The 288,358-nt window shown below is 38.2% G+C and overlaps 3 protein-coding genes, 1 long non-coding RNA gene, 1 other non-coding gene and 1 pseudogene across 12 annotated transcripts; 4 read left to right on the forward strand and 2 right to left on the reverse strand.

The window, feature by feature from the left end:
• Window positions 1–444: 444 nt before the first annotated feature.
• Window positions 445–63,443, forward strand: Pfkp (phosphofructokinase, platelet). Of its 4 annotated transcripts, XM_063260145.1 has the most exons (23): window positions 445–658; window positions 13,502–13,575; window positions 25,820–25,897; window positions 28,478–28,667; window positions 29,955–30,120; window positions 31,681–31,725; window positions 31,962–32,070; window positions 34,099–34,194; window positions 35,544–35,636; window positions 36,226–36,351; window positions 38,231–38,295; window positions 38,822–38,891; window positions 39,113–39,259; window positions 39,862–39,932; window positions 42,079–42,166; window positions 42,889–43,041; window positions 47,797–47,949; window positions 52,952–53,116; window positions 55,713–55,774; window positions 56,180–56,291; window positions 57,696–57,795; window positions 62,378–62,480; window positions 63,016–63,443. In XM_063260145.1, the coding sequence occupies exons 1-23, from the start codon at window positions 547–549 to the stop codon at window positions 63,167–63,169; spliced, it is 2,532 nt and encodes an 843-aa protein (XP_063116215.1). In that variant the 5' UTR covers window positions 445–546; the 3' UTR covers window positions 63,170–63,443. The 4 variants fall into 4 exon arrangements, with proteins under 4 accessions (XP_063116215.1, XP_013011846.1, XP_063116214.1 ...); XM_013156392.3 differs by lacking the exon at window positions 42,889–43,041; XM_003473404.5 differs by lacking the exon at window positions 47,797–47,949 and having other exon boundaries at window positions 449–658.
• Window positions 63,444–64,536: 1,093 nt separating this feature from the next.
• Pitrm1 (pitrilysin metallopeptidase 1) lies at window positions 64,537–140,538 on the reverse strand. 3 transcript variants are annotated; one of them, XM_013156460.3, is made up of 29 exons: window positions 140,498–140,538; window positions 98,397–98,488; window positions 97,529–97,661; window positions 94,987–95,089; window positions 91,404–91,510; window positions 90,904–91,055; window positions 90,104–90,218; window positions 89,925–90,021; window positions 88,346–88,506; window positions 84,702–84,828; window positions 84,346–84,434; window positions 83,303–83,431; window positions 82,505–82,618; window positions 82,196–82,292; window positions 81,285–81,419; window positions 79,593–79,731; window positions 76,861–76,977; window positions 74,737–74,869; window positions 73,132–73,252; window positions 72,927–73,003; window positions 72,501–72,666; window positions 71,971–72,071; window positions 71,378–71,498; window positions 70,376–70,435; window positions 69,670–69,782; window positions 66,917–67,042; window positions 66,030–66,175; window positions 65,051–65,153; window positions 64,537–64,922 (listed from the first exon to the last, which is right to left on the reverse strand). In XM_013156460.3, exons 3-29 carry the CDS (start codon window positions 97,615–97,617, stop codon window positions 64,829–64,831), a joined length of 3,132 nt encoding a protein of 1,043 aa, XP_013011914.1. In that variant the 5' UTR covers window positions 97,618–97,661; window positions 98,397–98,488; window positions 140,498–140,538; the 3' UTR covers window positions 64,537–64,828. The 3 variants fall into 3 exon arrangements, with proteins under 3 accessions (XP_013011914.1, XP_023422362.1, XP_003473453.1); XM_023566594.2 differs by lacking the exons at window positions 97,529–97,661; window positions 140,498–140,538 and having other exon boundaries at window positions 98,397–98,418; XM_003473405.5 differs by lacking the exons at window positions 98,397–98,488; window positions 140,498–140,538 and having other exon boundaries at window positions 97,425–97,596.
• LOC111757922 (U6 spliceosomal RNA) lies at window positions 83,602–83,707 on the reverse strand. Its single transcript, XR_002792169.1, has one exon. It is a non-coding gene; the product is annotated as a U6 spliceosomal RNA (small nuclear RNA).
• On the forward strand, window positions 97,797–98,990 carry LOC106028462 (uncharacterized). Its single transcript, XR_001202084.3, has 3 exons — window positions 97,797–97,988; window positions 98,387–98,558; window positions 98,669–98,990. It is a non-coding gene; the product is annotated as an uncharacterized LOC106028462 (long non-coding RNA).
• Window positions 140,539–160,618: 20,080 nt separating the features above from the next.
• On the forward strand, window positions 160,619–279,335 carry Upf2 (UPF2 regulator of nonsense mediated mRNA decay). 3 transcript variants are annotated; one of them, XM_063260146.1, is made up of 22 exons: window positions 160,619–160,740; window positions 166,010–166,386; window positions 168,419–169,198; window positions 177,260–177,420; window positions 184,794–184,991; window positions 188,013–188,162; window positions 189,259–189,362; window positions 195,092–195,177; window positions 226,771–226,879; window positions 230,448–230,561; window positions 233,166–233,282; window positions 237,652–237,837; window positions 240,152–240,355; window positions 240,991–241,266; window positions 243,374–243,557; window positions 250,690–250,829; window positions 255,664–255,768; window positions 256,056–256,154; window positions 262,952–263,119; window positions 271,562–271,703; window positions 272,955–273,075; window positions 278,062–279,335. In XM_063260146.1, exons 2-22 carry the CDS (start codon window positions 166,028–166,030, stop codon window positions 278,069–278,071), a joined length of 3,813 nt encoding a protein of 1,270 aa, XP_063116216.1. In that variant the 5' UTR covers window positions 160,619–160,740; window positions 166,010–166,027; the 3' UTR covers window positions 278,072–279,335. The 3 variants fall into 3 exon arrangements, with proteins under 3 accessions (XP_063116216.1, XP_063116217.1, XP_063116218.1); XM_063260147.1 differs by having other exon boundaries at window positions 188,016–188,162; XM_063260148.1 differs by lacking the exon at window positions 278,062–279,335 and having other exon boundaries at window positions 272,955–273,079.
• LOC134478547 (small nuclear ribonucleoprotein E-like) lies at window positions 177,427–184,784 on the forward strand (annotated as a pseudogene).
• Window positions 279,336–288,358: the final 9,023 nt, after the last annotated feature.

The raw sequence follows: 288,358 nt of genomic DNA on the forward strand, positions 1-288,358 counted from the left end.
CCATGACCCCAGGCTGGAGGTAAAATCTGGGGTACTCCACTGCTCCGAGCGCCGCCCTCAGAAAGAATCCTGCGGGAAGCGGGAGGCATGCGTGTGCTGCGGCTGACACAATCCCCTGTCCCCAGCAGCCAGAGCTTCAGGGACCTGCTAGAGCCACCCGCACGCGGGGTCTCCGCCGGCTGCGCCCACCTGCGGAACTTGCGCTGCGCTGCTGCGCTCCAGTCCACCAGAGGGCTCCCCGCCGGTAGACTCCCGCCGGCTCCCACCTGTGGCACAATCCACCACCTCGCCCTAAGTGCGATGCCCTCCTGAGCGGCTCATCCGGCTCCCCCCGCTGGACTCCTCCCAGATCGCCGTCGCCCCGCCCTGCCGGCCCCCGCCTCGCCCGGCAGATCCCCGCCCGCCGCGGCCCATTGGAGCTCGGGGAGAGGCGGGGGCGGGCCCTGCGGGCGCGGGCGGGGCGGCGGTTCGCTGGCTGGCGCGCGTGGGCCAGGTCCTCACTGCCTGCTGCGCACCGGCCATCCTGTGACCCTCCGGCTGTTCACCATGGCCGCCGGCTCTTCCTCGACCTCCAGGGGCTCCTTGCCGAAGTTCCTGGAGAACCTTTCCGGGGCCGGGAAGGCCATCGGTGTGCTCACCAGCGGCGGAGATGCCCAAGGTGCGCGCAGCCCGCCGGTCTCTGGGGCCTGGGCGAGAGGGGAGAGAGATGCTGGGGGTAGGGGGTCGCCAGGGAATCAGGGAGAAGGGGTGGGGTGCTGCGTAAAGCGACAGGGGGGAACCAGGGAGAAGCCCCTGCGCCCTGAAACATCAGGGCACTTGAGGATTGGCGGAAGCGGGCGCCCGGGCCCCATTGCGGTAGGTTGGATGGGGAAGACTAGGGAGACGGCGGTGTGACCCTTAGGAAGATAAATTAATTTTACACCTTCGAAGTTCATTTCATTCACTGAGAATGACAATGGGGTGTCTGAGGACAACCCTCAGCCCCAGGAGGTCACGCGGCATCTGAATCGTAATATTTTGGAGCCCTGCGACCCTACCAAAGCTTAGGTACCGCGCGGTCATGCCGGTGCCGCGGCACCCGCCCGGCGCTGGGTCATCCAGCCCCACCCCTGCCCAGCCCAGCCCAGGAAAGGTTGTAGGCGAACAGCCTGTCGTCTGGCGCCCCACGCGGGGTGCTGAGTCCCCGCTGCTGCATTGCGGGATGTGCTGGGGGTGCGTGAGGGTCTCCCCTTGGCGGTGCTGCAACGCCTCACGTTTCCGCTGGGAGATTTAAAAAAAGGTTTTCCTTCCCCGCTTATATCTTTGGTCGGCTTCCGGCGGGTAACAAAACCGAAAACTAAAATGGGTCACTAGGCCCTCCCCGCCAACCTCCACTAGACGGGAAAGACCGCGAAGCGGGGATTCCCGGACGTCACCAGCAACCGGGGCGCGGGCTTCAGGCTTCCTTTTCGCCCCAACGCGGTGGCTCATTACAAAGCGGAAGGGACCCAACCCTGGGCCCTTCGGCATGTATTCACTAAGAGAATCTAAAATTTAAAGGAGAAGGGAGAGGGATGACTAGTCCACGGTCCCCCACTTCTCGCTCTGGGCGCTCCAGGGGGCGCCGCAGTTCTCTGGGGTTTCCAGATGCCTGTTAATCTCTGGTGAGGGCAGACAGCAGCGCTCCTCAGGCGAAGACGCCCTGGCAGCCTTCCAGACCAAGCAGGCTAGAGAATGGTTCCCGGAGCTTGGTTTTGGTTTTTATCACCTTTTCTTCCCTCGGCCCCCGTGGGTCCGGAGGCCCCATACCTCATTTCCTCGTGAGCACCGCAGTGGCATGCTCAGGGGTTGAGCCCAGAGCCCTCGCCTTCTGCCCACTCCGCGAGTGACCTTCCCTTTGCCCTTGAGCCGGGCGGGGCCGCCGCGGGTGCCGCAGGTTGGGGAGCTGTGGGTGCCGCCCCGCCCATCGCGAGCGCCTACGTGATGCCTGGCCAGTCGCGCCCGGACCACGCTCGGTCCCCGACACGCGCAACACCCTGCGCGCGCGACGCAGCATGCGTAGAACAGAGCGTTAGGTGCGTGCGTGTGGGGGCCGGCCCTGCAAGGTGAATGAGGGTCCACTACGAGACCCTTGTGGTTCCTATATTAGAAAAAGCAGTCGTGACCAGTTATCCCCAGCACCCCACTGGCCCGCCTTCCTCGCTGCAGAAAGGATGGCTGTAGTATTAGTATTTTAGTAAAGTGATCCTCAGAAACATTTCTCGTGGAGGGCAGGCTTCTCAGAGAATGAAAATGCACAGGCTGGATTGGTAAAATAGGGGATAATATCTAACATCTGGAGTTGCTGAATTAAGAGCTTGAAGATGTACTGATGCCAGGCCATCTGTGGTCGGCACCCCACCGCCAACCCCGCCCTGTGGCTTCCAGGCCAGGGACTTCAGAAGGATCTGCATGCTCCAGAGACTTCGTACTAGTTCAAATTAGAAAGCACTTATCCTGGACTGCTGGAGAAGAAACAGCACAGGAAGAGGAACTGGGTCCCTGCCCCTCCTTTACCCCAGGGCTGTGGGGTCAAGGTTATTTTACAATCGAGATGCTGAATCTTTTGAGGGGGAAAATTACGAGTCATTCTTGCGAAATCCCTACCCAAATGTTTGCTAAAATACTTTATAGTTTGTGGACAAATGCGTGGCAGTTATCATTTTCTCTGTTATTTACACTAGGTCTAACACTTGTGAGAAGTTGCTTATAAGACCATACCTCTTCTCTTCAGTGGAAAAAGGTATCCTGGGAACCAAAACTGTATGAGAAGTTTGCTTGGTTAGTGTAGGGTCTGGTTAATGGCAGATGGCTGCTCCTAGTTGAACAGGTGGCATCAAATAGGACCTCATATTTTCAAATGTCACATGTGGGCTGTCCCTGAGAAAACCAACCATAGCCACGTTTGGGCATTTTCCCTCAAGACCTTTAACACAGTTTTCATTAGATTCCTATAAACAGTTGTTGTGGTTTTTCCTTTCTGAAAAAGTTTATTAGGAAATATGCACTGAACACCTGGATTTAGCGGTAACAGATTTCTAGGCACCTACAGTAGGTGTTGAAGTGGCGTCTATTGTACGTCTTTTACTATTTTATATTGACTTTGCCTGTAATTGGTTTTCCCTGAGAGAAAAGAATTTTGCGCATAACCAGAGACCAAAAAGAATACATTATAGAGTCTCAGTTTTAGGAATTTTCTACTCAGATGTGAAATTATAGTAAAACGCCATACTGAGGACTACAGCTACTATTTATTCTCACTTTTTATATACTAGGAGATTTATAATTCTTCTGTCCAGGCCTAAGTAACATGCCTACAAGATAGATATTTCTTAATTTTGGAGGTAAAGAGAAAAGTGACAGGCAAAGTCATGAAACTCCTACAAGATTATGGTAGGATTTAAACAACACCGTATGAGAATTTACCCCCAAATACTCTGCACCAGAGCAGCTCTTACGAGGTCTGTCTCGAGAAGACCATGCAATCTGTCCAGTGCTCAAAGTGAGACCGCAACTTGCTCAAAATTATACAGAGGATCTATTGGCATTTTTGTTAGTGGAAGAGTAAGTGCCTTTTGAAAGTAGTAGCAAGCAAGGTGGCTAAAACCATATAATGTTGCACTCAACAATAGAGTCCCTCTTTTTCACAAATGAAATTTATATTACATAATTATAAAGTGAAAACAAGACTCCCTCATCTGTTTTCCTGATTGTTTCAGGCCCCACCTTAAGAAAAATATTCTAAAGCAATTTTTTTTATTTTCATTTTTGGATTTTTAAAAATTATCTCTGCAGGATTAGAGCAATTTCTTTTTAACCTAAAATAACTTCCACAATACTGAACAGACAGGCTTACTATGACTAAGTACCCACCCTCAAACAATATTGTGCCACATACCAAGGATGATTCATGGTCTTAGACATAGGCTGTAGCTTTGGCAGGGCTTGGTACATAGTGGAGTTGAGAATGCTTAGCAGTCAAAGTGCATCCTTTTTGTCTATGACGAAGTGAACATTATACTGTGTTTACAGAAAATTCATATAAGATTATATAGAAGTTTCCAGTCATAGTGAGACTCACTAGTATTTAGTGGCTGGATGTTGTAAAGTTCTCCCAGGTGCTAACTTACTCCATTTTACATGTGAACAAAGAAAGCTTAGGATGAACCAGCTTCCCTGCATTCACAGAGCTAAGTAATAGGGATATGATTGCAAGAACTATGTGGCAGGCTTAGTATAAGGAATGATCAAAAAACACAGCGTATGTTTAAGTTTTTAAAATTAGAATGAAAGATACATTGCAACTTAATCCTTTTTAAAATGCTTCTCACGATAAACTCACTTATAATTTTTGCACTTTCTGAAGCAGCTCTCAGTTTTTTTTTCATAAGGGTCTTTAAGTGTGATCAAAAATACTCTGCTGAATGTCATCCAATGGAAAAGCAGGCTTGTAAAAGCATTACAGTGTGTCTTTCTCACCTTATTCACCCGATCCAACATGGCAAGACTTCTGGTTCTTCCCCAAAATCAATTGTTATCAGTGGAAGGAAAATGTTTTGAATCAATTCAGGGCATCAAGGCAGCCACAACATTGCAACTAAAGACTCGCATACAAAATAACTTTCAGAACTACTTTAGGAAATGGTAAGAACAATAATTGGATAATATTCAAAGCCAGGGAGAGTATTTTGAGGGAAATGAATGGAAATGCATCTTTTACCCTAAGAACTTTTTAAGTTTTAATATTCACCCTATTTTTCAGTCAGAACTCATATATATGAGTCTATTCACCAATATATTTGCAACACCCAGCATGTCCAAGGCAGGTGGCAGACACTCAAGGGTTTGTGGACTATTGTCCCTTATGTGAAATCAACATTGAAGAAGAGACAAATAACTAGGAGTCCCATATGGCTTCCATTTTCATGAAGGCATTTAGGTGAGTTAAACACAGACTAATCACTACTAATCTTTTACCTTCAGGACAGTATGTGTGATGTACTAATGTTTCAAGATGGAAACTTTAAAACTGTACTCAGAAGTGTGAGGCCCTGCAGTCTTGCCAAGTTGGCTCTTTCATTGTATACATACAATCTGCCCTCCATATTTGTGGGTTCAACCAACCTCAGATTGAAAATATGTTTTTAGGAGATATCTTCTACTGTGTATATATATGGGCTTTTTCCTTTCTCATTATTTCTTAAGACAGTATCACAGCCTGTTATATACCATTTATGTTACGTTAGGTATTTTAGGTAACCTAAAGATTTATTTTCAAATGTATGGGATGATGTGTATACATGGTGATTTTTATAAGGAACTTGACTATCCAAGAATTGTGATATCTGAAAGTGATCCTTGAACTATTCTCCTGGGGATCCCAAGGGACAACTGTGTAGTATTCCCTGAAGATCTGCATTGTTAATATTTTTATTTGGCAGCTGAGGATGGTGGCATAGACTGTAATCCTAGCACTTTGGGAAGATGAATCAGGAGGATTCAAACTGAAGTCCCACCTGGCCAATTTAGCAAGACCCTGTCTCAAAATTTAAAAGTCTGAGGATAAATCTCAGTGCAAATGAAAGCCCTGGGTTAAATTTCCAGTATTGCGAATAAAAGCAAGCAAACAATAAAGAGTTCTACTTGGGGTCTTTCTATGTGCGGAGCTGTGCTTCCATAACAGCCATGTAAAATGCAGAGGGAAATTAGCATAACAGATACTTCACCTCGCTCAGCTCTCAGGGCTCTTACCATCCTGAAACTGCATATGTGTTCTTTAATGAGATCTTTGAGGTTTAAGATACAATAAATTTTTTTTCACATTTTTTTTAATTTTATTTAAGGAGAAAAAAAAAAAGCAGGGAAAGGGTACAAGTTATACAGATTTACAGAAAAAAAATGAAGAGTAGGAAATCACTAGTTAATGGATTACATATTGTCTAGATACAATAAATTTATAAAAAGAAATTACTGGTTCTAAGAAGCAGTGTATGAGGATTTTAGCATTATCCTATTGTAGAGTGGGAGATTAGTTGTAACTGCATCATTTTCTTTTGAGCACAAATATGTTTTCATGTGGCATATTCAGATGACCCTTAGAAGCTAGATGTTTGATCATTTTCCAAATAAAAGCATGTTTTCCTGTTTGGATACACAAAACTGAAAGCTTATGATTCAGAGCTCAAACTTTATCAAGGAGACTGGAAGCTATTTAGATAAGCTCTATCAATTTGGGGGCAATCAGAAGCCACTGAAGTTAGAAATAAGAAGATAAGGCAGCAACATGTTCAGAGCACAAGTATCAGGATATAAAACTGTACATCTACTACTCTTGTGATAGTTAAAAATGTATATAGGGGTAAATAACAGATGGCTCTGTGTAAAGGAAATAGATGAGTCACCTTTTGAGTTACTTTTTGCAGCAAGCTTTGTCTGGTGTATTTTTATTTCTTGCAAAATGTCTGCTGGGAGGTTCCAGTTCTTCCTCACCCACCTCTATTCTGTACATCGTCACCCTGGACCTCTCTTGGAATTACAGTATTGTGCTTGTCTGGATGAAAATAAAGCAGCATACCTGGCAGATGAGGGTACTGTGATTCTAGAGTATCATTTGGAAAGTCCTGGTTTTGGGCATCTGGCACAGAAAGGTCTCATTTGTTTGTTTTGTTTTTTGTGTGTTTTTCCTCTCTCTCTCTCTCTCTCTCTCTCTCTCTCTCTCTCTCTCTCTCTCTCTCTCTCTCTCTCTCTCTCTCTCTCTCTCTCTCTCTCTCTCTGTCTCCAGAGCAAAGCTATTGAAGAAGTTATTCATTCATTCTGTCTCCCCCAACCCGTACATCAGTGTAAGTCTTAGGCAAAGATGGGACATATCAATGAGAGACAAGGCTACTCTGTGCCCCTGGGTGAGCCTGGAGTCCATTAGCACCTTCTCCATTCTTAAAGTGCTTGCAGCCACTTGAGGAATCCTATACAAGGGCAGACGCTGAGTATGCAGGTCCAGGTGAGGCCTAGGAGGAGGCACTCGCTGGTGCTGCTGGTCCCCTACATGGCCTGTGGTACACTGAGCCAGGGTCTGAGTGTTTGCAAACCCAGGCTTCTCTGAGGTTTCTCCAAAACCAGTAGTTCCACATGATTTTCTTCTGACCCTGACCAGCATTTTGAGTTGAAGATTCATGAACATAGGAACCCTTATCTAAAAATGTGAATATAAGTGACCTGAGCAGAAGTTCTCTGATTGGAAAATGATTTTTAAAAGTGATACATACTTCTTACTGACTGTAACCTCAGTCCTGGTTGTTTCTCAGCTCAGGTATACTATTACTCAGGTTCTGTTTCTGTTTATTAGCAGTATACAGGTGAAGGAGCCAAGTATGTGTTGTGTGTCAGGGAACACTTTAAGTAGAAGCGTGGAGCCTGCTGGTCTCTGTCATGATCACAGTGGGGGCAGGTGGCCTGTGTCTCATTGACTGCTGAAAGAAGAAAAGGAAACTAGACTTGGGAAAAGCTTTCATGGAGAGGCCCCAGGAAGCAGCCGGGAAGAGCAGAGTGGAAGCCCTGATGGGAGATAGAACCTAGGACAAGGTCCTAGCCAGATGAGGGCCAGGTGAGGACTTTGGATTTACCTTCTGTGAACTAGGAAGCCACAGGAAGGTAACTGGCTGCCTGTGATAAAGGTGGCTTTGTGGAATGGAAAGGCAGAAAGAGACAGTGTGAGTTTAGGGACTCATGAGGACCAACAGCAAGTCATACCAACATGGGGGTCAAAAAGATGACGCAGGGCATGTGGCAGGATGCCCATGTGCCCACAGCCCTCCCTATGGAGGGGACAACATAGCCTGAGAGTGCCAGGGAATGGGATGAATAGGAGCTCATCTACAGTGGCAGGAAGAAAGACAAAATGTGCAAGAGGTAGATTTGCATAGATGGGGTGTTCTTTACAACAGTGTTTATAACGCCAAAAGAAGGAAGGCAGGACCAGGAAGAAACTATGCATAGGCTATTCATTTCATCAGCATTTAATGTGGAGCTTTGTGTTGATTGATGTGGCAAATAGAAATGAGGCCTGCACTGGTAGCTTATATTTTATGCATAATTTTAAGCGACTTAAGAGCCATGTTAGTGTAAGTAAAAGAAATATGTGAAATAATTTTAGAAGTATACTTTAATCACCACTTGACAACATAATCAATGACTCAGCAATAAGATTTTTTGAATACTTTTTCTTCCCACACCAAGTCTTTGAAATCCAGTGGTTTTCAAAGTGGTACCTACAACACATCTCCATTTGCACAAGACATCATGGCTGACAGACAGTAACAGAGCTATGGCCAGCTTGTTGCCACCTATATTCAAAAGATCTCTACGTGAACGCTCTTGTGAAAACTTGGAGAATGTACGGAGCACAGCTGACTTGCTCCAATTGCAGCTGGACTCTGGAATGCAGCACGCTAGCCCGCGGGCCCTGTGCCGGCCTGGAATGCTGCTCTCCAGATGTCCCTGTGCCTGGCGTCCCTTACCAGCTCCAGTTCTTTCCTCAGGCTTCACTTTCAGGACGGCTGCTCCAAGCTCTCAGTTGACCATGGCAGCCCCTCCTGGAAGCATCACGCACGCTCTCAGCTCCCTAAGCCTGCTCTGCTTCTCCTTCTCCTTACCTTTATGCCCTTTTTCCAGCGGATACTGTATAATTTATTTTATTACTTGAATAGCAAGAGTAGGGTGGGCATGTTATAAATTTGATTTTTTTTCCCCCAACAAGTCAGTAAAGGTGACCAAGCTGACCTTAGTTTTCAAATTCCACTACTGAAATTCATAGACAAATGATGATTAAGTACTGAGATGCACAGGGAAAGTGGCTGAGTGCTGGGAAGGGGGTGAAGTGAGGAAAGAATTGTACGGGTAACAAAGATAAAAGGTTGAACCCAAATTGTTTTGCCACAGTATATTCCTTATTTTTTTTAACTGTATTTTTAGCTAGCATGTATGTATACTAATTTATAGAGCACAGTGTTGTAATTCAATGCATGCGTAGTGTGCAATGATCAAATCGGGATAATAAGTCTTTCCCTCTCCTCATGTAGTATCACCGCTAATTATTCACAATTTAAATTGTATCAGGACAGAATCTCAAGGAGCACTTGGAAATGAGGAAGGCCACCTCCAAGTAGCTGGAAAGTAAGGATTTACCTAATATCTGCTTACCAGCCTCTGTTGTTGTCACAGGAAAGCCCCTCCAACCTTTTTGGGGTTTTGTTTTTTTTTTTTTTTTTTTTGGTCTTTTTCGTTTTTTTATTGGTACCAGGGATCAAACTCACGACTGTCTGCTTACAAGGCAGGCACTTATGCCGCTGAGCTAAATCCCCAGCCCCCCTCCGACCTTAATGAAGAAGTTATCTTGTCACTATCTGATTTGCACTGCATTTCGGGAAGAAGCTATTTGAGAAAGTATAATATCAAGAACAAAATTCAATAATGTGTCCTCTTTTACTTGTCATACATTTCCCACGTAACTATTCCCTCAAAGGACGGCTTTTATCTGAATGTTTGCTTTGTTTTTGGCTCCCTTAACAGGATCATACCTTTCGTTAAGATTGGGGATTAGATTTTGGAAAATTAAAGATTGTTAACCATATACTAAGAGTCTTTCTTGAAGGAGGATTACATTTTCCCACGGAAATACTTACTGAAGGCCAGTTCAATTTTCAGGTCAGGCTACTATGACCAAAACCAAAACAAAATAGCTTAACCCCACCATGGCTGAACTGTTCCTAGAAACAGTAGCTTCAGGTTGAGTGGGAACTCTTGAAACTGCCTTTTGTCCCAAATGTTTGGTGGCTGTGCCCATGGATAGCCCTAAGCAAAATGATGTACTTGCACGGGACTGTAAATTTGAAATGTAAGGGTCTGTGTCTCCACACTGGCTTATGTCTTCCCCCTTGTTTCCTGCCCTCCAAGTCCCACTCCCTCTCACCCTGTAGAGAAGAATGAATCTCATGGAGCTCATCTTCCTCAGACTTCAACTCAAAGAGCCCAGCCTGAGGCAGCACTTTGCAGATCTGACTATATTCCAGTTCAAAAGAGGGCCTAAAATCTAAGCAGGCTGTGCCCCTAAGCAGTTAACAATCTGGTCCTGTGGGCTTTCTTTTCCAGTAAAGTTTCCTCTCGTGATTTGAATATATAAAACATAGAAAATTGAAAAGTCTTTTAATCCAAGAAGTCTGGGAGACTGAGGCAGGAGGATGGCAATTTAAGCCCAGTGTGGGCATTTTAGCAACTTAATGAGACCTTGTCTCATAATAAAAGTATTTAATTGAGAAAGCTCAGACCAAAGGCCCTGAGTTCAGGCCCCAATACTGCAAATTATATTTAAATTATACTGTACATCTATTAATTTTGTTACCTTGGGTTGATCCATTCATCTCCCTGAGCCCCAACAGCCTTATGCCTTCAGGGAGCCTCAGGACCCCAGCAGGCTTCCTGTAACATTCCAACCAGTAGGCTCCTGGCACGCCATTCCTGTGTGAGGAATCCAACCCCAGATGCCCAGGCTTCTAAGCTGGAATAGAAAAGGAAAGAAAAACTTGGCTTAACTGTTTCATCAACTTGCCAGTGAAAAAAAGCCCTCTGAGGCTTAGAACTATGTGTCTTAGTCAAATGTGGATACCAGCACAACTGGGGACCTGTTAGAAATGTAAACCTCAGGCTCCACCTGAAAAACTGGAGACCTGCCTAGCACCCTGGGTTTGACCAAGTGCCACAGGGGCCTACAGCAGGCTTGGGAGGCTAATCCGGCCCAGAGGCTGTTGTGAAGCATTTGGACTTAGAGGGACGCAGGTTGGAGTTGGGGACATATAATGCTGCTCCGGAGTCTCCTGGGGATTAGCTTCTCTATTGCATTTAGCTTTTAACAGTTTCATTTCTTCTGCCATTTCTTTCCCACGTACATTTTCTAAATCCCCCAAGGCTGTTCATTTGGCAGAAAGGCCTTGTGGAATGAAGTCTTGAGAGGAAAATGAAAAATGGGAAAGGGCAAAAGGCATTCGTTCTGCTGCTTTATCCCTTGGTTCCTGATATTGGAACATTCTAAGTGTTTGGCGGTCAATCCACATGTTAGTGACTGTAGCAGAAAGTCCTAGAATCATAGTGTGTCAGGAGGACTGGGAAGAGCTGCCTTTATCCGTGGAGTTAGAATCCAGCCATCCTGGACCCTGATCACCAGAGAGGTGCCCACACCCACACCCAGGTGCCATGCATACCACAGGGGTGAACCCAAAGGGGACAGCTGGTTCTGTCCACGAGGAACAAGGGGAGTCAGATGAAAGGGAAGCCAGGAAGTCATTTTGAATGGGCAGGAGCTTAGAGGATGAGGAAGGGTCTCTAAGGGGAAGCATGAGCAGGGCGGATGCTGAGAGTCAAGCAGAGGAACTTCCCATGACACTGAACAGGAGGGAGAGTCCCCAGGGAATGGCCTGACCCACCTGTAGGGAGCTTGGATTTTCTTCTCACAGGTCCTAGGAACCACAGGTAAGGGCAAGGTGTATTTGTGTTTTAGAACAGAGCACCTTTACTAATGGAGAAAACTTCTCAAGTGCTGTTGAGTGTAGAAAAAACTAATAAGTGTGAAACTACACATGATAAAATATGAAATGTCATTGAAAAATGTGTAAGTTTAAGTAAAAAATTATTACATTATAGAAACACTGCCTGTAAAGTGCTCCTCAGAGTACTCCCCTTGGTTTCTTATATACTTACCCCACCATTCTTGCCACGTCCTGAAACGGTTCTGGAAGTCCTTTCCTGGGTGGCTTTAGTTGTGCTGTCACCGCTGCCTTAGTGTGCTGAATTGATTTAAACCATTTTACCTTTCACTTTACAAAATCATTTTGACTTTAGGGAAGAACTAGGAGTCTCACAGTGCCAGATCTGGTAAATAAGGTCCATGAAGACACGGGTGTCGGGTGTTTTTGAGCCTGCCTTTCTGGGTTGGCAGCAGATATTTTATTGGCACTGTATATTTTATCAGGCCATGTAAAAACAAGAGCTCTTCCAGAGCTGCTTCAGAAAGTGGAGAGAATGATGGAATAAGTGTGTGTGAAGTGAAGGGAGTATTTTGAAGGCATTACCTCTTATATAATTAAATAAAAAACTCATTTATAAGTCATTTGCAGAAACGCAGGAGAAAAAATTGCTTTAATCACTCAGGCCAGTACCTGGCATAAATAATGTTGGAAACTGAGATTCCAGGAGGAGTGTCGGGGAAAGCTGTCATTTGTAAGAGCAGGAGATATTGAGGGTGTTAGTAGTGTCCTGCTTGGAAGGCAGAAAAGGAAAATCATGCTGCTCACCAGGAGAGCATACAGAGGGCAGGAGAAAATTAAGAGGATAAAATAATTGCTTTGCAATTGAAAGAGTTTGACATTCTTGAGACATGGCTCCAGTTAATCAGTGAGCTTATTAAAATTTGAATATGAAATAATAAGACCACTAAATATATGCATGTATACTCACACATAGATCTTAGAAGTATATTAACATGTACTTATTTCTAAGACATGTGCCTTGCGTTTTTTCAGCAAATAGACGTTGTCATTTTTACCCATCTTCTGAGCCAGTTCACTGTACAAATTTAGTCTCCTTGTTAGTCATAACATACTCTTGGAGAGCTGCTTATTTGTACATTTATTTACCAAAAGCCTTACAGTACTTAAGACATTCTGCAGCATGTCCAGTCCTGACATTTGTTCCAGAATTTAAATACATGGAGGGAGATTTGAAATTGTTGGAAGTGTCTGAGAGCAATTTGATGGACAGCTCAGCTCTTCTCCATTCTGAAGGCATCTTTCAGGAAGGGTCCTCATTCCTTCCCTCTTCTCCCTCCGCGGGCCACGGCCGGGATACAGGATTGTTCAGGTTCCATGTCACAGTGAAATACAAAAGTGGATCTACCCGATTGCATAATAATACGTCATATAGACATATTCTAAACTTCTTTTAACTAAGTGTGAAGTTTCTCCTTTACCTTGGTTAAGTGTGGTTATTTATAGTAAGGAGGTTTAGTTCGTCTTCCAAAAAAATTACGTATTTGCATTTAAATTCATCAATTAAAAAAATTAACACTAATAGCTAGTGATAAAATAACCCGGTTTTAACCTCAAATTACAGACCAGTTGCCCTTTTGAGTGTTAAGTTTCTTTGGAGTTGGATAACGGTAAGTACCTGCACCTCGCAGTGCTAGGGTCTAGTGACATCCTGAACTGATAGTGCGGTAGGCTCTTTTACAATGACCGTAACCATCCACAGATGAGCCCTAACATGCACAGCACCCTGCTTTACCTTTGCTGTTTCTCTTAAGCCTTATGCTAATTAGTGTACTACTAGAAAACAAAAGCACAGGAGAAGTTATACAGTGTGCTCAGTCTCCATTAATTAATGGCAGAATCAGAATTAGCCCCAGGCTCTTCAGTAACAATTGTTCCTGTTCCCTTCACAGGTATGAATGCTGCTGTCCGTGCTGTGGTGCGCATGGGAATATACACGGGGGCCAAAGTGTATTTTATCTATGAGGTCAGTGTTTGTTCCCCAAGTTGTTCCTGTTTTTTCCGACCCAGAAAGGCATGCCTCCCACGTGCTCAGTGCCCCGCAGTTTCTGTCTCTCTTTTGCCTGCCTCCTAGTGGAGACAAGAGGGAATACAAAAGTCTTTGCCTATCCACTTTCCCACCTTGATTTATAGGACCTTTGCTCTCAAGTGTAGTATTTATCTGTAGTTGTTCTTCCTATAGAAGCCATGTGACCCTTTTCTAGAGTGGGTGGTTTGAATAAGCACTAAGACAAATGAGGGAAAAACAGCTGCTTTGAGCTGTTCATCATTAATGTGAAATCCAAATCAGTATCTATTTATGCTTCAGCTTCAAAATGAAGAGTCTGATCAGACAGCAGAGATGGCAATTATCTTCTAGTTTTGAGGTCCTAGCAACTTAGGAATAGGTCATATTTGGAGAAGAGGCACTAATCTAATTTGAAGCACATTTCAAGAGCTATTAGGAAAAACTAATAGTTTCTGATTTCTTTTAAGATCATCATCAATATTTTAGTCTGATTCCTCCCAGTATTATCTGTGTAGAAGACTGGAAGGAAATGTGTATATTATGAAAATTATACCTTTTTGTATACTGTTTTCTTTTTACCTCCTACTAAATTATGACTATGTTCTGTTTGCTGAATAGATTCCAGCTAGTGATATACGTGTCTACATAATGTGCTATCAAATCAGTGTATCTTCATTGATTTGACCTTACATTGATTCCACAGTTCTTCTAACATTGGACCATTTAAGTTATTCTTTATTTCTCAATTATCATAATACTGCAAGATCTGTAGTAATAATTTAAAGCTGTTCAGTGTTTTTTAATCACTTACTTTCACACTCAGAATATCTTAAATTGTAATAATTGAACAATATAAAGGATGGCCAGTATTATGGATGTGATTTCTGGAAGTTCTTCCAATCCTCGTCCCTGCCAAGCTATGCACAGAAGTGGTGACACTGAATTCCTGCCCAGGATTTGTGTGGCTCCTCTCTGCTTACTCCTGAGAGCTGCCTGAATTCTCCTGTCCGTTTACTAAGTCATTTTCTCTTGTGAAATAGCTGTCCATATTTTTTGCTTATTTGTCTGCATTACCATTTATCATTTTCTGGAAAGAGGCTTTTTCATGTATTTCACTTTGCTTTTCATACACAATGGTTATGTGTTTCTGTTTACATTTATCTGATCTGGGTAATTTTTAAATGATGAATCTAACCCTAGCATTTCCAGACTATTCTGTCATTTTCTGTTTGGATGGTTTTAAGGTCAAATTGCCCTTGTGAATTTCCATTCCTGGGCTCTGGCCCTGATGGCTGCCACCGCCTGCCCATCCATGTGGAATGAGCACATTAGCTTTGGTGCCACACGTGCAAACTAACATCACCGCCCAACCTTGGAGCTTGCCCATGGATACCCAAGTTTTTCACTAGGGCCTCTTTGCTGTCTCTTTATGCTCCTGCCTCAAAGCATGCATGCATACACTGAAATGGTTTCCTCTTCTCTCTCTCCCTTCTTCCCTCTCTTCCTCTCTCAGAGGAAAGGGTCTATACTCGGTCTTAGATCTTGACAGTTTGTTATGAGAGCATTTCCTTCCTCATAAGAGAATGTGGTTATAAAAAGCTCTTTGGGTCGGGCATTGTGCTACTCCCAACACTGCAATCTCAACACCTTGGGTGGCTGAAGCAGGAAGATCACAAATTCAAACCCAGCCTGGGCAGTTTAGTGACTTAGTAAGAGTCTGCCTCAAAATTTTAGAAATAAGGAATATTTTTTAAAAAGGAGCTGTGAGTACAGCTCAGTGAGGAGGTACTGGATGCAAGCTCCATTACAAAAGAAAATGTCATTTTGGGGGTCAGGGAAGCCTCAGATGTGGTTTTTCTGTTAAAATTAACAAAATGTTTTCAAGTTCACTGAAGACTTCAAAGTTTCCAGTATGTTTCCCCAGGAAATCTTGTGATTTTCATGGCCTGCTACAGTTTCTGTTTGTCTCTGCTTATGTCTCAGTTGGGCAGTAGGCCTTCAGGATCGCAACTGACAGCCTTTGTGGCAACTGTGGGATGCAGGAGGGAAGAAAGGAAATTCTTTCTGTTATTGCAATTAAAGAAACGGACTTGTGGTCAACAGTTTACTTTCTCCATGTCACTACACATTATTCGCAGGGCTAGAAAGAAGGGCAGCCTTCTGAATGCTAGCCTAGTGCAGAGGGAGTGCCTTACCCAATAACATTTGCCAAAATTTGGAGACATATTTTGATTATTTCATTGTTAGAAAGGGGGAATTGCTGCTACATCTAGTGCATGAAACCAGAGTGCTGTCCAATATCTTAAAATGGACAGAGAAGACCCCACCACAAACAATCACCTGGCTGCAAATATCAGTAGTGCTAAGGTTGTAAAACCCTAAATTAAACCAAGAGCCAACTCCATATTTGGTTTAGAAGTTGTAAGTAGAGAGGAGGTAAGGCTGATGGGCATTTAAGGGTTTACTTTGATGCTTGTCAACTTTACTTTCTAATACTTAAGTGTTTTGTTTTTATGGCTGTCATTGTACATCTTTGTTTTTTATTGGTTACTCTGTCCTGTAGACATCTGTATTCTGGTGATGTTTAGATGTCATTAGACCTGTATCTACTAGATATGTATTACCATTTTTGTTTGGGTGTCCCCCTAAAACCTCATGCTGTCATGGAGGCAGCTGCATCTAGTGTTGGTGATTGGTTTGTTGTCTAGTGCTGGGACTGGCAGTGCAGTGGCCAGCATACAATATAAGGGAGGAAAGGAGGTATGCTTTGCCCTTTTGCCCTTTTGCTCTTACCATTTTTGGAATCTGCTATAGTTGCCATGTTGCCTTGGAGCCTGCCTTGGAGCCAACAATTTGTGAGATCTCCACAAATTGTAAGCTAAATAAACCTTTACTTCCTTCATTTTGGGCATCAAGTATTTTCTCATAGCATATTTCAAAATTAGGAACTGATATGGAGCACACCTCATAGGCCTATACCCAAGGACATTTGGGCATCCTTTTGAGTTAAGCTAGATTTGTTTTCTACATCATTGTATTATTCAAAGTTCTCCAGAGAAACTGAACTAAAAGAGTATATGTAATTATAAGAGGAGTTTATTAGGTTGGCTCATTCAGTCAGAGCCCAAACAGTCCCACAATAGCCATCTGCAGGTTACAGAGCCAGGAAAACCATTAGCTGCTCAATCCAAGAAGACTCAGAAAGAGAGAGTGTGGAGGGACCAGCCGCATCTGAGCCTGAAAGCCCCCTGGAGAGTTAGTGGTTCAAAGGCTAAAAGACCTGGAGTCTGATCTGCATGGAAGACTGCAGCAGAAAAAGGCACCCATCGTGAAGAGAGAGTGCAAGATCTCCCTTCTGCACCTTTGTTCCATCTGGGCCCCCAGCCTTTTGAATGGTGCCACCCACATTCAGGGCAAGTCCCCGAGACTCATTTGCTGACCCATCTGCCAGTCCTCTGAAACACCCTCACAGACACATGCAGAAGTGTGCTTTCCCAGTGCCTCAGCCCTCCCTCAGTCCAGTCTGGGTGACACCCAGAATTAATTAACCATCAGAGTCATGGATGGCACACAGAATGATCTGGGTTTTGAAATTCTGTCTTAGTGGAGAGCATTGATAACATCATGAAATCAACTCCTCCTCACCTCCCAAGAAAGACATAAATTCTACTGAAACTGTCCTGTTCTTTATATTCTCTAGTGAGGCTCATTGAAATAGAAAAACTTACATCAGACTAGTGGGAATTTGTACAAGTAGTAGGTTCTTTGCTTGAGAGCAAAAATGTTACTTAATTGAATCGAGTCGGTTTGGGTTTTTGTCTCTCCATTAGAGATGTGAAAATCCTGTCTGCAATTTCAAAAATAGTTTTTTTTAAGTCCCTACAGCTACAAGTTTCTATATATCTTGGCAACAGAGCTTTCACTGACTGAGAAAGGCTACATGTGGTCCTGGCTCACCCTGTCCAGTGTAACGTCCATTCCTTACTGTATAGAAACCTCTCTTTACAGTGACAGGTTTGGCGCAGTGCATGTTCTTGGTGGCCCCAGGTTACAAATGCAGCTATATACTGCTATTTACAATCCAGAACCTTCTGAATTGTGGCATGCCTATGACTCCCAGTGTTTGGGTACGGGTTGTAGGCCCATGATAAGCAGCCAGTCACTGTGTATGAATGAATGAAGCCTTTAGTGCTATATCTTCCCAGTGAAAATCACATCTGCCCTCCTGCCTCACTGATAGAATGCTTGTGGAAGACCTCTGGGCACTGACCCTGAAGAACTGTTTGACAGCTTTCTGTTGGACAAGATGTACATGCCTTTGACTTGATTGGTTTGTGGCCAGAAACAGAATTGGCCACAACTAAATTTATTTACTCAAAGACCTGGGAATTGTGGCTATCAGCTGTCTTCTCCATGTGCTCTTTAGGGCATGTCCACATACTGGGACTTCTTTGCTTTCTGTTTTTGGTACTGGGGATTAAATCCAGGGCCATTACACTGAGCTACATATCTCCAGCCCTTTTTACTTTTGAGACAGGGTCTTGCTAAGTAACTGTGCTGCCCAGGCTAGGCTCTAACTTGCTATCCTCCTGCCTCAGTCTCCTAGATTGCTAGGATTACAAGCATGCACCATCACACCTGGCTGGAACTTCTTGATTTCAGCACTGTGAACTGGATAATTCAGTGGTGGATTCAGGGGGTCCTTGTGTACTGCTGGCGGTTAGGCAACATCTCAGTCTTTCCCTCCCTCCATAGTCTTGACAGTTCACTGTGTTCCCAAACTTTGGCCAGTGTCTTATTGGAGGGGAAAGTCGCCCCATTTGGGATCACTATTCTGATCTATTTGAGCTGAAATTTAGAAGATGCTTGGCTTTATTCTTTTCAAACATCATTGAGTAGTTTATCCAACATGCTTTTCCATTTATAATCTAGTTTTTAAGTTGATGTAGAGCTTTCCAGGTTACCAGAAGACCAAAAGAATTAGACAGATTAGTAATAATTACTTTAACAAGTAAAGGATTTGTTTTCCCTAGTAGAAAATTCTGAAAAGTGTATCTATCTGAAAATGCTGGTATTCTGCTAAAAATCTGGCACTTGAATATGTTGAGCTGTTCCTTCCGCCTGGTTACTGTTTGCAGCCCTGTAAATCTGGGGCGAGCCTACGTGAGGTGTGTGTGAAGCCCATGGCTCCATTCTAGGGAGAGAGGGGACAAACTGGCAGATTGACCCATTCTTTTCTACCTAGGGAGCCAATTGCAGGCCTTTTACTCTTCAGCTAGGGATTTCTTTTAAAAATTACAAAAAGTATTAGCTCCTTGGAGATGGTAATGGCAAGAACAACAAATGCTTTGTAGGACAGGTTGTATGGGGGGGAGACAGACTGCCCTGATTTTAGGTGGATGGAACTCAGGATAGAGAGAGTCATTAAGCTAGCCTGGCACTGCCATTGTGGCTGCAGAAAACAGTTGTCTTATTGTATTTAGTTTATGGGTTTTAAAAGAGTCAGTCTGACAGAAACCCTTCAAGTATAATTAACTTAAAAGTCTTTCATCTTTAAAAAAAAAAAAAAAAAGAAAGAAAAGGGTTTTGAACAGGTCGATGTTGCCTGTGGACAGTCATTGTAAATATCATCACAGTTCATCTCTTGTGTACACCATGAAAGGTGGCTAGGAATAAATCAATTTTTTTTTTTTTTTTTTTTTTTTTTGCAGTGTCGGGGATTGAACTCACCACCTCACGCTTGCCAGGCAAGCAGTTATGCTGCTGAGCTAAATCCCCGGCCCTTGGAATAATTCTTATTATTTAGTAGGAAATCTCCTTAGTATTAAAAAATTTTCTAGATGTGTCATGTACATTATGACTTCTCACTATAAGAGATCCTGTAGCATGGTGGTACCTGCCTCACCCCAGCCCTGCAGCTCCAGGCCCGAGGTCTCCTCTGTCCTTGCTGTGTCCAGACGGCAGCTTTCTCCATGCAGACATAGGTTCACCCCACACTGGCCTTCTGTTCTGAGCTTGAGTTACCAACGTGTAATCTTAGCTTCTCTGGCTTGGGGCCCTGAGCAGTATGACTTGACTTAACATGCCAATAAAGAAGGTTTAATTTGTTAATTAAAAGATTGATGTCATTTTCTACCTTCCCCCATGCCTCCAGAAGAAACATTCTTTTTCTTCTTGGACAGGAGGCACTCCTACTTTCCAGTGTTTATAAGCAAGAAGTACAATGTTTTATGACAAAACAAATCACAGAAGCCTTTTCTACCTCTCCCTTTTGACTCTGAGATCCTGGTGCTCTGTTCATTGGGTTGAGCCCACTGCTGCTAACTTGGAGCTGGAGGAAAGGGCACTGAGGTAACTTTGGTAGATCTGCTGTCGCCTGGTTGATGACTGTGCCCTCAGAATACATGGAAAGTGAAGCCTGGTGAAACTGCTTGACAGAAGATCACACCACTGCCACTGATCTTCCAAGAAATGTCTGCCCCACCACCCATCCCTGAATCTGGTCTCCACCTCCCACAGGTTTGCAAATTGCAAGCAAAATGCCTGCATCTCATTCAGGAATAGCTCTGAAGTTTTCAACATAACTATTTCTGCGTTTAAATTTCCTTCAAGTCAAACCTACTCAATCACTACATCTGCCTAAAAATAACAGTGATGTTTGAATGTTAACGACACTGTGTCACTGTTTTCTGTTTAGCTGTTTACCACAAATCTAGCCAGATCTGACCTTTCCAGTAACATGCATGTCACAGAAGCTGGGTTGGTTACTTTAAATCAGTTCACAAAAGGCCAATTCAAGTAACCTTGGTGTCCCCTCTCTATGCTTTCTTTTCATTGGAACATTGGCCAGTGCCCATTTGGGGAAATAATGCATTATAGGAATGAACATTTTCTTTCTTTTTTTTTTTTTTGAATGCTTGTTCTGTGCCAGGTCTTATGCTAAAATGCACGTGATCTCTGACATAATTCCCGTAGCCATCAATGGTTTCAGACGATCTTAATTCTAGCTAATATTTTCAAATTGCAAAAAACCATGGTCTGTATCCAATGGCTTTGCCACTTCCGCATCCAGCGCTATCACAGTGAGCCCTGTTGAGGATGCTGGTGTGAGTGCAGAATGGTTTGCTTCTCCCAACAGAGGAGCATGCGTGACCTTCCTTTCTCCTCCTGCAGCTGTTGATTTTACAACTTATCTGAAATTGTATATTATTAGCTTTGGCAAAAAGAAATCTAATAATGCTAGAAAGCTAAATAAATCATATTTATGTATTATTGGTCTTCCAAAGCGGAAAGTACAAAGCTGTACAATGACCTGCCTTTTTCTAACCTGGTTTAGAGCTGACCAAGTCTTACCAAGGACAAGTTCTAAGGCTTCTTTCTCAGTAGAAATTTTCCATGAAGTGATTAAGTCAGTGAGCATGGTTTTATGGGGTGACTGGTAAGTTCTGTGGGTGAGAGCGTTCCTTTAGGGCCCTGGTAGAGAAGTGAGCAGGGCCCTGCGTGTTGGGGGAGGAACTGAGGTTCTGCATATAAATTTCCTGTAGACAAAGACACCATCCTGAAGTTTAAAAACCACTGACAGAAAACTTTCCACTGCCTCCTTTTCTTCATACCTAACTTTGAATAATGGCGTTTACTCGCTCTGAAGTTCTGTAAGTGAAATCCTTTCAGTTATTAAAGAAGAAATTAGGGAAACCCTATTTCCTTAAGAAATAACAAAGCCCATAAACACATCTCTGAATGAGTAATTATATCTGTTGGAAAATAGTAGTAGCAATATCTAGAAAACACTTTTGAAGTCTTCTGTGGTGGTTGGAATATTTGCCATTCATACAGTTGTTGATTGAAGAATTCAGGAAATTGAATTAAAAAAAAAAGCACCATCTGGTTGAGAAGACATACAGACCCACCAAACAAGATTTCTAAAAGGGAAACCATTTTGGAATGTATTTTCCTTTTAGTCTAACCATTTTAGACTGTAATTTCCTTTTTGGTCTTTAATTTTAAAAAATACATATGAGATCTCATAGGTGAGAAAGCTACCTACATGTAATCTAGCTCTTACTATATTTATGGCAGACCGAACAAATACTTAAAACTACTGGCTGAAACTACTCACATATACACCACTGTCTCTTCAGCAATCAATTAGGAAGCTATTAATGCTTATTCTGACATTACTCAAAACGATTTCAAACCAGAATGTCAATGATTTCAGAGTCTGTAGCATGTACTTAGACATGAGAAACGACAATGTAATAACTTCTACAAGATTTGATCCAGCCAGTCCAGGGGTCTTTTAGGTTCATTTTATGAATCAGTCAATAAGTCTTATCATTTGTTTGATCAAAAACTATGAAAGTTTTTAAAGGTCTTATGGCTTGTTTTTCTTATGTGCCTCATAAAATTGGCTTTGGAAACAAATTCCAAAAGAACATTTTAGAAAATGTGTTGACTATTAAAATAGTATCTTCTCTTTCAGTAGAAAAAAAAAAACTCATCTGAACCTATATATTATAATATATTTAGGTAAAATTAGTCTTCCTAATTTGGTAATGTCTTCTTATTAGTAAAAGACAGCTTAAAGGTATAGTTGGCAGTTACTTTTCAAATGTTACATGGGCATAATGACTTTGCAAATTAAAGAATGAGTCATTTCCTAGCAACTTACCACATGTGTACAATAAAGGGAGAGCTTTGAATGCAATACTGATGAAGTCAACTTTTTTTATTTTTTAACTGCTGCTTTTTATGTTATCTATGCCATTCAAAATAATCAAATTATTTTTGGAAAACATTTTACTTTTCAAAATATGCATTATATTTATAGAAATGTTTTCTGTATTGCTACTCTAGAGGCAAAGGGATTTGTAAAAAGAAAAGAGAATTATTTCATTAAATCGATACTTAAATTATAAGGATAAAGGGAAAGAAAAATCTCTGTTCTTCATTCAGCACATTAAATAGTAAAACAGCATGTAATGGTTGATTGAGAAGCAATTTCCATGAGAGCAAATATCCAGGAATAATCTGAACACTGATACTGTTAGATGTGTATTTCTGAATCTAGTCCTAAAATATAGTCATCTCTAGAAGCTTTTGCAACCTCAGGCTCAAACTTTGGGATTTTGTTTTTCTGTACCAGGAATTGTACAGGACTGCTCTGCCACTGAGCTATATCTTCAGCCCTTTCTACTTTTTTATTTTGATACAGGGTCTTGCCAGCTTGCCAAAGTAGGCCTCAATCGTTCAATCCTCCTGCCACAGCTTCTGAAATGGCTGGGAATAAATACAGGCATGAGCCACTGTGCTCGCTTCCTTGGCCTCTTGGTTTACTCAACAGTTGGGTGCACAGAAATTACTCTAGCAGTTTTTGTGTGAAAATTTGAGAGGTCGTTATTTTTTGTTTTCTCAAAGCCCTGTGCTTACCACAATCCTGCCATGCTGTCTTCATCCTTAGTAGTATTTTTCTCCCGTGTTTAGAAACATGTGGACTTGGATAACGACTTCAGCATGTTGGTGTTGGGTCTGATACTTACTTGGGCCAGGCCACACCTTTCAAGCTTTCCAGAAATGAACCTAGAAAGTCAGGATTGTCACAAATAGTAACCTATTTGGTATCCTTCTCTTAAGTACGGCATAAGACAAGTATAATTCTTGGAAACAACCTGGGAGTTTGTGGGTGGTAAAGATAATTAAAAGGACAATGCTAAGGCTGGATGGATTACCTGCATTTCTGTGTCTATCCATCTACCTACCTTTTTTTGTTTTGTTTTGTTTTGTTTTTTTGTGGTACCAGGGCTCGTACTCATAACCTTGAGTTTACCAGGCAAGCACTTGAGCCACTGAGCTAAATCCTTAGCCTTTGCCTACGTATTCTTAGTAGTCTATAGAAATAAGACCCCTGGGATTCACTTAGAGTGAGGAGCGGACATGGTTTTAAACATGTAACTTGCATGGTGCAGTCCCTTGTGTAAACACAGCCTACATGCCGGGATACAGCATAAATGGCACCTGTGCTGGGAGCACCTGTGATCACATATCATTGTGCTCACTGTCCTCGCACTCCCCAGGAACTGAGACACCTGGGCTCTCTGCCTTCCTGGAGAGCAGATGAAATTGCATACCTTGGAAGTTTTTCAGAAAGGAGAGAAACCGTAATGAAAAAGCTAAAAGCGATCCTGAAAGTTAGACCCACGTGTTTTGAAGAGGATAAATGCCAACTGGCACTAAAATGAGCCTGCTACGACTGTCTGGTTTTGTTCCATTGTGCGCTATAGTTCCCTTTCCCATTTGTCATGTAATGTGACATGGATTACACAGATTCTATTTTGGATGTAAATTTACGTTTATAAAAATAACAAATTGATCATAAAGAAGCCTGTACTATTCATTATCTGTTTGTATGCCTCAAACATTCCTGGAACATGAGAAAAGGATTACATGGAGCAAAACAGACTTAAACTGTTTCATTTTTCTAAAAACACTTTTATTCCTTTCTTAAATAGAGGTTATGACTCCCCAATAATTATTTGTAATTAACAGACTAATCTAAATTCATGAAGTCTGTTCTCTTTTAGATTAAATGCTCTTCTAAGATGAATATACACTTCTCAGTTGAAGAAATGCAAACAGCAAATAAATACATGAGAAAATGTTCAACATCATTGGTTATTCAAGAGATGCAAATTAAACCAATACTGAACTTTCCACTTCACCCTGGAAAGAATGGCAATTATCAAGAAAGCAATCAATAACAAATGCTGGAGAGGCTGTGGGGAAAAAGGAACCCTTCTTCACCATACATGGGAATGCAGACTGGTGCAACCACTATGGAAATCAGTGTAGAGATTCCTCAAAAAACTAGCATTGGAGGTCCCATTCAACCCAGATATTTCCCTTCTGGGTATCTTCCCAAAAGAATTAAAAACATCATATCATAGTGATACATGTGCACCCATGTTTATAGCAGAACAGTTTATAATAACCAGATCTTGGAAACAACCTAAATGCCTATCAACTGAGGAATGAATAAAAAAGATGTGGTGGTTTTATACAGTGGAGTACTACTCAGCCATAAAAAGGATAAACTGGAGACTTTTATAGGTAAATGGATGTAACTTGAGATCATACTCATTAGTGAAATAAGTAAGACACGTGTGTAAACATCTCGTATTGTTTCATTAGTGTGCCAAGCTGAAAGAAAAAATATATGTGTATGTATATTTATATAAAAAACAGTTACTGATTTCTCTGAGTTTGCTGAAGAGAAAGATTTGTGCTGGTATTGTTCTGACAATTGAGTGCAGGTCTCTTGTACTCTGGGTGAATGATTTGAGGACGACAGTGCACAATGTATGTACCATTGTTGCCCCCAGATTGATGTTTTGAAATTTTTTTGTACTTGTATTTTTATTCTTCTTTTTTCTTTGTTTTTAATCCTTGAATAAAATGGATTTTTAAAAAAAATTCAATGTCCTGGCAAGTGGTAAACATTTTTGCATTTTATGATGTTGTATATTCTAGGGGTGGGGGAAATGAGATATGTTTAAAGTTGAAAGTTAATTATTATTCTAAAGCAAACATATATATTATAATCTCATTTTGCTAAAAGCTGTACCTCAATCCAGTGAAATATCAGTAATTGGAAGACATGGCAGACTGAATTATTCAGTTGCGCTTTTTAAAAATAGTTAATATGTATCTAAAACAACCCTAAATTACTTTGGTAAATTCAGACTCTGACAGAATATTTTCTTGTTGTATTGTCATTTGTCACCAGTTTGTGATTTTGTGCTAAATTATAAACATCAGAGGGTAAACATGTCTCTTTTCAATGTCAGGAACATTAGAGGAATAGACAAAACACTTTATCCCCCATCATTCTCTTTGGATGATTCAGAGTAGAAATTTCCATACTAGGGATTAAATTTAAGATTTTCTACAATGTTTGTTTGTTTGTTGTCCCAGAGTCTCACTATATAGTTCAGGCACTCTTCCTACATCAGCCTCCTGAGTGCTGGGATTGTACCCACCACACCCAGCTACCACAATTTAATATCTACTTTTAACCAGCACTTGCATTGCACTGTCTTCTGATCATGGGCACTTAAGAACTTTAGGTTCATTGCCGTATATATTCCTATTTTAGATCATGTATGTATCAACCCATTTTCACAGAAATGCGTACTTTCTCATGTAGGGTTACCAGGGTATGGTGGATGGAGGTGCCAACATCGTGGAAGCAGACTGGGAGAGTGTCTCAAGCATCCTACAAGTGGTGAGTAACCATGTTACTGTTTGTTTGTTTCTGTATGTAAATAACTGGCTCCATTTGAAACCATTTACACTCTTGCTTCAGTAACAAAGCAAAATAATGGGCCAATGGACCTATTCTTACCTACTTCCTGGAAAGAAAACATCCCTATTTTGTCATTTAAGTACATTTTAAAAATAAAACTAAAAAGCTCTACATAGCAGAAAGTATCCTTGCAGCATAAAGTTGTGTGTCACAACTGTGGTACTTCTGGAGAATGTTGTGGTTTTTGAGACCAGACCAAAGTTGGGGCTTCTTTGGTTTGTTAGTGCTGTGTTCAGTGGCAAATCTCTGTGCTCTCTGGGCTTTTGCATGTCCCTTGGCATCCATTGTAATAAAGCTGTGCATGATTCTGCCTGGCAGCCCTTGAGGACTGTAGATTTAATGCAGGGACACTCCTCCCTGTTTTGGGCTGAATCAGACAGGGATCATTTCTGGATGTGTGTAGCGATGAAGTCATTGCCACTGCAGGCCAAACCCATTGCTTGCTTTGAATTTAAAAGGAACCTGCCCCAGAATTGCATGCCTCTTATCATTCTGAACATTGGCTGAGTAAGGTCTCCAAATCAGATGAGAAATAAAGAGATTACGTGGAAAGAATAGACTTCATGAAGATCTCTTTATTTGTGATTTGCTCTCTTAAAATGTAATGATTAATCTGTGCCTCATTTTGAATATTTTTTAATAGAAGCCAAATTGGCACATTCACTCTAAAGATAGCCATGGGTTGTATGTTTTGACACAGACTAAGTCTGCATTGGAACCTTTTTGAATTCTGCTAGACCTTGAAATGAGTGAAGTAAATTCTGACAACTACTGGTCATTAGATAAAACAATTTTTACAACACTTGAAGACAGTAGCAGCTTAATTCCACTCAGAAGAATATTTCCATTCTGCTATCATAGTTGAGACAGGAAATGTGCATATAATTGAAGGGTGTGTGTGTGAACACTGCCTGCTTCTTGTAATTCAGTTGTTCATGGTTTCATTTCTGAAACTCTATCCTTTCTTATCTCTTTAATATTGGCGCTGGTAGGTTTCAACTTTACATACAGCTGTAACAAGTCGCATGACCTTCATACTACCTTTTATCAAATCAAAGTACGGAGAATAAGCTTATCTTTGCTCTGCATTTGCCATCCCAGACGTGCCTGTGTGGAGCCAAATTCTTTGCTGTCCCAGTCACACTTTGTACAGTAGCATTAGAATCACCACTGGGGCTGAGCTAGTGAAATTACTGCCCAATGAATTTTCAACTTTAGTGGTAATTTTTTATTAAGGTTTTACCAGTTAAGTGGTGACTTTCATGGGAAAAAAAAACATGTGTTTTTACAGTCTGAAATAAGTCTTCATAAATCAGAGTGAGTCATGCACATGTCTACATGAGTACTCTTGATATGTCCACATGAATACTAGCACCTACATAAGCACAAGGGCCTTTCAGTGAACTCTCCCCCTAGAGGTCTATGTCCAGCACGGAAACCAATTCTGCTCATGACAAGTTTGCTTTGTGAAGCAAATGCACATTTAATGGATTGAGTCTAAGATGGACTTTTATCACTCATTCATAATTGATTCAAAGCGGTTTTTAATTTTTCTAATTACCACAAACCAACCATTTATCACTGGAAATTGAACCCAGTGCCTTTGCACTGAGCCATACTCCCAGTCCACTTTATTTTATTTTATGACAGGTTCTCAAGAAAGTATCCAAACTCACACACTCCTGATCAGGAGAATTACAGACATATGGGAGCGTGTCCAGCCCAACCTTAGTTTTTGAAAAACTAAGTATAAAATGTCATGATCCTCCTGTGGAAGTTTGGTAGATCAAAGCTAAGCCTTTAAAAAGGCTAGGGTACATGTGGCAGCTTGTACCTACTACAGGCCCTTGTGCAGACTACAGCTTATACGGCAGGACACAACATAAATAGCACTTTTGCTGAGAACTTACATCAGACTTCACTTACGTTTACTGTCCTGCTTTGGGAGCAACCGCACCTGGGCTCTACCCTATAAGTGAAATTGGGGGAAGTGTATACCTTTCAAATGCCTTTGGTTCACTAATTCCCATTTGTTTTAATATTTTGCTTGAACATGTGTGTAACAGATCTTTGGTCACTAGGAAGCTGCTAAACAAGCAGCTTCTCAAGTAACAGCTGATGACAAGTGGCGATAACACATCTTTTGCTCAATATGTACTTATTTGCACCATTTGGTGTTGGGACAGCTTCAGTTCAAACTGGCTAGAAGACTACTGTGCCCTTGCAGACTCTGAGCCTCTGCATATTTGGTAGATGGCTACCAGTTTTCTTTTCTTTTTTTTCCACATTTCTTTATTATTTACACTCCTGGACAGGGCATAAGTGTCATTCTTCGTAGGAAAGCACAGACTGTCACAGTGGGCTAACTGAAGATATGGAAACAAGGAGAACTTGAATTGAAAGTCCTGTGTTAAAGGTCAACCTGTGCATGTGCTGATCCATCTGGCTTTCTGTCCAGTGAGAAGGAAGTCAGTAAATGTGATTTTATGCCTTTTCCAGGGTGGGACAATTATTGGCAGCGCTCGCTGCAAAGCCTTCCGCAGCCGGGAAGGTCGCTTGAAAGCTGCTCTTAACCTGGTTCAGCTGGGCATCACCAACGTGTGTGTGATCGGTGGGGATGGCAGCCTCACCGGAGCCAACATCTTCCGGGAGGAGTGGAGTGGACTGCTGGAGGAATTGGCCCAGAACGGTATGACCCTGTTTTCACCTCTGTCCTGCCTTTCTCTAGATTTTGTTTCCCTCGCCTTCAGAGACTTGTAGAACTCACACATTTTGCCTTTTTAGAAAAGTTTTATTTATGATTGACATATAATAATTGTACATATCTGTGGGTCATTTTGCCTTTTAACTTGAGCCAATAGTAGTTTTTGTTGTAGGTCTAATAGTTTATCACCTCAAGATCTAAATGTGTACTTCGATTAATAACAATAGTGATGATAGTAAATATTATTTACCATGGACTAGGCACCATTCAGCATTTTACATAGGTGGTCCTAAAGAATCCTCATGACAGTCTGAGATAGGTTTTCTTGTTTAGCCTCATTTTACAGATACGGAATCAAAGGTCTTGTGGGAAACAAACATAACTGGCTATGACCTGGGTCCAACTGAGCCCTTGGACACCCACATCTACACTTTGAGGCATCCAACTCTGCTGGGATCTCTTTAAACTAAGTTATTATAATTTAATTTACACTTTAATGATGTTTTCACTGTGTCATGGTTTATCAGGACTATTGAGATGCTATTCAGGACTTCTGAGAACCCTGTATATACTGTAGCCTCTAATCTCTTAGAACTGTTATGATACAATTCCAGTGTACTATAAAGTACAGCCAGTGAGAGTGTATAGCACAAACTAATAGCAATTTCATGAAAAATGAAAACTTGAAACCAAGCAAGTGGCCTCAAGTTCTTTAAAAATCAATTTAGGGAATGGAGATTAGCACCAAGAACTTCTCAGTATCTTCTTAGCCACCTTGTCCGATCTGTTGCTGGCCTATTGGTAGCACAGGGGCAACCAGAGCCCCTTTGACCATTCTAATTCCATTTATACAGAATTACCTGACCCAGGTGAAAGTTAGGTAGAGACCTGACTAGCTCCCTAAGGACCTGTAAGAAATTAACATGAAGATAACATAAAGTGCTTAATTCTGAAATTCTGCTGTAGCCTAATTCAGAGTCGTGTCATTCTCTGAAGTCAGTGATAGCTAAACTTGAGATCTTCATCTACCAGTTACAACATGTGGATCCTTTTATTTTTATACTGCAGTGTTTTTGCTAATGCCAAATGATAACTCTTGTTTTCTATAATTACTTCGACTTTTGGCTTTTCTTAAGTATACAGATTCAGATTGTATATAGCTCTGAAGAAATAATAGAAAAAAGACTTAAAATTCAGTTCTTTTCCCATGGTGTACCTAAAGAATTAGCAACTCTTATTGATTATGAGGCATGTTGCTTGTTCCCAATGCAGGTAAGATCAGTGAAGAAGCCATGAAGAAGCATGGTTATCTCAACGTGGTGGGTATGGTGGGCTCCATAGACAACGACTTCTGTGGCACAGACATGACCATTGGCACAGACTCAGCTTTGCACAGAATCATTGAAGTCATTGATGCCATCATGACCACTGCCCAGAGGTAAAAGGACTTAAAGGAGACATTAGAAGTCAACTTATAGGCATGTGATAAGCTGTGGTGTAGCAATTAGTGGTGATTCTAGAATGTTCTGCAGAGGGGCATACTGGTGAAATTTCACAACTTGAGTGTTAGAAACAAGTACCAGAAAATGGTTCTCCAGTTTACTTTTCATTTTAAATTTTTAAATGTTGCTCTTTTTTTAACCTGATTACAAAAGAAAAATGCATTCATATGAGAGAAATTAGAAAACAAGAAAAAAGAATTTCTAAAGTCATGCCCTGAAGTTTCCTGAAGAAATAACGAAAGGTAAAATAACAGAGTTTTGCCACACTGCTTAAAAAGAAGCAAGGCAGAATTTTGTTACTGCTGGGTTTCCAACCTTTGACTGACACAAGTGTGGGCAGAGTAACAATAGGTTATCCCAGGCCATATGACTCATGAACAGAGTATTACTAATGAGTCTTTCTGGGACACCTTAGAATTTCTGAAGCACTTCAAAAATAATGTGAAATAATAAATAGTACAAGTGTCTCCTACTTTATGGATGAGGAGCTTGATACTTGAAACCACCCAGACAGCCAGACCTCCTGAGTCTTCTCTGTGTGTCTGTCCGATTCACACCATGTCAGCCCATGGGCAGCCATTGGAAAACCACATCTTCTCTTCAGGGTTGGAAGAATTGATTGGAGCAGCTGGATTTTTCCATTATATGAAAAGTCCCCAGTCATCAGGTGTTAACACTCATGTTTATACATGGGATATTGGATGTGATGGGAAATTTTGGTGAATGTTTAATTTTTTGCTTTTAATTACAGTAAAAGACACATGGCCATTAATCCCCTTCATAATACTACCCCTGACTTCCTGCTGCTTTAGAAGTTCTCTTTCCTGGGTATCTTCATTTGTGCTATCTTAGGTACCTCAATGTCCTGAACTGATTTAAAATGTTACTTTGCTTGATCATTTTGACTTTGGAGAAGAGCCAGAAGTTAAATGGTGGCAGATCCAGAAAATAAGGTTGATGAAGACACGTCTTTTTTTTTTTTTTTTTTTTTTTTTTTGGTAAGCCTGCCCTTGTATCAGATGGCACTTGGCATTGGTGTTCACCATTTTTTACCACACTTCACAAAGATAGTCAGGGCAGAGGACTTACAGAACTGCTTCAGCAAGTGGCAAAATGATGGGCTAAATAAGTTCAAAGCTGAGGGGTGTACTTTTCAGGAGAATTAATGACAAGTGTCTTTTGTTGTGATCGGAAAGAGCATAAGAAAGTATGCTAGAAGTACAAGTCAGTCTTAGGGCACAAGTAATAGCCTGTCGTAAAATATGTAGAGATAAAATAAGTAGAAAGTGTAGTTGCTGCTAAAGCTGTTACAAGTCTGAAACACTATTGCAGCAGCATTTGTTTCTGTAGAAAATGAGTCATTTTCTGAAGCTTAGGTACCTACTATAATTACAAATCAGGCGTTCTGTCTCACTGGCTGTAAGAACACTTTTCTGTTTGCTTTCCATGCTGTTTCCAGGAGTGGTGAATGAATGTGCCCTTTGTCTCTTTTCCAGCCACCAGAGGACCTTTGTCCTGGAGGTGATGGGCAGACACTGTGGGTATGTACCTGAATGTACCTACATGCACAACGTGGGTGAAACAGACCCTTCTTGTCATCTCTTTGGTCACCTCCTGTGGTGTGGAAGCTCCTATGGGAGTTCACAAAGAAACCAGCACCATCTGATCCATATTCCATGTTATACATGCCTGAGTTTGTCAGTGAGCCGAGGTGACCTCAGTTGCCTTGCAAGAAGTTTCCTGCTCAGGGCATTGATCCATCATCTTTTCCATGTAGGTACTTGGCCTTGGTGAGTGCCTTGGCCTGCGGCGCAGACTGGGTTTTCCTCCCGGAGTCTCCACCGGAAGAAGGCTGGGAGGAGAACATGTGCATCAAACTCTCAGAGGTAACTAGGAGCCCTAACTGCTTTAGGCATTGCCAGTCTGGACAGCCTTTCAGAAGAGTGAAAGCCTGCTTATTTAAAATAGAGTCAAACCTTTGGGAGGGGGTCTCTTTAAAGGCTGTACACATGTCTTTCTCTTCCTAAAACTTCAGAGTAACGCCAGGAAGAAACAGCCAAGATTTTGTTTTCATACAAAACAGTCAGTTCTGATTTCAAGTGGAGTAGGTTCCATGAGTTCACAGCTATTAAGGGAAATGAGATTCAGAGAGAAAATGTGTTTGCTGTTCTTCCTCCACATCCTTGAGTACGAGCACAGTTTTAAGTCCCCCAGAAGACTTGGAGTTAGATGTTTTGACGTTTCTTTCAGCTCTGAGGTCTCCAGTGTGTAGGACTGCAGGTCTGTCTGTTTGCTAATTATTTTGAGCTTGGCTTTTTCCTTCCTGTCTGGAGTTTGTTGCACATTTGTCTTTCATGCTGTGTCTGTTGACATAGGGAAAATGTCCCTCTCTAAAGGCCAAGTACATTTTAAGAAACTAAGAAAGCACTGGGTATGTAGCTCAGTGAAAAGCCTTTGAGTTCAATCCTGAGTATTACAAAAAAAGGAAAAAAGAAAAAAACACTGAAAATGCCAGTTTGTGATGCTGCTGCCAAACCAATATAAACCACATTGAGATAGCTCACCTCACCCTGGCTTCTGTGGGTCAATCTTCAGTCAGCTACTGCTCACACTTTATATGAGAAAGTGTTTAATTTGAATTTTATAGAAAGCAAATCCATTGAGAAGACATTAATCCACATCCAGAGTAGTTCTGTCAGCATGACAAATACCTGAGATAAGTCAGCTTTTTTTTTTTTAACTTTTTATCAGTACTGGGGATCGAACTCACAACCGTCTGCTTGCAAGGCAGGTGCTTATGCCACTGAGCTAAATCCCCAGCCCTGATAAGTCAGCTTTAAGGAGGAAAAGTTTACTTTGTTTCTGTTTCTTTATCAGTAAAGTACATCACAGTCCAAAAGGTTTATTTTGATTTATGGTTTCAGAGGTTTTAGTCCATGGTTAGCTGGATCCTGTGGCAGCACAGTACATCATGGTGGGAGGGTGCAGCAGAGGACTTCCGCTCACCTCACAGTGGCCAGAAAGAGAGAGAGAGGTCAGAATCCCAACATCTCTATCAAAGCAGTGCTCTTGATTACCTAATTTCCTTCTACTAGACTCTACCTCTGCCAAGCCAGGTCAGCTGCAGTGGTGCATGCCTGTAATCACAGTGCACTGGAAAGCTCAGGCATCAGGATCACAAATTCAAGCCCAACCTTGGCCATTTAGCAACTTATCAAGAGTCTAAAATAAAAAAGGCTGGGGATGCAGTTCAGTGCAGAGGCCCTGAACCTCCAAAAAAACAAAAAAGCACCTCCTAGTAGTGCCATGGGCTAGGGGTCAAACCTTCAGCACATGGTTCTTTGGGGGACATTCCAGACCCAAATGTAGCAGTATCTTTTCCACTTTCTTACCTGTCTACTTCTTGTGCCTGAGCCCAATATTATCCAATCATAATGGCAGAGAATTCTTGGCCTCATATGAGGATTCATGGAGAGATGAAAGGAACCTCTGGAATAAAGGTGACAGAAAGCTTGGTTTTCTAGGAAATTGTGTGTGTGTGTGTGTGTGTGTGTGTGTGTGTGTGTGTGCGCGCGCGCGCACGTGCGCACGCTCCCATGCACCTGAGTGTGTGGGAAGAGGATTGTTGTCTAGCCTGTATTCCTTCCTGTGGTAGGATTCAACAAATCAACACCACCCATCATAGGGCTCATCAGAGACTAAATTCTCTGTTATTTGTTAATATCGCTCAAGTCCCCAGGGACCTCTCTCCATTGTTGTACTCCTCAGTCCTCTGTGCCCTGGCCCATGATGTCCTTACCTCCCCTGGTGTTTCTAGGAAGCAGTCCTTGCAAAATGAGGGAAAGATTTCTGCCTGGAAAGAGGCCAGTTCAACAAATTAAGAATGTGAGGGTTTTAATTTTCTGTTTCCTTAGAATCGTGCCCGGAAAAAAAGGCTAAATATTATCATTGTGTCCGAAGGAGCAATTGATACCCAAAATAAACCTATTACCTCTGAAAAAATCAAGGAGGTAAGTAAATATTGTTTCTTCCTGTTAGCATGGTTGACAGGATTTCAATTTAGAACATTGCAGGGTGTTAATTTTTTCTTCTTCCTGATACTAACACAAAATACTTTCAGAGTGGTTCATAACTGGAATGTCCTGGTGGACACACAACTCCCCTACTCCAGAGAGTCAGCACTTCTTGCATTCTCTGTTAGGACATTTCTCAAGACTCTCTGAGTCCCACAATAGGCGTAGAGGAGAAAAGGTAGAAGGGCAGTCGTGTTCTTGGTGGTAGAGATTCCAGCTCTGAAACAATCCCTTTTGCGAAGGAAATGAGGACTGACCACCTGCCAGCTCTGTGATAGTAGAAAAAAATAGTATCCTCTTATTCCCCTTTCTTCTCAGAGCAAAAGCTGGGCACAGTCTCAGCAAAAAAGCTACCTCATGGCCTGTGAGTCACTGCTGCCTTGTGGCGCTGAGGAAGGACAGAGTCTGACAGGCTGTTACCATGGAGCTCGCTCAGACTGGGGCTCACCTGTCTCAACAGGGCTGTGACATATCAGCCAGAGTTCAGTGTTGTAGGCAAGGCACTGGGTGTAGCCAGGCTCTGGTCGACCTGCAGCTCAGGCAGCAGGCATTGCCAACCTGGCTTTACACACTGATTTCTTTATCACGCCTAGCAGTAGTTAATTAATGAGCCAGACATATGTCTTATGGATTCCAGTATAGTACCAGCTGTGTACCTCAGGTTTAAGTCATTGACAGAGACCTGTGAGAGCCACTGCCTATATTTACAGGAAGTGATTGATAAAATCAGGAAGAAGATTTTCTTTCTCACGTAACTGAAATAGAGATTAAATCATAGAACATTGGATCAAGAAGGGACCATGGACTCAAAATAGCCAGCATCACTGTTTGTAGAGAGGAGTGAACAGATCTAGCGAAGTTTGGTGGCTCCTGCAAGTCACAGGCTGGCTTTCCTGTGGGCATAGGACTGATTTTCCTTAGTTGGATTGTGCAGTTCAAATCACAGTTGTCCAAATTAAGGTGATACTAGGGAAATGCTTACATTTTCATGCATATAGATATTTTATATACAAGCTACTAAAACAGCATGTTTTAGAAAATCAATATTACTTTTTTTTGAGAATTGAGAGATGAAGATTTTGTTTTACAATAAAAGAATTATTTTAAAAATATTTGTTCCACTGATCATCCTTTTAGGGAGCCAAGTTTAGAAATGATCATTTGTGCCACTCAGGTGTAAAGGAAGAATATGAGAAATATTTGCTCAGTGCCAGTGCCAAATCTGTGTTGATGTGTCACTTTGCTGTGTAATGGTCTGAATTCCTGATGAAAATTTTTCTGTGCAGCTTGTGGTATCACAGCTGGGATATGACACTCGAGTGACAATTCTTGGACATGTGCAAAGAGGAGGGACCCCTTCAGCATTTGACAGGATTTTGGTAAGTGAGGATGGAAGATGCCAGATATTTCCACAAGGTGTCTGGGGAAGAAATAGTTCTAGACACTGAAAGGAATCAGTTTATCATAAAAGCTTACTGGTAGACTCCTCCCTGGGTTGTAGTGACTCTTGTCTTATTTGAAAGATCCTTTGCGATTTGCTGGCATAAAGTGACTTCCCAGCCTAGGGTGGGAGGCCCTCATGACACTGGAGATCTCAGCTAACATGGGAAGTCTACTGTGAGGACAACACCAGGAGACTAAATCCAGGGGTAGAAAGCAGTGTTCCAGACCAAACCAAGGGGACGATTGGAGTCCTGAGCCCAAACCCTCAATTCTTAGTATTCCTTGCCCACTACTCATCACTAATCCCCATCCCTTCCATAGCTTGCTGATCTTACTGGAATCACAATCTCTTCATTCCAGAGGGGTGGCCTGGAGCTAAGTGGGAAGGGTGATAAGTGCTCTGTTGAGCCCACATTCCACACATGGAAAGTGGGTCCTGGCGTGGTCCTCAGGGGTCGTGGGTGGCAGTGCCTCATCTGGAACAGGATAGTGGGCCATCTTTGACTGTCACGATGTCATTTCCAGGCTAGTCGCATGGGGGTGGAAGCAGTCATCGCCTTGCTAGAGGCCACTCCTGAGATCCCTGCCTGTGTTGTGTCACTGAACGGAAACCACGCTGTGCGCCTGCCCCTGATGGAGTGTGTACAGATGGTGAGTGAGGGGTGGTGTGGACACAGACACATGCTACCAGTCAGGCCAGGTGGGTGGCTCGAGCTGTCCAGTCTACAGCCTGTTGGGTGCTCACCAGCCTAAATGGCTTCTTCAAGAACGTGATGAGCTACCCAGGGAGTGATGGCTGCAGGTTTCCTATTTTCACTGCACAGTGCATAACTCACTTTGGTTTTGTTTTTTGTGTTTTGTTGTTGTTGTTTTGTTTTGTTTTGTTTTTAGGTTCCAGGAATCAAACTTAGGACCTCACACTTGCCAGGCAGGTGCCGCACCACTGAGCTATATCCCCAGCCCTGCACAGTGTATAAACCCATACTGTCTCTACTTTCTTATTTTCTAAGCTACCATCCATGGGGCACTTCTTATTAGTCACTTCCCTGGGGGTGAATCTAGTCCACCAGAAATGCGTATTCTTTGAGAACTCTTTTGACTGACTCTGTCAACAGTCAAAAAGGTTCCAGGGGGCTTGTGGACACCCATGCTCCAGGGTTCAGAAAGTGCAAGAAAATGCCCTGGCTGAAGTGTGTAATGTGACATTTCATAGAAGGTGTGACATGGCTTTTTTTCCAGTTTTAGTCACTTCTGTCCTTTTGTGCTCAAGGTTATTCAAATCTGTGATGAGACATTGACATGGTTTCCACTGACATTCTGAGATGAGCCCACCTCCTTCAGGCTCAGAAGTGCTTGCAAGTGGTTGAAAGAAACATGAGTTAAAATTTTCCAATCATCAGTAAATGAAGTGGCAGTAGAGTTAGTTCCATTTGAAATGGCCATTGCCTTTTCTTTTTCCAAAGCTTAGTCATGACCGTTGCTTTATTTTTCCAGTAACCTTGAGGTGTGTTTCTTTTATAATATGCATTTATAGAGAGAGAAGTTGACAAGTAATTAAAAGGGCTTGCCAAAAATAACCTTAAAAACCCAATAGTTGTGGAGAAAGTTTGTGTGCATGTATGTTTATGTGGGTGTGTTCCCATTTGTGGGTACAGTGTGTGTGGTATGTGTCTGTGTCTCTGCATTGCGTGAATATCCTTGGGGACAGGTGAATAAGAAGTAGCTGAAAATGTGAAGGATGACAGGCCTAAAAGGATCACAGCCCTGAGCTATGTGCACATTTCTTAAGAGTGTCTTGTGTCTAGTTACAAGTTTGGTGGCTGTAACTTAGCTTCTTCTTCAAGCCATCACATAAGGGTTTTGTTATTAAAAGTTATAGTGAGCCATTTGGTGAGCATCTGCAGAGTGTCATTTACTAAAGGTCTGATCTTTTTTAATAATCAGAGACAATCCTGGAAGTAGGGCTATTTTCTTTATCCTACAGATGAGGAAACTGAAGTTTAGGGCAACAGGAAACTTGCCCAAGATCCTAAGGTTGGCTGGAGCTGACTGGCGTGTGTGTGTTTGTCCTGAGCCCTGTCTTGAGATAGCCCTGGCCCCTCTGCTGCCCTCAGTCCGCTGTAACCACATTTAGATCCTACAGCCCCTATGAGTCCACCCATAGGCTGTGTTTTTCTCAGAATTTTTTAGAACCTTCCCTGAGAGAGCCCTGTCCAATAGTTTTGTCCTTGTGAGGGAAAATGCTGGCAATTTCACAGCCGTAGATAGCCAGTGCCACCTTTCTCCTCCTTTTTACCTGGAAGTAGCTTGAGCTGGGTGAACCCCAGGGGCATCAGCCTCACAGCTGAAACTGACAGCTGGCATCCAAGTTCCAGGTGTGGTGGAACCTAGAACTTCCCCAGACAGTACAACCTTGGGGCAGCTGGCAAGGTTGTACTGTGAAGAGGTCCAGCCACAGAGGTCTGAGCGTTTCCCCACCTGCAGACATACTAACCCTTGACACAATCTTTCTTCCTTTCTTTTTTAAAAGACCCAAGATGTACAAAAGGCAATGGATGAGGGAAGATTTAAGGATGCTGTGAAACTCCGAGGGAGGTGAGTTACTTTAAAGAAAACCTTATTTCATCAGGAACTTCTCCTCCGCAGGTCTGGTCATCTAGAATATGGTTAGAGGGTATTATTTATTATATCTCAATATAAAAATGTGTGAAGCAAGTAAAGTAATACACAAGGCACTTTTTTTGTAGGGTGAATGCGTAGATGGCTAGAAAGAAATTCTTTTGTCTATTTGACCTTTTGTGAGGGGCAGGGTGATGGTTGCCCAGAACCCAATGAAATTAAGATACAAGGTGACACAATGCCACCATTTTGAAAAGAAATTTGAGAAGAAATGAGAATGGCACTTTTCCTTAGTCTGTTTCTAAACTAAAAATAGCATGCTGAGTCCTCGGCAAGGGCCCTGCAGGTTGTGGGTGGTGGTAGGGCCTCTGTCTTCCCCAGTAGTGAGAGGACTGACTGAGGGTCCGTACAGCATCTGCCATGGATAACACTGTTGTTTGTCCCCACCCCAGGCTCCCTCCCATGGTTTTCCCTTTGACCCAACAACTTCCTTGTCTTTCAGGAGCTTTGAAGGCAACTTGAGGACCTACAAGCGACTTGCCATCAAGCTGCCTGATGATCAAATCACAAAGGTAGGTGGCCAGCTCCCATGGAGCCCCTGTCCTCCTGTGGCCTCAGTGCCCTCCTGCCTTCCTTGATGCTGATCCCAGCTCAAGCACTGGCTCCTGGAGGAAGACTGTCCTTGACCTTTCCATCCTAACCTTTTTCCTACTGTAGAGTTCATTTTCTTTCTGAGCAGCAAATGGGAGCTCGCACACACCTGGTGACCTGGGCCTGCTTTTCCTGTTTTCAGACCAACTGCAATGTGGCTGTCATCAACGTGGGAGCGCCCGCCGCTGGCATGAATGCGGCCGTGCGCTCTGCCGTGCGTGTGGGCATCGCCGAGGGCCACAAGATGTTTGCAATCTATGATGGCTTTGATGGCTTCGCCAAAGGCCACGTGAGTCTTCCCAGGTGGTCCTAGGCAAGTGGGAATGTCACTGCATGTGAAGAGACAAGCCCTCACTGCACCCCAAGCTCCTTCCAACACTTATAATCCTGGGTTCTGTGCCATGGTACCTATAAAGATTGCCTACTTTAAAAATAACTTCTGTTTTAAGACCTTGCTATAAGTTAGATTCTCAGCCTTCAAATTAAATGCAGCCTGAAATGTATTTTCAAGTTTTCTCAAAAGACACTGTGGGAGAGTGGTATGTGACAGTTGCCCCTTCATAGGCTGTCAGGTTTGTATGAAGCACTATTGGCAAAGTACATGGTTAGTTTTCCACTTCACATCTTGAATCACTCAGCATTGCTGGAAGAAACACAGCTTGGTAGTGAGTCACACTTCTTTATGGAAATAACCTATTGAAAGACAAGTCTGAGCCATTTTTTTTATTAGTACATATTTGTAGTGCATAATGAGTATATTAATCATGGAGACTTGGCACAGGTACATTATGTCTTAATTCTTTTTATTTCTCCTTTCTGAGCTGTTTTTGAAACTTTGTGATTTCTCTTTTTCTTCTCACTTTATCTGTTTTATTCTATGTCTGCCATTAGATCAAAGAAATTGGCTGGACAGATGTTGGAGGTTGGACTGGCCAAGGAGGGTCCATTCTTGGGACAAAACGGTAATTTCAAAGTATTAACTCTCTGACTTCCTCCTAAGGAAGAAAAAAGGGGCTTATTCCAGAAGAGAACAGCTGGATATTGATACTTCTCCTAATTTACTAGAAAAGGTTCCTAAAGGGAGAGGTACAGGCGTGTGATACTCATTCTTTACCCCAGGAACTTGATCATATTTTAGGCCACTGGGGATGATTATCAGAGCATGGAGAAGTGGGGATGTAACTTGTGTTAGTCACTTTCCCATCCCTGGAACACAATACCTGACAAGGGAGGAGAGGTTTATTGGTTCATAATTTCCTGTGGGTTCAGTCCAAAGCTGGCTGGCTCCAAGACAGAAACACATGGAGGAACAGCATGGGGGAAGAAAGCTGCTCATTCCATGGCACCCAGGAAACAATACCCCTGCAGTTCATACCCCCAAGGGACTCACACCCGAGATTCCAACCAGGTCCCATCTCCCAACAACACCAGCTGCAAAATTCAGCAGTGGATGAGTCTTCCGATGAGCATAGCACTCCGTGATCCAATCACCTTCCAAACATGTGAGACTTTGGGGGGACATTTTAGATCAAAACCATAACACTTTTGGACATTTTTCTCTAATAATTCCTTACTTTGATTTTTTTTGAAGAGCAATCTGGTATCCAGAAAGCCTCTCTCTGATGTAGGTCATAAATGAGTGATGATACTGAGCCTCAGTTACCAAGCTATGTAAACAGGTGCTGAAGTTCTGCTGAAGGAGGCTCCTCCTGTTGGTGGGAACCACAGAACTGAGCTGCATGGTGACATGCATGGGGAGGCTAAGATTTACACAGCTGAGGAAATGCTCTGAGTAAACTCTAATATCAAGATACATTATAATAAGTTTCAGTGTTCCCATGAAGCTGAGGTTAGGATATTTTCACAAGGTGCAATATTTAATACTAAATTTAAGTCTTACAAGCGCCTGCCTGGTAATCACAAGGTCGTGAGTTGGATCCCCAGTATCCAAAAAAAAAAAAGAAAACAACCTAAGTCTTTTTCATCACTGATTATCTCAAGGGTACAACTGTTAATACCAGTCAGTTATCATAGTTCACATTTTAATCTGGAAGAAAGGAATGTTTAGGTAAATCTAAAAAAATATATATTGGGTTCCATATAACCGTGGTATACTAGTCCCTGGAAATCAAATCAGTCCTTTGTGCTGCTTTTAAAACAGGATCTCAGTAGCACCTAGCTAAGAGTGAGAATTCCACAGGCTGGGGTAGATCTCCAAAGCTGTGCCATGGTGTTGGGCCTCTGGATGACAAAGCTTTAATTAGAAGTAGATGTATCTATAAATATGCATCCCAGACTTCTACAAACTGGCCACAAACAGCAAATGTAGGGGTTTTGCAGATTGCTCTTGAGTAGTTAGAAGGAACAAGTTGGCAGTGTTGGGCATACTCTGAAGAAGCTTGAAAAACTGCACCAGAAGACGTGAGGGATTTTGCAGGTGGCTATGTCCACTTGTCTGCTCTAATTTGCAGTGCTTACATACTTTCACCCTAAAACTTCTTACAAAAATAAAAGCACTTTATTTTCTCCAGTAAGCATAAGAGATTAGGAATAGTAGCTGTTGGATGGAATTTTTGGAATGGGGCATAACCAAATATCATTTACCTAACACTGCACTTCTTGATCATGTCATTTAATATAAGTGACAACACAGGAGAGGAATAGCAAGTATAGGTGGGTGTGGTTTTAAATGAAATTATATTGAATAATAAATATATAAAACTTATTTGGAAGCTGTATATTTCCATTTAAACAATTACTGATAGTGATCATAAGCTACGGTTAATTATTTTTCTCATAAGACAGTAGAATTCTTTTTAGTTAGACCAATTAACTGAAACAATTCTCACTTACCTTTTTGACATGATTGCTGACCACTGCTGCTTTGTGAAAGCAGCAAGCACTCACTGCCCAAGTTGCCATGTGCCTACCACGATGGCATAAAGGAAGCAGCCCCTTAGTACCAAAGAGTTTTGGCCAGGGACAGGAGATGGGAGCAGAAGGCTGGGGAACAGAGTGGTCTTCAAAGGGATGACCAGCATGATGCACATCACGGTATGTGTAAAGCTTGTGAAAATTTCTGACCTCTCCTCCTGATTTGTTTTTTAGCACCCTACCTGGAAAGTACTTGGAGCAGATCGCTGAACAGATACGTGTCCATAACATCAATGCCCTGTTGATCATTGGTGGATTTGAGGTACAATATTGTTTTAGTTTTGAGAACTGATTGATAACTCTGGGTTGGCTTCACACAAGTTGATTGTTGATACAGGAACAAGAATTATAGATTCCTGAGCCTATCACTGGCTAGTTGTCCTGCAACTAGTGCAATGAACAACATGGTGGCAAAATATGGTATAAGCCTGACCTACTTTCAATAAAGTAATGCACTAAGGAAACAAAGGCTTCACTCCTTAACTGAAACTCATGAGTTCTAATTTATTTATTTCCAGTCTGTAGAAATCCATCTCTTAAATTTGAAGCCAGTTGTCTCTAGAGAAGAAAGTGATTACATGGTTAAATTTCCTTTATAGATTTTTAAAAGCATGTACCATATTAGACTGTAGTCTTTAGTTATGCCCTATTCAAAAAGATCAGTCCCATGATAACCTTTTGATTAAAAAAAATATAGAACCTCAAATAACCAGACTGCAACTATTAAGAGACTATTTAGTTCTACTTCTAAATGATAATGTCTGTTTTTCTCCCTTGTGCTTTGAAAACCGCTCTGCTTGCCTGTGGTTTTAATGCATCTCCATGTTGATTTTTTTAGTGGTCCATGGTACCCCAGTACGTACCCCGTGTGCTCTGGTAGCAGTGGCTCCCCAAGGCTCCCACGCCCTCGCTCCTGGTGCCACCCCTCCATGTCTCTCTTCCCCGCTTTCCCGGCCCCCACAGTGACACACACTTATCTGACAGGCCTACCTGGGACTCCTAGAGCTGTCAGCTGCCCGGGAGAAACACGAGGAATTCTGTGTCCCTATGGTTATGGTTCCTGCCACTGTCTCCAACAATGTGCCCGGTTCCGATTTCAGCATCGGGGCAGACACAGCTCTGAACACTATCACAGACGTAAGTGCGTATGTGCCAGCAAAGCAGGTGTGGCTGACGCTAACCGCAGGCTCCGGCTCTCTTTATCTACCAGTGCACTAGAAATAGCTCCTGCCAACCACCAAAATGAATTCTTTTAATTATTTTATTTTTGCACAAAAATACACTAAAAAGTCCATTAGGCTCTCAAAACTGTTGATTTAGCTCGCTGAATGTTTACCACTTGTCCTGCTATGCAGCGGCTGGGCTGACAACTTATCACTGTCTAGAGCTATTAAGTGACAGTGATTTTCCATAGCTAAGCGGATCAGATCATAGCATTTTTTGACTTAGGAATCATTAAAATTAGTTGGGTTTTTTTGTTCTTTTTGGAGGGTGTTGAATCTAATTTATTTCCAGCCTCTAACATCTTATCACGATGAATCTTGAGTTCAAGGTTCTCTCTTAAGGATACTTAAGGACAAACATTGAACTAAATGTCTTGTAATTTTATTCTTTTACCTGAATTCATTGCTCACACTTACTATATTTTGGTTATGGCCATTCATATTATTTTTCCACTGGTAAATTGGTGGTCTTAAATTACATCCAGAAATTTTTTTTTTTTTTTTTTTTGGTCTTTTTCGTTTTTATTGGTACCAGGGATCGAACTCACGACTGCCTGCTTGCAAGGCAGGCGCTTATGCCGCTGAGCTAAATCCCCAGCCCCACATCCAGAAATATTGATGCTCTTTTAGGTTGTTTGTTTGTTTGTTTTAAATTCAATGTCATAAAATTTTTCAGTTATTTTCAAGTTTTTATTTTCCTTAAGAAACCTAGATCTTGTAAATGATGTTTTTCTAAGATTTATTTTTCTTAAATTCTTGGCATCACACTTATTTCTAGCACTGGTAAATAAAAGCCCCCCAAAAGCTTTAAAAATAAAACTTAGTTGGTAAGTATTGCTTAGCACTTATTTCTTGCTTTTCTGAACTTCTAAACCTTCCTAAGTTTCTTTGCTAAAGCTTCCTGCCCAGTGTCTCCTGGAAGCAATATTTATTTATTTACCATCACTAACCTCTTACTTAGATACTGCATGTGCTTTCTGGTGACAGTTGTTACAGCTTTTGCTGCTATTGGCTGATTCAAGCTCTTGATGGATTTTCATTAGTAAATGTAAAGATGAGTATCTCCCACAAAATGAACTTTATCTTTTTTCTCTTTTATCTGCTTTAGCCAGATTTTAGGTCTGCATAAGCTGAGTTTGCAGGGAAAGCAATTAGAGCTTTTTCCTCATTGTTGCCTAATTAAATTACCTTAGTGGCTAGGTGGGGATCTGGACAGCTGTCATTTGCAGTTAGTAGCAGCAAAGCTTCTATAGGTGCTGACCAAGACTGGTGTTTACCTCAAGTTGGTGTTTGTCTCCTCGTAGATATTTGTACTTTCAAGCATGAAGGAAAGATTTTCTCATTTTACAGTTCCAAGTTCCTCTGCTACAAGCTATAAGAATTGTTTCCTCCAGGATTTTAAATATATAATACACATATAGTGGAACATTTGAAAACCAAAATATATAGGGAGAACTGCCGCAAATTATCTATTCCCTTGCCTTCTTACTTTCCTTTGAGGGATTTTGTAAATTTTCTTAAATTTAGTCCTTTATTCATTTGAGTTTTTCAAGACTAGAATGTTTGAGAAAGAAAAAGAACAAGTTGGTATTTACCATTTCTGATGGATTCAGGCACAGTCATACATGGTAAGTGTGTGAGTGTCTGTATTTGTGTGATATATGTTCTGTTGCTGAAGCTCCAAGGAGCTGGATCATCTTGGTTTTGATGTCTTCAGGTGTACAGCCAAGGCTGGGCCAGTCAGGATGCCCTAGGTGTGTGCTGAGATTGCTCTGGAGCCCAGGGAGGAATGAGAAGACAAACTGTCCTTTTGTGTCTCCTGAAGGCAAAGGCTCCAAAATACCAGCATGGCACCAGTTTCTTCCAGTGTTCATTTTATAAGTGATATTGATTCCTTGTTAGTATAGTTTGGATATGGTTCTGAACTAGGCTACGCTGACCAATGACGGGACCAGCCTCATTCCCAAAAAATGAGTACATGAGGGATATGTTCCCCCATTTCCCTTCTGACAGTTCTGGTATATCAAGGCAGCCCTCAAGGATTAAGGGTTCATAGCAAGTTAGTATCCATTCATTAACTGTACGTAATAACTTAAGCAGGTGTCCTAAACAGGCCACCTGTGTAGTCTGAGTAGCTTTTAATTTTATAACCCATGGACATCTCCCCATATTAAATGGTTCCTTTTGTTCAGATTTGGTGTTCCCAAGTGCACATGCTTTCACAGCTAGGGGATATTTGCAATATCAAGGAACGTTTTGGGTTGTTAGAACCAGGAAAAAGTTTGCTCCCAGCATCTAAACGGTAGAGGTCAGGGATTCTGTTTATCATCCTGCCACACACAGGAGAATCTCCACCACAGGCAATTATCTGGCTTTATTAAGGACAAGAAACCCTGAGCTAGTCTTATTTTATTAAACTGTCATCACCTTTGGGTATTTAATCATTGTTTTCATTAATCATTACCTCCTTGCCAGTAGTAATGCTTAACTTACAGATGCATCCTTAGAAATGAATCTCAGTAAATGCAGACAGTCTTCTGAAGCAAACAAAGTTAATAAAGTACCTCAGAGCACAAGTTTAGGAAATTCTGTTGATAAAGCTGCAGGATTTTTCAGTTGGATTTACTTTTTATCCCTTACCACTGGTGCAGCATTTTGTTCCACCTCAGAACAACCCAAAGCAAGCAGAGTATGAGTTGCCAGTGAATGCCATGAAGGTGGCATTGACCACAGCCCAGAGGATAGCCCTGAATTATGATCACCAAGAAACTGAATAGCATAATTACATTCCTAAACTCTATTCCATCTCTTTTCTTGGTGTGGATCACTCCAAACATGCAAGAAGGTTTAATAGTGTTTTAAACTGCACACCTGGTGCCAGGAGCAGGTGCAGCCACTGTCACTCTCTGCAGGAGCCAGAGGCAGGAGTCTTCTGTGTCTTCAGAGCTCCCTAGTTTCCTGGAAAAGGCTCCCTGGCTTCAGATTGCCCCCTCATTTGCTTGGAGATTGAAGTAAATCAAAGAGGAATAAAAGGGAGAAAAAACATACAATGTTCTTGGAGCAATACAACCACTATCAGAGATTTCGAAGTGGAGTTAAGAAAATAATACCCCTGACTGCAATCAACCCTTCTAATCTAGTATGCACAGAATACTGTGATCTCCAAGATGATCACCTGTACTCTTTGACTTCAGGTGGGGGGCCTTCTGAGAGACCTGAATTAACCCTGAGATAGAGCCCATCCCATATTAACCCTGAACCTACCTTAGTAAAGTGAGAGAAAATGCCTTTCTCAAAGTGTTGAGGAGGCCAACAAATAGTGTGTGTGCCGGCCAGCAGCATCCCTAAGACAGTTCTGATGTCAATTGTCAGAATCTGTAGCAAGACTTCCCCAAGGGTGCGTGTACTGAGCTCTAGTGGAGGTGAGGGCTGGCTGCGGTAGGCACTGGGGACCTACTGTCCACATTGCCATCAAGTTCCAGTGCTGACTGTCTGTGTCACCTTCCTACTGACCACTCCAAGAACTAACCTATTTGCAGGTCCACAGCCCATTGTTCCGAATTCTTGGGCCACACAGGCACGTGTTTGGATTGTAGAACAGTACTACAGGCACGTGCCATATTGTAAAACCCTCATAGGAAGGCCTGAGTCCCCATCTGCTTTCAACATTAGTATCTCTGCAGCAGATTAGACTGATACATCGAAAAACAGGTAAAACTATCAATGGGTCAGGCTTGCCACCAAATAAATGGTTTACAGAAACTCCTTGCTTTGTTGGGAGCTTCTTGAATTCAGGAACTGTGGGTGAGTGGACCAGCATTCTACTACTAATTTGTTTTTCACCCAAGGCAGAGAGTCAAAACCTCTGCCTATGGGATAAAGAATAGCTCACTTTCTTGACATCACAGCCCAAAGGTTTCACTCACACTGGAATTCCAAAGCAGTTGACTGGGTTCTCGCTGGTCTGTCCTGCTTTTAATGTAAGTAATGCCTGGGACCCTAAAAGGGAATCTCCCTCCAGAAGGGAAGTGGTTTCTCTGCCCAGAGCAGAGAGATTGAAGAGGTCTGGGGTCCCCAGTGACAGGCTAGTGAGTAACATAATTACATGCCTCCTTGTGTCGCCTGCTATGGCAGCATGTGCCTGCCTTCAAAGGATCCCTCTCTGTATCAGTGATGCCAGTCATTTGATGTCTTCCTGATAGCCATGTGCTCTTCCTGCCCTTTGCCTGCAAAACTTACAGGATTGGCATTGACTGTACCTTAAACTTCCTAACCTAATTGGCTTTCTCCACCTACTGTGAGATGCCAAGAAATGAGCAGCTGTTCTGTCTAATGACTAACACCATGATGCCACACATCTGCCCCATGCCTGATGCCTGCTTTGCTGCTTGCTTTACGCCACCTTACCTCAGCTGCTTATGGCCTCCTCCTATGGGATGAGGGGGACAAGGATGAAGGCCATGCCATGTGGCCCATGCATGATTGAGGCATACCCTCCTTCCTGCAGGGATGCTAATCTAGGCATCCTTTGGCTCTGTTGATCCGCATGAAACAGCTTCACCCTGGCGACTCAGGTCCCTCTGTCACATCCTGGAGCCACAGCCCACACCCAGTGACCAGCAGGTGATGTGCCTGTGCCCTGCTAACTGCCGTGGCCCTGCTGCTTCAGGCTTTCAACAGTGCGCTCGTGATGGCTAAGGCTCGAGACAGCCACGAGGAGTTTTGCTTTCCTGTGTGCGTCGTGGCTGCTACTATTAGCAACAGTATCCCAGGCACAGACTTTAGTATTGGTTGTGATACTTCCCTGAATGTGCTTGTCCAGGTAAGAGAACTCTGTTTCTACTCTTGCTTTGTTTTGTCTTAACCCTGTGTTTCTTCTGCCTTCAAAAGGCTACCTGTCAGGGCTAACTCCATCATGGAGTCTCTGTCCTTCCCCCAATCCCATCCTGAGCAAAAGTGGAAGGGGGAGCCCATCATGTGGTACATGCCTGCAATCCCAGCTACTTGGGGAGCTGAGACAGCAGGATTACATATTCAGGGCCAGCTTGGGCAACTGAACAAGACTTTATCTCAAAATAAATATTAAAATAGGGGCTAGGAATTTAGCTCAGCAGCATAAGCACCTGCCTTGCAAGCAGGCGGTTGTGAGTTCGATCCCCAGTACCAATAAAAAGTTAAAAAGTTAAAAAAAAAAGTATAAATATTAAAATAAGAGCTGGGCATATAGTTGAGTGGTAGAGCACTTGCCTAGCATGTGTGAGACCCTGAGTTTCATCTTCAGTACAGACAAATTAAAAAAAAGAAAGAAACTAAAAGGTGAAGCCCATTTAAGTAATCTTTCAGAGTAAATGAACCAGATGTCCCCCATTAGCTTGACTTTATAACAGACTAATTTTTTCCTAGTTTCTCTTGGGGGACCCTGTCTTTGTCAATTAAAGTTAAATGTTCTATGCAATCATTTTATAGTAATACTATACCACCTAGGCAAGGGGTGTGGTGGGCATCATTTCTGGTAAAGCCTGTTGCTTCTGTCCAAATTCTAATAGCACTAGAGGGGGATCATAGAGCAAGTCACTGAAATGTGCACAAAGAGGATTTGGATGCTAGGTGAGTATGAAAGCTCCAGAACAAAGCATACTGACCCATCTGTCCAAAAGGAGTCCCAGGCTGCCAGCTGACAGCACATCCTTCCTGGTGAGATGAGAGGAACTCTAGAAGCTAAAGTCATGCTCTCCCGGGAGGGTGCTTTACCAAGGACTGATCTTTGGGCATGGACTGTTTCAGGAGGTCCCAGACATGGTGCTGACATCCACACTGCAGTGCATGTAATGTAGAGTTCTCATGAGCTGGCCCCTCTGTGTTGAACACTGGGACTTCTCAGGTAGCTCCAAAGGCCTGTGCTGCAGGGAGTGACCCACACCTATCAGGAAGAACCCTGGTCCCTGTGTGGTGACTTCTGACTCACCATGCTAGCACTGCCTAGGACCGTGACTGCTGGCTCTTATCTTAGACATTCATGTCCAAGTTGGCTCCAGAGTGAGAGCAGGGAGAAATCACAACTTTGTTGCTAGATTCCTTAGTTCAGCCTTGCACACAACCTCAGAGAACATTAGTTTCACTCCAGGTTCTTCTAAGTTGACTTATAAGACAGGAATAGGAGAACAAAGGCCTCCAGTTAAGCCAATCATCCTAAGTCTCCATTAAAATCTTTACACTCAACTCATAAACTGATGGACACCCTTGAGGTGTCTCCATCATGCTTGTTCTTGGGATGTCCCAGCAGGAGGATGGCCTCCCAGAGCCTAGCCTCAGCTCAGGACCAAGGTAAAAGCACTATTTCCCTTCCTGAGAGTTGTCTCTCTGCATGTTGGATAAGATTATAGACAAGCAATCAGCTTGCTGTGAGTGACCAGGCTTTGTCCTGGCTTTCCTCTCCTTCCACACTTTCCAGGAAAAAATTTACCATCTCACCAGCTTTAACCACTCAATGTTTGTGATGTAGAACAACCCTGGCTGCACTGGCAGGGAAACAAATTTTGCTCAGCCAATAGAGGGTCAAAACCCAGTCTGCCTGTTGCCCAGCCTCGCACCATCTGGTCACTCAAGCGTTGGTGGTATAGTGGTGAGCATAGCTGCCTTCCATCTGGTCACTCAAGTTCAGCAGTCAGCTGGCTCCCTTGAAGGAATCCCACAGTCATGGGGCAGTTGACCTCCTAGCTCATTAGAAGAGCAAGCATGTTCCCACACTCAAGTCTGCTGGTTTTTTCTCTCCTAACCCTGTAGTAGTAAACTCCACTTTATCATTTAAACTTCGATTATTATTTTTCAACAACTAATGCAGCAACATGGTATCAGTGTTTGAACTGTGGCGTGGAGCAGACACCCAGATCTTCCCCCAGAGAATCGTCTGTATGCGACATGGGAATCCACTAGGGCTTGATGCTTGCTGATAGAAAAGTGTGGCCAGTACTAAAGGGCAGGTCTAGCTGTGGGTGCTGTCAAAACTGCACAGTGGGGATGACACCGATTCTTCTTCCCATCTTAAAACAGTCGGGACCACCAGAATATGGTCAGATGGTATTTGGACTTTTCCTTGTCTCTACTTCTTTGGGTAATTAAATTTGACAAGGCTAGAATGGCTTACTATTTTTAGAAGAAGTGAATTCAAGCCTTCTGATACAGTCTGCATAAGGGGAAAGTATTTGGAAACAATGTATTTAAACTTCAAGCAAAGGCAGATGATTGCAATCCAGCTGTCATTATGTTTCAATCAGTAGCATACAGAGAATCAGGTCTCTGCTCAGTTGTCAGGTTCACTCAATGTAGGTTATATCTCACTGCCAGCCCAGCTGTATTGGAAGACACAGGTCCTTACAATAGAGCTACTTTTCCAGGAGTGTTTGTTTACTATTAAGTGTAAACTATGACACTGTTCTTTGAATTAGTAACAGTCAGTCTCCTTAAAATGAGCATATGGAGAAGATTATGTCAGGAAAATAACCCAACTGGTGTTGCCCCTATAGGGGAACCTGATGTCCACCTGCCTGCCTCAACATAGCCACCCCTCTTCTGCAACCCAGCACCCCCTATAATGGCTCTGGGCCAAAGACTGTGCAATTTGAGGACTTGAACTCCATGTAGAAATACCTAGTACAAACAAACCATCAGTCTGTTTTTCTTCTTCACTTCTTGGCTTCTAGAGAATGCAAAGCTGCCCATCTGCTAAAGCACAGACTGAATCTTGAATAAATCAACTAATGGGGTGGGGCGTAGAATCTATCAAAGAAATTGGAATTATAGGTTAGAATGATTTTAATGAAACTTATATCTGTTCATCAAAGTGTTCTTTTAAACTTAGCGAAAATACTCAAAATTTTCCAAGTTGATATTACTTTCCTTTGACACAAAACATTCTTTCCTCTTCCTCTAAAGGTTGACTCAAGCCCAGAGCACCATCTCCCTTCCTGAGTTCTCTCAGAACCATGGGGACAAGTTTAGGGATTCTGTAGCAGCAGGCTGGGTTGGCTGATAAAGGGCTGGATGACACATACATTTGTTTCATCCAGTGACATTTATTGAACACTACTGTGTTGGAAGCATGGCTGGCTGCTGATGAAACTACTGTATTGTGTAGAATAAGCCCAGCCCAGGATGCCACCTCTCATGAAATTTGTATCTAGTGAGAAATGTAGACCCAAATCAAATAACCGCTCTAGTGATTACAGGAATATGTACTGGGATGGTTTCTATGATGAAAGGTCATGAGAGGCCCTAATAGGGCAACTTTCTTGCTCTGGGCAGCATTTTTCTGAGGAAGTAACATTACATTGAGTCAACACTAAAGAGGAAGGAGCCTGAGTATTCTGTGGCTGTTGCAACAAATGACTAAAAATGTCATGCCTTGCCTTAAAGCAATGTTCACTTTATCACTGTTCTGCAGGGAGGAAGTCAGTGAGCTGAAGTAAAGGGGTGGGCTCCTGGAAGGGCCTTCTTTCCTATTCTAGTTTCTAGGCTCCATTCCTTGTAGGCCGTAGGCCCCGGCCTCTCTTCTGTTTCCCAAACCAGTATACAGCATCTTGCTCCAGGACCTAGCGATCTTCTGCCTCCTCCCCCAGTCTCACCGGTGCCTCTCCTGGGAACACACATCATGACACTTAAGAGTCTACCTCAATAATCCAGGATAATCTCCAGGGGTCCAGATCTTACTCAAGGGAACATTCCCAGGCTCCAGGGATTAGGCTCTGGAGACCTTTGGTGTTCCTATTCCAGTTCATGTCTAGAGACCAGCACACACGAAGGCCCCAAGGACCACAGCACAGCACATCTCTGGGCCAGGACAGAGCTGGAGTCAAGAATGGCCAAGGAAGGGTTCCATCCAAAGACTGTGACACAGACTTGAAGTAGTAGTAGTTAGTGAAGGGTTTTGAGGAGCACTAGATCTCAATCAATTTTTTTTTTTAGAATTTTTTTTTTTTTTGTCTTATCGGTACCAGGGATCGAACTCATGACTGCCTGCTTGCAAGGCAAGCGCTTATGCCACTGAGCTAAATCCCCAGCCCCAATCAAATTGGTTTTGATAGATGGATCTCAGCTTATAGATTGGATGCCAAGGGCTGGAGTACAGGCTTTCAGAGTCCCAAGGAAATGAGTGGCACCTAGACTGAGGCAATTGGTGAGAGACGGCAAAGAGATTTTTCTTACTTTTCTGCACCCCAAACCTGGGCCCTCATGGCAGGTAGACCGCAGGACATTTCATTCTGAGACCTGGTACCTGTCTGGAGGGCTCCTCTGGGTATCTTTTTCTAAGAAGCTACTATTTGTGAGTAGAGGTAGCCCAGCCATAACATAACATCACATCCATGGGTACACTGAAGATGACCAAAACCCAATTGTCATAGGGAGCTTTTGAAAAACGAAATTAACCGTTAACAAACTAACTAGTTGACACTCCCATAAAATCTAACTTCACACCTCCTGTTGACCTCCTGTGAAAGCACCAAGGACACATTCTAAAAGCAGAGTGAGCTGGCTTAAGTGACCATCCTTCCTATCACGTTCTGAGGTTTCCAGGAAAAGGGTAGTGCCAGACCAGGTCCCCACCATGGGTGACTGGAGTGAGCACAGGGCATTTGGCTCATGGAGGCAGCATCCTGGCAGCTGTGTGCACTTTCCCTCTCTCTGTCCAATGCTCCTGACTGCATGCCCAGGCTTGGTGGAGGGACTTGGCTGTAGCTCGTCGGGGGAGCAGGGCTCTGGCCTAGTGTGCATCCAACACTGGCCAAGGTCCTGGCTTGGAATAATTGATCTCTCCTATCTGTGACCAGACATGTGACCGAATCAAGCAGTCCGCCAGCGGTACTAAGCGACGTGTGTTCATCATCGAAACCATGGGGGGCTACTGTGGATACCTAGCCAACATGGGGGGACTTGCTGCTGGAGCTGATGCTGCCTACATTTTTGAAGAGCCATTTGACATCCGAGATCTGCAGGTATGTCACTGCGGCAGGCTGCTGTGGATGCCGTTTGATGCTCCAATTGATGATGCTAAATGAGTATTTGTATTTACAGTTGTTTGCTATTGAGAGGCTGGAGGTGATAGTGTAGAACATCCCACAGTGCATCCCTGCAGTTATCTCACCAAGTACAGAAGCTTTTACTTTGGTACAAGCACTTTTCAGTGTATGACAGTGAATAGATAGAAGAAGGCCCTTTTTTTTGTGCCTAAAAACACAGACTAATGTTCTTCTAGTCTATAACTAAATAATTTCATACACATGTCACAAGATATTAAGATGATGTTTACTTGTTTAATGGGACCCAACACTTCAAGCAGCTTTGCTTAGGCCTGAAGTTATAGCCACAGGTCAGACTTCCAGTGTCCCCATGTACCCAAGAGTGAGGAGGTTTGTGAGGCTGGAGAAAAATTTCCTGGCTGGAGCTCTGGCATCTGCCTACAGGAGCAGCCTAGTGCCTTGTGCGGTACTAAGTTCAGCGGGGAAGATGAGGTGCCCACCACTAGGGTGGACAGAGCAGCCTGTGACAGTACAGTGACTTAACTCTCCTCAGGGGACAGGGGATGCCATAGATGCTACCAATTCAAAACAAAACAGGAGCCAAACTGACGGCTTTTTTCCTGCTTTGCACTGTTTTCTAGTATTTTTAAATTTAAAAATTCATTCTTTAGAGCAGTTTTAGGTAAAACACTACAGAAGGTATAGAGAGAGGTTTCCCATATGCTGTGCCCCGTCTTTACCAAATCCTCCTGCCCAGCCTCCCCTGCTACAGGGGTACGTATCACTGTGGATGAACCTTCACTCACAAATCCATCCCCGAGTCCATGCTTTCTTTCCATGAGGACTCTGGCTTCCCACAGCCTCTGTTTTAAATGAAAGGCTGGCTCAGCTGTCATGGGCCCAGGCCTAGTCTGGTGCCCAGAGATTGGTGGGAGCTTCAGCACCAGCTGCAGGTGGTCACAGTTTAGGTGGGGAGGAGAGAACAGAAGGTCCAGAGGGCCAGTATCTGCTCCGACCCTGTAGCCTTTACAAGTTGCTAAACGCCCTACGGAAGGATCAGTCTGGGCAGATAAGATACAAATTGAGCAACTCTGTTTATGATAAAGTTATGATGGTACCTGATTTTGAACTAAATCAAGTAAAGCAATGGTTTGGTGTTTTGCTTTAGTTTTGTTTTTGCTTTTTGCCATACTAGGGCTTGAACCCAGGGACTTCATACTGAGCTACATCCTCAGCCCCTCCCTGCCTTTTGTGAGATAGAGTCACTAAGCCACTGAATTGCCCAAGCTGGACTTGAACTTGCAATCCTCCTGCTTTAGCCTCTCAGAATAGTGAGATTACAGACAGACACCACCATGCCTTGTTTAGTGTTATTAATGACAAGTCTATATGCTTGTGACATGGACATTAAAACCATAAGTTTATTGGCAATTCTGAATTTTATACTTCAAAATTCTGAGGACAAAGTTGTACTAGCACTTAGCATGGCTCTTAACACACAGTAGATGTTTAAAAAGTTAATTGTGACTAAGATATTATATTTAAAAAGCCACCATTTTTTAGGATGAGTCACTAGGAAATTAACTTCTGTGATCTTTGCATATTAAGATGTTGCACATTCTTTTTCAAGATTTTTTTTCCTTAACAGAATTGTGTATGGGTATGAGTCTTTTATGTTTTTTCTTGGTTAGAAAATATTCAAAAGAATTCTATATAAAGTTAGGCAGTAGCCGGGGGTTTAGCTCAGTGGCATAAGTACCTGCTTGGCAAAAGCAAGGTCATGTGTTCAATCCCCAGCACCAAAAAAAAAAAACCAAAAAAAAGTCAGGCAATAGATAGTTATTCTCTCCTGAGAATATTAAGAGCAGATTGTCATGAAAATGATAAGGAGCAATAGATAAGCGTAAAAGCAAATATGCAGAATAAAATAAACATTTAAAGAGGGAAACCTATTTATTTTTTAAAACATTCCCTGCGCAAGTTATAAATTCCACTTGCTAAATAAATTTGCTCAGTGATGTCGGCCTATGTATGAGTCAGCTTTCCCACTGCTGTTGACATAATATCCAACGTCACAACTTGAAGAGGTTTGATTTAGCTCAGTTTCAGAGGATTCAGCCCATGGTCAGTTGGCTCCAAGGCAGGAACGGCATGGGGGAAGAATGGTGGAGCAAAGCCACTTAGATCAAGGCAGCGGATAAGCAGAGAAAAGGAAAAGCACCAGAGAGGAAAGAGCCGGGAACCTGACAGAGACCCACCCAGACACGCCCAGAAGTGAGCTCCACCACTCCCCTGGATGGCTCCCAAGACAATCAGAGTTGACATAATTGATACATTACCCCAATCCAGCTTAACCCACCTACTTCTATCACACATCTATTATTTTGATTTAGTATTGTTACCTTTGCATTTACCACTACCTAATACAGTCCTCTTTTATGGTCTACTGCAAACAATAAAAGCTGCCGCCTTCTCTCTTTGCTTGCTGCCACTTCAGCATTTACCTTATAGTACTGGCACACAGTAGATGCCTAGTAAGTACTGTCTGATGAGCAAAATAATTTTTTTCTAGTCCAATGTGGAGCACCTGACAGAGAAAATGAAGACCACCATCCAAAGAGGTCTTGTGCTCAGGTAATGAAAATATACTTGTAATCTTATTTCATTTTAGACCTAGGTTCTTGGAAACTGTCTCATGCTCTGAAATGTTAGTTTGGTCCTTTTACCATTGATTCTCACTGTGAATACTGAGAAACACAGAAGTAAGAGTTTGCATTTAAGTAAAAGGTGACTTTTAAGATTTTTGCTTTGTAGGTTTTGTTTTTTGTTTTGTTCTGAAGATATCTTCCAATTGTTTCTTTAACTAAGGCCCCTGAGCTTTATGAAGAAAGGAGCAAGTATCTAGAGTCAGGGTAGGGGAAGAGGATTAAGATGACGGAGCTGACAGGTGGCTAAGCACCCCGGCCATCTGCAGACTGATGGGTAAAACACCTCCCCAGTGCCTGGCCAGTGAACTCAGCTGCTTCCTGCTCATTTCAGGAATGAAAGCTGTAGTGAGAATTACACCACCGACTTCATTTACCAGCTCTACTCTGAAGAAGGAAAAGGGGTGTTTGACTGCAGGAAGAACGTGCTGGGCCACATGCAGCAGGTAGGGTGACATCCCAGAGTCCGTGTATCTCTGGGACTGAGATACACTGAAGCAGAAGACAATGCATTACCTGTGTGACCCTTTTTACAGTGATGTCTTCTTTTAACCATACTGGGGAAAGATATATAAGTAAATTCCATAAGGACTTAAAAACATCTAGTTTGTTGGGGTTTTTTTAAAGAGACTAGGGCTGGGGGTTTAGCTCAGGGGCACAAGCACCTGCCTGGCCAGTGCAAGGTCCTGAGTTTGATCCCTAGTACAAAAAAAAAAAAAAACTAAAGAGAATAAAACCAAGTAAAATAAAACAGAATAAAGCCAATCAAAACAGTGTGATACAGCATTTCAAAACAAGATAATAGGCAATAACAATGCTCACATAATGCCTCTTGTTGTCTTCAAAACAGCTGCAGACACCTTCAGATATAGTAAAAATCAAAAAAAACAGAATAGAAATAAAAACAACAATGAATGCAATAAAGGACTTCAAAACAAGTTAATAGATATCCAAAATGGCTACCATAATATATCTTATCTTTGAAATAGCTGCTCATGCCAACAGATACAATAAAATCAAGTAAGACAAAACAGAATAAAACCCAAAACATCTAGTTTCTGAGACATACAAAATACCATCAGCTTTAGGGTTCTTTTCTTTCCTTTTTTGTTTTTCGGTACCAGGAATCAAACTTACAACCCTGAACTTGCCAGGTAGGTGCTGTGCCACTGAGCCATATCCTCAGCTCCCTATTTTAGGATTTATTCTCCTGTGATACTTGGATACAGGAATTTTAAGGAAAAATACAAACTTTCATGTAAATAGTTACACAGTTCCCCCTCTTCCTTGTATTTTAGAAAATTTTAAAAATGCTATCAAATTTCAACATATGACATGAGTTCTATAGTACTATATAATGAAATAGTAGGCGATGCATTTTTTTGTGAAACTGGGTCCACAGATTATCAGATTCTTAAAGGAAATTATGATTCTTCCCAACCTCACAATAAATTTACAAAACACTTATAGAAAAGTCTAAAATAATGAAAACTATTAGGTGTTTGTCCAAGTGACAAAAACCCTCATTTCAGGAGGACAAAGCTGAGTGACCCTTACCCTTATAATGCTGAGTGTAGGCTGCAGGAATCAGATTTTTCCCCAAACTGAATGTAAAAAAAGATCAAAGTATACTTACAAGTTCCATTAAAAATGTGAATTTATTTAAATTACAAAATTTTCTCTTTTTTTGTTTTTGTTTGGGGGGGGCTACCAAGAATCAAACTCAGGATCCCGTTCTTGCCAGGCAGACATTGTACCACTGTACCCCACCCTCTTCATTTGTTCTTTTTTTTTTTTAAATCAGGAAAGTATTGTTGTATAGCTAATATTTCACATAATACACCCAACAGGGTGGAGCGCCTTCTCCATTTGATAGAAATTTTGGAACCAAAATCTCTGCTCGAGCCATGGAATGGATCACTGCCAAACTGAAGGAATCCCAGGGCAAAGGTACGTCACTGACAGGTAGAACACTGTTATATGCATTAGAGTGCTTTTTTGGTGTTATATGCATTAAAGTGTTGTTGTTCTTTACCTTCTTAAATCTAGAGCTTTAAGTAGTAACAGTGCTATTCTGTGAGTAATTTCTATTTATGACTGTCAACATTATAAATACAAATATGAGCTATGGTTGAAACATGTGAAAGTTAGATATTCTTAATTACAGTAAAATACACATTGCTATTGACCCCCTTCAAAATTCTCCCTATCTTCAACCACACTTATCCCATCATTTTTGCCTCTTTCTGAAGTAGTTCTGAAAATCCTCTTGCATACTTTAGTTGTACTGTCTTAATTGCCTTTACAACCAAATTGATTCAGAATGCTAACCTTTCATGGTCACTGTGACTTAAAACAGCCAGAATTCACATGGCGCCAGATCCGTAATTTTTATCACACCTTGTAAAGATATTCATAAAAGAAGACTTCCAGAACTGCTTTCAGAAAGTAGCAAGAACAATGGGATATATTCAAAGTAAGGGACAATACAAGGGGGCTGAATACTAGTGACTATGTGTGTATAACAAAATTTTTTAAAACATGTATCATGTATTTTGATCATACCTCATAATTAACAAATATAATGCTTTGACCCTGTCAGTGATGGAAAACATTTGAATTATTTAGCATTCTTTGTAGTAGGCAGAAAATTGCTGTGTACATTGGATTCTATTAGCAAGACTATAAAATGTTACTTCCTCAATGACCTGAAACACTTTGAACTGGCTTTTACATAAGACTTAGTGATACCTGTGCAGCATTGTTTTTGTTTTTTATTTTTGTTTTGTTTTGTTTTGGCACAGAGATCGAATTCACAACCTCACACTTGCCAGGCAGGTGCTTACACCACTGAGCTAAATCCCTGGCCCAGCATTGTTTTTAAGATAGAAAAATCCCACAACTATGGAAAATGATCTATTTTCTTTCCAAACTCGTGTGTCCTTCAATATTTTACCCCCTCCCTGCCAAAAGCAAACTCAGAACTTGTAATAATCATTCTCTTCATTTCCGCAACATTTTATTACCGATGAGAGAGCCTTCAAAGACAAGATTAGCTTGGCTCTGGTGTGCAGCAAGGGCAGACTGCAGGCTCTTCTCCATGACTGCCTCTCCAGTGCCTCTGGATTACAAGGCCGTCTTGATGCATGTCCATTATCTCATGCTCCTCACTCCAGGAGGCAAACTTGACCCCTCTGCTGACACTGGCATTTGAGTTTCTGGTGTTTATTGCACATACTGCTACAGTGCCCAAGTCCCTGAGACCTGCCTCAGGTGTGTGCCCAGCCTTTGCCAGACTAGTTCTCCAACTGACTTTACCAGTCTCATGCCGCGTGCTGCACTTGATACCCAAACTTCCCAAATGTCCATTTGGTGTGTGTGAGGTAGCTTCCTTGTAAATTTTAAGAAAGGGAAATGACAGGTTCTTAAATTTATCTAACATTCTTCTGTTTCTTGTGGTTTTATTTTTTGAGACACAGTTTCACTATGCAGTTCAGGCTGGCCCTGAACTCACTTTGTAGTCCAGGCTGACCTCAAACTCACAGCAATCCTCCTGCTGCAGCCTCCTGAGTGCCTAGATTACAGGCATGCGCCACCACACCCAGCGTGTTACCTAATATTCTTGATCTCTGTAAACTGTCCAAATATTTTTCCTGTTTTTCTGTTGTTTGGATACATTTTACAAAATTTTAATATATGTTATATCTTTTATTTGCGTTTCATATTCTGAGTATCTTCCAGTCACATATTGCAGACATCTGAACCTATCTTGTGGCACACCATGTAATGCTAAGGAAGTCCTCCAAATCTCAGTATTGTCAGCTCACACACATTTTGCTTCATGGCTTCAGTTTTGTCTCAAAAATACTCTTTAAGTTTTAATCTACTTGATAGGAAGGTTGAGGTCTTAACTTAAATTTTAGACTGTGAATGATAAATTTGGCTGCTGTTTTTTGAAAAAAAATATTCCCACTCTGTAATATAATGTCCATCATAGACAAGTATCTGTTAACTTAAAAACTGTTTCTGGGTCATTGTCAGTATTCCAGTTTAATAAATTACTGACATCTGATAGCACAGGACCCCTCACCTGGGCCTTCTTCCAGTGTCTGGCTATCCTTGGCCACTTGTGCTGTCACGGAAACAGACCAGATTGTCAAGGGCCAATAAGATTTTGGATTTTTTTGTTTGTTTTGGGGCTAGGCTAGGCTAGAGGGCATTTGTAGCATTCCATCAATAAACTATGGAGAAAAGGACTTTTGACACAAGGTTTCACTATGCAGTTCAGACTAGCCTTGAATTCAGTTTGTAGCCCAAGCTGACATCAAACTCGCACGGATCCTACTGCCTTAGCCTCCCAAGTGCTGGCACTATAATCATGCACCACCACGGCCAGCTGAACTGACATTCCTATAATACTGAACTTTTGTTTTTGGGTGGAGCGAAGTGGGATGTGGCAGTATTGGAAACTGAACCCAGGACCCTCTGGATACAACACAAACACTCTACCACTGAGCTACACCACTGGCCCTTCCAAGAAGGGTTTGTTTTGTTTTTTGAGATAGGATCTAAATTGCTCAGGCTGGCCTCAAACTTGCAATCCTCTTGCCTCTGCTATAAGCATGCATCACCACACCTAGCTAATATTGAACTTTCTAACTCATGATCATTGAGTTTTATAGAACCTTTTATAGAACCTTTTGTTCTTTTATTAAACTTGTTTTATAAAAACTTTGATTATGCTTTGGTAGGTTTATTCCTAAATTCTTGATTTTCAAGTACATTACTGTAAATGGTACTTAAATACAAAGAGAACTACCTTTTTGCAATCAACTTTTCTAGACTCTGACCTCATTACTTGCAGTCATGTTTATATACATTCATATCGTCTGTATTCAGACTTTTCATTTTCAATACTTTGTCATGTTTGTACCCTACTGTACCAGTTAATCTCCTCAGTAAACCTTCACTAGTGACAGCAAGTTCCTGCACAGCTCTCAATTGGGAAGGGAACAAGAATGCTTTCAGTGTTTCGTGATGAGTAATTCTAACTGAAGTCTGTTCATTTCTCAGTGGTCTCCAATACATGTCATTTGCTAAGGTTTTTTTTCCCTATTTTTAAAGGACAGAACTAACTTTTTCATTCACTGTGGATTCCATTTGTAGTACTTTCTGTGCAGGCTTTTTGTTTTGCTAACTGTGAAGTGTACCAGTAATTTCCCCAGCAGTGATGTCCTTCACAGGCACTGCACGGAGCTTTGGGGAAGGGGTGATTTCCCTCAGAAAGTTTAAACAAGATGGAAGTTTAAGTTTAGCTTTTTGAATGTTTGGTAGGAACTCTATACATTAAACACTTCCCATTTTCTTTGTAGGAAAAACTGACTGCTAATGGTTATTTGTAGAAGAATGCATTTGGGGGGGGGAGGGTACCAGGATCAAACCCATGACTTGCACTGTCAGGCAAGCACTTGTGCCACTGAGCTAAACCTCCAGCCCCTCATGTTTTTTCTTGAATTGCTTTTGTAAGTTACATTTTCTGGACACCTTGAATTCATTTAAGTTTCAAACAATGTGGCATGAAACTTCATAATCTCTCTCCTTTTTGATGTCTGCAGTATTTCTGGTCTGCATCACTCTTCATTTTAGTTTTTTATGCCAGTATTTTTTTTCAATCACTTTTAGGTTTCTTGATCAATCATGCCAGGTGTGTGTTTTCATTAGAGCAAACCTACCTAATTTCTAATATCTGGCTTAGAAAAACAATAGTCTAAAAAAATGGTGATAAAATAACTCTAGCCAATTTTTGGTACTTCTCAAAGAATTAACCTGAGCTTTCCTTCAAATAGCTTTCCTACATCAGTCTCTTTTATATTTCTACGGTGTGAATTTGTTTTCTCACTTTATCAACTGAATGCGTCTCTTTCAACCTTCAGCCTCTCTATGTGCATTCATGAGCATTTACTATGCAACTGAAATCTTTCCTTCTGTAAGCCCATTTTCCTATTCTAGTAATTAGTGAGATATTTACTCACCAGCACTGCTAAAAATAAAACAAAAAAAACTCCTTTCTAGGACTCCCTCACTGTCTGTGGTGGCTGTTGCACCTGGCAAGTGGTACAAGTAGCCTCTCCTCAGGGAATGTGAAGTAAGGGGGCCCCACCTCAACGTGGGTCTCTCAGCCTGTCCTGAAGACAGAGCCTGTCATGACAAAGCATGCCTCAGAAGAGACAGAGCAGAGCAGAGCTGCAAGGGGAAAGCCTGTGCTCCAGATGTCCCTGGTGGTAAAGACAGCTCTGTTTCTCAAATGGAACTACCCATCAGGATTCCCAAGCCTGCTTGTGAAAACTAGGAATCCCCTGGCTTTTATCTCAGGGCAGTTCTAAAGAATCTGAACTGTTACCTTGTCATGTGATTTTGCTTCCTGAAGTTAATGAGCTTTTCTTTTCCTTTTACCATTCCTTCTTTATTATTTTATCTGTCTATCCAATATGATGAGTTAGTAATACTGAAATTTTTTTTTTTTACTTTACAGGAAAAAAATTTGTTACTGATGATTCCATTTGTCTGCTGGGAATGCGCAAAAGAAACTTGCTTTTTCAACCTGTAACAGAGCTGAAGGAGGAAACAGATTTTGAGTAAGTCAGCAAAACACTATGTCCAACTCTCAGTGCCATCAGAAGGAATTACATGAGTCATGAGGACAGAGAAACACCACTACCTATTACTTAAATATAAGTAATTCGTTCAAGTATTTTAAGAACATAATTGGCTTTTTGAGGCTAATTTCTTAAAAACAAGACTTTTTTAAGCTAGCCATGATGATGCACTGTAATCCCAGCACCGTGCGGGGCTGAGATAGGATTGCAAATTCAAGCCCAGCCTGGAAAATTTAGTGCAACCCTATCTCAAAAATGAATAAAATACAAAAGAGCTGGGGTATATGTAGCTCAGCGATGTAAAGGCCCCAGTAACATATTTAGAAATAAGGCAGAATTTTTAGAAATGTAAAAATAATGATTTAGAAAGTTGTTTTATTATCCAAAATCTATTCAGGTGACCCCACAAGGCTCATCTTTTCTGGCACCACTCTACACTGCTGGCCACAGGAGCAGGTGCATCAGTTGTCTAATTGTACATGGGTACTTACTGCCACCCTGTCACCCTTCACAGGCACAGAATCCCCAAGGAACAGTGGTGGCTGAAACTCCGGCCACTCATGAAGATCTTGGCCAAGTACAAAGCAAGCTATGATGTGTCAGACTCTGGACAGCTGGAGCCTGTGCGTCAACGTGGCACTCAGGGAGAGGAGCCTGCAGACATCTGAATGCCACATGCCACCACTGACCGTGACTAGGGAAACCTGGGACTCACCAGGGACCATCCTTTTTGTAACACTTATTTATCAGCACTTTATGCAAGTATTATTGACCGTGATACAGCAAGCATCAACCACCAGTGTCATTCCTATAGCCCAGGCAGACCCCAGGAAATGAAAGCACCCTCACTCCAGTGTGAGTTGTTTACTGTACCCTGTGTTTTGTGTCATGCTTAAAAAATTCGTGTATCTAGTGGAATTAAAGATTTGGCTAAAATTCTGATTTTATTCTATTTTCTTATATGATTTTTTTTTTCTTTTTTTTAAACCGGGGCTCCAACTCATGACTTCACATTTGCCACACAGGCATGTGTGCCACTGAGCTATATCCCAAGACCTTTTAATAGGATCTTAAAATTTGAGGATTTATAGGTGGCCACTGAAAATCTCTCAATTTTGTGAGAAGAGATTAGGAAAATATATTTATAAGGCATCATCGAACTAGGCTCAAGTGTAAAGTCATAAAAGGAATAAAAAAAAAAATGCTTTCACAAATAGCAACTGCCATGCTGAGTAAACATAGAAACTCCCCTTCTGAGAGTTTATGTGAAGAACAGCCCAGGGCTGGGACACCTGAGCACAGGACCAGCTCTGGCAGTAATGACCACACAGGCGGGAAAAGTCATGTAACTCCAGGCACACATGAAACAAGGCATAGATCAAAAACGAAAAACATGAACATAAGCCCTAAGAATAAGGCATCTTACAGTCTCTTGATTTCAGCTGTCAAGGGGGAGGGGGTTAAGAATCTGACATTTACCATCTCGAACAAGATAGTCGTGGTGCAGATGGGGCATGAGTTTGAACTCTGGATTCTGAATGCTGCCAAAGGGGAGGATGATGAAATCCTATATGGCAGCCTGCTGAACTGACAGGTGTTCACTGCGTGCAGAAGCAGCTGTGCCTCTTCTCCAGTCTGTGTACTCTCAGACCTAGTCTCCAAAAGCCAAAACCCAGACATCTGTGTCCCAGAAATGGAAAAGTATTATACAAAAGGGGAGGGAAGGGATGCTCAAAAATAAGTTTTGTATGGGAAATGTGGGAAGAAAACAAAGGAACAGCTGCTAGCAAGTTTTCTGGCTCAGTGAAGACAGAAAGTTAACGCTTAATAACCAAACACATCTACTTCTTAAGATAGATCCATACCAGCTGCTCTGTTCAACTCCCATTTGTTGGGCAGATGTTCTGCAAGTTTGTGGTACAATCCCACCTTTTACATAATCACGCCAGGCAGTTGCTGGAAATTTTGTTCATTTTAAATAAAGACCCTAACACACATTACTTTAGCAAAACATTTAAAACAACTAAAGCACAGGTAGGTCAAAGATGACTTTTATTTTTAAAATAAATGTCCTAGGATTATAAAGTTTTAAATTTCCACTTAAATATTTTATGCCTGAATATTTCAGTTAGTTTCTTCATGCTCTCTATTTCTTTAAGATAAAAAGGTTTTGTCCAACTTACCAATTAATACCTTTGGTCAAATTTTAAGAAAGACATGATTTTTGGAACAAACAACATTTTTGATATTTCATACTAAAATTAACTGAGAGGCATAATTTGTAAGAGGCTGAGTTCCTGAGTATAGTCAGAAATGCTTGTGACCAGCTATTTCACTATCCACGATGGATCCTTAGAAATTTTTTCATTCTCTGGTCCAACTATAGCCAGTCCGTGTGTGCTCTTCCCAACGCCAAGGTACCTGGAAGAAAGACCACAAGTGAGGACGGTTTCCCACATGGACCATTTCTAAGGTGTACAGGACATGTTCGTATTTCTGAGTTTCACTGTCCCTCCCTGAGCATGTGAAGGCCCTCTATACATACTCACTTGTCACTCACAGCAGTAAGACTGTCGTGGCTGACGGCAAAGAGCTGCTCCCTATGCAGCTGCTTCATCTCATTGGAGAGGCCATATAAGAAGTGGTCCAAGCCTGAAAGTTAAGCCATGGATACAGCTGGAAAAGCTGGCTGGGAGATGGCCTGCACATGGTATCTGTGCGCACAACTTGGTGACACTGTCATAGTAGGCACATTTAAATAAAAGAGCTGCATGCCCAAAAGAGCATGGGTGGAAGTCAGGAGTGGTAGCCCACCCCTCTAATCCCAGCATTCAGGAGGCTGAGGCAGGAGGATTGCAAGCTCGAGACCAGCCTGGGCTACAAAGTGAGCCCAAGGCCAGCCTGAACTACATAGTGAGACCTTGTCTCAAAAAGACAAAAAAAAGTACGAGTGAAGACTCAGGACTACATAAAACTAATATTGTGAACAAAATGGCACTGGATAATGATGTGGCTGCTCTCAATCAGTATGTTCTCCTTCAACCCTAACTGGCAAGCTTCACTGAGGTCCAGCCATTTGGCTTCACTGAGCCTTAGATTATTTAAGTTCTGAGATGATATGATTTGATTCATTTGAAATGGCAAACATTAGGTGTCTTTTTGAGGGAAAGAGGTTGGGGACAGGGTCTCAGTATGTAGTACAGGCTGGGCTTGAACTCACTATGTAGCCCAGACTGGCCTCAAACATGAATCAGTCCTCTGCTCCAGCCACCTGAGTGCTGGCATTAAGGCATTCATCACCATACCCAGCTGATTTCCTTGAGTGGAGTCAAGAGTTTTCAAAGTCATGGTTTAGATTATCAAACATGAAAATCCTATCACAAAGCAATACAGAGAAATGGGGAAAACTGAAATGAGGGTTTCTGTTTGTAGTCCACTCATGCCAAGAAGCAATTACTCAGACAACTACGTGTGTAGAATTGTCTGGTAATATTGTACCATGTATCGAGGCTCTCATTACTCAAATACCTTTGTCTGAAGGAGCAACAGGGGCATCTACAGCAGAAAAAACGGAAAGTTTGGCTTCATCGATATCCTGCTGTGTGAAGTCTCCAGATTTAGCCCAGTTGACAGCCTTCTCAAAAGACTGAAGTGTTTCTATTGAATTTGGATCCCTAGGAAACCCAAAGAGTTTAATATTCAATTATTTTACCAGGGGACAAACAGTAGTAAGTATCAACAGTTTTTCAACAGTTTTTTAATGGATCTATTTTAACACTCCATACTCCAAAAAGCTCACTAGCAGAACCAATTACTCTGTGTAGAGATTTCTCACCACAGAAATCTCTCAACAGTTTCCTCTATTTAGTGACATGGCTTATCTGCCCAGCTTCATCACTAGATTACTTAAGTACATGCTTCTATGGTTCTCCTCAGGAGAGGACACCACATGGATGGCAGAAAATACAGCACAAAAATGGAATTACGGGAGACTCCTGGGAAAGGGGAAGGTTAAACTAAAACCCTCACTTCCATAAAATATATTCAGAATAGTCTAGAGATTACTCCTTTGTGGGGCCAGTTTGTAAGAAAACCCTCCTGCCTCTTTCTACACACTGACACAGGGTTGAAGACAATTTCTCAGGGAATGGAAGTGAGGCCTTCTGTTGTTTTGTCCACTTTGTTTTGTCTAATCATGGCTCCCTTGACAGATACAGTCAGGAGTATGACAGAACTCAAGGCAGCCGGCACATGGGGAACCCACTCAAAAGTGGCAATAAACAGCTCACCCTTGGGTCTTAGGACACATGTCTTCAGGCAGGAGGGCCTCAGAAAATTAAGAATTATAGAGCCAATGACTAAAGTGAGATGATATGTGTACATTCACATGTGAAACAGTGAAAATAACAACTCACCTGTAAGAGTAAAATGTGAACATTCCATTATAGCCAAATTTAGCACCTCCACCATAAGCACCCCCTTTTTCTCGAATTTCTGTATGCAAGAACTTGGTAGTCATCAAACGGGCAAGAATCTTAAGACTGAAATTAAGGATTAAAAAGTAAAGGTAAAAACAACATGGCTAATAGGAAGAATTTCATATAATACAAAGTAACTAAAGAGACGCGAGAATATAGTTAAGAGAAAACAAAAATCAAGTTGTAAAGTACCACAGTTTCTACATTTATGGATTCAAGCACAAATCACAGAAATTTTTTAAAAACAGTTTCTGTCCTTATTTCCTCAATAATATAGAGTAGTAACTATTTGTGCAGTATTAAAACTATAAATCTAAACGTGATTTGAAGTGGATTGGAGGAGGGTCTGAACAAGTACCACACTATTTTTACACAAAGGATGTAAGCATCTGCAGGTTTGGTATCCTTACAGTCCCAGGTCTGATCCCCCAAGGGTACAGAAAGATAACTGTATGCACCTCCCTCCCCTCCCCTACATTCTTCTATAATGAATAAAAACAAAATAAGAATGTGAGAAACAACCATTTTCTGACTGGATGATAGGGCTTGGACAGAAGGGATGGTAGAAAGAGAATATCAAATTTTCCTCAAAATACCTCTATGAATCTTAACTGGTTACCATACACCTGCGGCATTTTTTAAATATGATAAAGTAAAAGAGGTTATTTTTAATGTGAAGGTAAATGTATACACAATCATTTATTTAGATGGCCCACAGCAGATATCTAGGATAAGTTTTTATAGGCATTATTCTCTACAAACACACATATAGTATATTCAAATAAAGCAATTTCTAGTATTACAGCCTATTTTCCTGCTGTCTTCAAATGTGAATGTGTAACAGCTGATCCTCTGGAAAAAAGATGGTTCTAGAAAGCACATTAATGTGGCTGAGGATCAAACAGAGCCCTATCTTGACACCATGGACAATGAGCCATGACCCTGAAGGCTTTAGCCAGACCAAAGGTCCGTTAATTCCTCCTGGAGGGAGACTCAGTCCCTGATCCCCACTACCATCCACTTTTCCACAAGATGAAGAGGCTACAATAAGCCAGGTGAGAAATCAAATAAAGGAACGAACACAAGCCTATTCCTACGACTGTGCTGGGCAAAGTCATGGTGCTCTCTTCCTAGTCTTTCAGGACAAGTCCAACATGCAAGGGGCCGATGACCATGACAGGCTGGGGCTCTGTCCCCCAACTGGCAACTAGTAGGCCTAGAACAGCCAAACCTGGAGAAAGGAGCCCTCACACTTGCACTAAGGACTGTAATTTTATCCATCTAGGCATTATTTTTCTTAAAAAATTTTCTGTTAATTTTATACAATACAAAGAATGCACATTTATTATTGAAAAACATTAAAGGAGAAAAGATCTGTAATTCCATATCCAAAGATAAACCCTTATAATACTTTCATGCTTTAAATCTGTATTTTCCTACAGAATAGTAGAAATGGATATGGGTTTGTTTTTTTTGTTTTTGTTTTTGTTTTTTGGTCTTTTTGAGACAGAGACTTGCTGTGCAGATCAGGCTGGCCTTGGGCTCGCTTTGTAGCCCAGGCTGGTCTCAAACTTGCAATGATTCCCCCTGCCTCAGCCACTGCCATGTGCCACCACGCCCAGCACATATCACCATTCTTGATGGCACAGCATAAAGGAATGTTTATTTTCTACATATAGGATAAACCAATATGATAATTAAGCCACATTTTAAGGTATTTTGCTACCTACAACTGCCTCTCTCTACCACTACTCCGCCCCCAGCTTCTTAGCTCCTGTGCTCTCTAGTTCTTCACACCCCCATCCAGGGCACCCCAGCCTCCTATCAATCTGGCCACTCAACCCAGGGTCTCTCTCAGTTTGAATTACGTAGGCAGAAGAGGCAGTCTGACTGCTCCACAGAGGAACTTAGAACCAGCCTCCCATTTGTAGCCTCACCACTTAACATGCTTTCAGAGACATGTCTGTCTCCATCCCTGTCATCTCAGGCTGTGCAGGACAGTTTGGCTCTCTCCTTGCTGCTCTCTGTCTCCACGCCCCTCCACCATACCACGCCTTTCTTTTTCCCTTGTGGCTCTGCGATCTGCTCATGTCTTTAATGACACCATAAGGTTACTGGAGGATTCAGATGCAAGCACACAGGTTTGATCTCCACATGTACCAGAAGGTCTCAAGCCTCAGTGAATGCAATTTGCAACCTACAGATAACAAGAGCAAGTTGGGTATTTGGAAAGGAGATGCTGTTTAGGTTCACTGGTATCTGTGTTGTTTCCAAAACTGCTTCAGGGATATATACAAGTCACGATGTTGAGCATTTTGTCCAGAAAGGTTTTGTTGTTTACAGACTAGTTAGAATATACTTTAAATTGTCTCCATAGAACCCTCTTGCTGACTAGGTTCAGCTTGAATAGTCAGTGACAGATTAAAATCATCTGGCAGAGAGCCCAACAAAGTTATTACAGCTCGTGGGGTCATGCCTGTAATCCTAGCACTCGGGAGGGTGAGGCAGGAGGACTTCTATGAGTTCCAGGCCAGCCTGGCCTACAAAGTGAGTTCAAGAACAGCCTGAACTTCAGAGCAAGACTGTCTCAAACAGACCGAAAAAAAAAAAAAAGTTACTAGGAAAACTTTCTGTGATAAAAAAAACATGCCTCTCTACTTTCTATCACACTGAACAAACTCACGTCTTACCTGGCATGGTCTGGATGTGTGTAGGGGACAGTTCTGACACATTTACCAATAAAATTCACCGGGAAAGGCATCAGCAGATGTGTCTTCATTTGCCAAGGTTTGAAAGTGGGCTCCTGAGGGACAAAGGCACATGAGTGAGGCCAGACTTACAGACCACAAGTGCTAAAACATAAGTAGTATGACACTGCTTTCTGTGGAAACCACTAACTAGGCACTCCTTGTTTAAAAGCAAGGCTTTATGTCATTCCATATAATATTTAACTTCAAAATGGACACAAAAGATTCCGAAGGTAAAGTGATTATTAAACATCTCCACCATGTGCAAATAAATTCTCTGGGAACATGTTAAAGTGCCACACACTGTGATGAACCAGGGCAAATGGTACCATTAGGAAAGCTGAGTAAGGAGAAAGGGATGCCACTGCTTGCCTGGAGGTGGACTGACAGGATTCAAGCCACTTTAACATGGAAGTTAACTGCAAGGTAAGGTGGCCACGTGGAGTAACAAGTATCCATCCTCCTCAGCATAAGGCCAGCAACAGGCCCTCACTCGGCATTGTGTCAGAGAAAAGACTCAGGGTGGCAGTGACAAGACACAATAACTCTTCATTCTAAGAACATGACTTTGCCCCAAGAACAGCTCAGACACACAGCACAAAGCAAGGGGTACGGGTCACTCTGAAGCAGGTGTACCACAGTCACTTACTGTGATCAGCTTTCTTATCATCTGGGAGCCATTGGTGCCAGAGCCACTGGGTATGGGTTTCTGAAATTCAGTGTTTCCAAGAGAAATGAGAAAAGTGCAAAGCTCACTTGAATAAGATTACAAAGTATGAATTTTATAAAAGTCACAAAGCTAATGACAAGGATTAGGGCAGATCTGCTTAACTGTTTTAAATAACAAGACATTAAAGGTATTAAAGCAGTGAAATTTTCTTAGATTTTTCAAGGAGTCAACGAAAGAGGTGCTAGTAATATATTTCACAAAGAAAAATGTTTTAAACTCTCCTTCTCTTGCACTTTCTAGTCAGAAAACTGCATCCAGAATGAAGAGGCCATCTCCTGAAGGCCTCTAGTTTACACAAAGGTTAACAGACTGAGGAGACAGGGGAGACCATCCATGAATGGAAGAAGAACATGTGAACAGCAACAGAGAAAACGACAGTAATTCCTGCAAAACCTGCAAACCGTCAACATTCTCCACTGAGAATTAAGGCTTCTCTGCTGATGCTGTGAATCAGACTATTTTCAATTTTGTAAATTGATTTAATTATTAATAACTTATTGTTTCAGTGAAAAATTAAGAATTAGTGAATCACAATGAAAAGGATTTTCCCATCTATGTCTTCCAAAACCTAACAAACAGCAAGAAATTTCAACATCAGATCACCGTTTTGGGCTATTTTCATCCTACCATATCCCAAACTGAAGTCTGTTTTCTCTTAGGAGACCACTCATCAAAAGGCATAAGTAACAATAAATGAGCACTGGTCTAAGACTAAACTATAGGGTTTGAATTCACTTCTTAACTAGCCCAGTTCTAGAAAAGTTACTTAATCCTCTGGTACCTAAAATTCCTCATGTATGTAATGGTGTACTAATACCTCCACAGTGGATGGTTTTGAGAATTATATAAACATGTGAAAAAAAGGAACTACACCTCATGACTGCAGTGCTCAATGTTAATCAGCTCAGTAAGCAGTGTTACCTCAACCACATGTGGGCGGACAGGTTTCCGTTCCTTCTTACTTCCATGAATGTTTCTAATGAAGTTTTCTACCTCTTTTTCTGCCTGAGACATCTGGTGAGGAGTAGCATTCACTGAACATCTGCTTAAATAATCATAGTTAATTAAACCATTATGACAAAAAATTAAACACTACTAATTCATCACATTTTGTAGAGATAACACAGGAAGTAAATAACATATTTCTTTGTATAAAATGATATTTGAAAAGTTAAAAAGAAATGGAATCCAACTATGGAAATATGCAGCTGTCTTATTTCTCAGTGTGTTCGAATTATGAAAGACATCACATATTTCAAAGTGTTATAGTTAATGTACAGCCCTTAAAATGTAAAGATAGTGCTTCTGCCTCTAAATTCTGTGTTATTCTTAAGGGCACAGAAAATAAAGAGCATACTAAGATCTGCCAACACAATTTCTTAGTTTACTCCAAGATCTGAAGCCTAGAACTATTTCTGTAACACCAAAGTCAATGAAAGTACTGTATCTAAAAGCTAGTTAACAAATCAGAATGAATCATAAGATCTTTGTTTAGAAACAAATCATGAACCCACCTCAAATTATCACATCTTAATAGATGTTTCTTGATCCGTGGGAACATTTTCAGGACTGGTGTGATGTCTGTCATTTCTGCAATTCTCTTCATCAACCTCACCTGAACCAATGGAATCAAACACACAGAGATCAAGATTACAGATTCCTTCATCCTGAAAAACAAGCATCTCAATAAAAGAAGTTTGCTTAAACAAGAAACATGATCTGATTTTGCACTGATGTGTTGTAGAAGTCAGCATAGGGAGAAGTAGTATTGGTGCAGTAGTACAAAGAAGAATTATTTCTTCTCATGAAATTTGGTCAGTTAGAAAATGAGTTCTTGGGGCTGGGGATTTAGCTCAGCAGCACAAGCGTCTGCCCTGCAAGCAGGCAGTCGTGAGTTCATCCCTGGTACCGATAAAAAGGAAAAAGACAAAAAAAAAAAAAAAAAAAGAAAATGAGTTCTTCTGACAGAAATAACATCACCAGAGAACAGGAGCAACTCTGGATGTTCCAGTTAAACCGGAACAGCATGCCTTCCTAATCTCACCTGATCCATCCCACCAAACGTCTCAGCTAAGTCCCCCGCAGGTGTGAGTGTCTTGCTTGCTCTAAGGGACGCGTAGACATGCCCAGAGTCCGGAATCCCGTTTGACAGCTCCTGCGCAGTCATCTTAACTAACACTCTGAAGTGTTCTTCTTCATCGAAGGATGGGCTATGGGAGAAGAAAAATATAATAAATTCCTGGACACCTAACCATGGCCCCTTCCATATTACAATTTATTGCATCTAAGTTTTTAGACTATTTCAACATCCTTAGACATTTTACAAGTCCACAGGAATTACAAAAAATCAGACTAGGAACCAACAAGCAACAAGTGAGTAAACTCTCCTACTTTGAAAACATTTCAGAGCACCTCAGAACTAGATGTCTGATTCATCCCAACTATAAACCTCTTTGGTAAACAAAATTACTGGTTAAATATTTCAGTCCACAGATGCATCATGTCAGGTAGGTTTCGATCCAGGCAGAGAGATGAAAAAAGTACGCCCTAAATCATGAAAGGAAATACAAAAGCAAAAAATTAATGATGGTATCATTTGAAACAAACAACAACAACAACAAAAATACTAGAAACAAACCTTCCACTATAGCTATGGTCTAGAAATAAAAAGCTACCTGCTCATAGGTGTCCAGATGGGACTCGTCAGGAAGCACTTGGGGAGAAACGGTCATGCCTCCTGTCTTCAGTTCTATTTGCTGAGCTTGTTCGCTATAGTTAAGGTTGCCACAGCCCAGCCTGACAGAGCAAAGAAATATTTCCTGAATTACCACGGCAATCTGTATCATATCATTTTTAAAACTGCATCATGAATTACAAGTTATTTACTAAGGACTACATATATACATATGTGTATTTATTAACTATGTTTCAAAATTTTTATATACTTCGAAGGTTACAGAGTGTGAATCCCTTTTGGCACTGACACCCTACACACTGCTCCTGTGCCCTCTCTACAGGAAGCCATTCTCATCTGGTCCCACTTCCAGGCCATAGATACTTAGGCAGCCAGTGTCCCGCACTACAAATAAAATTCTAACTACCCTTTACAGCCCTAAATTTGTAAATGCTTTGTGAGTGTTCTCTATTTTCTACTTCCAAGATATTCTGACACATACTTCATTCACTGAAGTACATGGTATACCTTGGGTGGGGAAAGGGATCTAAAAAATAAGCCTTTATAAATTCTTAAGAAAAGCAAAATTCCTCTCAGCATCAATGTTTCTGGAAGAAACATTCTCACTAAAGCTCCTAACATAAGAAATAATCTGACAACTGTGAAGTATTCTCCACAACTGCTATCAAAGGACAAGCAGTGGCAGTTATGAGGGGAAAACAGGCATGAACTTTCCAAAGACGAAGGACATGTTCCTTCCTATCCGCTCCTCAGCCAGGGCACAGGCCTACAGGCTCCTAGCCCCCAACTGCCAGCATCCTCACCTCACACAGTACAGCAGGCTCTGCCTCACGTACTTCAAAGGCATGTGCTCCTCTGCCCTCCTGGAACAGGTAAAGTCTACAGCTCCGACTACCATTTATCCTGCCACCTCAGCCCCTGACACTAAGCAGAGAAGGGACACACACTGAATGAAAATTCAGGCAAGTAAGTATTTGTGCTACTTAAGGGAAACAACAGCACCTACAAAGTTAGCAGAGACAAACTAGAGCAGGGTCCCCACGCCACCAAGACAACCAAAGCCTACACAAGTGAAGTGCTTACATCTCCTGACTGAACAATTATTCCTTTTCAAAATCTTTTTTTTTTTTTAATTTTTTTTTTTTTGTCTTTTTCCTTTTTATCGGTACCAGAGATCGAACTCACGACTGCCTGCTTGCAAGGCAGGCGCTTATGCCGCTGAGCTAAATCCCCAGCCTCCTTTTCAAAATCTTAACAGATCAATATTTGCCCCAGTTGTATCTGTGTTACTTAACTCCCAAGATTCAGAAATATTTTAATGTGATGCATTAAGAGTAAGAAAACGTAATTTCCATAGGAAACAAATTCCAAACAAATATATGGTACACTTACATACTGTAACAACACTAAGTTTTGAAAGTAAAATAACTAGTGAAAGGTGACTAATACTGATACATTAAAACAAAGTATACATGTGTGTGTTTGTATACATATATATACTGTGCACAGAACATATATATTAGTAACATCTAAAGCTGTGTTGAACCACATAGCTGAGTATCTGTTCCAGATCTAAGGATCTCACTTGGTAACGACACTGCAGAAGAGAGGCACGTAGGGCTTCAGCTCCTCAGAAAGCGTGTTTAAATTAGAAAAGGCTCGGAAATATACCATGCCATTTGTGGGCTGGGCACAGTACTGCACAGGGATTTCTCCAGCTAGAAAAACAAATGCAAATCATTTTTTAATCAATAGATTTTACATCATTTTAATATTTAAGAAATAATGCTAATGCTTTTCAAGAATGGAGGTTTAACTCTTATTAACCAAAAAATACTATTCTCTTGCCATACAGCTTATATAAGTTTCTCTACCGTACTTTAATTTTGATAAAAAATGGACACAATAAAAATGTTATCCTTGCTTTTTGAAGAACAAGAATGAAAGAATAATGATATTCTTCTAGTTTCATAACTGATTTAACAGCATTTTTTATTCTAAATTCTCCCCATACCCACCTCACCTACATTTACTCAAACTCTGGTTTATTTGGGGGGGTGGGGTACACCAGGAATCAAATACAGGACCTTGTGCCTGCCAGTCAGGCACTGTACCGCTGAGCTACACTCTCGGCCTGTAAACCCCATTTTAATCACTATGGACCTGACCAGGCCATTCCCACATGTGACCTTGCTGTGTTGCTGACCCTTAAGGCCACTCATCTCCCGCAGTGGGTCCTAGCTGCCTGTCAGACATACAGCTTACTACCTCATTTTCCACAGGGCCCCTTGCAGCCCTCAGCACAACAGTCTCTAAGCTCTTTGAACCTTACGATCTCAGGGCATCTTTAAGTCTCTTGAGGGCTGCTAGAGATACTACGGATTCTATTTTGTGTATCACTACCTCCAGCACTCTAACCCAGAACGGGGACTGAAGCATTTGTTGATTACTGATTTATCTCCACTAATTATTTTAATGAACACTTAATGCTATTCACAAATGAATAAAAAATGTAGGTGATTTAAGATTAGCGAGAGCGGGGCTGGGGATTTAGCTCAGCGGCATAAGCGCCTGCCTTGTAAGCAGGCAGTCGTGAGTTCGATCCCTGGTACCGATAAAAATGAAAAAGACCAAAAAAAAAAAAAAAAAAAAAAAAGATTAGCGAGAGCAAGGCATGAGAGGGCACACACCTACAGTCCCAACACTTTGGGGAGGCTGAAGCAGGAAGGTGGTCAGGTCTATGCCATGCCTGGGCAACTTGGCAAGACTGTCTCAAAAATTAAAAATAAAAGGGCTGGGAATGTGGCTCAGTATAAAATGCTAGTTTTGATCCTCAGTACAGAAAACAAACAAGCAAACAAAAAATAGTTAATCCCAATTTCCAAAAGAATTTTCTCATTTCACTCATGTACACATGAATGTATATGTATATGTACACGCACATTCCTGCATGCATACACAAACATATACAAATAGACATATTAGACAGGACAACACTGTTAAAAAATAAAAGGCTAGCTAGAGATGCTTCAGAAGCTGCAATCTAAAGTCCTGTCCTAATGATATACGTCAAAGTGTATGTAACACTGCTTAGATCAACAGCCCAACTGTACCCTCTGGAAGCTCAACACCAACACTTTCCAGGGCGGTGTTATTCCAGAACCATGTATCTCTTACGCTACCAATCAAAACCCGAAGTAAAATTAAGCAATTTTGAGAATTTCAAAGTAGCAACAGACTATAGAACAAAATACAGGGAAGAGACATCAGGCTAAAAGCAGCCAGTGGCTCCCTTAACAATTCTGTCATCCACAACTCATCAATATCTTAACTATGTGAGGCACATCTTCTGTCCCATAATGACAGCTGAGTTACTTTGGGCAAGAATGCACAGGAAATATCAGCCTTTAAAAAACTGTTTAACACAGCTGCAGCACAATCTAAAATACTCATCTGGCTCTCAAAGCAGCAAGTTTCAGAGCCACATCAAGTTCACTCACATGAAAAAAAAAGCCAGGTTCTCACCAGGTAAAGAAGTCTATCGACATCAAAGGCTAAAAACAATTTATAAGATACACATGAACTGAGATGATAACGATGCTCATATGTTTTACAAAAAACATGTAAATGCAACTCTACTTCTCTGCGTAAACTGATGTTTAACTTAGCCAAGGAACCCAGACACCCATGAAAATGAATGCTAACTGACCTGCCAAGGACACCTCCAACTCAGTGAAAGGAATGGTGGGCTCAATGTCCGAGACTTTTAATGCTGGGAGACAGGAGGCATCTTGAGGTTTACTTTGCTGGTCGCGTAACTGTAAACCTTAAAAAAAAAAAAAGGAAAATGAACACATTGGGCTATAATTAAAAGATCTTATACAACTTTTCTCCTCTTTGAGGTCAAGATTACATTACAATTATAAGATTATACTGAAAATTCACCACCCAAGCCATGTACTAAGCAAATACTGACTACTGTCATTTCCCAGCACCCCAAGTTAGAGGAATTCACAGCTTCTCAGCAGGGGTTCTTTCTCTAATTCTCAGTCCTCAGTTACTCAGAAGAATTTTGTCTGGGAAAGGCATTTTGCCCAACTTCCCCCCTGCTCCTCAAAATTTTATATCCGACAGCCCAAATTTGTTTTCAGAGTTTTCAAACCACTCCTTGCTGAACTGAAATTTAATGACTTTTGTACTTGTGTTATTTCATTTTCATTTAATTTAAGTGTGTCACCACATAAATTTCACAAATTACAGCAAGGTTTTTACAAACACTTCCTAGCCTGGCTGTTCCATTCATCCAGTCAGAGGGAAGAAGGTCCTCGCTCAGGGAATTACTCCCCAGAACCACACAGTCTATTAGAAGAGACAATTTAAAAGGATGTGTGTGTGTGTGTGTGTGTGTGTGTGTGTGTGTGTGTGTGTTTTCCAGGAAAACCTAAATGATGCTTGTATAAAAAGATTTCATGGCTTAAATTTCCATCACACAAACCCATAAATTCATTAGTTCACAGAAATGGTTCACAGGGAAAAGCTATGCCAAGAGGTTACTTTAACTTCAGGCAGGCCACAAATCTGAATACCCCTGCTTTCTGCTGGACTGACTTTAAAAGGAAGAGCATTCAGTTGCTACAGGGGAAAGAACCACTGCTTATGATGACTGCTGTTCCACAGCATGGTCCTGAAGAGCAGGGAGCTGAGGCAGGTTCAGCATTTACTTTATTTTGGGTACACATACTACATCAGATGCTTACCAAGCCGCTTAGTCTCAGTACACCTAGTGGACTGCTGGGTGACCACATGCTCTCATAGCAGAGTAGGAAACCACCCCAGAAAGTTCCCTCACGTCCCTCTGCAGCGAACCCACCTATTATACCTGGCCTCACGCAACTACTACCATTTCTGGGGCTTTGAATAAAATAAAATACATTCTTCTGTGCTTGGCTTATTTCATTTTGTTATAATGCTTTTGAAATTTATCAGTGTTGAGTGTACCATTATTTTGTTCTCTTCTATGGTTAAGCAGTATTGGGGAAGTTAGAAATAAATGTTTGTGAACTCTGGGTGGTTTCAAGTTTTGTGTAGATATGTTTTGATTTCTTATGGGTCACAGTCAATGTAGGACAGCTGGCCTTTATGTTAAGTACATGTTTGGCACAGTCAGAAATCATAAAACTACTTTTCTGAGTGGCGGAACCATTCTCCTTTTCCATCAGCAACTCACAAGAGTTCTTATTGCTTTACATAATTGATTGCATCTGGTATTTTCAGTATTTTTTTATTTAAGCTATTGAAGTAGGTGTTAATTTGCACTTGTCTAATAATTAATGCATTTTCCTAAGAAAATAAGGCGATTACTTCTCATATGATAATAATTTGTGTTTACTTTCTGTAAATATATCTTTTTTAGTAATATTTCTGTCAAAATCTTTTGCCCATTTTTTAAGCTGTACAGTCTCACTGAATTGCTTAAATGTTTAATATATTCTGGCTACATTTGCAAATGTTATTAAATATACAGTTAATGTTTTCTTGCGGAGGCCAGATTGTTTTTAATTAAATTTAATTTAAATTTCTCCATTCTTTTTGCCACATCCTTTTCCTAAAACCTTGTTAAATCTACCAGCATCTACAAAATCTCTTAAATGTGACTTTCTCTTCATTCCCATAACAACTATTTTAGCTTCATGTGTAAACTCGTATCACATCATATCATAGGATGTGTAGGTATCTAATTGCCTCTCAACAGTTTATTCTAATGTTTGCCTCCTCAGAATTATCCTGAGTGATACTACCATTATGTTGTTCACTAACTCCCTAATTCTTGTGACTTAGTAAATGAGGTAGATACACACTCACCAGTCTTCCAGTCCAGTTCTCCCTCAAGCTGGTCCCCCCTTGGCCTCTCTTTCCTGTATCAGACCCCTACACTTTCCTGTACCATATGTCATCTATGCCGTCCTCTCTTCTGTCTTTACCAGACACAGTCTGCAAACATCCTGCTACATGACATGGCTAGGTCATGTCCTTTACCTCCTCACTGGAACTTGCATCACTGAAAACATAACTTATACTGCTTATATTATCTGTCTAGCAATTAACTAAATACTGCTATATAGCATAATTTCTTACCATGTTATAGTGAGTATATGGAAAGTATTTATAAAATCTATAAAATGAAAGTATTTATAAAATCAGTAAAATTAAATTTCATAACATTACTTCTTTTAGTTATTCCTGCCTTTCCAGATGAACTACAATATGATTTTTCTAATAGGGTCAAATCTCATAGTTGAACCCACTGCACCAAAAATGAACTCTGTACATACCCAATGAATATCAGTTGTCTGAACTAAGACTTGCCTTCAACTATTAATCAGCTAAAAAGTTAACTAGTGAGCAGTAGGGAATTATTATGAATTAAATTAAATTTCTGACCTTTTTCATAGATCCGTTGCTTATCTTCCTGGGAGAGAGAATTGATCTTTCGGTCTAGTTTTTCTGTCTCCATTTGAGATTGTTTCTCATAATACTTGTCATCTGGCTTCATTGATAAAGTCAGCTTATGCTGATTATTCTGCAATAACACAGGAACCAAAAAAAGTAAGACTTTATTAAAGCCACATACAAAATCAGCTGCTAGGGATGTGTTCTTGATGTTGTAGTTTCATTTAAACATTTTTAACACAATAATAAACTTACCTCAAGGGCTGTTTTTCAGATTAAAATATAAGCTATGAAGCCATGAAAAATCCTTACAATCATACCTGCTACACAGTAAGTATATATAATTCATATATGTTGCTTTACTTTTATTAGAATTACAATTATTTAGTCATCATGTCTTACCATAAATTTATCAATAGTCAACATTTTCTTTAATCTTGACCCCTTTTAATATAAATCTTTAGTTTTAGTAAACTAAAGATAACAGAATTTGGGGTTGGGGATTTAACTTGGTGGCTTATGGGCCTGCCTTGTAAATGTGCAATCATGAGTTCGATCCCCAGTACCAAAAAAAAATTACAAAAAAAGATAACAGAATTATATATATTTTTTGGTACTGGGAATTGAACCACTGACCTTGCACTTGCCTAGCAGGCACTTAGGCCTCTGAGCTAAACTCCTAGCCCAAGATAACAGAATTCTAAATTATTTGTCATATTATCAACTTCTAAAAGGTTGAAACTAAAATTTTTATTTAATATTTTGTAAATTATTAGAACAAAATAGATGTTGATCTAATGTACGAATAACTGTTAGGTGATTTAACTTCTTTTATTTATTTCAACAACTAAACAAACACATGCACAAAATGCTTACTTGTGACACTACAGAAAAGTAGGCAAATTAGACAAAAACAAATACTATAGAAGCTGTAGGTTAAATCACTAAATCATGTTCCATGTACAAAATAATGGCATATTTTTAAAACAGGTAATGTGATTTGCCAGCAATACCTTTACAAGAATTCTACCTTTTTAATGACTATATAACAGGAAGTATTGCATCCAAGCACCATACCTAGATGGCTAAGAAAACAAGTGAACAAGCATCAAAACAATTCAATCATATAAAAAAAATGCATGCATATATTCACAAAAAACCAATTACCAGCTTATATCACACTGTGAAAAACAGAAGTCATTAATACAAAATTTAAATTTTTAGTTAGAAATTTAAACTGAATACAGCATGCCTGTAATTCCAGTACTTGGGGGGCTGAAGCAGTAGCATTGCCTTGAGTTTGAGGCCAGCCTGGGCAACATAGAAATAACCTGTCTCAAAAAAAAAAAAAAAAAAAAAGGAAATTTAAGCTCCAGGTGTCATGGCACAAACGCTCTGGAATGCCGAGGCAAGACGAAGCAGGAATGTCACAAACTTGAGTACAGACTGGGTAACTTAGTAAGACTGCCTCAAAATAAAAAAATTTAAAGAGCTGAGGGTATAGCTTAGGGTAAAGGCCCTAGGTATAGCCTCAATAATATGCAAAACAAAAACTCAATTTTTTAAAAAATTATTTCATCCATTTATTAATTAAAATTGATTTACATAAAGTTCCTAACATTACTTTCAAATAATTTAAAACCCAACTTCAAAGTTGACAAAAATGCTCCAAAATTTTCTTACCTTAAAGTACTGTTTCACTTTTTCTTGTAAAAACCCTGGATTTTCCTTAAGACACTGCCTGAATTTAGTTAACTGACTTCCCATCTTCAAGAGCTCCACAGGGTCCCCATCGTGATTCCAGCAAGAAGCTATGTACTAGAAACAAGAACTTTAAACCCTTAATGCATCTTACATCACAAAACACTGTGCTACCCCCTAAATACTGTATTATTCTAGTAACTATCAGAGGCATGATATTTTATTAAAATTAGAGATTCTGCCAGGTATAGTGGCACATACTTATTGTCCCAGCACTCAGGAGGATGAGGCAGGAGGATCACTGTGAGTTTAAGGCCAGCGTGGGCTACATTGTCAGTTCAAGACCAGCCTAAACTACAATGGCCAGATCCCTTCTTTAAAAAAAAAAAAAAAAATCCAAAGATCTCAGATTCTATCTTTTAATACACTATAAACAATTATGTATTAAAAATTAAGTCAGTGTTCAGTTGGAAGAAAAGATTCATTTTAATCCTACTTTGTTTCAATAAAGAGCACAAGTGTAGGGCCGGGGATTTAGTTCAGCAGTATAAGTGCCTGCGTGGCAAGTATGAGATCATGAGTTCACTCCCCGGTACCAAAAAAAAGCACAAATTTAAACTGTTTCCAGAAAATATAATTACCAACAGATTACTAGTTATCATAAGTCTCTATCCATTTATTCTGTATAAACCTATTTCACATAAAAATGTAATCTATCAAAAGACAAAAATATATTACAAAAGTAAATTTATATCTGATCCAAAATAGTATAACTCTCATGGTTCAAATGAAAAGCACCACCACTACCAATCTATATTTTTAGTGCTGCTAACACCCACTTATTGCAAAAGTAAAAGCAAATCCAAAACCAAGGAGATTAAGAAGACACATACTGATGTCAGGGCAAGTCCAAAGTTGGTAGTCTGATGCTTCATTTGTATTTCAATTTTATGAAGTAAAGCTTCTATTTGTTCATTTTCAAATCCTTTCCTAAAGAATATAATTTATAACTGAGATGTTGAAAAGAAATAAAACATTTTAGACAGACAAGGTAGCACGGATAATACTTACACAACTAAATATGAACTAGTAGCTGTTCCACTACAGACAGAGCAACTACACAAAGATTTCTGAGTCTTTTCCCCACAAAAGACCTATCAATGAAGGATGAAAGCAAACCAGGACAAAGGAGCCACACTTACTCAACTACTTCATCAATTGTTCTGTCTACAAGGTCTCTGACAGTCTGAACATCTTTCTCAGCAATCCCCTGGAGGCCAACACTGAAGTAGGCCTCACGGGTGTTACCATTATATCTATAAAACAAAACAGATAATGCATTAGAATCTATGCACATTTACCATTCACCTGTGAAAACTCTGAAGGGCAGGTAGTAGAATGGGGAAAAAAAAGAAACAAGTTCTATCAGGTACAGGCACAAATTTCTTATGATCTTATGATCATATGATCATTGGTATACCTGAAATGTACCAATAAACTTAAATTTTAAAAAAAGATCAGAACTACATAAGAACTTTAAATGCCAAATACTGACTTCTCAGATGTAATAAAGAAAAAGTACATTCGTGTACTTTTAAATACTTCTAAATATTAATACACAATTTCTTACAGCAAAACAAATTCAGAAATCAAGAACTGCTGAGTTTTATAAAAGCTTTAAGATTTCAAAGAATACTTCATGATGTGAACTTCTAAACAGTGAGCAGTATGACATTCCAAAAACTTGGGGAAGTTATTTTGGGTTTTTTTTTTCCTTCCAAAGGTCCCTGGAACTATAACTGTATTCAGTGCTCCTGGTGGAGGGTGAGCTACCTGAGTACTGGAGATACAATCAGTGAAATCTCTGGCCTCTACTCACTAGATCCCAACAGCATCCCCTACATTTATAACAATCAAAAATATCCCCAACATTCACAAGTGTCCCAAGAGGAGAGAGCAAAACTGCCCCCACTGGTAACTACGGATCTAATAAAACTTACCCAACATCGGGAGAAAAGTCTGTGCCAAGTCCAGATTCAATTAGGGCTTTATAAAAAGGGGAATTGGGCCCACTAATCAAGAGTGAAGACAGAAGATTTAATGTGAAGGCTTCAAATGTGTCAGTGATGCTTCATTGGAAAAAGATGAGGACAAAGGGAGAATCAGAATCATTGGCTGTTCTGTTTATGTCATTTAAAATCACTGCTAAAGAAAAACTTTTACTTCCAAACAAGCTGAAGTTCCACCAGCAATTCTTGCATTTTTAGTAATAATATGGACAAAAGAGACCTCTTTTTAACACACTGGGGGTTTTTTCACGAATTCGCATGTCCTTACATAAGGCATACACGCTAATCTCCTCTGTATCATTCCAATTTTAGTATATGTGCTGTCAAAGCAAGCACCAGAGTAGGTTTTTTTTAACCCAAACCATATATTGTAGTCTGACCATATATTGTGGTCCCATCAAATATTAATTCGTTGAAAGTGTGCCAAGTTCTTTCCCATACGTTTCAGTTATAGTTAAATGTCATTATCAACACATAAAGTAAACAAAAAACAAAAGATGAGGCACGTGACAAGTTGAAGGCACACAGCTCCCTCGTGGAAGCTAGAGCTCAGGTGGGACAGGGAGAAACCACATACCTTCTCTTCAAGTTCCAACCCAAGCACTATCAAGTCTAGAATTTCAGTTTCCTGAATAGTATATTTATCTGAGCCTACTGTTCATAATATTTATGTTACACTCAAAGGAACTTTTGACCACCAAAATGTTAACAATTGCTGTTCTAGGGCAATCTTTTCTCTAAAGAAATGGGGCTTTTAAAATATAAAAATGCAAAGGACTTTTCCTCTGGACTCCCTCATAACCATTTCATATGTAATTAAAACTGTGGACATTTTGTTCTCTATTCTTAAACCCAGCTTGATCCTATAGTCTTAACTGTATATTAATTTATACTCATTGTCAAATTCTCCTAACTTTCTAACTTATTTTCCTGCTGTTCTTTGGCATGTATGAACATTAATAAAACATACTTACTCTGGTAAGAGGAAGCTAACACTGATGGTTGTCTGTTTAGAGGCATCTGCAGTCAATGAATCAGGGCCACAAGTTATATGGAATTCCCTCTGTAAAATGACAGGATGCTTTAAGTAGACAGAGTCTGAATGGCTTTAAATTGCCACTGGGTATCCAGATACAGAAAATGATCCAAGATATGTTTTCACTAAGTTAACCTTTTTAGAAACAAATAACCATTCTTTGGTCTTGAAAAGCTCCTGTATACACTCCACAGCCCACAACATTTTAGAATCCTATTAATACACAGTTCATGTCCTCATTTTAGTGTATTTAACAGGATAAAAGCACAGTTAAAAACCGGATGGAACACTTACAGGCTCATGCCAGAGCTTCTGGGATGGCACCATGGTATTTGGTTCAATTTTCTGAAATTTACTCAGTGCCTCTTCATGTATTTGCTTCAGGTGCTGCTCTAATTCAAAATTCCCATAAGTGAAGAACCTAAAATTTTGAGAGAATATTATTAGTCTATTTTAATATAAATGATTAGAAAATCACAGTGATGGCTTTGTGCATGAAATGAATGATTTACAGTAAAGGGTCAATCCCCTCTATACTGAAAGGAACTTTATATATTTTGTTTTCATTTAGTTTAACAACAAATACCAAAAGGAAGCTTTTGCCATTTTATGAGATGAGAGGTTCTAACAAAATACAAATCGTACAAAATGACTTAATTAAATGCAAACCAAACAAAAATGGATTTTTGTCTTATTTTAAATCTGCTATACAAGTACTATAAAAATTAACATACTTGTTAAATAATACCATGCTATGGTAATACAGTAATCTATCTAAACAAACAAAAGTAAAGAATTTCCCTAGATTTGATTTTAGGTTACAAGTGTCAAATTATGTATGTTTTTAAGAGTTACTTAACCAGAGGAAAAGCTTACAAAACAGACTTGAGGACTGGGGATTTAGCTCAGCAGCACAGACATCTGCCTGACAAGCACAAGGTCATGAATTCGATCCCCAGTATCAAAAAAAAAAAAAAAAAAAAAGCAGAATTAATCTTTTTCTGCAGTATAAAGTTATCTGAGCTAAGGTTAAGATTTGAGGAGGTAACGTATTAAAGATCTTTTAAAAATTTTATACTCAAGGCATTTAGGAACAAATTTTACACTCAAGGGTTTAAGTCACCCAGTAGCAATGAACATCCCTGGCATTCAGACACTGGTCTCTCAATGCCTGTCCTACTTAATCACAGAGCTCAGTGGGAGATTAGCTGAAGATTCACAGCAGTAAGAGCCTGAGTATTTGTGGAGCTGGGGGTAGAAGAAAGGGGTAGAAACCAAACAACTCAACAAAGACGAAGAAACTATCAGAAAGGAACTACCATGGGCCACAGCAGGAACACTTTGAGAATCCCAACAGTAAATGGATTCCATTTGATCATACAACCTCAAATATATACATATATAAAAATATTTCCATGAGGTCACAGCGGTACTAAACAAACCAAAAACAAAGATGGCTGAAAGACAAGAAAAAGGAGAGGTACGAAAGAAGCCTCTTTTGTCATCATTGGAGGTAGCTAGTGCCATCATCTCTCCCACTACATTGGAAAAGAGAATTCCCTGCCTTTTCCTTCATGTTTCCTTTATGTTTTAGGGCATTCCAATAGACTCTGCTGATGAGGGGAGTTTCTATGCTAGTAAATGTACAAGTTACAGAATGAGAAAACTTCACAAACTCCAATAAAATAATTGATTCAGGCAACAATCATCAATAGGATAATAGGGTACTCAACCAATATTCCCAGGGTGCTAACATCTCCACTAATCAGATGGGCTATGATTATAGGGGGGAAAAGGACACTTCATAATGTGGGGGCTGGCTATCACCATCCTGACCTGCTGATTTTAGCTTTTCCACTACTGTCTGAATAGGCGTCACAGTGCCCAATGGGATGCAGTGGGCGACACACAGCATCACCTATGAAGGGTTCCACCTGACTCTAACCAAGTTCTCCTCCTTGAAAATTCAGGGACAAGTCAACCAACACTACAAACAGCCAGCCAGGCATGCTAGAAAGTGAAAAAGTCCAGAGAAAGCCTGCACTGATGGATCTCCCACTCTCCTCCACGTAGGATACTCATTTTGGTATTGAATGACAAAATGCCACCCATGAGCCTCATTTGGGTCGAACACACATTTCAGTGACAATGCAGTATTTTGAATATAGAATATGAAATAAATGGTTTTAACAAAGTTTGTTTTGTCAAATGCGAATTTAATAATTTTCTTATTAAAGAATCAAATGTGAATTTAAAATTTTTCTTATTATTTTAGGGTCACAAAGTTAGTGGTAAGCAAATCAAGTCTATAAATCACTTCAAAATTGTCAGTAAAGTATGTGACATGTGTATGGGGTTTCAAGATTCCAACCTACCTTTTTCTATGTGCTTAAGAATCTTCATATTTCAAAATTTTAATTTTTTACAAAACATAATTTGCAAGTATGATTTTACATTAGTACTTGATTTGATATCACTAATAATTTTATATACAAACAATTCATCTAAGTAAGTATTAAGATTCAATTACAACGTTGCACTATTTATAAAGACCCAAAAAAGCCAGCATCTCCTGATAATCCACCACGCCAGAAAATGGGGAACCAACTAAGAGAGCAACGATCCAGACTTCCTGATATGCAGCGCAAGCCCATTGGCGCACAGGTTGAGAATCAACTCACCCTCCCATCCCCACACACACTCTACTCCCCGCCTTTAGCAACAGGATGGTTCCGAGGACAGCCTGAGTTAATAGCAGCTAAGATATAAAGCAACTAAATTCTTGTATTGTTTGGTTGATTAGGCAGGTTTGGGGCCAGCAGTCTGAGAATCTCTTAAGAGGATGACAGTATGGAATATAGCAAATATGGCAGATTTCCTTCTATCATGTCTTTGAAGTCCAACACTGTTTTCACTGTTTTGCTTCATTCTGATTAACTGTTCTGCTTTATTTATTGTTTTGATAGGTTTTATAATGTTCTGTTTTTGGTTTGACTTTGCTATATCTGATAGAATGGACAACTATTGTGAAGATAACAAGATATACTAGGGTACCTATTACTGTTATCCTGTTATCCTGCTCTGAAGTTCTATATCAATTTTGCTGCACTGTCTTCATTGGCTTTGCTGTCTTGCTTTGTTGTATTTTACTATCTTCAACAGCAAAAAAAAAAAAAATTCTGCTATAAAGAGCCAAGAGCATATCCTAAAGCTTTACAAATACTGTGAAAATTGATCCTACAAGGTTGATGTCATCACAAGCATTTCCACTCTATATATACATCATAAAACCATGAAAAAGAAGCCAGGTCAATTTTTTTCTTTGTAACTGTTATCTCCTGAGACAAAGGAACAGAATCCAATTTTTATAATGCTTTTCCTCTTGCTACTCAAGATTTAATTATTGTGGGGCTGGGGATTTAGCTCAGCAGCATAAGCGCCTGCCTTGCAAGCAGGCAGTCTTGAGTTCGATCCCTGGTACCGATAAAAACGAAAAAGACAAAAAAAAAAAGATTTAATTATTGTACTCTCCTACTACATGATACATTATAACTCACAGACATCAGAAAGAAACAACCAGGCTTGAGGTTTGCTTTTAATAATTATATATTGGACTGTGAAGATAAATAACCTATAATTTGTAAATAAATAAATAAATAACCTATAATTTGTAAATGGGACCTTCCACCAAGGGTGCCACCAAAGGCTATTTCTATCCTTCATCTTCAGTTACAACTGACGGTTATCACTGTAATTAGTTAAAATAAGCATCCAAGTAAAGTAGATCAGCAAACCTAAGCAAAAAATCTTATCAAGATTTCTACATTTCTGAAGCAAACACTTATTTGCAAAATATTAAATAAGCCATGTCATTTAGTATAAGAATACAAGTAAGTCAATTCTTAACTCACCATTAAACTTTAAAAGCAAAATATTACCTAGCATTACTTGGGTGATAATGAGTAGCATGAAATTGTTTAAGCTGTTCCCATGTAAGCTCTGGGATGCACAGCGGGTCACCTCCAGAGATCACGGAGTAAGTATGGTCAGGAAGAAGTTTGTTCTGAAGGTTCTGTGAGAATATCCTTTCATTGTCTGTCTTGAAATTTAAAAGAAACAGAGAGAGAGAGAACGTAAAACATAGTCATGACACAACATGTGACTATGAAACATGGTGTTACAGCTTCTATCTAGTTGTCCCCTACAGCCAAATGTGGTCATAGGTGAGGCTTTTCAGAGTGGCTGGATCCAGGGTGAGTGATGCTGGGATTAAGATGTCCCACCCGGAGTGTAGGTGGCACCACTCAAAAGGTAGGTAGCCTGGAAGTAATAAAGGGCAGCTGCTGCTACTGCTATTTATTCTGCCTGCTGCTCTGCTGCTCTGCACCTTCTGTTTGTCTTGCTTGGACTGTTTCACCTTTGTGATGCTCCTGTGCTGTGCCACTCTGCTGACTATGAACTGAAATCATTACAAACTATAAGCAACAATAACCTTTCCTCCTTTAACTTTGGATGTTGGGTATTTTGTCCCAGCAACAGGCGAAGTAACTAAGACACATAGTGTACTATAATATAATAGATTAATCATTTTCTGGGCTATCTACCTCTAACACCAGTAAATAAAACCATTCTAATGGCAATCAAGGACACCAAAACAGGTATTATTATTTAAAGTAGCATTCAATATGCTATACTATCTCTTCATACATCACTGGCTCTCCTTAGCCAATCCTGTAATCTGAGGTCAATTTTTTTCTTTATAGAGAACTCACCCTAGATCCAGCTACTCTGTAACTCTTTATAACGATTATCTCCTGAGACAAAGGAACAGAATCCAACTTTTACAATGTTTTTCCTTTTGCTACTCAAGATTTAATTATTGTACTCTCCATCTACATGATATATTATAACTCACAGAGATCAGAAAGAGAAACAACCAGGCTTGAGGTCCTCTTTTAATAATTATATATTGGACTGTGAAGATACAAATAAATAACCCAAAAATTGTAAATGAGACCAAAGGAATTGTTCTTTTTAAGAGAAGAAAAATTTACTTTTCAATATGCACTAAGTGAACAACTCCACAGCTACAGTCAAGAAGAAAGGCCTGGTGAAATAAAGATGTATTAGGATTCTACATGCCCAGCAGCCATGTGGCTTAGAGTCTCAAAAAGTTCTCTTGGGAAGAAATGGTATCTAAATGGACTGTAAAACTTTGCCACATAAAAGCGGTCACAGAAATCAGAGAATTGCATGAAGTACACGAGCTACCCCAGTACGGCATACAAACTAGGACAGACCAGCACACGTCTTCAAAGTCACAAGGACACATGATAAAACACGAGCCTTCTGTCACTGAGGATCTCTGCTCACAGCATTGACTCCCATTAATGGAAAAATTATGTAAGAGGAGAGTGCTATTCAGGGAAGTAATTACATGCCAACTATCTTCTACATATATCTGTATTCCAAAATTTTACAGATAATTTTAATAGAAGAAAGGAAAAAAATACTTACAAATGCTCCCTTCATCTCATTAAAGACCACTCCTTTAAAGGTCAAGGGTGTTTGAGGGTCACTTGGATTCACATGTTCTAGTCGCCATCCTTCCTGCCTAAATAATGATGAATAAATAAATACACAAAAGATAACAGTGATTCTAATACTAAGGTCGAAATCAATTAATCATTACATACCAGAAATCTAGTTCCCGCAAGCATGGAAAAAAGGTTGCATCCAAATATACTGAGAGCAGATTCTGAAAATCCTTGGCATTTTGTGTGGAAAATGGATACAGGGTATAATCACTAGCTGGGTACAAAGGAAAAGGAAGACTTTTTAAAATACAAGAGATTTTTACAAAAATGCACATTCAAGGCTCACTTCCCCATACTGTTTTAACCTTATGTCAAGCAAAAAGCACAACCCCAAGCTCTGGCTCCACACTTATCTCCCTGAGCCTCAGCATCCCCAAACACAACTTGAAGTCTTCCCTTAACAAGCACTAACACTACTTCATCAGCGAATTCTAATACAGTCCTTTAGAGAGATTTTCACACACCTGGAAAGATAATCTCATTCTGTATGAACTCTGATTTAAACTACCCCTAACTGCATTCCTTTATAGAATGTGTTCATCATCAGCCCAGGCACCATTCTCAGAGGTAGTAGAGGTCAATCCAGATACCAACTGTAATCACCATAATGCTACAGTCACCTAATGTGGCAACAACATTCCCCAGGAAAAAGTGATCTGGACATAGACAGAAAGAACTCACATACCTTTTTCCTCAAACTCCAGTTTTTATAATCTGATCACAATGTGGCCTGCCCTGAAGGATTAAATTTCCAACATCTTTCAACCATAATAGAGGTTGGTGATTTATTCCAGTACATTGATCGGATTATCAACTACCCTCTTTTTTCTTAGAAAATAACTGAATTCGGTGTGTCTGGAAAACCTGAAAGTGATTGCAATTCAGGATGTGAGTCTTACCTGTAAAGGCATTCATAAAAGTGGATAATGACCTGTTTAACATTTTGAAGAAAGGATCTCTACATGGGTATTTCTGAGAACCACAAAGGACCGTATGCTCAAGAACATGTGGAACTCCAGTACTATCCATTGGAGTAGTGCGGAACTGCACACTAAGACAAAGAAAAAGAAATAAATTCAGTGGGGAAAGTTACCTTGAGTACTGTCCGACAGAATTTCTAAATATGTGATTACCTGGGATTAAAAATAAGCATAATAATCATCTTGGCATCACAATCTTTAAGTGAAATGTTTTCTAACTATCATGTATGAAATCACAGATTCAAACTATAAAATTGTAACATATTTAGATTAGGATATGAAATCATGTACTCTTTTACCTTTTTAGGATACCCTGAAAATAAAAATAAAATGTTAAGATATTACTTCAGACTACCAAATGTAGATAGATGTTTTAAACAGAAACATCCAAGAATCTGTTTTCACTCTGCAGCACATACCTGAACAAATTATTTGGGTCTTCCCTTGCCAGGTGTAAGTATCTGGCTCCTGTGTTGTCATGGCTGAGCTTCACTGCAGTTAGTAACAGTTCAGGGACAGATGTTACCTGAGGGAAGAGGACCAATTACCTTCAATACACTGATACAACTGACTTTTCTGCCTTAAGTTAAATGACACCAGGAAGCCAGCATTTCAGAACTGGAAGGAATCAAGCATCTTGTCCATATTCCTGACTTTATAAGTGAGGGTATTAAGAATTTTTAAAAAGGCTGATGCAGCCATAAAGAAGGATAAACTAGAGACTTTTACAGGTGAATGGATATACTTTGAGAACATACTCCTTAGTGAGATAAGACACACATGCAAATATAGTACTGCTTCATTAGTGTGAGAAGCTAAAAGAAAAACATATTTGTGTGTGTGTATATATATATATATATAGATAGATAGATAGATAGATAAAATAGTTAAGATAGTTACACTAGTGATTTCTCTGAGTTTACTGAAGAGAAAGATTTGTGCTAGTACTATTCAGACAATTGAATGCAGAAGTCTTGTGCTCCAGGTGAATGATTTGAAGATGACACTGTGCAATGTATGTACCATTGCTGCCCCTGATTGATGTGTTTTGAAATTTTGTTGTAGTTTTTTTTGGTTGTTTTTTTATTTTTATTTATTTTGGGGGGGGGTACAAAGGATCAAACTCTGAATCTCCTGTGTATCAGGCAGGGTTTTTGTTTTTAACCTTAAAATAAAATGGACTTGGGGGGGAAAAAAAGCCAGGGATTTAGTTCAGTAGCGTAAGTGCCTGCCTTGCAAGTGCAAGGTCATGAGTTTGATCCCCCATATCAAAAAGTTTTTTTTTTTTAATTTAAAAAAGCTAATGAAATGATACTTTTTTAAAAATTACTACTTGCTAGCTATTTTCTAAATACATTAAAATAAAATATAGGAGGGACATATTTTCATCCTTATTTACAGATTTAAAAGAACCTAAGTACAGCTGGGCACGGTGGCACATACCTGTAATTCCATACTAGGAGGCAAAAGGACTGTGAATGTGAGGCAAGTCTGAGCCACATAGTGCATTCAAGGCCAACCTGAACTACAAAGTGAGATCCTATCTCAAAAAACAAAAAATAAACCGGGTGTGGTGGTGCACAGCCGTAATCCCAGCACTCTGGAGGCTGAGGCAGGAGGATCACTGCCAGTTCAGGACCAGCCTGGGTTATAAAGTGAGCTCAAGGCCAGCCTGAACTGTATAGTGAGACCCTGTCTCAAACAGACAAGACCAAAAAAAAAAAGTTCAGAATGATGAAATAAAACAGGGCCAGAACTCTCCTGGTATCCATGTCCTTTTCATTATACTATGTCATGCTTAAATACCTTAGCCTGGTATGGTGGCATACATCTGTAATCCCAGCACTCAGGAGGCTGAAGCAGGAGGATCACTGTAAATTCGAGACCAGCCTAGGCAACAGAATGAACTCAAGGCGAGCCTAAACTACATAGTGAGAGTGTCTCAAAAAGGCTGTCTCAAAAAGACAATAAATAAATACATACATACATACAAATGTGGTACCCTTTGCTCATCTGCTATGTCTCTGGCTTTTACCCATACTATTCAATTTTTAGAATAATTATATAAATGCAGAAATGGACCCTCATTTGCAGGAGAAGGATGCTCCTAGAAATAAATTTTCCTTTATCTAGTTGAAAATGGGTTCTCAACGGTAAGCTGAGTACCAGTTACTTGTGCCTAGCAGAAGGATCACTACAAACATAGCAAGGTCCTTCATAATACCAGGAAGGCTAAGAAGGGTTTAAACATCCTAATAAATCAATGAATCTTCATTCCCTGAAGAAGGCAGCAGAAAAGGAGACAATCTTTTATATTCTACTTAGGCTTCCCATATTAAATGTCCATAGTCCTTCATATTAAGAAAGTGTTCTGATTTCTTATCAGTTGCCTGTCTTTCTTTCAATCACCTACTACCACTGTTACAATCACACCATTTATCATCCCTTTTCCATGGGCCATGAAAGTAACCTATTCATTTTTTCACTGGAAGTTACTGGCATATCAATGATTAGAACTCGAGTCTCATGATCCCAAATCAAAGGTCTTGCCACACAGAAGGCACACATAATGTGGATTGTTAATACCTTTATAATTTAGAGATGATAAAGTATTTGTATTTCGAAGTTTATAATACTTTACGTAAATGATCAATTTACTTAAAATCAGTAGATACAGTGAGATGCCTGCCTATTGAAAGCGTAAGTAAGACTCATGGTTTACCACAAGTTTTTTAAAATTTAAAAAACAAAGGAGCACTCTGGGAGGCAGGGCAACTTAGCAAGACCCTGACTCAAATGATACAAAATAAAAAAGGGCTGGGGATGTAATTCACTAGGAAGGGCCTGGATTCAAATCCCAGTACCACCAATAAATGAAGGATGGACAGATGAGTGAATGAATGAAAAGAATTTACCATTCTTAATAAGGTCCTTATTAGCAGTAACTTGTACTTTACATTCAAACTTCTTTACATGGCTTTCAAGGCACATTACAAACACTCTGACCCCATCATCATGACTCATTGTTCCTGGACCTTGCCTAACATGCCCTGCGTCACTGGCCTTACTCATGTCCTGCCTAGAGACGGATGGCCTTTGCCACAAGCTCTTCCCTCTACCAGAAACATTACTGTCTCCTTCTCCCTACCCTTTGCCCATGGTACTTCTGCATTGTGTCCTGCATGCCACACCTTGTGTTACAGCTATGTCTGAGGCTTTCTACATTATAAGCTATTTGTCCTTCTATTTGTTACAGCATTAAACATAGCACAAGGCCAAAAACCAAGTAAGTGAAGCACAAACTCCTCGATTGTTACATTTAGTTAAAAAGAAATACAAAAGATTTAAGCAAAAAAAATTTTTTAACAAGTAAAATCTCTTTTAACACTAAGTAAATTTTTGTCCACAATCATTTACAATTCTGAAACCCAGCCAAGCGTGATGGCGCACACCTATAATCCCAGCACTCGAGAGGCTGGGGCAAGAGGAGTCTTACAAGTTTGAGACCAGCTTGTGCTACAAAGTGAACCAAGGTCAGACTGAACTACACAGCAAGACCCTGTCTCAAAAAGATAAAAAATAAACAAATAATAAAATAAAATAAAATTCTGAGGCCCAAATGGCCCAGAGAACAAAATTTCTAGAGTAAATTATTTGATAATAAAACCTGACTGACAGATGTAGGAAACTGAGTCTTTTGTGATCACATTTGGAACAAAACAGCAGGTCTGGCCACATAAACAGTGGCACTGATTCCAAGACCCTGTTAGAGTGTTACTATGCAAAACTGGAAAGGATATCAGACTTTAGAGATACAATTAAGGACTAGGGATTATTTCATCTGCAGATGTTGTTCAGCTGAGCCCTACCAGGAGTCAGGAACTATGCAGGGCCCAGGGACACAAGGATAATAACTAAAGTCTCCTAAGGACTTCATATGCCAGCAGAAGCCACATGAGTTATCTACCTCAAGTTACCAGAGCAAACCAGACAAACGCATACCTGTTCTACGGTGAATCCGTGGATCTTTTCTCCCACTTTATACTGTAGAGCTTTCTCACAAGCTTTGCTACTGCTCCATCTCCATACTTTGTGGCGTGCATTGCTGTGTTTAGGAAAAGTCATTAAAGTTAGATGATTTTCAGGACAACTGTTTGGTAAACATATTTCACAACAGAATGAAAATACTATCATGTAAGACAGATAATTAAAAAAAAATTAAATCTTGCATTTTCCAAAATCTTGGACATTCCAGAGAACTAATTTCATATAAAACCCTTTCCATTTTAAACTTTTATCTCCATACAGATGAACCTTCATAATACTTAAATGTCAAATACTCTTTATTACTATAATTCACAAATAACTATAGTACGAGTATGTACAAATGTGCCTCCATTGTATAAAAATAACTGTGTCAAAATAACTTTCTCGGGGCTGGGGACTTAGCTCAGCGGCATATGTGCCTTGCCTTGCAAGCGCATGGTCGTGAGTTCGATCCCTGGTACTGATAAAAAAAAAAAATTGCGTTTTCCTATCACAGAATCGTCGCAGATACTCACAGTAAAGCAATAAACTTAATCTACAATAAAATTTTATTATATACTAAGTTGTTGAAAATTAAAAAGCCTAATATTGCCAGGAATTCTCATACTAGGCAAGCACTCTACCAGTGAGCTACATTCCCAGTCCAACCAAGAATTCTTATACACTGTTACTAGGAGTGCATACTGGAATAATTTTGAGAAAAAAATTCAGCATAAGTATATTTAGAAAAGTTAAAGATTAGCAAAGTCCTTCACCACCATACATCTAGATAAATAGATACATATAGGAAAGTTTGTGCTTGTCCCCCAGCACAGAACTACAAGAATATTGGCACTAATCTCAATAGTCCCAAACTCAACCAACCTCCGTAGCCATCAACAGAGAAGACACTCAGTTTTTAAGGACGTCATCAAATAATACTGAACAACAACAAAAACACACAGTTTTTTTTTTTTTAATTAACATGGCATTATTCTTTCCAGGTACTATTCAAACTGTGACACTATGTTGCAGAAATGTGCACAGATGCTAAAAACATAAAGAAAAGACAACTTAATAATTTTTTTAAGTGAGGAGAATGATTACCTATATTCAGTTAGTATAACCTTAATCCTAGAATGGTGAGACAGGCTGGTTTTTTGACAGGATCCTGCCAAATCACTAAACTGACCAGAGAGGGCTGCAACTTGCAGTTCTCCTGCCTCAGCCTGAGAGGATAGATATGCGCCACCTCACTCTCTCAGACACTGTTTATTTTACTTAATCACTCTCTCAGACTACATTCTGTGTTTCATGAGATTTCTACATTAACATTGTATCTCAGAAATATTTACTTTAAAGGTTATAGGTCCAGAATAAGAAAACAATGAACTCGGTCACTGCAACATGAGATTGCTAAAATCAACCATCATTTCTTTATTCATTTAGCACACCATGAGCTAGAGGACTTTAAGAAATTATTAAGAGCACAAACAATGTGAAAACTCAGGCAGCAAAAGGGCTTCCCCTCTTACGCTTTCTGGTAATCTGTTACACACAGAATAAAGTTCGCATCCTCAATTCTAACACTCTAGAGCCTCTGAGGAAGTGACTTGACACTCCCATTTACTCTAACAGCAGCTAACCTGCGCTTAAGGTGAAAATGCAAGTTTGTGGATTCGCAAGAAAACGAAACACTTATTATCTCCATGCTTCCATAAACCGAGTCTTTAAAAGGGAGGGGGGTGGGCAATTTCTGCAGGCTAAAATTTATTAAGAACACAGCCACTTAAAGTATAGCCTGTAGAAGCCTCAGATCTCTATAAAGAACTCTGCCTTGTAACACAAATGAAATGGGAGTGAATCTGTAATGAGAACCATAAACTCCCTGTTACTTTTATTACACATGTTACAATCCACATCAATGACCACCTTCACTACAAAAAGCCCTGACAATCTACACACAGGGCCACCCACTGTGGGGTCACCTGAGGTGGGAGAAGAGAAAGTGGGTCAGGCCAAGTTCTTGGTCCATACCTCCTCCTCAAGACCACAGACTATCACCTCAACCCTGGTAACTTAAACTGGTATTGCTCAGGGGGAGGGTTTTGCCACCCGTATGAGCTTCTGAAAGGACCCCTCGGGGGACCTTGCCGGAGTCCTCGGCCTGAGTTTAGGGTATCCAGGCTTGGGACACCCAGAGGATTTCAGGATGTCAAAACTCCAAAAGACATTCTAGGCGCCCAGATATGGAATGCGCGGTGTGCGAGCCTCCAGAGCAGGGGCAGTCACGCCAGGCCCAAGGACAGGAGAGACCCCAGTGTCTGCTTCCCGCTTCCTGCCGCCCCCTCCCCATTCCCAGCATCCCCTACTCCCAGCGTCCCCGTAGCCCCTGGGAGTGGGGAGTGTCTCACCCGCCGCCCAGCCGCTGCACTACGCCTAGCGCTCGCCGTCCACCACAGCGCCACATGGCTTGTCAATACCCCGACCCGCGGAGACAACATTTAACCCTACGCACGCGCGGGGCGGAGCGAGACGGCCGAGACTTCCATTGGTCAACGTGAACGGCTGGGACTCTCCGATAGGCTGTCGAGAAAAGGGGCGCATCCCACTGCTTGTAGCAAGCCCGGAGGGCGAATCCTGACGCTCGGCTGTAAATCACAAAGGGGTGCGGGGGCGAGGAAATGCTGGGGCTAGAGGGCGCAGGGGCCCGACACTGGGGGCTGAGTAAGGATGAGTGCCGGTTGGGGGGCAAAAAATAGGCAAGGAGTAAAAAAAAAAAAAAAAAAAAAATAGGCAAGGAGTGCAAAGCAGGGCGGGGCGGGACCGGCTGGCGTGGTGGGGGAGTGGTGCTAGAGCCTTTGCAAATGGGAAAGGAACCAAGACTTGGAAGAAGCGGGGAAGGAGGGAAAGAGTAGGGAACGAAAAAAAAAAAAAAAAAGAACAAGTATGTACAAGTACCAACTCCCCATAATAAGGTAATCATTATGTATTGCTAACATGTACTAATAAAAAATGAAAAATAAAATAAATTTTTAAAAAGGAGTTTGAGCAATTTAGGAACAGTGTAGAATAAGTCAGGTGAACCTCTAGCTCCTCGTTTATTCTGAGACCTGTAAACCTCTCTGCGGGCTTACAGTCCGCCCATGACAAGGGTGAGCGTGAAAGATGTCCAGGTGGATCCCTGTAAGTGTCCTAGTTCGGGGCTGGGTGGTTTCAAGACAGTGGGGCTGGTTCCCAGTGCCGCAAATACATATGTTAACTATATTTGGATGGTCTTGTCCCCTCGCAGAATTTCCCTCGCAGAATTTAGAGCTCCTGTGCACACTGCTTTTCTCTCTAACGTTTCGTGTGCCTCTCTACATTTCGTATCCAGGAAGACTCACCTGGGTGTGCTAAGATTGACGAAGAACCCACAGATTCTTGGAGACACAAGAAGAGATGCAAAGAGCTTCACGTACAAGCAGGGTGCACCAAGCTGCTGAGGAATAAAAGGGACAGTTGGGATTAACCACGGCTGTAGAATGTTTGGGTGGAACTTGAAAAAGGTGAGTACCTTAGTCTGATCTCAGTTTCTTAGAATTTTGCCCCATCCTTACACTATTCTGCTTCTTCCCTTAAGCCCACTAAAGCAAACTTTCATCTACGTTTTTTCCAGGTTCTTAAGAAACGCTAAGTAGATGGCTGCAGTCAAACATGGAAAAGTTTTGACTGTAATGCAGACAGCAATCTCCTAGAAAAAGTCACAAAAGGTCTACGAAACACCTTCCACACTGTAGCCGATTCTGCAGTTGACCAAGTATGTTGATGAACTCAAATGAACCAGAACATAGGTAATAAGCTACACATACAAACACAGTGGTGTGTACCTTTCTTCTGATATATTTAATGAACCATCACATCACTGTGATCTTAGGAGAGATAGTTGGGTATTATTAACCCTGTGTGAGTATGCAATAAACTGAGGCATTGAAAGCTTATAGTATTTTGCTCTCTGAGGAACAGAATGTAAGTGCAGTAATTACCACTTAACTAGTATGTTCCCACAGGACACAACTTCACTGATGAATAACCTAGATACACACACAAGCACTTATAGTTACCTTGAGAATATTTGACCCAATTTTAAAACATATATAATCTAAATTAATATTAACATAAATAATTATTATGTAGAAATGAAAAAAATCAGAAATTATCAGTATAATCTTCTAAGTTACAAAACCAGATCCTACAATGAGAAGTCATTGTTTTAATAAAATTAACAGTAGTGGGTTTTTTTAACAGAACAGATTATTTTTTGAGTTCTAATTTTTTGAATTCTTTATATATTCTAGATATTAGTCCTCTGAGGAACAGACAGCAAAAATTTTCTCCCATTCTGATTATCTTAATTCTTTTTTTCCCATTGGATTTTAATATAGTACATAGTGAGAGACATGGGTCAAAACTGAATCTTCTGCATGTGGATAGTCAGTTTTCCCAATACCATTTATTAAAGTTACTATCATTCCTCTAGTGCATGTTTTTGGCTCCTTTGATAAAGCTCACATAGTTGAATGTGCTTAGGGTTATTTCAAGATCTATTTAAAACATGATCTTGCCAAGTTGTCCAGCTGGGCTCAGTCTTGTGATTCTCCTACATCAGCCTGCAGAGTTCTGGGATTTCAGGCATTTGCCACCATGCCTACCTCTCAAGTCTTCTTACATAGGTTCTAATCATCACCTGAAAATCCACACCTCTTTGTAGTATTGCATTGGGGATTAAGACTCAACATTAATTTTAGTGAAGATACCATCATTCAAAGGATGACAATGCATGAACCAAAGCTCTCATCATAAATTACATTGTTAAGCAGTTTTATCAAAGACCCTCTAGTCAGATAGGTCAATTCAACGACTTAGAGATGACCTTTCACAACCAAGGACAAAGGTTTGGGTAAGACTGGTTCTTTATTACACAAAATTTCAAGTTTTAACATAGAAATATTTTTGAACTTCAAAACCATTTATATTGAACAATAAACTATCCTGTTATTACTCAGGGTAAAAAGACCAAATAACTGAATACTGCCTCACAAAGCTTATTTCTGCATTTATATGAAGTCTACAAGATGAATTTCCTTCAGTTGTTGCACATACTAGACAAAGCAAACATTGTGTCTGATAAATTTTTTTTGTCTTTTTGAGACAAGGTCTCTTTGTGCACTTCAGGCTGGCCTTGAGCTCAGTTTGTAGCCCAGGCTGGTCTTAAACTCGAAATGATCCTTCTGCCTCAGCCTTCTGAGTGCTGGGATTACAGGTGTGTGCCACCACACCCAATTTGTATCTGGTTAATTTACAACCATCCCCAGAATAAATCCACTATCACAGTACCTGCTACTGTTGCCATCCTTATTCAGTAACAATGTGTGATGCAGGACCAGATCCTATGGCTCAGACTGATTCACAAATAGGCCAGAGTCACTAACTGTCTGCTAACAACAGAGGTCTACAAGATGGATTTCCGTCAGTTGAGGTCCATGACATGACTGATTGCCACAAGCTCTGCCCGAATGCTCTTACTCAATACTTACTAGCTTAGACTATGAAATTCCTGCTCCATTAATTTGTATTGGAGATCAAAGAAAGCCTAAGCATATGAAATGAGAACATGTGTACCAGAAGATAACTGAAGTCTATGCCAGGGATATAGCTCAGCAGCATAGCACCTGCTTGGCAAGCACAAGGTTGTAAGTTTGATCCCCAGTGCCAAAAAAGAAAAAAAAATCAAATCTCCAAAGAGATAAGGAAGAAAACTGAATTATCGGTAGCTGAATTCTATTCACAGTGGAGCCCTATGATCCCTCTTTACAACTGCTTTGGACGCACAATATATTCCACTCCTATAAAGGTGTTCCTGAGGTTCAATCCTTTTGTCACCTCACACACGTTGATGACAGATCCCTGGTCACAGGATGTGGCTGAGTGGCTGCATTTACATGAGCAGGCTGATCTGTCAAAGGTCCATGCTGATAAGTAGAGGTATATAGTATTTAGAGCATCCTCATTTTGAATCAGATATTGAAGAATTTTTAAAACAAAGGCAATTAAAATCATCTACACTTTCTACTATGAAATCTTTATATCCTTTTATAATAAAGTTTTCAGAAATCTAGCTGGTCAAGGTGTGCACCCCTATAATCCAGTTCCCTGGGAGGCTAGAGCAGGAAGAAATCAAATTCAAGCCCAGCCTGGGCAGCTTATCAACTTAATAAGATCCTATCTCAAAATAAAAATGTAAAGAGCTGGGGATGTAATTCAGCATGAAGGCACTGGATTCCCTTTGTCAAAGATCAAATAGAGGAATATGTCTGGGAACGTTTCTGTATTCTCTATTCTGTCCCATTGATCTATGTGTCTGTTTTTGTTTCAGTACCCATGCTGTTTTTATCACTATTGCTTTATAGTATAGTTTGAAATCAGATATTGTGATGCCTCCTACTTTGCTCTAAATGGCCAAAATTGTTTTTGCTATTCTGGGTCTTTTCTGGCTCTGTATATTTTCTCCAGATCTATAAAGTATGCTGTTGGTATTTTGATTGGGACTGCATTGAATCTGTATAACAGTTTGAGGAATATGGCCATTTTAACAATATTGGTTCTGCCTATCCAGGAGCATGAGACATCTTTCCATTTTTCTGATGTCCTCTTCAATCTCCTTCAGTGTAATGTCATTTATTTTGTAGAGGTCTTTCACTTCCTTAGTTAGATTAATTCCTGGGTATTTCATTTTTCTTGAAGCTACTGTGAATGGCACTGTTTTCATAATTTCCTTCTCAACCCATTCATTGTTGGTGTACACAAATGCTAATGGTTTTTGTGAGTCGATCTTGTATTCTGCTACTTTGCTCAAGTTTTTATTAATTCTAAGAGTTTTTTGCTGTTTTCTAGAGTCTTCCATTTAGTATATTACGAGATCTAAAAATAATGTTAATTTGAGTTTTTTCTTTCCTATATGTATCGCTTTTAATTTTGTCTCTTGCCTAATTGCTCTGGCTAATGTTTTAAGTACTATATTGAATAGAAGTAGTGAAGGTGAACATCCCTGTCTTGTTCTAGATTTTAGGGGAAATGCCTTTAGTTTTTCCCCAGTTAGTATAATGCTGGCTATTTGTTTGTCATAAGTAGCTATTATTTTATTCTTGCTAAATAACCATCTATACAAAAATCTAATACAGTCTAACACTGATAAACCAATATGCAGAAATAGTTTATTAAAGAAGGAAAACCAGCCTCTTCATGCACCATAAATTCCACTTAGTCTTTTTTTTAAAGACTACAACAAATGGCAACTGTTTTATCTGAGACTTCTCAAATAAACTATTTTTCTCTCAGATTTTGGCAAGTTTGTTGCAGATGTTAGTTAAATGTCAACAAAGCAATATCAAATGAAGCCATAGACATAATTCCAATCCTAAATTATAGTTGGAAGGACATGTACCTATTCCCTAGGATCATCATGTATTACAAACACATACCAGAAAAAGAAACAAACAAACAAACTCATGCACTTTAATAGACATTGAGCTGGTGATTCATCTCTATGCCCTCTGTTGCTGAGCGTGTGAACTTTGATAAGTTCACATGACTTTTCTGGGTTTCACTGCCTTTTCTGAAAAATAAAGATATTCTGTTTTAACATTTTGCTTTTTGTTGGGGGGGGGGTGCAGGTTTCAGTGTGTAGCTCAGGCTGGCCTTGAACTCACAGTGATCCTCCTTCAGCCTCCCAAGTGCTAGGATTACAGGGGTGCACCATCATACCCCGTCATTCTGCTATTCTGTGAAGTACTTATACAGTAATGAATAAACCACAACTTACAAGCATCACTTCTTATCTTTGAAACGTGTAAGTCCCCCATCCCTGCTGTCTTCTCACCTTGTACCCACACTGCTACAGCCTCTCCTTTAGCAGTTTAAACCTGGCTTAACATCACGTACAGTAAAGACTGTGCCTGAGAAATGACCTTGATGCATAGACTACAGTTTCTATGGTAGAATTTATATTTCATATACTTACATTTGTAAAATTTTTAGTTCTTTTTTATACTGGGAATTGAACTCAGGACCTTGTGCTTGCTAGGCAGGCAGTGTACCATGGAGCCATATCCCCCGCTTGTATGATTTTTAAGTCCTGGCAGTGATAACTTTGTTCCACTAAACCAGTGATGGTGAACCTATAGCACATTTTAACTGTTTTTTTTTAAGACAAAACATATTAATGTATACGTTGTTTTTCTAAACTAAACTCTCAGTGTTCAGGCTTAATTATAATGTTGTCATTTTGTGATAATTAAGTGAATTTTGGGTTGTAGTTTGGGCACTCATCTCTAAAAGGTTTGCCATTCCTGCCCTAAATTATACCTTCCTTCCAATCCAAGACAACTATACTTTTGATTAACATCTCACATGTTTATACCATCCTAAAACATATATATTTCTTATTTTACTTATAAAATGATATCCTATAGGAAGTTAATTTTTGGAACTTGTTCTTTCCACTTAATATATATAACTAAGCTGTATTTGTATTCACATGATTGGATGTCAAAGAAGTTATGGTGTTATTGGGTCCTATCAGCTTTGGCTAGTTGGCCATGAGTAGGATTTAGTCTAACACAGGAATAATGAAAGGAAGAAAAATAACTTCTGTATAATTATCTCATCAATTAATTTCTAGATTGATTTTACCTTTTTTATAAAGGAACAAATAATTTATTTTTTAGTAATTTTATTTTTTTTACCTTGCTGACAAAATAAAATAATTTTCTCCCAAATAGAATTATATTCCCACATCTTTTATTTATTTATTTATTTATTTTGGTACCAGGGATTGAACTCACAACCTTGAGCTTGCCAGGCAGGCGCTAATACCACTAAGCTAAGTCCCCAGCCCTAGATCTTTTATTTTTGACAAAAATATTACAACATATAGCTCTTAGATGGCTTTTATTTTAACTTACATGATTTCTACTTTTGAGTAAATATATTCTTCACATAGCTTATTTATTTTTTACTAGAATTGCTTTCATAGCAATTATTCAAACTTACAACACTTTACACTGCCAGGTTGGCATTTAAAGGATATAAATGAAACAAAAAAGTTACTGTAAATAAATGGAAAGTAAAGGTGAATTTTAAAATTATTTTAAAGAGAATAAAACCAAATAAAATATAGCCAATCAAAACAAAACAATGAAAGTGGTACAGGACTTCAAAACATAATAGGAAATCAACAGTGGCTACCATAATGCCTCTTGTTATCTTCAAAATACCTGCCTGCTAGAGATTTATCTCAGCAGCACAAACACCTGCCTGGCAAGTATGAGGTCACGAGTTTGATCCATAGTACAAAAAAAAAAAAAAAAAAAAAAAAAAAAAAAGGCATCCAAAATATGTGCCTATTCATTTTCAAAGAAGTAGAGGGGAAAAAAATATGTACCTATACCATCAGACATAATAAAATCAAACAAAATAGAACAGAATAAAACCACTCAAAAAAAATCATGAAAGTGACATAGGACTTCATCCAAACAAAAAGAATACAACAAAACAATGACAAATAGTACAGGACTTTAAAACAAGATAATGGGAGATTAATAATGACTACTACCTTCAGAAGGAAATCTCCCATAGTTCTATACTGCATATTGTTATCCTCTAAATAGATGCTCAGACTATCAGCTTTAGGCCTGCAAAGTCAATTAAACAATATAAGCATTAAGTTGTTTTTTAACTTGTGTAACTAGCATCTCAGCCTGTGTTCTTCCAAATCAACCAGTTGCTTACAGGGCAGGGGGCCTCGGCACTTCTTGTCTCCCAGCCCACACACTGGCTGGCTCACAGGAAAGGGTTGGCCTGCTCCACAACTGCCTCTGGCTCACAAGAAGGGGTTAGTTTCTTGTTGGTTCTCCCCCCAGTCTGCATGGCTGCCACTAGCTCACAGAAGGGTTTGGCCCACAATTGCCTCTGGCTCACAGGAAGAAGTTAGCTGCTGCTTAGTTCTCCTCTCAGCCCACATGTCACAGTAAAAGTGATTTTTAAAATGACTCGGAACTTCTGCTGTGTTTTATTGCTTGATCTTCATAATATCAAAATAAGCATGGTGTCAACATTTTATGGCAAAAATGCCCTGGACTTGGAATCTGGGAAGACATGTTGCCTTTGCTTTGATGATATCATTACCACTCCCTTAAATGTGACCCCTCCTTCGTCTTCCTCCCCCATACACTCTCTAAATCAAAAGATCTCATTGTCTAGTATCAGCTACAGTAACTGCTTAAAATATAAACAAATGACTCAAGCTATGTCCACAAAACCTCATACCTGGATCTTCTTTCTGGAGGACCTACTATATTCCCTCTATTTTTTTACCACCCAGAGCTGATGCTCTGCCAATATTTGGTGATTATACTTCCACATTTTTCTATGTAAATGTATATAAAGACATGGTTATATTAATATTTTGTTCAAAGACCTATATTTTTCACATGTATTTTCTACTAACATTTTTATTCTTTTCGATAGTTTCTACATTGCAACTTTTAATGTCAGTGCAACACTCCATTCTATAACCAAACTTTTACCCTGCTTCCCTTTCTGTCCTTACCATGTCAAAATTCCTTTATACTAGCTTATCTGTTAGAATATCTCCATCTAGAGATTCTCAATATAATACTGAGTATTCTCAATAGTCCTAACTTATTCTAAAAAACTCTCAATGACTTTCTAATTTTTTTAAGGAAAAAGCACCTTACATTACCATTAGTTTTGGGAGAAAGTATTCTAACATAGAGTCAGTTAGGAATTGAATTTTTGTTAGCAGCTAAGCCACAAACCGTGCATGCCTGTGGTCCACCCAGCCCAGATTCCTCCCACAGCTGCAGGAGGCTGGCAATGAGCCATTACAGGCACAGCTTTCTGAATGTCAGGAGAGCAGGTTTCATTTTTCAGTTCATTTAGCTATTTGCTGGGCATAATACAATTCAAGCGCTTATATTCACATGAGATTGAATTTTGTGTTGCATATTTTTGTAAATTGGGAGCTCTTTTTACAAAATCAAAGTCAGAAAAACTGTCATGAGAGATTTGCTCAGAGACAGATTATAACAAAAATTGAACATTAGGTCACTAAAATTAGCTAGTTCGGTAATTAAAATGTAATAGTGTTAATATTTTACTATTTAAAAGTTCTATGAATGAGAAGTTTGGTATTTCATTTTCAAGTTTGTATTAACTACTATTATTTTATTTTCCCTTAACTATATTCCTTTATTTTTATATTTATTTATTTACTTACTTTATTTTGGTAAGTTTATTAGAGAAAAGGAATACGGAAGTGGGAAATAGGAGTAACTCCTGAGAGATAAGGAGTCTTAAGTGAGTTGCCCCATTCCTTTTTTTTTAATGTAAAATCAACCCCTTTAGCACAAGAACACCCTTTTTACTAGAATTCACCTTGATACATACTTACTATGTATTCCCATTTCCAAAATTCTCATTTATTTCTTTATTCCTTTTTTTTTTTTCAGTACTGGAAATTGAACCTGGGACCTTTGCACTGAGCTATTCCCCCAGCCCTTTTTCGTGTGTTTTTTTGTTTTTTTGTTTGTTTGTTTGTTTTGTTTTGAAACAATATCTCATTATGTCTCTAAATTGCTCAGGCTGAGATTGAACTTATGATCCTCCTACCTCACTGTCCCAAAGTACTAGGATTACAAGGTGCATTGCTTTTCTTCCAAATAACTCAAATGTATCTTCCTTTATGACTGAGTAGTACTCTACTGTGTACATATCTCAGACTTTCTTTACTCATTCCTTTAAAAATGTATTTTAAAAAAATGAAGCAGTAGGCTTTTCAGAAGTTTGATACTGAAATAAGAAAAAGAAGTTCTGGGTTCCAGTCTACAATATGGGTAGAGGGAATCCAGCAGTGAACAGTAGTTTTCATGAGATAAGAGATAGAGAAAGCATTCAGGAGGGCCAGAATAATGTTCTCATTGGTAGAGGCAGCTCGGAAATAGTATTGTGATGGAGACTACCCCAACCAAACTACAAATATATAAACTGGCTTTCTGTATTTTAAGTCTGTCCTAGGCCTACATCCTTGCCTGGGCATCCAGCAGTTGGAATGTGAACACAAAAACTCCCTACACCCCTCGTCTCAGTAGAGGTCTGTATGACCCATGACATTGTGATGTTTCAGAGGATAAGACCGCATTTCAGCTGGGACTGTCTGACTCTCACATAAGATTCTATAGAAGTAAACATTAACCCATGAGAAAAACGTTTCCCATTAATCAATGGCATAACACTTGTTTCTTACTAGACCTCTCTCACGTCAGTGTCCTCCACTCCTCTGTATTCAGGGTCTCCCAACATGCGCCCTAGAAAAGCTGTGTGCACTCAGTAAAGGGTGAGAAGTTCAGAGATTCTTGGTCTTAGTGTGATAAGAGCTTTTGTTACAGGCAGCTGAGTTAGTTAGAAAGAGACAATCACCTCCTGCTGTGGGCCAGATCTGAAGACAAAAGACAAAGCAAATACATCCTACTACCAATTTGCTCCTAATTTAATCAATTTTATCTGAGCAATTAATCTTACTGGTTGACCACAGTTCTGTCCCGCCTCACGCCGACCTTGTGAATTACTCTTTTTCCCCACCTTTGACCCATCTAAACTCATGATTTTACTGTATAAAAGTCTCTTAAAAAGACAGAGTCCCTGGCAACCCACTTGGGACCCCATCTGTCTCCCAAACAGAAGCTTTCTTTCTCTCAGTAAATATATTCCACTCTTAACCTCTGTTGTTCCTAAAATTCATTCTTTGATTTTAGAGACCACGAACTTGTACTGGACATGTAATAAATCAGAAGTCTAATTCCTTTATATCACTTTGACCTCCAAACTCCTTTTGCATTCTAAATTATTGCTTCTGTCTTTTTTATCCTCTGTCTTATGCTTGCCCAGGCAACTGGAGACCTAATTGGCCCCTGATAGCATTGTATAAAAAATTATGAATCATTGGCTTTCATTTAACAAATTATAATTTATAAATACATACATGAATACATACATATATCATATATGTGTTGCAATAATGTCATTGCTCAAGTGAATTCTAACATGCTTTCTGGAATAGGTGATAAAAGCAAGGATTCTAATATCAATTCATGTTTTTCATACATGTGAATGTCACTCAAGTGTTTGAAAAAGATGATTTGGGGGTTGTTACAAAATATATCATCTTATGAATATACAGTAGTCGTAATGTCTTTGATCAGCTCACGAAGACTTACCCTCTCCTTTGAGGATCCAAAGAAAATATGTAAAAGTCAGACACATAGTAAAAATACCAATGTTAGGTCTGAGAAGGGGAGAGGAAGAAGAGAAGGAAGGAGTGGGAGTAGAGAAGGAAGGAGTGGAGGAGAAAGGAGTGGGAAAGGAGTGGGCTGCGGTGGCTGCAAAGATAAGTATAAAATATAAGTAACCTTTATTTCGGGAATGCAGGGTGAGACCCCCACCCCGGTCCCCGGGGCGCAGCATCTCCACCCCGGGGCTGGCGCTGGCGGTCTCTCTCTGGAACACACACTCTCTAACACGTGGAGTGAGGCCCATAAGTAGCCTCTGTCTGGGGTGGATCCCAAGGGGCATTAGGGATGCACAGGTAACCCATTGGCACACGTTTGGCGCCAGAGGCAGGTTCTTAGGGATGAGGATACAGGGTTACAGGTAAATCTCTAAAGGGTGGGGGAGGCAGGAGCTCCTTAATTTGGCTGAGGCTTCTCCTGGTTAAAGTGTCCGGTCTGGGCCAGCAACTCTTTCAACCAATAATACTAGGAACAACACTGTTATTGGTCAACTTTCATTATGTAGAAGTTACCGTGCAAGGTACGATATTTATTATACAAAGTGGCAATTAATCTTCACAACAATCCAGGGAGGTGGTGTGTAAGAATCAGTAGTCAATAAAGTGCAATACAGAAATGAGGACCCTGGAAGTTAAGTGACTTGATTATCAAAGTAAAGGATTAGATCCCTTGATTCCAAAGCTTATATTCTTATCCATTACACAACACTGCCTGTCAGATCACAATCAGATGGCTGTTTAGAGAGCATAGAATCAGAACTGGGACAGAACAATAAATCAAATGAGAACTGGGAAATCATTCAAGACACAAGACAGAAACAACCTCAGGTATGTAGGAAGCAAAGGATTTTATAAGGAATCATTATCAATAAACTGAATTTTATTCTATGTGCAGATTCAATAGAAAATATTCACAGAACAAAAACATTCACTTTTTTACTTTTCAAAATAGGCATCAGCTAACTGTACTTTTAAAGTAGCTTATTTTTTATATCTAAAGTAACCATATAACTCTTAAACAAAATATAGAGGCATTTATTGGGCACTGGAACAAACCAACTTGTCAATTATTTAATGAGTTTCTATTTGTAAAAGTCCTGTTCAGTGGCCATGTAGTTTTATGCATAAGATAAGATTTCCATAAATATTTTTTGATTGCTCTATGTTTATGTATCTAAATGGACCAATACTGCATCCTTTCTGTGTATTTCCTGTCTTCCCAAAAGAAATGTTGCTTGATTCAAAAAGAGTTAGTGACAGAAAAAAAAAAAAAAAAAAAAAAAAAAAAAGGAAAAGAAAAAACAAAACACCCCTACCAACAAAAAACACTAACTTGAAACTTAGGCAAACTCATTTGAGAAGAGATTTTAATGGAGGCCTTAGGGAAATGCCTATTTGAGAAGTACAAAACTGAGGCTGAAAATGTTCAAACATGGATGACTGATGGTTATTACGGCTTGATAGCATGATCTAATAGTCCAAACTCTTTATTTTGCAATCTGCACTTGGAGTCTCTTCTTGTGTAATAAACTACTCATGAATTTTACTGCTTATACTTCACAAAACGTATATCAGCGTTATGAAAACCTTGGACTTGGTGTTGTCAGGAAAGAACCAAAATGGTCTCTAAAGAACAAAGTCATCGAATAGAATCAGTTCCATGTTTCCCTGGGACAGAACCAAATGGAAGGCAGCAAGCCTTCTGAAATAAATATTCCAAAACAGATGGTGTCACAAAAATAACAAAACAGAGGAGTTGTTCCCATATGGATACAAAATTATTGTATGGACCTAAAGAGTGCGCATTCCTTGTGTAGAAGGCCAGGACATTGCAATGGTGTGATTATGATGGACATGGCCACCTCTGAATAGACACTGGAGATGTGTTCTCTTGTACCACGCATGAAAGTGGTCTTCTGCCAGACAGAAATCATGGTAAACATGTTATCAATCTCAACACCTGTTAAAAAAAAACCCAAGACTCTTCATATATTTTAATATACATCAAAAAGTAAATAGATTGGCCATTTTTTCCTATCTCAAGGTTTTATCTTGTCCAGTCTCTGCTTAAATGCTACCTTTTCTGTGATGCTTCGTCTATCATAAAAATATCTAGATAAGGAGGAGCTCACCAGTAAGCCAACTAGTCAGCCTTTCTGGTAAACTAGGAAAGCCAATGTGGGGTCCAAGAAGGGAAAAATCTGATAGCACCCTCTGTGAGCCTACTGGTGTGCAGACTGAGAATCACCAACTCCCTACTCCATAAGCAATCAGCTGGTTCAGAGGACAGGCTGAATTGATAGAAACTAAAGTATAAAAAGCAACTGAGTGCTTGTATTGTTTAGTAGACTTTGCAGGCCTGGGGCCAGCAGACTGAGCATGTATAGGGAGGATGACATTATGCAATATAGCAAATATGGGGGATTTCCTTTTTGAAATCCAACATTGTTCTCACTGTTTTGTTTTGCTCTGATTGTTTTGCTTTATTCAATATTCTGTTTTGATTAGTTTTATTCTGTTTTGTTTTGGTTTGATTTTGCTATATCTGATGGAATAGACAACTATTGTGAAAATGACAAGATATACTATGGTAGCCATTGTTGTTTTCCTGTTATCCTGCTTTGAAGTTCTGTACCAATTTCACGGCTTTGTTTAAATTGGATTTATTCTGTTTTGTTGGGTTTTATTATCTTTTTAAAAAAACTAGATAAATGGGGCTGAGCGGCATAGCTCAGCGGCATAAGCGCCTGCCTTGCAAGCACGCAGTCATGAGTTCAATCCCTGGTACCAATTAAAAAAAAAAAAACTAGACAAATTATATCATCTGTCCCTAAACCTACCTATACATGAGTTTCAGGTCTTAAAATATGGGTTTCTATATTTAACACTGAGATATTATCATTTAGTAGAGAAGGCCTGCGATGTGGCTTAGGGCTCTTTGGAGAACTCTAATCTGAGAATAACTTGGATAATATAATCTGAGGAGTTTCTTACAAAAATGTTTATCATTTGCTCATATTTGTCTTTTCTTTTTTTTGAGACAGGGTCTTGCTCTGTAATTCAGTTGGGCTTAAGCTCACTGTATAGCCCAGGTTGGTCTCACACTTGTGGTATCCTCCTGCCTTGGCTCCCAAGTACTGAGATTAAGGCATATGCCACCATGACAAGGTTCATATTTTAGCTTACTAATCACAAAACCAAAAACATTTCTAATGCTTAGATAGCAAATTTTAGGTACTTAGCAAAATAAAGCCCACATCTGAAGAATGGAGACAACCATGAATTAAATTATGTTTTTAAAAAGATATACCAAATCATATAAAATGGCCAAATGCCAACAAAGTGGCAGAAACTCAGACCAAATTTGTGAAGACTGGAAAACAGTCAAAAAAGTTAAAGTGGGCCGGGAATTTAGCTCAGTGGCATAAGGCCTGCCTTACAAGCATGTAGTTGTGAGTTCAATCCATGGTACTGAAAAAAGAAAAAAAAAGTTAGAGCGACCGAGTCTGAAATCAAAAAAGGGCATTTCCAAATGTGTTTTGTAGCATGTCACATGCTTACCTTACTCTCTCCCTCATCTCCCTCATGTATCAGTCTTTTTTGTTGTTGTTGTTTTTGTCTTTCTGAGACAGAGTCTCTATGCAGGCAGGTCAAGCTGGCCTTGAGCTCACTTTGTAGCTTAGGCTGGTCTCAAACTCCCAATGACCCTCCTGCCTCAGCTCCCGAGTGCTAGGATTACAGGCATGAACCACCATGCCCGTCCTCATGGCGTCATTCTTAAAGGGTGTAAGTTTCAGAATATAAAATGGACATGATTTTAAAATAAAAGCTTCAAAGCGCAGCAGGACATCAGCAAATGGAGCAATATCCCCATTTCTGGATAGGCAAAAAAGCATAGTCAAAATGGTCATATTTCCAAAATTGATACACAGGTTTACTGCAATTCCAATAAAAATACAAATAGCACTTTTCACAAAACTAGAGAAAACAATCCTAAAATTCATATGGAAACAGAAGCGACCTAGAATAGCAAAAGCAATGCTAGGCAACAAGAGAAAGGCAGGAGGCATCACAATCCTGCATTTCAAAGTTATACTACAAAGATAAAGTGATAAAAAAAACAGCATGGTATTATCAAAATAAAAAATTATAAAAACTCACACATGGATCACTGAAACAGAATAGAGGAAGCAAAAGCAATTCTTCTGATCTTTCACAAGGAAGCCAAAAACTTATTCTGAAGGAAAGATAGCCTCTTTCACAAATGGTGCTGAATAAAGTGGCTATCCACACGCAGAAGACTGAACCCAGCCTCTATCTTTCACCATCTACTAAACTAAAATCAAAATGGATCAAAGATCTAAATAATAAAACAGAAACATGTAATCTGCAAGAAGATAAAATAGGTTAAACTCTTAAAATCCTAGGTTTAGGCAGACTTTCTACATAGAACCTCAATTGCATAAGAAATAATACCAAAAATTAACAAATGGTATCATATCAAATTAAAACCTTCTGCACAGCAAAGAAAACTGCAGGAAACCATCCTGTTGATTACGCCCACAGCAGGTCGTAAGCAGTGCAGGTTGTAAAGAGTTAACCCCACAATTAGCTTGTTTTCAGTAGTGAGTCAGGCCAAAGCCTACATGATTCATGAGAGCACTGCAGATGGCAATTAGCATTTTCCTCCTGCCAGTGGTCACAGGAAAGACCAGCAATATGGTCTGTGAAGCTTTTGGGCTCTGATATAACATGGCAACTGAGGACAAGTGACTCTTTCCAAATTCCTTTCCAGAATGTAGTTTATTTTACTTGAAAAATGAGTTAGTCATTAACCATGACTTATTGTTGGTCTCTTCTGTTCTTGATGCAAGAATGCTTTGTTCCCTCATTTACAACCTCTGCCTGCATCAGTGTCTTATTGCCAGTAACCACAGGTATCTTTCTCACCCCATTCTGTAGATTGTACAACCAGTAAATACTATGGATCTGGCTGTTTTGGGGTCTTTGCTGGCTTAGCACTGACCATCAAGTTCCCATTTCACTTTTGTCTTGTTTCTGAGTTTTTCTTTGAGTCTTATATCATAGTACCAAATAGGAGATCAGGGTCACTTGCAAGGGTCCCCAATAAGGAACAACCAACAAAATGGAGGGACACGTGCAGAATAGGAAAAAATTTTGCCAGCTATCCCTCAGACATATGATTAATATCTAGAATATATAAAGAACTAAGAAAAAATTGGATACCCCAAAACAAAAGACTAAATCAAAAAATGGGCAACTGAAATGAATAGATACTTCTCAGAAGAAGAAATACAAATAACCAAGTAAATACGTGAAATCAGTGTTCAGTATCATTGGCCATCCAAGAAACATCACTTAAAAACTCTAGATTTCATCTTATTTCAGAAAGAATAGCCATTCTTCACTAAGAAATCAAATAACAACAAATGCTAGTGAGTCTATTGAGAAAAAGACATCTTTCTAATCATTCATCGGAATGTAAATTAGTACAACCAGTATGGAAATTAGTATGGAGATTTATCAGGAAACTATAACTAAAGATCTCATTTAGCCCAGCTATTATTCCCCATCTAGGTATCTTCAGGAAGAGTTAAAGACATTGTATTACAGTGATAATATGTATACACATTTATAGCAGCACAACTCACAATAGCTGCTTCTTGGAAGTGGTCTGTAAGTCCATTAACAGTGAATGTATAAAGAAAATGAGGGCCAGGCATGGTGGCACATGCCTGTAATATCAGCACTCGGGAGGCTGAGGCAAGAGGATTGTTGTGAGTTCGAGATCAGCCTGGGCTACAAAGTGAGCTCAAAGCCAGCCTGAACTGCACAGTGAGACCCTGTCTCAGAAAGATCAAAAAAAAAAAAAGAAAAGAAAAGAAAGAAAGAAAAGAAAATGTGGTATGTACCCACAATAGAGTACTACTTTATCATAAAGAAGGGTAAACAAGGGGCTGGGGATTTAGCTCAGCAGGCATAAGCACCTGCCTTGCAAGTATGCAGTCGTGAGTTCGATCCCTGATACCGATAAAAACAAAAAAGACAAAAAAAAAAAAAAGATAAACAAAACATTTGTAACAAAATGAATGTACCTTGAGACTAAAATGTTAAGTGAAACAAATCAGACACACAAGCTTAAATATCACATGATCTCTCATATAAGAAATTCTAAATATGAAAAAAGCAAAATACAAGATAATAGGGAATAACAAGATGGACTTTTTGCATATGGGAATGAGACAAAGAGATGGAGGGCGGAGGAGGGAGGGAAAGGCAATGAAAAATTTTAAAAAAGGAATTGAAATGTGTTGTATACATGAACTAACACCTCCTTGAAAAACATGATTATTAATTACTACAAACATGTGTACAAAGGAGAGGAGGGGTCCAAGAGATGAATGGAGGGGTGTGATGTATTAACTACTTGAAAAGAGTACATATTCTGCTGTTGTCAAGTTTCATGTTCTAGACTCTATAGGGTCTAATTGGCTTCTGGTGGTCTACATTTTATCTGTATTGTTATCCATCTTCTACCTTGCTGTCTTACTCATTATTGAAAGTGGTATTTTTGAATTCTCCAACAATTACTGTAGAACTGTCTGTCTCTCCCTTCAATTCTATTAGTATTTACTTTATTTTTGGTCTCTGTTGGGTGATGTATATAATTGTCATAGCTTGGTGAAGTTGTCTTTATATCAATATATAATGTCTTCTTTGTCTCATAACACTTTTTTAGTTTATTTTGTTTTGGGTTTTTTGCATTTTTTAAAATTTTATTTTAAAGAGGATAAAACGAAGGAAAATAAAACAATAAAATCAATCAAGATAAACTAATATAAGTGATACAGGACTTTAAAACCTTACAAAATCAGCAGTAGTTACTGTAATGCCTCTTGTCGTCTTCAAAATAGTTGCAGATACCTTCAGACTTAGTAAAAATCAAACAGAACAGAATAGAGCAGAAACAAAACAATGAGTGCAATAAAGGACTTCAAAGTAAGCTAACAGGAAATCCAAAATGGCTGCCATAATATGGCTTGCTATCTTTTAAATAACTGCTCAGCCATCAGATTTAACATAATCAAACGAAACACAAGAGAGTAAAACCCAACCAAAAAACAATGAAAATGGTATGGTTTCCAGGCAGGGATCATCTCCTGGTGAGGCCTAGTTCCCCAAGGCCCCCACCCCCCACCTCCTGCAGTCCTTGAATGCCACTGACTCAGGCTTGGGTGTGGCTGTCCCCACTCCAGCAGCAACCTACACCTGGCACTGGTTTCCAGGCAGGGACCACCTCCTTGTGAGAATTCCCAGTCTAAAAATGGTCCTTATAACACTTTTTGAAATAAAGTCTGTTTTGTCTAATATTAGTGAGCCACCTATACTGTCTTTTGACTGCTGTTTTCATGGACTATCTTTTCTTTTTTAAATGCTTTACATTTATTTTTTTGTTAGTATATGTTTACCGTACAAAGTGATTGTACTCATCATGTGAAGTCGACACATGTACATAACTTAATTCTTTTTAATCTTCTCTTTTTGTCCCCCACCCCATCCCTGATGTATCAGGATTTACAAAGGAAAAGATTTAATACAGGACACATAATTTATAGGATTGTTTTATAATATTCACCTAAAGAGTCAAAGGCAAAAGATTGTGGGAGATCTGTCCACGCACTAGAGTCCCAAAATATCCAGCTGAGGGCCTAGATCCCACAGCAGCATCCCACACAAGTCCAGATGGTGGCTTTGAGCTCAAGACATGTCTCGTGAAAGTCTGTATCAAGGATCTGCGCTGGGAAGGCCCAGAAGTTGATGGTGAAACCTAGAAAGTTTGTGCCAACTGTATGAAGGAGCTGTGTCAACAGTATGAGGGATCTGCACTGCAGCCAGGAAGTGACATTCAAAGTAAGGACCAGAGTTCCCCTGAAAAGAACTGTAGCCATGGGCTGGGGATTTAGCTCAGCAGTATAAGCAAGTACCTGCCTGAGTTTGATCCTTGGTTTAAAAAAAAAGAGAACCACAGCCATTTTCAGCAAGAGCAAGGGCCCAATCTCCTCCAATGATGAGAACAGCCAAGTTGATATCAGGAAAGCCAACAGGACAAGCTTCTCCAGGAGAAGCAATAGCATACTATCTTCCTCCTCCAGTTCTTTTATGCTGCTGGCAACAATCCTCAGGTGGGCCTTCCACACCTAGCACCACACTGATTGAGTTCAGCTCAGTGTTACAAGTTAACCATTAGTTAATCCATCACACACCTCCATTCATCTCTTGGACCTCTCCCCTCATTTTTGATTATACTTGTAGTCAATAATAATTGTGTTTCTCATGGGGGTGTTAATACATGTACACAACACATTACAACTCATTTACCATAATACAGGAATATTCTGGGGATAAGGGGAGAGGGCTTAAGCAGAGCAAGTAAAGTTAAAGATGGTAAACAATTTCTTTTAAGTGAATCTTTTTAAAACTAGCTTACTTGACAATGTGTGACTTAATTCATGTAACCAGTCATGCAGTAAATGCCATCAGCCTTGTACTTCTGCAAATTATATTTAACCTGCACCCTAAGGTGACTCGCGGCTGGTAATTTGTAACTGATTCAACCAGTCTGCTAGCATTAGATCAATAAATATTGCCTTCTAGACTTCACAGTGCAAAGAGTCTTCCATTTGGTTTGATACTGGTTTTTCTGCAACAAAAGATGGAATATTTTTCTTAAAGATTGGAAACATGGGGGCTGGGGATTTAGCTCAGCGGCATAAGCGCCTGCCTTGCAAGTAGGCAGTCGTGAGTTCGATCCCCAGTACTGATAAAAAGGAAAAAAACCAAAAAAAAAAAAAAAAAAAAAAGATTGGAAACATGGCAAGGATGCACGCTTTTACCACTACCACTCAACATTATGCTGAAATTTCTAGCCAGGGAAGCTGACAAGAAATAGAAATAAAAGGCATTCAAAATTGAAAGAAATATAACTATTCCTTTTCATAGATCACATGATCCAATACATGAAAATTCTAAAGAATTCACAAGACTTAGTAAACTCAATGAAGATGCAATATACAAAACCAGTACACACACACACACAAAACACTTGTTTTTCAATAAGTGTGTAATGAACAATCCAAAAAGAAAACTAAGAAAACAAGTCCATATGAATAGCTCAAAGCTAATAAAATGCCAAAGAATAAATTTAACCAAGCAATTAAAAGACTTGCACACTGAAAACTATCAAACTGAAAGAAAATAAACACATAAATAAATGGAAAGGTCCTTAGTTCATGGATAGGAAAGACAATATCACTAAAAATGTCAGCCCTAAATAAAAAAGCTATGCATTCAACATGGCCTCTATCAAAACTGTAACAACTTTGTTTAAAAACAAATCCAGAAACAGAGAAGTTAATGCTCATATTTCTATGGAATTTTAAGGAGCTTCAGATGACCAAAATAATCCTGAAAAAGAACAAAGTTGGAAGACTCAACATTATTCAGCCATAAAAAGGAATGGAGTCCTGACACATGCTGTAGCATGTGTCTCTCACACGGGTCAGCTGAGTAAAACAGCTCTCCAATCCATCTACCCTGTGCTACACAAGTGAACTAAGCCAGTTACACTAGAATTAATAAGCAGAATATTAAATTCATAGAGATTGAAAGTAGATCAGTGGCTCCTTGGACCTGGTGTAGGTGCTATGGGGAACCATTGCATGATGATCACAGAGTTTCTGTCTGGAGTCACAGAACAAATTTTGAAGCAGATAGCTGTAATGGTTGCTCAACAATATGAATATAATATCACTGAATTACATACTTAAAAATGGGGAAGATGGTGTTTTAGTTATTTTCTCATTGCTGAGACAAAATATACAACCCTGAAAGTTGAAAGGAGGAAAGGTTTATTTTGGCTCACAGTTTATAGAGGTCTGAACAAACCTACATGGTTAATATGGGATTTATAGTACAGACCAGACTGTTTTCAGTGATTTAAGACGTGAGGCCTTCATCATCTCTTGCAGTCTATGCAGCCAGCAACTGCAGGAAGACACAGGCATACGAGATCATAGAAGGTAGAAGGTGCCCTACTCTGACTTAGGTCCATGCCATCCCCGGCTTGAAAGTCATGGGACAGCAGTGCCTCCAGGCAGTTGGTGTGGAAACAGTTTCCACAGTCTCAGACTCCTGAATCTCTGGCTTCTGTAGGGATGAATTCTACCCTTGTGAATCCTGTTGCGGTTGTGACTCCTGCTTGGGTGGCTATAGCCTTGATAGGGTGTTTTGAAGCCCAGCTGACCAGCTGGTTCCTGATTCTGAAACCCTCCTCGGTTGTGGTGATGTCTTGGAATCTAACTCTGGAATGTCTTCCAGCCTGGCTTTGCAGCTTGGATCTGGGACTTTACGGATGCTGACTGGTTCTTCCCAGCCTGATAGCCAAGTCGTTTCCTCCAAGGAAGGTCGTGACTATTAAAGATGTCTCTCAAGTCCAGTGCTGGGTTCTGTGCAAGGCAGACAGAAGTGAATTGGGGTTCCCACGGAGGTTTTGGACAAGGCAGATGCCTCACTGTAGTGGATCTGGGGTTCCCTGTACCACATTGAGTCTGCACCTCTCGGTCTAATCCCCCAACTTTGACAAAGATTTTTCCTTCCGGTGCTAAATCGGTGTTGGAGACCACCAGAATGGAAGCAAACATTCCTCCTGGAGGAGGGGAAGCGGTAGGAGTCCTGAGTGGTGGAATGCACGGGCACAAAATGCTGCAGGGCCTGGTCCTCTGCCAGGCAATGGGAGCAAGGCGCTGCTTCCCTGCATGGGTAACATACTCGTACTTGGCTTGGCTGTCAGTATGAGAGACAGCAGCCCCTCCTCCCAGGGCAGCTCTCTCCTTTGCCCTCAGACTTTGGGTTCCCAGGATGCTGGCTGCCCAGGGCTGTGTGTTCGCTTCAGGCTTGGGTTGCTTGTGCTGCAATCAAAGAGAAACGAGCGTTCATTTCCGGGAAGTTCAGGCAACGCTCTCACACGGCACAGCTGAGTAAAAACAACTCCCCAGTCCATCTACCCAACAGTTTCCTGGGAATTGTCAGAGTTCAGGCTGCTATGCCTAACCATTGCCGGGACCCACACACAACCTGCTTCCTCCATCCTCAACTACCAGTGACGTGCTGCTCTGTGAGTTCTGCATATTCGCAGGTACAGCTTGCTCAAGGAAAACAAAGTTTGATGCCTGTAACCACCTGTTCTCATCTGCCAACTTTCAAGCCCCTACCCTAAAGGGGCTGCAGAAGTTGTGGTGTTCAATACATTGACAAATAACTTTCAGAGAACATCTACAAACCTGGCTTTATTGGTCCAGTGACCTTGAGCAAAAGGCTCCAAAATGCTCCAAAAATGGGCTCCAAAAATACTCAAATTCCCAATCCAGACTCCAGAGGACTGTCCTTTGATTGGCCCGTCAGTGCTCAGATGCAGTGTAAATACAAGCCCAGCCCTCCAATAGCTGCTGGAGTTGTGTATAGACAAACTCCCTAGGGAGAAGCAGGAAGGTCTCTGCACTGACCCTGAGAGTAGAACCCTGGAAATGTTCAAATTCCTGTTTAAAACCATCTCTTTGCTTGGTAGAATGTCAAATCTCTCCAGTTTCCAGAGCCAAGCGGTATAAGGTACAGTTTCCTGGGAGGGAGCTATAGAAGTTAGAACATTCTAGGGCTGGGGATTTAGCTCAGGCAGTGGCTTAAACACCTGCCTGGCAAAGTGTAAGGTTATAAGTTTGATCCCTGGTACTACACACACACACACACACACACACACACACACACACACACACTGAAGTTGGGACCTATTGTGCCTGAAAAAACTCCTTGCTAAAAAGAATCAGCAGCTCTGGATGCATAGCTGGGAAAGGCTCAGTGATTACCTGAATTTCTATTTAAGTTCCTCTAGATCTGTTGTCTGACATTAGTATGTATATGTACTAATTCCCCAGGATGAATATAATTATTCTGTATCACTACGTATACGACAAAAATATTTTGTCAGTGAAAAAGAGAATCATAAAAACAAAAATAAAACTTATTTGCTTATGTTCTGATAACATATGAGAAAGTATGGGTAAAAGTCATTTTGTTTATAAAGTCATCCCATCAATGCCTCATTCCACAAACAAAACTGTGTGAAAGAGGAAGGGCTATAATTTAAAGTACTATCAATACTATCAACAATGGTGCACGTGGACCATCTTGAATCTGTTTGCTATACAGATAGAAATGTAAAGAATATATATATTTTTAACTCCAAATAAACTTCACTGCTTCAGTCCCTTGATGAGGACATTATTCTGCTAATATATACATCTGCTTGGAATTTGGTCACATTCAATCAGCATTTAGTGAATCCCCTAATTTGGACATAAAACAGTGCTAGATATCATTGACTATTACAGATGCAATGATATCCACCTAAGTTGATATAGATAAATTAAAACTAGAAACTATAAATGCTTACTGGAATAACTTACGAAGTAGGGAATGCTTTCAAAAGCTTCCTGTGGATCAATGGAAAAGTTAGGAAACTATTAACAGTGCAATTAGGTGAAGAACTTGCTGACATGCTAGATGAAGAGGTAGAAAAACATACTGAAGACCACTGAAAGATGTTAACAAATGAGAAACTGGAAGATCTCACTGAGATGAAGAAGAAACTGAAGCAGAACTGGCCATGTCAACATAGCCCAAATCCACCAAAGTGTTTCAGATTCTATAAGCATTAAAAGAAAAGTTATGGAATATGATTCTCAGGTGGAAAGCGGCATTGAAGTCAGCTGTATGATCACAGAAGGATTACAACCTCTGTAGCAACCCTTGAATAAGATGAAAAGGACAGCAACTTCCGCCTACAATGTTCTTCAGATAAGTTTCAGCAAAATAACCCTATCAAGCAAAAGTGTCATCATCTGCGCCTGACATTCAACCATCAATATTGTTAAGGCTTGATGATCCAGGATCATCTGAGGTAGATAGCCTTTCTCCTGATGTATTATCAAAAGATCAATAGTAGCTATCACAATGCCTCCATCATGTAACCTGCTCCATCTCAACTCACAGGTAATAGATTATAACACATCATTAAAGAAGGAAAATGAAGACATTTCAATCAGATATTTTTGAGAATAGCCAAATAACTTTTATTACAGTATTTTTGGTAATGCTCAATGTTACTATTGTGTTGTTAATCTCTTTTAGTGCCTCATTTAAAAATTAAACTCACCATAGATATGTATGCATAGGAAGAACCACAGTAAACAGAAGAAGTGGATGGGGGTCTTGAAACCTATCCCTTAGAAGTAAGGAGAGATTACTTTATACTTATAAAATCTATTTGCTCCTCCGAATTCTCTAGACTACTCTTCCTTTATGATGATCATCCACATTGATGACATGAGATATTAGTTCCTAATTCTGCTATTTAAAAAAAAATCTATTTAACTTCAGCAATAAAATATTATACTTCCTGGCCTCCTTACCTCACCAGCATGCTTTGTACTTCACTTGAATGACTGTATGGCTGGTAACACATTGTGGGCTCAAAGGTGTGTTCCTCAAAATTTTAAAGATATTTCATCTTTTTTTTTTTTTTTTTACCGGTACCAGGGATCGAACTCACAACCATGTGCTTGCAAGGCAGGCGCTTATGCTGCTGAGCTAAATCCCCAGCCCCAATATTTCATCTTTTTGCATTGTTTGCTTACGGTATTGCTCATGAGAAATCTGATGTGAATCTCATTCTAATTGCTTCTTTCACAAGAATGTGTCGAGCTATATTCCCCCACTCTAGTAATCTTTTACCTTTCAGATAATAATTTAAATATTTTTGTGATCATGTACAAAGAAAGACCTAGGAAAGTTAAGAAAATTCATTGTTTCCATAGCATTACAATGCCATAAATTATTCCAAATGTGAATGTATACAGCCCACCAGTATATATGTTTATCTTTTGACTTGCAGCAATTTGGCATGCAAAATTTTGGCCCCTTGAATCTATTTTGCTTCTTATAAGAGTGGATTCCACAAGGGAGTCTAGAGTAATTTATTACATAACCAGTCTAGTCTTTTTCAATTTTAAGGTAAGTCCTATAAACAAACAGTATTAGGTCAGGATCTAGTATGGGAGTATCCAAATAATCTGTCCTGGAGTTAAAGAATCATGAATTTTCTGGATTTGGCATTAGGTTAGTGAGTAGAAGCACAAAGACAAAAGAATAACATGTCATGGTTTGCCAGTGAGCTAGTTGGAGTTGGGAGTGCTTCCAGTTAACAGAGATTATACTACTATACTTATTCTATCTTCAGATTTGAAGGTGATCCTATTACAACACTGAAGATGCTTTGACTGATTTAGTTAAAACTTCAACTGATGTTAGGCAAAAACAAGGAGTCTAGAATACTGGATTAATTGATGCCTTGTAGCAAGTAATATGTTTTTGGTACACAGGATTGTTGTGTGAGTAATTCCTAAATTTTTGCACTAACATACAAAAAGAAAGATAACTTAGGAGACTCAAGTAAGGTGACTGACATTCTGAGATCGCTGAACACCTTTGCAGTTTCTGTGTTCCAGGGTAATGGTTCTGAGTTGTCTGATGTAGTCAAAACAATTTTTTAAATCTCATGGTTTTCACTCCACCTCATCCACAACTCCTGCATGCAGCCATGCTTAGATGTACAAGTGTCCAATGAGTGTACTGTTTTCTTTCTCATTTTAGAGGAATATTTAACAGTGTTTCCTTTTTATCTTAACATATTTTATATTTATATATGTAAATTAGCATAGTCAAATTGGTAAGAGATTGTCTTAGTTACTTTTTTTGTTGCTGAGACAAAATACTCAACAAAGTTGAAAGAAAAAAGGTTTATTTTGGTTCACACTTTGTAGGGGTTTGAGTCCTTACTTTGTTGGCTCCAAGGCAGGATGGCATGACAGAGGGCATGGCAGAGAAGAAACAGTTCATGCCATGACAGGCAGGAAGCAACAGAAAGAGGCGGGAAGCAGCAAAGAAAGCCTCCCTCTCCTTTTTATCCCATCCTGGATACAATCTTTTTGGGTGGTGCCACCTACACGCAGGGTGGGTCTTCACATTATTTACTCCCAGAATTATGCTAAACCAACCATGGACTAATTTAGTATCATGTACCTTTAATCCCAGTATCACACATCCTAAATCCAGCCAGCTCTCAAATGTCCCATCTATATAGTACATGAGGCTTTGGGGGATGGCGGGGTACATCTAGTTATAAGCCATAATAGATCATACTTAAAGAGCTATTATATAATTTCTTAATGATTTTGGTACTTAAGAGACTTTATATATTTAGTCATGTTTGGAGAACTTATCTGAAACATTTCCCTCAGCAAATGAACATAACTCTTCCATGAGATAGGTTGGTTTCTTCCATTTTTTGCAGTACTATGATTGAATCCAGGGCCTTGTGCATGCCTGGCAAATGCTCTACTACTGAACTACATTCCACCTTTTTCCTTTATCTTTTTCTTTTCCATAATCTAAATTGCCCAGGCTGGCTTTGAATTTGTGATCCTCATGCCTCAGCTTCCTAGACCACCACACCCAGCTGCAAGAGATCATTTTAAAATCTAACTTTCAGCCAGGCATGTTGGCTCATGCCTGTAATCCCAGCACTTAGGAGGCTGAGGAAGGAGGGTCACTGCGAGTTCCAAACCAGCATAGGATACAAAGTGAGCTCAAGGCCAGACTGAACTGCAGAGAGACCCTGTCTCAAGAAAATAAAAATAAATAAAACCTAGCTGTCCCTAAACTCTATGTGGAAAAACTGTTCAACAATTTGTGAGTTATGGATAGAAACATCTCTAGTCTTTAGGGGTTTTGCAAGCTTGTGTCTGCTAGATTTCTTGGATCTATTCTGAAGTTGCCAGGAAGGAGAGACCCCCTGTCTTTTATTACCACTTTTATAAAACCCACCTTTTACCATCCCTTAACTAAGATCTTAGAAAACATGTTGTGTGATATTCCTAGAATAATGAAAATTAGCACTTTTTCATGTGTAACAATCATGTAGTATCAATAGTTCAATAGTAGTTGTATTTTTAGATGGGTAGATGAAGCACTTTTTGTTTGTTTGTTTGTTTTTTTGTCTTTTTCCTTTTTATCGGTACCAGGGATCGAACTCACGACTGCCTACTTTCAAGGCAGGCGCTTATGCCACTGAGCTAAACCCCCAGCCCCTGGCACTTTTATAAAATTTCCAGGGTATAAAAGCAGTGAGCAACATCCTCAGCCTTTTTTTTTTTTTAATTTTGACCCAGAGTCTGATTTAAATTGCCCAGACCGAGACCAAACTCGCCATCATCCTGCCTCAGTCTCTCAGAATGCTGGTGTTATAGCCATAGGCCACCAAGTGCAGGTTAGCCAAATGGTTTATAACCTCCTTTGTTGTTTTTCAGTTGTACAACCATTTCATGTTGATTTCAGGGCTCTAGTACCTGCTGCAGGGGTAGCTGTTACATGGCTGTAAAGTGACATGGTTTCTGCTCATGACATGAAGTATGTCTCTTGGAGTGCTTCTTTTCTACTTTAGCCATCACTTCTAGCCTTTAATCTGGGACAAGTGTCTACTTTTCATGGGATGCTTTTCAGGATGGGAACAGTTTCTCACACTTGGCCATGAGTTGCTACTCAGAAGACAAGACTGTACTTACTCATTCCAATGTTTGATGCTTAAAGGACACTTCGGTGTTAGCCAAAATGGGGTAAGAATAGAAAAATCAGTGACAAAGATAACTTTTCAGCTATTCCTACTATCGCTATTAAAGTCGTTCTTCCTGCCTTTCCATAGCTTCTGTGATAGGAGTATTCTGGGGCAATAGAGAAGCAAAAGTACAAAATGAACAGGTTTATTGATTTGAGGACGTGGGAAGGAGCACATGGCGGCTGGGCTGTCTCCTTTGACGGGAATATGGGTTATGGGACATGTAACCTTTGACTGGAGGTGGTGCTTAGGGCAGGCATTGATGGCTCGTGAAAAGCTGACTGGGAAAGGAAAAAGGAAGTTGTAATAGGGGAAGGAGGCAGTGACCTCAGGGTAAACATCCTCTATTCAGCCTCCCACAGCCATAATGTACTGTGACTTATTCTAGGGCAAAACTCTTTCACTCTGAAATTACATAATTAAAATATAGCAGACACATGGCGTCTGAAAATAAGATCCTGTAGAGCAGTGGTGGCAAACCTGTGACATGCATGCTGTAGCAGGTTGTTTGTATTATAAAAGCTCTAAAGGCTCATTGTCACTGCTCTAGCATCTATTCAGTACCTCTGTCCTAATTTAGGTAAGGAGGTATCTTTTTCATCTCTTCCACTCCAGCGTGAGCTTTTCTTCTTTTCCATTTTTTCTTGTTAGGAACTGAACCAGTACAAGTATTCCTCTTTACTGTTATAGTAATCTAACATAGGACATTATGGAGTCACTCTCTTTTCTTTATCTAGAGAGCCTAATCTAATAATTACTCAGTCCAGAGAGAGAGACCAGAATCTAAAGTCTCTAGAGGAAACAGTGATACTTCCTTCCAGAAAGAGACCTAGTCCAGGAGAAAAGTGAGTTATACATGGGCCATGGAAATTTAAAAGGTATTGGATGTGCTCCAAGGCATTATGGCATCCTGGCAAAAGAACAGGCTTTAAGTCCAAAATGTCTGAATTCAAATGTTAGACCTACTTCTTACTGTGTGATTCAGGACGAGTTAATTAACTTCTCTTTACCACAGTTTTTCTGTCTATCAAATAGGAAAAGATAATACTGTTAGGGTATAGATCCAGAATGTCCTGTGAAAGCCTCATGTGTTCAGAGACAGGGGTTTTGGAAGGGGATTAGATCGTGAGAGTGCTGTCCTCACGAGTTGGTTAACCCACTGATGCACTTCTAGCTACATGTGGCAGGACTGGCTGAAAAAGGAAGGTCACTGGGAGCAGGACCTGGAAGTATGTATCTACCTCCCTGGCTCCTTCCTCTCTCTGCTTCTTTTCTAAAAATATTTTTTTAAGTTTTTATTAATAAGTTTACAATACATAAAGATTACATTCACCCAGGAGAATTGGTACATGTACATAATACATTTTAATTCTTTTTACTTGCCCTTCTCCTCCTCCTTTCTCTGCTTCCTGGCCACCATGACAAATGTAGCTTTCCTAGCCGGCAGTGGTGCGTGCCTGTAATCCCAATGTTTGGGAGGCTGAGGCAGAAGGATCATTGCAAATTGGAGACCAGCTTAGGCTACAAAGTGAGCTCAAGGTCAGCCTGAACTGTATAGCGAGACTATCTCACAATGACCAAACAAATGAGCAGCTTTCCTCTGCTGTGCTGCTTCTATCTTGGAGCTAGTTGACCATGAAATGAAAATGTGGACCACTATTCATGTCTTGTGTAAATTGTGGGTGTCAGGTATTTTGTCCCAATGATAGGAAAGTAACTAAGATACTACCTAGCTCATAAAGTTCTTATGGAGTTTAAATTATTTAAAATGATGACAAGCACAATGTGATTATTAGCTTTTATTATCTGTAATATATTTATCATTATGGAACATCTTCTTTGCAATTTTGTTCCTTTATCAAGGTAAAGACAATTTGCTACAAAATTTTATCTATCTATCTATCTATCTATCTATCTATCTATCTATCTATCTACCTACCTATCTTTTTGAGGCAGGGTCTCCCTATGCAGTTCAGGATGTCTTGGGCTCATTTTGTAGCCCAGACTGGTCTCAAACTTGGAACAATCCTCTTGTCTCAGCCTCCTAAGTGCTAGAATTACAGGCATGCATTACCATGCCTAGCTCATGTTTAAATTATAAATGAATTAAATTTTTATCAAACTATGTGTATGAATACAATAGGCAGATCCTATAGATTATCTCCCTTAATATGTATACTTGGCAAATACTATTATTGTTTCTAATCTTGAAAAAATACTAGAAAACCCTGCATGTAAGAATATAATATGGATTCAATTAACAGTTTGCACAGCATTTCTTCATGTATATTCATAGGTGAGATTGACCCCTAAAGTTTGTTTCTTGAACTTAAGTAACAATGTTATATCAGTCTCATTTTTAAAACCTGAGTGGCTTTCTTTTTCTGTTGAGCAAGTTTTTTAAAAATAAGTATAACCTATTATCTGAAAGACAGCTAAATCATTCCTGTGAAAATATTCACAAAAGAAATTCAATAATTTATGAAAAAATGGATTCATTGTGCTTATATTATTATAACTTTCATTCTTTATATTCTCTCAAGGTTTGTTACCAATTATTTATTTATTTATTTAGGTCTTTTTGAGGCAGGGTCTCTCTGTGCAGGTCAGGCTGGCTCACTTTGTAGCCTAGGCTGGTCTAGAACTTGGAACTCACAATGATCCTCCTGCTCAGCCTCCCAAGTGCTGGGATTACAGTGTGAGCCATCACACCCAACACTTGTTAACAATTTTCATATCTTTGATTAATATGTCCCATGTTTATATGTTAACTATAAAATGTATCTCCAGGGAGAACATGGTGGACAGATAACAGCAACTACCGGAGGCTCTCTGAAAGGCTCGGCTCAGAAGTCAGGAATGATGCGGACTAAGGAGACATAAGCAGGTGGAGATATGCTCTGCTGACTCAGGAACGAACTGGGCTGAGAGAAACCAACTTGGAATGCAGTCCTGGCGCTAAAATAGGAACAGAAAAGACTCGGTGTGGAGGCTGGACCCCGCGCCATTGGAAACCGCGATTTGGGTTTCCCGCCGCTCGGCAGCTGGCTGCCTCCACAGCGGGCTCGGCAAGGAGAGACACGCAGAAGCTCTGGGAATGGGAGTCTGCGAATGGAGTCGAAAACAGGACGGACAAGGAGGCGTACACTGACTTGTGGCGAGGTGAGTGAGAGAAACTGACACTCTACCACAGTTTGACTCCAGCGGAGGACTTTCTGGGCTCGGGCAGTCCTGTAAGAGCAGGGCGCGGTGGCGACTCCAGCCACACATCCCCCTCTCGGACGGGATTGGTGAAAAGTGCCTGGCCTGCGTGACGCTGCTGGCGGACTCAGTAGGCTGGCCCAACCCAGATCCCAGAGCCTGACGGTGGCCTGGAGGCTGCCTAGTCCGTAACTCCCTGGTGCGCAGCGGTGGGCGGAACACCTAGCCAGCGCAATTTGATCAGGCTGTGGCTGACAGGCAGGGAAGCTGGGCCTCCTATATAAGCTTGCATATATATAAGGAACAGAGAATATGGGGAAGGGAAGCAACAAGAAAGGCTCCTCGGCCCCCAATTCTGAGAAACAGGCAATAGCGGACACCGCACCAATAGACATTAAGCGCCATATAGAGAGCCTCATAGACTAATTCAGGAATGAAGTTATCAACGATCTGAAGCTAGAAGTATGCAGAATAGTTAGAGAAATGCTAAGCACCACCCAGGAAAAAACAGATGGTGGAATGGAAGAACAGAAAAAGAGGGGAGAATTGTTTGATGGAGAAAACAGAGAAAGCATAGAGTATGTGAAGCAGGTTCAAAGGGACTATCAAGAAATTAAGAAGTCTATCCAAGACTGGCATAACAGCTTGAAAGAAACTAAGGACAGACTATCTGAACTGGAGGGCAGACTTATAATATGGGAGAATGAAATGAAAAACTTAAAAATAACAAAGAAACAAACAGCAATAATACAAAGACAAGAAGATGATAAGAGGAGCCATAACTTAAGGATTAAGAACATAAAAGAAGAAGTAGGGACACAAACAAGTGAACTACAAAAGCTACTCACAGAAATAATCCAGGAGAATTTTCCTAATTTAGCAAAAGGTAAAGATACTCAGATGTATGAGGCATACAGGACCCCAGCTACCTACAACCCTAACAGAGAAACACCCAGGCATATAATAATAAAAATTCCAGAAATTCAATACAAGAACAGAATATTAAAAGCTGTAAGAGATAAGAAACAGATCACTTACAAGGGAACACCCATCAGAATTATAGCAGATTTCTCTGCACAAACCATCAAATCACGAAGAGCATGGGGGGAAATAATTCAAGCTTTGAAAGATAATAATCTCCAGCCAAGATTGAGATATCCTGCACAACTGTCCCTGGAAATTGATGGAAAAACAAGGTGCTTCCAGGATAAAGAGGAACTGGGGGAATTTGCAACCACCAATTCAACCCTACAGAAAGTATTGCAGGATATTCTAAAAAAAGAAAAATACAAAGAACCCAGAAATAGTGGCGGGGAGGCCACAACGAATGGAGCAGAGCACAAAATGAAGAAGACAAACTGACAGCTACTGACAGAAAAAGAGCTCAACAGAAATGAGACAGAGAAGATTGGATGATAGGAACAGCTATTTTGGAGAAAATGATATCTTAATAGGTAATACTGATTTAGTATCATCTTGTTTTGAAGTCTCATCTAGCTTTTGTTCTTCTGTCTCCAATGGTCTAAACAGGTTGTATCTTATTGGATTTTATTATGTACAATAGTATAAGCAAAAACCTTTTAAAGACAAGGAGATTATACAGAAACCATTGTTCATTTTCTGTTAGTCAATTCTAAATACTCTGTAATGCTGTCATTCTCTTAAATGGTTTTACATTGTTTTGATATACTTAATGCTACAGTATACGAAGTTGTACTCAAGGACTTCAAGGAAAGAGTCAATATGTAACTACTTTTGGGTTGGAATTATCTGGTGGTGAAACACTATTCTGCTTAAATGGTTATGTTTTGATTTGCGCTGTTTCGCTGTTATGCCCTCTTTTTTCTCAATCTCCACTCCATTATTTACTTTTTTATTTTTATCCATTTAATTAAAGGGAAAAAATAGCAGGATATAATATAGTAACCCACTTTGACTTTCTATTATCTCGATTTGAAGCCCTGTATTACTCTCACCATCTTGTTTTTGACTGAAGTTCCCCTATTCTGTTTTGCTGGATAGTATCAGGTTTGAAAGTTTAGGCATCAGCTGTGAAGATAATGAGATTCATTATAACGCCCATTCTTGTTGACTTTTATCTACTTTTGAAGACCTACAATGTCTCCAATGTTTTGGTTTTGTCGGTTTTGTTTTTTACTGTTTTGTTCAATTGTATTATAACTAATGATATAGGCAATTCTATTAGAGAGAGCGGGAGGCATTATGGTAACCATTGTTGATCACCTTGTATTATGTTTTTATATTATCTATTATGTCCACCCTTTTGACTTGACCGATTCTGTTCTGTTATGTCTCATTTGGTTTTACTCTCTTCCAAAAAAGCAATAAGAACCGTGGGAGCAATGAAACTCAAAATGTGTAATAGTCATTGTACAAAAGAGAGGAAAAGAAAGTGCTCTAAACTATATAACTGCATGTATATTTAAGTGTATAAGATAGAAAATGTTATCACAGAGTTTTATTGGATCATTGAACAGAACTGATTGCAGTATCATTGTTGGAATGTCCACTCTACAAGCTTTAATTTTGTGACTTGAACAATTATTTCTAAGATGGCAATATGTAATCCATTAACTAATGATTTCCTACTGTTCATTTTTTTCTTCTGTAAATCTGTATAACTTGTACCCTTTCACTGTTTTTTTTTCTTTTCTCCTTAAATAAAAAAAAAAGAAAAAAAATGTATCTCCAACCCTAAACCCTAAGACTTATAGTAAATTATCTAGTGATTTGTTACACATAATCTTCTACATAGTTTCTGGGAACTTTACATTTAAGGTGCTCAGTACTACAAAGCAAAGGATTGCAAGGATGCAGATAAGAGGCATCCAGCACTGGCCCATTGCTCCAAGTTAGAGTCAAAGCAAAGGTGTATGGCAGCTTATTGAGGTGGGTGATGGTGGGAGAGTGCTAGGTTGCAATAGGGAAATACTCAAACGATTTGATTTTTTTTTTTTTTTTTTTTTTTGTCTTTTTGGGACAGGATCTCTCTATCCAGTTCAGGCTGGCCTTGAGCTCACTTTGTAGCCTAGACTGGTCTCGAACTGGCAACAATCATCCTGCCTCAGCCTCCTAAGTGCTGGGATTATAGGTATGAGCCACCACGCCCAGCTGAGATTTTTGACAGTAAAAGAGTGGAATAAGGCTGGGGTTATATAGCTCAGCAGCACAGCACCTGCCTGGCAAGCACGAAGTCATGAGTTCAATTTTCGATACTAAAGGAGTGGAATAGAGCACCCCTACATGCAGGGGAGATGGGAGTGCCCCTGTAACCAGCTCACCTGTAACCCTGTAATCCTATAACTAGGATTACAGGTGAGCTGGAGCCTCAGTAAGATCCATCAATGCAGTATTTGTATCCTACAGACATATGGTCTAGTAAGAGACCTGGAATCTGCACAGCAAGCGGGCTCTGCAGTTCTCCACACTTCACACCATATTCTTGTGGTATTGTAACTGGGACCCATGTGGGAGTAAAAGGCCCTCACCTTTTCCTGTCTCTGGGAATCTTGAGGCAGTATAACTACACTGGCTCAGAGGGAGTCTGCCTCAAGAGTCAGTCGTGTAGCCCATACCCAGACCTTCTGAGAATTAATTCTGTGTGATGGGACCAGACTGCAACACGGAGGACAAAGGAAAGTCTGGGCACACTAGAATTGTGGAAGGTGAATGCTTTAGGTACCGTTGCCCCAGGCAGCTCTTTTATGACTCCACTGCTGCCCTCTATCTGCCAGGGTGGCTAGACCAAGCCTCAGCCCTGCCTTCAGAAAGCACAGCCCCAAAAGCCCCAGAAATTCTAGGAGTTCTGAATTCCACGTTAGCTCCCTAAATAGCTGTTGGAGTTAGACCTTCCCCTGAAATGCGTAGCCCTGGGAAGCTGCAGACAGCATCAATGCCAGGCTCCACCATCGGTGCTGGGGTTTTCCCCACCATGGTAATACACAACCCAAAAGCTCTGCAGAGAATCTTTACTTGGGGGCTACACTTTCTACCTTCTTCAGCAAGCAAAAGAGCTGAGAGGAGTAGCTTGAACTAGGAATCACTCCTGCTAGTCACCAGGAAAGAAGCACAGAGGGCAGAAAAGGAGGTGAATAAACACCCAGCCTTTGTGTGTTCTAAGTACGCAGCCTAAAATGACTCAGGGAAACCCGGTCCCCAGAGATGGAGTATTAACTCTCATTCTTTCTTTCCTTAGTGGGGGGAAATTTTTATTTCCTATTAATACTTTTATTTGGTATGTCTGTTTTTTATTTGTGTGGAGCTTTTCTTTCTCACTTGGCTTTTTCAATTTTTAATCTTTCTGTACTTTTCTTCCCTTTTATTTTCATCATTTCATTTCGTTTTCTTTTTTTCCTCTTTTCTCCTCTTCTAAATTTCCCCTCATATTTCTTCTCATTAAATTTTTTCTACTGTCTTTTTAACTCTTTATTATTTCTCACATAAGTTTTTGTTTTACTACTATATGTTTATGCTACATAATGTTTACATTCCTTGTGGGGAGATGGTACAGGTACGTAATACATCTTAATTCCTTTTTTAAAATCTCTTTTCCTTTCCTTCTATCCCCCTTCCATCCATCTCTTGATCTCTTTTTTTGGTACATGTTTGTAATAATGTTTACACTCCATGTGTGAAGTTGGTACATGTACATAATATATCTTAATATTTTTTTATCACTGCCAGGGATTGAACTCACGACCGCATGCTTGCAAGGCAGGCACTTATACCACTGAGCTAAATTCCTAACCCCCAGCCCCTGTATCTTAATTTTTTATCATCTCCTTTTCCTCTCTTCCTTTTGATCCCCCCTCCCTTTTTTTTTTTTTTTTTTTTTTTTTTTTTTTGGTACTGGGGATTGAACTCAAGACCTTGCGCTTGCCAGGCAAGCACTTGTGCTGCTGAGCTAATTCCCAGGCCCTCCCTTTTTCCTTTTAAAAAGATCTACCTCTCTACTTCTTATTTTGCTTTTTATGTATACTCTGAGTTTCTTATATAAGAGAAAGCATGTGATATTTAAACTTGCATTTCTGATTTAATTTCACTTAACATTATGGTCTCTTGCACCGGGGATTTAGTTCTGCCTTGAGTTTGATCCCCAGTACTGAAAAGGAAAAGAATTATGGTCTCTTTAACAAAGAGTTCTAGAAAAACTATATATTTACAAGTAAAGACTAAAACCAAATTGAGACTTTTGTGTATCACCCTACATAAAATCAGCTCAAGAGCTGGGCATGGTAGTGTACACCTGTAAACACTTGTACACTTGAGAGACTGAAGCAGGAGGATCGCTGCAAGTTTGAGGCCACATTGTGAGGTCAAGGCCAGTCAGAACTACACAATGAGAACATGTCTCAAAAAAAAAAAAAAAAACCCAACTCAAAATGGATCAGATACCATAATGTAAAAAAGCCTTTGAAACTACTAGATGATAATATAGGGAACATGTTAAGATATACTAGCACAAGAAATGAATTTCCAAACAGGACTCCAAAAGGTTAGGAAAAGAAAGGCAAGAATTAACCAATGGGAAATAAAAAGCTTATGCACAACAAAGAAAATAATCAACAGATTCAAGAGGCAACCTACAGACAGAAAAATTTTTGCTAACTAATTTAATAGAGGATTAATAACCAAAATACATAAAGAACTGAAAAAAACTTATTAAAAGAACAATCCAAGCAAGATGGGCAAATGATCTGAACAGACAATTCTCAAAACAAGTACAAATGGCTACTAAATACATGAAAAAAATGCTCAACATTTTTATCCATCAGAGAAATACAAAACAAAACTACACTGAAATTCCATCTTGCCCAAGTCTGAATGACTATTTTTTTTTAAAATGGGACTGGGGCTGAAATTCAGTGGTAGAGTGCTTTCCTAGCATGCACAGAGCCCTGAGTTCAATCCCCAGTACTACCAAAAATAAAATAAAATGTTGGTGAGAATGTACTGAAAAAGAAATCCTTGTGGTGGGAATGTAAATTAGTTCATCTGTTATGCAAAACATGGAAGTGCCTCAAAAGTAAAATTGGAATCACCATATGATCTAGCTATTTTGCCTGAATATCTATCTATCTGAAGAAAATGAAGTCAGCATACAAAAGAGGTACCTATATATATCCCATGTTTATTGCTGTACTATTCACAATAACTATAATATCAGCCAAGGTTAGCAGATGAATCAATAAAGAAAATATGATACACATACACATGGAGTGTTCAACTATAAAGAAGGATGAAATCATATCATCTGCAGGAAAACAGAATGAGAGGATATCATCTTAAGAAAATTAAGGCAGAAAAAGACAAATATTGGATGTTTTCTTTCCTATGTGGAAATTAAGAAAAAAACAGAACTTGAAAGCAGGAGAGGGGGCTGGGATACAGCTCAGTTGCACAGTGCCTGTTTGGCAAGCAGGAGGTCCTGAATTTGATTCCCGATACCCCTCCAAAAAAAGTAAGTAAAACAAGTAATAAATTTTTAATAAAGACAATCTTGGGTTAAATTCTTTTCTAATCAAATAAGAGCTTTTATAAGCCTTTGCCTACATTAATGCAGAAATAATTAGTAGGTTTCTCTATAAATTGGTAAAGTCTGGACAGTTATTTATAAAAATGACACACTTGTCTACCAATGGACCACATTACGTCAAAAAGCACTGAATTCAAAGCTGTCAACATCAGTTTCAGATTTCTTTAAAAGGCATGTACCTATAATAACTAGCACTTGGTTGACTAACAATACTATTGCAACACCAATAATCCCATTCTATACTTATACAATACTTTAAACTAAAAAGTGTTCATGAATACTACCATATTTAATTCTAGCAAAAGAAATTGGCAGCACAGATTTTGTGCTGTGGGACGTGTGTTTGTATATGCGCATGGGTTCATGTATGTGTGTATTCAGGGGATGCCTGGGGATTGAACCCAGGGCCTTGCACATGCTAGGCAAGCATTCTAACACTGAGCTATATCCTTAGTCTTTTTTATTTTGAAACAGGATCACACTAAATTGCCCAGATTGGCCTTGAACTTTCCAGCCTCCTGCTTCAGGCTTAAGAGTAGTTGAGATTTACAGGTATGTGCTGCCAAACCTAGTTTAGCATGTTTTTAAATGGGTTCTTCAGGGCACTTGCATAGCTGTAATTTAACTGCTAAACTAAGCACTGGGTATGATGGCACATGCCTATAACCCCAGCACTTGGGAGGCTGAGGTAGGAGGATCAGTGCCAGCCTGGACTACAAAGTGAGTTCAAGGTCAGTCTGAATTTCATAGCAGAAACCCTGTCTAAAAAAAGACTAAATAAATAAATAAACTCAGAATACTAGAACCCATTGTTCTTCCCTTGAACAGGGCTCTTCTGCTACTTAAGACCAAAAAGCTCTGTTACTGAAGCAATGTTACTGAATTTTTTTCCTCTGCTTTAACTTATATATATGAGGATATAAAGTGAGGGAGGCATCTATGTTACTTTCCAGTACTGTACTTAGGATGCCAACCTTACACAATCTTCTTTGTCACATTAACCTTCCCAATAGATAGTGACCAAAAAAAATAAGATGCAAACCACATGTGTAATTTTAAATTTTCTGGTAGTTACATTAAAAAAGGAATGAGAAACAGGAAGAATTAATTTAATAATATATTAAGTTAATATATCCAACATATTATTTTAGTATCTAATAAACAGAAAATTTCTAGAAATTTGCATTTCTGTGTTATACACCAAATCTTTGAAGTCTGGTATCTTACCAGAGATGTAATATAGTACATCTCCAATAGCATGACTACATTCCAAATGCTCAGTGGTCATTTCCGACCTAGTAGTTTCAATATTGAACAATGCAGTTTTAAACATTCATTAAAAGCTCCCATGTTATTTCTTGCCAAAACACAATGCAGGTCCATGTTTATAAGCCTATTCTTGATCCTCCCATACTAAGTAGCCTCAGACAAGACTTAGCCTAAGTCTTCCTACCTCACTCTTCAACTTTCTTAATGGAATTGTTAAATTGCCTGTTCTGTATTCAAGGAGGATATTTGGAATTTGAAGAGTATAGGGAGCTCTCCTGAGACCTAGAAAGTGACCATTCTAGTATTTCCAAAGCTGTTCTAGTGGAGTTCAGTTTGTTTGTCTGTTTTTTGTGACAGGGTTTTGCTAGGCAGTTCAGGTTGGCCTTGAACTCACTTTGTAGCCCACACTGGCCTCAAACTCAAAAGTGATCCTCCTGCCTTAGCCTCCCAAGTTCTGGGATTACAGGTGTGCACCACCGTACACAGCATCAGTTCTTATAACTCTGTGAAACTGAAATGGGTAACAAAAGGTCTGCCTTTCTCTTACAACTGCCAATTTCCATAGATTAAAACAAATTGATTTCAATTCTTTTTTTTTTTTTTTTTTTTTTTTTGTCTTTTTGAGACAGGGTCTCTCTGTGCAGTTCAGGCTGGCCTTGAGCTCACTTTGTAGCCTAGGCTGGTCTTGAACTCACAATGATCCTCCTGCCTCAGCCTCCCGAGTGCTGGGATTACAGGCATGAGCCACTACGCCCGGCTAATTCTTTACATCTTAATTATGCTATTTCACCAAATTCAGTAATCAAGTAATTCAGTAATCTTCTTAAGATCTTAAGCAGTCTAAGTTTGAATATTCTAAAATTAATTACTGTAGTATTGTACTAACAGCATTCTTCTCATTTCTACCACGTGAGTCAACCGGCTACTTTAACAATTTGATTTTATTTTCTTGGTTTTGTTCGTTTGTTTTGGTACCAGGGATCAAACTCACAACCTATGCTTGCCATGCAGTCACTTGTGCCACTAATCTAAATCCCCAGCCCCTTACTTCAACAATTTGAGGTTGAACACTTTCAGTTCCACCCTTGTCTGATTTCCTTAAATTCAAAGATCACACTCAGGACTGAAGATGCAGCTCAGTGACAGAGAACTTTCCCAGCATGCATGAGGCCCAGGTTTGATCCTCCATACCCCACAACAAAATAATGACAAAATAAATTTCACACTTAGGCTTTAAGAGATGTGATAACTTGGCAACTTTTGATGCTCAATGCCCATATCTCACCCAAAAGTAAAAATGTGAACAACCAGTGAGACTTACTGTTCTGAACGATATATATAAGTTTCTTTAGGAAATATTTTTCTGATCTATCAATATAAGTTCTCCCATGTTACATATCAATATCACTACAGTATAAATAAGATCTTCCTCTTTCTTCCAGAGTGGTGTAATCTGGCTATTTACTTACAACCAAATGAATGCTTCCACCAATTCTCAAATGTGGAAGACGAGAGAGCATGACCACTGAAAGAAGCTTCACTATGAACTTAAAACATGAGGAGTGGGGATAAGAAATTAAGAAATTCAAATTTTCAGATTGAAATAAATTGTCAATAAAATACTAATGGAAATATACCTGAGTGTAGTGTTGTACCTTGGTAATTCCAGCACTTGCGAGGCTGAGGTAGGCAAATCACCATGAGTTTAAGGCCAGTCTGGCTACATAGTGATTTCAAGGCAAGCTTTTTAACTATAAAGCAAGACTCTGCCTCAAAAATCAATCAATCAAATGAACTGCAAACAAATAAACTTATATTCTGTAGCCTTGTTCCATATACAGATGCCATGTAAATTCCTAGAGAGCCTACTTGCAGAGATACAGCCATGTCCATCATTTAGAAGGAGAAACTATGCCAGCCGTTATCTCCCAATTAATTCATAATCCAAGAAAGGAAAAACACAGTGGAAAGTTCAAGCTAAAGACAGTAGCCTGGAATCTAGACTTTATATCTGCCATGAAATTCTAAAACCCCAGAATCTTTTCCCAAAGTGTCACCTCACTTTTCTCTTGAATGTGCTATCTCCTGTCAGATTTACCAACCCGGATATTCTTCCTCACTCTCTTGTCTTCCCAATTCTGGCCTCACTTCATGAAGCTACAAGTACCTGTAAGCAAATGACTCAGTCCTCAGGCTGAGTAGAAATGTCCGGAATGTAGTCCTATCTTATCTTGTCAAGAATGTTGGGGGCTGGGGATTTAGCTCAGCGGCACAAGCGCCTGCCTTGCAAGCAGACAGTTGTGAGTTTGATCCCCGATACTGATAAAAAGGAAAAAGACCAAAAAAAAGGTTATCTGCTATTAGTTTTCCTGAGGTATGCAGAGTGACCAACAGCATCATAGGGAGGAGGTGGTAGGTAACAAAATCCAGATACACACAGAAAGTCAGGTGGTACAAGTAACTTCTAGTGGTTGAGAAACTCACAAAAATCTACCATTTTACAGCACATCAGTTACAAACAAGGAAAAATACATGTTTTATCACAATGGAGACCAGGGGAAAAGTAGTTAGCTTAAATAATACAGTAAAAAATAAAGGTTGAGAATGGTGCTAGAGTTTGAGACAAGTTCTTGCTATATAGGTTCAGTTTGCATTTGAACTAGATAGCCTAGACTGGCCTCAAAATCAAAATCCTCTTGTTACAGTCTCCTGATGCTGAGGTTGTTGGCCTATGTCATCGTAACTGGCTTGTATTTTGTTTGTTTTGGTTTTGGTACTGGGAATCAAACTCAGGACCTCACATTTGCCAGGCAGGTGCTGTGCCACTGGGCTATATCCATGGCACTGTAAATGCTTTTGTAATTATTATAAACCACATTTTGTAAAATCAGGCATAGAGTTCTGACAGGCTGCTCAGAACTATTTAGATCTTCAGAATCAAATGAAGTGCCAGTATTGTGAGAGGGGTCTACAAAAATAGTAACTTACCTTCACAAATAGTAACTTACCTCTGCCTAGCAGTAAGCAAAGCAACTTTTAAAAATGTGTACATTTTGTTAAAGGTCAAGAGAGGTACACACAAATCATTTCTGCACCTTGTATTAATGTTCTGAGAGATTTTAAGAATGCAGATTTTGAACCAGGCATGGTGGCACATGTCTATAATGCCATCACATGAGAGACTGAGACAGATGGATTGCTGTGAGTCTGAGGCCAGCCTGAACTGCATAGCGAGACTGTCTCAAAGAGACAAAGAAAAAAAATGCAGACTTTGGTTAATTTTGGTTTAAAGATTTCATTTATTTAAGCACATACCTTCTCTCAATCTTGGTAGTCTATTGTATTGTACTTCTTTTAATATATATGTCTTTTAAAAACCGATTATCAATAGTTAACATTGGAATATGTATGGTATGAAGAATAATAGTGAAGAGCCAGGTCCTTAGACATTTCACCACATATATTTTACAACTATCTTCGAAGCCAATAGATCCTTCCATGCGCTCTGTTTACTTTGCCTATCTTCCACAAGTCCTTTCATAATTAGAATTGTTTTTAATCTCCTGGGCTAGAATAGCAGTGTCCTTTTCAAAACATTGCTTAAAATCAGATTCCTTTGATGTTCCCCAACATAAAAAAAAACTTCACTTTTTTTTTTCCTTTTAGTACTGGAGACTGAACTGAAGGCCTTTACACTGTGTTACATCCCCAGATCGTTTTAAAGTTTTTAATTTTAAGACGGTCCCACTAAGTCTAGGCTTGATTCTCCTGCCTCAGCCTCCTCAGCCTCCCAGCATTCTGGTATTATGGGGAGGCACACAGTTTTAAATTCTGGAATTAAAGTAAAAGGTCAGCAAGGTCAAAGAGACAGACAATACCACATGTCTAATTGCCTGATTCTCCCAACCAGCACAGACTTGTAACCTGCACATTCCCTCTGCACACAGCCTTCCCAGGAGCTGGGACATCTTAGAATTTTTCACTTCCCACAGCCCCGCTTCCAGGAACAGCTAAATTAACTCTGCTTTATGAGGAACATTAGAAAAGATACGCTTTCCCCAAACAGGAAGACGGGGAGTCTAGGAGCTACGCAAACTCTGATCTCAAGTACCCCAACTACAGAAGCCACATGGGGGTACCCCGACGACACCCAAGGCCCAGCCTTGTCTCCTCCCGTCCCCATGGCTGCATACCAGGCCAGGCCGCCCCCACTCCACAACAGCAACCCACCCCTACCGTCCCCATCCCAGACCTGGTGCACACGCCAGGCGCCAGGCAGCCTGAGGCTCCCGGGCTTCTTCGTCTAAAAGCTGCAGGCGCCCCTTCCCCACTGACAGAGGTGGGGAGGTCTGGGGGAGTCTCTGGCCTGACCCCAGGCTCGCAGAACGCAGCGGAGAAAAGCCGAGCCCCTGGCACTGATAGCGTCACGCCGGGCGGAGCCAGCTGCCGGGCGCTCACTTAGAGGCCGGAGCCACACCCCCCGGACAACGCCCCCGCGCCTCATTGGCTAGCAGGGCGGCCTTCAGAGCCAATCCCGGGCTCCTGTGCTTGCGCAAACGCCTACCCTGGTTCTAGACCAAAGCGGTCCGGGCTTCCAGAGGCGGGACTGAGTGTGTTTGTTCAATCGGCAGTTTCCTAATAGAAGATTTGCCCATCTGCGGACAGCTAGGACACAACAGTGTAGATTATTTTACAGAAAGGACAAAACGAGGCTCATAGGAAGGGAAGAACATTCTGGAACAGGAAATTAAAATCTATATCCCGTTTTTGGTTTTGGACCTCATTATGAAACCCATCTGGCCTCAAACTGTGTTCCTCTTGCCTCCCAAGTACTGGGATTACACTCCCGTACCACCGCTCCCAACGTAATTTTTTTTTAAAAAAAAGAAACATCAAAGGCGATAAAAGGAAATGAGGAAACTTGCAAGAAAAGGAGTTCGAATAAACTAGACATGGATGTTTACAGCCGTGTAGAAATGTTTAAAATAGTTAAAACTTTCAAAAGGTGTATCTCTGAGCTTCCCACAAAATTTTATTCGACGATTTAAATTTAACTTTGCTAGTATGGTGGAGTAAGGGGTGGGTGAGATGGATCATTCCCCAGTCACTGTCAGTCCAGTCTATGCATCTGTACTCAATACTTCTAAGGTCATACCTGTGAGCCCGAGATGTTTCCCTTCTTTACTCATTCAACCAATACTCCCACGAGGCTTTCAGTGGAGTTAAAAAGATTATTAAGATACAGAGCTCTGTTTCCAGTCTAGCTCCGGACTGAACATGGTATAATAAATGGTACAAGGTGGGCATATGCAGGTGCTCTTCAAGTACAGAGGAGATTGCTTAGAATAGGGTTTAATGTCCCTTCCATTCAGCATAGGCAGGGCATGAGAGATCAGCAGTCAGGCATATGTACAGAGAGAAGGGCATGCCAAACAGAAAGCATGAGCACAGAAACCTAAGCAAAGACCTTTCTTTAGAAATAAACCTCCGTAGCCTGTCATGAGTGAAGCCACAAAAAATAATTAGGATGGGCCTGTGTGTGCCTCCTGGTAAACTGATCACTCACATATTTGATCACTAAGAATGAGACACAGTAAGTCAATATCTAGAATTTTCGGTTCTTGTACTTTGTCATTTGCCAATTGCCAACCTAGACTACAACACTGGTACAACTATGAATTGCTCATCAGGCCTCATTCTGGAATCACAGTGAATGAGACCTATCATGCATCATATCTTGAAATAATTATAGTATTTGTTAATATACACTGAGTACTTACAATGTACCAACTGCTCTTGTAAGGTGTTTCACATATAGTTATGGTCCCTTTCTAGGTCGATACTAGAATCCCATTTTACAGGTAGGTAAACTGTGGCATGGGTCCTGCAGCTCGTGGAGACACTAGGACTTGACCACAAGAAATCAGGCTCTAATACTCCTATTTTCATTCTACAAAAGTTTACAGCCTATCTATTTTGTGACAGGCGCTACCAGTACTTCAAAGAACAAAACCTACAAAGGTCTTCACTCTTATAGAGCATACATGTTAGTAAGGGGCAATAGACAAAAGTAATAAGCAACTTATGTAGGTATGTTAGGAAGTGATACAAGTGATAGTTATAGAAAGTAGAAAAGCATAAAGGGGACAGACATGTACTGGATAATGTGGTTACCATTAAGAAAGCTATCAGGGTAAATCTCATTGGGAAGATCCCAATTTTTCTAATTTTTATTATAATTTTAAAATTATTTAATTAATTTATTCATTTTTGATACAAAGTCTCACTATGCAGTTCAGGCTGGCCTTGGACTCACTTTGTAGCCCCAGCTGGTCTCAGACTCACAGTAATCCTCCTGCCTCAGCCTCCCAAGTGCTGGGATTACAGGAGTATGCCACCATGCTCAGCTTTAAAATAATTTTAAATGTTTAAAAAGGTTTTTTTGGTCTGTTAACACACAAGCATAACCTCAACCCCATGTTATTAACTATATGCAGCTTTAAGAAGATTTTTTTTAAGTATCAAAGTATGTTCTGGAGGTAACCAGATTGTAACAATATTTCCCTTTTTTGTTTATTTAATTTTTTTTTTTTTTTGTCTTTTTGAGACAGGGTCTCGCTTTACAGTTCAGGCTGACCTTGAGCTCACTTTGTAGCTTAGGCTGGTCCCGAACTCTCAATGATCCTCCTGCCTCAGTTTCCAGCCAGGTGCTGGGATTAAAGGCATGAACCACCATGCCTGGCTATGTTTATTTAATTTTTAACAGATTGAAGTGCTCTTTTTCTTAAAGCCTGACATTTGGTGAATGTCTTTGTTTTGGGATGTTTTTATTGATTAGTTTTTTCAAATCCACTTTATTTTAAAGATTAAAAAAAAGAAAACAAAAAAAATAAACTTTCAAAACACACCAGGGGGTAACAATGGTACATACATTGTGCCTTGTAGTCCCAAATCATGGTTAATGTGTCTTTGACCATAGTTGTCTTTTGTACTGAAGACCTGTTATGGTTGATACGTTGTGTCAACTTGAGAAGTTTAGAAATTTAACTAGGACTCAACAGGAAGCCAGAATCCTTCCTCACAGAGGTGGTATGAGTACTACCCTCACCCTAGTGGGGGGTGGGGGTGGCCTGGGTACAATATAAGGGAGGAAAAGAGGCTCGCTCTTTACCACATTTTTCTCTGGCTGCTTTTATGGCTGCTGCCTTGAAGCGTTGCCCTGGTGCCATGGCATCCTGCTTTGGAACCAGCTGATTATGGACTGAAACCTCCACTTACAGAGAGCTAAATAACCTCTCCTTCTTTCATTTTGGGTATTGGGTATTTTATCCCAGCAACACAGAAAAATAACCAAGACAAGGCTCACCCCTACTAACTTCCTGGAATATTTATAATATTATTTTTCTCTGAAGAGTTATCCCCAACTGGGGTTAGGGGAGATTGGGTGGAAACACTAGCATGTCCATGGCCCCAATTTAAAAGTGATGCTAGACCATTTTTTGATTACAGTCCGTATCTATTATGGTTGGGTATAGCTAAGTAATACAGCACCTGCCTGGCAGGTGCACGGTCCTGAGTTCAATGTCCAGTACCAAAAACATAAAGAAAGAAAGAAATCAGGGGCTGGGGATCCAGCTCAGCGGCATAAGCACCTACAGCACCTGCCTTGCAAGCAGGCGGTCATGAGTTCGATCCCCAGTATCGATAAAAAAAAAAAAAAAAAAAGAAATCAAACTTGCCTTTTCTATTATTAATTCCACAAAGCATTCTGGTGGCGGCATATAAATCCCAGTGGGCACTAATAGGGGTTTCTCTCCCTTTAATAAATGTATATGAGAAGTGACAGGTAAATCTAATCCTGCATTCAGGTCAGTTCAGCAGCTGAGTGACGTATGGTCTCACCAGGAACCCACTCTGGTAGAGGCACAGACTTCTGTCTGGTTCGGATTGGGCATGACTGGTTTAACTATGCCTGGATTAGCAGGGTACTGTTTGTTCTCTCCCCAGTTTTTGTCTGGACCTGGATGGGAGCTTGGGGGAGGATGTTCCATTTCCCTGAGGCAAGGAGGAGCTATCCTTATGACACTGAGATCTTCACTTTCTTGTCTAACGAAAACCTTTCATACAAGGACATGGGCCTGGGGGTAAAGCAGACTGTGGTTGAGTTACAGACCACACAGCTGATAGATGAATGCCTGTGTCATTCTTGGATGCAATGAACATTCTCAACCAGTGTGACCCTGTTTACCTCAATAAAAACGTGTAATGGCATCTGGTTTTGTTTGAAGGTGCTGAGAAATAGCCTATGTTGTGATCGCTAAAGAATGAGCAGTAGATACAATATTTTGGCAACATGAATATAAGTAGTCAAATCAGGAGTAGAGAGAATGGTATTTAAAGCATGTTTGCAATTATTAGCATTATCATAAACTAATTTAAGAATAAGAATATCAGCCACCTGATTGTTAGAGATTTGTCAACACACTGCTTCTTGTAGGCGAGTGACAAACTAAGTGTAAGGCTCTAAGGCTTCCTGTAAGTACAGGACTTCAGGACTGATTAAGCGCACCATCTTCTGGGACTGAAAGCCACGTATGGCAAAGAAGGTCACCGGACTGTTTGAAAAGCAGAGCAGATGCTCGTGCCTGAGCTCTTAAATTGGCAAATGCACCTGTTCCCAGGAGCATCTCATAAATAATCGCTTTGGCTGTAGCATCAGCATCCTCCCTATATCTTTGAGCTTGTTTGGTTAATTAATAAGGTTCTCAAGGGAACATCGAAATGCAGAAACTGGGTAGGTGACAAACAGATCCAGCTGATATGGTATCAACCAACAAATATTCCTGAATTTTATTTTCTAGATAACATACTATATGAGGTCTCCATTGTTCAAAACCCTCTGCAGTAATTCCTTCAATACTTTAATATCAAAAGCAGCATGTGTATTCCACTCCTGGCCAGGGATATCAGGTTCAGGCTTGGAGCAGACAGAAAAATGCAAAGGAGCACTCTGCGGGAGGCCTCTTTCATATACACAAATAAGAACCTCGTGAAAATGAGGCTTTCTTGCTACGAAGGAGGAGGGAGGATGGAAGGAGATGGAGAGCTCCGGTCGGGTAGGTGAGGTGAGAGTGGGGAAGCAGATGCAGTGCCTTCAGGATGGGAAGCAGGGGACTAAGCAAGGGGGTCTGCTGCTACTGGAGTGGGGTTTTTTTTGTTGTTGTTGTTGTTGTTTGTTTTTATTCCTGGAGTGCAACTCAGGAAACTGAAACCAACTGAGTAGCTGAGTCCTTTAAACTAACTTAAGCTTTCCCTTCAGCTTTCCATCCAGAGGTATTTTACTGTTACGATCAGCTTCTTTTGTCACAGATATCTTTTGTCCCTCTGATTTTTGTAGAGTGTTAGATTGTAAGGGCAAAAGGACTGAGCAAAGCAGACCTCCCCTCTGTCAAAACTTGTGAAAGTTTTTTCTACTGGATCCCGTTCCACCAGGTCTACAGTGCCCACACGCGGAAACGAAGGATTAAAACACGTCAACTTTGAACAAGGAATTTTGGCTTTTTCAGCAAAGAGTGGAGCAAACTGGATGTACTGTTGCTCTTCTGCAGAGAAAGATCACCCCATTATTTTCATCCTAGCTGATTCTACCAGCATCAAGCTCTCACCTCTTTTCTGTTGTGCTCCCCTCTGAAAGTCCTGGGCCACTTGTTATGCTCAGGTGGGCTCATTCACAGGATTCTGCTCCATGTCCATTACCTATTTTTTTTAGGAAATTAGACCACAACTTAGTGCCCTTAAACAATAAACACACTATTTCAGTTTTTGAAGGTCAGTACACCAGACAGGTTCGCTCAGGGCCTCTGGTTTAAGGTCTTTTAGGAGGAGAAACTCACTACTGAGATTTTGAATCTTCTTAAGGTCAGCTGGGAAAGAATCAGCTTCCACATTTATGCATGTAGTTGGCAGAACTGAGCTTCTTGCTAGGTGCTGGCCAGAAGCTTCCCTCATTCCTCGCCTTGTGAGCCTCTCTCTAGATCATTCACAAGAGAGCAAATTGCTTTCCTCCAAGATGAAGCTACACTCTGAAGACTGGCTTTAACACCCCATCATCTCTGTGGCATCATAAAGAAGTCATTCACAAAATCCAGCCTACATTGAAGACCAGAGGTGTATAAGAGAACATGAGTTTCATTAGGCAGGAACTGAATGGATGGTTGAGGACCATGTCAGAGGCCCCTACCATCCCACTGTGCCATGTCCAGTGATGTGAGTGAAAGCTGCACAGTCCTCATCCTTGTGTCCTGTCTTTCATGTACTTCTCTCTCACTGGCTGCTAACATCTGTTCCTTCTATCTCTGACTCCTTTATCTGTCATTTTCTTCTTCCAGTTCCTGGTTTCCATGTCTCTGCATTCTCTCAGAAAGTACATCAGTCATGATTGAGACCCTCAGGTCCAACTCTCTCATCCATGTTCTCTAAGATCACTAATTTAAATCAAACCTACTTTTCCCTTCCTGGATTCCTATGACATATAAAAGCAATGGCACTAGGCTAAGAATTTTTTCCCCATCTACTTTTCTCATCTCCCACAAAAATGAAATCTTTTAGAACAAGGATCATCTTGGTACTCTTTGAGATGATGATTCTAGCATTCAATAGCTTAGTGATCCATGTATCCTACTATACCTGGTAGTAGTTTTGATCACACACTGGGAACACAAGGATAAGTGCAGAATGAAACCAGGTAAATGGGATAAACTTAGCTAATCAGAGTTTAAATGAAAATGTTAAAAATGAAGTAGGAGTTAGGTAAGCAAAAGCAGGTGTCAAGAATGAATTGTTCAAAATCAAAATCAGCCATCTTCTCTACTTGTCTAATGGTATTGCTTTAACTTTCATTTCTCTTACATCATTTTGTCACAATCACAGCCATCATGCCAACCTATTGTCTTACTAAACACTATTGTGGGGCTGGGGATTTAGCTCAGCGGCATAAGCGCCTTCCTGGCAAGTGTGAGGTCATGAGTTCAATCCCTGGTACAAAAAAAACACCAAAAACAAACAAACAAAAAATCACTGTTGTAGATGTGGCTCCTTTAGACAACATCCTCAAGATGGATGATCCATCACCCCTTTGTTTCCTTTCTTACTTTGCTTCTTGAATCACTGAGTGGATGTTAATGCCACAGATTGAGATCAGAAACTGTGCAAGAATAATAAATTGGAAAAGCAAAGGTTATTTTTGGGTATTTGATTTATATGTGTGATCAAACAGATCTGTCAATTAAGAAGTTGGACACACCTCTTAGGAGTTCAGAAACAAAATAGGGAAGAAATGTGAATTTTCAATGTACAGATGTTATTGAGATCCTGGATAGGAATGACATCTTTCTTTCCTTTGTACCATCATTGCATACTGAGATGTTAGACTTGTATGCCGAGGTACTAATAAATTTGAAGTTTGATATGAAAGGTAGTTCCAGCAAAGAGTAAAAAGTATTGATTTTTTGAAGAAAGTGGTTTTTAGATTTAAATGCTAGTTTGCCAGTTACCAGCTGACTGACTATAGAGTCTTTAGCCGTAAGAGGTAATATTGCATATCTTAGGAAAAGCTACCACAGAGTTGTGGCTAAATTTTCTAGTTCCTTATCTTGACTCTGCTACCTAGTAGCTGGGATCTTGAGCAGGTTTCCTAACTTTTTTACCCTTCATTTTTCTTATCAGTAAGATTGGATTAATAATTGTATCTAACTTACATGAGGTTTAAATAATTAATGCACATAAGTGTAGTACAAAGTCTTACGTAAATAATTAATGTTAGTTATTATTACTGGACTGTTTTAAAAGAGAAGAAATGTATAGAATGTGGCCCATAGTAGATAGCTACAAAAATGATAGCTATTAGCTTATTATTGTTAAACTGATGTTGACTGTTGAATATGATGTTGAGTGACATCTGTTTAGATGTACTTTTCATTAAATAGGAATCAATGGAATAGCTTACTCTGCAGCTTCCAAGGGAAACTTAGGAGACTATAATTCATACATTACTGTGTCTGCCAGAAGAAATAGAAAGCTAAGAATGACACCTATTTCTGTATATTAACTTTGGCATTGGGCACAAGAAATGAGGCAACTGCAAGAGACTCTCCTGGTAATAACGTATTTTTCCTCAGCTGTGTTTCTCAATGGGATACTATTCTGAGTAATGGAGGCAATACCTTTGCACTTGGATTCAGAAACTTGGAAGAGTTATGTGTGTTGTCAAAGTTAAATTAAGATAACAAAGTTAACAATTCCAAAATCTTGCTGCTTATTTTTAAAATGAGTCATCTGAGTCACAAGGGCTACCACGACTTGCCCTCCTTACAGTCCAGGATGGCAGTGTGTCACCTTCACCATGCTGGGCTCTGAGGTTAGGTAACATTTTTGGTCCTTAGCACTGTTTTCTTTATATTATCATAAGTATAGATTTAGCAGCACACTGGTCTGATCCATGCAGAAATAAGTATTGTAGTTGTTGATTTTTTGAGACAGAGTCTAGCTCTATAATCCAAACTGGTCTTGAAGTTACTATGTATCCTAGACAGCCTTAAACTTGTGATGATCCTCCTGCCTCCTGAGTGCAGGGAATGGCATGTGCAATTGGATATAGGGGAAATGCTAGATGTGAAATATGCTGAGTACAGGTTCCTGAAGTCAAAGATTAAATTCTATGAAACAGTGGAGGTTAACAGTAAAACAATTTTTTTTTCTTTTTCGTTTTTATCGGTACCAGGGATCGAACTCACAACTGCCTTGCTTGCAAGGCAGACGCTTATGCCGCTGAAGACGCTTATGCCGCTGAACTAAATCCCCAGCCCCAAGAGTAAAACAATTTATTAAAGAAAAAAAAATAGGGAATAGGAGTGGGGAATGGGGAATAGAAATAACTCCTGAGAGACAGGAAGGGTCCCAAGTGGCTTATCAACAAACCTGCCTCTCAAAGGAAGTTTATAGAACAAAATCATAAGGCAGGTACAATGTGGGTCGAAATTATGATTAATCAATAAAATTGCAAGTGTGGTTGCTAAGGTAATATGAATGGTAATCTATAGTCATAGCCTTTGAAAGGTTTTGGCCCAGACAGGACACTGTAACCAGGAAAGCCACAACCAAAAGCAGGAAGCCCCATCTTGCCCTGCCCCTAGGAAGTTACCTGTGACGCCATCTTCCCGCCCCTGGGAATTTACATATGGCGCCAAACCTAGGACCAATGGGCTACCTGTGTATCCCTAATGCCCGCCTTAGGTTCCACCCCAAACCGAGGCTATTTACAGGCCCCCACGCCACGTGTCCGCCGGAGAGATCGCCGGATGCCAGCGGTGGGGGTGCCGGTCATCTCTCTCCGTGTTCTCAGAATAAAGGCCGCTTTTTATTTTATATTTCTCATCTTTTGTTAATATTTTTCATCTTTTGGAAATAACTCTATCAGCCTTGTCTTTAGTTTTAGCAGTCTTAGTTTTATAGTCTTAGTCTTAGTCTCAGTAGGTAAGAGAGAATAGCCCACTCCTATTGAGGTAATGGGAAATCTCAGAGGGTGATACCAATAATCCCAAACCTCTGTTCATCCCTTAGGGAAGTACGTAAACTAGTCACTGGGACTTTAATCATCAGATGCACCTCTAGCCACAGTCTGATGCATTCTCATCTTTTACACTGACTCCTTTGAGGGCCCAACCTGGTCTGAATGCCTGCTATATTTCTAACTAATGTAGCTATCTATAAAACTACCACATTTGGCTTTTATTTTACATGTATGTATCTTGTTAGAATGAGATTATAAAATCATGTCTTTATTATTGCATATTGTATGGTAACAGGGCTATCTATATTATCATGTGTGTTACACTCTTTGTACGAGGTGGGGGAAACATCCTAGAATGAGAGGAAATATTACATATATACATGGTATTTCATACATATGAGAAGAAGATATTACCTACAAATTTAGAATCAGACCCCAGAGCTGAGATTCTACTTAATAGCTGTAAGATTCTGAGCATATTATGGAACTGTGTTAAGTTTCACCCTGTGTTAGCTTCCCCCTGTGTAAAATAAGAAAATATTTTAGGCAGGTGAGTTAGATAGAAATATTATAGCCAGTCAGACAGGGCTAGACCCTCAAAGGAGTCAGTGGAAAAGCCAGAAACCTTATGAACTTAAAGGAGACAGACACTTTTGCTGTGGCCCAGATCTCAAGACAAAAGGCAAGATAAATGCAACCACATCCTAAGTGTAAACATCAGGGACTGATATTCTAAATAGATATGGATGGCTTTGAGGAAGCCAGAAGGAGCCATTAACCCATTCCCTTACCAGCAAAGACCCTATATTCATGTCTACTTGTTACATGACTCATCTCCCCATTTGATTCTGATTTAATCAATTTTACCTGAGCAATTACATTTGTAATCTTATTGTTAACCATATTTCATGCCCGCTTGCCTTTTGAGATCCCATTTTTTCTCCCATTTTGGACCTGCCTTACCTGGAAGTTTTGCTCTATAAAAGTCCCTAAACAAGAGAGTCTTTGGCAACCTCTTTTGTTTCTCTCTCAGAAGCTTTCTCTCAATAAATATATTCTGCTCTTAGCTACCATTATTCGTACTAGACATCTAGTAGATTGGGAGTTTCATTCCCCTATATCAATAATACCAACAAATAGAATAATTTAGGTAGATTAATACCTGACACATACTAAGATAAAAACTCCTATTTGACTTTTCATCCATCTATACAACAACTTTCAATATTAAAAACTTCAATCAACTTTAATACAAATCCCAAAATAAGATATGAAATCCTATTCTTGGTTTGTTAGGGGTTGATATATTGCTTGGTAAATAAATATGAAATTAAGGGCTATGGTTTCTTCTAGAATGCCCTTTTCTGGAAACTAGGGAGGCAGGAGGGGGCAAGGAAGGGAAAAGGAAAAAAAAATGAGAAAAGACAGACAAAATGGAAACAAAGCTTTGTAAATAAGGAGGGGAAGAGGGATTCAAGGGAAGAGAAGGGATAGGGAAAAAAAGAGGTGACAGGATATACTATGTACAGACACAAATTCTCTATGATGAATGCGATCACTATGTATCTCTAAATTGTACCAATAAACTTAGTAACAAAATAATCATAAATAGGGACCTGGAATATAGCTCAGAGGCATAAGCATCTGCCTGGCAAGTGCATGGTCCAGAGTTTGATTTCTGCTACCAGAATGAATAAATTAATTAATTAATTTTTAAAAATCTCCTTTTCTTCTCACTCTTGTTTAGTTTACACATTCTTGCATAAACAGACAGATTTTTTGTCTCTCTCTCAAGAACACATTCCTTCACTTGGTACTCCTTCTATCACTGTTAGGTGTTCTAGGACAGAGATTTAATGAGATACAGATGATAGCCCCAAGGAAGCTTTTTGGTTTTTTTTCCTAAATCTCATTTATAATACATTTTGTGAAAAGATTAATTTCAGGAATACAAAGCCTCAGGTTTGTTTTTTTTTTTTTTGTCTTTTTCCTTTTTTTCGGTACCAGGGATCGAACTCACGACCAGCTGCTTGCAAGGCAGGCGCTTATGCCACTGAGCTGAATCCCCAACCCCAAGGCCTCAGTTTTAAAAATCTACTTTAGTAGGTGATCGAAAAATTTAGTTTTGTAGGAAAAATAGACATAAACTATTCAAAAAATGAAAAGTTATATGATCAAAGGCTGCTATGCAAACCCAGGTTGGGGCAGGGACTTAATTCAATATAATGAGAGGTAGTTATGACCAAAAAAGTTCTTGGAGTAAAGAATACTTTAACGAGTCTGGAATATCCATGGAAGAAATGGCACTCTAGGGCATCATGATACATGTTCTGCAAAGGTAGCAGCCTGGTATATGCAAGTTATTTGCTATGGCTAAAATTTAGACATGTGGAGGAAGCAGTGGAAAATGAGACAAGACATATAGGCAGAGCCCATGAGAATGCTTTTGCTAAGGAGTCTGAGTTATACCCCTGTAAATCAGTAACTACCAAAGGATTTGGCAGAGGAAGAAAGCAAGATGATACATTTAGATGTAAACATCAAATTTTGTTTTTATTATTTGTTTCTATTTTCAAGTATTATTATATACGTTTGTGCAAATGTATTATATACATTTGTCTCTTTTGATATAGGGAAAGGAAACTCCACCTACTAGATGTCTGGTGTGAATTCTTGTTCTCTAAAATCGAAGAATGAATTTTAGGAACAACGGAGGTTAAGAGCAGAATACATTTATTGAGAGAAACAAAGCTTCTGTCTGATTCAGAGACAGAAGGGGTCCTGAATGGGTCACCAAAGACTCTCTTTTAGGGACTTTTATAGAACAAAACTGTGAGGTGAGGTGGGTCCAAAATGGGAAAAAATGGGATCTCAAAAGACAGGCGGGTATGAGATAGGACAGAACTATGGTTAACCAGTAAGATTACAAATGTAATTGTTCAGATAAAACGGATTAAAATGGGATCAAATGGGGAGGTGAGTCACGTAGTAAGTGGGCATGCTTAAAGAGCAGTGACCCTTTCTGCAGAGAGTGGTAACTGCTGGCTTCCTCAAGGTGATCCATACCTGTCTAGAATATCAGTCTCTGATGTTTACACTTAGGGTGTGGTTGCATTTGTTTTGCCTTTTGTCTTCAGATCCGGCTAGCAGCAGATCTGTTTCTTTTCTTTTTTTTTTTTGTCTTTTTCGTTTTTACCGGTACCAGGGATCGAACTCACGACTGCCTGCTTGCAAGGCAGGTGCTTATGCCGCTGAGCTAAATCCCCAGCCCCCAGATCTGTTTCTTCTAATGTTGCAAGGTACGTGGGTCTTCTGCACAGGCTCCTTTAAGGGCCCAGTCTTGTCTGACTGCCTGTAATATTTCTAACTCAGCTACCTGTAACACTTTCCCTTGGGATAAAAGATTTAAAAAGTGTCATAGATGGGTTTTAGCAGAGAAGTTAAGTGAGTAGATCAGTATTTAAAACAGTGTTAAGGTGAGTAGAGAACAAGATTAGAAGCAGTTAAGGGAGAGATATAAAAGTGATTGGAAATTATGGGAGTAATGATATTGATACAAGCCTGAACTAAGGCTGTCAAAATGGAGATAAGGAGGACCCAGTCAAGTTCTTTTTAAAGCTACTGGTCTGGATATAGTGACCCACACCTATAATTTCAGTACTCTGGGAGACAAAGGCTGGAAGATCCTGAGTTCCAGGCAGGTCTGGGCAAGTTAGTAAGTTAGTGAGATACTATCCAAAATAGAAAATAAAAAATTAACTGGGGATGTAGTAGTTCCTTTCACTGAAAAGGCCCTGGATTCAATCACCAAAACTATACAATATTACTGGAAAAAGTAGCTGGGAATCAATATTAAGTTCAGTATTAGACATTTTAGATCTTAAGTGTATATGGACTATTTTATTACAGCTGTCTCATAGCTAGGACTTACAAATATAGGTCAGAAATTCATTAATGAAGACCAATGAGATGGCAGAATATTAACTTTCTCAGTACATACCCATGAAGCTCCCCCAAAGAATAAACCAAAGATGCATTATTTTTCTGAGCAAAATGAAAAACAAAAATTAGAACCACTTATATTTACAAGCTTGTCATTATCAGTTGCAATAGAGTGAGCGTTCTCTAAATCTTCGATTTTAGAGAACAAGATGCAGTTCCTCACCCCATTCATCTTTCTTTTCATTTCTCATTTTGAAGTTCTTTGGCACAGCACAAATTTCTAATACTTGGAGTAAGAGTTTTAAGTGTGTTGATGTCTAAAAAGTGCAAAGGCAAAGAAATGTGGGAAAGCTGAAATACTACTCACTTCATTGTATATAACCAATAAATAGTGGATGGCTTGGAGTATCTTTGTCTCTGCCCATCCTGAGGCACTGACCTCTGCCCCTCCTTCATGTATTACTAAATTTGTCTCTGTTTCTTATTTCATCCTTCCCTTGTACCCCTTATACAGGCAGTTGGGGATCCTGGTAATTGTTACAGCTTTAAGAATAAACAATTTGAATTTATTTGAAAGGTTCTTGCCCTAGGATAAATTACTGTACAGTTATGGCAGTGGTCTAACAGAGTAGAAGGCCAAAGTGGGAACGCTCACCACTTCCTCCTTCTTCAGCCGTAAGTGCAGCTCCCCTTCCTATTTGCACACACAGATTATTCTAATCGGTTCCTCACGTCATCAGTGTGCGCCTCCTATGTGCCAATTCTGATCAGAGGTCATATAACCCTCTACCTCTCTGTATCCAGTCAAATGAGACAGTTCACCCGCCATGGGTTGTGTACTCCATGTCCTCAATAAACCTGTTCTTTAATTTTTTTACTTTTTCCTTCTCTATTGCACCAGAAAACTCTTAACAGTTTCCAAACTGATTCTGAAATAACACACACAGAACACATGGTACAAACACTGTGCTATGTGATTTTATTTAAATTTACCTCACTCTTCTCAACACCCCATGAAACAATACTATTGTTGATTGTTGGGGACCACAAACTCACAATGGCTAATTTTGCATACTTTCCTAAGGGATAAAAGGAGGTTTGGGATTACCCACTGTTGTAGTCAGGGGTTGTACATGGAGAACAATTAAGTTCAGGACATGGAGTTTATAATATTTTTATGATGGTCACTGGGAGTTAACACAGGAAAATGCAGGAAATCTATCCACAACACCAAAGACAGATTATTTAGTCAAGAGCCTAAATCCCACAGCAGTGTCCCACGAGTCTAGATAAAACCCTAGAGCTCAGGACAATGCCTCCCACGAGTCCAACTGGAGGTCCAGAGCCCACAAGAAGGACTCACGCTAGTCTCTTTTACAGATCCGTGCTGGGAAGACCCAAGGGTCAGCGGTGGCAGCCAGAAAGTCTATGCCAGCAGGATGAAGGAGCTGTGCTAGTGGGATGAGGATTCTATTCTGGAGCTGAGAAGTCACACTCACAACAAAGATGGGGGCTATCCTGAAAGGCACCACAGCCATCCTCAGCGATACTCAGGCCCTGAGCTCCTTGGACGACAAGCACAATCGGCGGGTACATGCCAGGAACCCACAATGCCTCCTTAAGGCCTCAACCCTCAACACCTCCCTTCTTTCCCACCTATTTATCCTGGCAACTTTCCTCAGGTGGAGTATCTTCACTCAATGCCATGCTGATGTAATCCAGCTGGCATTAAGTTGACCATCAATTCTGAATCCATAACACCCACATCACCCTTTTGAGATTTCCCATTAACTTTTTTTTTGTAGGTACTGGGAATGCAACCCAGGATCTTTCATTTGCCAGGCAGCCACTTTGGTGCTGAGCTAAATCTCTGGCCTTCCCATTAATTCTTTAGGGATGGTCCACCTCCTACACCCACTAAGACTAAAACTAAAACTGCTAAGATTAAAAAACACTATAGGGAAATATTCTTTTTAGCATGGGATCATCTCTGTTCTCTTGAGTCATCCCAGGTTTATCTGTTGTCCTTTGAGTCTTGAACCTCTGAGTCTTCAGCTGATTTTGAATCTTCCCCCAGCCCCTCCTGTCATTGTATATAACCAATAAATAGTGGATGGCTTGGCGTATCTGTCTCTGCCCATCCTGAGGCACTGACCTCTGCCCCTCCTTCATGTATTACTAAATTTGTCTGTTTCTTATTTCATCCTTCCTTTGTACCCCTTATACAGGCAGTTGGGGATCCTGGTAATTGTTACAGCTTCAAGAATAAAAAAACTGATTTAAACCAGTTAATTAATCCAAGTTCAAATAGCTAGTAAATGTTGGCACTAGAATTTGAACTCATGCAGCCCAATGCAGAGCTGTGTGTTCTTGCTTTTCATCACTGCTTCCTAACCAGTTCTCTTCCATCCTCTTAAATACCTCAGGTCTTTTACGTTTGTTCTTTTTATCCATACACCCAGCTACAGCAGCTCTTCAGAATCCTCTTCTACTGTCTTAGTCTGTTCCCTTTAACTGACTGACATTTTGGAGTCTTTCCTCACTCTTTTTTGCATCTTTTACTCCAAAAGTTCTATTAATTGTATTCACACTTCCACCCATTCCTCATTTCCCTTCTCTTCCTTCCTTACTCAGTTTAGATTCTGTGATTCTTCCTTATAATTACTGCTGTGAACACTTTCAATTGCCTTATGTATCTATGCAGAGATTTCACCATTTAGTGTCTCACATTTGCTCCTCTTTTCAAAATTCCCACTGTTCTTTCATTTCCCCTCTTGCCTCAAATTTCACTGAAAAACAGGATCAAGGAGAAAGTCCTGGATAGACCCCTTTTATCTACAAACCAATTGGACAAGTGCCCATTAACTGTCTTTTCTCTTAGTATGTTAGGCAGAAATGTTTCTACTTCTCCCTCTTCTCCCTAAGGCATTTTCCCCCCTTGTTCTTGAAATTGCTACTTTCCTGCCACTAAGATTTTTTTTTGGTATCAGGGATCTAACTCAGGAGTTTGCCAAGGAGGCTTTTATGCCACTGAGCTAAGTCTCTGGCCCTCCTGCTATTAAGATTTTGCTTCTATGGTTCTCTTTTGGCTTTTTCCTCATCATCAGAATTTCCCCCTCTACTGGATCACTACTACTAGAACACATCCTTTATTTTTCCAATTTAAATGTACAATAGTGATAGAACAAACTTCTTACACCTCATATTTTAGTTGTATTTCTCTGTTTTTGTTTGAAATTTTTCAAATGTTTGTTTCTTGCCATCAGCAATGATCTAATCTGGTTCTACTCCACTGATCAGCATTTCATATGGTCAGTATTGATTTATGATGTCAATCCATAGAAGCACTTCTTGTCCTCAGACTTTTTGCACTTTTTGTCCTCTGACACTGAAGACAGTAATCTACTTTTCCCAAGGCACCATATTCTTTGGTTTTAGTGATAACACATTCTTTTGGTTCTCCCTTTCCTCATTCAACTTTCTGTTTAAAGACTTAGTATCTATCTATCTATATTTTTTTAACCTCCATATATTTTGAGATTCCTCAGGACTTAGTCCTGGAGCTTTTCTTGACATTGTCATTGATTTCACTCATTCTATGGCTATAAATTTGATGATTACTGAGTTATTAGCATACAATATTTTCCTTTACGATAGTGTGAAAATGACACAGTCAGAAGCCGGGCATGGTGGCACATGCCTGTAATTTCAGCATTCCAGAGGCAGAGGCAGGGGTTTGCTGTGAGTTCAAGGCCAGATGGGCTGCAAAATGAGTACAGGCCAGCCTGGGCTATGAGATGAGTGCAAGGCCAGCCTGAACTGCCTAATGAAACCCTTTACTATCATGTTACTTTTATTGGAGGAGGCATCAAAGCAGAGGGAACTTCATTATTTATTACAGCTGAAGTAGCTTGTTCGGAAAAAATTTGGATGTTAACGCTCTCCTGAGTTCTAGGAAGGGAAGATCACTAAGTTCTTTATTTGGTGATGTGGAACTTAAGGGTGGCTCCATTTTGATTTTTCTCTTTGCAATAAAATGAATTTGGGGGCTGGGGATTTAGCTCAGCGGCATAAGCACCTGCCTTGCAAGCAGGCAGTCGTGAGTTTGATCCCTGGTACAGATAAAAAGGAAAAAGACAAAAAAAAAAAAAAAAAAGAATTTGGGAAAAAAGAAACTATACTCTAAATTTTCATCTTTCTTCCAGATTAGTAAAATGTGGTATGATGTTTTGATGCCATGCATTGCCTGTGACACCAAGAGGTGTACAACCTCTTGGTTTGCTTGGGATATACTGGGTGAAGAATTATCTTAGGCCATATATAGTAACAAACACAATTTTTTTTTATCGGTACCAGGGATCGAACTCAGGACTGCGTCCTTGCAAGGCAGGCACTTATGCAGATGAGCCAAATCCCCAACCCCACAATATTCTTAATACACAAAGTAACTTTTTATTTTTTTAGGTAAACTCTATTCTCTATATGTAGTCTGGGCTGGTCTCAAACTTACAATCTTTTTGGCTCAGACTTCCGAGTGCTGGAATTACAATCATGTGCTTTCCTGCCTAGGTATCCTTTTATATTTTAATACTAAGACAAAATAACACAACATGCCCAAGGGCTCAGTTTGGACACATCTCAGTGTACAGTCTGGCTGAGCCAGGAAGTTTGGTAAGTTAGGTGCTATTGTTAATCAGTTTTGATTTATGGTTAAATTCATTTACAATAGTTTTAGGATGCGATTTGAACATAAGCAGAGGAACACTTGTACTATACTATTTATGTTAATGCTCAAATTTTTAGCTCTTGTCCAGAGGTCACCCTCTTCCAATTGGCCTTTTGTTTGCTAGTTGAACCACTTGGATTGTCTTTTTTGCAGTCTCCCCCACCTCCATGGTGGAGAAAAATCCAGTGTCTTGTTTAGGCTAGGTAAGTGTTCTACCAGTGAGCTCCACCTCCAGCCCTTTCTTCCTCTCTCTTGATTCCCATCTTCACAAGATTTTTTAAACACCCCATTTAAAATGGAAGGCATCCATGGATTTAGTTCAGTGGTCTAAGTCCAGGCCTGGCAAGCACAAAGTCTTGAGTTTGATTCCTGGTACACCATCTATACTGTACAGTGTTTTTAAGCAGTTCTTTGTTAATTATCTATCAATGTGACAGAAGAACAACATTAATCGTTCTTTTGTTACTGTTTGATGATTGACTTAATGCAGTTTAAAAAATTTTTAAATATAGTAAGTGCCAATAGTTTGAGAGAGTAATATGCAAAATAACAACAAATGATACACAAAGCAATAAAGAGACAGGGGCAAAGGCTGGATAAAAGGGAATCTAATCCAGCGTGATAGTGCGTATCTGTTACCTCAGCATTCTTTGGGCTGAGATGGGGGTATTCTAAGTAGGACCAGCCTGGGCAACTTGGCAAAGACTCTGCCTCCAAATAAATAATATAAAGGGCGGCGGTCTAGTTCAGTGCAAAGGCCTTGGATTCCTGGCCCAGTACCGGAAAGCGAAGGGTGGAGGTGAGGGATGGACCCAGATCTACCCGATCGGTTTGCATCTTTTTTTATTTTTTTGTCTTTTAGAGATGAGGTCTCCTTACACGGTTGAGGCTGGTATCGAACTTGCAACCATCTGCCTGCCTTAGCCTCCCAAGTGCTGGGATTACAGGAGTGTGCCATCACGCCCGGCTCAATTTGTATCTTTATTCCTTTGGCTTTGGACCACGCAAAAAGCGACCAATACTAACATCCAGTCAGATCATGTTGGCAGATCTCAGCACAATTTCGGAATTGATCAGAAGCACAAGTTCAACTGAAGAGAAATAAGACGCTCATTTTTTAAAGTCAACATTCTTTAGAAATGATGAAACAAGCCTTGCTTTTAAACAGGTAATTTCATTATTTTCACAACTGGCTTGCTGAAATGGGGGTTAGTTCTAAGAACTGAATGGGAAAGGCCTTGATTCCTCCCCACAGAGTTATGATTTTTTTCAAATCCATTTCATTTCAAAGAGAAAAAAGAAAAAAATCAAAACATGTCAATTGGGGCAACAATGGTACATACATTGCACATTGTCATCCCCAAATCATTCACTCTGGGTTATTCTTATGTCAAACACTTGAAGCTGCTTCCAGAATTCCTACCCACCGAATTTTTGGAGTCTTTAGGGTAACTCCTAAATCTAGACCAATTCCTAACCAATTCCATTTTTCTCACCATCTATATACTTTAGCTTCTCCAGTTTCCAAAATTTTCAACCTTACCCCGAATTAGTCCAAACTTTCCTTTTTAAAAGGACCTCTTCCTTTTGGTTCAAACCAGGAAACGCCTCTAAGGATCACGTGACTAAAACTTGTCCTAAATGGCACTCCGTAATTCTGCTATCGCACCGCCCTTCCTTACCCACTATTTGCTCGCCTCCGCCTTATTTTCGCTCCCCTAACCCGCGCAGGAGTTGCGCCTGCGCATCTCCAATTCAGGCGCTTTCCCTTTCCTGGTGACCAATCCACTTTCTACCTCCGGGCCTTGGGACACTCCTCCTCTTTGCTGGGGCCCTGGTTGGAGGGGCTGGTGGTGGCTGCTCTACTGCCTGACTGAAAGATTTGCTTGTCTCATCGAGCCTGGAATTTGAAAGTCACTAAATAGAACATATATGAGATTTTTCTCTATATTTTACACTTCTGAATTAAGTTGAGGACATCGGTATGCCGGAGGGGACGGCTGGGGGAACTCTCGTCTGTTTTCGATCTGGCAGTTGCACGGACAGCTTCTTCCTTTCTTCGTCCCTTCGCCCCGCCCCCACACGCATCCCGGCCGCGCTGGTGAGTGGCGGGCGGAGGGCCGGCGGGCGGAGGGAGGAGGGGGAAGAGGAGGGAAGGCGGGCCCTCAGCTGCGAGATAGGTAGGGGGAGGGGAGGGGAGAGCCGGAGCGCTGGAGTTGGTGCTGGGAAACCCGGGGCTAATGTTGACAACAGGCTCGAGGTGAGTCCCGGGGAGCCTCTTTCCCCTCCGCTCCAGCCACTGGGAGGAAGCGGGGTCGGGGGGCACCGGCCTGGACCCTTACTCCCTGAGGGACCCAAAAGGCGACTCCGCACCCCAGTTCTCTGGGGGCGGCGAGCGGCGGAGGACCACGGTCCGGCGTCGTTCTCTTCAGACCCTCTCTGAGAAGCGCTCTCCGACGCGGGAGTCCCCGGCCCCGCAGGGGTAGACATGGGAGGCAGCAGAGGTGCCCGTCCCGTCTGCTGGGCCGGGCCTTGGGGCTGGATTCGGGGAGTCTGCTGTGGCTGGGGGAAGGTGTTTGGGGACGTGGAGTAGGGCGAGGGGAGGTTGGGGAAGCCCTTCGGGAGTCGGGAGGGAAGCGAGGGGAGGAAGCGGAGAGGCGCGTGTGTGGGAGGCGGTGGAGTGGGGAGATGAGCCGGAGCGTCCGCGGTGGAGAGGGAGTGTGAGGCGAGAAGCTGGGGCTGGGACGAGGATAGCCCGCGAAGGTGACTGGATGCTCCGAGGGAGCAAGAGTTGTGGCGGGGAAGCGTGTTAGGTGTTGAAACGTGAGCCAGAGCAGTAATTGGGGGGAGGTGTGTTTGGGGAAGGGCGTTTGGGTAAAATTGGGGGCGGTGGACACAGGCTGTTTGCTTCCTTTTAATCACTTAGCCTACTCGATTCCTCATTTCGCCTTCAGCAGAGGCTACAAGACTGTTGCTACTGCTGTTGAACTAAGGTAGTCCCAAGATAGTTGGTCTCCAGGTTGGCAAAGCCAGGGTTAGGCGTACACCCTGGAGTGACTGACTGGACCACCAGCTCTTACTTTCCAGGAACTTAGTAATGCAGCAAACAGAAGTAAAATTTCATTGATTGTTCTCATTTTCATAGTTTTTAAGGTGTTCATAAAAATCGTGCAAATCATCCAAAAAGTCATTTTTGAACTATGGTGAAATTTAAAAAGATTTGATTATGTTCTTCGTACCAAAGAACTTTTTAAAGTATAAAGACAAAGACTGGGAGATGCTAGTGTCCTGTTCTGCCCCTAGAACAGTTTGAGTAACACAGAATGGAAGGGTAAAAAGCATTCTTTCACTCAGCAGTATTTTCAGAGCAGTCTAATTGTGATTTCATACATATCCATATGGTAGTTTTCAAAGTAGTATCTCTAAAAGGGAAACATTCCCTTTTGTCTGTCCTCACCTCCTTACTCAATTGATATGTCTTACTATAGTAAGTAGTTTAAGTTTCCTTTGAAAGTTCAGAATATATTTGGAAAACAAAATATATGGTTCAAGTGCCAGGACACTGTTTTGGGAGTTACAACAGTTTTTTAAATAGTTTTTATTTATTTATTTTGGTACTGGGAATCGAACTCAGGACCTTGCGCTTACCAGATAGGTGCTGTGCCGCTGAGCTGTATACCGGGCTCATGGTTTCCTGTTAAAGGCTGTCTGGATACAATTAAATTCAGTAAAATACTTTTGAAAAATTACTTCATTTAAAAGATAACTAATTTTTGTCTTATTTAAAGATGAATAATATCTCTAAACTTGTGACTTTACATGAAAAACTTGGAAACTCTTAAGATGAAATATAGGATGTTGAGTAAAGCTTGCATTTACTAAAATAAGAATTTTAGCATTTTATTAAATATGATTGCTCAGTTTGTTTAATTCATGTATTGCACATGTTCATTGATCTGAATCTTTGTCATATATTTTGGTTTTTTGAATCCTAGAGTCAGGAAAAGAGCAATTGGGAGTCACTAAATTAACTGTAATTGTACTGCTGCTACTGCCTCAGTGTAAAAATTGACAATCAGAATAAAGTCCAGTAGTAGACCTTCTAATTTTGAAAGTCCCGCACTTTATGATGGACTTTTCAGAGTTCTTCGTAAATGAGAATGAACAATTTACCCCATACTTCTCTCCATGCTATTGTAACTCTAACACAGGTAGTAGTATCTCCATTTTATCGCTGAATAAGCTAAAATAAATAGAAAATTTAAGTTGCTCAGTTTTCATAGATAGCAGGTTGCAGAGTTGGGGTGCTAATTGAAAGTCTGACTTTAAAGCCCATGCATATTATTTCAAGTATTTCAACAACTTGTTACTGCTGCTGCAGGAACCTTTAGATTTCTGTCACATTTTTGTTCATTGAAATGTAGTTCCAAGTGTTCTTTGGATGGGTGCTTGTATAAGGATTAAATGATTCAAAGAAGATACCAATACCAAATCTTACAGATTTGTTAAACTGTAGAGCAGGTTTTGTTTTCATTTGCACTTGACTTCTACACTTTATTCATGTAGTAGCTATTTAAGATTTATTGAACAAATGAATATTCTGGAGTCATGAAAACTTGGGATTTCATTGTGTTAATAAATTATGATCTTTTATGAATGTCACATAAATTGCTTAAAATTTTAAAGAATTTGAGATTTAATTTTATCTTAGTAAATGAAGCATTATTATTCTTATTGTCTGAAACTATAGTTATATCCCTGAAATACTAACTTTGCTACTTGTTAATAATTCACATCAGAAATTACAAATTATGTATAAATATATATATATATTTCTTAAATATATATATATATATATTTTTTTTTTGTGCCTTTTTCCTTTTTATCGGTACCGGGGATTGAACTCACGGCTGTCTGCTTGCAAGGCAGGCGCTTATGCCGCTGAGCTAAATCCCCAGCCCCTAAATATTATTTTTTTGCACATGACTAATATTCCTGCATAAGATTGTTATTACCTTGAACATTGTATTGTCTCCATACTTGTTGGTTAGGTCTGCCAAAAAGTTAAAAGTAAATGTTGCTTGACCATTATTAGGGACTCTTCATAGTTTTTAAATTAACATTCCTATGATTTGTCATAGTCAATGTCTACTACCAAGTTTTCGTCTCATAATTTGGTACTCTCCTGGTTCTTAATTTTTGTTAAGACATTGGTCCACATTCCACCTCTTACCAGCAGTGGAGGCTTGGTCAAGTTACTTGGTCAAGTTTTAGCTTACTCACTTATAAAATAGGGGAAACAATATCTACCTCATAAAAATTTTAGTATTAAATGATACAATGTACATAAAATGTTTAGTTTGGTGAGTAGCTATTAATACTATAAAAATTTTTGCTTATTTTTAGGATATATTTTTACATTAAAGATAGGTATTTAATTAAAGATGTATAAGGATTACTAATCATACTGCCAGATAATATAATGTTAACCTGGTCTTCACTCACAAGTTTTTTTGTTGGTCTTTTTGAGACAGGGTTTCACTATGCAAAGTGAGTGCTAGCTGTGTACTACTTTGTAACTCAGGTTGGCCTCAAACTCACAGTCATCCTCATGAGTACTGGGATTACAGGCATGCATAGTTTTTCATATTTTAGCAGTGATTGTTTAAGTAAGAGTAATAACCATTATTTGTTTGGAGTTCCGCCAATCCGGTTAACTAAAGCCTTTGACTGTCACAATACATAATTACATAGAACATGGCAACAAGGGTGAATAAGTAGAGGAGGAAGAAAAAGGGAAGAGCGAAAATACAGACTGCAAAAATATAAGTAGCCTAGGTTGTCTCTCGATGACACTTTTTTTTTTTTTTGCTAAATTCTTACATACTTATGAAATATTTATATAAATATTTTGGTTGTTAAGTTTTTATTGGTGTAGTTTAAAACCTGTGTTTGAAAATCTTTAAGAATATTTTGTGTATCTTTAGCTTGTAGAAGTTTGAGGAATTTTATGCTTTTGCAGTAGAAGTTTGATTTTCTTATGTACAGTCTTCAGGTAACTTAGTTAAAACATGAAGATTATCTGTACAAGAAGTTACATTAGAAAATGAAGTATGAATGGAGAAGTACATTTTCAGCAAAGAAAAATCCTGAATTTTGTTGGGAAACACAATTTTGGTTTCACCATTTGTTATGTCTAGTTAACTATAGGACCTTTATTATACACTGATGTCGTCCATTAGAAGTTACTATGGTGTTAGAAATGTTTTGTATTGTCCTGTACAGTAGCCATTAATCACATGTAGAATTGATAAATTAAAATATGGGTGGTGATTGAAGAACTGAATTTCAAATTTTATTTAACTTAGGTTAATTACGTTTTGACCTGATGGTGATTTTTTCCCCCCGAGATGTTTGGCAATATGTGTAGTTTGTATTTGCCTGTCAAGTGTAGGGATATACTACTTAACATCTACTACCTAAAAAGCAGTTATGTGTTAAACTTCTTTAAGTGCATAAGATAGCTTTCTTAACTCCCAAAAGGAATAATTATTTTATGGAGGTAGGTGGGATGTAGCTCAGTTGTAGTGTGCTTTCATAGCATTCCTGAGGCTCTGGGTTTGATACCCAGGACTGAGAGGGAGAGAGAGAGAGAGAGAAAGAAAACTATTATCTTGTTTAAATTACCTGTCGAGCTGAGGTTTAGAAACTCTAGGTTGCTGGCTACTCTGCTGACAGATACAGATCAGATTATACAGATATTATAATCACTATGTTTATTAATATTGGCTAATACTAATGAATTGTAGATCTGGTCTAATTTGAGATGTTATTATCTAAGAACGTTGAGCAGTAAGGTAGGCTCAGCAGTAAGTGGGTACAGCCCAGTGACACAGTGCCTGCCTGGCAAGTAAATGGTCTTGAATGTGATTCCTAGTACCAAAAAATTAAAAAAAAGCAATGAGATAAAATTTGCTAATCTTCTAGTCTCTGTTTTGTTTATTGGTTTGTGAGAGGCAAGAACATTATTTGTTTCCCTTGTCTGGCTTGAGCACTTCTTTCTATAGAATATTGTATGAAGTAATGAACTGGTCACTCTTAACAGTTATGAAATGATGAGGTTCAAAAAGACTCAAAATGTTCTCAGAGGGCCGGGGATTTAGCTCAGTGATGTAAGCACCTGCTTGGTAAGCGTAAGTTCTTGAGGCCAATCCCCAGTACAAAAAAAAAATGTTCTCAGATTTATAATAAAGTATTTACAATTAAATTTTATGTTTAGAAGTTGACAGTGTTGAATCTGGGTACATGGAAGTTCCTTGTACTTTTATGCTGAGTTTTTACTTAACAAAAAGTAGTACTTAAAAATAGGCATAACCAGTAATGATAGAATATGGAGTGTGACATATTCTACTAATACATTTTCTATCATTGCTATTTACTTAAGCTCACAATTACTAAGTTATTGGGTTTTAAGCATCACATTACTAAATAAAAGTCACTATATTTACAGTACTTTCTTCTTTTTATAGATTGTTCTGGGTCACATAATGCCAGCTGAGCGTAAAAAGTCAGCAAGTATGGAAGAAAAAGAATCTTTGCTAAACAACAAGGAGAAAGACTGCAGTGAAAAGCGGCCAGTGAGCAGCAAGGAAAAGCCAAAAGACGATCTCAAAATCACTGCCAAGAAAGAGGTCAGTAAGGTCCCTGAAGACAAAAAGAAGAAACTGGAAGAAGATAAGAGGAAAAAGGAAGACAAGGAACGCAAAAAAAAAGAAGAAGAAAAGGTAAAGGCAGAGGAAGAATTAAAGAAAAAAGAAGAAGAAAAAAAGAAGCATGAAGAGGAAGAGAGAAAAAAGCAAGAAGAGCAGGCGAAACGTCAGCAAGAAGAAGAAGCTGCTCAGTTGAAGTAAGAAAATTTATTGATGTAAAGGAATGGGAAAATTGGAATAATTGGTATGGGAATGATAAAATTTCCTGTGTGTAGCTCCTGGACATCTGAGAGTATCTAAACTTGTTTTGTAGGTTTCAGTGACTAAACTAATGCTAAATGCTTTATTAATGTAAATAGTAGTAAAACTCTTCATAGTTTATGAGATATAATCTGGATTGTTTTTGTTTTTTAAAACTCTTTTATGGTATTATAACACTGTATTTTCATCTGCCTTTCGAATAGAACCTTAGGTCCCACAGATAGTAGTAGTGGCCAATCTTGGAATATAGATTGCCATGATTCTTTTTTTTTTTTTTTTTTTTTTGGTGCCGGCGATCGATTGCCGTGATTCTTAAGAGCTTTTTGCTTGTTAACTTTATCTTTAAAAAAATTTGTCGTTCATAAAGATACTCTTTCTTTCTTGCCCTTATACCATTGAGCTAAATCCCCTGCCAAATATCGGAACTCGCAACTTTGTGGTTGTCAGGTAGGCACTTACGCTGCTGAGCTAAATCCCGTCCCCCTAAAGGAAATGAGAATATAGCAAGGAATATGACATATTTCCTTTCTTTTTCTGAAACTATTGTGCTCTTAAGTTCTGTACCCTATCTTAGACTTTTTTTTTTTTTTTTTTGTGGTACTGGGGATCAATTGAGCTTACAACCTCATCTTACCAGGCAGGTGCGTGTGTTGCTGACTTAACCCTCTGGCCAAAGATACTCTGTTTCATAGTAACTTTTTCCCCCTTTTTCCTTCTATCAAAAGAGCTCAAACAAAAATCCAGCTTTCTGTTGAGAAAAGTTCAAACACATGCAAAAATAGAAAGGTAAAATGAACCAATCCCTTTTTACCTAATATATTCAACATCAACAGTTACCCAATTTTAACCCCTAGATTATTTAAAGCATCATGTTATTTTACCTATAAAAACTTCATTATATATTTTAAAGTCTTTTCAGTTGGGTTACCTATGTTTTCCTAATATGTAATTTTACTGCCAGTCTTGTGTTTGTGTATACCTGGGAAATTTTCAAGAGTTACTCAGCTGTTCATGTTCCCAGTGGTAAATGCAGCCTGTTAATGTAGTGTTAGTTTTCAGTGGAAAAATCATAGAACTAGGTTAACTCAATTTTTTGTATCAGATTTACTTTTTTGTACATTTATATTTTAAATTTAATATGCTTGTGTCTCAAAATTAGATTGTCACCTCCTCCCACCCCATCCAAGTTATTTTATTATTTTTACAATTTAAAATTGTTCCATCTTTTAGTGGAAAAATGAGTGTGTGTATTTTTAATGATTTTTCATATTTTATGAAAGGGTTTCTGCTAGTTCTCATGTGATTCGTTCCCAAATTTTCTACTTGATCATACTTGAATTACAAGCCAAAGGCTAGCAAGTACAGTATTGTATGAAAGGTTTGGTTACTGCTAAGTATGGAAAAACAAATATAACATTTAAAAACATTTTTAATGCATTCTCTTACAATACTTACTGTTCAAAATATGTTTTCTATTTCTCCACAGTGCTTTTTTTTTTTGGTCGGAGGGAGGAGGGAGAGTAGGGTCTTGTTACATAGTAGAGAATAGCTTTCAATTCACTGTGGCTGAGCTCAAACTCATAACCATGCTTCTACCTCAGGCTCCTGAGTGCTGGTATTACAGGTATATACCCCACGCCTGGCTGATAGTGTTCTCAAAAGTAATGAAAATGGCTGGGCATGGTGGTGCATGCCTATAATCCCAGCACTTAGGAGGCTGAGGTAGGAAGACGCCAGGGGTACACAGTGAGCTCAAGGCCAGTAGTGAGACCCTGCCTCAAAAAGACAAATAAATAAATAGTAATGAAAATACATTTTATATCTTTAGTTCCGCTTAGATGCTGATACTTGGATGATTTTTTTCCTTTGAAGTTTAAAGTCTTAAACAGGATTAATCTTAAAGGATTAATCAGTGGTGCTTCAAAAAACATATACACTGTTTTATTTGTGTTTTTGTTTTTTACATAGAGAAAAGGAAGAATCTCTTCAGCTTCATCAGGAGGCTTGGGAAAGACATCAGTTAAGAAAGGAACTTCGTAGCAAAAACCAAAATGCTCCAGACAACCGACCAGAGGAAAATTTCTTTAGTCGCTTGGACTCCAGTTTGAAGAAAAATACTGCTTTTGTCAAGAAACTAAAAACTATTACAGAACAACAGAGAGACTCCTTGTCTCATGATTTTAATGGCCTAAATTTAAGCAAATACATTGCAGAGGCTGTAGCTTCCATTGTGGAAGCCAAACTAAAAATCTCTGATGTGAACTGTGCTGTGCACCTATGTTCTCTCTTTCACCAGCGCTATGCTGACTTTGCCCCCTCACTTCTTCAGGTCTGGAAAAAACATTTTGAAGCAAGGAAAGAAGAAAAAACTCCTAACATTACCAAGCTAAGAACTGATTTGCGTTTCATTGCAGAATTGACAATAGTTGGGATTTTCACTGACAAGGAAGGTCTTTCCTTAATCTATGAACAGCTTAAAAATATTATTAATGCTGATCGAGAATCCCACACTCATGTTTCTGTGGTGATTAGTTTCTGTCGCCATTGTGGAGATGATATCGCTGGACTTATACCTAGGAGAGTAAAGAGTGCTGCTGAGAAGTTTAATTTGAGTTTTCCTCCTAGTGAGATAATCAGTCCAGAGAAACAACAACCTTTCCAGAATCTTTTGAAAGAGTACTTTACGTCTTTGACCAAACACCTGAAAAGGGACCACAGGGAGCTCCAGAATACTGAGAGACAAAACAGGTGATTTTCAAATGTTTCTCAGAATTGAGGATTTTGGAGCACATACTTAAAAATGTTTAAAGTCTTCATGCTACTGAAAGAACTTACGGAAAAGGGCTCCTTACAGGTGATTTCTTAACATTCCAGGAAAATTTCAAGTATAATAGTCTAAATATTCATGTTTAAATTTGAATCTACAGTAGATTTTGTTTCTGATATTTTAAAAGAAAAATCTAACAATTCATGATAATTTTGCTTTGTGGGTATTTTTTCTTCCTGTGATTTCAAAAACTTGAGAAAATTTTCTGTCACTTGATAATGTTTTTTCTGTGTTTTGCTGTTTTCTCTAACAGGTTTGCTTTCATCGTTTTGTATGTTAAGTTGTTAATGTTACTATTGCTTTTTTTTTTTTTTTAAGAAAATGAGTCGTTAGTGGTATTAAGATCAGAATTTTGAGATACTGCATACAATTAGCAGTGAAAAAATTTGTTAGAGTGACCATAAAGTATATTTATAGAAATGTCCCTGGGGGCATTCATTTAAAATTCTAAAATCATAATGTACTGTGCCCATAGTAATAGGTAAATAAACTAGGCCTAGGGTTCAACTTTGTTAGTAAATATTGTAAACTACAGCATCTCCATGGAGAAGGAATTAATAACAGAAAAGTCAATTATAGTATGTAGTATAGTATGTATCAGTGGAGAGTAAATGTGGAGAAGGGCTAAGGTTGTGAAGAAAGGAGTATGAACAGTAGTATGTAACTGAGTGCTTTCTAACTAGTTTAATTGTATGATTGAGAATCTGGAATTGCTATTAACCACAAATTGGTATGAGAGAGGACCTTTTTTGGTTCCCAGAAGTGTGCAGTGGGGAAAGACTACCATAGTTTCAGTAATTACCACTGGAATGTGAGTGATGTAACCAGGAAAGAAGACACTACTTTTGTTATGCCAGTAATAGTATGAGTAGGACAGACAAAGTCAAGGAAGGTACAGAGATGATGTGGCTAAAGTTACTCAAGTGAGAATTTAAGAAGTCAGTGGTGTTACCAGTGACTCTTTTAAAAAGAAAGAAAATGCCAGGCATGGTGGTACATACCTGTAAATTTTAGCTGCTCAGGAGGCCTGAGTCCAGAAGTTTTAAGACCAGGTTTTACACATAGCAATGCCCTATCTTTAAAAAATTGTTTTATGCTTTTGAATATTAATTCTCACGTATTTAATGCTTCTTCATTATTTCTATAATGCTTTGTCATTTTCATAGTTCTTGTCCAGTACTTACAACTTGCTGTATCACAATTCAGACTTTATAAGTATGTTAAAAAAGGGAAGCCAGACATGGCAGTACATTCCTGTAATTCCAGCATTGGGAGACTGAAGCAGAAGGATTGCTTTGAGTTTGAGGTCAGCCTCAACTGCATAGTGAAACCCTGTCTCAAAAAGATTAAAAAAAAAAAAAAAAAACAAAAAAAAACAAAAAACAACAAAACAAATTGGTTACTTTTAGTGTCCACTTTAAGGGTTTATGTTTATTTTTGGCTTCACAGAACTGTAGAAGAAAGAATATACAGTAAGTTACTCCAGTTACGTTTCTAATTCAGGAATCTACTTAATAGATTTCTTACAGAAAAGGTTATTCTTCTGAGTACCACCCAAAAGACCTCAGGACTCTGAACAATTCCAACGTTGGGCACACTTATTTGCTATGAATTCTTTGTTATATCAAGTTGAAATATAATCTTCTATGTGTGATTTTAATTTAGATTTTTTCTGATAAAAGTGGAGTAAAGATACTTAACAGAATCTGTAAACTGCTTACCTGTTTACAGTAAATCCAATACAGAGACAGTAAATATTTAAAAAGTATAGAGTAACTTTCTATTGCCATGATCATCTCACTTTTTTTTTTTTTTGTACCAGGGATGTGCTTTGCCGGACAGGTACTTACGCCACTGAGCTAGATGCCCGGCCCCTAATTTCACTGTATTTTATGAAAGTGCTTGTAATGATTGAAAGGAAAAATTAATGTTTTATGATAGATTGTTGGAGAAGTACTGGTATAGGGCATGTGTCTTCTTTTCCTTCCCATAGCAATAATTTAGAGATTAGCAGGCAGACTGTTCCTCCACTAAATAAGTCCAGGTTGTTAGTTTGTTCCACGATTTCCCGACAATTGTCTTAGATACATTATTTCATATTTGAATAGCTGCTCAAGTTACTGGTGCTTTGTGGTCATTCTTCAGAAACTTGTTTTGTTATGTTTGTTTGTTTGTTTGCTTTTCCTTTGTGGTGGGTTGAGGGGAAGGATGTCTTACTTTTTTTGAGACAGGGTCTTGCTGTGTAGTTCAGGCTGAATTTGAATTCACTATGTAGCCCAGGCTTGTCTTGAACTTAAGGCAGTCCTGCCTTGGCCTCCAGAGTGCTAAGGTTGACAGGCATGCACCATCATACTTGGCTTCATTTATGCATTCTGGTACAAAACTGTTAATCTGTGGCTATTGGAGAAGGTTACTTACCAATATAAACAGATCTTATCATTGAAGTCATTTATTGTAGGAGACTTTGTCTACTTACAGATGTACTCATTTGGGGACTGTGAGAATCTTATTCACAGTCAAAATCAGTTGCCATAAGCTTACTAAATCACTCATGCACTAGATACCTTCAATCCACACAGCTTCTGTTGTGCAGATGGGGATAACTGAGCAAAAAAGATTGAAGAATAGCAGAATCCTTGCATGAATTAATGTTAGTCTCCTTTTTTCCAAAAGGATACATTACAGTGTTATACCACTAAAATGACCAGTTTCTAAATGTTTTTCTTTCCCAGTAATTATCCAGTGTGTGTTTTTGTGGGACTAAATTATGTCTTCAGTTTTTCCCAGTAAGGTTTCTCTTAAGTATAATAATGCTTACCTACCAAGCTAACTGATACACAAAGCTCATAGGCAGTTAAATGTCTTTAAGCCTTTATTCTATCCTTAAGAAAATCAAATATACTTATTTTCAGTCTAAAAATTATAAATATTCTTAGCCATTTTAATGTAACTTGGGAGACAGTGCCATTTTTATTTTGTGAAGTCTTGTTCTATATGTGTTAAAGTCTGTAGTTAAAAATTTATTTGGCCAATCCTAAATACAGAGAAGTAAAATCTCTGGTGCTTTCCTAAGACAATGTAATGAATAAATGAAGAAAGTGATTGAATGAGTCATATTGAGTCCTCCAACTGTTCTTTTCTATATTATCAAGAGATTTGATGTTAAAGTTTAGTTTAAAAAGTGAATATAATGCAGACTTTTTCTCTTGGGAATTGTTAACACCATCCCACCCTGGCAATACTGGTGTCGAATCCAGGGATCACTGTCCTACATACCCAATCCTTTTTATTTTGTGATACCGGGGATAAAACATGGGTTGTCAAATGTGCTACCAATGAGCTGCATCCCTAGTCTTTCATATTTTTCATGTTGAAAGTGTCTTGCTAAGTTGCTCAGGCTGGCCTGGAACCTGCTATCCTTAGTGCCCCCAGTGACTGGAATCACAGGTGCACACCTACTCTGTCAGGCTTGCAAGTTTCTTTTCAGTTGTGGTTTTTTTTTTTTTTGGTGCCAGGGATTGTACACACAACCTGATGCTTGCTAGGCAGGCACTTTTACCACTGGGCTAAATCCCCCAGCCCTTTTTTATTAATACAGATTTGTGCGCCATTAGTTGGCTGATGTTGAAACTTAAAAATATGTTGGCTTAAAATTAAGTAATGTGTTTAGTCTCACTTTCCAGCTAAGTGGAGTTATATCTGACCTTATAAGTAGGTTATCAATTGATAATATTTAAGTACTATTAAAATATTACTTCACTGTCCTTTAAGGATATTTGAGATATAGTACTTGATTCAATAATTTTACTTCATGTTTTCTGTTAGTGTCACTGTTTTAAGTAATATAAGAAGCACTTCATAAATTGAGGATTGATGTATCTTGTGGATGCTTCCATATGGTCATATTGTATCTGTTGGGTAAAGGAAGTCTATTTTTCACAGATTTTTACTCTAATGAATACTACTGAATTGATTTTGTTTTTATGGCTTACTTTTTACATCTAAAGAGTAACAGTACCTCTGTATTGTGCATTTTTATGAGAGGGAACGAATTGGTTTGTAAATACATGTAACATTGATGCTGACTTGGTTAACTCCAGTCATGATGCAGGATTGATAAGCCATGGCCTTATCAGATGTTTATGTCTGTGACTAGGTTTTATACAGCTTATGATCTAAGAATGGTTTTTACCTTTATATATGATTGGAAAAAATAAAAAGAATATATATTGTGAAATATGAAAATGATATAAAATTTAAATTTGAGTGCCCATAAATAAAGTTTTATTAATATGTATTCATATTCATTTACTTACATATTGTCTGTGGCTGCTCTTACATATTATATAACAGGATTGAATAGTTTCAACAAAGACCTTATGGTTTGTATAACCTAAAATATTGACTCTTTGGCACTTTTACACAAAGGGTTTCCTTACCTGATTTGTGACATTTTTAAAAGAATGATTTCAGTTCAACTTTATATAATGGAGGTTTCTTAAAAGACAGTTATTGATATATGATGAATTATTTTTAGCTTGATTTTGCTTATATAAAATTCTGTGGAATTCATGTAAGAAATTTTGGTAAGGTCTAGGGGTGTAGCTCAGTGGTAGAGCACTTGCTAATCATGGGTAAACTCAAGGCTCTGGGTTCAGTATCCTGCACTGGGAAAGAAAGTAGAGGCTTTTTTTTTTTTATATAATATTAATATGAAAAAGTACTCATTGGTCAGATGTGCCATGTAATATTTAGTTCCCTCAGAGAGCCATTTGTTTTTTGTTTTTTTTTCCTTTTGGCAATGCTTGGTAAGCCTTGTATATGCTAGCTAAGCAAGTACTCTCTCATTGAGCTATACATCCCCAGCCCCTTCACAGAAGTTTTCTAAGACATTAATCAAGCAGAAAACTTTTTCCTGTGAGCTTCATAAAGTTAAAAAACTGACATAGAGTAGATACACGTAAATGTTTTTATTAGAATTTTTATGTGATTCTAGGGATTTTGAATATTCAGGTACTTTTGATAGTTATTTCTCTGTTATATCAGAATATAGTCTTACCACACATGGGAATTTAGTCAGGTGTTTAGTAAATATGTATTAAATAAATGGCCAAGGATAAGATGCGATTATATAAATTCTGTTTGTAATGGAACTTTTGATTCTATTCATTGATATTCTGACCTACTTACCCAGTGCTCAAGGTAAGAAGTGGTTAGGAAACAAAACAACCAAGATCTAAACTTTTTCCCTGAGAACTGTTCTCATTGAATAACTGAGGTACTTGTTCACTAGTTAGGTAATTTACTGCTATTAAAGAATTTGATCATGATTTGAGATTTGGGGTAAGGCAGAATATGTCTGAAGTTGAAAGCTTTTGCAGGACTGGAGAGGAATGGGAACTCTGACACAGGGAACCATCAATGAAGCAAATGACTTTTAACTAACAGTGCAAAGTCCCAGACAAATATTTGAACGTAAGGTTGATAGTGGAGTAGGACTGTTAATTTCCTGTTGTGATAAAAGTCATCATCTTGCTATTGTTTATATATCAGCAATTCTTGGTATTTTCTTTTTTAATGGATTGGCTCTTCAGATGACCAGAATGTCAAAATCTAGAGAAATGAATCACCAGATTATTTTAACTCAGATGTTTTATAATTTGTTTTGAAGTAATGAAATAGTATCGTACCTTGTTATTAAAGACTTTGCAATCTCTTAGAATCATTAGCTCCTCTAGTTTGCCTGATAATGAAGTAATGTTTTTCCCTATAATATAATGCAAACATTTTATTTTATTTTTTTGTTTGAGACAGGATCTCACAATGCAGTTCGGGCTGACCATGAACTTACTTTGTAGCACAGGCTAGTCTCAAACTTGAAACTCGAATAATCCTCCTGCCTTAGCCTCCCAAGTTGCTGGGATTACAGGCATGTGCCACCATGCCTGGCAATGCAAACATTTAGTAGTTTAGTTTTGAACATTATGTATTTATATTGTTTAATTTTAATAGGTTGTGTGTGTGTGTGTGTGTGTGTGTGTGTGTGTGTGTGGTTGTGTGCATGTGTTTTGGTAGTAGTACTAAGGATTGAACCCAGGGCCTTTGTGTGGAGAATTTTTTAAAAATCTTATAAGACAAAATCTTACAAGATTGAACTCAAAACTTGGAATCTTGTCTCTCTCTCATCTTCCTAGAGTGCTGGAATTAAAGGTACATACTGCCATATGTGATTTGGATTTTTTCTTAAAACTTCAAAATGACTTTATTAGAACTTACAATTATAAGTTATGACAAACACATTTATAATATTGGTGGTTTCTTTCATAGGTGTGAATATTTTGTAGTGCTTTTAAGTTTTTGTTCTAATTTTAAAACTGCTTTTGTATGCCTGCTGAATGCAATTTTGTCTTTTCTTATGAATGTGGAATAAATGTTTGAAGAGGGAGCCAAACCTGTTGATAGTGATTTCAGTGTTTAGAGAAACTCTTAGCCTAGATTATTATGTTTAAACTGTATTACTGTTTTATTAATCTGTTGTTAAATGTCCAATATATACTGATATCATAAGTAGATGAATGAAAATTTCTAATTAAGCCAGATTTGAAAAGGAGTGACTGGAGTTAAGTAAGTCCATGCACTGATGTGTTTATAATGAAAACCAATACTCGTGAAATAAGAAATGTTATTTGATTGCTACAACATTTAAACAGAAGTTTTTGTGGGTGGGGATAGGATAAGGAAGAAAAGTTTGGAAATCATTCCAAATAAGCAGGGAGTATAGGCATGATTTTTTCCCTTTGTTTTCCATAACTTTTAAGATGATGGCATGTCCAAAAACAAACCAACCCACTAATTTCCTTCAGTTTTTTTTAAAAAGCATATTATTTTTGAAAGTGACTTAGTGTATAATTTTTTTGAAACCTCTATTCATATTATGGTTTATAAGTTTCCATTATTGTACAACCACACCAGTTTGTAGTACAGAATGAATTAGATCCTACTGTGTAAATCTCAGTCATTTGCTAGGTGTGGTGACACACACCTGTAACCCCAACACTTGGAAAGCTGAGGCAGGAGGATCACTGTAAATTGAAAACTAGCTTAGGCTACAAAGTGAGCTCAGGGCCAGCCTGAACTGCATAGAGAGACACTGTCTCAAAAAGACAAGAGAAAAAAATTTTTAAAAAAGGTTTCAATCATTTATACTAATCCTGTAGGAATTTTGACTTCATACATTTTGGCATTTTCTAGTAGTTTTGCATTTGTAAAATGCAAAACTACTAGAAACCTATTGGTATGCTCTTGTAATGCAGAAGTGAGGTTGTTTCCTCTACCCTCCTCCATGTTGCATAGAATTAAGTAAGTGGGTTTCTCAGGTATTATTTGTGAAACAGACTGTAAATTGAGAATTGGCTATGTGGGAGATGTGGACTTTTTCAAAAGATAATCTTGATTCAAATATTGAGTTTAAGGATAACTCAGCCTGTTTTTTAATCCATTCACAAACATTATTTTTGAAAACTGACTTATGTAGATGTATTAATTGTTTTGGTTCTCTGTATGTGTGAGGAAAATATGGCATAACAATTACTTTAAATTTATTTAAATTATTTTAATTATATTAGTCAGTATTTCTGTATCAGATTCTAAAATCTGTTGCTTTTAGATACTAATTTGTGCATTAAATATTTCTTAGTTAACTGTGTTAACTAGAGGACAGTATAACAGGAACAAAATAATAATAAACCTCATTATTAGGTAATAATATTGTTAAATGTTACATTTCTGAAGACATAATCTTTAGTTGCTTAAGTGATAATGATTGTATTTTAGTTTTCAAATATATCTTGAAAATTAATAAAAGTAAGCAGAAAGATTGTGCTGAATTTGTGTAAGATCAGAATTTACAAAACATTTCCCATGTAGCAATAAATAAACATGTCTTAATAAGTTTATCAGGTTATTTCATTGTTTATTTACAGGCGTATTCTACATTCTAAAGGGGAACTAAGTGAAGATAGACATAAACAATATGAAGAATTTGCTATGTCTTATCAGAAGCTGTTGGCAAATTCTCAATCCTTGGCAGACCTTTTGGATGAAAATATGCCAGATCTTCCTCAGGATAAGCCAACACCAGAAGGTAAGATGTTAGTAAATGTTTCCTTTTTTTAATTTATAAGCACTGTTACTTACCTTTAGATTTATTATATGTGTATCATTAATGTTTTAATTAAGTTTTTTGGGAGGAGGTGTAGAGACAAAGTCTTGCTATATAGTTTAGACTGCTCCTGAACTCACTATGTAGCCCAGGCTGTCCTCCAACTTGCAGCAATCCTCCTGCCTCAGCCTCCCAAGTGCTGGGATTACAGGTATGTGCCACCACACCTAGCTTAATGTTTTAAGTTTTAAAAATTGCTTCAAATTTTTTGTAACTAAATTGACATTAAGACCTAATAAACTTGAAAAAAGAACTAAAGATTTCTTTGCCTTATCAAGTGAGCTGAATTAACTCTTAACCTCATTATACCAACTGCTTTGCAAAATATGTTTTTAAGTAGATAAACATTACAAATCATTAATCTTAAAATATCCAGGACTCAGGTTAGCATGGTGGTTGGTGTGGTCTTTGTCAGATTCCACCATGGTGTACAGGGGCCAGGGCCAGAAAGTGCAGAGGGTTGTGGTGCAGCCCATCAGCCTCATCATCTGATACTTGTAGAATAGATCCTGGATTCATATGTGGCTGTATAAACAAGTGAATATGTGAATGGAGGACTGTTTTACTAGTTTTGACAAGTACATGAGCCTTGTATTAGATGATGCAAAAGAAATTCATTCTAAAAGTCAAGCAAACTGGGTCAGATCATGTTAGAAGTAGATAATATTACTCTCCTACAGTATCTCCAATTAGAAATGATTAGTTAGTTAAGAGCATTGAAATGAGGCAATGGCAATTTTGATAATATGTAAAAAAGGCAACTGATTAAGTGGTTTACCCTGGGAGTATTTGTAAAATGTTTGATCATATTGTTTTGACTATCCTTACATTTTTATTGGAGGCTAATAAATGTAGGGTTTTTTTTTTTTTTTTTTTTTTTTTTTGTACCAGGGATTGAACTCACGACCTTGTACTTGCCAAGCAGGCACTTATGTCATTGAGCTAAGTGCCTGACCCTAATGTAGGGGTTTTTAATTAAAAAAAAAAAAAAAAAAATCCAGCAATCCTGTTTATGTAAAAAGAGTAGCTAAAGTATTTGGGTTTTTTGTTTTTGATTTTACTTTTTTGTTTTGAGTAAAGTATTTGTAAAGCATCCTACAATAAAAATATTTTGTATTTTTGCATCCTGATTAAGACATAACTGTTGTATACTGTGAGTGCATTTATTTTATTATAGCTGTGTATAATCATGCATATAGTTCCTAGGAATTTTTGTACCTCAGAAATCAGTAAAGAACCAGGCCAGAGGGTTACAAGTTTAAGGTTATGCTGGTCTACAGAATGTGAGCCTTTCTCAAAAATAAAAACAAAAATAAAAACAAAAAAACTCAAGGAGTCGCAGACTGTTTTGTTGTCTTTGTTGTACTGAGGATTGTATCTGGGCTTACACTTGATAGGCAAGTGCTTTGCCACTGAACAGGATCCTCAGCCCAAACTAATTTTTTTAAAAGGCATTCTACCATAGACTTTGAATTTTTGTTCAATCTGTGGTGTCATAATACTTATTATGTTATTTTAGAACCAAAATATTTTTATAATAATTAGTTTCCTTTGGTATTGATGTAGGTTTTTTTTTTTTTTTAAACTTTTTTTCCCCTTAAATCATGGCAAAATGTCTTTTAAGTGAGTTTAGAATTTTAGACATTTCCCAGGGATAACTTTGACAAAATTTTGTCATTGTTTTTGGAAGAAATTGTCATGTAGTATAAAATGGCAGGGTGAGAAAACTTTTTCTTTCAATATGTTAAAGATGTTCTTTATCTTCTAGCTTGTGTTGTTTCCAGTAAGAAAGCTGCTGTCATTCTTAGCTCTGGCCGGTTGATATGTTGTGCATTTCCTGTCTGGTTGTTTTCTTTTTCATTATCTCTGATTTCAAGCAATTTAAGTGTGATTAACTTGGTGTGGTTTTATGTTTCATATGCTTGAGTTCATTGAGCTTCTTGGTTCTGAGTATGTACCCTTTGCATCAAATTTGAAAAATCTTATCTTTATTTCTTCATATACTATTTGTCTCTCCTATGAGTATTCAATAACAATTATATTAGATTTTTGCAGATTGATTTACAGCACTCTGGCCTTCAGTATTTTTATTCTTCCGAATTTTTTCTACTTGTTTTTTTTGGTACCAGGTGTCAAATTTATGATCTTGTGCTTACCAGGCAAGCACTTAAGCCACTGAGCTAAATCCTCAGCCCTAGAATTTTTTTTCTATTTATTGGAAAGTTTTTACTGTTCTGTCTTAAGTTTCACTAATATTTCTATTATAGTATTTAAATGTGTTGTGAATCCCATTCTACAAGTATAATTTTCACTCTAGAAGCTGGATATGTTTTCCTTCTCCTTAACATGTCTTTTTATCTCCTAGCTTGTTGAATTTTTGAAATTTAGTAACAAATAATTACTTGTATTATGTCGTTTCTAAGTTGGTTCTGATTGATTGGGGTTGTTAATCTCTTTGTATGTCTGGCAATTTTTCTGCTGCTTTGCATGCCCGGTCATATCTTAGTGGATATATGTCAGATATTTTTGTATACTTATAAATATCATTGAACTGTCTTCTGTGATACACTTAAGTTACTTTGAAATTGGTTCATATTTGAGATGTTTTGTTAGGGGAGATCAGGATAGTCTTCAATTTAGGACTAATTTTCCCTAATTGTGAGATGATACCCTTCCTGATTCAACTTGATTTCTTGTTTTCTTTTCTTGATTTTTTATGAGTTAGAAAATATTTCAGAGCTTTCAGACTGTTCTGGTCTCAGACCAGCACCTGTGTGAGGACTAACCCCCTTGAGTGCCTATTTTCTCAGTCTTAGTGGCTAACCGGTACTCAGGCAATATTCAAAGAGGACCCCTCTGTAGGTCTTTGAGGCCCATCTCTGTACTGCTTTCTCCTCTCTGGAACTTTCTTTGAGGAATTCTTGGTACCTTGGAATTCTTTGTTGTCTTTGTACTGGGGAGAATGCTGGGCTTTTCCTATCTTCTTTCTACCTTACTTTGACATAGCCTAAAAAAAACCTAGTGAGTAAGCTAGGCCTCTTGGAGGCTTAGTATTTTTGTTTGCCCTCTCTCAGGGATTCTTTTTCTGAGCTGCTTGATATCCAGTGTTTGTGAACTATTTAGGGGCTAGCAATTCTTGCAGTTGTTCATAATATCCTCATAAGTAATTATGTTATTATTTATTTGCTTTCTTTTGATTGACTTTTCTAGTTTTAGCTGTTATAGTCAGTAAGTATGTTAGTCAGTGCTGAAACAAAATCTCTGAACCTACTTCTTTCTGTATGCACATTAGTATTTCTAGAACAGATTCTTAGAAGTAAAGTTTTTGGATTAAAATTTTAAATTTCAATATATGTAATACTTTTTTTAAAAGAAGTTAACATATTAACTGTAAGAATGTTTCCTATACTTTACTGTATTACAGTTTTTGATTTTTAAATTCTGAGATTTAGCATGTTTTAAGTTTATTGATTGTTTTATCATTATATCCTTTTCTCTGTGAAATTCTTATTTGAATCCTCTTCCTGTTATTCTCCCCAAGTATGTCGTTTTGTAAAAAGCACTTTGCATGTTAAGGAAATTGATTTTTTCATATGCCTTGCAAATGTTTTCTCCTGTTTACTTTAAATTTCGTAAATTTTTTTTGCACTTCAGAAGTTGAATTTTTTTATAATTTGCTACAAATATAATTTTAGATATATAAAATATTAATGCATTTTTTAAGATAAAAAGTAAAATTCTTCTATCAGATTCATTTTCCAAAGTAATCATTATTTACAGATTGATAAGATTATGTCCATACCTTTTTTCTCCCACACAAAATATATATAATTTGATATTTGCAGATACAAAGCCTTGTTAATTTAGGTGAAAACTGTTTTGTTTGATTTTCTTTTTTCTTTCAATGATACAATTTTGAGAGCTCCCTGAGCTAGGTAATAGAAATATTGTATTAGAAATGCTACAATTCTTTTAATACCCAGTTAAGATTACTTGGTTATGTTAGTTCATTCCAGCTGTTATAAGTTATTGATTGGGTAATTTATAAATAACAAAAATTTATTATTCATAATTTTGGAGGCTGGGAAATCCAAGATCAGATTTGATTCTTAGCAGATTTGATTCCTGGTGATGGCTTGCTGTCTGTTTTGTAGTAACATTTCTTGCTGTGAGGCAGGGGACTAGCCTCCTGGCACCTCTTTTATTGTTTTTATTTAGGTAGAGGGATGACTCGCCATTGAATCCAGGACCTGTTACTACCAGGCAGGTACTCTACCACTGAGTTATATTCCTCAGCCCTCCTAACTCCTCTTTTAGAAGGATATCCATTCTATTCACGAATGAGCCCTCATACCTAATCATCTCTTAAAAGCACCACCTCTTAATATTACCACATCAGAGATTAAGTTTTAATATCTGACTTTTTGGGAGGATTAAAATATTCAGACCATAGCAATAGCATATATATGATATGTAACCTTTTATCTTATTGATAGACAGTTAGGTTCTATCCAGTTTTGCTCTGTTATGAACAATGCTACATTCTTGTAAATCATGGTTTAGTTTCTGAGATACAGGTTCCTTAAAGGCATCTTGCAAGATCAAATATTATGCATATTTTAAATATTGATTGTGTTAGTTGGCTTTATCATTGCTAAGACACAACTCCTAGCACCCACAATTTAAAGGAGGAAGGGTTTAATTTGGCTCACTGTTTTAGGGGATTCAGTCCAGGCAGAAATATTGTGGCAGAAGAACATGGTGGAACAAAGACACTTGATTCATACCAGCCTGGAAACAGAGCAAGGGAACAGTGCCAGAGAGAAGGGCAAGGGACAGAATATAGGCACTAAGGTCAGGCCTTCATGACCCACTCACATGTACACAGAAATATGCTTTACTAATTCCCTGTGTCACTTTCAAGTCAATCAAATTAGCACAATTGAGTTTATTCAGCCCACTGATACACATTGATAAATACCTCCATATTAGTATGTATTCTAGTAAGATATGAGTGTGCTTACTTCTCCACTGTTCTGTTAACATTTGAAGTCAGTCTTTTCAAATTTTCCATAATATAAAAAGTCTGAGTAGTAGATGTTTTGCTTTGGTTTATCCTGATTAGTACTAAGGTGAAGGATCTTTTCATATGCTCTTTTACTTAAGTGTTTGATGACTTTGTCCATTTTTACTTTGGAATTTTGTCTGTATATAAAACCTTCTGAAAAAAAATGTTTTTAAACTTTACACAGAATACCTTGTGGTACCAGATGTGTGACATTTCTCCCATACTAATAATTTTCAGATACCAGTTGTATATCCTAAATTGAATTTGACCTTGACACGACCTGAAATTAGCACTAGTTTTTTTTAATTTTTTTTAATTAAGGAGGAAAAAAAAAAAGCAGAGAAAGGGTACAAGTTATACAGATTTACAGAAAAAAATAAACAGTAGGAAATCACTAGTTAATGGATTACATATTGTCATCTTAGAAGTAATTGTTCAAGTCACAAAATTAAAGCTTGTAAAGTGGACATTCCAACAGTGAGACTAGCACTAGTTTTATAAGTGCCATGAAACTTCTCCCCACTTATGTGCCAATTTTCAGTCTGGACTGGTAGGCTATCCATTCAGGGTTCCAATAATGACTTGCTAGAAATACTCAAAGCACTCAGGGAAATAATCTGTTTGTTTATTATAAAAGATAGATATAGATGCATAGCCAAATGTAGAGGCATGTAGGGCAAGTCCAGAAGTAGTAGTCCCGGTTCCTGTGAAGTTGGATGGGCAGCCCTTCTGGCCCTTGTATGCATTCATTTATCAACCTGCAACTTGTCAAATCTCCTTGTTTAAAAAGTTGTATAGAACTTAATCCCTACTCCCTACCTTCCTGAGTGTCCTGGGTAAGACGAGAAAGTTCTAACCCTGTACTCACTTGGTCTTTCTGATGACATGCCTCATTCTGAGGTAAAGTTCCTCACCTTAAATTACTTCATTAGGGTAATCTCAGGTAGGATTGAATGAGGCTTCTTAGGAATAACAAAAGCCATATGCATTATTCAGGAAGTTCTAAGGGCTTTAGAGATTCTGTGTACTGAACCAGGATAGAAGATCATATACAGTGTGATAAATTTTGTTTCTATTTGCTATATACCAACTATATGTTGGTAACAGACACGACCACAGCCATATTTCCCTCACAGACACAAACATGGCCATGTTTTCTAAAATCATGGAACAAATTAAATTCATCAGCTGAAGTACCATTGTATGTTGCATTATTTCATATTCTGTGGCTTACAAATACATTTTTCATAGTAGCATTGTCAGTATTGTCTTCTAGTTTGTCTTTTAAACCTGTTTATATTTTCATTAAACAGAAATTGTAAATTTATCAGCTATTCCTTTTTTTATGTATGAGTTTAGTCCTAATAAGTCTGTACTTAAGTATATTTTCTCTAAGGAATATAGGGAGTTAAGAGTCATTGTCTTGTTTGTTTTTGGTGTCATTTTTCCTAAATGATGCTTAATGAATGATCTAACTTTTTTAGGGATAATACTAAGCTATATGATTATTCCTTTTATAGTTCTGATTTGGAGATAAGTACAGTGAGACTAGATAAGTCCATGGTTTGGTCTTATGATTGTAAAATAGGAAATTAATGTCTCGAATTTACAAATCTGTAGTTTATGTAGGAGTAGATTAAGTATATGTGTATGAACATAGTTTTCCACTCTCTACTAAGAAATATGTATTTTATCTTCCCTTTTTTCTAGTTATTTATAAGTTGATTATCATTTATAGCAATCCACCATATGCCAAGGATTATACTAAAGAAAAAAATGCTGCTTAATTAAGGGCTTATGGTCTCTTTGAAGATATATAGTGTCCGAGTAACACAAATGGTACAAGAGTTGAGAGTTTTCACAGAAATGCTTTGTGGAGGAGGATGGGCCTTTGAGCTGAATGTTTTAGGAATGGCCAGATGTATGTATGTATTCATCCTGGTTTTGAGTTTCATGAAGGTAGACCTGATATATCACATAGCTACTTATCTTATATAAGTTGCAGAAAAACATCTTTGTCTTATGCTCATATTGAAACACAGTTCTTGACTGGATATTAAATGATGGTCACATATATAGCCCTGAGTGCTGTAAACCAAAGAAATTTCAGTTGAAACAATCAAGATTCAATAGCTATAAAATTTAAAATAAAAAATACCTTGTAATGTCATGCTTTTCATCCTACATCTGAAATAGTGTTAACTACCTGTGGTTTGTTTTATTGTAGAGCATGGGCCTGGAATCGATATATTCACACCTGGTAAACCTGGAGATTATGACTTGGAAGGTGGTATATGGGAAGATGAAGATGCTCGGAATTTTTATGAAAATCTTATTGATTTGAAAGCTTTCGTTCCAGCTATCTTGTTTAAAGACAATGAAAAAAGTTATCAGAACAAAGAGTCTAACAAAGATGATTCCAAAGGTAAATTCTGGAAGAATAAAACTAACATTAAGTTCTAAAAATATCAGTTTCAAAATATGACTTTTTTTTTTTTAATTGGTACTGGGGATCGAACTCATGATCGCACGCTTGCAAGGCAGGTGCTTATTTCAGCTGAGCTAAATCCCCAGCCTTACAAAATATGACTTTGACAGTGCAAACCATTCTGTTTAATAATCCAATGAAAACTTAGTAATACGGTCATCTAACTTACACATTGTGCATACCGTTACATCCTTTAGACTAAAGCACTGTCCTTCCCTTTCATTTTTATAATATATGAATTGGGTCTTATTTAAGAATTAATTCTACTCTCCTAGTGCTTTACACTTGCAGTACTTGGAATATAATTTAAAATTGTTAAAATTGTTGGTACCTGCATAGTTTGTCTCAAGTCTGCTGCTCCAACTATGTCTCTTTAATTTTGTGTCCTTTTTAGTCCCTAAAATGGCACAATCTTTTTTTTGTTTTTTGTTTTTTTTTTTGAGACAGGGCCTTGATATGTAGTTGATGCTGGCCTTGAACTCACTTTGTAATCCATGCTGTTCTCAAACTTGTAAGGATCCTCTTGCCTCAGCCTCCACAGTGCCAGGATTATAGGCGTGTGCCATCATGTCCGCCTAGTCTTGAGTTTTGACCTTCATATATTCTGTGTTTCCATGAAACCTTTCTCCACCATACCCTTATTTGACTTCCCCATGCTGCTAACTTTAATTTCCTCAGGTAGAAGAACAAGAAGAAGAATCAAACCCTGGAATGCTCTGCTACTGAGTTCAATCTCAAGCCCTTTTTATTTTTATTTTTTTAAATTTGGAGATAGGTTCTCACTAAATTGTGCAGGCAGAGCTCAAATTTGTGATTCTCTTGCCTCAGTTTCTCTCAGTTTCCGGAGTGTATCCCTGTGCCAGATGAAGGTCATATTTTAAGGTTCTTTTCAGAATGTTCCGAAACTTAGTGTAGTTCTCAGTGTGCATAGTTAATCAGTGAATGCTTTGATGGGTAGACAGTAAAGAATTTTGGGGAGTGAGTATGTGCTCTATTTGGGCAGGTTTGTTTTGTTTGTTTACCTATAGTCACCAATTGTATTTCTAGAACAATGCCTAGCATAAAGAGGAAATTCAGTAATTAATAATTAATTGAATGAAAAATTGAGTGAGAAAGTGAAAAGTGTGTCTTCCCTTGCTTGCTTTTTTATTTTATTATTATTTTTTTTGTATTGGGAATCAAACTCAGGACTTCATGCTTGCCAGGCAGCTGTGTTGCTGAGCTATATACCCTGCAGTATCTTCATTTAGAGTCAGCAAAATTAATCTGTATTAGTTAGAGTTTTTATTTTCCTAAACATGGTTCACATCTCAGTGTCAGGAAGACATTTTTGTTTTCCATGCAGAAGCTAAGAAAGTACAGGATATGAGATGATGCTGCACAATGTAGTTTAAACATAAATTCTTGAATACTGGTTTTTTGTCGTGCTATCTTTGCCTTGTGGAAAATTTCAGACACCAAAGGATGGCATACTAAATTTATCTGTTAGCCAACTTCAGTAATTATCAAATTTTAGCTAGTCTCTTTGAACTAAGTTTTTATTATTCTCTATTTTTAATTTGTTTTATTTCTAGCCATTTCCTCATTTAAAATTTTTTAACTCTTGACATCTAAATTTTAAGGATATTTTCCTAATTTGTTCTCTGTATTTAGTCTTTTCTCTTTGTAATTTATATATTATTGCAAAGATAAATATTATCTCCTGTGCTAACCCAGTAAAGGTCGTTCTGCAGGTAGGAGCAAGTCTGAAATCCTCCATCTTGGAGTTTGAGACCCTTCTCAATCTGAGACTTCTTTATTTTCTCTTATCTTTACCACAGATCTGTGTGATTTTATATCTATCCATCCACTCTTCTACCCATGTGTCGTCTATTCATCCATCTCTTTAGTGGAAAAATCGCATCCAGAACTGTTATGGTTTGTGTCCAGATGTTCACCTAAAGCCTCATGAATTAATAAGGGCTGGACTTTGCAGAGATGGTTGAATCTAGAATGTATGATGCTGGCTGTTAAGGAAGTGTGATCGGTTCACTGATTGGTGTGGCACTGCCCTAATGCCAGCAGCTTAGATACAGTATAAAATGAGCAGAAATGCTATTAAGGTCGGTTGTTGTCTTTGTTGTCTTATGCCCACCATGAACTGTTCCACCCTGTCCTGGTATCAGCCAATTATGAACTGAAACCTATAAACTGTGAACCAAATAAACCTTTCCTTAACTTTGGGCATTGGGTGTTTTGTCTCAGCAATGAGAAAAGTAACTAAGATGAAAACCAAAAGCCTTTTATGGTCTTTTTTTCAGTGAGCATAATGTATTTTATAAAATCTGAATATATTAAGTTTTTACTTGTATTTGTTGCCAGATATAGTTGTAAGTTCTCAGATAAACAGTGCAGATTTTGTTACTCTTCATTTTTTGCAACAGAATTTCAGCTGTGGCTTAATTCAAATATACCTGGTATCTCAATTTAGAAACTCAGTTCTTTCCATGATTCTAGTCACAAACTGAATTAGACAAAAACCGAATGTAGTTTCCCCTTAAGGTCAGTGTTGAACTTAATCATTGAATTAGATTTGGTTCTTGTCCAACTTGGTTTGCAACCAGAATCATAGAAAGAATCGAGTTTGTGAACCCCAATGCACCATTATAATTACTCTTCATTTTATTTGTTTGTCTTTTTTTTTTTTTTTTTTTTTTTGAGACAGGGTCTCACTGTGCAGTTCAGGCTGTCCTTGAGCTCACTTTGTAGCCCAGGCTGGTCTTGAACTCACAGCAGTCCTCCTGCCCCAGCCTCCCTAGTACTGGGATTACAGGCATGTATCACTATGGTTGGCTCTTTGTTTCATTTTTTATTTTATTTTTTTCATTGTGTGAAATATTAAGAACTCAGGGCCTACACATGCTAGCCAAATACTTTATCATTGAACTATACGCTGATCTCATTCTTTTTTTTAAACAGAAGCAAAGGAATCTAAGGATAATAAAGAGGCTTCAAATCCTGATGATCTGGACCTTGAGTTGGAAAATCTAGAAATTAATGATGATACCTTGGAGTTAGAAGGTGGAGATGAAGCTGAAGATCTTACAAAGAAACTTCTTGATGAACAAGGTTAAGAACTGTTTCACCAATTTCATTTCTTTCTTTTCAAAGCACAAAGCTCTTGCTGAAGAATATGAATCTTTTTAATTTTCTCTTTTTTAATTCCATTTTTTCAAATTTATTACTACTATAGAGTTTGACTTAGGACAAAGTATTACTCAATATTATGTGCTTAAGCTTTAATTTTCATCTAAGCCTGAGTTCTGAATATCTTAACGTATTTCTTATTGTTTTTGACAACTTGCTGCTATTCTATTACAGAATCTTTACAAACTTAACATTAAATGTATCTGAAAGTTATTCTAAAATGCCTAAGGAATAGAAATATAGCTAGCATATCAGTTTATGTTGATTGTGTCTGTCTTAGAAATTGACCCATGTTTTATATTTAGTAATAATTAGATTATTATTCCCCAAGTACTTCCTATTGAGTTTGTTAGGATTCTTTATTAAAAAGATAACTTTGCCAGTATTACTTTTCTCTTTGTTGGTTTTGTTTCCTACTGCAGATTCTCTTTTGGTGCACTATAAAGGGAGGGTGGGCATGCCCAGAGGTTACTCCACATTTAATCATACCAGCTAATGATACCAGAGGAAAAGAGAGTTTCCCTTATACTGCCTGTGTATAAGTATCCACTGAATGACTGGCTCATCCTGAGTCATGCTTACCCATGTGGCCCAGGGAATGGAAGGGTGGTGTGGTATACCACCCTTGTCAGAATTACATGGAATGTGAGCTGGGAACCTTAGTTCTTCAAAAACAAGAGTTAGAAGTACTGCTAATTGAAGAACATGGAGAATAGAATGCAGAGCGGATAAAAATAATAGATTTACTATAAAGCTATGTACATATTATGAATGAGCTTTTGTGTCTAATGAAAAGGTTACCTTTTTATGGTTGATATTAGAAAGATTATAATGACTTGAAGTTGTGAGTCTAAAGATATACAAAGTTTCCAGTAATGTTTTTATAAATGTTTAATATTTTCATGAGTATAAAAATAGCTCTAGATAATGTTTTCCAAATAATTGATAATTGGATGCTTTTATTTGGTAAGTTTTCTATGTACTTTTTGAATCTACTTAAAAACTAATTTTATATTAGAACAAGAGGATGAAGAAGCCAGCACTGGATCCCATCTCAAGCTCATAGTAGATGCCTTCCTCCAGCAGTTGCCAAACTGTGTCAACCGAGATCTGATAGACAAGGTATCCTTATTTTTCTGTAATTATGTGTAAGCATGCAGACTCTGTGATGTTCTAATTTGGATTGTCAGTAGATTAAAGACTATATAAGTGAGAAAATGAACCTTTTTTTTTAGATAGTATTTTTTTTTTTTTTTTGGCTTTTTCCTTTTTATCAGTACCAGGGATTGAACCCACGACTGCCTGCTTGCAAGGCAGGCGCTTATGCTGCTGAGCTAAATCCCCAGCCCTTTTTAGATAGTGTTTTATGAGTATCCAGCATGAACACAGATAAAACAATCTAATCTGTAGATGGTTGGTTTAGAATTGGAAGTGGCTTTACAATCCTGTTGGTTTTGCTATGATAAATAGAAACACCAAAATGACACACAGAATTTGGAGACAGATTTATTTACGTTGAGGGGCACTGATCTGAATCATTTCCAAAATATCAGGCCCTGAAGGTTCATGGAGGTTAGGTTTTTATAGGCTTGTGAAGAGGAATTACAGAGGTGTAGTATTTGGCTATCTTTGATTGGTTCTGACAATATGTATTACAGTGAAATAAGCAATGGGATCTGTACTAGGAACTATTACTTGAGCAGCTAAGAAACTGGAATATACTGGCTGGCCAAGGTGGGGCATTTTGTGCTATAGTTTGACACCTTTCCCCTTTACATGGGATCGTTCAGTTTGGAACATAATGTTTTAGAGGAGAGGCTCTAAAAGTCAGGTCTGTGGATTTCGGGTGGTATCCAAGGCACTTTTAGGGAGTCGGTAAGATCACAAACCCTTATAGTAGAATTCAGATATTGTTTCTCTTCTCACTGTTTCCCCCCATCACTGTTTTTTTTTTTTTTCTTTTTGGGACAGAGTCTCACTATGCAATTCAGTGTTGAGGGCCTGGCCAAGATCCCCAATTTCCCAAATGAGTGTATGGTGAAGGCTTAAGTAAATGTGACTGATGGTATGATTTTAGGGCTCCAGGAGGACCAAAATCCTCTAGCAGAGTTACAGACTCTGGGGGACTAAGACCAGGAATGTCTTTGGGTAGCCCGTATATATTTAGTTTTTCAAACAAGGAAGGGGTTAGGGTAGAAAACACAGGAAACTGAGCAGGGTCTTGAGAGTGGTTCAAGGACTTTTCCAAGTAACAAATTTTGTTAATTTAAGACAATTATCTTATATTAATTTTGGAGAAGTATTTTAGGAGAAAGTTTCCAGGTTGACTTTCACTATTGGAGTGAAATGCCTGTAGCTGCAGTCTCTATCTTGTTAATTGGGGTTGGAGCCAAGTGTCCTTAGCTGTGGCCTTACCTTGCCCTTTGAGGCATCTCTTTGTTTTCAGGTTGGCCTTGCAGCAGCCCTGCACATGTTCAATTTCCAGCTTCAGTGACTTGTAAAAGTTCAGGCTGGCTTTGAACTCACTTTGTAGCCCAGGCTGGTTTTAAACTTTCAGTGGTTCTCATGCCTCAGCCTCCCAGGTACTGGGGTTATAGGCATAATGGTGGTGAAGCTGCTAGCATTTTAGCACGAGTGCGGGTACTGTTGCATTCTTCACTGTCTTGCATTTTCAATTTTTTAAAAACACCACTTGAATCTCCTTGATAAATCCATAAAAAATGAGAGATTTTATTCAACTATTGAATACTCATCTTTTGAATCTGATAAGATGAGCAGTTTGAGTCAAAGAAAAGCAGTTGAAGGGGCTGGGGATTTAGCTCAGCGGCATAAGTGCCTGTCTTGCAAGAAGGCAGTAGTGAGTTCGATCCCTGGTACCGATAAAAACAAAAACAAAAACAAAAAAAAAAAAAAAGAAAGAAAAGAAAAGCACTTGAAGGATAGTCACTTTTATCATAGAATATCATTTTTATAAGGAGAAATAACAGACAAACCATAGATAATCAAATTTGGATATTTAATGCATTTTTATATAAAACCAACAAGTGAGTCCATATGTTCAAGGAAAACTGTCAGTGATCAAATACGGCTTTTCAACACAAGTTACAATTTTGGAAAATTTAAGTCCACCATCATGAGCTTGATAGTTTCCCAATTTCTACCTTGCTTCCTGTCTGTCTCTCTCTCGCTTGCTTGCTTGCTTGCTTGCTTTCTTACCAGGAATTGAATTCAGGGCCTTGCACTTGCCAGGCAGGTGCTGCGCTGCTGAGCTATACCCTTGGACCCCCAGTTCTTTTTTTAAGAAACTTTATTGATGACACTATTCTGATGAGATTCTGTGGTACTACATAATATAATTAAAATGTGTATGTATATAATTATTATTCCAAATGACCCATGTGCAATAATAAAAATCATGCATAGATATTAAAAGATCCACTAGATATGTAAGATAAATCAAAAAATTTTAATTTTACAGAGACAAAATGTTTATTGATGCAGTTTCATACTGCTTATTGCAACTAGCCTCTAATAAACTACCATTTGTAGCTACACATGGTGGTAGGCACCTATAATCCCAGCACATAAGCAACTGAGCAACTAAGACCCTGTATCAAAGTAAAGAATTATAAAAAAGGGCTGGGGAGCTGGGCGTGGTGGCTCATGCCTGGATTCCCAGCACTCAGGAGGCTGAGGCAGAAGGATCATTGTGAGTTCAAGACTAGCCTAGGCTATAAAGTGAGCTCAAGGCCAGCCTGAACTGCATAGAGAGACCCTCCCCCCCCCCAAAAAAAGCTGGGGATGTTGCTAAATTAGAGGTCTGAGTTCAATCTCTGCCACCATGAAAGAAAGAAACTACCATTTGCATTTGCCAACTTTTGATATAGTATCAAAGAAAAATAACTAAAATTACTGAAAAGGATTTTAAAATATTCTTTCATTTTTCATCTTATACCACTGAGCTAAACCCCTGGCCCTATTTTTGTAAGTTTTAAATATGACGGAGTCTATCCCTAATTAAATTGGTATAGTCATTGGCTATAAATGGAGTATGGAAGAGGTATACCATGATTCTCCTGCTTACCTCCACCCCATATTTTAAGACCTAATATAAGAGTCGAAGGTGGAGGAGGATCTATAAGTTACATTTTATACTGTTATTAACATTTATTAGTATTATTATTGTGAACAATCTCAGGTCAGACTAGTGGAGTATGTTCTTTAACCTCCAACTTGCTATTAAAAACTGTTACCAGGTGGCTGGGGATATAGTTCAGCCACACAAGTGCCTGCCTGGTAAGCATGAGGTACCCAAAACAAACAAACAAAAAAAAGCTATTACCAGTAGTGACCATGTAATTAATTCTGAATTAGGTCTCCAAGAGCCAGAAAAAATAGGAGGCCACATTCTTCCTTTTGTACCTCAGTGGTTTCCTTGTGAAAGGAATTTTTTCCACATATTTTGGGAAAGGTCAAAATGACAAGAAAAAAATATTTGGGTGTACAAGGTAGAAAACCCTAAGAATTGTTGGAATTCAATAATGATGTTGCTATAAGTAATTTAAGTAAGATATTTAATTTTAAAATATGAAAATATTCTTAGAAATGATCTGGGTCATTTCTAAAATCTTGAAAAGATTATTATAGGCTTCATTTTATGGCTATGAGGTTTAAAAGCTTTCTGAGAGTAAATAGAATCATAACATGATCCAAACATCTGATTTTACCTATAATACCTACATTGTATTGTATGTATATATGAATTCATTGGGAGTTTATTTCTTTTTCTTTCTTTCTTTCTTTCTTTTTTTTTTTTTTTGTTTGAGACAGGATCTTACTATATAGTCCAGGGTGGCCTTGAGCTTATTGTAGTATATCCCAGTATAGTATAGCCTCCTACCTCATTCTTTGATTGGTGGGATTACAGATGTGCACCATCAATAACTGGCCTGTTGTAGTTTTTGTAATGCGGTTTGGATGGCTGTTTGTCTCTCTTAAATTATTGAATTTAATTTGTACTAAAAGGACTGTCACTTCTTTTCCTCAGATACACTGAAAAAATAGTTTCATTTTTAAACTTTTAAAATAAAATTACCGGAATGAAGGTTAATAGGAAATTTTTCTACCATTTATATGTAAGTGAGCAATTTAAAATTCTTGGTTTATACAAGAAGTCATTGACTGCTTGTAACACACATTGTGTCCCACTCTGCCACTCCCTTTGTTTTGTTTTTGAGACAGGGTCTCAATAGTGCACACTGGCCTTGAACTTATTGTGTAACCTAGGCTGGCCTCAGATTAGAGGTAGTCCTCCTGATTTAGTCTCCCAAGTGCTGGGATTATAGGTACCTTTTTTTTTCTTTTACTTATTTAGTATATAAGAGGAGTGCTAGGAATGTAGCTCAGTGGCATAACAGCCTGCCTGGCAAACACAAGGCCCTGAGTTCGATTCCTAGTACGGGAGGTAGAGAATGTATGTGTGTGAATGGAGATCTTAAGGTAAAGGCTTATATGACTGCTTTTCTAGATTTTAATTCCTTAAGATGTAAATGTGTTACTCAAATGTTTTAAGTGTTAAAGACCATATATGTAGTCTTCTATTCATTTAGTCTGTGTATTTGCTTCATCCTTACAGTGTGTACTAGGCATCCATGAGCTTTATTAAATCCTAATCTGTGGAGAGTTTTGAACATTTGTGTGTGAACTTTGACTGACCTTTGATTATTGTGACAAGAAAAATGTTTATTACTTTCTTCATGTTCATAAAATTCAAATGATTTAAATTATGTGCAGACATCTCTGTATCTGGGACTTTTGCATACATGATTCAGCAAAACATATATAGTAAATACATGTAGAAAAATTTACATCTGTATTGAATACATAAATGGGGGGGCATTAGTCCCTAAACAATACGATACAGCAAATACTTACATAGCATTTCCCTTATATTAGATATTGTAAGTAATCTGGTGACGATTTAACATATATGGGAAGATGCCATTTTATACAAGAGTTTGTGTAACCATAGAGATCTTGGAACTAATTTCTCGTGAATACCAAGGGATTGCTGTACCAATTACTTGTGTTTGGTTTTCTAGAGATTTTAGAATACACTTTTCCTAGCTTTTCCCTCGTACTCAGGTAAGGCATACTGAAATATTAGGCACATTATTTATTTATTTGTTTGTTTTGGTACCAGGGATCGAACTCACGACCTTGCACTTGCCAGGCAGGCACTTAACACTGCTGAGCTAAATCCCTGGCCCCTAGGCACATTGTAAAATGCTATCTTTTTATTTTCCTTATTAGCATTAATAATTTTCTTGGCTCTTGGTAAAGATTTTTGCTGATTTCTAGTTCTATCAGCGTCTATCTAACTTCTCTGATTTTTTAAAAATTTGATTTACTGTCCTTAAAGAACATTGACTTGGGCTGGAATGTTGTTCAGTGGTAGAATGCTTGCCTACTGGGCATGAGTCTTTGGTTTAATCCCCAGTATCACACACACACACACACAAAAAAAAAAAAAAAAGAAAGAAAAAGAAAAGAGATTGATTGTACTTTTCATATAGTTATTTGCCAAATATTTCATGGTAGAATTTTGAGCTAGCCCCTTGAAAGTTCTGTTTGTAGCAGTAGGTTGCTTTTAAGAAGCATTTATTTTTAGATGTATGAAGAGAGGAGGCTTTTGACCTTAGTGGTCTTTCAGTTTGGAATGTGTTGTAATGCTAGTGTCTTAAAATCATTTTGAAATGTCTAAGAACAGGTGAAATTTGTAGTAGGCAAATTTTCTTGTAGCTAAATTGAGGTTTTCTTAAGAAAAAAGTTTGCTTTTTTTCCCCCTGTAGGCAGCAATGGATTTTTGCATGAACATGAACACAAAAGCAAACAGGAAGAAGTTGGTACGAGCACTCTTCATAGTTCCTAGACAAAGGTAAGGATTAAAAAAACTAATGTTGGTGTTTTTACTGTGTGGTGATGTTTGTATGGTCAAAATTTTTATCTTTAAAACTGGCATCTCTTCTAATTTTTTTAACTACATGGTTATTATTAGCATAATTTCTAGAGCTTGTTTCTCATTTTTGTCTTTATTTTGTGCTGAAAGAACTATTTTTTGTAATATTTACCTGTCTTAAGAGAAAATATTTAAGAATAAAAATAACATCTATGGACACAATAATAACCATAAGCAATTGGTTTGCATTTTTACCTCTGGGGAGAAAATATAATGGATGATGCAGGTTTTTGAAGAATTTTTGTATGTGTGTATTTGTGAAGATGACACTGATTCTTTAATTCTTACAGTTAGGTTTAAATGAAAATTTTTAAGTTAATTAGGGTTATTGTGATGGTTTAGAGATGGGATAACCTACCTAGTGATTCATTACATAGAATTGGAGATAATGTTAATAATTTGGTTGCTAGTAACTCAAGACATTCAGTTACTTACTGGTTTGTTTTAGACAACTGTAAAAACTTTACTTCACCTGAACATTTAAGGAACCACACACTATCTTTTTATCTTAGGAACCTATGGAGAATGTCTGTGTTTATTTAACAGTGACAAAATAATTTTGTTAGTTATTGTTGACTGTGTACAACATAATTAAGATATTTCTCCAAAGATAAGGATTCTGAGGATTTTTTCAGCAAAATTTTGATTTGATCTATTCATTGGTACAGATGAATGATCTCTTAGTAAGATTTCTCAGTGAAACCAAATGCTTTATTTATTTTTTTAAATCTCTCATCAACGTTAATGTGAGCATTTTGTTTTTGATTTCCGTGGAGCAAAGGAGAGGGGATGTTGTATATTGAATAGATAATTATCTATGTGAATTGTATAACTGAGAAAGTCATACAGATAAAGATGACTTCATGATTTGTGGGTAGTAATATGATATAAAGTTATGTACTTAATTCAGTGTACTATATACTGTCAGCTATGAGATGTGCCATTATCTTACGTGCAACCAAGATGAAAAATATGTTTTTAGTTACAGTTTTAATTATGAGATACATTCCATTTTCAAATATATAGAATTGGAAACTGGGGAATGTACACCTTGAATTGATAAAAATTCACAACTCTCTTCCCAGTATCTGGATTGATAATTTTCATGTAATTTTTTAACTGTACAAGACAGGAAGTTTGCTTTCATAGTTTTCAGCTGTTTTTATTTGAATGAAATCCTACAGTAGCAATTATTAGGCTTATTTTTAGTAAACATGTTAGAATAAACCAGGTAGCAAAAATAAAAGGCCTGTTAACAGAAGAAACCATGCAGTGATTTTTTTTTTAGGAGTTTACTTATAAAAAATCATCTTTCTGAATATACCCGTGCCTACCATGCCTCAAAAAACTAAACAAAAAATAGAAGACACTTAAAAACTGTTGTGATTATTTTATTCCTGTCATATTTCTTATAATTGAATTTATCTACTTAGTTAAGTGATAGAACATTGCAAACTCATCATAGCAGGAATTTGTTAGAAAAACAGACTAGAAAGTAGAAGGAGGTGACAGTTTATGGTTTGAGAGAGAAAAAAGTTTTTTAAAAAGATGAAAATATTTAAAATACGTAGCATTCTAGAGCTGTGAGAAATAGACCCCAGTCTTATATACCTAAAGCATATAAATACAGTGACATTATAATCAATGTCATGGCCTAGAAAGATGTAATTATGTTCTAAAATCTATTAATTAAATAATTTGTTATGGGTCTGCTGTGTACTGTGATTGGCATTGGAGATAAAATTTAGAAGTAAACAAGATTGACTTAGCTTTACTCACACATCTTAAAATTTAGTGAGGAAGAAAGATGAAAAATTCTAAGTGTAGTTATTAAGAAGAAGCACTGCATGCTTTCAAACATAGAAGATGTGGTGAGGTTTAGTGATTGAGTGTCTGGACCAAGAGAATGTTGCATGAAAAAGGGTTGTGTATGTAATCTGAGTTCTGAAAAAGAAGTAAGCTAGACAAAGAATGGATAAGAAAAGGGAATAAAGAATGCTTATTTCTGATAGATAGCAGTATATGCATAGAGATGGAGACAGAAAAGTTTATGGCATCAAACTATTGCAAAAACCTTTTCCTTGGATTCCCTGACATTGGCCTCTGTACTGTAAACTGCAGGAAAAAGGCCACGTTTGTTTTGCTATCCCTTGTACTTATCACAATGTTTGATATATAGATGGTTATAAAATTTCCTAGTGCGGTATTTAATGTCCTTTTTTACTTTGTTTTCAGCTTCTTGGGTCTTAATTCTAGTTGCTCTTCTTGAAAAATCCTAATTTGTAATGATTTTTAAAATACCTTTCACTCTTCATTCCCGTGCTTTATTTTTCCATGGGAAATCAGTAACTCATCTTTTAAGTCTTAGCCCAGGAACTATCCTCTCTGAATAATATTTCCCTTGTGTAAATATTGGGTTTTTTTTATGACTCTTCCAACATCTTCATATGAATAAATAGGCATAAATTTCAAATTGTTGGTTTGCTGACTGTATTTACTACCGAATTTGAAAACCATCAGCTCTTTAGAAAAGTTCTTTTGTATGTATAAAAAGATGTAATTTTAGATCTTTATTTTCTTTTTTTTGCATAAAGAACAAATTATTACACGTGTTTTCATCTAAACATACAAATGTTTCCCTTGTTCGTTCTTTTAAAGCTACAGTGTTTCTTTTCACTTTTTCTAGTCTTGCCATTACTGTCATCACAAACAGTACCTCCTTCCTGTTTATCTTTTGTTAGCTAATGGTTTATCTTTTTTAGTTTTTGCTACCCAAAACCCCAACTTTTATACTTATTTATTCTACTCAGTATTTTTTCTTAGAAAAAATTGCCTTATTAATTTCTTTTTAGTTTCCTGTTTGTTCCTTGTCTCATACATTTATCTGTGTCGTCTTTTGGACTTGGTTTTAGCTGTGTTTCTCAGTTCTGACGTAATGATTTTTGTTTTCAAGAAATTCTGCTGTTTCAGTTTTACATCCCTTATAACCTAAGGAGTTACTAGAATTTTGGAATTTCCAGATAGTGAAACTCTTTCTTTTTGTGCTTTTGTTCGTAATTATATTACATTGAGATTGGAGCATATTGTTTTTGTGTTTTGAAAAATTTTTCCAATTTGCTTTGTCGCCTTTTTTTATAGTGAATATTCATGAACATTCTGCTAGCATTTAAAAAGGCACATTTTTGTTTTATGGTACAGAGTTCAATGTGTTGACCAGGTTTATATTATTAAATAACTTGGGGTGTGTGTGTGTGTTGGAGAGTGAACCTATAGCCTCATATATTTTAGGCAAGTACTCTACAATCTGAACTGTATCCACAGCTCTTAAATAGCTATTTTATTAAGATTTTCCATTTTCAACCATTTTGTCTATTTGCCCAGGGGGCATGGGCTAAAAGGTGAATTAAAGACTACTGCTGATGTATTTCATTTCTGTGTAGAACTACTACGATTTCAGCTATCAGGATGTTACTGTTGTAGTGCTTGGTGTTTGCTAAAAACTTGCATCTTCATTTTGAATTGTACCTTTTATCATAAGGTGCTTTTATTCAATATTTTTAAGCCTAAATTCCATATTATCTGGTATTACAATTTTGAATTCTGCTTTCTGTTTTCATTTTATCTAGTATCTTCACCTTTTCTTTTATATTCAGCTTTTCAGGATCACTTGGGTCTTTTTTGTATTAGCGAACTGAATTTTCTTAGTGATTGATTTTGAAAATATTTCTTTAAAATGTAAGCTAGTTTGCTTATGGTAGGCCTGTTGCATTACTGTATTTTTCTACTTGGTTTCAATTTTTAGTCTTGTTATAGGATGTGTTTTTGTTTTTCAGTACTAAGGATCTAACCTAAAGCCTTGTGCATGCTAAGTAAACATACATTACCACTGAGATGCATCCCCACTCCTGTATTTTTGCTTTTTGTTTTTAGTGATTTATGAATATATTTACCTTTTTTAAAGTATTTCTGATTTTAAGATTGATAGTTTTATTCTGGTATTTATTTCTCTCTCTCTTTTTTTTTTTTTTTTTTTTTTGTTTTTTTTTGTTTTTTTTTGGTCTTTTTTGAGACGAGGGCTCGCTATGCAGTTCAGGCTGGCCTTGAGCTCACTTTGTAGGCCAGATTCTCCCACCTCAGCCTCCCGAGTGCTGGGATTACAGGCATGAGCCACCACGCCCAGCTATTTTTCTCTTGTTTTCTACCATGAACTGGGATAAGATTAGTTTATGTTTTGTTCTTCTCCTTTTCCTTACTATCTGCTATTAATTAATAACAGTATTGGGCCGGGATTTAGCTCAGCCGCATAAGCGCCTGCCTTGTAAGCACGCAGTCGTGAGTTCAATCCCTGGTATATTAAAAAAAAAAAAAAGGAAAAAAAATTAATAACAGTATCCTCCTTTTTGTTTTGTTTTGTTTTCTTTTCTTTTTTTTGGTCTTTGAGACAGGGTCTTTCTATGCAGTTCAGGCTGGCCTTAAAGCTCGTTGTAGCCTACACTGGTCTTGAACTCAAATGATTCTCCTGCCTCAGCCTCCCAAGTGCTGGGATTACAGGCGTGAGCCACCATGTCCAGCTTGTTTTCCTTTTTTACTATTAAATGTGCTTATTTTCACATCTTTTGATTTGTCAGCTTTATGTGAATTTAACTTTCAGCGTTAAAAGTAGGCAAGCTGTAGACTTCTTTGGCTATGATCTTGTTTCCATTTCCCCTCACAATTTTATTTCTGTGTTGAGAACATATCTGAAAAGGAATGAAATATTTATACTCGGATTTGTTACTCTTAACTTTTGTCATGTTTTCATCTGTGGCTGTGTGTGTGTGTGTGTGTGTGTGTGTGTGTGTGTGTGTGTGTGTTTGCTTGCAGGTGCATGTGCTCATGATTGAGCCCAGGACCTCCAGCATGATAAGCATTGCCACTGAACCTCAATCCTAGACTGTTTCTATCTTAGTTGTAAAGTTTAAAATACTCAGCACTCCCTCTCAGTCCTCTTTTCATAATTTTTTAAGTATTTATTGGTTTGTTTCAAAATCATCATCTAGGTTTTCTCAAGGAGGGGTCTTGGGCAAAAAATATGCTTTGGGTTCTGTTTTCAGAATGCTGTATCTAGTGACCTTTTTACTGAATGATAGCTTTTGGCTGGCTATATGATCTGTGCCCCTCATGGTTTTTTTTTAAATTGTAAATATCTTATAGAAATTACTGGACATTTGGTATTGTGCAGATATCTGAGGCTGGCCTTTTTGTTACTGTTGGTTGTTTGTACCTTTTGCCATGGTTACTTACTATTGTGGTTCTTTAATTAGTGCATACTTGATTAACTTTCCTAGAGTAAATATTCTGTGGTGTTGATCATTCTAGGTCATGCTCAGTGTCTTTTGGGTTTTAATATTGAAAAATTTGAGGATAATTTCTTGATTTTTATTCTCAATTGTGTGTTTAAGTGCTGTTCACTGATTCTGGTTTCCTTTTTTTGTTACTCTACTCCATTCCAGTCTGTCCCTCCCTAATGCTTTCTCCTCATTTTTTCTTTCCTTTTCAGATGTTTCATTGCAATCTTTTTCCTGGTGAATTTTGATGGACTTTGAGGAATTCTTTTTTTTTCCTCTTTTAATGTTTTTAAATTTTACAAATTAGGCAGTAACTTTATATAGTCCTTGCATTCCATGTAGTGAGATTGCCCTAGCTCGTATTACTAATAGGTTCCTTTTGTAAGGGTATATTTTTGCCATTGCTTCTGATACTTGTTGCTTTGGGCAACTACTTTTCTTTTCTGCATTTCTACTGAATTTCCTGCTGAAGCTTTGGTCGGTCTTTGCCCTACCTTTGTTTTAGGTAACAAGTGTCCATTTATTGTTTAAAGAAGCATGCTAATGGTACTGTTGAAGATTCACCTTTTTGAGCAGGCTTTGCAGTTTCCACTGTGGCTTCCTTCTGTAATTTATCCTGCTCCCAGTTTGGACTGATTTAGCAGCTTTAATCAAATTTAGACAGTATTTAGGGATATAGATCAAATATCTCTCAGTTTCTGTAACCATGAGATTTTTAGATTTCTGTATGGGGAAATATTTGTCTCAAACTGCTATTTTAAAACTTTAAATTATATTGGGTGTGGTGGTACACACCTGTAATTCCAGCACTTGGGAGGCTGAGGCAGGAGGCTTGCTATGAGTTGAAGGTTAATGTGGGCTACAAAGTAAGTTCAAGGCCATCCTGAACTGCATAGTGAGACCCTATCTCAACAAAACCAAACAAAACCCTTAAAATTAACATTTAAAAATACTGCCAACATTCATGTACTTGGTTAATTAGATCATTTTCCCCCGTGCTTTTAATACCGTTATGTGACTCCGTATAGGTAATATAGTTTATCTTGGAAATGCAGTGATAAAAGTTGCTCACTTACATTTTTTTAAAGTTCATTTTCTTTACATCAGTACTCTAGTTTTCTTGAGCCTGTAAAACTGTTTCTAGCCTTTTCAGTGTGGACTGTTAATTTTGCTGAGACGTATAAGCCCGGATAACCTAAGCTATGTTGAAGTAACAGAAAACTTCAGAATTATTAGAGATTTTCAGTCAAAATCCTCTGTGAATTTGGTAGACTATAGTAGTGTCCTTTTTATGGGTTACTGACTGGTCTCATTTCACTGCCATAGTTTCTAGGGTCACATGGAGAATGAGTAAAATGTCTATCCTTAAATACTGTGGACAGGAAGTGACTGATACCTTTTAGCCTTTGGCTAGGACCAGAACAACATTTGAAAAAATGACGGGGAAGCATGTGGGGCATTGGTTATCACATGATCTCTGCTTTAGAAATACACCGTGATTTCTTTATTGCGTACTTTTATTTCTTTTTTTTTTTTTAATTTTATTTAAGGAGAAAAGAAAAAAAAAGCAGAGAAAGGGTACAAGTTATACAGATTTGCAGAAAAAAAATGAACAGTAGGAAATCACTAGTTAATGGCTTACATACTGTCATCTTAGAAATAATTGTTCAAGTCACAAAATTACAGCTTGTAAAGTGGATATTCCATCAATGATACTGCAAATAGTTCTGTTCAATGATCCAATAAAACTCTGTGATATCATATTCTATCTTATACACTTAAATATACATGCAGTTATATAGTTTAGAGCACTTTTCCTCTCTTTTGTACAATGACTATTACACATTTTGGGTTTCATTGCTCTCACAGTTCTTATTACTTTTTTGGAAGAGGGTAAAACCAAATGTGACATAACAGAACAGAATCGGTCAAGTCAAAAGGGTGGACATAATAGATAATGTGAAAACATAATACAAGGTGATCAACAATGGTTACCATAATGCCTCCCTCTATTTCTAATAGAATTGCCTATACCATTAGTTATAATACAATTGAACAAAACAGTAAAGAACAAAACCAACAAAACCAAAACATTGGAGACATTGTAGGTCTTCAAAAGTAGATAAAAGTCAACGAGAATGGGCGTTATAATGAATCTCATTATCTTCACAGCTGATGCCTAAATTTTCGAACCTGATACTATCCAGCAAAACAGAATAGGGGAACATCAGTTAAAAACCAGATGGTGAGAGTAATACAGGGCTTTAAATCAAGGTAATGAAAAGTCAAAGTGGGTTACTATAATATATCCTGCTATTTTTTTCCTTTAATTAAAAGGATAAAAATTTTTAAAAAAGTATTTAAAAAGTAAATAATGGAGTGGAGATTGAGATAAAAGAGGGCATAACAACGAAACAGCACAGATCAAAACATAACCATTTAAGCAGAATAGTGTTTCACCACCAGATAATCCTGACCTAAAAGTAGTTACCATATTGTCTCTTTCCTTGAAATCCTTGAGTACAACTTCGTATACTGTAGCATTAAGTATATCAAAACAATGTAAAACCATTTAAGAGAATGACAGCATTACAGAGTATTTAGAATCGACTAACAGAAAATGAATAATGGTTTCTGTATAATCTCCTTGTCTTTAAAAGGTTTTTGCTTATACTATTGTACATAATAAAATCCAGTAAGATACAACCTATTTAGACCATTGGAGACAGAAGGACAAAAGCTAGATGAGACTTCAAAACAAGATGATACTAAATCAGTATTACCTATTAAGATGTCATTTTCTCCAAAATAGCTGTTCCTATCATCCAATCTTCTCTGCCTCATTTCTGTTGAGCTCTTATTCTGTCAATAGCTGTCAGTTTGTCTTCTTCACTTTGTTCTCTGCTCCATTAGTCGTGGCCTCCACTATTTCTGGATTCTTTGTATTTTTCTTTTTTTAGAATATCCTGCAATATTCTCTGTAGAGTTGAATTGGTGGTTGCAAATTCCCCCAGTTCCTCTTTATCCTGGAAGCACCTTGTTTTTCCATCAATTTCCAGGGACAGTTGTGCAGGATATCTCAATCTTGGCTGGAGATTATTATCTTTCAAAGCTTGAATTATTTCCCCCCACGCTCTTCGTGATTTGATGGTTTGTGCAGAGAAATCTGCTGTAATTCTGATGGGTGCTCCCTTGTAAGTGGTCTGTTTCTTGTCTCTGACAGCTTTTAATATTCTGTTCTTGTATTGAATTTCTGGAATTTTTATTATTATATGCCTGGGTGTTGCTCTGTTTAGGTTGTAGGTAGCTGGGGTCCTGTATGCCTCATACATCTGAGTATCTTTACCTTTTGCTAAATTAGGAAAATTCTCCTGGATTATTTCTGTGAGTAGCTTTTGTAGTTCATTTGTTTGTGTCCCTACTTCTTCTTTTATGTTCTTAATTCTTAAGTTATGGCTCCTCTTATCATCTTCTTGTCTTTGTATTATTGCTGTTTGTTTCTTTGTTATTTTTAAGAAGTTTTTCATTTCATTCTCCCATATTACAATTCTGCCCTCCAGTTCAGATAGTCTGTCCTTAGTTTCTTTCAAGCTGTTATGCCAGTCTTCGATAGACTTGTTAGTTTCTTGATAGTCCCTTTGAACCTGCTTCACGTATTCTATGCTTTCCCTGTTTTCTCCATCAAACAATTCTCCCCTGTTTTTCTGTTCTTCCATTCCACCATCTGTTTTTTCTTGGGTGGGGCTTAGCATTTCTCTAACTATTTTGCATACTTCTAGCTTCAGGTCGTTGATAACTTCATTCCTGAATTGGTCTATGAGGCTCTCTATATGGCACTTTATGTGTATTGTTGCGGTGTCCGCTATTGCCTGTTTCTCAGAATTGGGGGCCGAGGAGCCTTTCTTGTTGCTGCCTCTTCCCATATTCTCTGTTCCTTATATATGCAAGCTTATATGAGAGGCCCAGCTTCTCTCCCTGTCAGCCACAGCCTGATCGAATTGCGCTGGTTAGGTGTTCCCACTCACCGCTGCGCACCAGGCAGCCTACGCGGGGGCCCGCCCCTTCCGGCCTCCGTCAGGCTCTGGGATCTGGGTTGGGCTAGCCCACTGGGTCTGCCGGCAGCGTCACGCAGGCCAGGCACTTTTCACCAGTCCCGCCCGAGAGGGGAATGTGTCCCTGGAGTCGCCAGCGCGCCCTGCTCCTGCAGGACTGCTCGGGCCCAGAAAGTCCGCTGGAGTCAAACTGTGGTGGAGTGTCAGTTTCTCTCACTCACCTCGCCACAAGTCAGAACATGCCTCCCTGCCCGTCCTGTTTTCGACTCCGTTCGCAGACTCACGTTCTCAGAGTTTCCGCGCATCTCTGTCCTTGCCTAGCCGATGTAGAGGCAGTCAGCCGCCGAGCAGCGGGAAACCCAAATCGCGGCTTCCAATGGCGCAGGGTCCAGCCTCAGCAGCGAGACTTTTCTGTTCCTGTTTTAGCACCAGGACTGCATTCCAAGTTGGCTTCTCTCAGCCCAGTTCGTTCCTGAGTCAGCAGAGCATAACTCCACCTGCGTATGTCTCTTTAGTCCGCACCATACCAGGCTTCTGAGCCTAGTTTTTCAGAGAGCCTCCGGTAGTTGCTGTTATCTGTCCGCCATGTTCTCCCGGAAGTCCCGTACTTTTATTTCTATAGTAATTTATTTTATTGAAAACAGTAAATAATTTTGATTTGACTACTAGCGGGTAGTCTGTTGAAAGATTTAATATATTTGTACCTTTTACTGCATATTATTCTGTAATGGAATTTCTATATTTCAGTTTATTCATGTCTATATTTTAAATAAATTCCACTGAAATGTGTCTAAAATCTCTGATTGGAATAATAGTTTCTAATTTTTTACATTTCTAATGTTAATTACACTCTCTAGCCTTTGCAGTGTTCAAATAAAACTATCTCAGTCTCTAAAATTCCTTAGTGTATAATTATCTCACTTTAAAGCTGTGTAAGATGCAGTATTAATGAGAGTTTCAAACCAAGTTCATCTTCCTGGTCAGGTGTATATATTGTTATTGATCAGAAAAGCCTTTTAATTTTTTTTACTGTTTATTTTAAGGAGAATAAAACCAAGCAAAATGAAAGAATAAAGCCAATAAAAACAAACCACTATGACATAGGACTTCAAAACAACAGGAAATCAACAGTGATTACCATAATGCCTCTTGTTGTCTTCACGATAGCTACAAATATCTTCAGACATAGTAAAAATCAAACAAAACAGAACACAATAGAACCAATAAAAACAAAACAACGAATGCAATAAAGGACTTCAAAACAAGATAATAGGAAATCGGCTGGTCCGATGGCAGTGGGTTATCAGACCTTATTAACATTAGTGTCACTAAAGTTGGTATACAACCCCCCACTGCTAAATTTGACTGGCTTTAAAAAAAAACAAAAAACAAAACAAAAAAATATAATAGGAAATTAACAATGGCTACAATAACATGTCTTGTTATCTTTGAAATAGCTATCCGTGCCTAAGATATAATAAACAAAACAAAAAAATAAAACCCAACACCAGAAAACAAGAAAATGATGCAGGACTTCAAAACAAGGTAATAAGGAATGGCTACCACTTTCAGAAGGCAATCCCCATAGATGCTACATTGTGTATTGTTGTCCTTTGAATAGATGATCAGACTACCAGCTTTAGACCTGCAAAGTCAGTGAAACAGTAAACACTACAAGCATTAAATTGCATTTTACCTCAATACCTATCATTGAAACCTGTGTTTCTCCAGTTCAGCTGGTTGCCTACAATGGGGTGGGTGAGTAGGTGTGTTGACTCTTCTTGTTTCCCAGCCCACACTCCAGAAGGGGCTGGCATCTGACTCTCCCACTAGCAAACTGCACATGGCACCAATTTGCAGGGAGAGCTTCCTTCTTGTTCTCTTCCCCTGCAGTCTGTGAATGGCGCTGATTCACAGGAAAAGGCTGGCATCTGGCATCTGGCTCTCCCCACAGCGGCCCATACATGGCACTGACTTGCAGGAAAGGCTTGCTTCTTGTTCAAAAGTCTTTTAATTTTTTTTCTTTTCTTTTATTTTCAAATCCATTTTATTCATAGATAAAAAGAAAAAAAATTATAAATCATGTCAATCAGTGGGTAACAATGGTACATACATTGCACATTGTCATCCCAAATCATTCACCCAGGGTACAAGACATCTGCCTTAAGTTGTCTGAACAATATCAATACAAGTCTTTCTCTTCAGTGAACTCAGAGAAATCATTAGTATAACTATCTTAACTATTTTTTATATACAGATACATACACATAAACATATAGTTTTTCTTAAGACTTGTTACACTAGGGAAACAATATGCTTCCACGTGTGTCTTCACTAATGAGTATGTTCTCAAGGTGCATCTATTTACCTATAAAAGTGTCTAGTTTATCATTCTCTACATCTGAGTAGTACTCCATTGTATAAAAATACCACATCTTTTTTATTCATTCCTCAGTTGGTGGGCATTTAGGTTATTTCCAAGATCTTGCAATTATAAACTGTGCTGCTACAAACATGGGTGCACATATATCACTGTGATATGATGTTTTTAATTCTTTTGGGAAGATAACAGGAGAGGAATAGCTGGGTTGAATGAGACTTTCAGTCCTAGTTTTTTGAGGAATCTCCACACTGATTTCCACAGTGGTTGCACCAGTCTGCATTCTCACCAACAGTGGAGAAGGGTTTGTTTTTCTCCACAGCCCCTCCAGCATTTGTTATGGCTTGATTTCTTGACTAGCCATTTTTTTCTGGGTGAGGTGGAATCTCAGTGTTGTTTTAATTTGCATCTCTTGACTGGTGATGTTGAACATTTTTCATGTATGTATTTGCTGTTTTGTATTTCTTCATCTGATAAGTGTGTATTCATCTCAGATGCCCAGTTTTTGGATTGGGCCTTTAAATCTGGGCGGTCTGATATTTTTCAGTTCTTTATATATTCTTGATAATAATTCTTTGAAGAACAGCTGGCAAACATTTTCTCCCACATTGTGGGTTGTCTGTTCACTGTGTTAGTGGTTTATCTTGCTGTGTAAAAGCTTTTCAGTAGGGTGAGATCTGATTAATGATTCTTTGCAATAGGTTCTATGCAATCTGTGTTTTTTTCATAAAGTCTTTGCCTACACCAGTGTCTTCAAGACAATTGAAGGCAGATGTCTTGTATTCTGTCTTGCGGCATGTTTAATGTTTCTGTTATAATATTAAGATCTTGGATCCATTCTGATTTTTTTTGGTCTTTTTCGTTTTTTATCGGTACCAGGGATCGAACTCACGACTGCCTGCTTGCAAGGAAGGCGCTTATGCCATTGAGCTAAATCCCCAGCCCCTCCATTCTGATTTTAGCTTAGTACATGATGAAAGATATGGTCCATTTTTAATCTTCAGCATGTGTAGCCTCTTATTAAAGAGACTATCTTTCTTCCAGTGCATGCATTTGGCACCTTTGCCAAAGATAAGGTGGCTGATTATGTTTGTTCCTGAATCTTGTAGTGTGTTCCACTGATCTTTGGGTCTGTTTTTTTTTTTTTTTTTTTTGCCAATACTAATCTGTTTTTATACAGTAGCTTTATAATATAATTTCAAGTCAAGGATTGTGATGCCCCTTGTCTTGTCTTTGTTGCGGAGGATTGCCTTTGCTATTCTAGGTCTGTGTTCTGGTTCCAGGTTAATTTTAGGATTGTTTTCTCTAATTCTATGAGATATGCTCTTGGAATTTTGATTGGGGTTGCATTGAATCTGTATAATAGTTTGGAAGTATGGCCATTTCCACTCAAGAGCATGGGATATCTACATTTTCTAATATCCTCTTCAGTCTACTTTTTCATAGTACTATAGTTCTTAATGTAGAGCTCTTTTTTATCCTTTGTTAGGTTGTTTCCTAGGTATTTCATTTCTTTGGATGGTATTGTAAAAGATACTGTTTTACTGATTTTTCTCTGAGCGAGTTTGTTATTCGTGTACAAGAAGGCTATTGATGTTTGAGTGTTGACTTTGTAACTGGCTATGTTACTGATTTTGCTTACTAAATCTGGTAGTCTGTTGGTGGAGTTTTTAGGGTTTTCTCAGAGTATCATGTTATCTGTAAACAATGGTAGTTTAACTTTCCTTTCCTAACTTAATTCCTTTTATTTCTTTGTCTTGTTAATTGCTCCTGCTGAAGTTTCCAGGACTGTGTTGAGTAAGAGTGGAGACAGTGGACATCCTTGTCTCGTTCCTTGGTTTTAGAGTGAAAGCTTTTAGTTTTTGTCCATTTAGTATGATGTTGGCTGCTGGTTTGTCATAGATGGCTTTTATCAGATTGTGATAAAGACTATCTATTCCAGTTTTATGTAGGAATTTTATCTTGAGTGGGTGCTAGACTTTGTCAAAAGCTTTTTCTGCATCTGATTTTTGTCTCTGGCTCTGTTAATATGATATAGTACATTTATGGATTTACATGTGTTAAACCATCCCTGCATCCCTGGGATGAATCCCATTTGATCATGGTGTACAATCTTTTTAATGATTTGCTCCAGAGTGTTTGCCAGTGTCTTACTGAGGGTTTTTGCATAAATGTTCATTAGGAAGATTGGCCTATAATTCTCTTGCTTAGTTGGGTCCTTCTCTGGTTTCGATATCAAGGTAATGCTTCCTTCCAGGAATGAATTTGGGAGCATTACTTTCCTTTCCATTTCATTAAAGAGTTTGAAAAGTAGTGGTGTTACGTCTTCACTAAATTTTTGTAGAATTCAGTAGTAAATCCTTGGGCTTTTCTTTGTTGATCTTTTACTTTCATCTTTGATTTCATTTATTGATATTGGATTATTTGGAATGTTTATATCTTAATTCAGCTTTGGTAATTCATCTAGGAATCTGTCCATTTCTTCTGTGTTTTCCATGTTGTTAGAATACAACTTTTCAAAGTAGGTATAGATGATTTTTCTGGATTTCTGCAGGGTCTGTTGTGATTTTACCTACTGCATTCCTAATTGCGTGGATTTGAGTCTTTCTTTTTTTTGTTAAGGTTGGTTAATGGCATGTCAATTTTATTTAATCTCTCAAAGAACTAGCTCTTCAGTTCATTGATTCTTTATATTTTGTTTTAGTCTCCAGTGTATTGATCCTTGATCTTTATAACTTCCTCCCTTGAATGAGCTTTTGGTTTAGCCTACTCTCCTTTTTCTAGAAGCTTGATTTACTAGAGATCAATATTAAATTGTTTTTATGTGCTTGCTCTGTTTTCCTGATATGGCCATTTGCTGCTATAAATTTCCCTCTTAAGACTGCTATTGTGTCCCACAAGTTCTAGTATGTTGTATTGTCATCATTCAGTGTTCTAGCAGTCTAATTTTTCCTCCCCCTCCTCATTCTTCTTCTTCTTCTTCTTCTTTTTTTTTTTTTTTTTTTGGTCTTTTTGAGACAAGGTTTTGCTATGCAATTTAGCCTGGCTTTTAGCTCACTATATAGCCCAGGCAGATCTCAATGAGCCTCCTGCCTTAGCCTCCCAAGTCTAATTTTAGCTCACTATGTAGCCAAGGCAGATCTCAATGATCCTCCTGCCTCAGCCTCCCAAGTGCTGGTGTCTAATTTCTTCTTTAATTTCATCTGTGACCCATTGGTTGTTCAGTAGGATGCTATTTAATTTCCATGTGTTTATGAAGTTCTTCCTTTGGCATGGATTTCTAATTTCGTTGCACTGTGGTCTAATAGTGTGCGTGGGGTAATTTCAGTTCCTTTACATTTACTTAAGTATGTTCTATGAGCCAATACATGGTCTGTTTTGGAGACTGTCCCATGTGCAGCTGAGAAGAATGTGAATTCTTGTGTTGTGGGTTCGAACACTCTATTCACCTAATAAATACATTTGCACAAAAGTTTGTTTTAGTGCTAATATTTTATTACTGATTTTTTTTTTAATCTAGTTGATGTCTTTTGCGACAGTGGGATATTGAGGCCTCCTAATACAACTGTATTAAGACTCGTGTGATTTTTCCATTAGTATTGTTTTATATAGGTGGGTGCAATTGTATTTGTTGCATATGTATTTATGATTGTTATCTCTTCCTCTTGGATTGTTCCCCACGATGTAGTGACCGCCTTTATCTCTCTTCATCTGTTTTGGCTTCAGTTTCACTTTGCAATTAGAATAGCTACCTGTCTTAGTTACTTTTTACTCATCGCTGAGACAAAATACCTGAAGCCCAGAGTTGGGAAAGGAAAGGTTTATTTCTTACAGTTTTTGGAGGTCTCAGTCCACACTCAGTTGGCTCCAAGGCAGGCGGGCATGGCTGGGCCACAGTTCATGGTGGCTGCAACAGCAAGCCGGAACCCGCAAAGAGCAAGACACACCTTCTTCCTGCCATTACTTCACATCCTGGCTCCACCCCTAGGTGGGCGTAGCACTAACACCATCAGTCCAAGCACTAGACATGCAAATGCACAATGTGAACTCATGAGGCCTGGGGGACACAGATATAAACCATGACATTCCACCCCTGACCCCTAGGACTCATGTACGTCCTTTATACAAAAGACATTTAGTCCACCTCCAAGAGTTGCCAAAGTCCTACCAGCTTCAGCATTGCTAAAAAGTCCAAGTCCCAAGTCTCCTCCAAGATCTATGGTAAACTCTTTAACTGTAAGCCCCTGTACAAATGAAACAAGGTTAAACATTTCTGAAATGCAAAGGCACAAGATAAACATTACCATTCCAAAAGTTACAAACAGGAGAATATAAAGCATTGGAAACAAAGCAAGTCCAACAACCAGCAGGACAAACATTAAGTCCTAAAGTTCCATGCTCAGCATCTGAAGCAATCTGGTTGCAAGCTCCAAAAGGCTTGGGTGATTCCACCCCCATGGCACTTCTGGCAATTTCAACTCCTACAGCTTTTTTCTTAACTCCTCTCTGCTCGCTTTTTGCAGCTTTCCTTGGATCATCCACGTTCTTGGCTTTTCCAAACTTCTGGGGTCTCCACTGCACCTTTGGCTTCACCTTTACATCTTCACAAATTGCCCTCCCAGGGGCACACTGCTTGGCCTCCCAGGCCCTTTGCAATCAAGGTGCAAGCCGTCTTACCCTCAGATTTCATTCATTTTCCTTTTACCTAAATTCAGCACCTTGTGGATGCCGCCAAGGTCTGCTGCCAGCTGAAGCAGTAGCCAGGCTTTTCTCTCTCTTGGCTGTAGGGATCAGTTGCCTGGATCCCAGGGCTCTGTTTGCCCGGTTGTGAGAAAAAGCTTCTCTACATTGCCACCATTCTGGAGACTCATGTGGCCTCTGTCACCATTCTGGAACCTCATGTGGCCTCTGTTGCCATTCTGGAGCATAGTGCTCTGCAGCCTTCTCTGAACAAATTCTTTCACCTTTGCTGTGAGGCTGCAAATGGTGGGGACCCGCCTCCTGGGATGCCCCGGGGCCATCTTTCTTACTTCTCTGTTTCTCCTCAGGAATCAAAATCTCAACTCTGTCTTTACAATCCACAGGCTTCCTGGAATTTTTCTTCTGGCCAAACTCACAGCATTGTAAATTATCCTCCTGGGCTCTTTGCTCTTCATTTGAAACATAAAGCTTGCTAAAAGCCGCCATCAATAACCATGCCACAGCCTCAACATTTGATTGCTTTTTAATTTCTTTTTCAAGATTAATCAGTCCATTGCCCTTTGTCTCAGTCTCAGGCAAAATCTCTGGGCAGGAGCAAAATGCAGACAAACTGTGGCTAGGGAATTAGCTCAGCGGCATAAGCACCTGCCTTGCAAGCAGGCGGTCGTGAGTTCGATCCCCGGTACCGATAAAAATGAAAATGAAAAAGACAAAAAAAGAAAAAAAAAAAAAAAAAGCAGACAAACTTTCTGCCAAGCCATAACACACATCATGTGGAGTCCAACAACCAATGCAGTCCTTCTTCCCAGCAGAAACCTCCCAAGCCTGGTTTTTACCATCAAGCTTTCTATCAGTCTTCTGGTCTTCTGAGCTCTGACCAGAATCTCCTAAGCTGCTCCAGCTCTATGCATCCAGGCAATATGTCTGAACCTTGCCAAATTTTCAAGCCATTTCCAAAGCCTCTCAAGAAACATGGTCAGGTATAGTCACAGCAAATGACCCCACTCTCGGCGCCAAATTCTGTCTTGGTTACTTTTTACTCGTCGCTGAGACAAAATACCTGAAGCCCAGAGTTGGGAAAGGAAAAGGAAAGGTTTATTTCTTATAGTTTTTGGAGGTTTCAGTCCACACTCAGTTGGCTCCAAGGCAGGCAGGCATGGCTGGGCCACAGTTCATGGCGGCTGCAGCAGCAAGCTGGAACCAGCAAAGAGCAAGACACACCTTCTTCCTGCCATTACATCACATCCTGGCTCCACCCCTAGGTGGGCGTAGCACTAACACCATCAGTCCAAGCACTAGACAATGTAAATGCACAATGTGAACTCATGAGGCCTGGGGGACACAGACATAAACCATGACACTACCTCTGCTTTTTTCTGGATTCTTGTTGCATGGAGTATTATTTGCCATCCTTTGACTTTCCATCTTATGAATTTCTTTTTGAATTGAATGTGTTTCTCTTCTCTTCTCTTCTCTTCTCTTCTCTTCTCTTCTCTTCTCTTGACTTTCCATATTATAAATTTCTTTTTGAATTGAATGTGTTTCTTCTCTTCTCCCTTCCTCTACCCTCCCCTTCCCTCCTCACCAGAGATCAAACTGTTGACCTCATGCTTGCCAGAGAGGTACTTACCCTGCTGAGCTAAACCCTGGCTTTTAAATGTGTTGTCCTGTTGTTAGATCTTGCATCTTGATCATTCTGCCAGTCTGTGTCTTTTGACTGGTGAATTGAGACCATTAACATTGTTGGTTAAAACTGACATGTATTGATTTATCCTTGTCATGTTATTTTTCTGTTGTTGGCTCCTCCCTCCCACCTTTTTTTTCTTCCCTTTAATTTTTTGCCTTTCCTGGTGGTTTCCTTCTGTTGGGGTTCATGGAGCCGTAGTCCTTACTATCTCTTTTTGGAATTTCCTTCAGAACATTTTGGAGTGCTGGTTTGGTGGTCATAAGTTTTCTCAGATGTTCTTTGTCATGGGAGTACCTTATGTGTCTCTCAATTCTGAAAGATAGTTTTGTAGGATACCTCATCTGGGCTGAATGTTGTTTTTCTTGAGAACTTGGAGTACTTTTCTTCAAGCTGTCCTTGACTTGAGAGTTTGTGCTGAGATGTCAGTTGTAATTCTGATGGACTTTCCTTTATAGATGATTTGTTTTTTTTCCCCTCACTGCTTTTGAGATTCTATTCCTGTGTTGAATTTCTGGAATCTTGACTGTGATATACCTAGGTGTAGTTTTTTTTCGTCATTGCTAATTGGAGTTCTATAACCGTCACTTATTTGTATGTGAAATTGTTTTTCTCTACAAGGAAAGTTTTGTGTCACGATGTCTATGAACATGTTTTTAATGTCATTTGTGGTATCTCCTGCTTGTTATTAATTCCTATTAATCTTAGTTTTTCTTTGTTTCATCTAGCAGCAACTGCTGGATTGATTTCTGATAGTGCCTTGCTAGTTTTGAGAAATCTTTCTTTTCCTGGTCACTAACTGCAAGGCTGTCTTCAGTATCTGAGGTCCTGTCCTCACAGTGGCCTAATCTTCTTCGAATGCTTTCAGTGGAGTTTTTATTCTGGATATCTGCTTGAATCTGATGTATGGTTTCCATTTGTTACCTATGCTGTTCTTGCATAATTTGCTTAAGCTCCATTTTTTTGCCTGTGTCTACGCTAACATCGCTAAGCATTGTGTGTATTTTGGTAATCTCTGTAGTTCAGTGATTATTTCTGATTTCATTTTTTCCAGAGCCTTGTTCAATTGCTTTATTGTTACCACTTTGGAAAGACCTGGTGGGGGCTTTCACATTTTCCAGCCTCATTGCCCTCTGGGTTTGCCTTTGATGGACTGGATGTCTGGGGTTGCATCTTGCTTTAGTGTCTTCTGATTCCTTTTCTTTCGTAGTTTAATTCCTGGGGGAGATTCTTGTAAGTTTCCTATGGTGTATTTAGGATACTTCGGTGATGAATACTTCTCTGAGATATCTTCCAGGTGTAGCTGGTTTTTGGGTTTGTGTCTGTTGGAAGTTCTTACCTGTTCAGTTTGCTGGAGATGAGAAGTTGTTTTGCCTAGTCTCTGGTTATTTGGCTCTGTGACACAGTGTTTTCTGTGACCCTTCGTTAATCTCCATGATGGATTATCATGGCCAACAGCTGTTTAGAAGAACTGTGTCAATTTTGGCTGAAGTTGGACCAGTAGCATCAAACATAGCCTATAAAACAACAAACCGAGCTAACCCTTAATTTGCAACTTTTAACCATATGAACTAGATTTGTGATTATAACAATATAAAGCAAACCAGATAATTATATGCAATATGTCAATTTTGCCCTTTGGGTTAAAATTTAAAATGAGGTAAGGAGAAAATAGAGAAGTGGAGAAAGAGAAAGAGATTACAAGTAAGGGTAGAAGGCAAAGATGGGTCCCACCAACTTGGGGAAACTGGTGCAAAGATTGAAAGAAAAGAGAGGTGGGAGAAATAAAAGGTAGAACAAAATAGAACCACCCACAAAGAGGATAGGAACCACTCTCACACTCAAACAGAGAAAAAAAGAGAAAAAACAAACTGAATAAAACACAACAAACAAGAAAAAAGAAAGAAAGAAAAAAACGAAACAAAGAGTTCATTTCCGGGATTCTTTCTGGATTCACTAATAGCCTGTGGAGATACAATCCCGAATCATGCCACTGTATTCCAGCAAGCCAGCTGTTGCTTTATCGCGGAGCAGTAGATAACCTTAGCAGGCCTGCCCCGAGACCAGATTCATTGGACTCACCACAGTCCAGGCAATTCTACAGGTCTGTGCCCAGCTAGAAGCTGCTGGAGGATGCCAGCAGCAGTTCTGGTTCTGCGCCCAATTCAAAAATGGCTTCTGCCCAGTCGCTTTCTCCTGTGGGAGAACCGAGACCTCTGCACTCACTTCCATCCAGTACAGTCCTCTATGTCTGCTGCTCCACTCCAATGATGCGTCTCTCTGCAGAGGCCTCGAGGATCACCAGTCGCTACTGTCACCATGACCATGTATCCCCAGGTTCCAACAGCTTTTCTCACGTATTTTGTCTGGCTCCAGGCGAAGCTGCCAGCTACTGCCTTCTTTTTTGTTGAAGTTTTTCTTTTTACTCTCATTATGGGCTTCAATTCACACTACAGATTCTTCCTGGGTCCAGAGGACCCACTTTCTTCCTTCCTTGTCGTCCTCACCATGCTATATTCCAGTGTCTGGACAGGGACTCTCAGAGAGGCTGTTTTCTCTGCCACTTACTACTCCATCATCTTCCCAGAAGTCCAGAAGCCTTTAATTTTGAAGATCACCTTTTGTCCTTCTGCCCTGCCTCTTAAGATTTGAATTGTTCCTGAGGAAAATGGCTTCATCCTAGGGATGATGGAATAGAAAGTAAGTAAGCAAAGTGCCAGTACTCCTCCTGTCACTCTGTTTCTTCTCCCTGCTCCTGTAAGTAGTCATCTTTCTCTAGCCTTGGAATGAAAGGAATGACTGGTACACTCAAGGGACATGACTAAGAAAACACAGAGTTGGGTTTAGAGTAAAAAGGCTAAAATAATCTCGTGGATATCTGAAGTGAATTACATACTTCTCAGATGAAGAAGTACAAATAGCAAGTACATAAATAAAAAAGCGTGATTTGAGAAATACATAAAATAACACCAAGGTTCCATCTCCAGAAAGAATGACTACCATGAAGAAGTCAACCAAGAACAAGTGCTGATGAGATTGTGGAGAAAACTGTTGGTGGGAGGTAAATTAGTACAACCAATGTGGAAAGCAGTGTGACAATTTCTCAGAAAACTAAAACTACAGGTTCCATTTAATTCAGCTATTTCCCTTCTCGGTATCTTGCTGAAAGAGTTGAAAGCATCATACCACAGCAATACCTGCGCATGCATGTTTAAAGTAGCGTAACTTGTGATAGCTAAATCTTGGAAACAGCCCAGATGCCCATTGGCTGATGAACAGATAAAGAAAGTGATTTTTTTTTATATATACAATGGAGTACTACATTGCCTTAGAGAAGGATAAACTCGAAACAGTTTTAGACACATGGATACACCTTGAGAATGAGATAAATTGGACATATGTTTAAATATTGCACTGTTGCTCTTGTGTGAGAAACTGAAAGGGCAAATGAAGATAAGAAAGATAGACGTTGGGAAGCATGATAGATATTGGGAAAATGTTTAAATGGGAAGGAACAAGGGGATGGGAGAGGGGAAGGAAAGAAAGGGAAATAAAAATCAAAGGAAGAAAACAGAAAGGTTTTGTAAATAAGAAGGGGAAGAAATGTTGAAGGGAGGGGAGAGAAATAGAGAAAAAGAATTATGATATATTATGTACAGATACAAATTCCCTATGGTGAATGTGATTGTTACATATATTGAAAAATTATCAGTAAAATTAACTTTCCAAAACAATAATCTGAGTTAAGAGGTACTTGGGGAATAGCAAGTTACTGTTAGAACCCCTGTGGCTATGAAGTCAAATTGGACCTCAGAGCGGAAGGGAAAAGAAAGTACTGTTGGGGCTGGAGCTTTAGCTCAGCAGCATAAGCGCCTGCCTTGCAAGCAGGCAGTCGTGAGTTCAATCCCCGGTACCGATAAAAAGGAAAAAGAAAAAAAAAAAAGTACTGTTATCCCCTATCTTAATTACTTTGCTCCTTTTCCTCCTGAGACAAAATACCTGAAAGTTAACTACCCAAAGTTAAAGGGGGAAAGATTTATTTATAGGCTCACAGTTTGTAGAAGTTTCAGTCTATAGTCTGGTTCCAAGGCAGGGTGACATGGCAGAGGGACTTCACAGAGGAGAGATAGTCTATGACAAAGCAGGGCATGCAGAAGGCAGAAAGTGCCAAGCAACAACCACAGCAGCCTGCTTTCTGTCTCATGTTTTATCAAGGCTACCTTTATGGCATTCATACCCTTTGTCATGGTTTATGTTTGTGTCCCCCAGGCCTCATGAGTTTGAATTGTACATTTGTTATTCGTTCATTGTCTAGTGCTTGGATTGATGGTGTCAGTGCTCCACCCACAAAGGGGTGGAGCTGGGATGTGATGTAATGGCAGGAAGAAGGTGCGTCTTGCTCTTTGCCGGTTTGAGCTTGCTATTTGCAGCTGCCATGAAAGGTGGCCCAGCCATGTCTGCCTGCTTGGGAGCCCACTGATTGTGGACTGAAACCTCCAAAAACTGTAAGAAATAAATCTTTCCTTTTCCAACTTGGGCATCAGGTATTTTGTCTCAGCAACGAGCATGAAGTGACTAAGACACCCTTAATTCTAAGCATTGCACCATGAACCAATCTAGCATCAGGTCTGTGATTCCTACACCTCTAGACTCAGCCAACTCTGAAAAGCCACAGCTGTGACCACATGAAGCTTTCGGAAGATATCTAGATACAAGTCATAACAAGTTTCTAGCCTCCTGCCCTCACCTATCATCACTAGCTACCTATGCCCACTAGACTCTTGTTCCTCTATGGTAAGATGCTCTTTCATCTTTCTGTGATGTTTTTTCCCCTACTTTACCTTAAGGGACATGAATTCGGAGCATCTTTATCATTTTTCTTTGGTCAGAATTTCATCCTTTGTCTATCTAGCTTGAGCTGACCAGAATGAGTTACTTAATGGTTCTTTCAGGGCTTATGATTATGAGACACCTTAGGCTGTACATAGAGACTGTGTAGAGAATTCAGCTGTTTTACCTATTCTGTATACTTTAGGTCAGGAACTATTGGATTAGGTATCTTGAAGGTTCATTACAATTGTTTTTTTTTAACTGCTATTTGAGGTAATTTTCTACTTAAAATATGCAATGTGACCATCACCACAATCTAATTTAAAATATTTTTGTATCTCTGAAAGATACCATACGTTAGTAAGAAATCCCATTTCTTCGCAGTCCTCTTAGCTCAGCTCTATGTAATCTGCTTTATATCTATATGAATTTGTCTAGTCTGGTATTTCATGGAAATGAGATTCATATAATATGTGGCTGTTTATGTCCAACTTCTTTCTCTTAGCATAATATTTTCAAGATTTGCCCATTTCATATCAGGAATCAGTGCTTATTCCCTTTTGTGGCCATACTATATTGTAAGGATGTACATTTGTTTGTCTCTCATTTGATAAGTGTTTGGTTGTTTCTGCTTTTTGACTACTAAGAATAATGTTTGTATGACTGACTGTTCATGTATAAAGACTTTTGGGTAGGTAAATGTTCTTGTTTCTCTCAAATATATACCTAGGAAAAAGACCAAAAAGAAAAAATAGCTGTTCAGACCCTCACATGTAATAAAATCAAACAAAACAGAATAAAACCAGTTAAAAGAATGAAAGCATTATAGGACTTCAAAACAAGATACTAGGAAACCAACAATGTTTACTATAATACATCCCGTTGTGTTCAAATTAGCTGCCCATATCATCAGATGCAGTAAAATGTAGAGACAGAACAAAACCAAAGCTCACACAATTACAAAAATGATACAAGAATTCAAGGCAAGACAGTAAGAAATTAATAGTGATTACCACTTTCTCCTCCTAGGTATTCTTCTATCACTTTCATAATCTGTTGTGTTTTGGGATCCCACTAACTCCTTCTGTTTTTTATGCTAGTGTTTACTTGTATGGGTTCAAACTGTTTTGCCCATGAACATGACCTCCAGTTGCATCCATTTAATTACAAGAGCCTCGAGATTACCTATTTTATAGCTGGGTAGCTTTCCATTGTATGAAAATACCTTAGCGTTCTTATCCATGCTTGGATTATGGTTGATGGGCAAGTTACCCTTGCTTTTTTCTGGTCTCCTGTAGCTTGGAACAATTGTTTTCTCCCCTTTGATTTTCAGTGTATGAGTTCAAGTTAAATGTGTTCCTTGTATGCACTATGTTGATGGATCTTGTTTCTTGATCCATTTTCTCTGTTTCTTTTTCTTTCTTTCTTTTTTTTTTTTTTTTTTTTTTTTTTGGTACAGGGGACTGTGTGCTTGCGAGGCAGGCACTTATGCTACTGAGCTAAATCCCCAGCTCCAACTTCCTGTGTTTCTTTTTATTGCTGAATTGAGGCTATCTATATTAGTAGTTACAACCAGCATGTCTCTTGCCATGCTATTTTCCTGCTGTTGGCCCTCCACTTACCCCTTCATTCAATTGCCTGTCTTATAAGACAGTCCCCCTCTGCTGCTGTTGCTGGAACCGTGATCATTTTGTCTCTCTGGAATATCCTTCAGCACTCTCTGTGGGATTGGTTTGGTGGTCATAAATTCCATCAGTTGTTCTTTATCATGGAAGTGCCTTATTTTTCCATCTCGATTTTGAATATGTGTTATAGTATGCTTTACCACTTGATGGCACTACTGCATTGAGAACAGAACTGGAAAAAAAAAGTCAGCATGGCATTTTGTTGTGGATTTCAGAGTCAGTCACTCCAGTCTTTTATTATATTTTGTCCTTTTGGAATCATCTGCCTTAGTGTTTTCTATAAAGAAAATTCTTTATATGAATTGTAACAATGTTTGACATTTTTCTGTTTTAGTTTTAAGAGAAGCTGGGATTGCCATCAGGCTGGCCTTTTTTTTTTTTTTTTTTTTTTGAGATAGGTGCTTGCTATGCAGTTTAGGCTGGCCTTGAGCTCACTTTGTAGCTGAAGATGATCTCACAATGATCCTCCTGCTTCAGCTTCCTATTGGAATTACAGGAGTGTGCCATCACACCCAGCTTAGGCTGGCTTTTTTCAGGCATTATTGAGCACAGAGATAAAAATAGGTCTGAGCAGTCAAATACTTTAGAATTTTAAAGAGAATAAGAAAGCTAGATATGTTTAGAGCTAATTGATTAATAGATAAAAACTTGTAAGAATTGAATTTTTTTTCCCTCAGTAATAAAAGTGTATGAGTTCCTCCTGTTTTAGTTACTTGTTGGTAGTGACTGCTCACTGATTTGCTGATCTTTAACTGCTAGTAGTAGGATATTTAAAGACATGATTTAGAGACCTCAAGACTGTAAACAGGATTTCTTTGAAGGAAAAAATGCTACCCTTTTAAGGTAGTTCACTGTTAATTGCTAGTAAAAATAATTATCACTTTTAGAAGATTATAGAATTCAATTTGCCAAAGAAGGTTCTAAGTTTCCTGAAAATTCAGATGAAATATATGTTTAGCTTATTAGGTGAACTATCCAAGTTTCTAATGGAGAAATTTTACTCTATTATTTTATATTTTCATGACCTTATTTAGTGATCTGACCTTTTGCACTCTAATCCCATTTGTAGTTTACATTTTTAGGAAGGAAAAAGAAAGACAGAATTTTTTGTTTGCTTTAATTTGGCAGTAATAGAGCTAAAACCTGAGGCTTTGCCTGTTAGGCAAGTGCTCTACTACTGAACTACATATATCTCCAGTCATTTCATTCTGTTTCGTCTTATCCTGTTATTTTTAGACTAGGTCTTGCTAAAATGCCGAAGTAAGACTTTAGTTTGCAATGTTCCTTCATCAGCCTCCTAAAAGCTGGGTTTATATACCATCTCAATCAGAACTGAAAGTATTCTTGAGTCCGAGTTAACATTGAATAAGTACATAATTTATTACTTTATATATATCTTAAAGGGTGTTATTTTGTGAAATAATAAATGAAGATTCACAAAAGTTGAACATATATATATATTTATATGAAAGTTAAGATGAAATTTAGTATTATTTATTTTACAGAGGTAGGGTATACTGAGCAAAAGTATCTTAAGTGTGCTTCCACATGAACGTTTCCAAAATGAACAAAAATTAGAACAGATTTTTTTTATTTTCTGGTCTTTTGGAGATGGTTTCAGTATGCAGTTCAGGCTGGCCTTGAATTTACTTTGTAGCTCAGGCTGGCCTTGAACTTGGAGTGATCCTTCTGTCTGAAACCACTGTTTAAACCATTTTAAAATGTCTGTTACAGCTGAAAGCACTTACCTCTGAGGTTCGTTTGACAGTTTATACCTGAATAGATGGTGCAAACTATTTTGCTTTAAAATAGATAACTATGACTGCTGTTGTTTTAGGGTAGGAGAAAGACTCAAAGAAAATTCAGATAATTGGAAGATGAAGAAAATGAAGCAGAGAATAAGTGATGGATCAAGGAATAGAAAGGAAATGATACAGTTTAAGAATTTTTGATGCCAGTCATTTTTATCAAACACCAGTGGATAGAAAAGGACAGCCAAGACGAACCTTAGTTTTAGAAATTCTAGGAGTGATTCTCTCACTTTTTTTTTTTTTTTTGTCTTTTTCTTTTTTTATCAGTACCAGGGATCAAACTCAGGACCACACACTTGCAAGGCAGGCATTTATGCCGCTGAGTTAAATCCCCAGCCCCTAGGACTGATTATTATAAAAATCCAAATACAGAAGCATCTAGCATATTTATTATGAAGAAAAAGAAAACTTAAAAATTTAAGAGATGATATGCTAAAAGTTTAAAATTTTCTAGGTGATGTGCTGAAATTATTTTTAAAATCACTTGGAAAAAATCTCAGTGAAACACATACTTTTAAAAACTTACATTTTTAGAATTGATTCAAGACAAAATTTCCCCATAGATTAGTGATCATGGAAGTAAAAATGTAAAGATACCAGTTAAATTCATTTTATATGGACTTTTGTCCAATAATTTCTGTATCACTAGTTTCAGAGCCTAGAAAACTTATTGACATGTCAAATGAAAAAGTAGCCAAAATCTTAACAAAAAGGAACAGGAAAGTTAAAAGTACCAATCAGTCTAATTTTCAGCTTGATACAGAAGTTACAGGAAAGCATTACCAAACTAGATTTAATAGTATATTAAAAACCCAACATGGGCGTGGTAGTGTATATCCTGTATATCCCAGTACACAAGAGGCTGAGACATGAGGATTGTTGCAAGTTCAAGACCAACCGGGGCTACAAAGTGTGTTCAATGCTAGTTTGAACTGAATAGCAAGGCCCTATTTCAAAAAAAAACCAAACAAAAACAAAACAAAACAGAAAGCATCAATATGATCAAAGAAGGATTCCTTAAGATAGCGAATCTGAAATTAATATATGTAATGTCAGTTGGAAGAAAAACAATGATGATCCTGTTAATTGCTTAAGATATTTAATTGCTTGTTTGATAAAATAGAAAATTTGATAGCATTTAATATTAAAAGTGGTATGATGCTTCCTTAGCATAGGGCAGAGTGAAAGGGTTTTGGCCCAGATAGGACACTGTAGCCAGGAAAGCCACAACCGGAAGCAGGAAGTCCCATCTCCCCTGCCCCTAGGAAGTTACCTGTGATGCCATCTTCCCGCCCCTGGAAATTTACATATGGCGCCAAACCTAGGACCAATGGGCTACCTATGCATCCCTAATGCCCGCCTTAGGTTCCACCCCAAACCGAGGCTATTTACATGCCCCCACGCCATGTGTCCCTGGAGAGATTGCCAGAAGCCAGCGGTGGGGGTGCTGGTCATCTCTCTCCGTGTTCTCAGAATAAAGGCCGCTTTTTATTTTATATTTCTCATCTTTTGTTAATATTTTTCATCTTTTGGAAATAACCTTAGCACAGAGTACCTTACACTAAATATTAATTTGTAGTTAAATGTGAGATTCCAGTAATTGTTTCAGTAGCACAAATATGTAGTTGTAACTGTACAGGCACACTAATGTGGCCTCTGTGCAAGGATAAAACACAAATTCCCAAAGTGTTCCATATTTTTGAATGTATATAACAGAATTGGAAGAGCTCTTCTCCCCAAATCCACAAATACTTTGTACTCTTAACATTTTTCACTATTACACTAGTTTATTTCTCTTCTTTCTTCTTTTTTTTTTTTTTTTTTTGTCTTTTTCCTTTTTATGGGTACCAGGGATTGAACTCACGACTGCCTGCTTGCAAGGCAGGCACTTATGCCGCTGACCTAAATCCCTAGCCCTTATTTCTCTTATTTCATCAGTTAATCTGCGAGCAATTAGTTCTAATAATAATGCTGGGCTGTGCTCTAGTAATGATTTACATGACACCAGACATGTAGTAAATTTCATTAAATATTTGTTAAATGGAAAAAAGACTGGTGTACCAGAGATATTCAGTAATTGTATGACAATGTGTGTGTGATGCATCTACTTTTTTACAAGTACTATTTTGAATACTAGTAAACTGTTTCCATGAAACTTACACTCAAGTGGGGAGGGAAGGTATATAATGTAAACACAGCAAATAAGTAAATTATATATATTAGTAATTATACTAATTATAAGTAAATTATATAAAGTATATAAATATATACTATGTTAGGTAATAAAGTTTGTTTTAAAAGGTAGTACAGGATAAAGTGATTTGGGATTGGATGGAGTAGATTTGTAGATAAAAATGGAATATTCCAAATGGGTCTCATCGGATTTTCTTTTGCTTAGTGAAAGAGTAAGCAGTATAGATTTTGGGGGAAAGCATAAAGGAAGGATCATGAAGGGATTCTGAGTGAGATTGTTAAGGGGCAGTATGTGTAAGAAAGGAAGAGAATAGGAAAAGAGATACTGGATCAGCCCATGAGGTCACAGCAGAACTGTTTGTAATGGAATTGGAACCCTGCCTGGCCCTCCTACCTCCTGGTGCATTGTTCTCTGTTATCCTATGAACTCAGCTTTTGTGTCACTAACCAGTGTTATGGCAATAGAATACTTTCTTTGTTGTTAAATTGGGTGTGTAAAGCTAATGAGCCTAATACTTCAATAAAATCTATAAATTTGATATTAGAATTATGTGCAAGAAAATAAAATATTTGCCTCAGCCTTAACACTAACAACATAAAAAATTATTACATATTTGTAAGGGTACATTATGAAAATCTCATTTTTGTAATATTGGAAAGTAAAATAACCCACATTGTGTGCAGTTTCCATGTGACAAGTTTAACCTTAATTGATAAAACTTTTATAATATGTTAAATAAACATTTAAAGCTTAACAGTAAATGTTCTGATTCAAAACATTTTGAGTCTCTAGATAATGGGTGATAGTTTTTACTTTGTTTAATGTGGGATATATTTAAAATTTATTAAGGTACTGCTACACAGTTACCATATTCTTTTGGCTCCTGTTACCTTACTTCTGAAATGGTGATTATGATATCTACCTCATATATAGTAGTGAGAGGGTTTTGGCCCAGGCCGGAGACTGTAGCCAGTAAACAGGAAGCTCCTGTCTCCTCCACCCTTAGGAATTGCCTCTGGCGCCAAACTAAGACCAATGGGCTACCTGTGCATCCCTAATGCCCCCTTGGGTTCCACCCCAAGCCGAGGCTACTTATGTGCCTCACTCCATGTGTTCCACAGAGAGATCGCCGGCCGGGGTGGAGATGCCACGCCCCAGGGGGTCGGTGTGTCTCTGCCAGCATTCCCAAAATAAAGGTTATTTATATTTCATACTTCTTATCTTTTCAGCCGCCGCCGGACCTCCTCCTTCCCCCCACAGTTCTATCAGTAGGAACAATATACATAAGATGCTTGGAATAGCGTAGCACATTAGTAAGGCATAAATCTAATCAGTTTTCTTTCCTCCTGGCTGGCTTGCTGGCTGGCTGCCTTCCTTCCTTCCTTCCTCCCTTCCTCCCTTCCTTCCTCCCTTCCTCCCTTCCTTCCTCCCTCCCTCCCTCCCTCCCTTCCTCCCTCTCCCTCCCTCCCTCCCTTCCTCCCTCTCCCTCCCTCCCTCCCTTCCTCCCTCTCCCTCCCTTTCTCTCCTTCCTTCCCCTGCCCTCTTTCTCCTGCCCTGCCCTCCCCTCCCCTCTCCTGCCCTGCCCTGCCTTGCCCTGCCCTGCCCTGCCTCGCCCTGCCAGGCAGGCACTGTGTCCCAGAGTTATATCCCTTGTCTGTTAAACCTGCCTTTCACTTGTATCTTCTTCCTTAACTATGTCCTTTCTATCACAGGATCAATTTGTTCATGCTGGACCCTTCCAGGCTGTAATTCTAAGCCTTTCATGATATATATAGTCTTTTGTTTTTTGTGATGATAAACAATTTTCATTTACATATAGGGATTATTTGTTTCTGTTATAAATGGCCTCAGGCTATTAGAATTTCACCTCTTATGTCTGGTTTTTATGATTTTTAATTTCCTTTTTTTCTGTCAGCTGCCCTTTGTGTTGCTGCTTTGTTTAGGTTTCCACTGCTTCTCATCTTCAGCTTCTGATCTGCTAAGTGTTGAAACGTCAACTAATCAATTTCTATAAAATAATGTCTAATAGAAGTGAAAAAAATGAATTTTTGTTCGTGTATTGATTCAGTTGCTGCTTGGAATGTTGTGTTAAATGTTAAAGTAGGAGCCTGGGGATTTAGCTCAGCGGCATGAGTGCCTGCCTTGCAAGCAGGCAGTTGTGAGTTAGAACCCCGGTACAGATAAAAAGGAAAAAGACCAAAAAAAAAAAATTTATATATATATATATATAAAATGTTAAAACTTTGTAGCTGCATTCAGTTTGATGGGAAAGCTGTGAACAAGGGGTGGCAGTATGTATGCTGTGTGTTACCTTTAACTATCCTAAGTAAGACATGAAGGTCTGAGTGGTTCTGTGATGAGTAAAATACATGTTCGTGTGCCGGTCTTGTGATAGTGTTTTAACTTCTCAAATATATTTTATTTATTGGTTGCTCTCTTACTTTAGGCATTGAAATTTCTAAATAACTTACCCTGGGTAATTGAAGGAAGTGATTTCAAAGGACTGTTTTTGCTCTAGTTAACTTTTATGTTTGTGAATACTCAGCAGTTATGTGATTAAAAATTTAAGCCAGATCAAAACTTACCCTTTATTTTGTGTTTCATATTTTATCAAAATTGCGTAGTCAAATTAGAGATTTATGGTAAATGTACCGAATGGAAATTGTCAGATTATTAATAAGTTTTTGAATTTAATTTCCAGACATTTCATGATGGCAGTAATTAGGCATGTCTGAGAGATTATTAATTTATATAGTTATTTAATGTGTGAACATATCTGATAAAGTTTAAATTTTAAAATTATTTCTGATGTCTTTCCTTTTACACATATCATTTATAACTTTTGCAGGTTGGATTTGCTACCATTTTATGCAAGATTGGTTGCTACGTTGCATCCCTGCATGTCTGATGTAGCAGAGGATCTTTGTTCTATGCTGAGAGGGGATTTCAGATTTCATGTATGTATACAAATTTTTGTTTCTTTAATATGTATATTCTTACATGTTGTGGGGATTTTTTAGTTTTAAGAACAATTATTTTGTCGATAAGAATATTTTTTAATTTGCTAGTGGTATAACAATAATTTACAGAATTTAAAATTTTTTAATGTAAATGTATTCAACAAAGCTTGAATTTGATAATAACATTTCAACTCTCCAGCGTTGTCCTAATAGACTCTTAGTTGAAGAGAGTGAGTGCTCCTATCCTGTTCCCCCACTATAGGTACTGTGCTTTTTGCTTTTGTAAATTGAAAACCATTGTTCAAAGTCCAGACAGACAAAGGCCTTATTGGATGTTCCATAAGAAATAGCATTGGCCATGGAGAGTTGGGGTGTGGCATTCCATTGAAAGCTTCTGTAGGTTATGAGGGTCCAAATATGAAGAGGATAAAAGGTTCCATAAGTTCTGCAGTCTTAGTGGATGCTGCTGTCGCCCATGTTTTGTTGATTCTTGTCTTAGAAATCTCTACTTTGGATAGAGGTGAATTTTTTAAAGAATATCCCAGCAAACTCCAGGAAACCATTACCAGACAGCAAGTTACTTCCTTTCCGTTCTAGTAGTAGGAGTCAAGAAATACTGCATGTTAGTGGATTAAGCCCTCAATACCCAGTCATCTTGTAGAAGTGACAGAGCTTCAAATATAGGCTTAATGGGGTTTTTTAAAAAAAAAAGAGCTGTTGCTAGAAGTTTTACTGTACATGAGCATTAATAGACTTTGAAAAGACTTGAAATTTAAATGTGTTAGCCAGTGGAAACATTATGTTTCCAAAATTTAGCATTATAGTCAGTTGCATGAGTGCACATGAATTTAGGAAATGTTTGCTATGCTCAGTACAGGCTTTAGTGCACTCATTGTGCACAAATCAGTAGTAGTGAGCATTCAGAGAAGAGCAAGACAGTTCCCTCATGATATAGTTGAGGAAAGAAGACATAAATACAAAAGTAAGAGGGAAATAAAATTTTAACCCTTAAAAGAATTGCTTGCTTAACTGGCAAGTGAATTACTAGAGACTGATTATTTTAATTCAGAGGAAGTGAGGAAGTCTCATGAAGGGCAAAAGAACAAGCAATGGTCTATAATTTGCAGTATATGTTAATTTCTTACTAACTTTGTGGTTAAGAATTTTTCTTGGTCAGCTTTTACTGAAGCATATTTCAGATTTTCTTAAGTAGTATTAAGCAAGATAAAGACTGTGTTTTGAGACAACCTCTTTTTTTGTTGTTTGTTCTTTCTTTCTTTTTCTTTTCTTTTCTTTTTCTTTTTTTTTTTTTTTTTTTTAAGGCAGGTTCTTACTATTTAGTTCAGGTTAGCCTTAAACTTATTATGTGGCCCAGGTTGCCCTCATACTCACAGCGATCCTCCTGCCTCAGCCTCCCAAGTGCTGGGATTATAAGCATGTGCCACCACAGCTGGCCTAAACCTTAGTTTTTGCACAAGCCTTTTTATTGGTTAAAATATTAGGGCACATACCCCTCTATATAGGTATATTTATTTTAAAATTATATATGTTTGCACGTGTACCAAATGCTTTGTACATTTGTAAAAGCATACAAAAATAGATGAAAAAAATGAAAAGATGAAAAGTATGGAATAAAACAAAAATAGAAGTTTTCAGTCCCCATTCTGAATTGATAGAGCTGAATTTAAACGAAGCAAAATTGATGCAGAGTCTGCACTTAATCTATCCTCAGAGTTCAGACTAAGGTAAATTAATAACAAGTTCTTCGTGTTCAGTACTTAGCAAGAATTTACTGATGAAAGGAACTTTATGAAGGCTGTACTTTTCTAAATTACAAAGTTGAGGCCTGGGAATATAGCTCAGTGGCACGAGTGCCTGCTTGGCAAGTGCAAGGTCCTGAGTTCAATTCCTGGTGCCAAAAACACAACAAAGGTTGAGAACAGTCAAGATTATTCCTTCCTATTTTTAAATATTAAAACGAGAATCTAATTCTACTTTAATTTGTCTATAATCTCAAAGGTATTTTGCATGTGTAAAAGATAACTAAAGTTCTGTATTTTTTTTTTTTTTTTTTGTCTTTTCAAAACAGGGTCTCGCTGCGCAGTTCAGGCTGGCCGTAGGCCCATTTTGTAGCCCAGGCTGGTCTCGAATTTGCAAACAATTCTCCTCCCTCAGCCTCTCAAGTGCTGAGATTATAGGAGTGTGCCTATAAAGTTTTTAAAGTTTTTTAAAGTTCTGAATTAAAGTTGTGTCTTTGTGATTTTATTCATACCTGCTTGATTCAGTTTTGTTGATGCTTTAGAATAAATTCAGTTACAGGGAGCTTTAGTTCTGGGTTTTTAATAAGCATAGTTTTGTTTAAAAATATAAAAAGTCTGAACACATAAGCTTGGCTTGCTATAGAAAGTAGATCCTTAAAAATTAAGATGAATTTCACAGAAGTGTTAACTTAGCATAAAAATTTAGGTTTTGCATAAATGACTATCATTAAGTATACAACTGCTACTGAGATTACTTTCTTTTGAATGGCAGTACATTCTTGTGGGAGTCATACAGTAGAATTCTCAATTGACAGTTGGAAGGTTTGGCTCATAGAGTATCGACCCGTGGTCAAAGTCATTTGATAGCTTTGTGGCCTTTTATTTTTGTTTTGTCTGGGGTTTGGTTGTTGTTGGTTTGAATTAATCAGAATAATAGTAGCTATTGTTTATTTCTCAAAAAAATGAGAAGCACAGTGCCTACCTAGCAAGCATGAGGTCTTGAGTTTGATTCCTGGTTCCATTAAAAAAAAGAGAAGATAGTATTTTGGGAAGAGCAGTAAACTAAAGGCACTACCACATTATGGTCACTGTTATTGAAATAAAAGATTGTAGCCAGTAGTTTTGTTTTTCTGATGAAAATTAACTCTGAGGTTTATTCTAACTCTATTTATCTTGTACTGCCTTGCTGGGATTTTGTTGGATTTGATATTTCGTGAAATGTGTGCCATAAGTAGAGGGCCTAAATCTGCAAAAGACTTGAACTTTGACATATGATTATGATTAACGATTTAAATAACAGTGACTTTATTAGATGTTCCATAGTGATGAATTTATAATTTAAAATGCAGTACAGTTCGTAATTATACCTGCAAACTTAAAAAACTTTTTTGTTAAAGTGAGCTTCTGATATTTATATTTGAAGGCAGCATTTTCTAAAGTATGTTCCTTGTAATGTTAATTTAATGGGCTGTTAACTAATAGGGTACAGTTCCAAGAAAGGGGCTTGTGTTGCCAAAAAACACTTGAGAAATGTTGATTTAAGAAAGTTACACAGATTTTTCTGACCAGCCTTTTTAAACCTGAAAAAAGTGCTTTGTTTTCCCATACTGTTTGATCATGAAATTGTTTTGCAGAATACTTCTCGGGACTGTTGTTACATAGAGCAAAATTTTCAACTTACATAATATAATCTGAGTGTAGCATGAAATTATGAACATACTTTGGAGTGAACTCAAACATACTAGAATAAATTCTTATCACAGAGATTAAAAATATTGATTAAGCAGTGTCTTTTTTTATTATAGGTACGAAAAAAGGACCAGATCAATATTGAAACAAAGAACAAAACTGTTCGTTTTATTGGAGAACTAACTAAGTTTAAAATGTTTACAAAAAATGATACGCTACATTGTTTGAAGGTTAGTGCTAAATGTTTTTTAATAGAAAAATGTAAATTAGTTATAATTAGTGGATAAAATGAAATAATTAGTTGATGAAGCCAAAAGAATACAAGAATGGAATATTAAATAGATGATAAAAATAGAAAACAAATAAATGATAGATATAAATCTGGCAACGTCAGTTTTACATGAAATATAAATGACAAAATGCCTTAGGAATATAAAACTTGATTAAAACAATAACCATGTGCTATGTACAACACAAAGGCAAGAAAAATTTAAAAGATGTGGAAATATGTTGCATCAGTCTGTACTTACTAGAGAAGCAGATTTAATGCAAATTATATAAATATATAAAGATTTACAAGATTGGTTTACAGTGGCTGTCCAAAGTCAGGCGTGGAAGAGTGCAGAAAGTTGTTGGCATGCTGGAGATTTGAAAGCTGTAGTCAAGGCTTGGGTGGAACTCACTGCAGTGAAAAAGTGAGTGTCTGCAGTTGGAAAGCTGTAGGGTCTGTGCTGGAAGCCAAGGGACAATGTTAAAGGTGAAGGTGTAGACTACAGCTCTTCTGAAGAAACAGAAGTAAGCTCTTCTTTTTAAATCCCCTTTTATTCCATTGAGGTGATGCATTTATTGGTTGTTGTTGCTTACACTCAGCATGTCTTTGGTTTTCAACCATACCCAAACTGCTGATCCAATTTAGTTGGGCATTTCTTACTCTAATTTGGCACAGTTAACTATTATATATTGTACGTAAATACTATTCAAAAGAAAGTTGGTTTCACTGACCTGTTTTCAAAGTAGACTTTAAAGCCCAAATCATTATTAAAAATGAAAGGTAGTTCACAATGATAAAGAGTTCTTTTAACAGGAAGGTATTATCTTCCAGAATTATATACCCAGTAACATACCGTAGCTTCAAAATGCATAAAGCAAAAATAAATGAACCCACCGATGAGAGAGTTGTAAACACCTTTCAGTGGCTAAAAAGCAGCAGACAAAATAAGTATAAATCAAACAGAATTTGATCAGCACATTTACCAAATGTGATTTTATTTATTTATTTTTTTCCCAGCCTGATTTAATTGATACTGTGAGAAACAGCAGAACTTAGAGTCTCTTAAAGTTCACATGGGTCATTTATCAGAATCAGCCATAAAGTGAGCAAATTTTAGAAGAGTGAAATTAACCAAACTAAACATCTTTGCTGTATGATTTCTTAGAGTGTTTAAAATATTTACAGTTATTGTAAATATTCAAGGGATTAAGTTTCCTAAACTTTCTTGAAATCTCAGGAGATTATTATATGACAAAGTACATTTAGGGAAGCTCCATATAGCATAGTAAGAGAGAGTAGAAATTTTCTGAATATCATAATTGAAAGAATGTATTGTGAACTATCTGAGTACATTAGTATTTTCTTTTGTATTAATTCTCAAAAATATACAGGGATAAGGTGTGTTTCTTGATATACAAATTTTATTTGTCAGAATTCACTTTAAGGAAAAATAAATGTCTGCCATAGATTCATTGGCAAGATGCTTGTCTTCCCTTTTTTTTTGTCTTACTGTTTTTACAATAGCAAGAAACTAGAGTTAGTTCAATAAAGTAATTAAGTTAGTGTATATTTTGCCATACTATCTGTGTACCCTGTAAATCACAAGAGAAGGATAAAAAAGTTATTCATGTTAAGCTAATAAAACTAAGTTTGTAAACAATATGTTTAACTTTGTTTTGGTATAGAAAAAGATGGATGCTCGTTTCTCACTATTGTGGGGATGTTGGGCAGTGGCAGAGTGTTTGCCTAACACACACATAAGGCCCTGAGTTCAATGCTCAGTAACCCCCCCCCCAAATCTTGCTACATAGTATTATTTACTCTTTGTGTAAAATTCATGAATACAACACATCTGTTTTGGTATTTATTTCCATAGTCTTTTTCTATACCAAAACAAAGTTTAACATATAATTTACTAACTTGGTTTCATTAGCTTTAACGTGAGTAATTTTTTTATCCTTCCCTTGTGTGATTTACAAGATATATCAGTAGTACAGCAAGATCTATACTAGTTTAAAACTTGATTGCTTTATTGGACACTAAAACTGACTAGTTTCTCACTATTGTAGTAAGAATTTATATATTTTTGTCTTTTTGAGACAGGGTCTCACTATGCAATTCAGGCTGACCTTGAGATCACTTTGTAGCCCAGGCTGGTCTTGAACTCTCAGTAATCCTCCTGCCTCAGCCACCAAGTGTTGAGATTGCAGGTGTCTGCCACCATGCCTGACTTTGTAGTATTTTTTAAAGTGAGTGCTATGTATATCAAAACAAGCCATTGGGAAAATGTCATCTGTGTATATGTTGTAGTATCTCAATAAATAAAGTACCTTGACATTAGTTTCTGTATGTCTTTTTGAAGGGAAAGATGTTAAATATTGAAATTTTAATAAAAATTTTATATTAGTACACAAAGATGTCCAGCAATGAATCTTAGTAGATTTGTGTTTTTTCCTTTGGCACTTTAGACATTGTTACATATATGAGAAGTATATACTATTTTTTTTCTCTACTAGGATTGAAGTGTTGCCTTTGTAGCTTTTCATCATTCTTATTATTCCAGATGCTTTTATCAGACTTCTCTCATCATCATATCGAAATGGCATGTACTCTACTAGAGACATGTGGACGGTTTCTTTTTAGATCTCCAGAATCACACCTGAGGACAAGTGTACTTTTGGTAAGGCTTTGGGGATCCTGGTAAGAACTGGAGGTTCTTGACAGCATGTAATGTTGATAACAGGAAAGCTGGTTTTTGATTTGTTTCTTTTCCTTATACAGTACTGGGGATTGAACCTAGGATCTTTGCACTGAGTTACATCCCCAGCTCTTTGTATTTTTTGTTTTAAGTCTTTCAAGTTCCCCATAATGGACTCAGACTTACAGTTTTCCTGCTTCAGCCTTGCGGAGCATCACACTTGACTGGAAAGTTTAACTTTTAATGCCTCTGTTTTATTATAATTTGAATCCTTTATCTTTTGCTAGAGAAAACATTCATGAATTCTTGTTGTAGAGATTAACATAGTATTGTTGAAAACCAAATTCTTTCCTACCTGACTAGTTTTCTTGGCTTGGTAAATACATTCCACCCTTATAGCAAAAACAATTAGCTATTATCATTGGTGCTCTTACCTTATGAATAGGAGTCAATTTCATGTATCATTTAATAGTTTGGGAGTTGTGCCTGTTGTAGCAGTGATTCCTTCTCTAGGGATGTTATAGCTAGATGATAGGAGTTGTATAATGAAATATAATCATTATCCTCAAAGTGGTCCATAGCTGCTGAGCAAGAACTAAATGTGTAATTCGACGTGGCGAAGTAAATACTATCATAGAGTCTGTAGTAGACATTATGTGTTCATGGAGGGATATTTAGTCCAGACTAAATGAATCAAGAAAGAGCTTCTCTGTTGACAACATTTTATTGAGTACCACTTCTGTCTGATTCTTGGGTGAAAATGATAATCTATAATCTGTAATGATATGGTTTGCATCTGTCATGATAATAGGGCAGGCAGACAAGAAAAGAAAAAGTTAAAATAAAGTAATATAAATGCAGCATAATAAAATGAGTAAGTATAGGTTATTATGGATGTCGGTAAAAGAGAGACCTAAATCTGACCTTGGTATGTCAGAGTGGGTTTTTCTGGAAAAAGTGATACTTTGTCAACAACGAAGATGAATCTTACAAGAGAAAAGAAATCATTTAAATAAAGGACCTGCTGGTAATATTGGAGAGGCAGGAAAAATTAGATTATAGATATATCCCAGTTTGTTATGCTAAGGAGCTCTAGTACTTTTCTTGATGGCATTGAACAGCTATTAAAGGATATTAAGCAGATAGGCTAGATATGATCAGATTTATACTTACATAGAAAGGTTATTCCATTTTGAGATGAAGGAGTTTGTACATCTTTGCCACCTTAGTGGTACATACTGGCAATCACAGGATTTTGGGGGACTGAGACAAGAGGATTGCAGGTTCAAGCCCAGCCTAGGCAATTTGATGAGACCCTGTCTCAAAATAAAAAATTTAAAAGGGTCAAGCTGTAGCTCTTTGTGAAGACCCTTTGTTCAATCTACAGTATTGGTGGGAGGAGATAACTTGAGTTATCTGAGTACCAGTGTCCATGAGGAACTGTCAGCTGCTTTAAAGGACAAAAAAGGTGAAGAGATGGATTGGCATAGGGATGGGGGTTAGAGAAAAATTATTGGCTATGTGAAAATTATTAGGAAGTAGAGCTGATAAAACTTGGTGAGATACAGGGGATGAGAAAAAAGAAAAAGACATAATTCTCAGACATCTGCATGAGTAGTGGTGCTAGTCACAGCAGTAATGTACTATGGGGAGGGGGGCAGATGCTGAGTTTGGTTTGAAACATTAACGCTTATGGAATAATCTAAAATACATTCATATTCATTTGAGAACACTTACATTATACCTCTTTAACCAATTTGCATTCAAAATTATTCTTGCCCAGTGGTAAAACCGGTTTGGGTCATGTGTGTGACTGTGTATGTATTGAAGAAAATGGTTCTAAACTAATTTAATAAGTTAAAACTAATCTAGATTAAAAACTGTATTATATATGTATGATTGATAGGTTAAAATGTATGTTTTCTCCAAAGAATTTATTGCATGTGATCATTATTTCCATGCCTGTTAAATGTGGAACTGTTTTCTTATGTGTCAGAAAGAGTCAACATTGTCTTTGTTACTTTCCTCAGCACTAGGACACATTACCCAACTTCCATAATTCTAAAGAGGACAGGTTTATTTTGGCTCATAATTGGTGGAGGTTTCACTTGATAATGCAGGCAGGACAGCATGGCAGAGGGGGATAGCAGAGGATTAACTGTTCATGTCACGGTGTTCAGGGAAACAGATCATAGGAGGAGTCAGAAATAAGTCCTTGTAGACCATCCTCAGTGACCTGCTCCTCGGACCAGATTTCATCTCCTAACAGCAGTTGAGCTATAAACTCCCTCAATGCAGTCAGCTTCTGAACACATGAGGCTTATGGACCATAACAAACACTTAATCTACAAGTTATGATATATTAATATCAGTATCAGAGTTTAGCTATGATTAATTCACTGTGAGATACGAGAAGCAGTTATGAAATTTAGTGTACCTGTGCTCAAACTTGTAAATAGCAAAATTCTTCCCAGTATATGTTGGTTTTACATGTATGGAAAGTAGGCCATGAGAAAAATCGAATGTTAAAAAAAAAATTCACTCATTCATATATTGTTAAATATTGTATGTTTATTTTACTATTTTCGGGGCTACGTACACAGTAGTAAAAAAGGAAATGAGTCCTCCCCTCCTGTTCTTATTTTTACAATAATCTTTTTAGAACTTGAAATCTGCAACCATACTAGTCCATGATACCTGCTTGAAGCTGATCAGTAGTTTCTATATGCTTTGAACCCAGAATTTTCACTGTATTGTATAGTGTCCTACATTACCTAGACTTCCCATCTTCTCCTGCTTGTGCTGCTCCATATTGGAGCCACATAGCCTTCTGTTAGTTCTATACCATATCTCATTCTTTTTTATTGATGTTCTCTCTACTGTGGATATTCCTTCTGTGGTTCTTCAGCCTAAGTGTCACTTTTTCATAGAAGCCTTTCCTTAGCCCACTCCTAATTAAAGTAGTTTTCTCTAAATTATTAGTTTGTTGTGTTTGTTCTTACACCAGACCATTAAACTTTATAAAGGGAGGAATAATTTGTGTTCATTTTTGAGTTTCCAACTCCTGGCATAGTGCTTAGCACATTGAAAGTCCCAAGCAAAATGCTTTCTTGAATCACTCAGTAATTCAGTGATTTTTTTCAACCTTAATATTGGGGATTGAACTAGGGCTTTGAATTTACACTAGCTTCATCCAACCCCAAATTTAGTAATTTTAATGTTTGATGTGTTAGCAGTCCCATCACTGTGACAAAATACCTGACACACACAATTTAAAAGAGGAGAGGTGTATTTTGCCTCACAGTTTCAGAGGGTTTAGTGCATGGTCAGTTGCCTCCAAGGCAGAAACCAGAAAAGGCTTGCTGGAAGGGCCCAAAAGATGAAAGCTGCTCAATCCATGGCAACCAGAAAGCAGAGAAACAAAGCAGGTGATACATCCTTTCAGGGCACAGCCCCAGTGACCCACCTCCTCCAATATGGCCTACCTCCTAACAGCACATTCTGCTATAAACTCATAAATGAGATTAATCCACTGATGAGTATGTCACTTCCATGACCCATTCACCCTCCAGAGCATCAAATCGGAACACATGAAACTTTTGGGAGACATTTTAGATCTAAATCATTACATTTGATATACTATTTTAAGAATTAGAAGTGCTGTTTGAAGATCTTCAGCTCATCAGTGGGTCTCAAATAGCATCCAATGTGTGGAGCAGCTAGAGTGGTTTCAAAACATTCCCTCATATACAGAGTAGTCCTTCACAACAGAAGATTATAGGATTCATTAGCATGCGGTAGTAGACACAAGAGGATGATGATTGAATGTATGTGTGTTTCTCAGCGCCTCTTCAAAGCTGATGCCAAACAAGCTTAAACAAATTTTCTTTTAGTTTTCTTGTCTGTAGAGACCTGTTAGATTATTTGGTACAACACTGGATGGCATAAGGTCTGATAAAGAATTTACTCTCAGTTGTACATGGAACAGCCAGAGGTAGCGTTAAACTTAATTTATATTCTTAGCCCCTAATTTCAGGCACTCATACATTGGTGCCATGCTTTCCTTAGTTTGTCCAGTCTGGCAGAGTTATAAATAAAGTCACACTTGTACCATGGTTTTATGAATATTTTATTGGATAAGGCCTAAGGCTAAGCAGTCATAGACTAGTATGTTCTTAAAATGGTTAGTATTTGCTAATGCAGTCTTAAAAATGTCCAGTGATTTTTGTTTATGTTTTTTATTTTTATTTTTTTTTACTAAACTATCTGGAAATCTTATCAGTGAAAACAGACATTAAGTTAGAAAGGAGCTCTTAAAATTAGTGTTTTAATTTGAACATTTTATTTTTAGGAGCAAATGATGAGAAAGAAACAAGCAATGCATCTTGATGCAAGATATGTCACAATGGTAGAAAATGCTTATTACTATTGCAACCCACCTCCAGCTGAAAAGACAGTGAAAAAGAAACGTCCTCCCCTGCAGGAATATGTCCGGAAACTTTTGTATAAGGATCTTTCTAAGGTCACTACTGAAAAGGTAAATCTTAATGAAATCATTGAAAGTTTGAGATTTGTGATAGTGCTGTGCTTGTATCAATTGTAGAATAGGTGGTAGGTTGATCCCAGATGTTCCATTATGATTGATTTTTTTGTTTGTTTGTTTTTGTTTTTTTGGACTTTGAGATAGGGCTTTGCTGTGAATTCAGGCTGGCCTTGGGCTCACTTTATAGCCCAGGCTGGTTTCCAACTTGCAGTGATCCTCCTGCCTCAGCTGCCTGAATTTTGGGATTATAGTAGCGTGGTACCATAACCAGGTTAGGATTGATTTTGTATAGGTCATCCTAAGAAGAAACAATGATATGCAGTATTTATAACATATATATTATGTCTGGTATTCTATAATAAATTTGCTATTATGTAACAGTTTTGCATTGGTATAGAGGTTCTTAACCTTTCATGGGCCCTATGAGGTCCATAACCCCTTTGAAATTTCCTGTTTGAATATTTAGCTGTCTATTTTTCTGAAGAGAGTCTCTGTAGCTTTCGGTAGGTACTTACCAGAAATTAGTTTCCAGAAAAGTTTTAGAACTCCTGACCTGTTGTCTTAATTAAGGCAGTTATCTTGTTAGAAACTTTGCTTATATAATACTGAACAGAACATTTTCTGTTTAACTGTATAAGCTGACACAATATAATGCAAACCTTTTTCTTTTAGGATAAAAAGTGATAAGGAATAACAATAGTATAGGTTTGAAAATTGAAACTTTTCCAGAGAGGTAGTACTGCAGTTGTTTTAACAGTTTTCATCCAGGCCTTGTGGCACACACATCATGTATTATGTAATCCCAGCTAGTTGTGATGCTGAGGTAGAAGAATTGCAAGTTTAACAACAATTGAGACTATGTTGTGACCCTGTCTCAAAATAAAATTTATAAAACACTAGAGATGTGGCTCAATGCTTGCCAGGTTCCATACCCAGTACTCCAAGAAAGAAATGTACAATTTTTAAATTGGCTAAATGTTTGAAAAGTATGAACTATTAATGGGGCAGTAGGGAAATTGACATTTTCTGTGAAAGTGATCTGTGAAAACACATTTACTATTTGCTGTGAGTGTTTTTCAGTATCCATTTTCTTTTAAAATAAAAGTGGAAAAATTTGATTATAGATAGAATTCTGCTGATTATTCGTGTTACTAAAAGAAGTTTTCAGATAGCAAAGCTAGTATCTACAGGGCATTCACAGACACTTTTCTGTGTACTTCACATGTATTTATTTTTCAATTTACTTACTCTTTACTATAAACTATGAATTACAGTGATCCCTCAAAGGGGCTTGTTGAATAACTCGAACCTCAAACTTTCCACAAACAGGTTTTGGGGAGAAAAAAAAACTTTGCTCAATAGTTGAACCAAAAATCCTACTTAAAGACCTGTACAAGCCAAAAATGAATCATGAGTCACATATTGCTGCAAACAGAAAAGGCACTACAGTCTAAGTGCCACTTTTGTCCATACAACATAACAGTGCTTATGTTACATTAGTGCATTAGAAGATTCATTATTGTGTGCTTTCTTTTGTGCTTTATTTGTATAACATATCGTAACCTTGGCTCCAAAGCAAGTTAGTGATACCGGCAATAAAGCTAAGAGGAAAATTGAGAACCACAGTAGTGTTAAAGAAAGAAATCGTGACATTTGTTAGAGTCTTGGAAAAATGAATTTATAATTTTTGGGCTTCAGAACCAATTATTTGGTTTTTAATTATTTCTTATGGGAAAAGTAGGTTTCTTTCTCAAACTTCTTGGTGTTTGAACACAAATTTGAGACAAATTGAGTTGGAAAACCAAGGTAGCACTGTATAAATACTTCTATTGCCTCCCATTTTACACATGAAGAAATAGGTGATTGTGAAACATTGGCCTTGAGCATTGTCCCCCATCTTAAATAATGTTTTAATTAATTAGCTTTGGGTTTATTTATTGTTTGGGAATTAGTAGGGTTTTTTCCCCCAAGATTATTTACATGAAATAATGCACAAAAGAGAACACATTATGTTTTATAAACCTTGGGTATTTCTGTATATGACTGTATACTGTTACTGTGATTAAAGACCTGGAAACTTGAGGAAATTTGCAGAAGTTATGAAAAGCTGTACAAAACAGAATAAATTTTGTCTAATTAGAGAAGCCCACTTTTCCTATCTCTTAAAGAGGCTGATAAGGCTCTTTCTAAAGTATTTTCCAATTTAAAAGTTCATTATCTCTGTGCAATAATAAGAAAGTACGTATGTTATTTGTTTAGACTACTGTGTGTTTATTTTAATAATTTGGACAAAATTCTCTTTATTCAGGTTTTGAGACAGATGCGAAAGTTGCCTTGGCAGGACCAAGAAGTGAAAGACTATGTTATTTGTTGTATGATAAACATCTGGAACGTGAAATACAATAGTATTCACTGTGTAGCCAATCTTTTAGCAGGACTAGTGCTCTACCAAGAGGATGTTGGGATCCATGTTGTAGATGGAGTTTTAGAAGATATTCGATTGGGAATGGAGGTGAGAAAGATTTTCTTTAAAATTACCAAATCGGTGTTAATGAAGTACAATCTTTAAATCCTAGTTTGAGGGGCGGTTCTTTTTCTGTACAATATCACATACTACTACTTTGGAGTTAGTTGTTTGTTAATCACAGGTTTGCACTGAAGTATTTTTTGACTTTCTGGAATTCTGTCAATCTTATTTTTATAGGTGTACAAAATTTCTATTTGTAGATTACTGTTGAGGTTCCAGTCACAAGAATTTATAAACTTATTAGAAAAATTGGTAAATATAGGAACTTTCTGTGCTACTTAATGTAAGACTTTCCCATGTTTCTTATTTCATAAGTTGAAGAGAAACTAAGTTGTGAGGGGCTGATAAGGGAAAATTACATTTTAACTGTTTTAGAAATAATTCATGTAGTCATAGCATAATACTGCATTTAATATGTAACGTGTTGTTTTTACTAAAGCATTTTAAAATTTCCTAAAGAGTAAAAAGGTACCTAAAAGTGAGCATATTAACAAAAAGGAGTATATTCATCACTTCTCTGTTTTGTGTTCTTTGAGTAATTGATATTTATAAATTAAAGAGAATTTACTCTATTAAATACATTACTATTCTTAAGTAAAAATCTGTATTTTTTTTTTTAGGTTAATCAACCTAAATTTAATCAGAGGCGTATCAGCAGTGCTAAGTTCTTAGGGGAACTTTATAATTATCGAATGGTGGAATCGGCTGTTATTTTCAGAACTCTCTATTCTTTTACTTCATTCGGTGTTAACCCTGATGGCACTCCAAGTTCACTGGACCCTCCTGAGCATCTTTTCAGAATTAGACTAGTATGCACTATTTTGGATACCTGTGGCCAGTACTTTGACAGAGGTTCCAGTAAACGAAAACTTGATTGCTTCCTTGTATATTTTCAGGTATTTAAGTAGAATATGCAGACTGGCATGTTTCAATGTATTGCATGCATTAGAAATGTTGTCCTTTAATATGACCTGTTCCTAATTAGGTTCTGTTCATGAAAAGATGATTTTAAGAATTTAAATTTTAATGAAGGATTCTATTGTATAAGCATTGTAATTACTTGCAACTTTTATGACTGATAGGCTCTTTCATTTTGAGGATTATTTGGTATAGTTTATGGATTTGGTATAGAATTATCGATTATAGTACTTGATACAATAATTTATTAATTGAATTATTTGTGATTTTTATACATTTAGCAACATTTTTCTCTCATTTGTGCTCTGGTTAATGACCAAAATTTTTGTTTCTGAAAGATTTAAATTCATTTTTCCTAAAACCCTGTTACTAAAAAAATAAAATAAAATAAAACTCTTGTTACTTTGGGAAAAGTATTTTATTTATAACACAGAAACATTTCTTCATTTATTAGTAAAGTCCTGAATTGTGCTTCCTATATCTTAATTTTGGTTAACTATATAAACTTGTGATTTGGAAGAAGAACAATACAAACTAAATGCAGTGCCAATACAGGGATAGTCATACAACTTCTATAAAATTTGTTCCCTGTAAGTTGTAGGTTGATTAGTTGGAGCCCAATCACTGTTTCTCATAAAATACATTTTTATAAAAATTGACTAAAGTCCATAGCTCATTGTCAGTTACTTAAGATATTACTGAATAAAGTACCAATAGTATATATGATTCTGTTTAATCACAGGTATGAGTGATTTTTCGTTACCTGTTGATAAAGCAGATGTAATACTACAACATGAGGTTATCAAAAATGCATACAAACAGTGACTGGTATTAAATTGGGGATAAATGCTCGTGGGGAATTAGTTTGTTAACTTTCTTTTAGAAATATCTTTGTAATATAGGACACCTTTTACTCCTTTATTTTCTGAACTGATGAGCAAAACTTGGGGAAAGGATTTGAGGGTCAGCTTCCTTGCTGCATGTAAGGACTTTAGTTCATGACTATATTTAAAGCCAGAGTTCTGCTGCAAAATGTCAACTATTATCAGCATCCATATAGTCTTTTTCAGAAGAGAGTCCTTATTTGGGTTCTGTAGTTCCAGGTGAAGAGAAAAGACAAATTCAGAAATACCTACAAGCAAAAAGAGACAAGTGTATTTTCTGAATTCATTAACAGACCAAAAAAATGTATTAGAAATATTTAGGGACTGGAATCAGAAGGAAGTGCGATGTGGGAGATGAAATCATTACACCCAGATCATAGAGTGCAGGGTTAAGTTTTAGACAGGTAGAAGGAATCTCCTAAAAACTTCTAATTTTAATGTGCATGCACATCCTTTGGGAACATTGTTAAGGTGCAGATTTTGATTTGCTTTGTGTGGAGTCAGACCTAAAAGTCTACATTTCTAGCAAGTTCCCAGGTATGTATCAAGAGTATCAAGAACTAGCACAATTAGGAGTGAAAAACTAAAGCATCAAGAGACATATTTAGTGTTCATATACCACCAGAAGTTCTTAGGTTACATTTTCAGCTGTAGTAAATTTAGGAATTACAGCAAAGAATAAAGAAACCAGGTTAGGAGGTATGAGGGAAGATACGTACATGGTAGATGTTCAGTAAATGCTTGATGATTACTGATCTTGATATATTTCAAAAATCATGTCTTCAAATACTTTTGACATTTTAAAGCAGGTAGCATAAAGAAAATAGTTAAAATTTTTAAAGCTGTGACTTCAAATCTGTATTAAATATATAAACCTTCTTGAAAAGTAGGAGTGGAGTTTCTGTCTTGGTTCTAAAGTATGTAAAAAGTTTTCAACATTTATAATTTTTACTTTTCTTCAAAACAATAGTTATAATAAAGATATTTAAAATCAAGTCACCAAGTGGCTCAAAAAATTTAGAAATAGAGGAAAATACTAGCTAGAATTAGGATTGCAGCTATTGACTGACTATTAATAAATACGCCAGATTTCTTGTATAACTTAGCTTAGTTACTATAACTGGGTAACATCACAATATAATTACTATTTTAAAATATTTTGTTATTTCTTATAGTTAATTTATTTTTCATTTATTGTCAGCGTTATGTTTGGTGGAAGAAAAGTTTGGAAGTTTGGACAAAAGATCATCCATTTCCTATTGATATAGATTACATGATCAGTGATACACTAGAACTGCTAAGACCAAAGATCAAACTGTGTAATTCTCTGGATGAATCCATCAGACAGGTACATGAATTGGAACGAGAATACTTAATAAAACTAGGTAAGTAATTAATTAGAGAAAATGTAAGTGATTTGGGTAGATGGTTTTTATTTTATTTTATTTTTAAGAGCAGAATATATGTATTGAGAGAAAGAACGCTTCCATTGCAGAGAGAGACAAAAGGGGTCCTAAGTAGGTTGCCAAAGACTGTCTTTTCTAGGGTCTTTTATAGAGCAAAACCACCAGGTGAGGCAGGTCTAAGTGGAGGGAAAATATGGGAACTTGCAAGGCAGGCAGGCATAAGGTGGGACGGAATTATGGTCAACCAGTAAGATTAATTGCTCAGGTGAAATTCATGAAATTGAGGACAAATGGGGAAGTGAGTTGTGTAGCAACCAGTCATGCATACAGAGTAGTGACTCGTCCGGTAGGGGCTTGGGATGGTGACTCCTGGCTTCCTTAGGGTGATAACTATTTAGAATATCAACCCTAGCGTGTGAGTGTATTTGCTTGATCTTTTGTCTAGGGATCTGGCCTTCAGCAGAGGTGTCTGTCTCCTCCAAGATGGCAAGGTATCTGGTCTTCTGCCCTGGCTCCTTTGCGGGCCAGCCCTGTCAGACTACCTGTAATATTTCTGTCTAACTCAGTTGCCTATAACAATCCTTCCCTTTGAAGAAGTAACCCGAACTGCCATGAGGAAGTAATGGGCAATGACCAATCCGGCTTTGTCAGGCGGAAGGGAGTCAAAATTGTTGATTTTTAATCTTGTTGTTGATCTTTAATCTAATTAAAGTTGTTGATCTTTAATCTAATTAAAAAACCAGGTTTTTAAATCTTGTAGACGTACACCTTTAAGTCTGGAGGAGACAGTGGAAAAGAATTAAGTATGTACGAGCCATAGGATTAATAGGATAATTATATGTACAGTTAACAAAGATTTCCATCAAGAGGAGCTAGTGATGACTTCCCATAGGGAGGGTAGGAGGAAAGGTTGGAACAGTCCAGAGTTCTTTTCTTTCTAATTTTACATGCCTCTAAAAAGGAGAGTAAAAGTGAGAAAAAAGATTAGAAATAAAGCCAAAGAAAGGAAACTGAAGTAGAACAGGTTTAACATTTCCTCTAGAGTATATAGGAGGATCAGCCAGCAAAACCTGTGTTCCAGGTCTTAAAGAACGACCATCAGCCTAATGCTGTTTAAACAGCAGAAGGAGTCCCATGTTTTATTATAGACATGTGTATTTTCTCAGTCTGAGCTAGTTTCATTTAAACTCATTTTATAGAAATTTATATTAAGTCTACCAGAGGTGTTCTAACATTCTCTCTAGCACTGTTGTCTAAGTAAAGCCAAGCAAGGAGTACCAGTAAATTTAGTAACTAGTTTAAATGCAACATGTACAAGAACAAAACTTTATGAATGTCCCATATTTTAACTTAGATTTACCATTATTTTAGCAAAGCAATGTAAGAGGCAAAAGCAGTTATACAACAAGTGAAGACAAATCAAAAGCAATTATAAGCAGTGGGCAAAGAAAAAGCACACTTGGAAGCATAAAACTTTGTTACCAAGACCAGTCCCAGTCCAGAGTCTATGAAACAAAAGCAAACTCTTAATCTCGATCCAGTGATCTCGGTGGAAGAGCACCAAGTGACATAGGGGAACAAAACTCCCAACCTACTATATGTCTGGTACAAATTCATGTTCTTTAAAATTGAAGATTGAATTTTAGGAAAAATGGAGGTTAAGAGCAAAATATATCTATCAAGAGAAAATGTCATAGAGAGACAGAAGGGGTCCTGAGTGGGTTGCCCAGGTAGGTGGTTTTTAGAATTTGCTTTATAATGTTACCAAAGTTTATATTCATATATATTTCTATTCTGATACTGAATGTTAAAATAATAGTATTAAGTAAGATCTGTGTTGCATGCTTGATTCCATTGAGTAATCCCAAATTGAAATTAAAAGTCATGCAGGACATGAAGCAAGTGATAGTGGTGGAAAAACACTATCCTGTCAGCAGAGAATCTTGGGTTATACTATAAAGACTACTTTTGATGAAAGTATCTCTCACATGTACAGACTAGATTTTCAGCAGGCATTGTTCACTAAGAATATACAGGCTAGAAACTATTGCCTGTTAGAAGTCTACAGTTACCTCACAGAATTTCAGACCTTAGTCACTGGCAGAATTGCCACTAGAGCATCGTTTGTGTACTTCAAAGTATCCTGAGATGTTTCTGGGAAAGAGCGGATCAGCAGCTCCCCCTAGGGACTGTAAGAACCTGCTAACTTTGCCAATAGGTTAACATACAAAATGTAGCAGTAGCAGTCTGGTTGGCTTGCTAATGGCTCTTGGCATGCTTTTTTGTAGTCCTTTCAAAGTGATGTGTTTTCAGAATGCTAAGCAGTTTTATTTTCTGATAGTAATTCATACATTAATATCTGTCACTAGGGAATCTTTACCTTTACTAGTTGTACTAATTGTATAAATTTATTGCATTGCATGTCTAAAGAACCAACTCTTTATGATCAAAGCATTTATGATTTTTTTTAATCTGAAAACTTTAAAAAAAATCACATCCATGTACTAGTAGAATTTCTTTCTGCATAGGTAAATCCTCTTTTGTTATTTTTTAAATTTTTTTTGACTCTTTGAGTCAGAGTTTCATTATGCAGTTCAGGTTGGCCCTTGGGTTTACTTTGTAGCCCAGTCTAGTCTTGAGCTTTACAACAGTCCTCTTGCCTCAGCCTCCGGAGTGCTGGGATTACAGGAGAGCGCTACCATGCTAGTTTTAAATCCTCTTTTGGAAACAGTAATTTTTGTGTTTTGTGCTGCTGATTGTTTTTTGTTTTTTCCTGCTACTCATCTTTTCCCAAACTTTTTCAGACTGCTACTTGAATAAGTGATCATTTCAAATCATTTCAAACTTAGTACTATTCATCAATTTACTTTCACTTTGTATTCCTTGAAATTGTTACTTTATAGCCTTGTTGCCCCAAAACTTTTATGAGTGATACTCTATCAAAATCAAAACTTGAATCAAAATTGTTGTGGCATCTAGTTTGGTATTGGTGATAAGGGAACAGTTGTGTTTTGTCCTTTGTAGATTAAAGGGTTAAAGGACACCAGGCTTCTTTTGAGGAGTCTCTAGGGAAACTTCTAGAGTTTATAAGTGAAACTGTAGAAGTAGTAGTGCTCCCCTAAAATCTCCCTTTTCCTTTGGTTTTCTTAGAGTCTAAATTAGAAAGGAGATGTATGTATGCAGAACTTAGATAAGTTTTCTGATTGGGCATGGTGATGCATGCCTATGATCCCACCACTTGAGAGGCTAAGGCAAAAGGATCACTATGAGTTTGAGGCCATCCTGACCAACATAACGAGACCTGTCTCACAAAAGAAAATTTTTCCCCCCATAACATATAAGACAGTGTATTACCTTTGGTGATTTTTTTTTCCAGGCAACTACAAATTTATCATATCATTTTAATTCTGTGGTATCCAATGCTAATAATATAGTTAACGGAGAAATATTGAAAGCATTTCTGTTTTAAAATCATTCTTAATATTAAGTAATAAGTGTTCTTGTGATTTTTTTTAAATGCTAGAAAAATATATAGAAATATAATCACGCATTAATATTTTGATATATATTCTTTTTAAAGTTTCTCCTATGTGTGTGCAACTTTATAACTGGATTGCTTCTATTCAATGTGTTACGATTTAAGCCAGGGGTGGTGGTACATGCCTGAAATCCCAGCAGTTAGAAGGGTGAGGCAGGAGAATCCTTGTGAGTTCGATTTTGTAGGTTACAAAATGAGCTCAAGGTCAGCCTGAACTGTATAGTGAAACCATGTCTCAAAAAGATCACCCCCCCAAAAAACACACACACACACACACACACACACACACACACACACACACGAATTTTTTTTGGGATTCTTGTAAGTCAACTTTTAATATATACTGACCTAATGTGCCATAATTATTTAATCCTTCTGTTTTACATTTAGGTCCTTTTCCAATTTTGCATTACTATAAATCAGCATACCTCTGATTTCCTCAGGAAACCATTACTAAGGCTTTTTTTTTTTTTTACATCGGTACCAGGGATCGAACTTGCGACCACGTGCTTGCAAGGCAGGCGCTTATGCCGCTGAGCTAAATCCCCAGCCCCATTACTAAGGCTTTTTAAAAAAAATTTAAGAATAAAACCGTAGCCATAATAGGCAGTTTTAATTCTGGTTTAGAGGATACGAATATGAATAGTATTATAATTATAAGGAGAGAAGTAAAGATGAAAAAAGCCATACTAAAAAAGTTACCTTTTAAAGCAAATGAGTATATTTTATAATTTAGAAATAAATTCAGTACAGAAAAATTAAAAGTCCAGAAATAGTTCTGGTTAAAAATAAGATAAATTAGGACTGGGAATTTAGCTTAGTGATGTAAGTGTCTGCCTGGCAAGCGCAAGATTGAGTTCAATCCCTGGTACCCCCCAACCCCTAAAAATAAGACCAACTAGTATGTAATGAATCTAGCAATCTTAAAAATAGGTAAAAACAACAGGTGAACCAGACGGATTAAACAGTTAAGTGTTTATTTTTAAAAGATTATTTATCCTTTGTTTTGTTTTTCTTTCTTTCTTTTCGTACCGGGGATAGAACTCATGACCTCATGCTCTCCAGGCAGGTGTTTACACTGCTGAGCTAAATCTCTGGCCCTTATTTATAAAAGGTTAAAAATAGACCCAATTACTAGTCAAGTATTTGAAGAAGTGTTAACATTCCTCAATTTTTAATAATAGAAAAAAAGCATACAAAAATGATAGATTTGAATATTTAAAATTTTCAGACAATGAAGCCAGGCATGGTGGCACACACCTGCAATATCCCAATATTTGAGAGCCTGAGACAAGAGGATTACAATGAGTTTGAGGCCAGCTTAGGCATAGGGAGTTAGAGGGCAATCTGAACTATGTAATAAGACCATATCTTTTAAAAAAATTCATACACTGAGAAAGTGAGAAATAACTAAAAAGAAAAATCATTCCCATGCCATTATTATTGATACACATATATATTCCCATGCCATTATTATTGATGCACATATATATTCCCATGCCATTATTATTGATGCACATATATATTGATCAGTAGGCTACCTATTAGATAAATGAGCTTGATATTCTCAAATACGAGAGGGCAGGGAATAGTTGATGTTTTTATCCAGTATTGCGTGTTTTGTCAGAATGCCAGAAGTGTTATTGTTCATATTTAACAAATGATTTAAATAAAACCCAAATTAAACTACTAGTTAACTGTTTTGATAGAATTTTACAAACATGCTCTTACTTAAAGTATATGAGGAAATTGTTCAGCTTAACAGCAGAGTATAAACTAAAGATATCTGTAAGGAAGTATTAAAATTATTACCACTTATGTTTTGAAGAGAAAAACTGAGGCACCAGGTTATACAGATTCAAAGAAATGTATTTTATTTTGGTGGCCAAGTTCTACATTTCACTGTCTATATTTTGCATTTTGTTATCTGTGTATCCTTTAAAATGTTACGTACATTGTTTATTGTAATGGGTCAGCAATTTGATAATCATTACACAATTTAACAAAAGCAAATATATTCATAAATTGGTTTTGAAATTAACTTGTAGTAAATGAAAAATGTATTAGAAATAGTATGGCTTTTCCTTGTTTGCCTTTGATAACTCAGTAGTCCTGTATTTTTCTTTTAATGTATAAATAAATATGTACATTTATAAAATTATTTGTCTATAAGAACTAAATAATCAATAGAAAATGCTTAAGTTAATGAAATCTCAATCTGACAATTTTTTTCAATACTATTTCTCTTTAAAAAATAGATCTTAGAGAAAAATAAAAGATAGATAATGGGAAAAGAAGAGATGGAAAGAATGGGAGGGAAGTTAGTGAAAAATGCAGCTGGCAGGGAAAGTAGCGAAAGCAAAATAATTAAGTATTGTGCATGTGTACCAACTCTTCATGATATATGTAATTTATATGTACTAATAAAAAATTTTAAAAATCTCTCATCTTTATCCATCTTTTCAGTTTTTTCCTTTTTAAACTGAATGTCAGTACTTTAATCACTCTGTATTTCCATATTTTGTTCAGTTGTTTGTATTTAAGACACTGCAGTAAATTTCTTTTGATTAGCCTTGGTTATTCAAGCTCTTGGCTTTCAATCTTCATAAAATACAGGGTTAAATTTCATCATTAGTTTTTCTGCTCTAATTCTGTAAGGTTCTATGAATAAACAAGTATTTTCTAACCACCTATTGTATATTTATCAATATATGACCTCTGTTAAGTTTCGAATATATAAAGTAAATTGCCAGGCTGGGGATTTAGCTCATTGGCTTAAGTGCTTGTCTGGCAAGCGCAAGGTCATGAGTTCAATCCCCGGTACTAAAAAAAAAAAAAAAAAAAAAAAGTAAAATGTCTTCAGGGGTCTTGTCTGATATTTGTAAAATCATTAAGAAAAAAATCACATGGTGTATCATCAAATGTCATGTGCAATGAAAAACTTTCTAACTGCTGTAGGAACAAGCAGGAGAAAAAATAATAAAGTGCTCAGGGCTTTCCTTTAATTCAGGAAATAAAACTGAACTTGAATGATTTGAAAGTACATATGAAAGTGTATTCTCTATTGAGAAGGATGTTCAGTGTGCAAGATCTGAATATGAGATCCCCTGTGATAGAGTGAGCCAACTGTGGAAGGCTTATAAGGGAGTAGTGAGAGAGTCCAGTCAAATGAGGCCACATCTGTGCAATTTGAAAATAAGAGTGGTTGAAATTCAGACAGTAATTAACAAGAACTGAGTATGCAGTGACTTGTGGGATGGCCATGGAAGGTGGAAGCAACTTTACAACAGGAAGCTCCCTGAGGAAGTAAATACAGTCATTTTAAAAAAAGAAATTAGGCCACGTGTTGACAAAACTGTTTTTTGCCTTCTTCTCTGTCTTAATTTGTAGACATTGAGAGTGATAGCCAAATTCAGTGATAGCCACACTATTGAATTCTGATCTTTTACCATCGTTCAAAGGAAATGACTGTTGAATTATGTAAATACATATTTTGAAAGGAGGCGATATATACAGAAAATAGGCCTTTGTCCTTTTAAATGTATTTTCCCCCATTTTTTTTCTCTTTTCAAGGCCTAGTAAATGATAAAGAGTCAAAAGATTCTATGACAGAAGGAGAAAATCTTGAAGAAGATGAAGAAGAAGAAGAAGGGGGAGCTGAGACAGAGGAGCAATCTGGAAACGAAAGTGAAGTAAATGAGCCAGAGGAAGAGGTGAAGAGTTGTTTGTAGCACATAGGTGCATTTAGATTTTGCATTTTGATGCTGTGAACCAAGACTTTTTAGAAACATGAAATATGATCTTCCTTTTAGTTTTATTACAATAAATGTAGTTAGTTGTATATTTCTGTTACAAAATCCCTTAAAGATTTTTATAGAAAATAATAAAAGAAGGGCTAGAGGTTTAGCTCAGTTGCGTAAGCACCTACCTGGAAATAATAAAAGACATAGCATTTTTGTTTAATTAACAATTTAAAGAAAAATATTGATCTTTTATGTATCTTCATCTCTTTATTGAGAATGGATTTTTTCAAGATAGATTAGGTTGGGTACAGCTTTCTGGCGAGCCTGACTTGTACGCATTAGACTCTTCGGTCTGTTTCTGTCTTTGAATATGGGTTTTTTAACCTCTCGATTTTATAGTCTTTGTCTAAATTTTTTTTTTTTTTTTTTTTAATCTTTTTCCTTTTTATCGGTACCGGGGATCGAACTCACGACTGCCTGCTTGCAAGGCAGGCGCTTATGCCGCTGAGCTAAACCTCCAGCCCCTCGATTTTATAGTCTTAACAAAATTCCTGACTAAATATGAATAAACTTTGCTTTTATTTTCTCTCCGCTCCTGTAGTATATAAAATCTGAAATTTATGGTTGATCATTCCTTCTTTTTTGTTTTTATGATTCTGTTAGGCCAAACCATGTGAAGTTGCTGCTCTCATCACTTTTGCCTACTAAAATGTCATTTGGATATGGTCCCATATAGTAGTTTTAATACTGTCCTTTTTTTTTTTTTTTCCCAAACTTGTTTAAGTTTAGAAGTTCATCAAAGTACAAAGGTGTCTGGAATTTGTTTCATAGGTAGACTGGGAATGAGTTAGGCATATACTAGCAGTAAAACTGACCATTGTGGGGTTGTATAGCAGGTAATTAGGGATTCATTATACTAGTCTCTATACCTTTACATATGTTTCAAGTATAAAATTAAAAATAAAGTTTTTAAAAAGTTGAAATACAGAACTAAGAAAAGTAAAACTTAAATCTAAAAATAAATGTTCATTGGGTTGTGTATATAGATTTAAGTTATGTAATCATTTTGATTTAGTATATGTGCTGACAAAATGAGCACTGTAACGATTTTTTTGTTTTCTTTGGGTGCTTAGCATTTAGAATAGTTTAATAATTTAGAAGTATGATTTAAATATCAAAAAGCATTTACAATTAATATTTCAGTGACATTAAATAAGACTAATGTTCTTATAAATATTTCATGTGAAGATTGGTATTTTTCCTCTAAATGCATTTCCATGTTTGCAAACTTGAACTTTACAGTTTAATCTTTTTTAGCTATTACTTATCTTTGTAGCTGGAGACTGAGTATTCTACATGATATATATGTATTTGCTAAGTAGAAATACAAACAAGATGTTCAATTGGAGGATTCATATGCCTATGGAGGAGTGAAAAGTGTAGTACTTTGAGAGGAATGGAATTAGAATAATTTATTTTTCTTCCCACTGCAAGACTGCTGTTGCGCATGACAGCTCTCCAAACACGAGGAGGGGAAATGTATTGAAGAGAGAATGTGTGTTATAACATAGTAAATTCAGTGAAGAATATTCTACAACTACTTACTCCAACTGAGAAAGAAAAATACTAGAATTCAACTCCTTAAAAAGAGTAGGACAGAGGTTATAGCTCAGTCTTAGAGCACATATTTAGCATGCACAAGACTTTCTATCTTTCTTACCAGCCTCCTTTCCATAAAAGCTACTGTTATATTTTTACCTTGGTCCCAGCTTCTTAAAGCTGTATGTCTTATTACCTATTGTTGTGATGTGTTTGGGGGACATTTAAATGTCCCCCAAAAGCCTCATTCAGTCATGGAGGCTTCTGAATCTAGCATTTGTGATTGATTTATTGTCTACTGCTGAGATTGGCAGTGTGAGCGCTGCCCCTACCCAGGGATGGGTAGTCAGCGTACATTATAAGAAAGAGAAGAAGGCATGCATTCCATTTTTTACCCTTTTCACTCTTGTCGCTTGTGGCTGCCGTGAACAGCTGCCCCTCAGCCATACCATCAGCCTTGGAGCCAGCTAAGTATGGACTGAAACCTCCAAAAACTGTAAGCTAAATAAACCTTTCCTTCCCAAATATTGAGCATCAAGTATTTTGTCTCAGCAGTGAGAGAAAAGTAACCAAGTTACCTATCAACTAAATATTTTCTCTTATATATCAGCTGTATAACCCAAAGATCACTATTTAAAAGTTCAATAAATGTTCTGGTAAACTTGTAATTTTCTGCTGCATTTACATCATTTAAAGCAGAAAGTACAGAATTCATTATTGCAGTAACAATAATGAATCTCTTATTCTTTACTGAACATCTCTTATTTGTGGTGTCTGTCCAGTTCATTTGATTTATATTACTATTTCTCATCCACCCTTGAGGTAAATGAAAAATGAAGCCACAGAGTAAGTAATTTGCCAAAGATCTCAGAACAGTAGAAAGCAGATCTTGATTTGGGTATTTGAATTTGGGCGGTTTGTCATTTGTTGTGATGCCCTTACTTCTTGCCCTTCTGTGCTCAGATTTTGCAGTCTACTGACTCCCCTTCTTAATTCCACCATTATTAGTATACAGTGGGTTAAGGACAAATGAAATTCTTGTTCAGCTTTTTAGTTTGAAAAGTTAATGTATTTAAAATAATTGATCTCTATACAAGTCTGAACTAACTGTGGGTTGAAAATATTCAAAAAAACTGTGTCTATACTGAACCCTTTTGCTTATTATTAAAAAGTACTACATAACAGCTATTTATATAGCATTTACATTGTATTAGATATTACAGAAATAATCCAGAAATGATTTAAAGTATGTGGAAGAATATGCACAGGTTATGTGCAAATATTTCACCTTTTCTTTCTTTCTTTTTTTTTTTTTTTTTTTTTTTTTTGGTCCTTTTGAGACAAGGTCTCTCTATGCAGTTAAGGCTTGCCTTGAGCTCACTTTGTAGCCTAGGCTGGTCTTGAACTTGCAACAATCCTCCTGCCTCAGCCTCCTGAGTGTATAGGCATAAGCCACCAGGTCTGGCTATTTCACCATTTTAAATAAAGGATTTGAGTATCTTTTAGTTTACAGTCCCCCTTAGATACCAAGGGACAGCTTTATTGCCCAATAACAAATACTGTATAGGGAGGATAGAGAAAACTTAATGCATTTTTACTTAGATTAGCATAGTTTTAATTAAGAAGTATATTTTAGTATTAAATACAGTTCTTTTTTTCAAGGGCAAATTAATAAACATCTTTTGCAAATTTAGTTTTTAATTACAGAATTACCTCAAATAAGTTAGTGGATTTGGAGGAAAAGGTGTACTTTTTTGAAATTCTGTTAGAAACTGGAAAAAAAAAACTATAAATGTCTATAGTAAATAATATACAGTAAAAATACTACAGATGTAAATCATTTGTTTTGGAAATTATTTCTCAATTATCGTGGCACAATGAGAAACAGCTGGTTTTAGTGTAGTTTTTATTAACATTTGTACATATTTATGGGGTTGTCTGATAATCTGTATATAATGTACAGTGATCAAGTTAAGGTAGTTAGCATTTCTGTTTTCTCAAATATTGATCATTTCTATAGTTGGAAGAAAATATGGTATGTCTATGCAATGGAATATTATTCTGCTGTAAAAAGAATGAAATCTGCCATTTGCACTAATATGGATTGAACTGGAAGACATTATATTATATGAAGTAAAACAGACACAGAAAAACAAATATCACATTTTGATTAATTAGTAGAAGCTAGTAAGAAATGGATTTTAATCCTTCTTATAGAAGAAGGATTACAGGGCCAGGGATTTAGCTCAGCAGCATAAGCACCTGCCTTGCAAGCACGTGGTCATGAGTTGGATCCCCAGTACAAGAAAAAAAAAAAAAGAGATTAAAATAATGGTCATTGGAGACGGAGAAATGGAGAAAAATTAGTGTGGTTTTCTTTTTAAACTTAGAGATAAAGTACGTTGTTGGGGCATGTAATAAACAGATGTCTTCTATGTCTTCTGCACCTTTGACAGTCAGTAGGGACTCTGTCCTATGTTCCACTAAGTTAAGAATTTTAAGCTGATGGGAGGAAGTTGTGTTTGAAAGCTGCTGGTTAAGTAAGCTCTTCTAGGGGCTGGGGATTTAGCTCAGCGGCATAAGCACCTGCCTTGCAAGCAGGCAGTCGTGAGTTCGATCCCCCGTACCGATAAAAAAGAAAAAGACAAAAAAAAAAAAAAAAAAAAAGTAAGCTCTTCTGTTTAACAGCATTGCTTCCTGGGGCAAGTTACTGAACTTTTCTGAGCCTCTTTTTAAAATGTATATAGATGAAAACAGACTTACTCTTCCATTCCATTGTTCAAATTGGGTACATTAAAGCATATCAGAGTACCTTCCAAACTGAGATGCTATATCATTGCTTTCAGCTGGTAACAATGTTAAATTCTAACTTTGCAGAGTTAGATGAGTAGTAAAGAACCAGTGAGACACTCATTCTTGCAAGATTAGATTCAGGAAAGAAAAATACAACTTCAGGATATTCATACCTTATGGTAATCAAGGAAGAGTTTCTACAAGGAATCTTTACATTATTAGATCAACAGGAAGTTAGTGCAGTGAATTTTCAGCTACTGGTATATAAGAAATGTTTCCATCTAACTGCCCATTGTAAATATACTATATAAAAGGCTGACATTAGAGAATACTAAGACATTTTAAAATCTTTTAAAAGCATATAAAATCGAGAAAGTCCTTTTAAGCGTTTTAATCTTTTAAACAATTTCAGGAGGGTTCTGATAATGATGATGATGATGGAGAAGAGGAGGAAGAGGAGAATACAGATTACCTTACAGATTCCAATAAAGAGAACGAAACTGATGAAGAAAATACTGTATGTATGGCTGAAAATTTTGCTTTTTGAGTGTGTAGCACTTTCATAGTATTTGAATTTTATCCACGGAAGTTTTGTTTCTTTTGAATGTTGAAGAGTATATTTTTGGGAGTTAATTTTTCTATCTGTTTTCTTTATTAACAAGTTCTTTAATATGTAATAAGGTTTTGTATTTTATTCATTCTCCTTTAGTTATGTTGAGCACATCAATACAGAAGGGCTCTACTGTATGAAACATTACAGTTAATATATGTGCTCTTTTTGTTTTTGTTTTTGCTTTTAATAAGGAGGTAATGATTAAAGGAGGTGGACTAAAGCACGTACCTTGTGTAGAAGATGAGGACTTCATTCAAGCTCTGGATAAAATGATGCTAGAAAATCTTCAGGTATTAAATGTATCTATTTCAAAGAATCTGTCATCACAGAACACTTTAGCACACAAATCTTGATTTTTTTAATACTTTGAGGAAGAATGAGAGAAACTATAATAAATATGACTTGAGACAGAATAATTTCTGTGCCAATCTTTGCCTTTGCTCTGTTAAGTCCTGTCTCATTATTTCTAAGTATGTTCTCTTGCACTTTGTTTAGGAGCCAAACTTTGCAGAAGATAAATAATTGAGTCTGGTTAGTTCTTATACTGATTTATTTTATGAGTAGCTTGTATGTAAATAGAAAAATGCAGATAACTTAAGGGAATGTTAGTTTGTAGATGCATTTATAAGTGCATTAATTAACCTAGAGTCTGCAAAAAGCTTCATATAGCAGTCACTGATCTACTTCCGGTGCTAGGGATCAAACCCATGATCTGGTGCACAGGCAGTTACTCCATCATTGAGATACACTCTCACCTTCCACCTGGCAGTTTATAAAGTGTCACAGCAATTTGAAGTAACTGCGTTTCTATGTAGTTAAATCTTTTCAGTGCTTGTTACCCATATGTAACTGTTAGGCTGTGTGGTGAGTTGAAAAGATTGCTTTTCTTGATGTGTAAGGGGGTATAAGCCTCTTTGGGGTGTGTTTAGTGGAGAGTGGAAGGAAGACAGAGAAGATCTCAATATAGATAGCTGTCAGGAAGTTTCACGAGAAGGGAAAGGGGAATGGAGAAGTAGTTAGGGCAAACCATAGAGTAAATATTTTTTAAGATAGAACATACTGAGTATATACTAATGAGACAATCCTATTTAGAAGAAGTAGTGTGTTTTACATGATACTACTAAAGCCAAAGTTATATAATAAAGCACAAATTAACATTATGGGCATATTAGACTAATCTGCTTTTTCCTTCATATATTGATACAGATCTAGAAACCTCTCAATTTATTTTCTTAATTTTTTTCTTAAGTTAATTGGTACATTTTAGGTGTACATAATGATTACATTCATTATAGGAAATTCATACTTTTACATGGACATAGCTTAATCCCCTCCCCTCCCCTACTCCCTTCAACCCATCTTCTCCTTTAATTAATTAATTTTTACTTTAAAGAGAATAAAAACAATAAAATGGAACAAAACAGAACAATATTGCATTTCAAAAACAGTACAGAAGGAAATTCTCCATAGTTGCTATACTACATACTGTTATCCTCTGAATAGATGCTCAGATTGCTGGCTTTAGACTTGCAAAGTCAACCAAACAATATAAGTATTAAGTTGTTTTTTTACTTCAGTTGCTATCACCTCAGCCTGTGTTCCTCCCAATCAGCTGCTTGGAGTGGGGGTGGTGTTCTTCTTTTCTCTCATCCCTAGGGCTGGCTGCCTCTTGGGAGGGCACAAGTTGGCTTCTTGGTTCTCTTAGCTCATGACTCCCACTGGCCCACCTTTAATTTATAAATCATATCTATACATGTCATTAAGGAATCTGGATCATCAAATCATAGTCATTACAGTCACCTTAAAGAGAAAATGAGTTTAAAGAAACTTTTCGTATTTCTGTGAGCCATTATTCGTTTATTCATCCAGTCTTTTTTTTTTCCTGTCTTTTTGAGACAGGGTTTCACTGTGCAGTTCAAGCCAGCCTTGAGCTCACTTTGTAGCGCAGGCTGGTCTTGAGTTTGCTGTGATCCTCCTGCTAAGGCTCTCGAGTGCTGGGATTACAGGCATGCACCATCACACCCAGCCCTCATCTAGTCCTTTATTTGCCATTTGTTTATGGAGCGTTTGACATACGCCTCACAGCATGCAACAGACATTGCTTCTGTTAGAGATTGAAACTAAACAAACACAGGATTTCAAATTATAATAATTGCTAGGTACAGAATAATTTGTTGCTAGAAAGGAAAGGGCCTTCTTTAGATGAAATACTAGAAAAGCTGTCTAAGTTGTGAATTTTATTTATTTCTCTTTTTGTAGGAATATTTATTGGAAAATAAGAATGGGGAAAAGGGGAATAGGAATAGCTCCTGAGGGACTGGAGGGGTACCAAGTAGAGTGCCCAAGGTTGTGAATTTTAAACAGGACAGGTAAAATGGAGTCACCCAGGTGAGAGGGGAGCTGGTATACTAGTCTTGTATGGAGGTGTTTCTGATGGGGATAGGACTAAAAAGACAGAGCCTGAGCAGAAAGCTGTTGTGGTGATCAGGTGAGAGATAATGGTTCACTGTCTCTCATAGTAGTAAGATGCTCTGAAGTGGATTTTAAAGCTCCTGTTTTGGAGATAAAATAAACTGGATTTATTTGGTGCTTCTTTTGGAGATGAGTGTGTAAGATACAAGGAGTCAAGGGTGATAATTTAGTTTTCTAGCTTAGTCTCCACTAGGTAGTTTCCAGGAAAGCAAAAACTGCACAAGATCTACTTTAGCTGTATTGTTTGTTTGTTTGTTTTTTCATTTAAGTTTGAATATCTTAGAGGGTGTCAAAATATCTGAAAATCAGAAGAGATAGAATGAAAACATAAATGTAGTAGATAGAGGATATTTAACGCCATGGAAATAATTCAGGTTAAAGTGGAGAGAGAAGAAAAACAATTTCAGACTGAACTCTGAAGAACCCTAATGTTTAAAAATAAGGTAAAAGCCAGGCAGGGTGGTGGATACCTGTAATCTCAGCTTCTTGGGAGGCTAAAGCAAGAGGATTGCAAAGTTGAGCCTAGCCTGGTTAATTTCATGAGACCTTAAAGGAAAGTAAAAATGTCCAGAGGTGCATAACTCAGTGGTAGAGAACTATATTCAATCTCAGTATTGGGGGAAAAAAGAGGAAAAGCTGATAAAGTATTTAAAAAAGTTAAATGAAGAAGCTTTGCAAATATGGTCCAGTAATTGTTACTTATTGCAGGTTCTTAGAAAACTGGGATTATGGGAAGATATAGGATGGAAGCTCGAATTTACATTTTTTTTGAATTTACATTTTTGTAGGAGATAGGTTTAATGCATTAGAGGAAAACTTAGCTCTCTATTAGGTCCTAATTTTGTAAGCTCTGTGTCTTTTTAATAGGTTTAATGCATTAGAGGAAAATTTAGCTCTCTATTAGGTCCTAATTTTGTAAGCTCTGTCTTTTTTATTTATTTTATTCTATCTGTCTATCATCCATCCATCCATCCATCTTTTTGAGACAGGCCTCACTACATAGTTAAGACTGGCCTTGAACTCACTTTGAGGCTCAGACTAGCCTTGAACTTGAAACAGTTCTCCTGCCTCAGCCTTCCCGAGTGCTAGAATTACAAGCGTGTGCCACATTATCAAATGTTGAATAGCTGTACAGGTCATAAGAAGATGCCATATCTGTACTGATTCTTTATAAATCAGGCCCTTAAATTTAATGGAATCCTAATTATTTCCCACTGGGAATTTTTTTTTTTTCTTTAGAGGCAAAAGAGGAACAAGAAGACAGATGTAGAATGAACTTTTAATCATTCTTAAAAACAACTGTAAGAAAACACAAAGTAGCTAAGAACTTTCTGGAAAATGAGGGGTGAACTACTCTGTAGAATAGATATAAAGTGTTTTAAAGTAATAATTTGTCACAAGACTAGATAAATGTATGAAACAGAGGAATCCAAGCTAGACACAAAACATAGCAGTTTACTAATTACATTTTAAGCCAAGTATGGTGGTACATGCCTATAATTCAGTACTCTGTGGGGCTGAAGCAGAAAAATTATAAGTACAAACCCAACCTGGTAAACTTAGCAAGACACTGTCTCAAAATAAAAGGCTGTAGATAGATACAGCTTAGTGGAAAAGCCCTGGGTTCAATCTCAGTGTTCCACCTGACTCTTCCACAGTGATACCACTTCAGATCAAAGAGAAAAGAGTAATAAAAAATGCTGGCTTCTACAAGTGGTCTGTAAAAATTAATGTGGATTTTAATTTTACTTTCTGATAGAATTTTCAGCACAGCTAAAAAGATAGAAATATGAGATAAAAATGGCCTTTATTCCGAGAACGTGGAGGGCTTTTTCTCTGCCCGTCACGTGGTATGGGGGCATATATATATAGCTTAGGTTTGGGGTGGAGCCTAAGGGGCATTACTGATGCACAGTTAGCTCACTGGAATTTATTTCATGCCACAGGTAAATTGCTTAGGGGCGGGGAAGGTGACCCTTCGCCTCCCAGCCTCCCACCTCTGCAGTGTCCCCTTTAGGGCAAAATCCTTTCACTTTCAACTAGAATTAATAGGTCTGTCACAAACTAATAGGTACAAAGACTCTGAGTTCTGCATAAAGTGCTTTGACATGTATCTTTCACATAGTGCTGCCAGATAACAATTACTATTCCCATTTTTTAGTTAAAACAGTATTGCCTTGGAAAGGCTGGAATCTCTTTTGTTTTATTGATAGATTTATTTTTCTGTTAGGGGTAAAACCCAGGGCTTTGCTGGGTATATATGCGCATGCCTGTAATCCCTGCCCATAGGATGCTGAGGCAGGATGATCACTCTGAGTTCGAGGTCAGCCCGGAAGATAAAAACCCAAAAAACCAGGGCCTTGTGAATGTTAGACAAGTGCTCTAGCCCTGAGCTACATACAGTCTTTTTGGATCCTCTCTGCTCTGTTGCTTTACAGCACAGAATACCAAGAATCTGGAAGAAATGACAAGCCAGGGTGGGGCAAAGGGAAGTAGTCTATAAGACGAAAGAAAAACCTGTACTACATACAGCAAGAAATTTTTCAGCCAATGGGAAAGGATAGTAGTCCCTTTTTATTGCATGGAAGATAATAGGCAAAATAATCCTAAAACTCACTAATAAAAGACATGCAAATAAAATTAGTCTTTTTCACTTATCAGACCATCACATCAGATACTATAATTTACAGAGTGATAATATCCAGTGTGGTTTTGCCTTTGGTAAATGCAAAACAGTCTGTCCTTTTAGGGGCAGGTGGATGGGACATGTCATTCGGTCTTAAAATTTTTTTTCTTTTTTTTAGGCAGGGTCTTGCTGTGCAGTTCAGGCTGGCCTTGAACTCACTTTGTAGCTCAGGCTGGTCTTAAACCAGCAGTGACCCTTCAGTGTCAGCCTCCCCAGTGCTAGGATTATAGATGTGTACCACCATACCTAGTTTTAGTTGTTATATGAGTATGTGAAGGTATCACATTTTTTATAATAGAAGAAAATCTTAGATGTCTCTCAGGAGAGGACCAATTAAATAATGACATGCATATAAGTAGTTCTGGATATAGTCAAATAGATCCCTAGGATTAGGATTATAAAAAAGAAAAGAGACGGGCGTGGTCTCATGCCTGTAATCCCAGCATTTGGGAGGCTGAGAAAGGCTGTGAGTTTAAGACCAGCCTGGGCTACAAAGTGAGCTGAAGGCCAGCCTGAACTGCATAGTGAAATGTTGTCTCAAAAAAAAGTATTTATGCTTACTATAGAACAATATGGTTAGTAGTGGTTGCTTATATTTATATCTGTGTATTGGTAAGTGGAAGAACATACCCCATTGTGAACAGTTGTTGCATAGTGAGGTAGAGCAGAAGGTAAACTGGAGGAATTAGTGTTGATGCTAATACATTTTTGTTAAATATTTTATAAACAGAATGTTAATTTTATAATTAGGAAAAAATACATTCCAAATCAAAATTTGCCTGCCAACTCTTAAATTGTAAGAAAAGATTTTATAAATCTTAAGAGCCTGGGAGTTCTTCAAGCACATTCTAAACTGAAGCTTTAAAAAACAAAACTGATAAAGCCTTAAGCACTTTGCTTGATTTTGCAAGTCTCTTGCATATATGAGACCTGTATCAAAAGACTGTTTAAGCATTAGGAGAGCAATTTCAAGACTTTCAAGGCCTTTCAGCATTACCTACCTAGCTTTGAGTAATCATTCTGCTCTGTGCATTAGGACACTGACAGTTCCCTAAACATTCCATACTGTTTCATGTGCTTGTTTGTGCACCTGTCCTTCTGCATAAATTCCCTCTGTATTCCCAAAACTGCTCTTTTACCATCTACTTGGAGGATGTCAAATGTCTATTAAGCCTTTCATGAAATCTCAGTACTCATCTGTTTTCAGACATAGATACTCTGTCTTGTGTACAGATAATATATGCATCTGATACTTTGGAAGTAATTGATTTAAAGTGATCCATTTTAAGTTCTTGAGCTCTTTGAAGGCAGAGTAAGTCTTTTTAATCTTACTACCTAACTGCCAGAAATCTTTAGTGAAGGTTCCTTTAGTTAATTGGTTAAAAGTTCATTGTAAATGTTAAAAATAATTGATATTACCAAACAAGAACTTAGTGTGAATGGTTTGAGATTTCCATTCATTCTTAAATATTTATTGAGTGCCTGCTGTTTGTAATGTGCTAAGGTGCACTTGGAAAAGGGAATACAGTGGTGGGCCTGCTCAATCTTGCAGGGCATTCAGACTGATAATGGGCCATTGTGAAACTACAGTACCTAGGAAGGAAGATAGGAGCTCTGAAGATGAATTAAAGGGCACAGTGCTTTGAAGAGCTAGGAGAATCAAAAGGATCTGTAGTGTTGTGTTCTTGAGAAACTGTGGAGGAATACACAAGAGCCAAACCACATTATTCCTTCCAAGACATACGTAAAGGTTTTAGATTGTGGGTGAAAAATATTCCCTGAATTCATTTGTGTTTGTAGAACATCTCTGGCTTTGTGATTATTGTATTTCTTAAAATACAGTACCAAATTAATTGTTTATAATTTATATTTACACATATCTATGTGTATCTAGGAATTTTTATTTACCTTTTAATTTCTCTCTTCAAGCAACGAAGTGGTGAATCTGTTAAAGTGCATCAGCTTGATGTTGCTATTCCTTTGCATCTCAAAAGTCAGCTGAGGAAAGGACCTCCTCTTGGAGGTGGGGAAGGAGAGGCAGAGTCTGCAGACACGATGCCATTTGTCATGCTGACAAGAAAAGGAAATAAACAGCAGGTAAGAAACTACTGTGTAGTTACAGCTGATTACTTAACAGGTATAAGGAACAACCTGTTTTATAGATTGTTAATTATGTTTTGTCTGTGAAGGTGACTTGAAAGTTTAAAGTGTTCAGAAGTAGAAATAATTTTAACCATTATATGTATGCAAGATAATCTGACTTCTACAGAATAGATATTTTTTAATGGAAAAGGCAATTTAAATTTAAGCCAGGTAAGGTGATTTACACCTATAATGCCAGCTACTGTGGAGACTGAGGCAAAAGAATCACAAATTGGAGGGCATCCTGGGCAACCTCATGACATTTTATCTTAAAATAAATTTTTATTTTAAAAAACATGAGTGTAGACTGGTGGTAGAATGCTTGTCTAGCTAGGTTACACACTTGGGTTTAATCCCCAGTACCATCAAAAAAAACCTTTGTTTTAATTCATATATACATATTTGCAAGACTATGTTGATATCTTGACTTTCAGTAGAATGGCACCTAATCAGTATCAAGGAAATACTAATTTGCCAAATTATTTTTTGTTGGTGTTTTGTGTTTTGTGCCAGGGATTGAACTCACAACCTCGTGTTTGCCAAGTAGGTGCCTATACCACTGAGCTAAACCCCCTGGTGTCAAGATTACTCTTAAAAGTCCTTGTTTTTAAACCTCTAATTCCTTCTCTTTCCCTTAGCTGACAGATGATCCCTTAAAACCATATTCTTTTTTTTCCCCAAATCTATTTTATTTCAAAGAGAAAAAAATAAAAATTTTAAAACATTTCAGTCAGAGGACAACAATTTTAACATACATTATGCATTGTCATTCCAAGTCATTCACTCACCCAGAGCACAGACATCTGCATTCAGTTGTCTGCACAGTACCAGCACCAATCTTTCTCTTCAGTGAATTCAGATCAGTAGTATAACTATCTTAACTATTTTATATATACATATATTGTTTCTTTCAGCTCACTAGTGAGACAATATGATAAAACTTTTCTTGACTACTAAAACTTCAGGGATTCATACATTCATTCATCATGTGTTTTCTGAGCTTTGTTCTAGATACTTTTGTAGGTCCTGAGGCTATAGTAATAAATGAGATCAAGTCTCAGCCCTCATGGGATTTGCATTCCACTAAGAGACATACACAAATGTATGTGCAGGTGGTTGGACATGGCATTAAGATTAAGACCAACTCTCAGACATGGCTCTAGGAGGTCCCTATATCAGTGCTGTAAAATGTTCACAAGTCCAGTACATACTTGGTTCCCATACTTGCTCACATAATCATTTGACTAATATTTGTTTAACTAACAGATACTAAGTGTATCTGTATACAGAACGTAAAGATAATAATGCGAGCTATCGTTTGGGCAGTGTACAAAATACTAGTCTGGAGAAAACGTTGTGAAGGAAAATAAAGCAAGATGATAGACAGGGATAGGGAGGGGCAGTGAGAAATGAAGGTGCTGTTTTAGTTGCCTTGGTCAGGGAAGACATCTCTAAATGGCTATCATCTGTGATGGAGAGGAGTATTTGTCTCTTCCTTATCAGGGCAACCTCAAAGAGTTTATGTCTAAAAGAAGTTTTATCTCTGCTTTTGTCAGATAATTTCTTGTTAACACAAAAGATCAAAGTTGTGTAATGTATTCTTTGCTGGAGTGCAAGGAAATCCTGATACCAGTTAGAATTAGGTTAGCATACCGGTTAGAATTAGGAATGTCATGTTGACAAAGAGTTTCATCATAGCTCCTACTGGTGAGAGTTGACTTTGACCAGTATTCAGAGTGTTGCTACATCTTTCTTAGACACTGGTATACCTCAGGCCTTGACACTCACAAAGTACTAACCAAACCTAATTACACTTTAAAAGAGAGCCCCATTCCTTCCCCATCCTCCATTTTTAGTTTCTAGGGGAAAGGAGAACTGTTTTGGATCAGTATCTTAATGTTATACCTCCATCACTATCAAAACTGATCTGAGCACCAAATGGAGTTAATTCATCAGTGTTAACAGGATTCTTAAATCCCAGAGTATTTGCTTTTCCTTTCTAAGGGCTACTTAGTTCTCTGAGCTGGTCTTTCCTATTTTTATTTCAGTGATCCCTTTTGAAGTCTTTAATTTTTTTCTTTATAAACACTTAGCTCCTCCCCACCTCCCAAGCACACCATCTTTGCTTGGCACAAAAAGAAAGTTTCAAAAGTCAGTAGGTTCTAAAAGTTTAAGGTATCTACAATGCACAAAGCTGTCACATCTCTCTTTTCTTTTTTGGGGCGGGGGTAAGAAGCAGGATGTGGCAGCTGCAATTGGATACTCCATGATTCCCAGCCGAGCTCTTAAATAATGGTAGTACATTGAGTACATTGATCACTTCTTGGGCTAACCTAAAGGTTATATGATAGTAAATAATCAGCTTTTCTCTCTTTTGTGAGGTACATATGAAAATTTATTATTACTTTTGTCAACATGTACATTCTGTTTGAGCCTTACAAAGCATTTGTAGGCATTGAAAATAAATCAAAATGGACTTTTAAAATTGGAGGGCTTTGAAAAATAACTTTACTCTGAAACTCTTAATTGTGTTTATTAAAGAAAGAAAGACTGTTTTGGTTCAAAGTAGATAAATTATATAAACTGTATCCAAACAAGCTTCAAGTCTTTCTTAAAATTTGAAATGTAATATCTAAGAATATACACATATTGAACTTTAAAAATACTAACAAACATGGAATAAAAGCCTAGAGTTCTTGGTTATTAAATAAATATTCAACTCTTACAAATTTTATTTGGAATTTTGGAAAATACTCAATTTTATGAACGTTACTTGAAGAAACATCATTGGTATTTGTGGTCTGAAAAAGAAAGTGTATTTTGTTCTGGTTTTTATTTCTTTATTTGGCTTTTGGGTGTGGGCCCTTCTGGTGCAGTGGTTTTTCTCCAACTGTGAAATGGCTTGCCTTATAGGAATCTTTAGTTTTTAAGTGAAAGATCTCTTTGTGTATCAGACTTGTGTGTAGAAGTAACCTTCTGTTTTAGGCATTAGGGAAAAACTGCACCAATGAAATGAGTATTGAAGAGAAAGAAAAGGATAATGCTGCTTATAATTGAGGTCTTTTTAACCTCAATTTAAATATGATAAATCAAATAATGAAAAAATATTTTGATGATTAAAACAAAAGTGTAAAAAAAGTTTAAAATAATAGCACCGTTATATAATAGTCAAAAACTTAAATACCTAGTATGTTTATTATATATTAATGTATACTTGCAGATAAATCATTGTTTTTGCAGTTAATATTTATAAGGGGTCATAATTTATTGTTTTGATAGGAGTAGGGTACTTACCTATCATTGTAATTTGAGGTAAGATTTCAGCTGCAGTGCCCGGGGATATAGCTCATCCACATAGTGCCTGCCTGGCAAGTGCTGCAGGGTCTTGAGTTTGATTCTTAGTACTAAAAGAAAAGAAAAGAAGAAAAAAAATTCAGCTACAGTTATAAAGTAGCTTTAAACTACAGTCTAAGTCACCATTATTGGTGTTACTATGGTCTAAGGAGTTTGGTGTTAGTTTGAGTGACTTCAGTGTTTTTGTCATCTAATTTAGTATAAAGTCGTACCTTTCTTAAAATAGTAGCCTAGCAAGTTTACAGTAAAGTTTTTGGTAAAGGAGACATCCGTTTGTCTCTTCATCTTTTTGTATTTATATCTCTCCTATTCTTTGTTTTTTTTTTTTTTTTTTTCTTTCTCCTATTCTTTTTTTTAAAAAGTAGCAGGGATATAGCTCAGGACAGAAGCCTGGCATTCAATCTCCAGTATAATGAAAAAATAAAAATACAGCCTTTAAGTGAATAGAAAGCCTGTATTTTTCATATTGTTAGATAGGAATATGAAATATTCTGTATGTTTTATGCTGTTTTATTAGCAAATTAGTGCTATCATCATTAGACTGAGTTATGAATGAAATTTCATATTTTTCACAGGACCCTAATAAGAGGAAAAAATGACCACTTTTATTTCTGAGTATTTAATATGGTAAACACAAGTATGTAGAATTGCAGCCCCTAATTTAATGATGATCAAGAAATTATCTACCGTATTTCTCATTGGGCTCCTTTGATCTAGTATTTTATAAGAAAGTAATATACTACTTCCTTTGTATTTGCCTAAAGTTATAAATATTGGTGACCAGTAAGTACTGCCAATGTGAGGAAAACCAGGCAGCTAATAATCTAATTTTCATATTTCTTTCCTACGCCGTACTGAAGATTAAACCCAGAACCTTCACACTGGACTATGTCCCAACCCCTTTTTATTTTATTTATCTTTTAAATTTTGAAATAGGATCTCACTAAGTCACTTGAATTGCCCAGGCGAGGCTCAAATTTAAAGTGCTCCTCCTCCTACTTTTCAGAGTGGCAGCTGCAGACAAGCACCATCATAGCCAGCTTATCTCTTTACAAAAAATGACTTAAATTTACCCGTCATTCTCAGAGCCTAATAAATATTTCACTGAGAAAAATAACATTGTGGGCTGGGCATGGTGACTCACACCTGTAATCCCAGCACATGGAAAGTCGAGGCAGGTGGATCACTCTGATGAGTTTGAGGCTAGCCTGTGCTATGGCATGAGTTCAAAGCCAGACTGAACTTCATAGTGAAACCCTGTCTAAATAAATAAATGAAAAATAACATTGTTCAAAATTCCAGCCTGTGATAAAGGTAATAATTTTGCTAAGAGCAATAATATTTAAAACTCAGCTTTTTATATATTTTAGACATTATTCTTTAATGTATAATCGTACCTTTGAATTTAGGGTTTTTCTTTTTATTTATTTATTTTTGGTACTAGAAATTGAACTCAGGACCTTGTGCTTGCCAGGCAGGTATTGTGCCTCTTGAGCTATATCCCTGGCCCTTAGAGTTTTTCTTTGCATGACTGTCTTTGTTGATGTTAGACTTTTAAACTCCTGTATTACTGAATATTTTTCATGGCTGAACTTTTAAGAGAAATTTGGAAAATTGCTTTAAGTTCTTTTTTTTTGTTTTTTAAAAAAGAAAGTTGTGGGGCTGGGGATTTAGCTCAGCGGCATAAGCACCTGCCTTGCAAGTAGGCGGTCATGAGTTCAATCCTCAGTACCGATTAAAAAAAAAGAAAGAAAATTGTATCTTTTCCACTAGAATTTTAAATCTCTTCCCTGTTACCCAACTCTGTTTACAGTTCCTATTAATGGTATTTTCTCTACCAATAATTTATTATAACACCTGGGTTTGGAAATATAGTGCAGTAGAATGCTTCCTATGTGACTAGTGCTAAAACTAAAGAACTTTACTATAAATTATTGTGATGTCTCACATTAATCCTATTGTTGAGGAAGCATAAGTTGATTATGAAATTGTATGCTAGAGAGACAGGAGTTTGACAGAAAAAATGATTCTGAGTTGAACTTTTCATTTACTTATTTTTTAAATGTATCTTCCTGAATTTTGAAAATAAATCTAAAAGGTTTATCGCAGAGAATGCTTTTGTAATTAATACTGTATTTTTGTTAGGAATAGGAAGTACTTGGAGCACATGCTATGTGATAAAAACGTATTCTGATGGATTACAAATGGCGTAAGGAGAGGTATACAGAAATAAAGATTTTATTTTTCTAATTATTAGTCATAAATCGGCAGTTTAAAAAAACCTGTAAATAATAAAAGGATTCAAAAGAATTAGGAAGTACTGTGCAAAAGGTTGTGTGCAGAGCCATAAGAACAAATAATCCCAATGATTATAGACTGATACCTTGTGTATTAACATTTCTCTCTGAAAGATTAAACATTGAGTCAAATTAATGTCAAAAGGAATAACCTGTCTACTTGAAATAAATCCTAGTCTTTGAGCATAAATAAATTCTCATCTTTGAGGACTGAACTTTTTGTAGAGCATTTGTCATTAAATTTAAAAGATGGAATGAAAGAGAAGATTCTTAGTGGCCAAATAATTTACTTTTTCAAAAGGAAGTAAAAAATATTCTGAAAACTATAGTCCAGTTAACGAGTTTTCAATTTTTTAGTATAAACCTAGATAAGTTTTTTAAAATGATTTTGGTCATTAGGAAATTAAAAATTAAACCCAAGTGAATATCAGTGTATATTCACTAGAGTGGCTAAAATTAAAATGACTGACTATGCCAATTTTTGGCAATGATGTGACCTCATAGATTGCTAGGGTATAAAGAAAGTAGTATATCTACTTTGGAAGACAATTAGACAGTTTCTTTTTCTTTTTCATTTTTAGACAGTTTATTAAGAAGTAAAATCAATCAGCTAGTTTCAGCTATTCCATTCCTAGCATGTTTCATTTATTTGGTATGAAAACACACATTCACACAGATCTTCACATCAATGTACAACTATATTTTTAATAACTCAAAACTAGTAACAACCTAAATATTGCCAGCAGGTTAATAAGAATTTGGTATATTCATATACAGTGGTACCTTGGTTCATGAACTTTACAATTCTGGTTGCAAAACAAATTGGGCAGGAACGGAACAAATTCAGTAATTTAAGTTCAGCATTGACCTTATGGGCACATTTGATTCAGTTCTCGTCCAATTCAGTATGTGACCAGAATCATGGAAAGAATTAAGTTCATGAACCATGGTACTACTTTAACAGAATACTACTATGGAATAAAAAGGAAGGAGCTATTGTTACATATAACAACCTGGATGCATTTCAGAATCATTCCATGTGAAAGAAGTTGGGCAAAAAATGGTTTATATTATATGACTTGGTTTATATGAAATGTTGAAAATTAATGAAATCAGTAGTGATAGCAGATCAACAACAGTTGCCTAGAGATGGGAGAGTAGAAGGAGATGAGTTACAAAGGTTGAAGGTCATGGATATGTTCATTATCTTAATTGAGGAGAATCTTTCTCAAGTGTGTACATGTGTTGATACTCATCAGAATACGTATGTCAAATACGTGTAGCTGATTGTATGTCAGCTATAGCCCACTAAAGTTGTAGGGGTTTTGTTTTAGTTTTTGTGTGATGCTGAGACTAACATGCATGGGGCTTCCCACATGTTAGGCAACTCGTTTATAACTGAGCTACATACATCCTTGTCCTCTATTTTTTTTCAATGGCTTTGAACTCTTTTTTTAAAACAAAAGTATTAGTTGCAAGAAGTGAGTGCTAGATCATTAAGGCTAAATTCTTTCAAGTTAATTTCTTCAGATAAAAGGGGTAAGATTTATTAGGCAGATAGCTAAGTGCCCTACCTTAATGTCTTTGTTTTGACATATGAGACATTAATTACTTACTATTATAAATATGAAATATAGTTAGTCTATAGTTTTTCATCCATACTTTATATTTTACCTTAGCTTATCTAGCCTAGTGTTTTCACTGTTCTGGCGTAATTACATTCTAAGTACATCACAAAAGAGATAATGCAAGCCAAAAGCATCTAAAATAACATAAAAAAATCAGATTTCAAGTCAGACTCAAATGAATGAGATCTTACTTAGAGTTAAGCTTTAGTAATGATTTCAAGGATGCCAGCATTCAGAAGGCTCAGGTTAAGCAGAAAGAGCTCTAGGATCCTGAGTATACCTCTCTTAACCCTATCATTGCACAGACATGCTTTTGGCCTAGAGTAATATATGAGATCTTTTAAGTGAAGTGAAGTTTTCACAACAAAGAATTTAGGTTATGAAACATCTCCATTTTATGCTTAGATGGTAACATAGCTTACTTAACATTTTCCGGAGAGCTATGACTCAGAAATTCGTAGATTTTTATCTAAGTTTGTTTACTGTGTGCAATCCTTAGCCAGAATTATTCTGCTAAAAAATAACATTGCTAGACAAGGATTCCTTCTCTCTCTTCTTCAGCATTACACTTGTCTTTAGTAATGCTGAATATGGACACAATTTGTTCCTTGTAGTTCACAAGGTGGGTAGCAATAAAAAGGATGTGAATTACAATTTGCAGATAAGTCTTTCTGAGAACTATTCACATGTGCCAGCATCTTCAGGATGAAAAGTTGTACTCTGTTGCTGCTTGTGTGCTTCCAGGTAGGGCACACTAAAGACTTTCGTGCAGGTTAAACTTGGTGGCCTTTCACTTCCCATCTAACCCTGATGGGGTTTGTCTGTACTAGAGTGATAATAGTATTTGTTGTTAGATGCTCTTTTTTTTTTTTTTAAATCATTACCAGGGATCACACTCATGACTGCGCGCATGCAAGGCAGGCGCTTATGCTGCTGAGCTAAATCCCCAGCCCTCCCCCACTTTTCTGTTGTTGTTAGATGCTCTTACAAAACTATTGCTTAATAGTGAAGGGAAAATTTTATTTTTCTAAATTCATTTTCTACCTACTATTTTATTTGCTTTGCTTTCTTTGGGTTTTCTAAGGCTATTTGTGATTTGTTATTTTTTTCCCCCTCAGTTTAAGATCCTCAATGTGCCCATGTCGTCCCAACTTGCTGCAAATCATTGGAACCAGCAACAAGCAGAACAGGAAGAGAGGATGAGAATGAAAAAGCTCACCTTAGATATCAATGAACGGCAGGAACAAGAAGATTATCAAGGTATAAAGTCAGTTGTAAAAGAGGTGTAAAATTTTGATACTTTTTAAGTTTTTAAATATAGTTAGCAACTTTGTTCTCTTTGACTTTTTTATGTCATATGTGTATATATTTATACTGTTAATTTTTTATCTCTGTCTTCATTTTTCTTGTGAAATAACATTTTCATCATTTGGTAACTTCATAATTCATTTAGATTCATTTAGGTTATTTAAATGTTGCTGTTAGCAACATTTGCAAAAGAGATGATTTGTGAATTGTGTCACATTGCCAGCCAATTGTGAGCAAATTTGTTCAGTAAATATATCATTTTGTCTGTTTGGAGTCCTGGTTTTGAGGATAATACATTTTTTCAGATTTGAGAATATGTTGATATTAGGATTCTAATTTTATGCATCTATACACAGACAGCACTCTTTAGTTAATTGATACCAGATTCCATGGACACGTCACACAACTCCCACTTTTTTGGCAGTCTTGTGGTATCCAGATTTTAGAGCTGTAAGATGGCCGATTGTGCAGCACTTTATTGAACAAAATGCTGTATGTTAAAGAGAGTATTATGTAAAATTATTTATGGTTTTTTGTCTTTTGATTTCTCTTCTACAATCTTCTCTCCCAATTCTCCCAGCATGCCCTTTTCACTAACACCATGGTCAGATACCATTTTACGTACTTCTTTCAAAGTAGATAATCCTCACACTAATTCTGTAGGAAAAGTCCTATTTTTATTTGCATGTTATGTTTACGGAATCTAAATCTAAAGTTTCATTGATAGAAATTGACAGAACTAGGATTTTAACCAGTAGAAACTGACTCAAAATGCTGTCCTATTTATTAGCTGGTGTCTATACTGCTTATTTGGTTGTTTTACTGCCTCTTCAGACACTTTGGTAGTGGCAAAGTTCTCAATAAAAGGAACAGTGGGTATTACTCATGTCTTGATGTGTTCTTCTAGTACTTCTGTATTATTTTAGCCTATATACTGGTTTATTCATTTATCCTTTCGTTCGTTTGTTCATTCTTTTTTTTTTTTCTTTTTTTCTTTTTTTTTTTTTGGTGAGTTGAGATTGAACCCAGGACTTTGTGCTTAATAGAGACATTTTACCACTGACCTATATCCCTGTCCCCCTAATGGTCATTTCTTTAATTAGCTTCTTGACAGGACTAGAATTTGATTTCCTTTGTATTTTATTTGGTTCATAGAAGGCATATAAGATTTAACAGCATTTTCTTTTTTGCTCTTTATCACAGAAATGCTGCAGTCTCTTGCCCAGCGCCCAGCTCCAGCAAACACCAATCGTGAGCGGCGGCCTCGTTACCAACATCCAAAGGGAGCACCTAATGCAGATCTAATCTTTAAGACTGGTGGCAGGTAAAATAATTTTTACTTCCTTGACTTTTTTGTGACATTCATATGAATAAACTATAGAATTCTCAGTTAAACTTACCTGCTAAAACCCTAATTTTAGCAAAATATAGAAGTCCTTTATTGAAGCTAGTTTTATTAGTACATCAAGGGTTGCATGCAGTGAGGCCTTAAATTCGATTTTCTCAGCACCGTCACACACCAAAAGGTAGCTTTAAAGATATTCTATAGTATTCTTAACAGTGTTTCCTCTTGTCCTCAGAGACCTAAACTATTCAAATCTTTTTTATTTTGATATTTCCCATCAACTTCACATTTCCATGTTGTAGTCTAATATCTCTGAAGAGCATATGCTCTTCAGAAACGTCATCCCTTTTCAGTTCAGTATAGTGTCTTTTACTAATGTTTAAATGTTTGGGTGTCAGAATCTTATAGGATCAGTAACTATAAAGTTTGATGATATGGAAATCTGCAGTAGGATTTGCTTGCTTCAGCATACATTCTATCAGATTCAGCCCTTTATTGTGGGAAATTAAAAAACAAGATAGTATCTTCACTTTCAAGGTTAATTTTCTGTTTTACCTTTTTTTCTCCAATTTCCCTTGAAAGAAGGGGCTACATTTGTTCTTTTCCTCCTTATCATTCATTTATTGTGTTGCTCACTCCTGCCATTTTAATAAAATTGCTTCTCTGGGGTTCCTAACTGGCTCTTGAGTATTTTCTTTATGGCGTTTGTATTACAGATCTTCCTCATTTTCTTAACATACTCTTCCCTTGGCTTCTGTGACTCTTGTCAGCTTCTGGTTGTTTTCTTTCTCTGTGGCCCATCCAGCTCCAATAAGACTCTCAGCTCTTTTATGCATATGTCCTGCCTATAGATGCCCATATTTGTTTAGCTCAGGGTTCAACCCTACTCTTATCTTACTCTCTGCAGCAGTAATAACACTTCCATGGCTCAGTTACGTTATAGCGCCAGCCTAAACCTCAGCTTTGAATTTCTGATTGTCCAAATGTGTGACTCTCAGACATAAACCTCAGTGTGTACCCTTTCCCAGTGTCCACACTGGAAAAAGGTTTCACTTTGGACTCCTCCCTTTCTCCTAATTCCTCAATCTAAGTAATAAATTTCTACATTTTGTTAGTAAATCCTCTGCATTCTACTACTAAACAATTTTCAGGGTTCCCCCCCACCTACCAAGACCCTAGATCACACTACCATCACCTCCTAGTTGGATTACTAGGTGCTGCTGTCCCCCTCAGCCTTTTGCCTAAGATCACATGTGAATTATTGCTGCAGCTGCCTCACAGACTTCTAGGTCTTTTTCAGCTCCTGCCAGTTCATTCTCTGTGCTATACCCAGTGTTAATTCTAACATGAAAATTAGTCTGTCTGTCTGTGACTTCTTAATACTGTTCCATGGCTTTTCATGGCTTATAGGATAAAATCTAGACTCTTCAGCTTGGTTAGCAAGCACCTGCCTATGTGATACACATACACTTATCCCTGTTGGCTTCATCTCTTGCTATTCTTCCCCCTGCTCCTAATCAAGTTGGCCTTTTTAAACTAACTGTATTCTTCTAGCCATTCTTTTTTGTCCTCTCTCTGAAGCAGTCTTCTGAATTCTTTCCCATAGTTATTTCTCTTCCTGCTTTAGGCCCAGGTTGGTTTTCTCAAGACTGATGTACTTCATTGAGAATATGCTGTCATGGGTTCACTGTAGACCACATCCAAATTACCTGTTAGCTTATCTCTAATCCCAATGGGATTAAAGACTGTGGGTGCAAGGACTGTCTCTTACCTCATTCACATTAAAATTTTTATTATGTATTTGTAAAACTTAATATATTCATCATGGGATATTGGTACATATATATACATATCACACATCTTGATCTTTTTGCTTCTCCATCTCCCCCATTTCCAGTTCCCCTTTCTATCTCATCATAGTATCTCTTAATAGCTTAGTGCCTAATACCAAGCAGATGCTCCATAAATGTTTGTTGAATAAACAAAGGAACCGTTGTTTTTTTGAGTCAAGGGCTTGCTATGTGTTACAGGCTGGCCTTGAAATCCTCGGTAGCCCAAGCTGGCTGTAACCTACAGTGGATCCCCAACTGATATTATAGCAAAGGAACTTTTTCCAGTTTGCATTTAGTTGACTAATAAACTATCTTTCTCAGTTCTCATAAGCTCTTCATCTTGTTTTTCTTTTTTTGTGAGAGTCCCAACTCTTGAGCTATCCTTCTGAACTGTGTTAAGTCTTCCTTTAAAAACAAACTTGAAAGATTCTAATTTGTCCCTCATCCTTAAGACTTGTGCTTTGTAACCAAGCAGGGTGGCTGTAATTCTGCATACTCAGAAGGCTGAGGCAGCTGGGAATAGTAGCGCACGCCTGTAATCCCAGCAGTCAGGGGCCAAGGCAGGAGGAATACTGTGAGTTTGAGGCTAGCCTCGGCTACATAGGTAGTTCAAAACCAACTCAACTACATTGTGAAATCCTGTCTCAAAAAAACACACCCCCCCAAAAACAAACAAACAAACAAAGGCTTAGGCAAGAGAATCATAAGTTCCAGGCCAGCCTGGGCTGTTTAGCAAGTATTTATGAGTTTTCATTCTTTTCTTTGTCATTTGTAAAGGTTAATTGAAGAATTAGAGACATTTGAAAGAACAGACTGGGGGAACAGAGCCTCCTGGTGGTTTGACTCCTCTTTATTTTATTCTGCTTTCCACCTTGGGCCCATTCTGCCTTGAGTAGATACATGTATCTTGAGCAGTAGCATCATCAGGTAGTTAGAAGAATGAGCTGGAGTGTGGAACCATGAAAAGAGGCAAACCTTACATCTGTGAATAAAGTCTGAGAAGCTGCTTTCAAGTTGATTCTTAACTTGGTGGTTTTCTTTTTAAATATCAGTTACTAATGGTGACAGTATATATTGGGTAAAGAGAAATTTGATAGAGCAGTCTGTGAGTAAACTCAGAAATTGGTTTCAAGTGTCACATTGATTCTTAACGTGGCTGGTATTTTTTAAAAAATCAATTATTAATAGGGGTGATAATTGTCACTTAAAGGGAAAGCAAGAGTAAATACTATTTGCTAGCTGGTTATTAAAGAAATAGAAGCTTTTTTTTTAACCCTGTGGATTTTTATAGGCTCCTGAACATTAATTACGATTTTTTACAGTATTTTTAAAATTATAAGTATTTATGTTGAGTGAGTTAAGATGGAAATAGAGCTATAAGTAAAACTCTTGTCTCAGTTTTCTGTAATGCAAAACAAGGTTTTCTACTGTTAGTATTAAAAAAATTGAAACTTAGTCTCTTTAGCAAGTGTTAGTACTAATATGATTTAGATGATAATATAAATTAATCTGGGGTTCCTCAGACTTTTAAAATATATTAATCATCTAGATTTTATTAAAATACAGGTTCTGATTCATTTCTGACAAGTTCCTAAGTAACGTCAGAACTGCTGGTGTAGAGGTTACACTTAAGGGAACAGGGGTTTATTCTATCAGACTGACTTATTTTGTAGGGGTTTTAAAAAATGTGTATTTGTTTGTTTTTTAAGTACTAGGAACTGAATCTGGGGCCTTCACACTGAACTATATGTCCAGCCACCCTTCCCCCTTTTTGAGACCGTGACTCACTAATTGCCAGAGTGAGGCTCAAACTTGTGATTCACCTGTCTCAGTCTCAGAATGCTGAGATTACTGGCATGGCTGCTGAAGCAAGTACTTCGTTTTGGTTTTGGTTTTTGTTTTAAGGTGGGGTTTCATTATGATCCCCGTCCTGGTCTTGAATTCCTGGGCCCAAGTAGTCCTCCTAGCTCAGCCTTCTGAGCAGCTGGGACTACAGGTGCATGGTACCATGTCCAACTTTTTTAAAAAAGTGTGTATAGTAAATACTTTTTGAGCTCTTAGTTTTAAAATAATTCAGAATTATTGTTTGACCTATAAATCAGTCACATGATACCCTGCACTATAACAAGTGGCAGGTAAGATTTGAACATGATTTCTTGCATTTAAAATATTTTTTTAGACAGCTGCTTTGTCTTGACATCAGAACAAATACTTTTATCTTCTCTCCAGTTAATTAGATCATTGATCTGTTTTTCATTCAGTTAAGATCAGAAATTATGAATGTATATAGCTCAGGATATATTTTTCTATGTTTGCATTTTATTCCTTAAAATCTCTTGCTAATGTAACTTGCTCTGTGAAAAACAAACTGTATGAGGCCCCTCAAACTGTTGGAACAACTAGCTTAAACAACTGAAGTTTGTTGTTTCACAGTTCTGGAGGCAGGAAATCTGAGATCAAGGAGTCCCCAGGGTTGATTCTTTCTGAGACTGTGAGGAAGAATCTGTTCCTGGCCTCCCTTCCAGCTCCTGGGGGTTTGCTGGCAATCTTTGTGTTCCTTGGCATGTAATCTCTGCCTTCATCTTCACATGGTGTGCTTCCTGTGTGCATGCTGTGTTCAGATTTTGCCCTCTTTTTTTTTTTAAAGTCTTTTTCCTTTTTATCGGTACCAGGGATCAAACTCACTGCCTGCTTGCAAGGCAAGCGCTTATGCCGCTGAGCTAAATCCCCAGCCCCTAGATTTCGCCCTCTTGATAAGGACATGGTCATTTTGGATCAGAGGCCCACCCTAAACTATGTGGCCTCATCTTAACCAATTGCCTCTGCACCAACACTATATCCAAATACTGTCTACATTTTGAAGTACTGGGGATTAGACTTCCACATAGGCATTTTTGAGATATACAGTTCAGCCATAGCACAAATCACGAATTCTTAGTGCCATAGAAATTAGCCACAGGAAAAAAAAAACAAAAAACAGGAGTCACTTCAGATTTTGTCAGCACTTCTGCTGTTGAAAAAGCATTAGTTTGCAAAAGCCAGTAGATGGTAGTTGAGTATTTGAGGAACTTTCTTGTCCCAGTTTTGCCTTATACAGAAGTAAGGTCTCTAATGCCACCCTGTTTGTCTTTAGGAGACGTTGATCCAGCAGCACGTGTCATTTCATTAGGTCCTGTATCTGATGTTGTGGATAGTGGAGTCCTCCAGCAATTGAATGAGAGCAGTGGACACATCTCAGCATGTCGGTCTAGAGAGTTGCAAATCTAAACCTGGAACAGGCTGGGGCCATGAGGCAGAAACACCAGCCTCTGCAGACACCGGAACAAGCCGAGGCTTCCAGACAAGGCAGAAAAGGCCTTTTGTAATGGAAATCACGTGAGGGTTAATCTTCTCTTGAGGATGGCAGTCAAGAAATGAGATGGTTCACTTGACTACAGAGCAGTTACACCAAGAAGAACGCCAATGAGACGACTGAGCCAGAGAAGAAACAGTTGTGATGGTAATGGTATGGGGGGAATGAACTTGAGTTTTAAACTTGATTTGAGTTACAGTGTCTCTGAATTGAACATCCCATGTTGGAAGAAGAATATTTGGGGGCTCCAGGACTATAGTAGGAAAGTATAGAGCAAGCAGTAAAATCTCCTAGTAAAAACTTACATGCAGGACAACAAAATGATGAAAGATACCCAAATACCAGATAATCCACCAGGAAGGCTTTTGTTTAGAAATTTGTTCCAAGGAGAACAAGAGATGAAGGAGAAAATCTGTTTTACACATCATCCAGTGATATAAAATTGCCTATTTGAGTGAAAGAAAAATGTGAAGATTGTTAGTATACAGAGAGCATTAAGTCAGATGGCTTATAAAAGTCTGATACCAGCCTAAGAACAGGGATAGAGTTGAGCCCATTGTAAGTATCATTGAAAACAAAATGTGCCAGTCAGCATGTCACAGAAAACGAACGAAGGACAACAAGAAGTAGATCAGAATATTTTGTTGACCTTCATGGGTTTACAGCCTTTGTCTCTAAACAAAATACAGAAACAAGTAGAGCTTTTGTTTTGCTTTTGTTTTTGTTTTGTTTTGTTTTCCCCTACCAAATAGAAATGAGGGTTCTTAGTCTCTTTCTGACAATCTGTTAATTTATTAGAATAGTTGTCTTTCGTTTGCTTTCCAGTAGGCATAGAGAATTTTGTTAAAGAGCACATCTGTATGCTACAACTTGATTACATCTTTTTTTCTAGCTATTTTGCATTTTTCTTTTACCATGTTTCAGTTTCTGCATGTAGATTTAAATAAAAAACAAAATTTGTAAAGTTGTAACATTTCACATGGAAATGCTGCCCAATCTTCACCAGCTTCAGAAATCTGACCTTTGCCAATGCTGCAATAAAGTGTTGTAATTTAGATTTGGCGTGGTTTCGTTCTTGCTTGTGATTCTGGAAAACTGTTGAATGGGTCAATCAGTGTTTTCCACGGTGGTGTTTTTAGTTAAAATATTCTCAGAGATCATTTCTTTACATTTTACTGTTAGAGTTGCTTTCATTTTCAGCATTCCATACTGTCTTGATCTTATTTGTCTGAGTTAGAATAAATGTTTTTAGAGTAGGATTAACACCAATTAAGATGGAAAATGTTGGCATAGTATGGTTTAGCCTGAGACAACAAGTAAGGTTTTCCTGAAGCGTATTCAGTTAGTAAAAGCCCCCTAAAGTAGGCAGGTCAAAACAGAGCCACAGAATCACTGCTTTACCTTTTTTCCCAGTGTTAATCCTAAAGCTAATTTACAGTCTATACTGAGTTACAGTAATCATTGTTGCTAAAATTTAGCTGATAGTCTCTATAATTTGAAAAGCATTAAAATATGCTTTTAATTTTAAAAATATTTTTAAAATTTCCTTTGTTTGAGGAATCCTATTATCCAACTTTTTTGTGTGTGTGGAGGGGGATCTTTTTGAGATAGGATCTTACTATACAGTTCAGGTTGGCTCTGAACTCACTTTGTTATCCCAGGCTGATCTTGAACTTAAAACCAGGATGGTCCTGCTTCAGCCTCCCGAGTGCTGGGATAACAGGCGTGAGCCACCATACCCAGCTCTTATTTTCCACCTTTGTTTTGTATTCACCACTAACTTGTATACTGTTACCATTCTTTTGTTAGGGAAAATATTTAAAAGTTTTTATCCTCTTTATTATTAGATTTTAAAATTATTGCAGAGAGCTGGAGATAATTTTAAATTTACCCTTTATAATACATATAGTGAACAAGGCAGAGGATATGTAAAAGTCAACTCTGGGGTGGTAATTCACTTTCGTTCACCTTTCATTATGAAAGATCACTAGAAGATGTTACATGTTTTGGAAACAATAAAGTGTACCAGATAGGATTCTTTGGAACATGTCAACTTCAACTATATTACTGGAACAAAGATAAGTTACGATAACAACAGATTATTCATACACAAGATAAAGTTTATAGCACTCCTAGAAAGTTTGCTTATACTTTTTAAAAGAGCTAGGAGAATTCCTGAAATTTGGAAACTCCTGTGAGTCCTATAACTTAGCCTTTTGGGCTTACTTTTTCCCTTTGTTATCTGCCAAATGTAAGTAGATGTTCACAAGTCTCACTGTCAGACTTCTTGCTTGCATCCTGTGATCCTTCTTTGATATCTGATGAGCTGAGAAGGCCTCTGGGGAGTCTAAGGATCTATCTCAAGGTAAGTCCTTGCGTTTGCCAAAGAGCAGGCCTTAGGTATTCTTTTGGGGTTTTTGTTTGAGGGCAGGTGGTGGTATCAGGAATCAAATAGACCTTAGGTATTCTGACTTAGCTGGACATTACAAACTTGACCGATTTAAAACCAGCCAGAGTGCCAGGTGTGGTGGTTCACGCCTATAATCCCAGCACTCTAGAGGCTGAGACAGGAGTATCGTGGGAGGTCGAAACCAGCCTGGGCTACAAAGTGAGCTCAAGGCTAGCCTGAACTGCATAGCGAGACCCTGTCTCAAAAAGACAAAAAGTAAAGTAAAATAAAATAAAATAATACAAGTCAGAGAAGTTGTAGGTGGTACATAGCAACAAGATATGAAAGCTTGGCAGAAGAGCAGGGAATATGAGATAAGACATAAAAACATGAGAAACACCTGTTGGAGCTAAAACGCAAGAAATCTAGAAGGTATTAATCCTAGCATATATATAGGTAGGTATTAGAAGAAATACTCATTTTGCAGATGAATCATCCTGAGAGATGCAGTGACTTTATCAACAATTTTCATGACAGTAAGATCAGTGACTGATGTTTTCGCATTTTTTATATATAGCTGAAATAACTTCTCCATAGAAGGGAAATAGTCCCAGAGTATTGAAGCCAACAGTAAGAAAATGTAGACTTCAGGGACTGAGGATTTAGCTCTGGTACAGTACTTGCTTGGCAAGCCTGAGGTCCTGAGTTTGATTCCCAGTATGTAAAAGAAAGTAGATTGAAGATTTTCTAGTAACTTCAACTATGTATGAAGTATTGCTAGATTTGTCAGGAAAAACCTAAGATTATATTAAGGTTGAGATAAAAAAAATATCTAGAGTCCCTTTCTAAAGTGGTTTGTTACATATTCAAGGGTTAATTTTCAGCCACAGAGCTTCTACTGTGTTATTTACTTACAAATGAAAGAGACCTAGTTTAAATCTGCTTACATGCTGATGAAATTACAAGGATCCTAAAGTATGAAACCAAGCACAGTAATTATCAGGCTTTAGGCAGAACTAAGTACAGTCAAAGCCCTTAAAAACATGCTCTGCTCCTCAGCTTTATTTTTATTATAGTAGTCAGCTCCATTCACCAAACAAGATACTTCAGACTGGATGGCTTAATGTCAGGGGTTAGGATGTCCAAGATTAAGGTGTCAGTGAAGTTGGTTCTTCCTCAGGCCTGTCCCTGTAGCTTGCAGGCAGAGGTCCTTTATTGTGCCCTAAGGTGGCCTTTTCTTTATGCAAAGCATCCTGTCCACTTAGAAGGACACAAGATTTTTTTTTTAAGGACACCAGTCTTATCTAAGTTATTTGGCATGACGACTTAGCATATAAATTTGAGGGGCAGGATTGTAGGAGTCACTAGCTGGTCCATCCATGACATATCTGTACACTTGATGCCAACATCTCCAATTTTTCTGTTTTTGTTTTTTTGCACAGGTGTGGAGACTGACTTAATGGACTCTAGAACCAAGTCTGAGTATTTGGGAACTGCTGGCCTGGCTTACCTCAAGTGTCTGCCTGAGTACCAGTGGTCTAATCTTAGGAGCTATATGAACTACGCAAAGGAAGGATACTTCCTATGTTAATTCAAAAATTTAGATGCAAGGTTTCCACATACCTGTAAGTTTAATTGGTTATTTTGTTTTGTTTTTTAAACACCAAATGTTTACCTCTGTGACTTCTAAACATTCTTCCACTATTTGTGACAGAGCGCCGCATTTTAGATTGACACTCAGACCAGTGTTTTAGTTTTTGTTTTGTTTTGAATGAAAGTAAAATAGATTTAAAATAAATTTCCTAAAGCATACTATAAATAGTCACAGTTTTGGCATTTTTAATTTAAGTGCATTCTTTTAATCTTTGAAAGTTCAAAAGACGTTCAGTCACCTGTTTATTAGGGCTTCTTTCTGGAGGAGTGACTGAAAATTGTTGTTGCCTTGCAAGATATTCTTATATAGTTTCTGGGGAAAACGTCAAATTCTGGGTGTACATATATGCAAGTACTAAATGGTTTTACTATTTCCTTGGCTACTTTTTTGACAATGAAAAACTTTGTTTTCAAATTGTATAGTCAGTTTAATGTTGGATTCTAACATTCATGTACTTGGAGACCATGGGAAGACAAAGTTTCGTTTGATACGTATTTTATTGATCTCGTTCTATACCAGGCACTGCTGTAGGCCCTAGAGATATAGGAGTGGAAGAAAAGTACCCCATTATGAGAGAACTGACTTAGTAGATAAGTCTGGGAAGTGTAGTGCAGTTAAGTGAGGTTATCTGTGAGGTGCTTAGCACAACATTTGGCATTTAGGAAGAGTTGGTTTAGGGGCCTCTACTACTAATCTTTTGTGATATTTCCTCAGCTAGAAAACACCTTTCCTATCTGTACCTTTCCTAGGTCATATAACTTGCATTTCAACTGTCTCCTCTTATGGGAAACCTGGCTATCCTTCCCTCCTTGAAGTTTGACTTAAGGGCTCTTCCTCTTGAACTTTGTCAAAGATGCCTATCTGCCTGCCTCCTCACCCCTGGCAGGGGACAGAGGAGCTAAAATAAGGTTGGTCACTCAGCTGCTGTTGTGCAAGTGAGACAAGCACAGCCCATGCACAGGAATATACAGTTAAGAACAGGAGCCTCTCTGAAATGTCAACAGTGTTTTTGTCTGCTGGAGTAGGTATTTTGAGAGAATCTGGTCAATTCCAAAGAGTGAGCACATCCATATTCCAAATCATGTACCTCTCCTTTGTTTGGAATAAGACTGTATGCATGACCTCAGGCTGGCCTCTCCCTCTTCTTGTCTGGCTTGGCTAGGTGAGCTCAGGAATTTGGCAAGTGGAGGCAGGTCTACTGGTATGGTTTCTCCAGTTACCTGATTCCGTCTGTGTAGCAACTTGGACCCTGCTGGGGTCAGCACTGGTGAGAAATGTCTTCTCTGGACCTAGAGGCAGAACAGCATGCTAGTGCCGTGAACTATTGGCTGTATGTACAAGGTGAACAGGAAATCTTCATAGGTATTTGCCAAGAGGGATCACTCTGACCTGGAATCTGTTTTAAGTAGAAGCCCAGAGATAAGATTCTCCCTATATTTGGAGGAGTAGTAGAGGGTCCAGGCTGGCCACAGTTCACCCATTCACAACACGTATACTGAGCAGTAGCTGTAGCACTTCCTACCTTCATGGCCTTGAATAATTTTTGACCTCTAACCCTCAGTTTTCTCATCTATAAAATGGGGATAGCATAAGGTTATATGAGAAATTAGTGGGATAATGGACATGAAAGTCTTACCACAGTGGCTGATACACAGTATGTGCTCCACCTATGTTAATTGAGCTGTGGTATTGCTACTTCCATATCTGTGTGCCTGTTACAGTGTCATATGCACAGTGAGCTACACAGGCACTGTCATTGATGATTTCATAAACTCTTATGTGCAGACCTAGTTCCGACCTAGCAACCAAAATCACACTTAATTCCAACAACTTATGTTGCCTGTAGAAAAATGCATTTCAACAGCAGTGGAAATGCTAGTTTTCAGGTAAAGTTGGGCTGGGCCAAGTTCTGGTTCTTGCCAAATAGAGACTCATCTCCCTAGAGATGCCTAGACACTTAAATTCACCATAAACCTTTTATTTTTATTATTAGATTTTGTTTGTTTGTTTGTTTCGTTTCTCTTCCCTCAAAATGTCCAGATAAGAGCAGACTATTGGATCAGGTCACCTCAGGGATTTTTCTGATACACCAAGGGTAAGAGTAGTGCCCTTTAGAAGAGATATGGGTATCCTCAAAACCGCATGACATGGCCTAGAGACTTTTTCTTTCAGGAAACTGGTGAGCAGAAAGACTTCCGAGTTACCTTGGACTGAATTCAGGTTTTCATCTGACTTCTTTAAGGGATTGGCAAAGAGTAAGAAGTGAAGAGAGCAAAACAGAAAGCAGTTTAAAATAAACAGAATTATTTAATGTTTGGCCACACATTTGTTCACTTTGCACAAGAGGATGTGGAGGTTCTCAAATTGATTAGCCAGTGTTCACCATTATAGGGGACATTCTATTAAAAGTTGAAATTTTGAGGAATTTTACCCTTAAGAGCTTGTAACCTGGTTGAAAGCCACATCTGGAATGTACATCCTGCAGTGTAGGACCAGCGACTGTACCAAACTAGCACTTTCCATCCCTCCGGTGCAGTGGAAGAGGCGCTAGCTCTGGAATCCAGCAAGGCTGGATTTCAGTTCTGGCCCTGCCACTTCCTAGTTAAGGTTTTGTTTGGTTTTGTTTTTTAACCTAAGGTTCTTTGCACTTTTTGTGCAGTGAGAATAAAATTGTGATTGTCTCAGGGGATGGTGAAAATGGAATGCAAAGCATTCTTTCCGTACTTATTACATGTTAGGTGGAAACTGCAGTTACATGCAAGGCTGAGAAAGCCCTGCACGTGGAGCTTGCATTCTAGAGGGAGCACCAGGTACACGATGATGAAAACTACCAATCAGAGGTAAGTTACAATAGATGCTGTCCCAAACTGCCCAGCCTGCCTTTGTTGGAGGACTTGTTCTGGGAGTGTGCTTGGGAGGTGGCTTTTGACTTCCTGTCCTGGGACAGAGGGGGCCTCAAGAGGTTCCATGCAGACTGAGCAAGGCAAGACTATAATGGCCTGGCTATTCTTGGCCAAAGCAAGGCAACTCTGAAAGGCTTTTCTAACCACAGAGCTCTTGGGGTCTGTCATTGAGCCTGTGATGACAGCTCAGTCTCTGGTTAACTGCCTGAGGTTGGACCTATGTAGAGAAAGGGCTGAGCCAAGACTTGAACTACAAAGAGTTCTCCTCTTGAATAGGGGTACACATTTCAGGTGAAATGGTCAGAGAGAGTAGAACAAGCATAGCCAACAGAGGAGCCTGGAGAAACCAAAGAAAGGGGCAGAAAGAAGTGGGAGAAAAGGACAATAGACAGGGCCCATGTCAGAGAGGGCCCACGTTGGAGTGAGAAATTTGAATTTTCTTTAAAGCATTGGATTAGTTTGATCTGATTTTAAAGGGCTGCTCTGCTGACTAGCAGAAAGCAAGCTGTAGTCTAAAAGTAGAATGAGGAAAACCAGTGAGGGGAGGTATGGTAAGAACCTGGATAAGGGTCTGTAGGGCGCTGACAGGTGGGAAAAGGAGACAGTTTCAGGATACATTCTTGAAGTAGAGTTGACAGGCCTTGATGGATTAGATGTGGGAGGATGGGGTGAAAGGATTCAGGGTTCTTGGGTTGCATGATAAGGGTGGAGGCTAGAACTGAGTTGGTATATGTGTAGAAAGCTCCCAGTGGTGTGGTTCATTGAGAGGAATAACTCACACAAGCTTTCCACTTGAGTTTATGTGGTTTGCATAACCTGGTACTGTGCCTGATGATTTTACAGACCCACAGTAAAAATGAGCATTGTCAGATGAACCTGGTTTCAGGAGACCTCCAAGTTTGCAGGTAGGCAGGCAGAGGTCTTGCCAGAGCTAACGAGATTGATTATGTATCCTGGGAAAGACAATTTGTGTGGGTGTGGGTGTGGGTGTAGTGGGGGTTCATCTCTGAAATTACTGTTAAATGTGCCACTTCTGGAGCTGAGGCCCTGCCTACCCTCTTGGAACTCTTAAGCCTGGGCTTGGAGCGTGAGGAGCAAAGAGGACATTCCTTGTAGGGACAGAAACTGCAAGAGACAGGACTGACTGTAAGCTGATGCCTCTGTTCTGCCTGACCTGGATTTTCCTTTCCTTTTCATTTGACTTTATGTGTTTGCAGTATATGTGCTTTGCATTGTTCCTAAGTTAAGCTCAGGAGATCCAAGGGGCCCTTGCTGGCATTGTCTCTGCATCACACACCTGGATCAGGCAGGACTTCCCACACGGCCTGCTCTTGTCCCTCCCACACATCTGGACCTCACTTGGTAATCTCAGGCTGCCTGAACCTCAAGGAGGCAGCCTTTTCCATTGGTTATGCTTAGAGTAACAAGAATAAGTCCACTGTTGATGTGGCCCTAGATCCACAGAAAATCCAAAGATTTTCTGCTTGTTCTTCCCCCTTCCTAGAAGTTTTATGTCATACATTTGAGTACATGATCCTTTTGAGTTAAGTTTTGTATAAAGTGTGAGGTCCAAGTATAATACTGTTTTGTGTCTGTGGGTGTCCATTTGCTCCAGCACTATTTTGTTGAAAAGCTCTTCTTCCTCCACTGGGCTAATTTTGCACCTTTGTCAAAAGTTAGTTGAAGCTGGGCTCATACCTGTAAACCTACCACTCAGGAGGCTGGGACCGGAAGATAGCAAGTTTAAGGCCAATTTGGGTTACATTGTGCGTTCAAGGGTAGTCTGAACTACTTGGAAAGGAATCTCTTATTTCAAAACACAAACATTGTATGGGGCTGTGTCTGCATTCTTTATTTTGTTCCAATGATCCCTTTGTCTGTTTTCCATAAATATCATACTATCTTGATTACTATCATTATATAGCAAGCTTTAATAATAGAGTAATTGCTCCCACTTTGTTCTTTTTTCTCAAGATTTGTCTTAACTAATCTGAACTAGATTTTATATTTATATATTTATATTTTATATTTATATTTATATTTCCTTATATATTTCAGAGTAAGCTATCTCTGTAAAATATCTTATTGGGTCTGGGATATAACTGAAGGGCACAGCACCTGCCTGCCATGCGTGAGGTTGTGAGTTTGATTCCCAGTACCAAGAAAAAAATCGTGTTGGAATTTTAATAAGAATTTCATTAATACAATTATTAATATTTTTGCCATGCTAGAGATCAGAGTCAGAATGCGCATGCTCAGTATATTCTCTACCAATGAGCTGTATGTACCCTTAACATTTTTGATGGGGATATCTTGATGAAATGGATATTTTTATATTGATTTGTATCTTGTAACTTTCATGAGTGATTTAATTAGGCCAAGAACCTGGCCCCACAGACCCACACACACCCTTATCCAAGCTCTTGTTAGGATTTTCTTCTTGCCATGTAGTATCGTTTGTAATAACAGATGATTTTACTTGTTGCTTTCCAATCTGGGTGTTTCTTTTCTTTTTCTTACTTGATTACAGTGGGTAGAATCTCTAGTACAATGATCATTAGATGTGGTGGGGTTATATATTCTTTACTTGTTCTTGATCTGAGGAGAAAAGCATTTCCTTTTTGTCCTGCAATATAAACAGAAAATCACATACCTACCAAAGGCTAGGATCCTGAGAAAGGGGATATTGGATGAGAGAAATCTGGAAAGACTTTGCTGAAAAGAGTTGAAAGTGCAGGCCTACCCGGGGCAGGAAGTTTGTGAGTTTGAGTTTATAGGAACTGACCACTTTTAGAAGGATGGATTTGGGGCTGCTTCCAGCAGTATGTTTTTGCTGTGTGTCCTCTGATGGAGTAGATACATTCTCTTTTCCCATTATATGTACAAGAAGGATGGCCACACAGTCCCCAGGCTCCTGTGCTATATTCCCAGGCTATATCTCATTCTTCATCACTCTGGACTGGGGAGAGCTGTGATCAGCCAAAGTGAGATGCTCTCTATCATTCACAGGAAGAAAGCTGTGCAGAGCTCATGAAACTCTTGCCCCAGGGTGCCTGCAGACATTGAAAAACCTTCATTTGTTCCTTCCTCCGTTAGCTCATTCACTTGTTTAATGCATTTGAACAGCATTGG

The sequence above is a fragment of the Cavia porcellus genome, unplaced genomic scaffold (genome assembly GCF_034190915.1).
Source record: "Cavia porcellus strain 051 isolate PalLab524CR breed Dunkin Hartley unplaced genomic scaffold, mCavPor4.1 scaffold_13, whole genome shotgun sequence".
In the NCBI taxonomy this organism is placed as follows: Eukaryota; Metazoa; Chordata; class Mammalia; order Rodentia; family Caviidae; genus Cavia; species Cavia porcellus.

Bases quoted from the DNA above. Each gene is read 5' to 3' on its own strand.
- Pfkp (XM_063260145.1), top strand. From the start codon at position 547: ATGGCCGCCGGCTCTTCCTCGACCTCCAGGGGCTCCTTGCCGAAGTTC. The intron at 30,121-31,680 runs GTAAAAGGACTT...TCTCTTTTCCAG, and splicing joins ATCATGACCACTGCCCAGAG to CCACCAGAGGACCTTTGTCC. The intron at 42,167-42,888 runs GTACAATATTGT...CTTATCTGACAG, and splicing joins TGATCATTGGTGGATTTGAG to GCCTACCTGGGACTCCTAGA.
- Pitrm1 (XM_013156460.3), bottom strand. From the start codon at position 97,617: ATGCGCCCCTTTTCTCGACAGCCTATCGGAGAGTCCCAGCCGTTCACG. The intron at 95,090-97,528 runs GTGCGTAGGGTT...TCCTAAACACAG, and splicing joins CGTCTCGCTCCGCCCCGCGC to CAATGCACGCCACAAAGTAT. The intron at 91,056-91,403 runs GTATGTGCTGCA...TCTTTGTCTTAG, and splicing joins GACCCAAATAATTTGTTCAG to TGTGCAGTTCCGCACTACTC.
- Upf2 (XM_063260146.1), top strand. From the start codon at position 166,028: ATGCCAGCTGAGCGTAAAAAGTCAGCAAGTATGGAAGAAAAAGAATCT. The intron at 184,992-188,012 runs GTAAATTCTGGA...TTTTTTAAACAG, and splicing joins TAACAAAGATGATTCCAAAG to AAGCAAAGGAATCTAAGGAT. The intron at 271,704-272,954 runs GTATAAAGTCAG...TCTTTATCACAG, and splicing joins GGAACAAGAAGATTATCAAG to AAATGCTGCAGTCTCTTGCC.